Raw genomic sequence first — 288358 nt, 5'->3', positions numbered from 1 at the left:
TGTTTGAGATATTACTTCCACCCACTGGCAGGGAATGCAGTTTATTTGTTTTTGATCCTATACATTAAAACAAAACAAAACTCTACAGACTTCTGGACAAGCAGAACTGGTGTTAAGGTTAAGCTAATGCTGTAGCTCTTTGGTCCAGGAATGAATTTCTTATTTGTACTCAAGCCAAATTCATTCACTTATATTTTCACTAAAGCCACAGTCTTTTGAAGATGTTGCACTTGGACTTCCTCCCTGCCAAGTTTCTAAATTACAATGTGCTGTGTCCATGAGAAATATGAAGAAGATTTATTAGAACAAGGTGCCAGAATGTTTCAGCCTCCCCCGCATCAGGCTCATGGTAACAAACACCGTCAATCCACTTTTTCCCTCAGTTATGAGGATCTTTTTCTCCTTTCCCAACATTGGTTGAATAACATTGAAAATAACCTGAAAGACAATGCATACTGATCTCTCAGATCTCCTTGTGCACTTCAACTCAAAGAGGACAGCTGTCTGCATCTCCTGCCACACTTTTGTCAGCACACTTTTGATAGTAAACTATTGATGGCAGAAAGACCCATGAATCAGTGAAATTTAAAATATTACTTATACCTTTACTGATGAGAAATTTATTAACTTGGAATTGGCTAGATGGGTTAAACAAAATAGTAAATCAAAGTCAAGCTTCCTTTCAGTTTGATTAAAAAGAGGTAATTCAGGATGTGAGGCATCTTAAAAAGGTCTACTGTGGTTTCCTCAGTTTTGAGGTGCTTTGAGGAATGGAGTTATCAGAGGGGGGGGATGTCCTCATTTACATGTCTACTGCTTTCTTGTTTAAATTGCTGTGCCTGACCTCCAGCCATCTACCCCTGCACATGTAGCTGCAATCCTTCCACTACATTATTTGATTTTATTGACCTGTTTTGTCCATTGGACTAAATGATGTCTTCGGTAGCAATTCTGCAGTTCAAACCACCATGGTGTTATGTTGATGTAAGAAATCTTCAGTGCTTGGGGGAAGGTTTTTTCATTTCCCTCTTCAGTTTTTTTTTTTTTTTATAATTAGCTTCTATAAAGATTTTAAAATATTTCATACGATACCGATATGGCACAATTCTTAGATACATACCATGACTTATATTAAGGAATTAATAGCTGTTAATAATTGCCATTTCACAGCACCACTTGAGACAGCATATTTTTCCTTGTGTGTGATATAGCAAATAACAGTTGTATGCAGGGCATTACTGCGTGGTAATGCTGGATTTATTAGGGAGACCTTGGTTTATTACAAAGTCTGACGGCTTTTTTTAATAGAAACACTTTACCTTTGTATTGAGCTGATTTAAACTTTGTAAGTGAGAAGTATGAAAAGAAAAAAACTTCAGTGCAGAACATGCAGAACACTGAGTGTGAGAAAGTGCTCAGGTTTTCAAGTGGGACACCAGTCAGGAATAGTATAGTATTGTATGTGATCCATGGAGTTTTTCCTTAAGGCACAGTGGCAATACTAACTGAAACCCTCCTAGAGAGAACACAGAGGGTCTTTGAGAAGCTTGAATTGTTAAACATTTGTTACTAATAAACCAAATGACTTTACCAATTTTCATAAACACAAATTGCGATTATCCTCTTCTAGTCAGACTAGGGGTTCATGATTTAATGCAAATTGGTCATGTCCCACAGGCACAGATGGATTTTAAAGTATGAGGATTGAGTTGCTTTTCAAAATGTCAAAGTAGCTTCTCAAAATGTCAGCAGGTAAAATAAATCTGGCCAGGAAATTTATTAACAATTGCCACTTTTTCTCTCCCTCTTTTTGTGAAAGGCAGTTTTGACACTGAGTTTGGTGAACACAGTGTGAGTATGTATGGTAGATGTGAATAGTTCCTTATTACCATATCAACATAATGTCAATAAAGAAGCTAGGAAAATCAATTTTCCTTTGAAACATTAGAACAGAAATTGGGGGGAAAAGAGAGAGGGTGTAACAGGCGGATTTTGCCAGTGACTTCAGTGAGGCCAGTATTTCACCCTAAATCTTCCAAAAGTGAGTTCTGTTCTTGAGCTCTGAATTAGATATTCCTCTCCTTTTAATTTTTTTTTCCTTTGATACATTTTTATGTTCTTTATTTTTTGACTGTTTAGGCAGAATCCACAAGCTGATGTCTAAACTGCCAAGAAAACATTTGCTAGATTCTTGTCTCAGAGGGGAATTTGTTTCATTAGTATTAACATATAAAACAAGGCAAATGATAAAATTGCTGTTGCTGGAATGTAAACTGTTGTGTATCAGCCCTCTGTTCCTTAAACAGGGTGTGTGCGCGCGTATGTGTGCATGTGTGTGTGTGTGTGTGTGGCGGGGAAACACACTTTCAGAATGTCATTATTACTGCTCCTAAGTGGTACAAAATAATAGCCAGTGCTTAACAGTGATGATTGTTTCATGAAAAGCTCTTAAAGTTCTCATTTAGGCTAGGTAATGCCTGTTTGTCAAACTAGATCAGTATGCATGCTAGAGCACAGGGAGGTCAAGTAACTCAGGGCCACACTGAAACAGCAGCCGAACCCATGGGTAAATCCTAGGTTGACTGCCATTCACCTACTGACCTAACAGCTGCTTCATCTGAACTTGTCATTCTATTTGGGAGGTGTCTCTTGCTCTTTTGTGAACACGTTTTCGGAGTTCAGTTCCTGGTATCCACCAAGTCAAAAGGAATCACCCACCTTGATGGGCCCACAGCCCTCCCCTTGTAGGATCCTCAGGACTAGTATGCCTAGAGATGTACAGTTTTTCAGTGTGACCCTCTTAAGAGTGCACACAAATATTCCTTCAAGTGTTTGTGCAGATTAATCAGTTGTGTACAAATACAATCCTAGTGGAGAAACACACATGAAGTGTATGCATGAAAGTACATCTCCAGGATCTATTTGGGCCACTTTCAGTTGTGAGTTCTGGGTTTGTCAGGATCAGTGATACATTTATCTGGAGCTCACATCAGAAATCTGTCTCCAAGAGGATCTTGAACAAGATCAAGAAGATACTTCACATATAGACAAGTAAACTGAGCTCCTTGAATGATGAAAGATTTTCAGACATTAGTAAGGTAGCAGTGGGGAGGTTGGTTGTTTGAAAACTCTGAGGATTTGGGAAAGAAAGCTTGGAGTAACAGAGATAAAGAAATAAGAAAAAGTCAACATCCTTTCATCATTCAGACTTCTATAATCTTATCTGGCACCACTGATGTCAGTAAGAAACATATTAAGTAAAACACTGGGTTCTGAATTCAGAAAAAAAAAAGAAAACCACTTTCTCAAAGATATTTCAAATCAGACAATTTTATCTTTTTATATCTAATTATTTTTTACCCAAAATCTCTGTTGGAGTAGAGAAAGAACTAAGAGAACTTTCTACAGATAGTCAAAAGCCAGTACAAATATCTTGAGAAGCCATGATATGGACAACTGGGAATACATTTTGAATAAAATTACTTATTTAAAAATACAATAACTTGCATCTAATTTTATCTCCTGAGGTGGTTATATTTTAAGCCAGATTCTTCTGATATCAAAGCAAGTATCCAGAAGTTATTTGTGTTGACTCTTGTTATTTATATATTTATTTTTCAGAACAGGAATATACTACAAAATAAAACATATTCTGAAATCACCAATATCTTAGTTGTCCATGATCTCCTAATATTTCCGTGGTTGGTTTGGATTACCAGTAGAAGAAGCTTTCCCCCCTCTGAGTCATTCTGCATGAGTATTTGGTGTTCGTTCATGTGAATTCTAGAGCAGAGTTTGCATTGCAAAATTTATCTGTGGTTTTAAACTCCATCAAAATGTGGAAATGGCTTTGTTTAGAGCTGAACAGGAACAAATAAACAGAATTTGCAAGTCTGCAAAATGGCAAGAGATACTACCTTCCTAATGAACATGGCACTGCCAAGATTCTTCATTAAATGGATACCAATATCATATCACCACTCAGGAGTTTGTAATATGCAATCACAGTCAGGGGCACTACCTCTGCCCCACCTCAGGTTAAGGTGCTACCGCAGTTTTCCTTCCTTTTTGTGGGTTTGGAACCGTGTTTCCCTCTCCTATTCTGTAAAGAGCAGGCCAGATCCACACCGCAGGCACGAGCACAGGCTCTAGATGCGGTACAACCACACGAGCGCTACTGGGAAGTTTGCCCCAACGTAGGGCTCCACTGCCATGCCTGCTCCTGTGGGGCCAGCAAGGGATCAGATAAAATACACCCACCAAGTTATACAGACAGTGTCTTCAGCCAAAGACACCTGACCCAGCACAGATGCATTGTCCACTTATCCATGCCCGCTGTAGTTATCTTCAGTTTTGTTGTAGTAGTAGGTCTGGACAGGCCAGCTGTCTCTGGAAATGATGGCCATACTCAAATGAGTGGTTTCCAGTAATTGTTTTATGTCACTAAACACTCAGAATCTGAAAAGTAACTCACTTTATAGAAAAGAGAGATTTTAATTCACAGGCTAGTGATGTGAGGGGTAAAGCTAAGTAGCCCTGTCAGGTGTTTTCTTGGCACAGGCAGGCAGCTGAAAGGATAAGGAGCACATCCCCCTGTCACAGCTGCAAGGCAGCTCAGGACTGATGGAAAGGAAGATTTTAAAAGGGGAAGACCGAGGTAGGAGGAAGAGCAATCTCTTGGTTTTCAGTTCTTTTGGATCTTGACAAAGCCTGCTCTGCTCTCAGACACTGCCTGAGATCCCTGACAGAAAGGTGAGCCTTACTGCAAGTGGAGCCTTGAAAAGGTCCATTGGTACCTGGTCACTGGAGTCTTAGCCAGGTTTTCTACTGTCCATGGCTGTTGGAGGAGAGTGGAGAGAAGCTCCTCTGAGTGTTGGTTTTCATTTGCCATCTTTTTGGCTTAAACATGATGTTTCAGGGAGCTGGGAAGCTCAGCTTCCCAGTGTGACTGGGTGAGGAGCCCTGCTGTTGCCTAGATGGTGAGGCTGAAGTTAGCATGCAGGCCTGCAATGGGCCAAAGGAGTATGACGCAGAATTTAAACCTGTGATGGGTGGGCATATTGCTATCTGCTTATTTTGCTTAGCAGAAAGGGATACAGTCAGTCTGTACAGAGTCTGTGGGAGCTCGCACTGATGTGTGACTTGTTCAGCCTCCCCGCACAGCAGTGACCCCACTGGGTTTGGGGCTACAGCATGTGATTGTATCAGAAAAACAACATGTGCTGTTGCCATTTTGGCCATGAGGGAATGGCCTGAACTAAAGGGAGAAAGGTTTGTTTCAGCCTGTGGTGAAAGCTGTGTTTGCAGGGAGAGCTTCTGGCACGCTCCCAGCAGGAGATGTAGGTATTTCCAGGGTGAATTTCTACTACAGGCTTTTCAGAGCTAATAGGTGTCATCATGATCGTTCTGGGTACTACAGACTGCTGCTGTGTTAAACTGAAACAATAATTGTCACCTGCTTTTGACTTGTACTGAATAATATTCTTGTTAGAAAGGCTGCTACTGTGCAGGCTAGGGCTTTCAAACACCGATGTGCTGGGGGTACCCGCGTGCTCGAGTAATTCGGTTTATTTTTGAGCAGTGCCAGCCCCACTGTAACGCATGGGAAGGCCAGGGATCTAGTGCCCTCTAAAACAGGGCCAGGAAGGCTGCTCCTCCCTGTAGCCAAGCGTGACCCGCGCAAGAGCGGGCGCCGGGCCGCTGCCGTTATCACCATGGTAACGCAGGGGCGGCAGCGGCTGCCGCGCGGGGGAGCCTCGCTGCCCCCTCTCCTCCCCCGCCTGGGCCCTGCCCCTGCCCCGGCGGCTCAACAAGCTCCCGCCGGCCGGGGGGGTGTCCGGCCCCCACACGGGCTGTGCTCCGCAGGCCGTGCTCATCCTTCCACTGCTGAAAACTAGTTGTGCCTTTGCCTGAAATACGGCGCTCCGAATTGTACCTGCCGAATTGTGAACAGAGCGGCGGGCCTCGGGGGGATTTGTCTTTAATGTGTGTGCGCAGAGCCCGTTCGTATCCTGCCTTAAAGGGACCGCTTAGGCCAGCCCCTCTAAATCCCAGTTGTTCCTGTCGTGCCCAGGATGAAAAAAAAACAACAAAAGAAAAAACAGCTGATGGGAAGAAGGAGTGTGGAGGCCAGAAGGCGGTGCCGGAGCCCGCAGGTGAAGCAGCCAGGCTGAGCCAGTCTCCTTGTGGGGCCGGGGCCAGGCAGAAGCGGTTTCTGGCTGGACCTGTGTTGTTCAAAGGGTTACCTGTTCCTGCCAGCTCAGTCTCGTTGCCAAATGGAGGGGCCAGGGAGTGTAGCTAGGCCCCATCGTTCAACTTCTGAAGCCTCATTACTTATATTTAGTTGATGTATGGGATACAGAGAGGGTAGGGCCTGTGCGCACAAGAGCATATAGAGGTTCAGGCCTCAGTATATCTGCGAACTCCTCTTCACTGCTGAAGTTTCCACCAGAGTCCTGTGGAGTGCTCCTGCTGCCAGTGCTCAGCGCTGGGCTCGGCACCCCGGACCCCTGCTGCTTGCGGTGTGTCACGGTGGGGAGAGAGGTGCAGGTACGAGTAGCTGAAAGGAGAACAACACAGGATCTGACTCTGGCCTGGTGGTGCTGACATGAACAAGGGAGGCAGGGAGAGACCTTGGATGCTGGTCGTCGCTCTTGCTCCTATTCATCTATTTTTTTTTAAACATGCATGGGAAGGAGCAGAGAACCGAGTTCAGTTCTGCCTCATTGTAGCTGTGCTTGCTTTTATCCATATGCTCTTTTCTCTGTCCCCATTTATGTGACAGTGTTTCACCAGGGTGACTGGGGTTTCATAGGGAATGGATGGATCGTTATGCACTATTTTATTTGGTGGCTGAGGCCCTCTTTAGATGGGAAATGTATCTTTGAGCCCCCCTTGGAACTGAGGAGCACATTAAATCCAAGTGTTCAACTTCCTGGGCATGCATTTTAACCTGTGAGCTATTGCATAAAATTTGGGCACCATCACCTGAGAAAGCAAGCTGTTTACCCATACTGAAAGTGGAAGAGGACTGAAGTATTGAAATCTAGAAATGTTATGTGCATCAGAGCAAGATGGATTGTGTTCAATGCTTCCTATTTGAATAAAGTTAAGCTTGGTGTCTTCTTTCTTTCCCTTGTTTCTTCCAATCCCCCCAAGAGAGTATGATGTTATAAATATCATTCACTGATGCTAACTCTTTCTCTCCTCATGCAGGAACTTGGGGGTTGTGAATTGTACTGTGAGAAGCTGAAGTCAGATGTGTTGAGGCTTGGTATATGTTGATCTGAGCCAAATGATGTGCTGAGAATCATGTAGGAAGTTTGTGATGGAGCAGAAATTGAGCCTTGATTTTCAAAGTCCTAGGAGAAAGTTGAAAGTACCAGACCCTTTTTTAAAGAGTCTCAGTCCTGTCCTAATGTTAGACATGTGCTTTCCTCTGGTAGGGTTAAGATGTTTGCCTTGTCCACCAGGCCACCAAGACATCTCTTGCTGAAAGGCAAGAGATAGGAAATAGGTAAAGAGATTTCAACTTTGCTTTATGACCATAGGTAACTTAGTTGCATAAGAATTCCTGGTGGGATTCCACTTGGCCCCAGAAACACCTTGAGAGTGCAGTTGCATTCAAGCCATGGGATGCAAAAAATAAAAGTTCACTTAAGTTACACACATGCATTTCTACCTCTCTTGCTCATCAAATGGTAGCTCACTTAATGCTTGTCTGTGAAATTGGTAGTGGAGTCTTACATGACTGGACTACCAATCACATACTGTCATGTAACTACAAAACTTAACACAGTGTATTGGAGAGTGGCCCAAATAAACTCTTCAAACTGGAAAGCAGATACCATATAAATGAGAGCAAAGGAGCAGAATTACTTCCCTCACCTTGAGATGCAGGTGGAACCATGAATAGGCCTAAAGGGTGAATGGGAACATCTGGTTTTAATAGTATAAAATGTTTTCTCCAAGTCTGTGTATTTTCATTGTTTTTTGGCAGATGGGAGCTGTCATGCACAGTCTCTAATCCCTGTTCTGCTGCAGGGTTTCTTTAAGATGATGCAACACTATGAGAGACCTGAAAACTGGCCAGTTCCAGGCTCTCGGCCTTTGTCTGTTTCTTGGAAGCACAGCTCACCCATTAAGCATCACTGGATTTTGCTGGCAGTTGTGGCTGTCTGGACCATATGTAAGATAAGAAGATTCACCTTCCAGGGGACTGGACTCTAGAGAAAGAGAACAGACAAGCTTCTGGCAGGTTGCCATGTGTGGTAGTAAATGAATGTAGTATTTCCTGTTCATGTTACAGTTTCAGGAGCTGGAACAGAAAAAAATGACTGCTTTGCCATGGAGAGCACGTTTGAGCAAGGCAACCCAATAAAACACGGACCCAAACCCATATTTTTTAAATCATAAAGCTGTGGTTAAAGTACAGTTAATGCAGTAAAACTCTAGCAGTTATACAGATGTTATCATACAAATCTAGTTTATTAAGTGAAAACTATAGTAAATCTGTCATGATTGCAAGAACACTAGATTCAAATTCTAGGTCCTATAGTAATAATGTGGTAAAACATGCTGAAGTGTAGTTTTATTCTGGCATCTACCTAAATTTATTAGACCAAGTATAGCTTGAGAACATTGCAATCACTGGATGTCTAGGCACAATTTTTAATTAGCCTAATTTTCAGCAAGTGTTCCCGTACTGCTGGAGATGATGCCTACTGAGTTGAAGGAAAAAAATGTAAAAGAATTGGAGCATGAATTTGCTCTGACATGGCATGATGTACACATTAAATTTATGTCCACCGTGTCTGCTGGTTGACAGATGATTGCTGAGTCTACAAGACATGAAGTAATATCCAGAAATGGGTAAAGAATTCTTTGTTCAGGGATATTGCCTCCAACCCTACCTATCAGTAGGTGTAGATCCTTTCTTGTGTGTAATTTGGACATGCTGTAATAGCAGATAGGAAAAAGAAAATGCTTAAAGTGAAAAAATTAAGACAAATGAACTGAAGCATGTATTTATTCATTACTACTATAATGCTTCAGGTTTGTTTGTTTATTTTTTTATCCCCCATTGCCTCTTATAGAGGGTGTTAATCCCAAAAGTCTTGAATTGCTCTCTTTAAAATCTTGGCCATGATCCACTTTCTCCTGTGGGCCAAATGACAATTTCTCTGTGACAAGTCCAAGAAATTAGCTAAGAAGTCACTGTGATGGAGAGAATAATGAATGAGTGGTGATAACAAATGATATGTATGTGTACAAGCATTAGTGCGTATCTTACTCTTTTTACCTTTCCTTCTTAGGTTACTGATAATATTTAACACACCAAGAAAAATATCTGGGGTCTAAAACTGAATATGAAGAGAATTTTAAATTTATAAATTTAAACTTACTTGAATATTACATACATTTGCACTCACTGTTATCCTTTAGGGCCTGTTCAAGTTTGTGTGCGCTTCTGTAGGCACTCTTAAAGTGTTTCCATTTGAAACTGACAGTAAAGTTAAATGTGTGTCTGTAGCAGAGGCTAAATAAAATAACTGAAAACATATTTTAAGTTAAAGCTTTAGGAGGATAATGTTAGCCTGCAGTCATGGGACAGTAACTGAAGATAGCAGTGGATTGCTTATTGAACTCTGCATCATAATACTCACTTTATAGCCTGCAGTTATTTTTTGGTGATTATAAAGCAGAAAGGGGCTATGGGGATTATGTGCTTGAGATTTCTAAGTCTGTGAGAAAATCAGCTTTTGGGGGGTATCACAAGGTGTCTTTTCTGAGAACTCCTAGCAATGAGCTAATTAGTGGTGAGGAGGGGGAGGGAGAATCTGGTTCAGTGCAGCTCAGCCTTTTCCTCCTTTCCCCCCTATCTCTCCCAGGTTACTGCTTACATCTTCTTTTTGCTATGGGGATAGTGAATTTTTTTTCTGGTGCCCGCGGTTCCTTGTAGGTTGCTATTTGGCACCAGCTTGGCAATGCCAGTGCTTCCTCATTGCAACTTGTTTTTAGTATTGGGGTGTGTGCGTCTTTATGTTTATAGGTATGCATGTCTGTATATGTATATATGTATAATATAATTAGGGTGCCTTGAGATGTCAGAGCAGCACTCTGCTTCTGTCCCTTTCCGCATCAGGATATAGTGCAAACTGATGATGTGTCAGGGCCTTCTTCTACTTCACAGAAAGAAGTACCAGGGGAAAGCCTCCTTATGTGCTCCTGCTTCCCTCCCTGTCACCTCTTGGCCAGCTGCACAAGGTTGAGAAAGGCAGAGGTGTGCATTAATGGCTGCACCTTTCACTGCAAAGCCCAGGCAGGATTCTCGCTCCTTGGCTGTGAGTAATTTGATGCATTCTGGTGGTAATACGTAGTAGCAAACTGTCTCTCTTTGTTTGCTAAATCATGATTAATGTGAGATGAAAATATGAGATGTTGGCTCTAGATGTCTTGATTGCAGCTTGCAAAAACAAGCATATTCTCTATGAAAGGGATTAGACAGTATTCTTTCAAGTGTATATTCTAGTATTTACGAAAACAAAAGGACCTTTCTTTCCATAAAGTTGTGTTTTATTTTTCTCTAGTGAAGTTTAGGTCAAAGTGAAGATAAAACATAGCTTTTTGGAAGTGAACTTAGCAGAGGAGCTGTTAGAGTGGGGCAAAATGTTTTATTTTGAAACCTTGGATCAAGGACTTGAAGAAAAACATAGTGTATTAAGTTAAGGTTGTGTGGGTCTGTCTCTTCATCTGGTTCATGGTTGTGCATGTATGCTGATCTCTGTTAGTGACTCAGATTTGTTCTGCTGTCTCTTGTGATGTATTTGCCTATATGAAGAACAAGGCAGTCTCTCATGTGAGTGGTAAACAGTCTAAAATGGATGTGTTTTCCTTTAGGAAGGCTTCTCCTTCTGGATTAATCTGTCTCCAAAATTATTTTTCCTTGTGTGCATTTTGATAGACTTGTGTAAACGCACATTGCATTTGTATAAGAAAAATCTTTTACTAGTTTAAAAAAAAAAAGAGAGAGAGAGATTTCTGTGTCAATTTAATTTTCCAGAAAAGGATGAGTCCAGGTCTGGGGAGAACTGGGAGAGCATAACTGTCAAGACTCTGAGAGCAGCGATGCTCTGGACCTGAGCAAGAGTCTAGACAACTCAAAAGAAGCAACAAATCTAATAAACATTGCTGCTTTGAATACGTCAGGATTGCTAATACCAAAACTGCTAGGGAGTTTATAGGCCAGTCAAAGTTTGATGTGTGCTCAGATGCAAAAGCAATTGAGGAAATTTCCACACCAGAACCCTTCTTTATGGAGGATTATTTAGAGGGTCTGTCTCAAATATGAAGTCTTGGTAGAAAGGTTGTAGTATGAGCAGATAAATAGTGTTCACTCAAGTAGACTGTGTTCTAATGTAGCTCAAGGATGAAATTTTTTTCACCTGTTAACTGTGGTGTGTAATCCCTTGCTTTAGACTGTGTTGGTGCCAGAGGACTAAAAGGTGGATAATGTAACCCTAGTTTTTTAAAAGGATTTCAGGGGAGATTCATACCAGTAAATCTGATGTCCTTATTTGTCCAGTAAAGAACAGAATTAATGAACACAGGATAAATCTGCCATTGAGGAAGATTGGACACGGTTTTTTGTAATGAGAAAGACTGGAACACAAAGCCATTGGAGTCCTTTGACGGAGTCAGCTAACATTTGGACAAAGGAGACTGAGTTGATAAAATCTACTTGGATTAGCATTTGGCATTGGCCAAAGGCATTTGGTAGTCTCATGTCACAGGCTCTTAAGGGAAAAATAGCAGAAAACACAGCATACTACTCCAGAACACTCTTCCAGCAATTTGTGGTTCAGGATGTTCCTGAAGCAGATATGATGCCTGTTTGCTATAGCTTTTGATGTTTTTTTTCTTCCAGTAATCTGTCCAGTTACTTTTCTGTGTCTGAAAATCTTTAGCCCATGCTATGTCCTGTGGTAAGGAGTTCCACGGCTTTCTGCATGGTGCATGGATCTACCTCCTTTTAGTTGGCTGAATTTTAAATCTGGCTAGTTTCATTTGATGCCCTTCTTGTACTGGCAGAGTCAGTGACTCTTCATGGTACCATGAGTCAGTCATGATACCATGGATGTCCGTTACCTTGCTGTCCCTTTAAACTGTCATCTTCCAATTTCAAGAATTGTAGTCTTTTTAGTTATTGCACATGACAGTCATTCCAACTTAGGTCATAATTGTCTTTGTAATTTTTCCAATTCTGCTATTCCTGTTGAAGACAGAGGGCCAGAAACCTGCAGTTTTAGATTTGAGATTACCATGGATTCATACAGAGGCAGAATGAGGTTTTACTTTTTGTCCACCATTCCTTCCTGGTAATTTTCAATCAAAAAGCAAACTGAACTCATTTGTCTTGAGCGTTGAAATGGTTTTCAGAGAACTCTCAAACCCAAAGATCCTGTTCCAGCATAGTAGTAATTAACTCGGAGCTTATCGTTGTATAGGTGAAGCTAAAACTGCTGCTCAAGACAAGTTTTTAGATCAGAGTATTCAGCTTTCCCCCACACTTTCCCACTTGAGGATAACTTTTGTATCTTGGATTTCAGGTTGATCAAAATAGTGGTGTGAATATTTAAATGTTCAATGAATTAAAAACATCTTCCTGGAATCTCCTCTTGGTTGCAGAAATGAAACCTGTATAATTTATTGTTTCTATTATTAAAATTATTTGTATAAACACTTTTCAAAAGGATGGCCTTTGGTAGTCTTTATGCAAATATGATAGCTGACGAACACACACAGAAAGCGAAATTAATTATCTGTCAAGTAGTTTTTCTGAGGAAAGTGTGGGGGAAAGCTGAATACTGTGATCGAAAAACTTGTCTTGAGCACAGGAAATTCAGAAAGATTTTTAACACATTTCAGTCCTTTATGTGCACATAAATTTCTGTTAATGAGAATTGTGTATATGAATTCAAGATAATATTTAAATAGCTAGGTGAAACTAGCAACCCCATAAACTAAGTCCTACAGGTAAAGCTTTTTTGTTTTGTTTCCAAGGGAGCTGGGCACTGAGAAAGATTAAAATCAGACTCTTATGTAAGTTGTTCTAGTTTGATTTCCTGTGTTAGATTCCACTGTTAAAAAGCTACTCAGAATAGTTTTATATGTGTAAGTACTTTTTGTAACACTTTAAAAATTTTTTTCCACAGCTGTTAGTACTGCACAGTGAGAAATGGACGGCATGGATATGTTGCATTAAAAGTGAGCTATGAATTTTATTACTATGTTAACAGTTTAGAGCAGGAGATCAGAGGAAGAAGACAGTGCCTGTGATAAGATGCCAAGCCACCAGTAGAAGCAAGTTCAATGCTCTATCACTAGTCCATCATGTTTACATGTATGAAGGAGGATCCTTTCAGTACTTTTCCCTGCCACCTTGTCATCATGTAACGTACTCTGAGGACAATGTTTATACCACCTCACTTTGGATAGTGCAACAAGGTGTCTAGCCTTCTTAAATTCTCCTCATTCTTCTAGGGGAGATTTTAAGAAAGCAATAACTTGGGCACCTTTCTGGTCTTTGAACAAGTCAAATTTTGCCTTAATTGCTCTTATGGAAAGAATAAGGCCCAGTGCTCCAAGACGCATCTAATTTCCAACATGGCAATTAAAACTGCCAAATAAGCTTGACTTGTTTCTGGAATTGGGTTTTCTATCATTGCCTAATGTTGCTTTTTTCCTAATGTCAATATAAAATTTATTTAGAATTTGAAGTATTCAGCTGCTTATTGCCTAACTATTGCCTTCTGCTCCTGAGTTGGAGCACGTCTTCTACCACTAAGTGAAAGCCAGTACTTGGGATCTGCATGCTGTCTTTAAAAGCGTAGCTCTGCATATCTGATTTATTCTGTCAAGACCTCATTTACTTGGGTGGAATGATACCTTTGCCAAACCACTTTTTGGATCCGAGCTAATGCTTCTTCAAAGGCAGGCTAATGTACTTCAAACTAGTTTAAGGACTTTTGCATTGTGCTTCAAATGTGCTTCATTGTGTTGTACAGACATGGCCAGTGTCTGTTTTGAAACTAACATATGCAACTCCTCCTCCCTGAAGAGCGTTCTTCAGTCCAAGGAAAACTGAACTTCTCAGTTTTTTTTTTTAATTCAGTGGCTATGTGAACATAGATGTGGGATCTAGTTCAAATTTTGCTGCTCTCCCAGTTCCCTAGTCTTTTTCGGCAGTTTAAATAAGTAAATAAAAAGAAGAGAAAGTTCCAGTGTACCTGCCCTGTATGTTCATTAATTGAAAGCTGCACCACCAAATGCTTTTAATAGTGGCTTGTGTTGTCATTAAGTTTCGCTTCAAAGTCAAGCCATATTAAAGTATGTAGGTTGTCCTTTGAAAACTGAATGCTGATACCAGTTTTGTGTTTTAAGTTTGGCTTTGACATGCTGCTGGCCCAGGGACTCTTTCAGATTACATCTTGTATGTCTGATATACCTTTGTTCACTAGAAAGGTCTAGCTTATATTATTGTATGTAATGTGTTAATACGCAAAGAATATCAATGTGAGATTATTGGTAAATACAGAATTATCTTTCAAATTCCTCCCTCTTCCTTTAACTTTTTCTCACATTTGGGTAGAAAAATTCTCAATCTTAGCACTACAAATTTGTTCATAATTAACATGGAAAAGACAGAAAGGACGTATATGTTTACAAGTAAGTTTTATCCTAGGCTTCCAAAAAAACCATGAACATTCATTCATGCTGGACTTTTTCTTTTTCTTTTATTAAAAAAAAAAAAAAGAAAGAGCTTTAAAGCCTTGCTGCTTATTCACCTTTACTTGGCTTAATTTCCATAATCCTGAGCTGGAATCTGCCCTTTTTTGTGTGGTAGCTGAATTTCATCACTGGGTGCAGCATATAACGGGTCATATTCTCATGTCAGTTACACCCATACAATGCCAAGCACATGAGATCAGGGGGATTTCAGGGGTGTAACTAAGAATTTGTTTTGACCCATCATCACATTCTCTTTGGACAACAGAGAGGGGCAAGCTGGCGAGATAAAGATGGAATACCAAGTAGTCAAAGACATGTTTGATCAAATTGTGACCAGGGTTACCTGTTTGTGCTTTAACCTCAGATCACTTGATAAGCTTTCAACAGCTTACTTAGAAATACTTCTGCTTCTGATATGCATTTCTGAATTGACCTTTAATTATTCATTATTACTAGTTTATTTTTCTGTTGTAGCTCCTTGGAATCATAGGGTGCAGATGGTTACTATAGGAACAATTAGCTAAATAGATTAGTCTGGTTCTGTACTCAGTTGTGTTACGCAGCAGGGTTTACTTTGGTCCTTTAATATCCTGGTGTGGTAACAATGTCCTTAGACATAGTTCTTCTAAGCCATGATTTATTTGGTGGTGATCTTGTTTAATTAGAAACATACAGCAAGACTATCTGGATTCTTCTGTCTTTAATTGAGCTGTACAATATGCCCCCCCGAGTCCACTAACGCAACATTACTAAATTCATTGGGGGAGTACAGGTGTAAATAGGGACTATATGAGGTCTTTAGTCTTTTTTTTTTTTTTTTTTCTTTTTAATTAAAGATGGCATTCAGATTTGTTTTATCTTTCCTGGCAATAGATTTTTTTTTAATGATGTAGCTGAAAGCAAATGAGATTTGCGAGGATTAGCTTATCATGTAACAGAAACTTTCCAGTGCAGGAAGAATGTGTGGGAACTGCATTGTTTATGGCCACTATGCTTTACAGTCCTATCTGTGAAGTAGAAGCTCTCACTGCATCTCCGTATGTGTAGATGCTTCATCTCAGATTTGCAATGCTAACTGTGAGCAGGATACAGAAATTAAAATATACTAACCACGGCTTGTTATAAGGAAGTCCAGCACTTCCATGTGTGTTCTTCCACCATGAATCATCAGATACCGAAATTGACCTTTGGCCTTCTCTTAGCATAGAGGGCATAGTTGTCAAGCCATCTCCTCCTCTACACTGAGGTCATTGCTTTTCCAGATTACTCTGTAGCATGTGAGCTAGATATGTAGGTCTTCCTGAGAGAGTGAGGATCCACTGACATGCTGGAATGCCCTGATGCCATGCTAGTGTTCTAGTGGATGGATAAGTTACTTTAGTGACCTAGTCCGTATTTCATAGGAAAGGATGAAGCCTGACAGCTCCCTTTGCACCTCCTTTGTTGTATCAAATCACCTTCCTCCTGATGACTTGTCAGTCCAAGTATGAAGATGTGAGATTAAAATATATATCACACTACTCAATTATATCGTGAAATTAGTGCGAGTGCTTCTAAGCCCCTTAATTTTATGCTTCAGATATTTTCTCTCCCCTGGACAGTTTGAGACAAAATAATAGGTTGTGGAGGAGGAGGAGTGTGGTGTGTGTGGGGGGGGTTGGTTTGTTTCTTTGTTTTGTCCAGAACAAAAATTAGTTCAAGATCACTTAGGCCTTTCCCAAGCAAAGTAATACACTGCTGGATCTGACATAAGGTTTCTGTACTGCCGGTGTCCTGACTTTGCTTTTTCAAAAAGGTCACAATTTTATGTGTTGGGGTGTTTATATCTGGAAACTTCTACAGGAAGTTGAGTTCTTTCCTCAGCCAGAGGGGTTCACCTTCCCTAGCTATAGGCTATTCTGGCTAGACGGACTTCCCCATCTCTAGTGCTTTGCTGCTCTGCAGTAGAAAATGCAAGATCAGTATTTCCCATTATGCTCCCTGGGCACATAGCTTTGCAGCCCAATGGCCAGTACACTCCTGGAAAATGCGCTTGGTTCTGATCCTTACTCCTGCCTCCCATCTCTGCCTATAAACTAATGATTACAGGGCTCTCCAAAAAGCTGAGAAATGAGGAACTAAATACCCTCGGGCTAAAAACAAAGTGTTGAACCCTACTCTATTTGCTAGCTTATGCCTTTCATGTAACGTTTGGGTGCTATTTTCCCTTTCATTTTATAAAACAAATGAATGTGTGTACATGTTATGAAGGTCCTAATGCTTCAGGTAAGTCTCAGGTACCTTCAAAAACGTTCAGATACTTGGGTCTTTTTCTGCATGGTCTCTACAGGTATGAGCCAGACAGTATAGTTCAGACAGCTGCATGCAAAGAAGCAGAAATCTGTTATCTAGGGAAGGAAACTATCCAACACTAAGAGGTCAGGTGGCTTGGCCATAGCTATGGTTAGGCAACAGTCAGGAAGGAACAGATTGCTGATTTGTACTTGAGCGCTTTACCTCTGGCTAAGACTTGAAAAATTAGGATTTAAATTAATAGGCATGTTAAAATGTGCAGGAAGACAAACTGTATTTTATGCCCATGAGTGTGGGTTGTTTTTTGTTGTGCCCTCTCCCCACCATATGTGCATTTGGTATTGTCAGTGTAAATGATTTAGCAGAAATGGCACTGATCCTAAAGACTATCTTGGGCTTTGGTAAAGGATGAAATGCTCTAGTATTGCAAATCCTACAAACAGTTTCTTTCACCAACATTTTGGTTAGCATTCTCTTGAGTACACATGCTCATTACCTCAATGGGAGTCACAGATTACATACTGAAGAGTGGAATTTAGTCCATTATGAGTCACTAAAAAAGTTTAAAAAATAATATATTTTTTACAGTTAGGCCCTTAAAACAGTTATGAGTTTGTTCATAATGTGGTTCACTCCATCCCAGATACACTTCATTTGAAGTGTTTAGTTCAACAGAACAAGAGAGGGACATAGTTTCATATCCTGGGAAAATATTTCAGATTGAATCAGGATGAAAAGTTGACTTAAAAATCTACCAGAATTCCTCCGATTTTCACATGACGATTGTTTTTAAATGAGGGTTTTTTCTGAAAGGTGGGAGGAAGAAAGGTTGTTATTTTTGTTTGAATAAGGAGAAAGTGCCCTCTTTAAAACAATACTGAAACTTTTTCCAAGACACTCTTCTTTTAAAGTCTTTCCGAAATACTTTTTTCAGGGAAGGCTTTTGGCATGTTCAGTTTTGTTCTCCTGATATTTTGCAGAAAATATTTTTCTGATGTGTAAGATAGCAACACCAGATGTTTCTCAAACCTATATATCCTCCATATTCATATTCATTAGCATCAGGTTTAGTTTTACATGAGAATTATCATTCCCTGCCTTCTAAAGTAATCTGGATATATTCAGCAGGCTGTAGCCAGCCCCTGCTCTGTCTGACCAGCTGCAGTCAGTATCTCTTCTGACATGCAGAATGTTTTGTTTCTCACAATTGTTTACGCTAAACCAAGAAAATTAATGTAGGTGTTGAAATAAAGATAGAACCAATGTGATTATCTGTTAAAATGTGGTTGTAGTTCACTTCTTAGAATCAGTTTACAATCAGTTTTTAAATGTGGCGTTCTTATGGAATAAAGACCAATGGAGGACTTTTCAGCTAGAAGGAGGTACCTGCTTGAAATACGGTTCTGAACCAATTGCTCTTATTGAGTTACTGAGTCTTAAAAAAAGGCCAAGAAATGCTATTCCCTTGTTCCTGAATATGTTTTGATCCCTTTCCAGGAGCTACAGTCAACTGGAAAAATTTGTTTATAAAGATAAATTCTGGAGCATCTGGTGTTATATACCATAGTCTCCCCCATGAAGAGACTCAACATAAGACGAACCTTCAAAGAGCAACAGGAGAAACTCTATTCTAGTAGCTTTATTTCAGAATCTAGAACAAATGCAGTGAAATCTGAATAGAAGACTGCCAGCTTAATTGGTCCTTGTAGCTCTATTCTCTAAAGTTGGAAGTGAAAATGAAGTTGTGGTTTCTGTCTTTATCATCTTTCAGTGCTGTTCATGAATGGTATGCTCAATTTGCAAGTAACCAAACAGGGCTTTTTCATCTTTTTTCCTATTTGTGCACCTTGGAAACTTAGCCTGATGCCTGAAAATCAAGCTGTTTTGTTCAGTTTCACTTGTTATCCCTAAACAGCAGGAGAAGTTATATAAGCAAATCAGGCCCTTAGTTAACTGAAAATTTAAAGGTATGCTTTTCATTTCAGTGGGTTTGTGTACTAGTAATCAATAGAGACTAGGGCATGAAGCATAGCAGGGTAAAAGCATTGAGTTCAGCAGTCTGTGGATAATAGGAAAGAAACAATACAATTCACCTTGCTTTGTCATCTTCTGTCCTTGAGGATTGGAAAGTGAGAGGAAAGTATAAGTTTTAGCACTTTTCTAAATGAGATGCCTAATTTGATAGTATATAGATGACTTACAATAGTGTCTGCTAACTGTATTGAGATTGCTGATTAATATCTCATGATAGACATATAAGCCTGAATATACGTAAGGCTCAGAGCTGTTCTGTAAGACCTTCATTCACCTGTCTATACCCCCCAGAATTCACCCCTCTATTACCCCCAAGAATCATTTTTTATAAAAAGCTTAAACTGTATCTGAATTTTTCTTCTACAATTCTGTCTAGTTCAAAAAAATATCACCTTGGATGCAAAAAAATGGTAACGCCAGTTTTGGTTGGTTCCATATTTTAATGCTTTGTCAAACAGAATAGATTGAAAATACAGTGAATTCTGTCTAAATTTGAGCAGCCTTATTGGCTATTATAGATTATCATAGTTGTAAAGGATGAAAATCCTTGGGACTGAGAAATAAACTTACTCAAGCACAGTACTGTAAGAAGGACTCTGGCCACCTTTATTTCATAGCCCTACAGGTATATGCTACAGGTTCTGAGTTTAACCTCTTGTTACTTTTGTCTATATGTGCCTGTGCTGAAGTAGACATAGTGACACACAAGACATGAAAAGCCTGATGCTTAAGTTGATAGACTGTAGTTGATACAGTAATGTTTTTCCCATGAAGCAGCTTGAACCTCTCTTTGGGAAAAAAATCTACTTTTTCTATATTTTTCTGGTATTTTCCCAATTTTATAGTAGATTTAAAGATTCTTGGATAAGTGGTTCAAAAATTCACAGGATGTTACATTTTCCATAAATCTATGCAAGATGAGAGTTACAGTATAGACCCTTTTCTCCTCCCTACTACATTCTACTACATTTTCTTAGAGATGGGAAATCTTGCAATAACTATATAGTTAAAATGACCTGCTTAATTTGAAGGAATATATGGAATTAAGTGTTCCACTGTTTCCATTAGTGTGCGGAGGTCTGTTCTATTTCCATAAGATCATAACCCAAAATATTTCTAGCAGCAGCATGGCATTTAGATTTCTAGTTGATGTGATACTATTCATAATTTGATTTGGGGAAAAAAGTGGCAGACTTGACTTCTAAATTTTCTGTAATTACCACATCACCTGAAGGGAGACAGTATTTTCTTGAAATCAGAAATCCAAGACCATTTAAGTCCTTGGGAATTTTGTATTTAAGCTGATCTTTGATAACTATTGTTTACAATGAAAATAAATCCAGATACAACAAAGAGTTAACTTGTATTTTGCCTAGGTGAAAAATTCTTTCCCTTCCAAAAATTATTCAGATTATTCCTTAGAATATATGGAGAAAGAATATATCTGAAGCAGTAATTCTAAAATAATTCTTTTATGTGATTCTGGGAAACTCCTTTAAATGATTACAAATAGGCATAAGACTGTGGAATACTGAAGCCATTAATAAAATTCCATTGATCTAGAAGTCATCGTTTTGAAAAGCAATGATTTATCTTTTATTATGTATAGCTTTTGCCTTGTCTAATTCTCCAACCTTAATTTTCTTTTTGTTCTTTATTTCTGTATTATCAAAGGAGCTTGGAACTATAGTTCTTATTTGCGTTAACGTGAACTACTGTTCGATCCATTCTGAAAAATCAGGCTGTTATTCACAGGCATTACTTATAATCTAAGGGAAAAATTGTCACTTGGAGGTTGATTTTCTCAAAAATGGAAAGCTCTGATTTTACACAGTTTAAACGTGTTTACATTTGGACTTAATGGGAAAGTGATTTCCTTGATTGGGAGCAAAGCGTGTAATACCTTGTTGGGATCAAATCCTTGTAAAGGTAGGGAATTGCGTGCTCCCAGAGCATATTGCAAAATACAAGAAAGATTTTTCACTTTGTGTTTCTGTTTGAGAGAACTCTTTATTTTCAAGAATCCTTTTGCAAGATGGTGTTTATCATAGATCGTAGGAATGTGGTAGTGAAGGCCTTTCGCTTGACAAGCCATTCTCAAAGCAAATAGCCATGATGTATTAAACTTGCCAAGAGGCAGGCCTGATGGCAGGGATTTTAAGTTGAGCTTACAGTCCTTGGTGATACAAAAGACACATGATAACATCTCTTCCATTAGCAGCTATTATGATAGCTTTTTCTGCTCTCCATGTTATAAATAGTCTTAATACAATAATCCTATTCCATTTCTCTGCTACTGTGGTGCATCCTCTTGCACATCTTGTTAGAGATAAGAAGGACCGAGACTAGGGAGGTAGGGCTATTTTTTCCTCTTGTAGGGTTTTTAAAACACTATGCTATTCCCTTTGTTATATTTTGCAAGAGAATGCCAGAGCCTCAATTATTCTAAATAAGGCACAAATCGTTTGGCCTTGAGAGTTCAGTGACAGCTTCCATTCATTTGAACGACAGAGAATGTAGCATAAAAGACACAAAGGACATCACCCTTATGTACTGTGCAAGAGAAACACTATTTGCAGACAAGCAAAATGTCTTCTGGAAAACTGAGCTACAGCCCATCCAAGAGAGCAGATGGCATCTCTGCATGGTTTTTACAATGGATTCAGATGGTGTGCTTGGATCTTGATAATTCCGTGAATGGTGTTTTATTTCCAACATACAAAATCTTGCTCCAAAAGTTAAAAAGCAAAATACATAGTTAACATTAGAGGTGAGACTAGTTGCACCAGCTTACTATGGGTGTCTGCTGTTTTCACTGTAAGAGCATGTTTTCAGTTCCTTGTTGCTTTAAACTTTGAGCATTAATCATTTGAACCTAAGCTTTCCAGGTGAGATGTATGCCTCAGGCTAACTGTAATTATGAGGATGTGTTGGTTGGGGTTTTTTGTTTTCTCTCCAGAAAACAAGAAGGGACAAAAGTGCATTATTTTGTTCTTGTTAAAAGGAATTCTGGCAACTTTTCTCTGAGAAGTTGCAGGAACTTGAGAGCTGGCAGTACAACCCCCCTTTATGAAGTATATGATCTCGAAAATCTTTATTAATTATGGACATGTTAAAGAGATTATTACTAGAACTCTGGAAATGGTGAAGATTCTTGTCCCTGCTGAACATGAAGCGTAGAACTTGGCAGGACTTCCCTTGCAATTTCATTTGTAGGCTGCAGCCTAGTGGGCTTTGGTTGGACCCTGGCTTTAGTAAAGGAGGCTCTCTTCCGTGCTTCCCTGATGGGCTGCAACAGTATGGAGGAGATTGTTTGATTTGGATGTTGAAGTGAAAGTGCAACAACAGAAATAATGCAGCAAAGAGCCTGGGGAGGAGGGGTGAGATGGAAACTGGGCAGGGGAAATGGTGAATGGCAAATAGGAGAAAATGGAAGTGGCTGAGAAAGGATTAGGTGATAAGGAGTAGAAAGGGAAAATGATGCTTGAACTGAAAAGTTAGAAGACTGGGAGCTAATATAATATGGAAGAAGAGAAACAGAATTGATAAGGATCTGAAGTATATGGAGAGAGCTGGGGTGGGCTGAAGGAGTTAAATCGTGGAGCACAGAGACATGGAAGAAGAGACAGTAAATGAGAACTATCTGTGATGAGTGCAGGTCAGAAAGAGAAAAAGAAGTAATGAGGATGTGGGATAAACTGAGAGCAGCCAGGCAAAGTTGAAATAAGGAACAATTGCATTTGGAAAGGGGATCTGGAAACTGGAGGGGGGTAAGAGGGTAGGAAGTCAGAGAATAAATTAGAGAGAAAAGAACAGAAGGGAATGAGAATAGGTAGAAGGTTCTGTGCTACATGGAATATGCTCTTCCATCAGTTTTGTTCTTAGGTCAAGTGGCTGGGAAGGGTGTTAAGTGATCTGAAAGATCTCAGTTTTTGTGAAGACTCAAGTCAGGTGGAAATATGATGTCATACTTTAAGCTTGCTTTTTTCCAGATCTGAACTGGATCAGAAGACCTTCTTTAAGACTAGAGATATAATGCAAAGCTAAGGAGTTTTGCTGTTATTAATTACACTTCTGCTTTTAATCATAGGCACAGACTACTTTAAATCCTGCTTTCTCTGATTTTTTTTAAGCACATGACCTTGTAGTCTTACTGATGTTCTTTTACTGCAGGTTTGTGCGTGCTTGTGGAATATGCAGGTGATCTGATCCTATCCAGGCTCTGCTTATAAAGTACCTGGTGACAAATTTTGCATAATAGTACTGGAATGCCTTTCTAATCACTTTAAGAAGAAAAACATTGGAAAGTCTCTAACATGACAAGTAGAAGGGTGGAGAGCTGCCGATTTCAGTGGTCTCTTAGCAGGAGCTGGCAGGGTGGCAATACACAATCACAAACTGGTTATGGATGAAGTCTAATCCACTTAAAGTAGAATTTAAAATAAATAGCAGAGAAGAGAGGAAAGGAATAATGGTGGAAAGAGGCTTGTATAAACAGCTTCCTTTATAACCAATTTGTATTATTATATTTTATCTGAACAATAGATAAAGTCCAGGTTTTTCTGCGTACAGAAACCAGATGGTTTTAAGGCAAAACATTAATCGTGCTTATTTACTTCTACAATGACAGTGCATATTTAAACAACACATCTTTGTTTTCATTTTCAAAGATTTATTGTAGTAGACAACTGTTAGTGACTCTAAGGAACCATTCAGAGAGTTAGATTCAGAGTCCAAACTTGGTGAGAAAAGGAAAGGTTTGTTCTGATAGATTCCCCTGTGAATAGTGAATCATCCTACAGGGGCACCACCAGTGAGGTAAGGAGAGATCAGGGTAATTCAAGAAATAAGTAAACAAGCTGGTGTTGTTCTGGAAGTTTTTTTGTGAAATTAAACATGCTTAACTGATCTGTGTACCACCATAGTATAAGGTTATTTCATGGTATTTTTACATAGTTCTGAAATGTCTTATGTTTGATTAGTAGTGTATTAGATAGCACACATGCACAAATACTATGCTAAGACAGTCTTGTGGGGTTTTTTTGTTTCTTTGTTTTGGAGTAAAAGATTACTACACTCCTGTTCTTACTATTGAGAACATTTAATAGTTAGATTTAATTCTTTGCCTAGTCTAGAAAGCCTGTCAAGTGACAATGTATCTCAAATTCTTGACTGCCAGTGTTGGATCCTTACAGCAACAGCTATGAAGGAATGAGTGAGGTAGGAGGAAGCATGAGGAGTTTCATGTTGCAAGATTCAAAGCAAGGTTTAATCCCCTTACCCAGGCAAACGAGCCTATTCATTCAGCTATTCAGCTGTTAGTGAGAATTATTCAAACTTTTCTGACTGGTGTTTGCCTTTAGGGATGCTCATCTTTTCCCTTCTCCTTCTGCCTTCCTTCCTCATGTTGCCTTGGATATGGAAGCAATGGGTGTTGTGCTTCCTCTGATGTGCACTAGTCTAAGTGCCTCATGAAGGATTTAGGAACTAGTACTTATCAACCTGGAAAAATAGGTATAACTTTAGCAACATGGGTGCTGTCAGGTTCCCAGAGGTGGTGCTGCAGTTCTGTCATCAGCTTAAGAAATATGCAGAGTTAGGAGTAGGTAAATTGGCAGAACTAGATTCATCTCCATGATAATATGCTGGTATTTGCTGCTTGTACGTATGCAATTTTGCCGATTTGTATTCAAATTGCCTCCTGAGGCTACATGCTTATATTTAAGAAGAAGAAGAAAAAAATCCCATTATGAATTAATCAGGGAAATGTTGTGTTATGTGACTGGACAATTGTCCTGTTTTGTTATTCCGCTTGAAAATCATGCTTCTTGGCTGTAGAGGCTGTACTTACTCTAGTACTTACTACAGTAAGTACTGTTACTGAAAATTTACTACTTAAAATAGCGTGGTGGGTGGTAAAAGTTTGATGTTAAAACCTGAGTGGGAAATTGCAAGCATTTGTTGTGCAAATAGATTTGACTTCAATTAAGCAAGTGTAAGTTTGACTCTACCAAAGTAATTTTCAGAATGAGATGTCTTTAGGGAATAGTAAATTCCACTTTTTCTTTGCCTTACCTTTCTAGGAAAGATGCCTTTATTCTATAGCAAGAGCTCTGCTGAGCACCTCCCATGAAGCTAAGGATTGACTTCTGTAAAAAGCATAATGACTATGTGTCAGATAAGACAGTGATGAATTGTATTTCTTCAAAGAGGGAAAAGGAAACCTGCTTTCCGTCCGTTGACATCAGAAGCAAATCCATAGCCCACAGGACATTTGAAAGTAGATTTTCTGTTTTCAAAGGAGGATATTACTGCTAATACAATAATTGCCTTTGGCTAGCTCCCTTTGAATTCCTTTCAGTTTTTTTGTTAGACAAGTTAATTGTTTCATCATTCAAATCATGAAGTGGTAGCAATCTGCTCCATAACACATGAAATCTTTATTGTAACCCCCTAAAGTATGAATGTGTAGAACCTTTTTTCTTCTACGATAAAACCACTCCATTCTGTTGGCTTAGGTTCTGCATTGGACAAATGGCTTGTTTAGAAATCTTGCAAGTTTGATTGTCTGATGCAAGGTTGTTTCTTAAAAAAAACCATATATTTTTAACTTAAACTGCATTTTGGATGCTCATTTACATTTGTGCAAAGTACACACAAAGTGCTACCAAAAATAATACTGATGTCTTTAACTCTGAATAAGTGAAGTACTGCAATAATAAATCATAACCATGTATATAAAAAGACCTTACATAGAGTAACTTTGGCACTCAGCACTGGTCCTCATGCATATTACCTGAAAATCATCAAAAACAAATTTAGCCTTCAGATGATCTGCTGTACAAAAACATTAAAAGCAAAGGGAAAGAAGGAAGTATTTAAAGTATTTTAAACTGGAATCTTCCCTTCATTTTAAAGCATATGGAAATAAAAGGAGGAAATTGTGTTTAACACTGTAGTCCGTATTATTGGTATCGCCTGAAGAGAGGACTTCAAATACTCATTTTTCATACAGAAGAATATTTGAGGTCCAGAATTTACAATTAATTTTATAACTTTGAAATTCTCGTGAGCTGTGGTGAAATGTGTAACAGAGCTTATCGGTAGAACTGTAACCTTAGAAGTATTTGGCTTCATTTTCCCTTTAATCACATGCAGGGATGAGTTACTTTCACTCCCTTCCATGTTAGTCCTAGTAAACTTTTATGGTTTCCTGTTCTGATATAGTGAATTGCTGGACTTAGGCCTGGGTAATATTAATCTGTTTTAGAGGTTTTTTTGGGGTGGTTATTAAATGTTATGGCTTGGGTTTTATTCTCTATATTTAATTTGAAGAGATTTCCTTTGTCTAAAGCAGCCTGCTGGCAGAATGTTTAGTCAGTCTGACAGTAATGAGGAACTGGGTCATGAAATCATGTTACTAATGCAACTTTTTCATCCATTGCTTTTTTTCCTGTTCGTGACAGTGCCTGTTGAACCACATTTGAGTGGCACCATGTAACTTCCCAGTGTTGTGGGGTTTTTGTTTTTTTGTTTTGGGTTTTTTTGGCTTGATTTCAGTTTGAAATACAGGGATTTTGCAATACCCATGTAGTCAGAAGATTGTGATACTTCTCATATTTCTCAGTAGATTCTCAATATTTGTGTTAGCACATTATTTCAATATTTTATCTGGAAGAGGCCTGTATTTTGGTCCTGTTCTAAGGTCTGTTTATTTGTGTATTGCTGTTACTAGATTAAACATACGCAGTTCAAGGCCTGTGTATTACAGTCTGGGTCCCATTCTTACATGCGTGTTGCTCACTTAACACCAAGTCCCGCTTGCTCTCTTTTTTTATCTGATTCTGAAAATGGATTTAGCTGTAGTAGAAGATTGATGTATAATAGTCCTAGCTTCAGTACATTGAGCTGGTTGGAATACTTTCTTCAGAGAGGGAAATCTGAACCCAGATCACTGATACTCTGGAAAAATGCCCTACTGGAGGCAGCACGTTAGCTACCTTTGTGGAGAATTGATCCTATTGATGGTAGGTGAGCTCGGGTGAGACTAGCAAACACCTAGTCTGAGGGTGCTCATTAGGGTGAAACATGAAATACACCCTGAGCTACTCAGCTCTGGAAAGCCTGGGGCACTCCTGTTTCAGCACAGGTCCAGAACTTCAGGCAGCTGGGAAGGTTTGCTAACAAAAATGTAATGTCCGTGGGATTAGTTGGGGATTTTGAGGGTTCAGTCTGGGTACCAAAATCCTCCTAACCAAGCCTTTTTATAGGTCTGGCCTTAAATATTTGCACAAGGGTGTAGGTGTTTGGCCATGGACGTGATGAAAGTCTGCTGGGTTTGCCATGCCTTTGGCAAAAAAGCACAAAGCAGCCCACAGGATTACTTCCCCTTGAGGTAAAGTGAGTGGCACAAACAACAGATAGAGGAGGAACAGGAAGATACTGGGATTTGTTTTCTTAGCTGATCAAATTAGGTTAGAAAAGCTGAAACAAAGTGCTTGTGTCTGGACTGGAAGTTAGAAGGAAGGGAAGTCTGACTCAGAGACTGTGAATCAGTGGTCTCCTGGGGCTGTAGCTAGTATGGTAACACTAGCCACTTCCCCTTTTTGGGAGCTGTGCTTACTGTCATGGTTCAGCCTGTATAAAATATTCATAATCTTTCCTATTCTGTTTCCCTGAATATGAATTCATGCTGAATGTTGTGCAGTATACCCACAGAAGTTCATACAAGTAAAATGGATAAAAAATGTGTGCCATCTGTTGGTATATGATCTTGATTCAGGTGCCAGTAATGAGATCCACAGTGCAGACTTATTAATTTACTCAATCTAATTTATTCTGCTGGATATTTTTACAGTTGCTTGTGGGATTTAGTCTTTATTGTTTCATAATCTCTGAAGATCAGCAAGTTTTATAACTGATTGTTCTGTGGTTATTCATATAACCAATATATGCAGAGAATTAAAACTCTCTGAAATCCATATCCAGTTCTTTTCCATGATATGTGCATGGATGCCATTCTTAGGCAAGGCTCACTCCTTTTGATTTAATTCAGCTTTGGAACTCATTGTCAAAGAATACCACAGGCCCCAAAGTATAAATGGCTTAGAAAGAATTTAGACTAACTTGTAAAAGATAAGTCTTCTGGTGACTATTATTAAATAGGTTAGTCCAAATGTACTTCCAGCTCAGTGAGACTCTTAAATGCCGATGGGTGGGAGCTGGGAAGAAGGGCTGTGTAATACTCATCCTCCTCCTATTCTTCTCCCCTGAAGCATCTGTCCCTGGCCACAGCCCTGTGTTGAATTTGGGGCTCCTTGGATCTTTGCCAGGCTCGGCATGGCTGCTCTTACATTGTGATTGTATCTGTGTTGTTTTGCCTCTTGGGATTTGCACTTTTTTGTCTTATCTGAGAATAGAGTGAACTAATATATCTAGCCTGTGTGTATGTGTGTGTGGGGGGTGATCCTGCCAGTCCTATAGATGAGGAAGACCGCAATAAGCAATACACAGAGCTATCTTGCTTCTCACAATTCCAATTCTGTTAGCCTTACTTGTGCTTATTATTTTATAGACATGCAATTTTAAGAGGAAGAATCTATCTTTTTTGTGGTTTTTTTTGTTTCTTTTTAAAGTAATGGTATTCTCTACTTCAGTAATGAACATCCACAGTAAACCAGAAATTTCTTAAAGATTTTTATACTCCCTCAGATTAGTTCAGCACAGTCTTGCAATTAAAGATTATGCTATCACTGGATGAAATGGTGTAAATGATAAATTTCATGGTGGAATGACTTTTGTCATAGTCCTAAAGGTAGCATATTTATCTAAGTGCCTGCTGCCAAAATGGTTTCTTTGTATGAGAGACTTCAGTGTAACTGTTTGCAGAGGGATGCAAGCCAATGATGAGTGAAGCAACCTCTTATTCCACAAATATCAATAGAATTACCCAATGTCTCGTAGGACTGAAGTGCATTATGTTGGTCAGTCTGAATTGCGTGACTGTTTGTGGGATCAAATTTGTTTTCAATTTACCAAGGGGACTATACAGAAGTACATGTGAATCAGCATCTCAGCTTATTAAGGCTGTAGAATTAATTGACCTAAAATGTACTTTCTGCAAAACATTTTCATTTGAAGGTGTGTGGAAAGGACAAAACTTTCACATCTTAAAGAGGTGAGGAGTTGGGTTTTTTTGCAAAAATTGTGCATGACAGTGCAATTAGTTTAGGAAATGGTACTAATAGGAATTCAAAAATGCCTCTGCTCACACTTACTGCAGACAGAGCATGCAAGAAATCTGTATGCTGAAGAGCCTTGCTCCATATATGTCTTTACAGTTTGTTTTATATGTGGAAGTGACATGGTATAATGCTGTTTTTTCATAAGGCACGCAAAAAGAAAAATGGAACAAATGCTATTGCTGATCTGATTAGTGTAGAGCTACAAAATAATTCTACTAAGCTTAGAACATCCTCTGGCAAGTCTCAGCTCTCATGCTCTCATCAATAGGAGGGCTGCTGAAAATTAAATGGATTAGGCAAAGCAAGCTAGTGCAGTGTTTGCCTTTTCCTGTCCCTTTGTTCAGTGTGAGGAGGCAGAGTTGGGGGTGGGGATGTGGGGGAAGGAAAAGATGTGCATCAGGAGACTGGTAGAAGTTGAGGAGACAGCTGGTGGTCTCTAGGCCTTGCTTTGAATGTGCTTAGCCCAGGGGTCAGTGGGTCAATTATGCCTTGCTGCTGAATGGCAGATCGGGGGGGGCGGGGGGGGGCATGTTTGGGAAGGTTTCTCGCAGGGGTGTTTACAGTGTGAGGCAATATGCAGTGAGGATGTGAGCTGCTTTACCAAAAGCAACATAGTCAGAACAGCCTGGCAGGACCTTTTCTCAAGAGGCTAAATTAGCACTCTTGGAGATCCATGTCATATAGCTGGACTGCTTCCAGTTCCAGTTGGGTTAGAGCTAGATGTACTGCCTTATGTGGCATATACATGTCAGTAGAGACATACAAAGGAATTGGGAAACTGGAGGAAGTTATTTGGTCTGTGCCAAACAACGTTGAGAAATAAGTTTACTAAGTATCAGGATACATGCAGTTTCCTCCCTATGCTGGGGTCTCTGGCTTCTCAGACTTCCCTTCTGATATGTAGCTTTAACTCTTTGGTAACCTGACCAGCTCCAGTGTGTATGCAAAGATTGACAGCTGTGTCTGTTCCCCTTTCTTGGACCTCTGATGTCAGGTATCTCAGCTGAGTGCAGACTCATGGGAGCACAAAGATTACTAACTTACATGGCCTTTTCACTGACCACTTCCAATAAAGTAAGTCTCCTAATAATCTCCCCCAGAGAGGGATTAGGAACACAATGTTCTTAGTTTACTTTGTCACCATTTTTGATAATGCAGAAATGCACAGCATCAATAAGAGTGGTACAGTGCTTTGGTGTGATGTAGTGACAGCCTTGCTGTTTGAGAGCAGCTAGAGCACAACCACTGTGCTCAGGTTCCTGCCCAGGTCACTGTGTGACAAATAGTGGATGGTTAAGGAAAAGGACTTAGGCAGACATGTATCAAGTGATCCTTCCCCTGGTATGCCTTCCCACCTTCCAGTTATTTGTGGTGGTGGATTTCCTGAGCAGGAAGTTAAATGTGAACCATGATCTTAATAGCTACTGATGACTGACCTCTATGAATTTGTCTAAACCCTTTTGAAACTACTCATGCTCTTAACAGAATGACTGAGTTTGGAAGGGACCTCTGGAGATCATCTAGTCCAACCCCCCCCCCCTTACACCCTGCTCAGACAGGGTCACCTAGAGCACATTGCCCAGGATCGTGTCCAGATGGCTTTTGGATATCTCCAAGGAAGGAGACTTTACAACCTCTCTGGGCAATTTGTTCCAGTGCTCAGTCACTGCTTAGTTACTGCTCTTGCAGTCAAGCAGTTTTTCCTTATGATCAGTCAGAACTTCCTGTGATTCAGTTTGTGCCTGTTGCCTCTCATCCTATTGCTGGGCACCACTGAAAAAGAGTCTGGCCCCATCCTCTTTACACCCTCCCTTCAGACACTTATACACATTGATAAGATTTCTCCCCAGCCTTCTCTTCTCTTTTCTCAAAGGAGAGATGCTCTAGTCCCTTAGTCATCTGAGTATCCCTTCACGGGACTCGCTGCAGTAGCTCCATGTCTCTCTTGTATTGGGGAGCCCAGAACTGGACACAGTACTCCAGATGTGGCCTCACCAGGGCTGAGTGGAGGGAAGGATCACCTCCCTTGACCTGCTGGCAATGCTCTTCCTAATACAACTCAGGATACCAATGGCTGCCTTGGCCACAAGGGCACATTGCTGGCTCATGGTCAACTTGTTCACCAGGACTCCCAGGTCCTTCTCCGCAGAGCTGCTTTCCAGCAGGTCAGCCCCCAGCCTGTACAGGTGCGTGGGGTTATTCCTCCTAGGTGCAGGACCCTGTGCTTGCCTTTGTTGAACTTCATGAGGTTCCCCTCTGCTCATCTCCAGCCTGTTGAGGTCCCTCTGAATGGCAGCACAGCCCTCTGGTGTATCATCTATGCCTCCCAGTTTTGTATCATCAGCCAACTTGCTGACGGTGCACTCTGTCCCTTCATCCACGTGATTGGTGAATAATGTAAACAATAGTGGACCCAGTATTGACCCCTGGGGGACACCGCTAGCTACAGGCCTCCAGCTAGACTTGCACCACTGAGCACAACCCTCTGAGCTCTGCCATTCAGCCAGTTCTCAATCTACCTCACTGTCCACTCGTCTAGCCTGCAATTCCTGAGCTTGCCTATGACGATGTTATAGGAGACAGTGTCAGAAGCCTTACTGAAGTTAAGGTGGACAACATCCACTGCTCTCCCCTCATCTGTCCAGCTAGTCATCTCATCATAGAAGGCTCAGGTTGGTTAAGCATGATTTCCCTTTGGTGAATCCATGTTGACTACTCCTGATCGCCACCTTACCCTTCACATGCATGGAGATGGCATCCAGGATGAGCTGCTCCATCATCTTTCCAGGGATCAAGGTGAGGCTGACTGGCCTGTAGTTTTAGTCTCCACAACCTTCTGTGACTATGATCTCCACAAATAAATTGCACTATATAACAAAACCACAACAAACAAAAACCTTGTCACTTTTTATGAAGGGTATAAGGTTGTCATGTGATTAATTCACTAGGTGCCTTCTACCTCTTATGAGCAACAATGGACAGTGCTTCTCTGTTTGTTTTCTGATACATTTCATGACTTCATAGTCTTAGGATATATCCCTCATTGGTTTCTACTTTCCCAAGAATTTTTTTCCATTTGAAGTTCAGTACCTGCCTTTAAAGCATTCCAGGCTGAAAATGCTAACCTAACTGCTTATGGTGGTAACGCCAGCTTAAGATTCATGATTGCTCGATTTTTCACTCTATCTTGGTGGTTGTTTTGTTCTTGGTTTTTAGGGGGCTCATTTAAAAAACTTTGATTTATGAACATTCCTCCATGAAACCTCATTGCTGTACCATGTTAGCTTAGTGCAATTATTAATGCTTGTGTCTACTGACACCCAATTTGCCATATAATTTGAGTTCATGGAAAAATCACGTTTTAACCAAGAGTAAGACATACCAAACTTTCCCATCACAAAGTTAGCGTTAACAACACTGTACCTCCATAGTCATTGTTGCTTCTAATTAACTTGTAGATAAAAGGAAAGCATCTTTTTGGTGCATTTCACTGAAATCTTTATGCTACTTTGAAGATACTGTTTTTCTGATATGAGATGAGACTTGGTTCATGAGTGTAATCCTAGGTCATGGAGTGGTGAGAATATTGAGCTTGTGATTGCATGTTCTTTCAAAAATGGAGAGGAATCAATACAGACAAGTCTACCTAAGGAGATGTAGAGGCAGGTAAGCTGTTCTAGCCAGGTATTTTCTTTCATGCTTGTTCTTAGCTACTTTGCGCTTTCTTGTAGGACAGTTTGTGTGTACAGTAAACTAAAAGCATAGCACAGTGGCAGGATAGAGAAACTGGGAGTTTTATGCAATGGCACCTTGTGTTCAAACTTATTGGGGCATGTACCACAGGAGAGCTTTCTAAAAAGTAAGTGTCATTCATATTTAACTAAAAAATGGAATATGGAAACATCCAACATTTTTTCCTTCTCACTCCTCACACCCCCAATGAGAGGGGAGTTTTTTTAAAAAACAAACAAACCAACCAACCAAACAAACAAAACCCTTCACTCTGTGCACTGAAGGAAGGGGAGGGGGGAAATTTTCCAGGATTTTCCCCTTAATCTTAAACAAAGGAACAATCATATGTGAACTTTTAAAATCAGTGTTTACTGTCTTTTTAAAGTGTCCAATTAAAACTGTTTTTGACAAATGTTCAAGGAGAAAAGTTCCACAACTCTATGTACAAGGAGAATCTGAGGTAAATGCACCAAACAGCAGAACATAAGTCGCAAGGGCTTCATCATTGCCTAAGTCAGTCCAGACCACTGATTCAGGCAATCCATGCATTTAAGTACAGAAAATAAAAAAATTTTACAGTGTAAAGGGACACATGCTTTCTCTAATGAAGAAAACAGAAGAAATGCCATCATTTGGCATTAAAACTTGTTTTGTTTTCCCTGGATCACAAGACTGTTTCTTCCTGACATTCCCTTTGGCAATTTTTCCTTGGGCTGTGTTTCATAAGGGTGGTGGTGTGTGTGTTGGGTTTTTTTTCATTTTTAGCAGGAGGATCCTTTAATGGATCATCTGTTGAAAATAGATTTTCTTTCTTTTAGAAAATGTGTTAAGTGTTAAAGAAGTAGAATTAAGAATATGAGAAACCATAGATTCTTATCTTCCTAATATCTGCATTTTTAACACTCATTCCCGTGCTATTATGCAGAAGAAAAATTTAAGATTTCTGTAATTGGTAAGGCAGGAGGTGAACTGAGGAATTACTAAAGCTGTCTTCATTTGCCTGATTCTGGTTTCAGTTTGGTCAAATATCCTGCCATTCCTCCTGTTCATGAAAACTACTGATTTAGGTAGCTTGGGAGTTCTCCCATGCTGTTCCCTGAGCTATTTCAGATGATTTGACAGCTGACCCAGAGTAGTTTTGTGTAGACTCTTTGGGTCTTACATATTAGTGGGAGTTTTGGACCTCTTAACTTCATAGTGACTGCTTTCTTTTGCAGTGTGAAGACCACATGACAAATGATGTAGTAAAAAAGTGCCCCCCCCCCTTTTTTTCCCCTTCCTGGCTTCCTCTGTTCCCATCTTTCATCATGAAACAATGTGGCTACTAATGCTTTCTTTCTCTGTGCTCAAGTGTAGGGTCACTTTGAATTTTCCTTTTGCAGCATCTTAGGGGACTTCATTTGGAAGGCTGAGAAAGATCTGAATATGTATATCTAAACTGAATTACCTGTCAACAGAGCCTCCAAATAGCTTGCAGTTTCCTTCTCACGAGAAAATGTCTACTTTCACTGAATTCGATAGTGCTGAAACCCAGAATGTGCTGAAGTATTGCATATAAATTATCTCCTGTGACCTGAGTTCATCTTTTCTTGGAATGGTGAATGTCTGAAAATGCATTTGGCCGTCTCTTTTTAGTCCCTGTTTGTTTTCCTGAAAAGCTACACTGCAGACTGGCACAGTTGGCAGTCTCTACTTGGCAGAGGCAGAAAAGAAAGGATGGAGGGTGAATTAACATTAAGGACATTAGCAAAAATGTGGCAGAAAACATGCGTGAGGCTTCCTTCGATTATGCCTGGATCTCACAAATTATTCCCTCTAAATAGATGAGCTTAAGCTGTGAAATTGATATGGATCCATATTTCAACCCCTTAAAAGTCCAGAGGTGGACTTTGAACAGCTTAACAACGCCAGGGTGTTGATTTGGACTCAGAATACATCTGAAAAACTGTATATCTGGGCTAGAGTTTAAATCTAGACAGGCCCCAGAGTTGAAGAGCATTTGAATTTGGAGTTATAATTGCAGCCAGTGTTCAGCAATAAATATGAACTTCATTCATAATACTACACAAAAATGTAAGATACAGATGAGAAAGAAGCTGCAGTTAAATGAGAAACAGATTTATTGTTAGCTCAAATGAAAATAAAAGTATATGGGTGTAAGCCAACAAATATATTCTGTTGTGAGAAAAATGTTTGATTTCCCATTTGTGATAACATTGAGAAATTAAACAGGGCCACGGTATGAATATTCCTTCATTGCAGCATTGTTGCTGAGAGCTGGCAACGTATGAAACCTTCCTATTCTAGGCTGCTTGCCTGCAACCTCCTACCCCTCTTGTCCTTCTGACTTAATACTTGAACAACCCTTTTGAAGATTTGAAGATAAGCCCTAAACTTAAGTCTGTATGAAAGTTGCTAGGATGTTTATCTTGATGTATTTAAGATGCTAGCCACAACATGAGGCCATCTTACTATAAAGACATGTATATATTTGGGCAATGGGTGCCCTATGGTAACCGCTCCTGAAGGCCAGATGTAGAAATTGTTGTTCTAAATATAACTGTCATTGGATTTAAGTCAGTAATCTGGGAGTAGTGCAGATTTACCTAGGGTAATTTGTGTAGAAGATGATTCACTTTCAAGCCAATACTTAACTGAGAGTGAAAGGTGAACTTTATCCCTGTTTTCTTCCTCCTATACTTTCTACCAATCTTTATTCCCTTTTTTCCCCCCAGTGATTATATACTACTGGATTCAGTGCTTAAACTCTGTAGGATTAAAAGTATAGCTTTCCTCATCTTTCTGAACTTTCTTCCATAAAAAGCTTAGGAAGATGATCTCTAATTTCACTTCCTCAGCATGAAAAGTACAACATCTGCTTGTCTTAGTTTCCTACCCTAACAGCTGACTTACAAGAGAGCAAGTAAGTAATGATATGCTTGGGATTAAAAAACAAAAATCTGCTATGTACATGCTGGCATGATGGAGAAAAGCATGCAAGTTTCTATAACACTTGTAATTACTGAGCACAGATAAGAACCTGCAGTTAACACTTTAATATATCCTGGCCCCTGCTCTATTTTTTCTGGCCATTGTCAATGGCAAGTTGATAGAAACAGCTGGCAGGGGATTCCCCTTTATATGAATATAAGGGAAACATAACCAGCTGCTCGTACTGGTTCTTGCTTCCCCCTTCCTCACATGCACATACATTGAACATGTGTTTGGGACAAGAGAAGATACTGTGACTGGGACACTCATAACCAATAGAATAATCAGTAGGGACCTTTTGGCAGGAAATATTAGAGCTCTCTGGAAATAACTCTTACATATCAGCTTGCTTCAGTGCTGTCCATAGCTGCATAAAGAATAGGGTAGTTGAGGAAGGTGAGAGCCAAGTAATGTTTTGGCCCAGTAGAGGATATGACTCTGACTTTCTGTATGCCTGTTTTCTCAAAGCACAGTGCCATGATATTCCAGCACTGGAATTCAGGAAACCTTAATCTATTCCTTGCTAATTATGTTACCCGCTCTTCATCTGTTCTACCTGGGCACTCAAATGAGCATTTTTTCATATTTATTTTCCAGTTTCCTTTCAATGGCTGCAACTATTATGCTGACAACTGTAAGGGGTTATTCTGCTTCCTTCAGTTTATTCCTTCCTAGTAGTGCTCAGCCAGCACATGAACACAACCCATTCTTCACCTGTATGCAATACCTTTAAAAGTAGAAATTAAGGGTAGTGGTGGAGGAGAGGGAAAAATGCATCTACACACTTAATGCTTCCAGGTTTTTGCAATGGCTGTAACTTTATAAGTATTAAATCGGATTCCTCTCAGTAATGTCTTGTGACCTGTTCCTCACTGACCAATACCTTGAAATATGTTAAGGTGAGATTCTACTATGTCTGGATCTCCACAGATAGCTGGCTGCTCCAGGACCTTCCACTGTCTTTTTGTATTGAAGTAATTCTTCTTGTGAGGGTTGGAGAATTCATAGTATAATTATTCAGGTTGAAAAGGACCTCAGGAGGTCTTTTACACAAAGCAGGGCCATCTCTGAGGTCAGACCAGGTTGCTCAGGGCTTTTTATAGTCTGGTCTTGAAAACCTCCAGGGCTGGAGATGGCACAGCTATTCTGGGCAGCCTGTTCCAATGCTTGACTGTCCTCACGTGGAAGATATTTCGCCTTATTTCAGGCTGAACCTCTCTTGTTTCGGTTTGTCTGTCTCTCATCCTCGCAATGTGCTCTGAAGAGCCTACCTCCATCTTCTCAGTAACCTCCTTGTAGGTATTGGGGGGGTTCTTTTAGGTCTCCTGAAGCAGTCTCTTCTCCTGGCTGAACAAGACCAGCTCCCTCAGCCTCAGCAACTGCTCCAGCCCCTGACCATCTTGCTGGCCCTCTGCTGGATTTGCTTCAGCTGGTCAGCATCTTTCTTGTGGTGGGGCTCCAGAACTACACACAATATTCTATTTACAGACTAATGCTAAGTGGAGAATGATAGTTCCTTCCCCTGATCTGCTGGCTGTGCTCCTGCTGATACAGCTGAGGGTGGTGTTGGCTTTTGTTGGCGTCAGGGCACCCTGTGGGCTCATGCTCAGCTCACTGCCTGTCTGGACCTCCACAGAGCTGCTTCCCAACCCCTTAGTCCCAGCCTGTCTGTTGCTTGTCCCTGCTGGCTTTCATATGGCTCCTGTCAGCACATTCCTCCACACTGTCTAGGTCCTCTGGATGCCAGCCCTGCCCTTGACTGTACTCACTGGTTATCCTAGTTTGTCATCTGCAGACTTGAGAGAGCACTCAGTCATCTCTGCTGGGTCATTGATGAAGATGTTAAACAGGACAGGTCTCAGGACTCCCTGGGTATCCTACTTGTTACCAGCCTCCAGTCTGATACAACCTGTTAGCGACTACCTTCTGAGTCCCATCATCCACCTGGTTCATTCCACAAGTAATTGTCCACCCATAGAGAGAATCACAGCCCAGCTTGGATACAAGAATACTGACAGCGTCAAAAGCCTTGCTTCACCCCAAGTAAATGGCATCTGCTTCTATCCCCTTGTTCACAAATCTAGTTCTTTTGTCACAGAAGGCAATTGGATTGGTCAGGCATGGTTTTCTCCTTAGTAAAACCATGCTAGATGTTCCCAATCACTCCTTTTCCTGTGCCCAGAAACATGCTCTAAGAGGACTTGCTTCAGGATTTTCCTAGGGACCAAAGTGAGGCTGACTGTGTTATAGTTTCCTGGATCGTTCTTCTGACCCTTTTTGTAGCTTCATGCAAGATTTGCCTTTCTGCACTCATTAGGGAACTTTCCCAATCTCCGTGACCTTTCAAATATGAGAGTGGCCTTGCAAGGGTGTGATCCCATTCTCTCAGCACCCTTGGATACAATCTGTCTGGTCCAATGTGCTTGTATGGGGGGCATTTTCTTTCTGAAAAATCCTGACTTGATCTTCATTCACTACTGGTAGGTCTCATTCTTGAATTGGGATGCTGTACCTGGATTTCTAACACACTCCCCTCAGTCACAATCCAAAGGTTGATGTGTTTTTTTTTTTTTCCTATAAGTTTGCATGAATGTGTCCTCTATTACCTCTAGTTTTCCTCCTTCATTACTAATGTGGTAATGCAAAATTTAAAGAATAGTGGGTCTTCTTTCTTTTCTTTTTTCAGTCTTTCTGTTTTACAACATGGTCAGAACAGCATGCATTTATCCTTTGTGAAACTCTTTAAAGAGTGTTGAGTGACACTAGGAATAAATTCATCTGCAGCTCTTTGGCTTATTTCCTTATCTTGCTTATATGTATGATATTTCAGTCACTCTGGCATTCTACTGGCTCTTAGAAATGCCAAGCAAATAATTTATTCATTGTTTTGATCGTCCTCCTTTTCTACGTGAATGCTTTCTTAATTACAAAAATGTAACTTGGAGGTTGTCTGCTTTGTAAGGATTTACCCAGGTTCTTGCTATAAGGGCTGATGGTGTTCACTGTGACAATAAGATTTTCAGTAATGATTTGGTAGCTTACTCAATATGCATCTTCCTCAGTTTGTTAATACAGCCCAATTACCACCTCTGCTCTGAAGAAATAACGTGGAGTGTAGCCCAGATGTATTTTAATAATGGAACTTTTCTGTTGGTGTATTTCCTTGGTTTTATTCAGAAGCACAAGTTACCATCTATCTGAAGGGGACCAGCAATTAACCATGCTTACTGCTAGTAGAAGTGGAAAGTTTTTTCGTATCATTCTACCATTTTCAATGTACAGTGAGTATGGTAACATAAATATTTTTCCCTTTCAGTCAAATACAAATGCCTAATCTATGCAGTCATGCAACATATTAAATATAAAGCTGATATTTTAATAAATTCTCAGAATAATTTGTATATAGGAAGAAAGGTGAGTGTAGGAACAACTTTTGGGGGGTAATGTCAAATGGGGATTTACAGCTTGTTCACTACACTCTGGTAATTGCTTTAGGCATGCTGTTGCCTTGAAGCAGTACATATTGTAGATGAAATACCTTACTCTGCAGTAAAAGAAGGGTAAGCTATTCTTCCCATACTGTACGATAGGAAGATGTATCCAGGCCTTTAGCTAGCATGCTGAAAAAGGACTGCCTATCTTTGTATGTATTTCCATTCAGGCAATGTATTAGTCCAGGTATAATAGAGGCATGTCTGCTACACCATCTCTTGTTTCAATGTGCTAAGTTTGTCATTATAGGAGAAATACCTGTATACTTTCTCAATGACCTATATCTTATATTAGAAGAACAAGAAATAACAGCTTAGACCTCGTGAGGGAGCACTGAGAGAACACACACTGTATCTGACAGCTGTGACAGTCTGTACTGTAATGAAAATAAAATGGATTCCCATTTCTGAAGACAGTAAATTCCTAAGGTAGATAGAGTAGCTGTAGATGGAACACAAATGAAACACTAGTTACAGTTAAGTACATCAGATGCAGTGTGACTCATCCCAAATCTCTGGCTGAAAAATAAGCTTTCCCAGAGTGGTAAATGCTTCATTCACATTTTCTTTCTTTTCTTTCTTTTTTTCTTTTTTTCTCTTCTCTCTCTCTCTTTCTCTCTCCACTGCTGCATACCGCTAGCTTTCTGATTCAGGATGAAATCTCAGGCTAAGCACCAAAGCCCCTATAAGAAAAGCTGCTCTTTTTGCAAACCCAGAAACTAAAAGTCTGGTTTTATTATATTATTGCCTGGTAATACAGGCTAAAAGGCTCTGGTCACATGAATGTTTTGGCTGAGTTTTCCTAGGCAACAAAACTTTCAGGAGTGATCTAAGCCAGCCTTTCGCTCCTATGGTAATTTGCCCATCTCTAATGATAATGTGAGTAGACAGACAAGGATAAAACAGGTTTAAATCCTTTTAAGCTAAAAAGAAAAAAAGGAAGGGTACCCAAGGATGTTTGGACTGGCCTTTTGGTCAGAGACAGAAAGTACACACCCATGATACAGTAAACATCTGGACTGCATCAAACTGTCCGGGTGGAGAGGGCAAATATTTTTCACTGAAGTTTTTTACCAAAGATTATAATGTCTGTCTGCTTTTTCAAATATGGTTGTACTAAAGTGCCTTAATCTTGTATTTGCAATTAGTTTGGAAGCTTAAGTTACTCGTTTTCAGGCTGGCTATAAAACAGATTTCATTTTGCAACAAAAATTGAAGTTTCAGTATTTCCTTTTCATTTTGAAGTAGAACAAATTTTAAATCTCTTGAATATCCTGTTGCAGAAAAGCAAGTCTGTGCCCCACCCACAAACATGTGCAAACATCATGACCATTATGCAGGTAGGGGGAGAAAAGCAGGTTGAAAGAAGCTGAGTGATTTGATTTCCATAAATAAGTGGTTCTGACTATCCCTCTCCTGCCCTGAAAATTACACATTCTCACATTTCTTCTCAGCTCTGGTCACTTTTGTGATGTGATAAAAGCTTTTACCTGGTGTCATCTCAGTCTGAGTGATTTAAGTTAGAAGGCAGCTGCACAGAGAATGCACAGAGCAAGCCCTGAGGGCGCACAGTGTGCAAGGGGAGAGAAAAGTCACGAGATGCCGCCTTGGCTTCAGTTCCCTTCTCTATCAAGAACATTTTGAGGGCATAATCTGGGCCTTCCCAAAGAATGAAACTGCTAATGCAGCACTGCTTACTACTGATGATGAACATCACTGCCAAAATGAGGTGAGGCAAAATAAATGATCTGCCCAAGATTACTCTGCTGGCGCCTGATGATCTTTTTTCTGACCTGAAGGTGTCTGTGTCTGTGGCCTGTGCAGTGGAGGACACTGTCTCCCTGTTCTTGTTTTTGTCTTTTTTTAATTTCAAATATTTCGAATATATTTAATACTTACGTTAAAATCTCTACAGAGCCATCTGCTGCAGTGGGCAGGTGAGCACTGTGTGTCAAACAGAGCGAGTGCTTCTCTGCTGCGTGTGAGAAGCAGCTGAGAGGAAGGACCGTCAGCTTCCTCAGGAGGCCCAGGAACGGGAGCTGCCTCGCCATGCTTCCGCGCGACCTTGTGTCGAGATGCTTAATCACAAAGGGTTTCTGTTCCCCCCCAGCCCCCGCAGTAAAATGGGGCTAATAATAGCTCCCCGTGTCACGGGGGTGGTGTGAGGATCACTATGTTAAGGATTGCGAGGCTCCCTGGCACCCCGATGACAGGGGCTGCCCGGGTGCTGTGACAGAAGGCAGGAGCGCGGCGCTCCCAGAGCAGGCAGCGGTGTTCACTGCCTAGCGTGGGTCAGGAAATGGCAGGGGAGGAGCGGGGGAGAGACCAGCAGCCATAAAAGCTGAAGCAAGGGTAGGAGGGTGAGAGGCAGTGCCTAGCAAGACTAGGATATGGCTCATTTGTCTCTGTTCTTACTCTCACTGGTCATGTGTGTCTGTGTGCTGCACAAGCACGTGTTATAAAATGGATCTCACATCTGTGAGAAAACCTGGGTGTCTTGCAATGCTGATGTGGCATCTTGCATGAGACTGAAGTAGTTGAAAGCGGTTCACCCATCGTAGTGCAAAATGGAGGGAGAGAGATGCAGTAACGGGAGATAGGGAATCCAGCACCAAGTGGTAAAAGGAGGGTTGTCGCAGGAAGAATGTAGTCCCCCCAGGGCTTGTGCCTGCATCCACCCAGCGAGGAAGGCATAGAAGATAGCATAGTGGGTCTGTGGATGCTGATGAGATGCCAGCATAAACTGAGCTGAATTAGAGGCCAGGATTCCTAAAGGGATGTTCATGCACCTTCTGTGGACCTATGCTGTTGTCCTTCTGCTTGTTTCTTTTGATGATTAAATTGTTCTAGTTGGGATTTTTTCCTTCTTTTCTCCCCAACAACTGATCCTAAAGGGAAAACAATCTTTCACCAATAACATAATGGCAGCAATCAGTGACACAGCATAACAGTTCATGTTTTATAAAAAAGGTATTTATATAAAAAAAATCTTAAATGTCAAAGTATTTGTTGGGAATTTCTGCTTTTGCAGAAGATTTGCATACCTCTATTCATACAGTTGCTAAAATGTTAATGCATCTGCGTGAGCAGTCAGGAGCTGGTGTGAAGTTTCTCTTGATCTGAATCAAGACCCATCAAATTTCAGTCTGATTTGGATCCAGATGCAAGTATTTTTTTCCCTAGATTTCACCATAACCCTAGGATGTGACATTCCTCTTGATTCCCCAAATTACTCCTTGGGGGAGCAGCTGCAGTGTGTGCCTGCAGTGTCCAGCTGCCAAGGCAGAGATGCTGCACTGCTTGCAGCTGAGCAGAAAACCTATGTAGATGTGACAAAGAGCAGAGTAGCGCAATGGTGTGCTGTATCTCAGCACAGCTGAGAACCTCTTATTCAAGAGTCTGATCACTGGATGAAGCATCATTTGAATGTGGAAGGAGACACCTGTTATCATATGAGAGCTGATAATGTGTTACCTTTGGGAAATATAATATAGGCACTACTGTTTTTCTTGAGAGAAATAAACACCTCTCACTATATTGAAGTTCTGATTAAAGTAGAAATGATGGTGAAATATTAGTAGCACTTCAGCAGATGGATCTAGAGCCAGGCTTAAGGGTTTTGGAAATCCTCATGCTGTTAGGCTTTCTCTTTAACGTGTCACTTTTCTGGTCCTTTAAAATGTTTTCTGTAGGCTGTTCAGTCGGATGGTGTCCCACTGCTTTTACTGGAATTGGTATAATACAGTCTGACTCAGCTGGGACTGCAAGGTTTTTCTACTGCACTGCAGTAAAAAAACAAAAAAGAGAAGAAGCTTAAGCACTCAGCTTTCATGACAAATCACAATTAGTACAGTTTTGATCTCTTTCTAGCATGTGTAAAGCCTCTGCTCAGAGGATGGCCAGACTTTAGCGAAGCTCTCAGTGGTTATTACTCAATATACTTTTGAACAGTAATACCATTATAGGTCTGTATTGTGGCAGGGTGTGAGTAGGCTCTGTCCATGCTGTTGCTGGGAAAAAAACTGTGACTGCGTATGGTATAAAGTAGGAAGATCTATAATTCAGCTAGGAATCCTGCTTAGCAACTAAGCTTATTTCATTTTGGAGAAAATGGAGGCAGAATGAGCCTATGCCTGCCTAATACCATGTAGATCTGGTGAATCTCAGGGAAGCCTCTACTTTTCACACATTATCTCAGGACTGAGATCTTTCAAAATGACAGGTATTTGTGCGCATATTTGACCAATAGGATGTGTGTCTTTACTATTTCATGTACCAACACCAAGTATATTTGTCCATTTATGCAACTTTCTGCATCTAATTTACAACCTCTATGATTCAGAGTTTGGGGAGTATTAAAAAATTATTTCTATCACTAAGAAAGGAGCCATATGCATTTCAGGACTGTTAATTTCGAGGTCTGAATTCTGAAAATCCACTTATTTTTCTGGTGACTTCATAGTCCAAATAACTAATCAACTTCCTATGTGAGGTCTGGTGAGAAGTAATTCATTGCTATTCCTGCTTCTTGATTTAATTAAAATCAAGATTTTATCTGAATGCTACAGATCTTTTTCTGAAAGCTATTTGTTTTGCTTACACAACATGGGAACATAAATATATTGTACAGACTAAAGAGCAGTATTTTCAAGTTGTGGGGGAAGGTGTCTGTCAGTAAGCTGTAATTTATTCAGTGGGATTCACTACATCATCTTTGCAGAGGCTGAGCTGACAGGAAGGTCGGTCCTAATTCACAATACACACTGCAACTGGATGTGGAAGAAAAGCAGCAGAAGTCTTCTGCTTATCTGTTCACCTGTTTAGGGACTTGAAATCACCACCACCACAATGTGCAAGAGAGACTGATTTTTGTGGTAGTGAGAATCCCACATGCTCATTCATTTCTATGGAAGGTGAGGAGACTCACAGCCTGATAGGATACAGCTGTAAATGCATGAAAGGTGCTGGAAGTTAGTGCTGTCAGTAACGCTGATCTCTGCAAGAGTATGAAAGAAAGGAAAAGAGTCCTTACTGGAGAAGGAGAGTCAGGACATTTGGCTCATGCTCTGTATACGTAACTCCTTGCTGCTCAAACAAGGCTCATGAATGACGCTGAGATTAGTCGGCCCTGCTTTGCTATACTTGTAAGTTACGCCAGACATGGAGAGGCAGAAGAAAGGAAAATGCAATTTAATCAGCCAGGCAGGACCCCAGGCCTGGGGACTGGACGTCTTCTGAAGGCTGGAACCTCTGGCTGCCTAAGGATACCTGCTCTGCATCCTGGGGAAAGGAATCGTAAAGCAGATGTGCTGCGGTCCCAGACTGTCAACTGCTTCCTGGGATGAGGGTCTGATCCACAGTACAGTGACTTGCTTATAACTTTTCAATCTTCTGGCCCATCTATAAGTCCAGCTCCTCCAAATTACTTGGGCTTGGCTGAAGGCCTGAGTCTCCTACAACCTGATCTGTGTGAGAGCGGCTGCATGTTGCAGACCACTGGCTGGATGGGTGCCAGATCCTGCTATGCCTTTATGGGATACCCTGGGAGAGAGACCCAGTGACCCTGGGTCAGACACAGCGGCTCTAACAGCTGCCCTAGCCCCACAGCGGGCTAAGTTTGCTATGGCTTGCAACCGCAACCTTAACCCTCCTGTAAATCCCCTTTTGGCCACTGTAGCTGTCTTTGGCAGCATTACAGCTCTCAAATCCCTCTCAACATTCTCTAACAACCATGATGAGGTGCCGAAACATGGAAGCTGAAATCCCTGTGTTATTGTTCTCTAGCTAAGTAGACTTGCAAGGGAACATGCCTTGAAAACATCTGGTGTTGGGTTGGGAATTAGGACCAGATACGGCCTTACAATGACCAGATTATTGCACATGACACCGTTGCCAAAAACAGGGAACTCCTTGTTTTAATTTCTCCAAAAACAAAACAAAACCCACTTTTTTTTCTCTAATAAATGTATGCCTTTGTTTGAAGAGTATATCTTATACTGGATAAATAGAGGAAAGAATCAATTTTCTATGATAAGCATGGAGTAAAAATAAGTATTTCCTATATCCTGCAGAAATTATATGGCTATGAATGTCACTGTAACAATTAACATCTACAGTTAGCTCTTGTCCAAGCGCTATGTCTCTTTGCATACGAACAGCTGAGAATGAGAGAGATGACATACTGGTTTTCTATTTTCTGGTTAGTAAAACAGCCTCTAACAAGAACAAATAATCTAATGGGAAGAAATGTCACCTATTAACACTTCCTGTAAGAAGGAAAAGCACTGCTCCATCTTTGCTGTGTTGTAACTTTTAAAAGTAGATAAATAGTAATCCATGTAATACTGGTGTGCTTTCTCTAAAGAAAGGTAGATATTAGGCTTCATTAAATAAAGCCAACGAAACACTGTTGAGCATTGGCGGGTTTTTTGAGTTTTTTGCAGACATTGTCAGTCTTATTCTATCAGAATACTGTATTTCTTAAGTATTGTCTTAGCTGTTAAGAATTCATGTCCTTTTGGTGCTTGGAGCTTCTTCCTGCCAGTATCTCATGTGACATTAGTACAGAGTCACTTTCTTCTGACTCCAAACAAGCAAATTTCCTTAGAATAAAGAAGCTAACAGTTATCCCTGAAACTATTCTCTCTGCCTTGTGATTAGCTCATTTACTTCAAACTTTCCCAGTTCCCCTGCTACCTCATTTCTTGACAGCCTTGCTTACCCAGCAAGCCTTTCTCATTAAGAGCTCTTCCCAGAAAAGGAGTGCTAAGACAAGTATGGTTTTGGGAAACAGAGGCAAGTTGCCAAGGTAGCCTCTTGTCATGCAGATGTGTTCACTGATCCCCAAACCGGAAAGTACCCTGGTACTGAGGAGTCCAAGAGTGGCGGGGAAGATATGGAAAGAATTGTTTCTGATTCTAGTGGCAATTTGGACCTGCAAGAAATTAAGGATCACATTCTCCATTGAGGTAAATTGGCTGATGCTATGATAATTGGCTACAAGTCTGTAGAAGATGCTAGTGTCTGAGTAATGATCAGTAGAGGTAATATCTGCTGTGCCACGAGGATTAACTGCAGCAGTGGAGAGTTATGTAGCCATGTTGAGCCTAATTATAAGCAGCAATATGAAAAGTTTAGCCCTTATAGTAGCAGAGCCAATACAATATTGAAAACACATTTTAGCTCATTTTTAATGACTGTGCTTCAATCATGCTACTATCCCATTTATTTTTGGATTCACTAGCTCAAAACTCACCAATAGTGAATTCATGGAAAACAAATTTCTCCTTCTTACTCACAGCAATATTTGTGCCAGAAAGTGTTTGCATGCTGATGGAATCAGAACAAAATACCTTTTGTATTATCTCACTGATCATAATTAACTCACAGTAGGTATATCTAATACTAAAAACAATGAACTGCTTGAAATCCACCTGGGCTGTTGAAAGGAGGAAGAAATGTCATAGAAAATTCCAAATAGTAAACATCTTTGGAAAACTGAGACGTTAACAGAGCTGACACGTTTTGGGTAAAATTCTGATTGTTTCCATGGAGTTGTGTATCTTTCTGTCAGTCCAGGATTTTACACTTCATTTCTAAAGTGATGGTGCAATGCTTCCTACAAACCTAAAAGGGCCTATTAATGTTTGAATGTTCAGAACAGTTTCTGCTCAGGCTCAGAGAAAATGGCAGACTCACAGGGGTATTGTGGAGGATGAACTGGATCAGAAAGGAGAAGCTTATTTTGTCTGTCTTGACTGTCTATGTATGCGGGCACCTCCCGGTGGGCATGTCACAGATCGGAATTTGATTTTTTGGATGGTGGTGCGGGAATGATTCTTTACAATCTGTGAAAGTAAGTTTAAAATCATGGACATTTTACTGAAGACCAAAAAGCAGCTTGTCTTCTGGGACAATCAGGATTAGAGCTGGTCTCTTGGAAATCAGTAAGAGCAGCCCTGCTAACTCACCTGTTTGTATTTCTACTGTATTCTAGTAACAATAAATGGTCTAATAAGTTTTAATATGACTACTTCCTATCAAATTCCTGTGGGATTTAGGACTCTAATTCTTTTATAATCCTTAGAAAATCCCTTCTGAAGACAAAAAATTTATTTTTAACTTTTAAAAATCTACTTCTAAGCTGTTTTCTAGTTTAACTCTGTATTTCAATACAATGCACAATAAAGATAAGGAAGGAATAATGTAATTATCACCCTATCTCTGTAGGCCAGTATTATTTTGTTAAGAAAGAAGAAAAAGCCTAAGGGAAGGATGCCCCCCAAAAAGATATTGTTAAATTTTATCTGGATTAGCAAGAAAACATGCAATAAAGTTTCTGTTCAGGGAATAAATTTGACAAATTACAATTTACGTATTACGTACTGCACGATGTATTAAGAACCTCCCACCCAGCTGAAAGATTTCATGAGTTTTAGCTCACATGGCAGACCTGTTTGGGCAAATCTTCAACTGGCTGCAGTGGTAAAAACTGTAATTTTTGTTCTGGTTCTTTTATGCCAATAAAATGTTTGAAGATCCAAAGGGGGACTTGAGGGACTTATTTTGGCAAAGGAAATTTCCTAGGCACAAGAAGCTTTGGCTTCCGAGGTGTGATGCAAAGTATAGTTCAGCCTGAGGAAAAGATGATAAAAGCTTCTAGTTCTCAACCTTGTTTCTTTTTGAGGAAAATTGTTGTTTAAAGACCAACATACTTCTAGATCATTCAGATGCTGACTTTTGGATACCCCTAATCTTAGACCTATATTGCCTTAGGCTATTTAGAGATAAAATAGATTTAGATCTGTTGTTAACATTCTGCAGTGTCTTTTGTCAGAACTGCCTATAAATGAAATCCTGAACTTATAGAAGCTTTTGTCATCCAGACTTATATACACATGTTGTTTAGATGAAAAACTGGCATAGTGCAAGTTTCCCATTTAATTTATGTAAAATCTTTACTCGACCAGCTGCATTATTTTTGCTGAATGTTATAATACTTGCTAAGGGGAGAGCCAAAGCCAAGAATAAGAAAAATAGCTGGCCCAAATGAGCAAACTATCTAGACTGACAAAAGGAAAATGTAAATAGCTTCCATTGCTGGGTGAGATTCAAGCTAGAGCTTCTTAGGGTGGCTCAAACATACCATGAAAATGACTGCCAAGATGTAAACTCCTTTTACACTTGGGCATCACTTGTATGCAAATGTTCACTTATGTTTTGGGTTTGGTGCTTATTAAGAACTCCTGAATAAGGGAAGGACTGGTACTGTGGATGTTCTTCCCACGTGGAGCAAGGGAGATCTGGAGAGAATTGATCTCTGACCCATATCATGAAAATCAGTGAGGTTTATGAGTAGTCTAGATAATGCCTTCCAGCACACCTTTTATTGTACATGCATTAGGGCCTTCTGAAATCTTTTGCGGTTGTAACTAGACTTAACTAATTTAAATCTTTTTATTCTCTCTTCCGCCTAGCCCTTCTAGCACAAAGCTTCTAAGAACCCTGCTGTTCATCTTCTCACCTGTGGCTACAGATGCTCTTGGTTCTCCATCTGTCAGGCAAGCCCTGACCTACACATGTACTACACCTTTCACCTTGTGCCTACTTCTTTTTTACGAATAGCCTTGCACAATAGATCTTGTGAAAGAGTTTTTGGAAATCCAGATAAAGTGTCAGTTGAATCTTCTTTAGGACTTTTTCTGAAAACTAGAAAAGCATTTTCTCCTTTCCAGGAGGCATTTGGGTTTACTATTATGTCATGTTTGGAATACTTGACTGTTATATTTACATCCTGTTTAAATTTATCTGTAGTAATAAGATGAATCATTGTACACGGTGATTTAATTTTAGTCATTCAAAGGGATCTAAGTTTGTTTAAGTGAAAAAAGTCTTGCCATGAACTATGCTAGCATGAGTTAGTGGATCTTTGAACTATTTGAGTAAAATGTCCTGTGACACCAACTTTTCCTCTTGACAATTTGACTTAAAGATATATATTAAATCTTGCCTTTCTGACTTAGGGAAAGTTTTCCTCAACCTCATCTCACACTAGCAGTGCAGTTGATAAGATGGCCACAATAATAATTGACATTACTGAGACCCTCCTCCCATGTTAATAAGTGTTAATATGTTGCTTGGAAAACATTCAGTAAGGACTTTGGTGCTGTTTCCACTAACACCTTATCATAAATTACTAACAATGCTTAATGCATGACTAAGAAAGCTGTGTTATTGCTGAGAAAACCAAGAACTTTCCTCTAAGTTCATATGATTAACATTTGCCATTTTACTGTATACATTCAGCCAGCCAATTTAAATATCCTATACCTAAATTGTTAAGCTTTTTTTTTTTTTTTTTTTTTTTTTTTTTTTTTTTTTACCATTCACAGCTAACTGAGGAATTTTTTCCCATCTCACATCTTCTACAAATATATTAAAAAGGAATTTATTCACTGACTCATAGATTATTGTGCAAATAATAAAAGCTGATATTAATAGCAGTCCCTCTATGGAAATGGTGATTAAAGTCTGGTACCTGGTTCTGCTTCCAAGTTTTCTTTTAGAAGGAGAGGTGAGATATTTTCTTCATCAAGGAAAGAATATACTCCATAATAAATAGCTTTAAAGTATCATAAGGCAGCTTAAGGCTATAGGTACCTTTGCTTACATTTTTTTTACCATTTTATGCTTGGTGCTGTTTGGGGAATACACTAATAAGATAGACATACAGAGGCAGCAAGCATGCAAAAATCCCAACAGGTTCTTAAAGGAAGTAGTGATATGTTGCAGCTTTGGAAAGTGTATGGAAAAACGTAAATACAGAAGCCATCTTTTGTGATTTTAAAGTTGAAGTGACTGAAAAAAACTTGACATGATGAATAAAAAAGAGTGGATACCTGTAACTATCCTATTAGTTAAGAAAAACAGTTGAATCTGAACATAGAGAGTAAGGGTTCATCCACACTGCAAATGGATTTGCACTGTTGGTGCATGAGGTTGTTACCTTTGTCATCTGACATTATTGTTGTCATGAACTTCTGTTCTTTCGGGGAAAATCCTCCCCAAAATAAATCTGAAAGATTTTTGGATATAGGTATCCCTGGTCATATGAGGTTATGGTGGCATCATACGATTTCCACTTTAATGTGCGTGGGACTAAAAGCAACTCTTCAGACTTCTCGTCAGCTAACAGTCCATTTACGGACCCATCCTGAAGCTTCCTGTCATGTTCTAAGTGAGATACTCTGCAGAAGAATATTTTTTCCTTGCATGTCATTTGAAATGGGATTTGCTATAGGAAAAGAATTGTCATAAATAGCTTATTATTATAAAAAATGGTCAGAATAGCCTGGTAATAGAACTGTCTTAAAAAAGTGGAGTTCTAGTGTTTGTCAGGATTATCTGCAGGTTTGTTTTATTTAAGATTTTTCTCTTCAGTCTTTGCTGTGTTGCTGTTTACGAATCTGTACAACATCCAGCTTATCTTGTGCAAGTCAGGCTTTAGAAAATATTAAAGTATTTTGGATTTTTCTTCAAATACAGTGTGACTCCAATCTTACTTGTATATGCCTGCATCCGAAAAGCCTTTGCTAGACTTATGGTACTAGAGAATCCTATATGAAATCAGAATCAAACCTATGGTTCAACACCAAAATATTGATGCATTTAGATTTAATATAATATGTTGGAAGTCCACTTATGAACTTTCATTCTTCTATGCCAAAATCCCAACAAGATAAATCTGAAAGATTTTTGGATGCAGATATCCTAAAGTATCCTTAGATATCGTACTTAAACTTCACTGCTGTTTCTTCGCAGAGCTTCTGAATGGCAGCTTTCATTTCAGGAGTTTGACTTCTTGAGTAGCTGGAATTTCCTGCCAGTTTTGCGCTGCAGTTAGGAAGGGGGAGTTTGGCATTCTTACATGAAGTCTTTTATGTCAGCAGTATTTGTGAAAGAGAGTCAGCAGTATAAATCAGTGCAGCTTTGTTTGCGGTTGAATACTGATTTGCTGTTCAAGAAAAACTGGCATTTTAGCTATCATTTTCATTCCTGTTCTTTTCCTTCTAAAATGTGGGCCTGTGGATGTTAACTGAAGTGAAATGCCTGATCTCAATTTTCCTGCAATCCCTAGACTTCAGACATTAGCATTTATGAAAAATGAGTTTCAAATATGTAACAAGTTTCTGGAGATTCCTTGTATTACTCACATTTTGAAAACCTGAAAACCATTTCACCCAGTGTTGCGCACTGAGGTACAGCACCAGCGGCCGTGCTTGCTTTCTGTTGCTCTCCTTGTGCTTAGGACTTGGAACTTGTTTCTTGCAGTGTGCTGATCATCAAGGAACTTTGCCTTGGCTAATCAAAGTGAAACTGAGGTTTAATTGTAATGAGCTTACTTGTGCTATCTGCTCACTAAGACATAAGTGACCTTTCCGCTAAGATCCTCTTCCCTGCTTTTAACATTAACTCTCTGAAGCGTCTCCATTCTTATTCACTCTCTATCCATGTTTGCCAGTGCTCCGGCCTTGTTTTGCCCTTAGCTGCTCTACACGTTTCAAATTGTTCTGTGATTAAAAGTATGGGGGGGTTATCTTTTTTTCTTTCTCCTTTTTTTTTTTTTTTTTTTTAATCTGGTGTGTTGTTTCACTTTAGAACAAAATCTACTTCAAAAAGGCAACTTTTACAAGGGGGAAGGGGGAGAATTCTAGATCCTTTCAGCCCTAATCATAATTTGCATTCAGATACCTTGTGTGGTTTCAGTTGCCTAAACCCAAGTGTCTTGGGCTGGCTGCAGTGTTTAAGAGTATTCCTGCCAGCTGTTCCTCTGTAAAGGCCTAGGGCTCCCACAGATGCGGTGTGATACCTGCAAGCCCAGGGCAGATATCCCGGTGCCCCAGAATCCCAAAGTGGCAGGAGATCTCTCTGCTGAGCAATTAAATTGCTCCCCTTGTATTTAACCCTGAAATGATGATCTCTGCTGTTGAAAACCTTTATAATGTCCACTGCAAGTTATAGTCATCTGTATTTTCTAACTGATTTTAGGTAGCTAGGATTTTCTGAAATCCAATTTCTGAAATTGCAAAAATGATAGTAATGTGTGTAGCTGTTCCACGGAACTATATTCACCAGAAAAAAGTGAACATTTATCAGTTTCACAGAGCTATGTTAGTGGTCGGGGGAAAGTTTGAAAGTGGTCTGTCGGTCCAAAAGTTTGGAGTCAGAGAACAGTCTGTCATAATAGTAGTATCTACCTGTATAGCAGTTTGCTAATTTTTTTTGTCAAATGGTCCAGAGTGAGCACAAAGGTTGGGATTTTCAGAAGTGCTGTGACACATGAAAGCATGTCTGTGATGCTAATAGCTGCCTTTGCACAACCATCATAATATTGAGAATTAGACCCTGAATTTGCAGTGCTAAACACAATGCCAATGCAACTGAAGCTAAAAAGCCAGTTTTCTTTCCCAGCAGTGGATGCTATAGAGAAATGTCCTCTTATGAACAGTGTAGCAGCTGGGGAGACATGCTTTATTAGTGCATGTGAGAGAATATTTCCCTAAGACATGGACTAATTGTTGAGAAAGAGGGCAACAAGGCTTCAGAGGTCTCAGTTTGGAGCTTTTTCTTTGGCACCAGGAGAGAATCTTGGAGCATATGAAGTAATTGTCTTCCTTCTGTAACAAGAATTATGCATTTGAATGGGTGCTCTCTTGTTTTTAGAGAACGAGCTCTGAAGATTAGGCTTCCAAGTCTTACTGTTGTCTTTCTCAATGACAAGTGCAGTTGGCCTTATTCTAGTATCTTAGAGAAACGTGTACGTTACTAATTCAGATATGAAACATTATTCAATGTTATTTGAGCACTAGCATTTCTGGGAGAAATGTTTAAGCTTTTAAAATATTTCCTACATATATCATTTCCAGAGGAGTTGTGCCAGCTCTACACTGCTGAGAAATCCTAATGAAGAGTAGAATCCTGGTTCTTCTGGAGTCGATGGGAGTTTGATAAAGCAGGCTAGTTTATTCATGTTTCATAGTCTACGATGATACCCAAACTGCTCTTGGAATTAGGTATGGTTTTAACCAGTGAAGCCTTAATGGTTTTAGGACCTGTGTACTTTGGAAACCTATGTGCGCTCATTATTTAAATTGTTTGTTTTAATGCCCAGATTTCCAGATAAATATCTATTATAAATAAATATGATATGACATAAAATTTTCCATCACATAAATTTACATTTTATATTGCAACAATGATATGGCACAGATACTGTCTGACAAACTTAAAATCTAACCATTAGGCTGAGAATTGAAATAGCTTTACCATGGTCACATGGAATTAATTATAAACCAGTGTGTAGATCTGGTTCATTTGGCACATTAGTAACACATGTTTTAACTTTAAAATGTTAGAACTTGGGCTTCTTTATGGCTTCTCCAACATAATAATTCATATCCTTCTTTGCAAGTATTTCTCTGTGAGACTGCTGGGGGCTTGACTTTTGAGCTCTTTCTGAGAATAGATTGGTATGGTTACTCTGTACTTTGCATGTCCTTCATTATTCCAGCACAAGCAGTGAAAGTTTCTGGTGACAGAAGGACGTGGTAAACAAAGGCAGGGCTGACTTTTGCATGAGGAGCAGATCCACCTTTTTGTCTCAGTTATGCATGATGTGGTAGCCAACAAAGAGCGTAGGACTGATGAACCAGAGAGAGTCATGCACTTTCTCAAGATGGTAGTTAAAAGTAGAGGTCAGCAGAAATGCCTGCTTACTGCTAAAAGTTAAAATCAATTAAGCTTTAGTGAGAATTAGAGATTTTTGGCTGGAAAAGAGGAGTTGAGCCTCAAGTTTTGCTATCTATCTTGTTCACTATTGCTTTACCTAGATGGGTGTTTCTTCTGTCTGGTGCACTGGGGAGGCAGGGCTCGCAAATTCAGCCACAATGAAGCAGAAGCTGGTCATTTTAGCTAGACAAATGTTATCATGTTGTCTTCTGTCATCTGCTAACTCCCACAGGCCCTGATTAGAGACAAGCAGCCATGTATTTTTAATTTTACTTGATACTTTACTGGATTGAATTTTGACAATTAGCCATAGTATTTATGCAGGTTGGCAGTAACTTTCTTGTTTCATATATTGCCTATTCCTTCCCTCATCATAAGCAAAAGTCTCATTTTTTACTGGAAATTTCTACCTTCATCTCTGTTTCCATGCTCGCTGAGAAAATGTACTCACTTTGATTTCAGCCACCTGTAATAGGAAAGAGACATTTTCCTCCTATTTCTAACATCTTTAATTTTCTTATATTCAGGAAGGTGAAAAAATAGAGACCTACTTAACTTCTGAAGAATTCACTGGTGTTGTATCTAATCCTAGCACCTCACTCATTCAACCCATTAGAAATGTAAAGGGCCCGAGGAAGGAAAGACTTTCATTACTGTTTGTATCATTTATAATAATGCCGTTTGATTTTTGTACTGGCCTCCCAGTTTTCATTGACTCTTTTTGTGCAGGCTGTTTGTGGAAAGGAGCCCACCATATAAGAAGCAAAAGAATAAGAGATAAGGGTCAAGGAAAACTAAGTTCTCCGACACTAAAACCAATGTACTTTCTTCAGTGTTACAGCTAACAAAGCAACAATATTGAAAATCTCTCTATCTTGTTGACTTCAATAGCTGTCAGTCTTCCCTCAGAAGATTAAGGTATTTGTTTGTACCTTGATATAAATTTAGGTGATTAGCATTAGGTGTCCATCTCTGAAAATTTCAGTGTGGTGACAAGGGAAGTTTAAGTCTCATGTCAGCTTTTGGACGGCTTCACTGGGAAGTTGAACAGTACCACTACTGGTCAGGCCAGTAAGGGGAAAAGAGCATGGCCTTCAGGATAGGCTATGTGATTTCCTGGACCGAGGGGATCACCTTTGTGAAATTACTCTCCCTTCCCATATGCACTGATAGGTCTGTGGATGAATTGTCAAAAGAGTTTTAAAATCATGAGCCTGTGTAGAATAACCATAAAGATGTTCTGCTTTTAGTTACAGACTTGATAAGCTTGATATAGTCTTCTGTGATCAAATGATAGCTAGAAAGTGACAAAGAACAGTTATGGGTATTTGTGAGTTACCTCAGTAACAAGGTCATAATTCTAATCAGAAAAGATATCCCCTATTGTTTTAAAATTAGAGCCACAGTGAAGAAGCTTTGAAATCGCATCCCTTAGCCACTAAATTTCCACACCGCTTTTCACGTTAAGCAGAAATCCAGTCATGTGTGAGAAAGGAGAATTCAGTGTTGTGTCAGAAAGGAAGGAAAATACTGGGAAAACAACCTAGTAGGTGTAGTGATTTCAAGTGAGATGCTATTTTTTAGTTAGGAGAAACAGAGTGAGTTAGGAGAAACAATGTTATGTGAATTATCTTGTAGGAATATACTGTGTGATAATCTAACACCTGAGAAAAAAGACACAAAAATGAAACTGAGAAAGAAGAGAGAATTCAAAAAATAAGCATGCTAGGGTATTGTTATTACAAAATAGCAGAAATGGGGCTAAATGGATTCTGGAGGCTATATCCTGTAGCTTTGAAATGAATGATGCTGGGACAATTTTGTATCAACAGAAGAGATGACCTAAGATATGACTCAAAATCATTTTGGTCCTGTTTGAGTCCTGATAGTATATTTCAGGTATCAACAGTTGCTAGATTAATTCTCAGCACAATTGAATTTATTTTACATACTTGCTAAAGGATATCTAGAAACTCTTAAGAGGCAAACGCAGGAAAATCTGGGGACCAAAGTGTTTTAATTATAATTGTGCATGTTTTATATTTACATGCATCCCTAGCCCTTCCGTAAATGCATACTTTGGCTCCTGCCTAGCATGTTTCTGTCTCTCCCTAGTCCACAACACTTGCATGCCCGAGTGGTTTGCTATACAACTTCCATTAATATTGTTGTAAATCACAAGAATAGCTGAGATTAGTTAGCCCTTTTGGGAGGGGGATAGTAAGCATTTGGCTGTTATTTTATTGTCCTATGCATATTATCTGGTAACATATGATGCATTTTTCACTGGTAATTTTTGTAGACATATAATGAGAAATGTGTCTTTTCCATCCAAAACAAACATTTTTTGTATACTGTATTTTGAGAGGGGGGGATGATAATGCTTTTTCAAAGAATAAGTTCTTATTCTTGCAAGAATTTTGCTGAAGCAGTCTACTGATTACCAATATATATTTTATGTAAGCTCAGTAGGCCAGAGATACTTTTGAAGTGTGGACCCTATATATTATATGCTCTAAAATTTCCAACCAATATATAGTTATGACTTTGAGGAGTTAATCCATTATTCAAAAATGATGAGATAAGAAGTTAATAAAGGTCATATTTCTAGTCTCAGAACTGATAATTTACATTTTTATTCCAAGAGAATAAAACAGCAGATTGTTGGAATCAAACTTTTGTGGAAGAAAGCTGAGTTAGACATTCAAGCTTGTGACAGAAATTGTTCCAGGTGGACAGGCAGCATAGAATAATGGCTTGGAACGTGGTCATGGCCAACCTTTGCAGCAGCAGCATAATAGAATTGCAAAGTATGTTGCAATTGTATTTATAACGTATGATAATGTTAGAAAATGTCTTCTTAAAAGTATCCATCCCATTTTGAGTTGTTATTGCTTAAATGGGTAAGACCTGGAGCACAGTTTAAATCAGTCAGTACTTGCCTAGAAGACCTCTAAGTAGATCGCACTCCTTCAGCAACATATATGCATGTGTGTGTATATATGTGTATGCATGTATGTGTATACACACATAAGATTTTGAGAATATTTTTCACATTGCTTATTGCCAACTAATGCTCTACCAATAGTGTTGGCTGTCCTAGAACTGGAGCTGGATAACGTATTTCTTTTCACGTCCTGTCCTGAGCTACTAACTTTTCTTGTGCAAACTTAATGCTGGATACTACTCTCTATAAAACTAGCTAGAGTTTAGACATGGTTTCATGAGAGGAGGTCTGTGTCCTCCTTTAAGAAAGGTCTAAAGGCTAGATTAGCGAATAGCTGAATTGTTCCACAATATATGCACGCGTGCAGGATGCTGGGGTTGGAATATGGTGGCCTTCCACATTCCCTGATTCCCATTCTAAGATGAGACTGAATAGCTGTGGACAATAAATAAAAGCAGCATAAGGGCTGCCATCTGCTGGCTAGAGCGTCCTAACATTGTTTTGCACCAGGAACCTCTGGTGTGCACTCTCTTTGGATCAAAATCCTTGGCACTGTCTGCCTCAGCGTGCTGCCTAATCCTAGTGGAGAGATGGAGGGGAAAGTGGATGACCTAGAATTTTCAACCAGGGGTTTTGGACACTTCATTTTCTTGTTGGCACCATTTTGCCACCTTTGTGCCACCAGAATGATGAAAAGAAATGGAGCAAGTGTAGAGAATCTAGTGCAGAGTTTACAGCGTGTAAGAGTAGGCAAGGTATTATGTTTAATTATATGAATCCAGTGCTGAAAGAGAACTCAAGAGGTCATCTCAGACAACCTCCTAAATTGAAGTAAGATAATGTATAACTTGATGAGATTTTTTTTGTCCATGTCCAAAAGACTCACGAATAATTTTAAGACTTGCTGAGTTTACTGTTTGCAAGGTATGTTGCGCTAGCTAAGGGTCACAGAACTAAAATGTGGAAGGTATGCCCTCTGTTCATACATACACCTGTACCTTGCTTGCTTGCTCAGAAAGTTAAAAGAAAAATAAGGCTACAAAGCATGCAAATTTTAAATAGGCCCAGATATAAGGGTTACTTGGGAAGGCTTAAACCAGCCCCTTTCCATTTAGGCTTAATGATGCAAATTTTATTAAGATGATTGTGTTCAGTTTTTTTGTTTTCTTTGAGGTTTTATGCTTCATTCAGTGTTCAGGGTAAAAGCTGTTCTGGAAAAGCACTGGGGTTAAATATGGAAGGGACTGGCTGCAGTTACCAAGAAAGCTGGAAGGTATGTAATGAAGGAGCAAAGAGAAGATAGCCTGATGCTCAAGGCAGCTGAAGGAAAAACATGGAATCAAATTTTCTTTCTGTGCTTAGTGAAGTTAGATGACCTCATCTTGCTTTTTTCTACATGTTCACTAATGTCACTTTCAAGTATCTGTTTTTTTTTCAAAAGTGTCGATTGACTTCAGGGATGGTTATAAATAATGGGAGTTATACTTTAAACATACTAAGTCTTATATAATGCTGACAGTATTCAGAAATATCAGCACCCAGGTGAGTCAAACTGGGTACTAAAAACTAGTGCACATGACTGATATTAAATCTTCTGAGTAATCTGGAGTTTACTGGCCTGACTATAGCAGGAAATGCATATGCTTAAATCTAAGAAAGCAATCAAGAAGGGTCATGTTCCAATCTTTGCAAAATCCATTTAGGACCTGCGGTTTGGTGCATAGCATTTCCCAAGCACTGAAGTCAGTCTAACATGGCTGTTCTGTGGTTTGGAGAAATAGATCCTGAGCTCCGGCTGGACCTCTGTGGCAAGCCAGATTTAGAGCAGAGCAGCACTGCAGTTTTGCCCAGGTCACCAGAAGACATGTTCATATCAGGCCTCCCACACTAGTAAGGCTAAAGCCAATACAAAGTATATCTATGCTGATCACTTTCACTCAGAAATGCTGTTGGCATGCTAAGTTACTGGTTCAGACTTTTACCCAGCAAGTAGAAGCCATGGGTTCTTCACTCAGTCTTGGGCCTCTCATCTCCTCTCAGGAGACCCTCTCTAACCCTTGGCCATGCAGAGTCTGCAGGGAGACACTTTCCACTGCTCACCCTGAAGCTGGGCAGTCCCAAGGCAGCTGATGAAATTAGTTTTAGGGATTCATCGTGTGCCTGAAGCAGCAGAAATGGGGAATCTGGCCCACACTGATTGTTTTTTTCCTGCTTGATCTCAGATCTGTTCCTTGTGTTATTTTTTGTTGGTCATTTTCTGTTTTTCTACATCTCTGCCACTTCTCTCTCCTCAGCGGACACTACTTGTGTTTTGTACTATTCATCTTGAATCAATGGTGTGGTGTTGAAAGGAGTTTGTCAGTCCCTAATTGAGCACAGACTTTCTGCTTGGGGAAGAGATGCCGGGGAAAATGCTGAAGTTAGGGAGGTTTGGAGCCTAATCAAACAAATAGCTAGGTCAATGTTTGCAGGACAAGGACTGTAGTAGACATATGCACCGTGTGGTCACACATTGCTTATGATAGTGCCAAAACTAATCTTAAAAGGTTCTTTGTTTTCCTACTTCTCCATCTGGAGTCTGAACCCTGAGACTGATAAAGGGCAGGTGGTGGTGCTGGGCTTGTTAGGACACAAACCGCTGGCTCAGCAAGGAGTTGATAAATGACTCCCCAAGAATAGTGAATTATTCAGTAAAGGAATTGAAGAGTACCAAGCTTCCATTCCTTACACACAGGTCACAGCACTGGAGCACTTGTCTGTATATTATATGGTACATTATTATGACAAGGCACGATGAGGTCTGTTTGTGTGTGTGCAATTCAGAGCCCCTCACCAAGGCATGCTAAATAAATATAATAAACTTGTCATAGAGGGCACTTTTGTGGTTGGTGACCTGTTTTTCCATTAAAATATATTTTCCAAATGTGAGATGAGTGGTCTGAATGAGTCTAGGTAATAGCCTATATTGTTAAGATTCTTGTGACCACCTATTGAATCATTCTGTTAGGCTGCAAAGTCTGCAAGCCAGCAAGATCATCACCTCACCACATGAAAGGGAAAAACAGGGAAAAGGAAGAAATGCCTTGCTCTCCGTGATTGCTCTGTGTTTTGCTAGGAAGAAGCTGCACGAGCGTGGTAGTCTTCAAATCAAAAAAATAAAAGTAGGAATGGAAAATACAGGGTAGCTGGGAAGAAACAACCAAGGGATCTTAACTAGTTAGGCCTTTCACACTCCTTAATTGGGTTCTGTCTTTCTCTTCTCAGATAATAGACACTCTTCCTTGGCAGAGCTCGGTTGAACAGCTCAGGCATGCATGCATGGGTAAATAGCTCTGCATTCTATATTCACTTCCCCTGGATATAAGTTTTGGGGGCTTACCAGCTGAATTGTCACACGATGTCCTTTCTGTTTTGTTTCTTGAAGAGACTTAAATACAAAACTCAGGCTTCCAATATCAAAGGGCATCCGCAGAAGAAGCCTTCAGCATATGCGTTTAGTTTTGTATAGATTCTTGTGCCTTAACCTACCCCATGCTACATACTATGATAAACAAAGCTTTTTATTGCTTATATATGTGTAATTTGATGCGCCTACATAGTACCTTGTATCAAGTGAATGTGAACTGTTGTGCAACTTGGTTGCTCCCAGTCATTCCAAAATTTCCTGTTTTCTGTAAACAAATTGCAATGGGGCCTAAGTGCTGTCAAGCCATTATGAGTTGGTTACCTAGTGTTCTGTAGGTGCAATTTCAAAAGTATTAATGGACGGATTTGAAATGAAGAACAGGATGATAGATTATAGATCAGTGTAAGCAGCTTTTGGTGCATAAAGTGCAGCAGATGAGAAGGGAGTTTTTCAGAAGTGAAGCATTCAAACCCAGTATTACTGGTGGAGCAAGGAAGAAGGAAGAAACTTCTGTGGGTAAGTGGGGAAGGAAAGAGTTTAAAGGGCTGTAAAAGCAAGAATGAAGATCTAAGCAGGAGGAATATGAAGAAGGTGGTGGCATAGTCAAACCAACAGATCAGGATATGGCCTGAAGCAGCTGGATTTGTGGTCAAGTGGGAGTAGATGGGCTGATGGGAAGTCAGACAGCATGTGATTATTTTGATCAAGAAGCGAAGGGAGAGAGCCTGAAAATGGACAGAACACTTTTCTTGTCTCTCTGACTTGGAAATGTTCTGCAAGATAAGGAGGAAGGATTTGGAAGGCAATATCTCACAGCTCTGTGCTTCAGAGATGAATGTGCTGAGGATCTTGTGTTTCTTTCATTGGTTCTATATGAGGAAAAAGACCTGTTTCTATTACTTCCACAAGTCACTGTGAATCCAGAGGCCAGTCTTTTCCATGTCTCCAGTCTCTTAAGGAGAGGTATCATTAAACTAGCATACTGATGTTAGAACTCATTCTTCAGCAGGCAGATTCACGTTCTGTGCAGAGAAGTCATTTGGGGAAGAATAAGCTGACTGTTGCATATTTGTAAACTTAAACTGGGATCTCTTAATTCAAACCCTATAGCCCCAGGCACGTTGCTAGTGATGATGATAATTTTAAATGCCATCTTTGGTATCAGGGTTTTATGTCTGTAGTAAGTAACAAACAATTCACATGTCAAAAATGGTTTATTGTTAGGAAGGGATTTTTTTCCCTCTCTTCTGAAGTTTTACCAGTGTGTGAGAACAACCATGAGAATCTGGGGTTAGCGTTCTAGAGACTAAGAACAGTGCATTCCCTTGGCTTCCTTTATTAGTTAAAAAGGGTGGAGGAAAATAAGCATGTAGCTTAATAGGAAATCAAAACTGATTTGTGAGTGTGTGTCTGGTCTGGCTTATTCATGACTGTGATACACATGTAAAATATGCTGGTGGTGCTACACATTCAAAAAAGCAGCTTGCCAGTGCTGTTACATTACTATTTATTTCCTTGTAATTCCACTGGGTGTGACATTTACATCCAAATACATCTATCATTTGGTTGGACTTTTCTTTAGCCCTACTACAGCCCTGAGAGGTTATTTAAGTTTCTGCGTGCGGGAATGACCAGCTCTGAAGACTTTAGAATTGAAAAGAGTATTTTTATATTTTGACCTGACTTGACTTTGCTTTAAAACAGCAATGCTTTTGTGTTTCAAAACAAGTCTTTTTACAGAATAAGTAAAAGTATTTATAATTTCATGCTTAAAATTTTAAAAATGTGCTTGTCTTCCTCTAGGGGAAAGCACAGTATGTTTTAATCGCTGAAAATGCCGAAAGTAAATGCTGTCATCTGATATGAGTGACATGATAGACTCTTCTGATTAGCTCGTATGTGATATAAATGTATGACACTGAGAATGTCAAGGAGTCTGTAAGGGGCGTTTGGATTGTATGTATTTACATCATGTTGAGACAGAGATCAGTGGAGTTCCAGGGAATTTGCATTTGGCTCCCATATAATCTGAATTGGTCTACAAAATTACGACAATTTATTGAAATGAGTTGGTACCTGGACGTGCTCACAGTTGCACTGGAGATGTCCTCTGACCACTTCCCGCTCTGAGTTTGAGGGAAAAGCCTTTTTTCTCAATGTAGTACAGTTTCCAAACAGCTCTTTCAAATAACAGAAATTGTCATGTGTGAGGTGTTCTCTTAGTTTTGCATTTGTCAGAGAAACCCATTAAGTAATTATCTTCTCTATAGACATACCATAAAATGGCAGGAATAATTTTGCCATTTGAAGTGTTTATACCCCTGTTCTTGAGAAAATGTTGCCATTTCATTCTTATGTCAATGGGAATTATCTGAGTTACTCTTTGGAAAGTCTTTCAGATTTAGGTTAATGACGCATTTGATAACCTTCTTACAGGCCACTGGCTTTTTTTTTCAGTAGAAAGTAATGGGTGAGCTGTAGTGTCCAGGGCTATTTTGTTTCTGAAGTATCAGAAGCTTGAGTGAAAACACAACATGACTCATGTTTCATCACAGGAGCTGAGACCTCCTTTGTCAAATAACGAAACAACATGGTACACTGTGAACTGAGAGGTTACTTACTAGAGATTACCTGTGGTATATTAGCCAAAGAACAGGTTATGAAATTTAGGCAGAAGTTGTCAGGAGAGATATTGTGTCTTGTCACGTATCGATCATTTGAAAAAAATAGGTAGGCTTTTGGGAACACAAGCCCTTCAGGTTTGAAACAGAAGTAGTGAACTTAAAGCTGAGTGTAGGTTAGTTCTTTGTGTGAGATTTGTCATTTCAGACTTGAGGAAGACTCTCCCTGTCCAAAAGGACCTTTTTTTTTTTCCAGCTGTCAGCTGCTCCTGCAAAATGACTGTATTTCTCCATACACTTTGCTTGCTTATAACTTAGGGCATCATGAAAAAAATATTATTTCTAAAACTTAAGAACTGTAGTCAAGCAAGCAACATCTTAGGCCACGTTTTCAAAGCCTTTTTTTCAATGTCTACGTATATCTTCCATGCCCATCACGCTGATCACATTGCATTACACAAGCTGAAGGAAGAGTACTTTTCTTGCTACTGAAATATCAACAAATACATGTGGAAACATACATGAACCTTATAAAATATGCTATAAGCACTAGTGGCCTGTGACTGGAATGGACAATGGAAAGGACAAAAAGCAGGAAAAAAACAGGCTGAAAAACCTTCCTTAACTGGGAATGTTCTAACGAGATAACGTAAAGAATTTGCGTGAGTATGAGAAGAGGCAGGCTTAGATCAGTCTTTCCTGGCTTCTGTTGGTTGTTATCATCCCTAGCATTTTAAACTACTATGAAGATGTTACTTTTCTCCACAAAATAGTCACAGCATGAAAAGGAGAAGGGGAAAAAGAATGACTAGATTATAACGAGCCTTCTAAGCAGGCTCTCCCCTTAGCATCCAAATGCACATTTCTCACTGATGTCGGTGGGACAGAACAGGAACCGTGGTATCTCTGTTGTAGTGTCTGACCTGCTGCTGAGACACTGGAAAGAATGGAAAGGGTGGCTTTAACTGTACGCAGTAATCAGGAATCCAGGCATGGTTTGGGGTTCAGTAGTGGTAAAACACCAGTCACATGCCTGAAAGTGACAATAATGCTGGCTATATTTCTGATAAACTGTCAACTGCAAAATAATATGTTTAATGATTTTATAGCTATGTTTTCTAAAATAACACTCACAGAAGCATAACTGTGAGAGTTTTCATGAGCTTTGCTTCTTGTGGCTTTAGGGTGACTGCAGGTTGTTTTATTTGTGAATAATACGTTGTCTTCACAGGCAACGTGAATTGTTCCAGACTGTGAACAGATTGAAAGAATAAATGCCTGAGAGCACTATCAGAGTAATCATTTCCTCCACCACGCTGTAACTTCACCTCCTGGCTACAGTGCAGTTCCATTGCTCACTGCTTGTGGTTAACGAGGTAGAAAGGGCATTCATAAAACAATAACATCGTTCCAAGAGCACAAAATCTTCGAGTCATCCTTAGACTCAACTTTGTGTTTCCTCCTACACTGCCTATGTCTGCCCTTTTGCTTATCAGTCTCTAGAGCGCATCAGAGCCTTACAGTGAGCCCATCACTTACTCATACTTTACTTATTTCCCAGCATGGCTATTGCTGTTTTTCAATTTAGTCTTCCTAAATCCCTGCTTTGAATTTGAGGTCATTCAGAGTGCAGATGTGGATGAAAGTTTATATACCACAGATACATAATGGGCACAAAATTCTCTCTATCCAAAGAACAACACATCATGTTTCAGGTTTTATCATATGAGTTTGTAATTAATTGTACCATTAAGCTGTAAATTTGGATTTGCACACAGCAAATGCACTGTCACATTTTGTTCAAAGAGTGCAAATTTGTAACTGTGGCAAAATTTAGCTTTATAAAGGTGCCTGGTGCTAGGTGCCTGGGAAGAGAGTGGTTTGCAGATGGACTCCTACTTGTGCCCATAACGCCATTAATCTTCAAGACTGCTTAGGTATGTCTATATGAGTGGCAATCACAAAGGTAAGATACTGCAGTGAGATTCTCAGTCTTGTGCCAAGCACCACAAGATCTAGGGTCCATGCCTTTTCCTTCTGATCGTGTAACATGTAGTACATAGAAGGTAGAGCACTTGATGTTTTTTCACGTTACATAATCTTGATCCAATTTGTGCTCTCTTAATGGGAAATGCCCTTTTCTGTTCCTGCATTCTGCTTGTTAGCATTAATTGCAGCGGTTGAAAAGGTTACAGAGTTGCCAGCAAAATCTTAGCTTTGGCTTCATATCCTTAGCCACTCACAGAAAAATACATAATTTTATGGCAGCATCTTGCACTTTTTATCCAACTGAATATACAGTTTAGCACAAACAGTTTCTGAAACAGACCCAAGTCACGCAAAATGGTTTGGGACCTACCTGTTTTTCAGGCCTCTGTAGATATCTTGTTACAGCCATATTCCTCTCTTTTTCACTGCCTTTGCCTTCTTTCTTACCCCTTTCTTGAACAGAATGCTCCATCTTGGCCAACTATATGTGGAGTCTCTTATTTGCTCATTAGTAAAGAAAAAAGGATGGGACTCAATGTTCTTGATCTAACTTCTTTTTCAACCCCACACCCTGAGCTGCCCTTAAAACCACAGGCTATGCCACTCTCACCCTTTGTGCAATGTGTGCAACAAGTATAGATAAGGAAGTTTGCTAACCCTGATAGAGCCACCATCCATGATGTTTTGTCAGCTGTCTAGATAAGAGGAAAGTTCCCAATGTGGAAGTATTTTTCTATAGTAACAGGCGCTGCTACAGTATAGTCATATACAAACACTGTTCCATGCACAGGTTCAAGGAATACCCACCTTCCAGCACCTCTATATAGGACATGGTGTCCACAGACTTGCTGTGTTCATATGTTCCTGCACTTCAGCCAAAATTTTCTCCTACTGTCTTCTCACTCACCTGTAACAGCCATTATTTGCTGTGTCAACTTATGTCAAATCCTACCATGTGTGTATCTGCCAATCTAGTCTACTTTAGCACCTACATCATTTGATAATAAGCATTCACTTCCTTCTTCACAGAGTCTAGGACTCACAGCAGAGAAGGTGAGTGCAGGAAAAGACAGTTTTCCATTATATCTCTTCTGATATAACTCTGTTGGAGCCTATGCTATATTGCTGTTTGAAAATGAAACAGTTTAGTCTCAGAGTTTAAGGATGACTTGCTGTAAAAGCTTTATGAGTGAGAGAGAGTGTGTGTGTGTGTGTGTGTGTACGTGTACGCATGCGCGACGTTATGCTCTCCCTTCCTTCTCACAACATTTATACTGTGGTCAAATGTTGATAGGTTTGCGTGAGAAGAGGGAAGGGCTCTAGAGCTTCTCTGCAAAATGACTTTAAGCTTTTAACATAGGAAAACAGTATTTTCTTCACAGTTAGTAAGAGAGATATGAGGTATTAGGCCTAAATTGGTGAAAACTATTCTTCCTCGCTCCAGATTAGTGAACAATTTTGAACAGGAAACTCCTAGTGGCGATTTAGATATGCAGGTATACATGGTATAATACAAGGGTAATAACTAATAATCACTTCCTTTTCAAGTGCAGGGTAATTTAGGTCTATGAAACAAATTTTTCAAACAAGCGTGACAACTTTTACATACCTTTTAGTGTGTTTTATTGCCAGCTTAGCTCACTCTCATCACATACCTTTTCAGAATAACAGAAAATACTGTTGACAGACAACTCTCTCAAATGCAGTCAATATGAAGTTATACAATTGTCTGGTGTAAACAATCCTATTAGGCACTATTAAAATAAGTTACTAAATTATGAAAAGTTTGCAAAATTATAGAGGAAACACGAAATGCAAGTCTTAAAGGTAATCTAATCTTTATTAACAGTAAATGTAATCTAATTTAGTCATTTTCTTTAACCTTTAGAACACTAGGACTTAGGAGGTTGCTAAATCAGTTATGTGGACAAAATAGCTTCTTAGAAGTCTGCAGATCAGGAAATGGTATTACATGTATCACCCAGCGCAGCAGAGCCATTAGCAACTTTGTGTCACAATATTGAAAAAATTGGGGAATGCTCTACCTGAAACGTAAATGAATATATATGAGTTATACAAATCCAGATCAAGATTCTCAAATCCCACATTTGTGCATTCTTAGCAGGTAGTCAGCCATCACTACAATTATGGTCCCTACCTTTATTCATATTTTATCTTAATAATAAAAATATTATAGAATATTTGAGCAGTTACAAGCTTAAAAGAAGCTCAGTATAACTTAAGCCAGAAGTGATATTTTTAATATGTCAATTTACCTGTCACAAAATGACAGGAATTGTTTAGACCGTAATGAACTGAAAATACTTTTGTAAACATATCCTACAATCACAATGTTCTTTATAAGAGTGGTCTTATTGCTATACAGAGTTGCCATTTTTAAGTTTCAGAAAATAGGTCTATCAAACAAAAAATTAAATGCTTTTTCAACTGCATGTTGTAAAAAATACTCCCCTGGAACTCAGATATGCAACAGACAACTTTCAAAGAGTTACATCAGCAGTGCCAGTACTGACTTGACATTAGTAAGTACACATCATACTGGAGTTAGTTACATTATGATCACTAATACTGTACACTATGGTCCGTTTGCAGGAGCTGGGGGTGTCCACTAAGAGACAGGGCATCCAACCTGTGAGAGAATAGTTGATGACACTGTATCTTTTCTGCCAAAAGTTCTTTGCATTCTTTGCTGTTTGATAGTAAGTTACAGGAGACGTTCCCCAAATGCTACTGTACAAACAGAATGCTGAAGGCCATCACTACACAGCATACAGCTACATATGGGCTCTTCCGTTCACCTGGGCGGGAAAAAAATCAAACAAAACAATTCAGGCATTACTAAACAATTCTAAGCTGATCCTAGCATAACATGGTAATTATCACACTGCAAAATAATATTCAACAGTTCTAGCTGATTACAACTACAGTTGTAAACTGGGGAAGATGCATGGGAGTGGGAAAATTAAGATACAGGATAGGATATATTGCTTCATTAAAATTCTCTTTGGCACTGAGAGAGTCAGGAGGCAGGCATCAGAAAGCTGATCAAGACACCAAATCTTTTCCTGGCTCTGTTCCCAGTTTTGGTTACAGGCAGAGGCTGTTCAAAAGCTGTTCCATGTCAGCTGAGAAGAGGTGTAACTCAATGCTGTCTGGCCATGATTGCTGCTATATGCAGCACGCGTCTTCTACGCATGCTATCATGTAGGAGCCAGCTAACTGGCTGGGGACCTCACAGCTGCCCAGACGCCTGCTTTTTTTCATTGCTAGAGAGACATAACATTGTTAGCATGTGGAGAGAATCTGGTCCCCAGATTTTTAGGTTAGTGAAAAAAATGAGCTACAGAATTACAGGAGTTACACAGACACATCACTTCTGACTCTTTCCAATTGCTTACTGGTGTAGTTATCCACAATAGACAGACCATGGATAAAGTTAAATTTACTCAGTTAACAGACTTATGCTCTGTGGCAGAGGCGTTCAAGGAAGATCTGTTCCTGCCTATTTGATCCCAAACAAAGTATTACATAGGTTGCTTGCTTATCAAGCAAGCTAAGAAGAGAAAGAACCTTAGTTAGGGAACTGGAACGCAGTCACAGGAACCTAAGTTCTGCTCACCTGACTGCTACCTGTTCACACGGGCAGTTCCTCCATTCAACTAGCAGTTGTTTTTACCCCTCTAGCTAAGCATTATCTTTGTGAATCCGTAACTTCTGTCTCTATTTAGAGAACAGAAAGATAGCTTCCTACACTGGATGGTACTTCCAGCCTACAAGACTGTCAGGAACTGTTAACACAGCAATGATTCCTTGAAGTAAGCAAATCCCTGTTCTGAAGCATTCAGAAGTATAAAGACAGCATCGGAGCTGTTGCTTTAAACAAAGTTCAGTTTCCTTTTGCTGTGCACGGCCTTCCATCTTACTATGAACTACCTTTTCCGAGATGCACTTTCCAGAGAAGTATTACAGAAAAAAACCTGCCAAGGCTCCCAACTCCAGCATTAAGGTGTAATCCTCAGAAAAAAGAGGCTCTTTCACTAGCATGACTTTCAAATACAGGAGTAACAAACTTTCCCCAGCAAAAGAAAAATAAAATACTTAGTGACACCTCCCAAAAGTAAGGGTGCCTGCCACAGTGACATTACAAGATGTTGTCATCATCTGGCATATATTTAATTAAACTTCAAATAACTGAGTGAATTAATGTCTGTAGTTTCACATCTGTTTAAAATAAAATTTTGAGGAAGTTCACCTCCTACAGTTTAGAGTATTACAATCTTCATATGGGTTTTACTTTCCTGCTCTTAATTTTCTTGAAAGAAAAATCACCATGTGGCAGGATTAAACATCGTTTTGCACAACTTGGTAAATATGTAACCACTCGCTGGTTATTAAAGTCTTATGTGCATGTGAAAAGGTTGTTTAAACATACTGGGTAAGTTAAATGCAAAGGAAGCCAGTAAGCATTCTCATTTTAAAAAGCCAGCACTTTTCTGCATGTCTTTGTGACTCTAACCCAAATAAAATCATAGGAATCATCTTCAAAGCCCACCTGCTATACTGAAGATACTGTGCTATTTTATAAGGAAATGCCTAGGAGGAATGTTAAGATGCTACCTCATTTGTCAGACAATCTAAAAGAAAATCAAAGTAGATCACACCAAACAAGTTGAAACAAAATTAATAAAATGTTTTATATGAAGAAGGGACAAGAAAGAAGCTTAGTATGGGGCACAATAGTACATGCATTACCTTGGATCCAACAAATGCACAACTTCTCAAACAAACATTAGATTAGAAGATATTAGATCAGTTATTAGAGGCAGACTATATTATAGATGAACTGCAGTTTTTAACTATCAAGTTGACAGGAACCTCATAAAACCTTATATACTCCTTTAAATAGCTTTCAAAATGGTTTGTTGTACACAGTAAAAAGAAAAGATACGCTTGCGCTTTGCTAAGTAAAAAGAAGATGGTAAGGCGAAGTTTACTCTTCAACTTTGAACAAACCCAGATGCAGCTCAGAATTATTTCTGACAGTTGTCACTTTGCCAGGATATTTCAATTACAATATTAAGACTGAACTTTTGGTTCTGCTATGTGTACTATCCAGATTGGACAAAATGTCTGCAATCATTTTAACAACAGGTCTTCACAAAAAGGTGTTTTCTGCATCAGTACTTTCTGACATGCTGAAAAAAAGGCTCTTCTCTTTCAAAGCCTGGGAATGCAGAAAAGGGAGCCATACCTTTTCTGCAGGTTTAATGACAAACAGTAATATCAAAAATTACAAGTACCATACTTCTGCTGTTCATTAACAATACAATTTGAAGAGTAGTGTTTTGATGATACACTTTAATTTTTTGGATATTCCTTAATGATAAGGCTGAGCTTCATTGTATATTCCCTCTTCCATTTAAAAATAAACTTGGAATAAGGATAAAAATAAATGACTGCTATAATATTACAGGAAGATGCATAAAATCAGATATAGCTAGTCAGACTCCATACAGATGCTGCTTGGTAGCAGCAGCTCTAAGTAATTTAAAAGTACATAGAAGATAACTAAAGAAAGGAGAGAAAAAAGATCTGTGATTAAATAGAACTTATTCATGCAGTAAAAAGTGCAAAAGATATTTTGCAAATGTAGCTACACAGATGTGAATTAACATTAAAAAAATGCAGGCTTCTGCAATACTGATAAAACCCCCTTTCTGTCTTCTCCAGATTTCATGGAAGTGAAACCTGCATTTTTTTTTAAAATGATGTATGAGTATAGTTTTCATTGCTACATAGAAACATTTTTCTAATAAATAAGTATGCTATAGAAAAAGTATTGGTCTTAAAGTTTTCAAAAAAAAACAAATTTACCAATCCTGGCGCATTTCCAGAATATGCCCAATAGTCTGTAAAGATAAAGAAATTCATTAGGCTGTTGATTTAAGAAAAACCTAAATCAATTCTGACTAATTCATTTTCTTCCTTACACTTTTAAGCAGTGCAAGTAAACAGAATTTTTTCAATGCTGACATTACTCTCAACATCAGAAAACACTAGATGCCTGCATGGGGTACAGGCTGTGAACTAAAAAAATAGTGAAGTACTCTTTGTCTGCCAATTTTTTTGCATGCCAGAAGAACAAAGGTACATTTACGCAGGCAGTGTTTCAAATTTAGAAATTTCATCTGGAATATTACTTTAAAAATAGGAAATGGAAAAGAATTAATCTTTGGATAGGTAATGGACAGATGACCCAGAATTCTATGTTCTACATTAAAGTGGCCCAGACAAAAAATTATGCAAAGAAAAAGAAACAGAACTGATAAAATAACAGAATGGGAAATAACCATTGACAATTTTTATGTAAGATTTTAAAGCAAGTTTTCCTGCATATACAAGAGATGGTAAATCTGAATATTTTAAATTTAATGCTTTTTAGTATCTCTTTTGCATTTCCTGTAGTAGATAAAAAGTGCATTTTCTAGCAAAGCACATTTGTAGGTATATCTGATTTTATAAAATACTTGTGTTGAAATAAGTTACAAAACAATTCTTCAGATTTGGTTTCACTTTTTACTAAGGTTTACCTTGCTAAAGTCTCTCTAATCCTGCCCCCCACCCAAGCGGTTAATTCTCACAAGTAAAATAACCAAGGAGAAAAGCAGGATTCAAGTATTCAGGGTACAGCCAAAGGAAGGATGAGCAAGTATGCCACACAATTTCTCTAAGATAATCTCATATTGACAGCTCAATATGAACAACAAAAGTGGTAGAGAACACTTTTGAAAAGGGTGTGTGTGTGCCTGGTTGCAATGCTGGAAAAACATCTAGATTCATTTAATTCATTGACTAAATACAGGTTTATGAACAAAAACATAACTAAGTTGTTTTCTCCTTCTCCTGATATGTTACGATCAGCAGTAATTTCACTCTGTATTTTTGTGGGACTGTATCTATGACCTGCTGTGATGGCAGTTCTCGAGGTGCTTTCCCAAAATGCCTTGAACCCATCTCCACACTCGTCTGATTATCTGTCTTCCCTCTGTTGTTCTAGGGCTTTGGCAATCACATATTTTTTCTGATTTAAAGGCAGACATGCAGGTTTGGGCTGCTTGCTCCTGTGTACTTAAGCAGTCCGCATATCTTGCATTTTGTTTTAGAAATTCTGTGTTACTTAAATATGTTTCTAGCTGGAGCTCTTTTATGGTTTTAGCTCACTTCAGTGTCTATCTCTTTCCATCTAGTGGTCTCCCTTTAGTCAGGATGGTATCATTTTCCGCTTACTGGGAAGGGCTCGGGTCTCTGATGTTGAATACACCAAGTTCCTCCTGCAGAAGGCTTTTTGGCTTTTCCCCTTTTGATGTGGAAGGTACAAAATAGTGAGAATATGGGTTTCATCAGCTGCCCTTACTGCAGTATGCTGCTTAGGATTTTAAAGTCACTGTCGACACCATGAGGTCCGACAAGCCTTCCAACACATAGCAGCAGCAGCACCTTCTTGAGAGGCTTCACCTGCCATCAATACAGACCAGTAGATCTGTTTGTCCAAATTGTTAGCTGCTGAGCAATAGCGAACTGAGATCTGGAGCTTCTAAACAGCTGTAAACACAACTTCTGGGTGCATCGGAAAGCTCACATGGGTAGAAGAGCCTGTGCAGGCCCTTTGCTCTCCTGACTTTTTCCATTACTGTTCATCTCAGGTCCACAGCATGTACCTATTCTGAAGTCTGTAATGATCAAACCTTGTCTGATCATTATAGAAATGCTGCTGCCTTGCATGAATCTGTTCCAAAATGACTCCCCCTGAAGCAACTACTCAAAGTAATTGGACTGTTCCTTATTCTCCCCTTTATATTTATCCCCATCCTTGCTCTTCTGATGCAGGTGAAACATATCAGTCTGGCTTGCAAATCTGCAATTTTCTGGCAGACACAACTCAAACGTGTGCGACTTGCCACGTATTCCCAATTTTCAGAACTAATTTAAAAGAGCTGATCGTGAAAGTGGCATTGGTTATCTGGAGAAAAAAATAGCCAAAAAAAGGTGTGGGGGGGACCCAGTAAAGCACAAAAGGATTAATAGGATTTTAATCTTTGCATGCAAGACTCAGAATGCTGCAAAATATAGCTGCCATGTGTTTACCAGGTCAAGCCCACCGCAATTGCCACAAGGAGTGAGAGATATACCCTGCTGCAATGCTTAAGGCAAGTCAAAGGAAATCTCTGCTGCATATAAGCTAACACATCTTTCTGGTTAGCAGTGAGGAGAAAGTTATGTTGTGGTATGCATTCTCCTCTAGAGTTAGTATGAAACAGTAAATCTCCTCTTGCTTTGCTTAAATGCTGTTGCTCAGGACAAAGCACATGGAAACACTCAAGACACTTCAGGACTTCAGGGAAAATGAAGGTTTAAAATTCTGTTTGGCTTGGTAGGAAAATACATAATATTTTGGCAGAAGTCATTGGGATGAAATACAACGCTATAAGGATGTGTGACATCACTTTGCAACACAGCTTCTCAACCAACAGAAACATGTTTCTTTATTTACTATCTCAACAGACTGAAGTTTACCAAGTGTCCTATTTACTTAGTTAGAAATATAGCTAACAACTCCTAACGTTTCTCCTCTCTGTTACTTTAGTATTTTATTGCTGCTTTTTATGCTATTAATTTGGAGCTGGAATAATAAAGTAAGATCTTCTCTGTGGTAAGATGAAATATCACTAGAATTTATTTTATCCAGTATGTCTAGACATTTCCATTTAAGCATGGAATATGGTAGTGAAGAGGGATGGGGTTTTAACAGCGTATGACCTCCATAAAAATATCTACCATTCAGCAAACAAAGTTCATTGCTTCCATGCCAACATTTTATTCTCCAGGACGAAGTAATCTATATCTATCTAAAACGCAAAAATAAAATAATATGTCCAACATCTATATAAATATAAATGTATAGATCAAATGCCCAACTCCTGCACTGTGTCGGCACCCTTTGAAAACATTTTATGAAGAGAGTTCTATTGTACTTGAGACAGATTTGCCTCAAAAATAAACAGAGTAGCTCCAGATTAAAGGAAATATTCCTTGCCAAAAACAGCACTAAAATTTTAATCAGTAAAATAAATATTCCTACTCCTTACTGCATATATCTCATTGACTATTGTGTTAGCTTCCATTAGCAAAAAAAGCCAACCCCCAAAACCAAAAAAAAACCCCAAACCCAGAAACAATACCCTGCAAACCCACAGTTCTTAGTGAAATCATCCCTTCTTTCCATCTTTACTGTGATCAAAAGAAATCTCTCATGTCAATGGTAATCCTATGGTAATCCTGGTAATCCTTTTTTCAAAAGGCCAAAAACATTTTCATGTTAGTACTCCAAATGAGAAAAAATAGCATGCTCTGGATATCTATATTGTAAGCCCAATGCTAAAAGAAAACTTGTGTGATAAAAGGCAATTCCAAAAATGAATTACATGGAGATTTTTAGAAGACAAACCCTCAGAAGTCCTTGGTATGGCAAGGATTGATTTAAAACTTCGTACTTTTTCTGAAACGCAAATGTAGAAGTGACAGGAGATGCTCAGGGAGGTAACATTTTATTTAATGGCAAATGATCTGCTAGAAAAAGAGGACAAGTCAAAGACTTAGAGGCCAAAAGCTTGTCCATCTTTTCCAGCTCTAATAAATTACCCCCTATTTTTAAAATATTATCTCCTTTACAGTAATCTCAGGTGACCGAACTGCTACAGATGGCCTCAGTGGCTTCTAGGTCAAAATTGCCCAATCATTACTTTAGAAACAAAGCATTTAAATCAGTCCTGCCTCCTGCTCGTTGGATTCAATGCCAAGTCATATTCTTTTTAGCACAAAGAAAACTGGTAAGCCAAAAGGTGAACAGGTTTTAAAAGCCTAAGTGACTCACGGATTTGGCCCTGTCGATCTCCCCATTCCCCATCACTCCCAAAATTCTGCTCATGAGCAAGCTAGAGAAGAATCAGGTGCTGTTTTACAGCAGTACTGGTCCAACAACATTAACCATATTCCAAGGGAACTGGGAATGCAGAGGAGAAAAAGGTTGGTCACCTAGGGAAACAGCTAGGAATAAAACTGCAAGATGTAGTTGCAGTGAAAATAAACTTTGCAAAGCTTTTTACAAATTCCCGAATCTTGGAGAATGCAAAACAATGATTTTAAGAGAGACTACAGAGAAAAGGATAGTGCTGCATGTTTTTAAAAATATTTACACTTTTTTCTGTTATAGATTATTGCTGAAATCCTGTTTCAAACTTGTGCATCCAAAACATGTAGTTAGTAGAATAAAATGGCCTCTACTGTTAGTTTTTTATACTCCAGCCTTAAGAATCAAAAATAACTGTAGTCAGAGCTGCTGTAAGTAGGGAAAAACTGGTTCCTTTCTGTTACTCATTCTGTATCTTTAAATAAGCATCTAAGGAGAAAGTAAGTTGCAAGTCTAGAGAAATAACTCTAATAAGGCAACATTAGCTGGCATTTGTTATTTAATGAATCCTTACTATAAAATTGCACTGATTGCTTGTAAATACCTTAATGACTTCTACAAAAAGGCACAAAAGGAAGATTTTTATCTCTGAAGATGAGAGAAATACAACATCATTGACTTAATTTTTCAAATCTTAGGATAGTGCTACATAAAGAATTATAAAGCTTGTAATACCACATGTTCTTAAAAGATACTAAGAGTAAAACATTGTAGTTAAAACTCAACAGTTTATGTATTTTTAAAGGTATTAGACAACATACCCAGTTTTATTTTTGTCCAGTAAGCTGGGAGCCAAAGATCTGATATAGGCACAGGTACATATTAGCAGCAAGATTACAGTCAGTAGGCTCTGAAAGTTGAAGATGGCAGACTAAGGAAGAAAATCAGAAAAAAAAATTACATCTTTGCAGTACAAAGTCTCCCTCACTGCATTAACGGGAGAAAATAAATGATCCCTTAGACAATACCCAATAAAAGCAAAAGAAAGCCTACACTGCCAATGAGCCAACACTCTTTAAACAGCCGTTATTTTACCCACAATGGTGCAAGAATGAATTTGAGCTTTTCCTTCTGAAGCCATCCCAAGAAGGGTAAAGAAACAGCAGGCAAAATGGTCACCTCACTACTTTGCTCCCAGGCACCTGTTCCAATGCCAGTTTGTGGAAACCCATTAACAGCAGGCTGAGTTACAGAAAACAGATGTTCCTGCTCTGCCAAGAGTAAGTGTAACTGCAAGCTGCATGAATAGAATATGGTAGTGGTGAAGGTGGGGGGAAGAATATTTGACAACTAAAGCAGCGGCAGCCAAGACCAAATGACAAGAAATACGTAGAAGGATTATTAGTATATTGTTTTATGAAGACTACAGCCAAAATTCAACAGATCTGTAGGAATATATACAATGAATCCCCCCTTAACTATAGTAAGACAATCAATTAATTTTATTTTCAAACCATCTTTTGTTTTGAAATTTAAAATAATCTTTGATATAAATACATTTTCTTCAAGCTATCAGTTATATAGAAAATGCTGGACAAATAGAGAAAAATGCTTAGGACAGAGAAGTAAAGAACTATTGTTTGAAAGCTAACTAATCTGCCTACTGGGTATAGAGAATCTACTACTGTAGCTGGCTATTTGCAAAACTTTAAAATATCAGTAAAATTCTGTGAATTCATCTCATGGGATCATTTTACTTTACTAAAGTGTGAGATTTGTGTGGCCAAAGTGTTCTTTAGTCATCAAACCATAAACAACTACCACTGCTTACAAGAAGCATATCTTTTCTGGAAGCATAAACATTTTAAGAGAGCAGGTGCTCACGTAAGGACTGCTGTTATCTTCAAAACCGAGTGCAAAATTTGGAAAAGTCAGCTGATGCTCATTTTCTGCAAGTGTCACATCACTGCTCCAATTAACAATGCAGTAGCAACCTCTGTGGTGGTTTTCTTTTTCAATAGGTTCCCTGGAATTTTTTAGAAGAAATATTTGTAAACTTGTCTTTGTGATTCCTAGTTTCTAATAACTCGTTCCAATCTGAGACTTAAGTTCTTTTTATAATGTGAGAATGATTCAGCTACACAAATTGTAGTTTTATTGTTTTTTACTCAGTGTTCCTCAACTGACATTCAGGCCAACTTAAGAGCATTGAGTACTATGCTGAACTTAACAGTACATTAGACAATTGCTTATTGGAAATGCCTTATTTTCTCTGCTCAGTTACCCTGATTTTCAGCTTCTATTTATTTTAATTCCAAAAAAGGCAAAGCAAATAGAATAAATTCACTCTTCATTCTGGGATTCTGTATTGCTGATGAATTCCTATCTAAATACCTCATTTTTCCTACTGCTCAACCCAGATGGCTTTGTTATGTAGTACTATTTAATTAAGTGTAAATACTTCACACTTATGAAGGGATGTTACATTGCAGTTCCCTTCCTCAAGCTGAGAATTAGGTGGGATCTGTTAAGAGCACATCAGAGCTACTGTTTTCATAGCCAGAGGCACATCTCTGCTGAGCTGCTACATGCACTTCCTTCCTATGTCACAAGATTCTAATCTTTTCAAGATCTAAGAATCAAATTTTTCTAAAAATTTAAGCAAAACTAAATTTAATTCACAACATTGCACTAAGAGCAAATCAGAGAGAAAACCAAACCCACCTTAGCTGACATAAAAGTCTCCATGAGGCAATACTGGAACACGCATACAACTGCCAGCATGAATACATGCATCAGAGAGGGCTAAGTATGCAGAAAAATTTAAATGTCTAAGTCAGTGTGGTCCAACAGGTCACTCCTGGGTGGGGAGCTAACCATTAAGAAGGAAGAGCTTGCAGAGGCTCATGGAGCAACTGAACAACTGTCTCTGCAGCCTGAACGAGAAACGTGAGCATCCCGATAGTGCATCCAATGAAGCACAGTGGGGAAAAGCCTCTCTCCTGCAGGGTTAGCTGCCTCAGGACGGAGGCAGAGTTCTCCCGCTTACTTCTGTCTCCAGCACGAGCAGGCTCACATCAGCCTCCTTTCTGCAGAAGCCCACTTCTCAAACCAGTTCCCTCACTCCTTATGCCCTATGACAGTAGCCTGAGAAGCAGACAAAAAAAAGGTGGGGGGGGGGGGGGAAGGGGATGGGATGAAAGGCTGATTACTAGGATGTAAAGAGAGATGAGGTAGGCAGTGGAGAAAGGCAACGAATAGATGGCAACTACACACAGCAGCTGACATGCAAGAAGGTTTCTGCTGAGGGAGAACATGGAGGGGGGACACTACACAAGTGGAGTGGTGATCCACTATTCAAAGCCAGCCCTCAGGTCACCAAGGTGAGGATACCTGCTTTTCTCCCTAAGACATTAGCTAAATCATTAGTTTACTATTTTAGTTTAGCTAGCCAAGTTGTTGTGTCTGCTCTAGTGCCATAAGTAATGGTCAGATTAATTGCAATGGACAGAACACTGTTCACCACTGCCAGTGGCCTCTTGCCTTTGCAATAGGCGCAAGCTCTTGTGCCTTCAGAAACCAGGGCACTCTCAAATCCCTAACAAAGCCAAATCTTGCCACCTATAAGAGCCAACATCTCCTGGTTCCTGCCAGTCCAGGAACTTAACAGGGCTGGATCCAAGAGTGGCTGCCTCTCAGCAAAGCAAGCTACTCCCTATCAACTGATTAATTTGATCTGTCCTCCGGGAGAGACAGCTGCTCCCAACATCACCCAGCACAATGCCTGCTAGAGCTCCGTTCCCATGAATTCCTGCAAGCCGTCTACTGCAGCTGCTTCCCAAAAAGGCTTGCGGTACAGAGTACTTAAATATACAAAAATGGCAGAATGGCACACCGCCCCATTTACCTCATCTTAAGCGCTGATTGTAAATGTATACTCATGAAATGTGTTATTAATCAATAGGGGCAGTATATAATACAAAATTCTTTGTTGGACTTGTTATGTGTTTCCCAGATACACAGCATAGGGCGCTATTATAATTACATATGCCTAAGGATTCTGCTGAAAAGTGCTTTGAATTACTCATATAGTCACTCTAAAAGGACAGACATGCATATTTAACATTTGTTTACAATTTTAACCTGGAAATTAAAATTTATTTCTAGAGTGGATTGCTTCAAATTTTGCATCTGAAATAATTCTTATAGCCCAGCTAAATTTATAGAAAAAGGCACTTTTTCTGCTTGAATAGATGTAATTAAAAGCTGCTAAAAGTGTCATACATTTCTTGAGATCCTTTTCACAAATAGCTTAATATGTTAAATGCCGTATTTCTAAAATGTAGTTAGTAATGTAGGTGGGTTGCAATTATTTTGGTTAAACTAGGCTCCTATAGGAGTAATGTACTGGAATTTTTCAGAATGAATTAACTGGCTTTATGTAGATCCTGTGAGCCTCATTCCTGCTATAAAACAATTTTGGAGCATGAAGAAGGTGATGCTGTCTTTTAGATTTTGTCTACCTGCTGGTGAAAAGACAACTAGCTTCCCAAGTTTCTGATTGCAAATGCAGAAAACAATAAGCACTAGGATGGAACTCTGATTTTAGACAGTGAGTGTAGAGGGTGGCTTTGATTATATGTGCTTGGATTTTCTACATCTGTATTTGGCACATTTCTGACGTGGTGGAAACACCTTATTAGCTATATTCTAGGTTAAATAATTATAGTTTTTTTTTTTTTCATGTACTGTCTCCAGTTATTTGTGGAGCACTATCACATCACCCTAAGCACTAAGGAGTATTGTATTTAGCAGAGCTTGCAAGAACAGGTTTTTTTTTTTTTTGTATATCTTTAGAAATTTAAGGCCACGTGTTCTAACATTAAGAGCTACATGGCTGAAGGCTCTTTTAAATCCTTCCCAAAATTACAACCTAAAAAGTGCCTCAATACTACTTCCCTTATTATATCATCCAGAACAGTCTTAGTAAAAATAATTCCATATAATGCACACAAACAAACACAAGAATAAACATCCTCGAAAGTTCTTGAGTTCAGATTAGCAGCGATGGCATGTATTAGAAATACTCATGCTACTAGATGGTTGTTAGAAGAGCAACATTACAGCTTGAGACATTTGAATGTTTCCCACTTGATGCTTTACCTAAACTGTGTGGCAGTCGGCAAAGAGGACAATGAAGTATATCAAAACCTCAAGACAAAACAGGGAATCCCAAGGAAAGAAATGGCCTCGAGATCACCAGTTCCTTCTGGAAGACTAGATCAGTGGGTCTGCTACAACATAGTAATAGGAAATGGTTTGACAGCCCCTTTTTTTTGGAATGGGGAGACGGGGAAGGAAGAGCTTGGAGATGGAGTATGAAAGAGTCATTATTATTATTAAAGATTTTAACATACTTCAATCAGTTTTGGTTTGGAGTGAGAAATTTCCCACATAGTGAAAAAGGGAACCCTGCTGGGCCATAACATTTGCCCAGCCCCTGGAACTGGACTACAGGCAATGTTATTAGTCCTGCAATTTAGTCAGCACTGGATTTAGTACACTTAAAAGGCAGCTCAGAGTTCTGGTTATCAAGCACTCTTGTACTTCAGGACAGCATGTTAACTCAATGATCGTGTGCTGAAAAGAGGGTGCACTCAGATGAGTGTCTAAATTTTTAGTGACCACTGGGAGATGGGTATTCAACCTCAGCAGACGTAGCAATAACAGATACACTGGTCCTAAACTTTTTTTCTGCAATGAAAATACAGTATTAGATTTTGGATATGACTGTATCTATCTCTGTACTTATTTACATCTGGAACTGCATTTGCTCAATCTCTCGCATACATTCTCTGACTCCGATACTGTTTTTCTCCGTGTGCTTAGAGAAAGCACAAAAAATTTGTGAACCACTTAGTGAATTTAATGATGCAACCCTTTGATAGTACCATAATAACCTGTAAGTTTTGATGCAACTCCACATGCAGGAAAGATGTGTGGAATTTCCTCTTGCCTCAAGTACTTCTGAAAAAAGCCTAAAAAAAAGCTTTGCCAGTTTATCTCAACAGACTTAACTCTGAAACCAAACCTTAATCTTCCCTAGGTTGTCCATATTTACAAAATGATTATTCTATCACTGATGGCAGTGTGAGCATGATTTTGTCTCTTCTTTATAAAAAGAGAGGCCATTACAGTGCCTAAGTTTTTAAACTTTGCCACACAGTTACTGTTGTAATCATTGATTTATTATGAAGGCAGTATAGATAAAGTATTGGGATATTCTAAAAAAACCCAATAACCAAATGTATGAAATGTGGAGTCTTTCTAGAATAGCATTATTTTTCTTTTGTCTCCTCAATACTATAAATTGATGGGTGATTATGTTCTCTGGAAGCAAAGAAACAAATGCTAACATCTGATTTAGTTGTACCTCTCCTGTTAAAATATAAGCAAAAGCTCATGTTGTAGTTAAACTGTAGTTAAGCATGAGCTAATAAAAATGTAAAAGCCTGTATTAAAATAGTACTAGCTCAGAGGTACTGTGCAGACCCCATCATAAAAAAGTAAAATCAATCTATATGAAACTTCAATGAAGAGGCCCTTAAAAGGCTAAAAGAGAAAATACATTTTATCAAGCTTTCCATTGAGTATTGCAATTCTTAATTTCCCAGTATAAGTCAGATTTTTGGGACTATAAAGTTGGAAAATCTAATAGGAAATAAAATACGTAGGGCTACTCCCAAGCTGAAGGTCAAAGTAATTGCTAAAAATTAATTAAAACATGCACATAATTATACATTTTTTCAACATATTCTGAAGTAATTTATTTTTCCTCTCCTGCTGAACAGAATCTCATGCAAATGATTGGAAAATAAGCATTTGTAAATGGGGCATGCTAATTTGAACTATAAGAAAAATACAAAGCTTGCAAATTTGATGTGATCACTTGGCAAAACTACACTGAAAAACTAAGTGAGTGTTGTTAAAACGATACTGGTTCATGCTTAATAAAAAGTATCTAAATACTGGTCTAGTTAGCACATTTGGTAGCTCCAGTATGAACACAGTTTAAGTTTACTGAACATTCATCTCAGTATTTAGTTTCCAAGGAATTTAACTACAATATTTAACACTCATTCACATCTCTTCTAGTGTGTAACGGTTCTGTCTAACATACATTTTTTGCATTCATAGACAATTAGGTTAAGGCTCTATTAGAAAACAATGCATCTTTCCTCTAGACATTTACTGAAGAAACATGTTGTCTAACTACAGTGCGTAGGAACTAATGGGTATGCTTTTCAGTCAGTTGAAGACTAACACATCTGTTTAAATTATAACCAATCTTTTTAAACAATAAGACAACTCATTAACAAAATATAAACAGTTGTTGTCTTCCACAAAAACTCTCAACTGTAAAACACAATTTTTTTTACTGTAATTTAAATCCACAGAATAGCATTGAAATGACATCAAGGTGACAATGGTGAAATTCTATGCTCACTTGAATTCTTTATTTTTTGCCCTGATACCTAGGCAATAGCTTCAAAATTGCACTTTTAGTGTTAACAGCTAGCAGATGCAGCATCTTCCCTAAAATTTAGAAGAAAAAACAACAAAGAAAGTTTAATACTCTAACTTTCACTTATCTGGGTTAACGTAACACTTGGCTTTGTATGTCCATGTCTTTATTCAATAAATACAGATCTATGTTAGATGCAGTGGTAAAAACTTTCTTTTCCTCCAAGTCTTCCTCTCCGATTATATATGGTTTGCAATTTTACAGAGATTATTTTCCCTCTTTTCTCCCATTACATAAAAGGAGCTATCTGTATAATTCTCTTTTTAAGAAATTGAAACTAAGTATGTTATCCAGAGTAACAGGAAACTAATAGTACTTTCTGGAACTATAAATAGAGTGGGTGCTATTCATCCATTGCCACAGAACTCTCTAAATGGACATAAATCTTGACTTGTAGCACTCTTGCCACTCCTCTGTTAAAAATCTGTACGTTAGAGATTTCTAAGTATACTGAAACAGAAGGCAAAAAATTGTCCCTGTAGAAGAAAGAGACATCTCCAGTGATGAGTTCTGGCTTTTCTTCCTGTTCAATGAGAAAATATGGCTAATTATAAACATCAAATATCTTTGTGCTTTCTATAAACGAGCTGCACAGTTCCTGTCAAATTAGATAACTCTTCTTTCTGAAGCTGCACACCATATTGCTTAGTTTCTTTTTATCTCAAACTTACCAGAGAATCTGGTAAAGGAGTAGTAAAAATTTACTTTGTGAATCAAAGAGTTAACATGCCAGCAGATTTAGAATCAGATCATACCCTTACTCTAATAAAATTAGTGTCTGAAAAGTTTGAGAGGAAGAGATGATTTGTAACAGAAGTGCTAAAGGAATTTGAAGATGGATACAGGTTAAAGTCAAAATTCAAAATAGGAAGTCAAAATAGGGAGATCCTGAAATATTTTTGTTTTGTCATACTGGATATTTTGACAGAGGATGTAGCTAATATTCTGTCAGCAGGTGTTTGATACCTTTAAGAAAATAATGTTACAGTGAAAGTTTTACTATCGTATCAAAATTGCAAGCAAGAACCAAAACCTATCTGAAGACTGGCTCCCTAACAGGAAAGCAAAGCACATGGCTCCTATTTGTCTGAATGTCTCACATCTTCACAAAAAAAACCCTTCTACAAAGCTGATTTGCAGTCCCAAACATCCTCACAAAATGCCTAAGAAGTTGCAGCATGCTGTAGTGGGATAATATCTACTTTCTGTTCTAAAGGCAGAGTAAAAGGTATCTCTTATAACTTACCTAAGAATTAGAAGAATGAAAACATGTATACCATAACATTTATTTCTTCTTGATATTAGAACCATCTCTTTAAAACATAAGAAAAAAAAATCTTTCTTTTGTCAGGAAGAAACGTATTTAGTTAGTCAAGAAACAAGGAAAAACTCTGCTAAGCCTCTGATGTCCCTGGCTCTGGGCAGGCACCTACAGTGCTTCTGCAGGTCTCTTGTTTGGCAGAGTTCAGGTGCATAGTTTGAATTTTTAGCATCTGTAAAACAGGTAACATTTTTTGCAAGATGCCAGATGGTTCCACCTTCTATCCATGCTTACAGAACTGAAACTGAAAATTTTTGGTGGGTTTGAACACCATGCTCTGTGCACCAGCTGGAAAACATATCCCTCACTTGCAATGCTAGATACTTGCTGCCAATCATCAAAAAATAGTCAATATGACAATATCATTTTTTGTGTAACTTGGTGGAAGATCTACAGTCCATAAATAGCCCATTATTATCAAATAGCCTGTGGCCATGTGATTTTTCCCCCCCTCTTCACATTGCTATTGAATAAAATTTAGATGTTTAATAGTAAATTGCCAAAGATGTTTAGTAAGGCCTGTCTGGCACTCAGTGAGAACATGGTTTCTCACAAGCGATTTCATTCCTGGACTGTACAGTTCTGTTGTAAAATTTGTGTAAGCAGACTCTTTGCATCCTACTCTTCCTACATCACAGTAAGAGATGTATCTTACAGTCATAAAAAAAAAAAAATCCTGTTTCATAATTATAGAAAGAAAATATTGATAATACAAAATATTTTCATGTCTTCTCATACTAACACTATATACTGACACAGAAGCATCTATACTGAATACTTCAAGTAGTAATTCACAACCTACTCACTCCCCAATAAGATTACTATTTAAATTTGTAGTTCCAGAAGATCCTGGATTTATTAAGCACTAATACTAAAGTAGTAAACATCGTACTTCTCTTTGTGCCTACCTAGCCACACTGTATCTCCTACTTCTCCTTTCATCCCTCCTTTTCAATAACCTGACAAGCTTGCTTTTCTGACAGGAGGAAAGATAGATGAAAAGCAGATCCTCCTTACTTTCTTCTCAATTAGCAGTGCTTCCTCCTATTCCTAGGGGCATGCCAGACCTGCCATGGGGTCAACAAGTTTCCAAGTCCTGGAAAGTGAGTCAGTTATTGTATGATAGGTGGCAAAGGAGGATCTAGCATCTTCTTATATTACAGCTTCTACTTACAGTAAAATCCTCAGCAAGATCAGATTAGCAAGGGGTTTATCAGATGAAAAGTTGTTACCGCAGCTGTAATTCCCTGAAATTGTAGTTGCTTCTTGTTCAAAAAATTTAATGGCTGCTGGTATTACAATATTTACCAAAAAACGTTGTTCATCGCTACTCCAAAATGAAATCATAATGCAAAGACACATACATGCCTATACATTAATCATGCCATAAGACTGTAACACATACTAAGACATATTTTTAATCCTATTATCTCTTTAGTCCATTACAAAAACAATGGTATTAGTAAATCTGAATCAGGATCAATTCCTCCTTGTAATGTAAAGTAAGCAAGAAACAAAACTTAGTACTTGAAAAACAATGAAAGCTCTTTTGCGGAATAGCCTCAGATGCTGATGTGTTTATATCTGAGAGCTTAGTTTGGATCAATATTTACTAATGAATGTTTTTAGAACTGCTTATGTGAGCAATTCTCCCTCCTTTTATAAACACCATCCTAAGACAGCAACAAAGGTTGTGACAGAAATGTTCCTCCTCATGGAAAGTTCCCAAATCAATTTTTCTGCAGCAGTGTGGGGTCTGAGGTCAGGACTAGCCAGAGGGGGAAGGGGAAAAAGTCATCTTTGCAAAGTTTTCTGCAATTCTTTATTTTCCTTATCACTATATTGCAATTACAGATATGAAACACATCTACAGTGAAGTTTTTCCTAGATCATTTCATGTTGTTCAGCTGCAATTGCATGTTTTTGTTACAAAGGAAAGTGAAGACTTCCCTTCAGTGGGTGAAAGGCTTGTCATGTTTAATTTTAATGTAAAGTTAGTTTAGTCTTCTTCCCACCCAACATACCACATCTGTGGTACATTTTTCAACGCCAGCAGGAAAAGTTCTATAGCATTTTCAGATAAAAATTTCAAAAGTTAACAGATTAAACTGACATAGCAATTTATGGAAGTTAGTAAACAAGACATTTTCTGCTTCTAAATAAACTGCTGGGTTTTTTGCAGTGTTTCCTAAGTAAAAGCAGCTATGTTATTATACTGCATCCATTCCATTTCCAGGAAGGTTTTGATCCATTGAGCAGCTTCCACCCCTTTCAAAGTTAGTTTAAGTTCAAATAGTTTTTTTTTTCCTATCCACTAGCAGTGGACATCAAAATCATAAAAAGCTGTGCCTTCCATCTATCTTTCCTTTTGTGAAGGCACAGCTTCTATGTATTCTGTTTGGCAGCACCTGACCATCCAGCTAGCATGAGTTTTAGCTTTAGTAAGGATGTGGTGAGAAAGACTGGGTGACAATGGGAAGGAAAGCATCAAGTCCTTTGGAAATTATCCTGCAAAAATTATGCTATTCATAGAGCAATTAGTTTGTCATGATTGCAACTTATTTTCTTCGGACAAAAAGAACATAGTAGAGGTGCACTTCTACTCTTTTTCTATTCAATGATACAGACAGCAGAGAAAGTTTCCTATCTCACAGTCAAGTATAGGCTAAAAAAAAGTGGGAAATGACTTCAGGATACTTTTACTCTCCATACAGAATTCCTCTAGAATGCAGCAAGCAAAACCACATATTTTGGTCCCTATTTCAGCAGCTCAATTAGTGCTTCTCATAGCTTTCATTAACTACAGTTCATGACTGCTAACCTCACAACAACTTATTTACTGCAGAACCATGGCACCGGAGGTAGCACTATGGACAGTCCAAAGCCCAGTATATAACGTGAGGGTCATGGTTTCCCTGAAGAAAACTGAACTCCACAAGACTGCCAGGTCTCATCTTTGTCTGCCCTTCTTCTGGAAGTCTAGAAACTTTTTGGAACTGAACCATCAGGCAGTTCAAGACATACTAATCTTTTAATACATATGTGGTAAGTACAAAAGGATTCAGTGGAAGTACATCATTGGTGATGAATAACCTGTCAAAAGTAGTGTAAATGGTAATTTTAAAATGAATTTTGTGTTGAAGGGCAACTTAAGTAAAAACCTTTATTTGTACAGGGAAAGGCTTTCTTAACTTATCTTAGCTATTTATTTCTTTTCCCTTTTAATCTTAACATCATGAACTGGCACTGTTCCTACAAGGATCTTAGCCTTAGTTGAAAGATTATTTCATAATGCAGTTCTAACTGTGATCGAAATACAAATCTTTCATTTGTCTTCTCAGGATGTAGGAAGAAAAAGAAAAAGGAGAAATCACAGAAAACAAATGACGACACCAGTAGGCCAAGTCTGTGAACATCATTCATTTTTTTTTCATTAGCAAATGTACCTAGGCCTCTGATGCTACTCTCCAAAAAACAATGACAGGTGTTAAAGTCAGGATTTAGCTTACTGGTTAAGAAGCTAAATGCTCGTTAGCTATGCAAAATAACATGCCCATTAAATGAGGAAGTAAAAAAAAGACTGCAATGCTATTCTGACAGAAGAGGACACACCACAGGTCGGACTTAAGGCTACTGTCCTAGGAAAAACCCAGATGACATTGGCCAAGATGAAAAGCGGGGTAAGTTAGGAATAGAAAAACGGTGGAAGGGAGTGTAGGTACGTCCGGTTCAGCTTTACTGCTGAACTGCTAAGCAAGCTCGGCGGAGGTTTTTTGGCAAGGCCGAGATCGCTTCCTTCTCCCGGGCGGGCGGCGGGGCCGGCGCTCGCCCTCCCCCGGCGGGCAAGGGCCTCCGCTCCCCGCGCGGCCCGACGGGTCCCGCGCCTCGCGGGCGGCCGCGGGGCCCGGGAAGCGCTGCCGCACAGAAAAGCGGCGGCTCCCGGGCCCTGGGACCGGCAGGGCCCGCGAGGAAGGGGCTGGAGCGCGCCCCGCCGCCACCCCGTAGGGACCAGAGAGAACGGCCAGGCCCCCCGCCCGGGCGGCCGCTCGCAGGCTTACCATGGCGACCCGCTCCCAGCCACATCACACTTCCGGAGCGCCGCGTGCGAGCGGAAGCGCGCCTGCAGCCTGCAGCCCTGATTGGTGGGGGCGGGGCCAGCGCGGGATTGACAGCCGCTCGAGGCAGCGCCGCGTGCTCTGATTGGGAGGGGCGGCCAGAGGGAGGCGGGACGACGAGGCGGGAGCGCACTAAGGGCGACAGGCCGCGCCTGCTTCTTATTGGCTAGCGTGCGGCTGCTGGGGAGCGCGGCCTTTTCGGGAAGGCGGAAGCGGCGTGTGGTGGTGAGGGACTGGGAGCGCTCCGCCCCGCCGGCCGTGGCGGCGGTAGGGGCCGGGAGGGGAAGGGCTGCGGCTGCCCCGTGGGGGAGCGCCCCCCCCCCCCCCCCACGGTGCGGCGCCGGGAGGCACGGGGTTAAAGCTGTACCTGTTTTAATAGAGGAATTTTGTTCTTTGATTAATTAGTGGTTTCGGTTTGTAAATGGCCGAGGCTGATACCGGGGCTGTCGCGCCCGGGCTTCCTGTGCGCCAGTGGCAGCGGTTGGCCCCGGGGAGCTGCCGGGCGGAGCCGTTGAAGCGCTGAGGCGCCGCGGCGGGCGCCGTGAAGCGGCCCTCTGATCCCTAAAGGCGCTTGGCCTCGGCTTAGGTGCTAGGCCTCGGTCAGCGTGTGGTGACCACCGCTGTGGGACTGTGCGGTGTGCAGTGACCTTTGCTTCTCGGTTTTATGCGTTGTTTTTTCTTTAACTACTTTACAGTGAAATGTGATGGGCATAAGTAATCTCTTATGCTTAATCTCCTTCAGGAAGTAGTTTAGAAAAGGCAGAGAGGGAGTAGTTTGTTTCTTGGTGGTTTTTCAGCTCAAGTTTGGTCTCCTGTATTTTTGTTGTTTCCTTATTCCCTCTCTGTAGAGGTTTTCTTCTTTCCTATTCTATACTGCACTTACCATATGAAGCCAAGTTGAAAATGCTTGGATAGAGGTAATATATTGTAGCCATAACAAGGAAATATATTTCCTATGTGTAACCGATAAGGATGCAAAATTATTAAAATTGCAAAATGTTCTATGTTGTTGGCCTCTTATGCTCATGCATAAGTGAAAAAAGCCTGTTAAACTAAAGTCTGTGATGACATCTGGCTCCTTTAGCAGTAGGCTTAGTCAGGAGCAGATGTGCTGTGATCAATTCTGTGGGAGAACGTTATGATTATTTTATATTTACAACAAGGTGCCTAGGACTTGCTGTCATGTCCAGTTTTTGCTCAGAAGTTTTATGGGCAACCTGTTTCTCCTTTTTAAAGTATACTTTATCTTGCAGATCTTGAAAAAACACCACCCCTTTCAAAAATGATGGCTTTGGGGTCTCTCTACATATCTTTCAGAACTAGGGCCAAGTTGTTTTTGTCCATTGAGTTCAGTGCAGATTTTGCTTTTTTTTCCCTTGGAAAGGGGAAAGAAAACTTTTTCATCCTACTAGAAGAAGTGGGAATAGCACCTGATGCATTTCCACAAGTTGCTGTAGGAGGTTGCAGGGTAATGAGGGTATATACGTAAAACACATTGGCATGGGGGAGTCAAGGCACTAGTGTATTAAACCCAAATATTTAAAGACAACTGAAATAACTGCAACATAAAGGCATTATATATGTTTATTTTCTGAAGAGCAGCTTCATTTACATTGGCAACTTGGGCAGTTGCAGTTTTGAGTTCTTTCTGTAAAACTGTAGTTTCAACTTCATAATGCATCAAAATGGATGTTTTTCAACATGAGCAGATACAGAATTCAAGGTAGGTTGTCTTATACAACCAGTTTTTCTGGCCTGTGGATTTCAGGCATTACTAAAATTGATTTCCATTTTGTACTTGGTTTTTTTTTTTTTTGAGCAATTTAGTCCAGTAATTATGAAGGTTCATTAATTTGAAAATGTATCAATGGATACTTCTCAATCAGCAATTTGTAGAGTCATTTTCTCATAATGTCTTATTCCTGTTTTGTTAGTGAATTACATTTACCAGATCAATTTCTTTTATTCCTGTGTCATGGTGATTTCAGATGAAAAGTGCAATTAAAATAGTTTGAATACCAACCTTATTTAGTATAATGTGTATAACAATCTTAAATAAATGTGTTTTATTCATTTTACATTGATGGATTTATAAAGAAAATAAGTTATAACTATAATCAATAGTCAAATCTTTAATGGTTACCATGTCCCTAGATCTTTAGATAGAACAGTATTTTTGAACTCGTTTATGTGTTTCTGGGTTGGAAAAAGAAACAAGTTTGGTTTTCCTTTTTGATTTCACTCTTGACTCTGCAACATTAATTAGTTTCTAAAACGGAATAATTATTTCTGCATCTGCAAAGAAGACTGGAACTGTCAGTTTTTGTTATACTCTACCCAAATCTGCTCCCAGGTGGTCAGCTAGTCACTTTCTCTAGTTCAGTAGTCTGATTGCAAATGTGCTGATTATGATGAATATTTTTATGTAATATTGTCTGCTTTAATAGCCTATAATGAAATTGTATGCAAAATCCATTGCATATTTTTAAATGCTTTTTATTTATCCTAAGAATCTTATTTAAGTGAAGATTCCAACAGTCTGAACCTCTAGGAGAAGAATTTTAATCAGTTACATGCTATAGTAAAATGCCTTTAGCTGTATATTGTGGAAAAAAGTCATTTGCTCATTAATGATCTCCCTAGTGGGAGCCTTGGCACATTATGTGATTTGAAAGATGGTGTATCCAGCATAACAATGTCTTTTGGGATGCTGCTGTGGTGTATATATAGGGTATTGACTGGAATACAAGACATGAGTTTAGATGGTGATACTCCAGTTCTCCTTGAAATTTTTCTCCCAATTAATTTATTTTCATAGAAAACCAATTACAAGTGACTGAGACAGTATCAGCTGAGGTAGAGAAATGAGCTGGATATGTGTTCTTGTCTGTTCAGATTTCAAAATTATAAGTTTAAACAGTTATATTGGGATAGATAAAATTATTCAAGTAACCAAATAAAGCCATACTAGGAATGTTGGTTTTCTCTGTGTGTGGTTTTTTTGGTTTGTTCTTTTTTAAGGAGGTTTAATGGTATTTGCTGTGCTTCTTAATAAGCAGGTGGACAATAGAAGTGTTTTATTGGTGTGATTTATTAATGAAAAGATTGCTGAACTTTCAACTGAATGTTTAAGCAGGGAAGCATACCAAGGGATTTTTGTGTACATTGAAAGGAAAAAAGGTGGCTTCAGAACATAAGCTTCTAGGTTGTCTTCAAATACAAGCAAAATCCTGACAAAATAATATCAACTTGCATGCAAGAGGCTACATTTTTAGCTTCTCATTTCTTTTAGCTTTCATAAAAAGTAGGAGGATTGTATGAGATGGTTTAAAAAATATTACAGGCCAGTGACTGATGTGACAGGTACATCTATATGAACAAATTTATGTGCATAACAAATATGCAGATGGCTTTTTTCACCTCATATGTACACATGCACATAAGATATAAACAGCCTTCCCCTTCTCTTCCCCTCCTCCTCCTCCCCCCCCCCCCCAAATGTGCTAGTTTGAATGCATTGGTAAAGCTGATAACACTTTTTTTTAGCTTTTATGATGTCTCCACTTCTGTTATTCTTAACGTCTTGAACTATAAGAAGGAATGCCTAAAAACTTATTTGCATAGTTGCTACAGCTACAAATTCATTTAGTTTTCCCACTGAAATGAGGCAGAGGAACATGAGGGTTACACATTATTCAGCAAACATGGAGCAAGTAGGTGGTGTTATGACTGCTGGCAATGGTATTAGAATGTGGTCTTTAGTTTATTAATACCATTTAGCAAAAAACTATCTACACTTAAGTATAGCTCCTCTTTCTTTCTCTTTTGCTTCTTTGCCTCCCTTTGTTACCTAGCAAGAATGCGCAGGGCAGAATTTGCAGTGATGCTAGAAGGTGGTTGTTGGACGCTATGGGATAACCAGAAAATGGGTTCTTGTTATAATAGGGTAAACTATGACAGCTGTAAAGTGTTTGGAGGTTGCAGCTGACCTGAGGTGGAATGAGTACTCAGAAGTCACTTCAGAAATGCTTGGAAGGACTGTTCTAACCTTGTGACTATACATTTTATAAGAACTTACTGTATCAAATTACTTATGTTAGGCAATGTTCATACAATGATTTGAATTCTTATACTTGAAAACTTGCTTTTCATGATAGAGAATAGGAGTTCATAGGAAATCTATCAGTTTGATAAAATTCAGTGATTAACATAGACAGTTGTTATATAGGGTTTAACTAAATTCTTGAAAGATTGTCACAAAGGGATCTGCCAGTGACTGTGCTAAACATCCTGTAAGGAGACTGATGCTGAGTTACTACTTTGGGATACCTTCAGTTGCTGGATGAGAAGACAGTAGTTATGTTGTATTGTCCAGACTGTAGAAAGCATTTGTCTTCCTATATCTAAACTTTTTGATTGTTGGGCAGACTATTAAAATATATTGTCATAAAGAGTGGTTAGAAAGACTGGTTATATGAGGCCATGGCATTACAGGCACTTCACAAGTTACTTTGATGCTGGCTGTGAAATGAGCAGAACAGCAGCATCTTGGATTAGAATCATCTACACAATGTTTCTAATGTATCCATTAATGTAGTATTTAAGAATGAAACCTAGGAAATGGGATCTTAAATACTATTATGCTAGACAAAGCTGCAGAAAGGACTTCCAGAATTTCTTTAGCACTTAGATTCTGTTCAAGCACCGAAGTACCTTAAAATATTTGGACTAAAAAAAAGTATGCCTACTTCATTACTTAACTTGTAAAACAAAGCTTTTCCTTTAAGTATTATAAAAAAAAAAAAAATTGTAAAGATTGATGCACAACTGGATTGATGCCAGGGTTACTGGTAGCACAATTTAGCAAGGCCCTGCACCTTGTGATAAGACTGGTGTCATGGCCTTGCTTTAGAACTGCTTCCCCTATGTATCTGATGTAGGTGTCTTGCCCCCTTGCCTGACACGCACAGTCCCTGGGTGGCTGCTGTTGCTCCTTGTGTCTTGTTACTGAGGCTCTTGCAAGCCTTCTGGCAAGACTTATTCACTGGACTGATTTGACTAATGAGTTTCTACTTTAGTAAGGATGAGATCACTACACTATGTTATGTGTATGTGAGGTGAGCCTCACTGGCTTGCTTGCTTACTGCTTTGTCTCAATGTCTGTTTCTGGTGTACTTTTTATCTTTTGTTGCTACTTGAAGAGGAGAAATTTTAATCCTTACCTTTTGCCTCCTAGAGGATAACAGTAGCTGGAGAATGTTGTTAAAGTATTATGTTGGCACTCAGGAGCCAAAAATGAAAACATGCCTCACATCCTTGAAGAGTAGGTGGAATCTGCAGAAGTTTAGACTGAGATTTGAAAGGTCTTAGACCACTGTTTATGTCTTCAAGGTTAATGGGATGCAGCTTGTGACTTCTTCAATGTTATATGTAGCAAAATGTGTACAGTGCTTGTTGTAATTATGTGGGGAAAAGAAGTGAAATAATATGTATACACAATCAAATTATGATCTGGACTAATTTTCATTAAATAACATAGTTAAAATACATTTTAGAAAGCTATTATAAAATACTGTTTCTAATCATTAAATGTTACTGAAGTAGTACCTTGCTTGAATTCCTTCAGCCTGCCCTTATTGAACCCTAGTTTAGATGGGCTTTGAGAACAGGATACCTGAAAAGAAAAAAATAAAAAATTAAAATAAAAAAAATTAATAAACTTTAAATATTAGGCTTTGTTAATTTCCACCTAAGAGTTGTTGTAAAAGTGAGGTATTGTCAAATGAAAAGTAGGGTTTGGTCAAGTTTCATTCATGGCTCTTCTGCTGACTTGAGTTGTGTACCTTACCTAGGTTCAGCAACAGTGTCCTTCAGCTCCTGTGATTGCAGGCAGAGTGTCTTTGTGGATCTTTCTTTCCCATGGTCTGTGTCTCTATGCATATGAGATTATAAAAAGGAAGGTACTGAAAGGTACCTGTAAATGTAAAAATTTTCAGTAGAATTCAACAATGGATAATGGAATCAAAAAGGCTGCTGTCCTCTTGTCAAGATATGAAAGACTTATCAGATTATGTACAGTACCACGCTGACATAAGCTAAAGCAAAATTTAGGAGAGAATTACTGAACAAGTTCCTGTTGCTTACTAATCTGACAGTCAAATCTAATCAAAGTAAACTGTGTATCTTAGAGGAGAAGTTCCAAGTTGAAGTATTTTTTATGTGTATGCCTAACCAAAGGGCTCTGGTGTTACACTCTTCCAAGACATACTAGTAATTTTACATAAGATTATTTGACTAAAAAGTACTGAGGGACCTAAAGTTTGGAAAACTATTGGAATAATAAAAGCAATTCTTCATCTGCTTTACAGACTTTTAGATGAGTTTTCAGGCTAGCCTTGTGGGAGGGAATGTCTTCCAACAGAGCAGACAGATAAATGGGAGATTGTAAAATAAAAAGGGAGTCTGATCTTATGTGATTGTAAGAGTGCAGAGACTGAGAACTTTTGTGCTCTTGATCTAGACGTCAGCCAAATTGCTTGCTATCTTGGGATGGAAAAACTAATGCAATTAGAGGAAGAGTGAGGCTATATATCCAATCACAGGCTGCATTTGTTTTTACGAATGAGGCTAATGATTATGAAAGAGATTTTGTTTACCAGTCTACAAAAGGATCTTAGAGGCCACCCTTTTCAGCACAGTAGTTGGACAGGAAAGAAGGAGCATAGGGCTTTCCAAATACAGTCAGCTGTGTTAAACTTATGGTGGAAGACTCTCAAAAACCTGAGGAGAGATTTGTGTTGACTGAGCAAATGAGGGAAGCTTAGACAGGAGTCAGAGGCAGCAAACTGTATTGTGTGGGCTTAGGTTAAATTTCACCAGCTGCAAAACTTAGCATAAAAATTAATTTAAGGTACAGCATACAGTGGCAATAGGCATAATGGGATTGGGTGGAAATGTTAATTTCAATGAAAGCTATGCATCTTCATCATAGAGGATAATTATTTTTAGAGATATGGGGCAAAGAACCAGCTGAAATATTCTTGTGTGTACTGGTAGTAGACCTTACTTGACTTACCTCTCAGAACCTCCTGAAGGCTCTGTGAGGGGGAGTGTTCCTCCCTGCCTTGTTCAGAGAATTACATAGATGAAAACAGTGCTTTAAATTTTATGATCCTTCTTGGATCTTGTTTATACCGGGGATTTGCTTTTTTCTTTTCTTTTACTTTTTTTTTACCTTGACTGTGTTTAAAAAAATAGGTGCTTTTTATCTTTAAATTGTGAGACAGAGGTGGTGTTTTTCCATTTTCATTTTTTTTAAGCATATACTCGTTAATTCAGGCTTTGTGGGTGTGTTTATGTTTTTTTTTTGTATTTGATGGGGCAAAACAAATAAGTGTACGTGTGACTGTGAAAGGGAAGAAAATGCAGCAGGAGAAGAGATACGTAAAACTATACTGAAACAGCGTGTATGAGCTGTGGACAACTAACTCTTCTGAACTATGGGCTCGTTTTTATGTTCCTCTCCCTCCATTAGTTTAGATTCATTGTGTTTGTTTGCTTTCATTTCACACAGTGATCTGCAGTAGTGGTTCTGTCCAGCTTTCCTTGCAGGAAGCCTAGCAACGCTAAGGTGAAATGCAACCCAACATGCAGTGAAGGCTGAACTTAACTGAGACTTATTTTTGTAGTACTTTCCACTCTTGTCCTGTTTTACCCCCCACCGATAACTTTTCCTGTGCCATCATTACATTAGAATTGATTTAATTTATATGGGAAAGCAATGACTTAATAGTAACACCTCTGAGACCTGGATACCAGTGCTCTGCTTGTTTGCCTTGTTACAATTTACACCTTAAAATCTCAAAACTGTTCCTGACTGATGGACTATTAAAGCACTTTTATGCTATATTTTTCTAATGAGTACATAATTACCCTCTTCAAGTTCCTATGGCACTTTTCAGCTGGTATACCCCTGCTGTGTCTCCACATTAGACTGCAGGTTTCTCTTTCCCTCTAATGCAAGCTGATGTTCTTTAGTGCTTGTGAAGAAAAAAAGTGATATTGAAGATCTGGCTTCCTTAAGGGGATTTCCTGCTTGGTATCAAGTGTCTGGGGGACAGTTTAATTTTCTTGTGTTTTGGGTTTTATTTGGGCTTTTTTTTGCCTAGCCCATGGTAAGAAAAATGGAAGTGCTAGGAAAACTACTTAGAAAAACAATGAGTTGATAGATCCTGAAAAGCGGTATGTTTATATATATAAAGAACTTAAGATGCGAAAAGTACAAGTAATTCTTGTGAAGCCTTTTTCTCCCCTTTTGAGATGGAGTTTGTAGATGTAACACTGAACACAAGGTAATGGCTGTATAACTGATTGTTTAGGGGATAGAGGAGGTGGTCAGTGAACTTACTTCCAATATACTGGCAACTGTATTTTTATTAAAAAAAAAAATGCAGTGAGCTTTGTGAAGGTCCGGGACATGTGGACTGGATTCCCTCCTAGCTAAAATATCAACATGTCAGTCACTTGTAGATCTCTGTTTTGGGTTGTTTCACGTGTATTATCACAAAGCCTAAGCTAAACTGGTGCCATACTTTTTCTGTGGGTTTCTTTGCCTGTTTTGAAGGTGCATAGCATACTTCACTTCATGACTAGCAATACCTTGGGGCACTGGCATCATGTATCCCTATGCATATATATGTGTCCTGTTACCTAATATGTTGAATCTCATGGGTTGGCATTGAAGGTAGGTTAACAAACCAAAGGTGGACCTGTGCCCATCTGCAGAACCAGATGGAATCAGCACTCATTTTGGGTTGATGTCTCTTTGCCTTATCTTCAAACTCTGATTGCTCAGTCTGACCTCTCACAAAAGAGGTTTCAGCTAGACAGATAATTTAAATTTCAGTTTTGCAGCTCTTTATTCAGCCGTGGTTGTCACTTTGCGTTGAAAATGAATATACTGGTCCATTGGAAATGTCTTTTGAATTGTTTTTCTGTGTGGGCAAGATGAAGACATTACAATGTTTAATTTAAAATAGTGTATGCTCTTTGTTTTACAGAGAAATCAGTGTAGCCCATTGCAATTTATAACTAGAAAATGGAAAGAAAAACATATCAAAACTTTTAAGTGAAGACAGGGTAACGAAGGAATTTTCTTCAAGGAAAATGGCTTAGGAAACTGTTTACTAAGACAGGCAATTTGGAGTCTAGGCCTGTTTTTTGTTGTTAATTTGACAGACAAATGTGAAATTAGAATAATCTGTCTCTCTGAAAAGCTCTAGGTGTAGAGAGGGGAGGAGAGGAGTATATGTAAGCCTTGATATTTATACCTTTGCTCGTCCCACTGAACTGGTTACATATGGCCAAACTTGTTTTTCCAGGGTTCTGGCTCAGTTTTTCAAAGCACTTCAGAACAGATACACAGATATAGAATTATGTCCATCAATATCTATCTATCATTGCTTTATTTTTTCTTTTGTTTCATTTATCCTTGTTGCAGATTTGTTACTCTTGCCTATAGAAGCTATTGTGGATTTGATAACACTGAACTTATTTGACTTTTTTTATTAAAAAAAAAAAAAGGGCAGGCTGTTCAGTGAAATCTGTTGCTTGCTGATGTTAAGTCAAATGTTTACAGAACCATGTCAAACCCAGTGGGACTATGGTAGAAGGTGTATAAAGGGACTAAACAATAAAAGATGAAGGCAATCTGTAGGACAGATTTGTTTTCTGTCTTGAATATCCTGATAACATTTAATTCTAGAGAAGGCAGAGTTTTGGAAAACAGATGATACCTGAACCACTCTACTGTGTTATCCAAACATACATCAAAAGGACATATGTATGTGAGTATCTTTGGTTCTGCAAAGGCTGGTTAAAATACACTGACACCCCCCCCCCCCCCATGCACACTCACATGGATAATACTAACTTAGTGAACACTGCAGAACTGCGGAGGGACTTTTGGAAATGTGGCAAAGATACCGGGAGTTCCTGGCTCTCAGTTCTTATGTATCTTACACTGCATTATCTGCAGGCTTGGAAGTTGTGTGCGGCAGAGATGTCCTTTGATCTGTCTTCTCTGACCACACAGTACAGAATTGTTTCCTTTTTTTCTTACCTGCAAAAACATTTTTTTCAGTATTGTCTTTTCAGAGCAACTATGGGGACATATTTTAATTCTTTAAAGTTTGGGGGGAGGGGGGTGGGTTGCTTTGTTTTGAGAAAGTGAATTTTGCTCTTTAATAAATAACCTAGGGCAGCAGTTGTCAAGGGAAGACAAAATAGTTATGTCTCCTTGCTGGCATTGGCTGTTAGGGACTTGGAAAGCCAGGGTTACAGGAATGTGTCAGGGCTTGCGTCTTGCAGAGGCAATGAAGGCAGGGAGCCTGGCTCTCCTAGGCACGTCTGCTGACTCTGCATCCCACATTTGCCTACTTGGGGCTGGCCTGGCCTCCTTTGATCTTTGCTCAATTCTGTATACACTCTTTAGTAACGTCCGTGCTAAAATTAACTTTTTCATCAGGGAAGTTTCAGTTATCTGATCTAATTTTACTTCTTATAGCTCAGTAACATTCGCATAGTGTATTGTGGTTTATCTAAGAAAACCGTAAGGTTTTCCCAGTATTGATTTCGAAAAGTAAGGATTTGACAGTGTGCACACACTGAACTGTTAGTGTTGGAATGAATTCTCTGAGAAGGGTGAAAAATAAAGGTTTTACCTTTGGAAATATATCCCGTTATTTTACTATTTGCTTGTATGTACTGGTATAATTCCTCACTTAGGTGTTTTAAAATATGAAGGCCTTTTTTTAAACCTGTTGTAGCTTAAACTGTCTCCCAATATAGGTGCTTGTAAGTAAGATTGGCAAGCCTGGATGCCTGGAGTTGTTAGTGGGTTAGGCCTGAGATTTCAGGAGGATGAAAGACACTAGGGTGGGCTTTGCCTCCAGGCTGCAATTAAGATCAAAGTCTGTTGGTAAGATTCCTGCTATAAAGGTGGTTGACTGTCTGGTTCCTTCTGTTTCTCCTCATTTCTCTGCTGGTAACTGTAGTAAGTCTGACATGGCTTGTGCCTTATCACAGCATCCACATCTTTGGTGGCAACTCTTGCATAGCCTATTGGCCCCTGGAGTCTGACAAGCCAGAGGGCTTTTTTTGGACAGTTGCACAGAAAGTACGTGCATGTTTCCAATCCTTTTATGGCTGCCACAAAACAATGGGAAATGAGGAGCGCAGATGTTAGCTCTGTAAGGCTCTTGTTTCTGCGGTTGGGTCCTTGAGAACCAAATACTAACTGGAGATTCCTTAATGTCAGTCTCTTCATCGAATGTTGTTATGTGTGGCTGAATTTTTGTAATGGGCCATCCCAAGGTCTGCATGAAGTTGTGAAGTCATTCAGTCACTTCTTTATATCCAGCACCAAGTTTTGATTAGTTTCCTTCATCTCCAAGACAAAATTGTAGTATTGACAAAATTGTGGTCCTTGTGCTTTTAATATAGAACAAATCTTGTGTTTTTGTTTTTTAAATAGATAAAATTTTGGTCACATGTAATATAAAATGTGTTAGGCTCCTAAATTTCATTAGAAAATCAGAACCCTTAATTTTTATCTTCTTTGGTGTTCAAAGGTATGTTTAAGTTACAGCTGAAGGCTTGTTATTGAATTTTCAGTTTCAAGTAAATATTGTGGCTAAGGGCATGGGAGGTTGAATGTGAGATATGATACAAAGGATGCTATAATGTTTTCTTCATGCTTCTTGGCCCAGACTTTTTTTTAAGATTAAAAAAGAAAGTCCTTATTGGGTAGATAATAGATCTTAGATAAACTGAGTCATAGCTAAATGGTTTAGAGGATATTTTAATGTTCTTCCTCTTGAAGCAGTAGAGGTAATGGGATTTTAGATTAGCATGAGAGAAAATCAATTTGTATGTTGAATGTCTCTAGAAATATTCCTAAATGTAGACATTATATTCTTGCCTTCTGTTAGAAAATGCAGTAATAACCAGTTTTAATCTTTAAAACAGTCTAATTTTTTTCTTCACTGGTCTAAACTTCAAATAATCCATTTTTAAATACATATAACAGCTGGTGAATTATAGGAGTTCTGTCTTGGTTATCCATTCACTTTCTCCTGATTCTTAGCTCCAGATTTGTATTGTATGCCATGGTCCAACCCATGACACTAGGGGTCAAATTATAGACTTAAATAGCAGAGTGCTGTATGTGCTAGTCTTCTATACTGCAATCACTGGAGATAGCACCTTATTTTGCTCAACAAGAAAGCACTTAAGTTAATTGCTCCATTAGAGAGATACAGTAGCTCTTTCTGATCTGTAAGTAGCCTTCAATGCACAGTTGGTGAAGTTGGAAACACCTGCAGCCAGAGCAGTTTGGAGGGAAAAAAAAAAAAGCCATTACTCTGCATGAAGAAAAGTAAAATACTCAAGTTCAAAATATCAATGATGCTGTGTTGGAGCAGCCCTAAAAGATTTGGCTTTTGGTCTATGCCTAGTGCTATCCAAAACAACATACAAAATTCTTTGTAAACTAATTTTAAAAGTGTCTTGTTTATTCAGAAGCAACTGTGTACAGTATTTGTTCAGGGAGCAGGCTCCAGTCAATTGCAAACCAGCCAACAGCTGATTTCTCCTTAGAAAGAAACATTGCCTAATATAGATCATAGACGCCAAACACCAAAGGGACAAAGTGCTAAAGATAAAGAGCTCAATCCTCAACTGTTCAAAGTCCTCAATAAAGCCTCTGACTTACAAATTTGGGGTGGTACTCAACTGTTCCCACCTGCAAGCTTATCTCAGATCCTTGGCTCAAACATGGTAAGGTGCTGATATGTAGTGTGACCTCCTGTGCCCTTAAGGAGAACAATACTGGCTTTCTTATGGCTCTAATCAATCAGTTCATCTGAAGCTTTTCTTTATAGTAATTGAGAGAAGAAAAAAATACTGACTGCTCTCACTTTGAGATGGTGAAAGCAAAGAGACTACAGAGACAGTGTTACTGAATCTTGAAAGGTACTCCAAGGTACTCCTCTGTCCTAACTGGCTTATAGATGATGATTATACTGCTATAATGAGGGTCTTATTTCAGTAATTTAACTTGATAGATGGCTGTAAAAATAGGCTGTTTTTTATTCAATAAGTTTTGATAACTTCAGGAGCTACTGGGCTGCTGAACAGTGAGAGTGCTGAAGTTCTGGGGACTGTTTTAAGCATTTGGAGCACTATTACAGTTCTTATGTGTCCCTCCCTTTTCCACTCAAAAATCTGAAACTAGATTTTTAGAGTTTCAGGTCTCCCTCATCCTTCTTCATATTTTTGGCTCTTTCATAGTGAAACTTGGTGAGTGGTGGTAGGGAGAATGTTAATAAAAACCTTAAAAAGCCATAATAGCTTCTACAAGCTCGTCTGACCAGTTCTATGAAAGTTCAGGTACCAAGCTGACAGTATTATTCAGGCCCCTTAAAAGCACTTAAGAGCACTTAAAACTCAGACAAATGGTTCTGTCCTGTGTTCATGCTTCTGTTTTAGGTATAGTAATGACAGGTGCTAGCAGGGACTAGCCAGAGCAGAGGAACACTTTGGCATTCCTTTATTTGCTAACTGTAGTTCTAGTGGGGCTACTTTGTGAATGTGTAAAGCTATACTCTTAGAGGAGCACATCCTGGCATTTTGTGTGTTTGGTGGTCACGACAAGGAAAATTTTATTGAGTAATTTGACTTCTCAAGCATAACCAGATGTTGAATTGCAAGGTACACAAGCCTTTTCACCTCTATAATCTTGTCCTTAGTGTTTGGGAGGCAATATGGCAACAGTAACAGTGGGAAACTTAACTTTTTGGAGGCCTGAGCCTGCAATAGTCTCCTCTTTGTGCATATGTAGTACCTTCTCTTGTGGAGCTGACAAAAGACAAAAGTAGATTCAATCAGGCAGAAGTTCTTGGAGGTGTGTTGTCTGACTTCTGCCTTCTTGGAGAAGAAAACTCTTTGGCAGCTCCACTGAAATATTTATAGCTTTTTTTTTTGAGTGTTGATCTGGGGCCAGGGCTGGCGAATAGCTTAACAAACATCTTCGTGTGCCCCTCAGACTCTCAGTTATTGTTGTGTTTTGTTCCCCCCCAATCAGTGAAAACCCTGGGGCAGAAACTCTAGCAGGAACATGGTCACCTTTTATAAACAAGTATGCTTGGCATATTGAAAGCTGATGGGTGAGGAGAGAATACTGTAAGAAGGCAGGCGAATTGAGATATGTTAATTAGAAGGGGGGTGTCTTAATTTACTTTTTTGGAAGTATAGTGCAATATATATCTTTTAAAGATGTTGGGCAAAATGACTTGTGAATCCTGTGAATATATAGCTAACCTCTGGGATTCAAGCAGGATATGCAACTTTCTCTCCCTGAAATTCTTTTTTAGTAATGTACTGCTGTACATATGTTACGTTTTGCCTTCTAGAATGGATGAGATGCATACATTCATCTGATAGTAAAGGAGTAAGGAAGATCTTTTGATTCCTTTCATGCATTTTTTTCTTTTGTTAATGGTAACTATTAGTTGCCAAACAGTCAGTGATAACTCCTTTGCTATGTTTTGCTGTATTTGTGCTTTACGGGTTAGTGGTGCATCAGTAAATTTGATTCATTTTTCACTTCACTAATGTGCAAACAACTTTAAAAAAAGAAAAGCTGTGTATCTCTACTAATGCAACAGATTATAATAACAAAGGCTTGCAAATAGCTAGATCTTATTAAGACTAGAAAAATTTTCTTTTACATAGTATATTCCAGTACATGAGCTAATGTGCTAGGAAGTACTGCATTGTATATAACTGAGAACTCTCAAATTAAGCAAGCAAGTAGTACTTTATAATTTATCCTTGATATCTTTAAATCAGTGAAGCCCTATTCTGGGGGGAGGGCTTTGGGAATAAAATTCTTGTTTCAGGCAGTTCATGACAATATTTGTGCCTTAAACCAGGAATCGGCATCCTCTTTGCTGTATACTAAAGATGGCAAGGGCCTGAGAGCAGTGGGTGTTTTGAGAGGGGCAGCCTGCTCGGTTGGAGCTGGGAACTTCTTGTTTTCCACAGCAGTTCTGGCTCTTGATGTATTTCAAGGTGTATTTGGCCTGTGAATTGGGATGTAAGCTCCTCAGCGGATACAAAGGCAGTGCTCTTCAGTTTCTGAGGTCTGGACGATGCCGCCCATTGGAACACTGCGGTAAAGCCTCTCTGTAGTAGAGCTGTACTACTGTGAGTTTTGTGGAGCAGTGTTTTCTTTTATAAATGTTTGTATAAAAAAAGCAGTAAGGGACAATATTTTTCCTTGCAGCAATGTTTGTATATGTGGTGTAGGACAGATTAATGTTTATGAATCCATTATACTTGTGTTGGAGAGGAGCAATAGCCATTACGTACAGTCAAGAAATCCTTGAGCTTTTGCTGATGAATTGAAATCATTGAGTGCTTAGAGATGTCAACTAAGACTGAGGTCTGCTTTGTGAGGCAGTTTCTAAACATGTAGTCATAGATAATACTAGCCTTGGAAGGTCAGTGAGCAAAATGGAGAAGATAAAGGCTGGGTGAGAAAGATACTACTTTCCTTTTATACTAGCTTATAAAATTAAATTGCTTGTTCAAAGATGCACAATAAAATGTGGCAAAACTTAGGGACCGCATTTTGTGTTCTGTCAGTGAAATAACATTCTTCTGCACTGTGTGCTGCTTAGTGTTTGTTTTTATTTAAGTAGTGCTTAGTCATAGGTCAGAAAATCCTATGGAAGCTTTCTCAGTTCTGCTGCTGTGCTGCTTCCTTACTCTCAGCAGTAGGTAGCTTCTTTCTCCATTGTTTCAGCCATTAATATCTAAAGCAAATCTCCATTTTTAGCTGTTACATGCGTCCGCCTTCACATAGTAGTAATTTCACACTAGTGGCATGAGAAGCATGTGAGTATGACATCATATGAATTCAGTTTCAGGTTTTTGAATTCAGATCTTATTAGTGCATCTTTAAAAAGATATATTTTTTTTCCTGTATAGAGAGGCCCAGAATTATACTCTTTATATCACTTTTTCCGACTGAGGGCTGATGTTTTATCCTGGTTATCTTTATATATGTAGAACCCCCAGATCTCTAACCTTGCTTTCTGTTATGAGTGCTCTGCATTAAAAAGAAAGCCTCCGGGGCAGGTGGCGTTTACTGACTGCTGGTTTGCTTTGTGACAGGAATTGAGTGCAATGAAGAAAAGCTCTCTGTTAAAATATAGAGCTATATGTAGATATAGATTAACAAATTTACATCAGTACCTTGTATATTGTCTCTCTGGGCTGCATGCAACTATTTACTACCTTTAAGTAAAAAAGAATAATTAAAGGCATCTTGAAAATAGTGTATTTCAGAGAGGAGCTTCTATCAAAATACTTCATAAGAGGTTCTGTATTGTTCCAGAACAAGCAAAAAAACCAAAAGGGAGTCTGGCAGGCAAAAGAAAATACATGGCTGTAAGCTTAAACACATTACACGCATTGACTTGTTTCCTGTCGTGTTCTTTATTGACCCCTATCCAGGCAGTTTTTGCACTACAAATCTTTCAAATGGCTTTCATTCCATAAACAGTAATTTCAGCGACCTTGCTCCAGGCCTCCATGCCACAAATGTTTCGTTTTCTGTTCTTCCTTGCAGTTCAGTTCTTGCTATGCAGTTATACTGTAGATGTTCAGAAACAGCTAGCTGGTTGGCTATGGAAATAGAAGAAAACTTTTTGAACTTGAATTATTCATTTTAGTTGTTATTCTTAACTTCTTGGTTTTTGGTATTGTTTCAGTGAATTGATCTGCAGATTATGACATTGCCAATATTATGATTGGTAGTAGTTTTTGGATAAAAATAGTAATGTTGTGCTTGTTACTTTTGTTGATTAGAAGTTAGGGTGCCTAGTTGTGTATGTGACTTATCTCCTCTATTCTTACCATAGTTTCCATGCCCTAAACTTGTTAGGAAAAGGCCCCCCCCCCCCAAAAAAAAAATATATATAGTGCTTATGTGTATATATTTGAGCTTTAAGCTGAGAAAGAAAGTTAGCTCTTTATATAATTGATAAAAACAAAATGCACATTCAGGAATGCTGGAAGTAGCTAGTTACGTGTCTTAACGAAACTGTGGAAGCCAGCAAGCATGTTACATGATGTTTCTCTTGCTGTTTACAGATGCTATTTGTTAGTCCAGATATATATGTATTGTGGCTTATTTAGATATAATTAACTTTTCATTGCATTAACCTCATTAGAGTTTAAAATTGATTAAAAGTTTGTATTATCAACAATGCAGTTGTTTTATTGCTGTTAATACAGTTTTATGCTTGAATAACTAGTCTTAAGCTAATGTATTTTGCTGCTTTTGAATACTGTATGCTTGTTCAGGCAAGGGGAAGGCATTTTCAGATGTTATTAGATACATAGCTGAGCAAAGGTGAGAGACAGTGCAGGCAACTGGGGTTAAAACTGCTCTTCCTGACCTGGAGAGGTCAACTTCTTGGGAGGCCCGAGCTGGTTAAATCTGTGCATAGATTTGGCTCTTGATATCCAGTGAGCAAAGAGCTTCTCGCTACCACTGTTTTTAGCGAAGAATGGAGTCCCCTCAGGGCCTAAACTAAAGCTAACCAGGATGACTTACTGCTATGCTTTAAATGGAAATCTTCATAGAGCTTTTAGTACCTACACCTGCCCAAGCATCTGTGTGCTCAGTGCGTGGTGCTCCTCAGGCAGAGTGATCACTTGAGCCTTCTTGGACCGCTAGCATCTGTGATGTTGGTCTCTGCAAGTCTCTGGTTTTGCTGTGCTAATCCACATACATGGGGCATGGCATGACCAGTAAGGTCTGACCCTGCTCCCTTCTGTCTGGGGCTTCTTATGACCTTTGTGAAAGACTATCCAGGGGAAATTACTGAAGAAATTAAAATATCAGACAACTGAGGAATAATGCAAAAACTTATAGAATTTTAACAAAATCTAACTTTCTTATAACAGGTCCTACTTTATAACAATTATGAGGGGAAGGCAGCTTTTTATTGGCAGTAGATAGGTGTCTGGAATATGCTTAAATCCTTAACTTGTATTTTCTTGCTGTTATTAATATGTACTATGTTTAGTGTATGAGTGAACATGTACCTCTTCTTCATTCACTTTTCTATTAAAAAAAGGGGGGGGGGGGCAAAACAACTGAGTACCCCAAGCCAAACTCTTTAAGTACAGGACAGCATGAAGTATGCTCTATGAAAATATTCTGTCAATGTTAACTTCAGAATTGGCTGTTTCTTCCATATTCTGTGGAACAGATTGTCAAATGCGGTTATAATAATCTTGGGAACCATAGGGATTCATTATTGTGAGGCTAGACCATGTATAAATGTGTGATTCTTTAAAAGGTCTTATGTCAAGTGCAGACTGCCATTTTGCTTTGATACTGAGCTGTAAAATCCACTGTGGTATAAATTTAGTTCTCTGCAACTGCAGCATCCAGTTTTCTAATAAGTTCTTTTGCTGTTGCTGGCATCCACTGCTCTGTGTTTTGCAATGGAACTTAGTAGCCTGCTTTCAAGTGGCAGTCGTCCAGCTGAACCCTGCCTATTTCAATTTATATTCTGTACGCTGCACGTTGGGTGATAGAGGATGGTGAGCTACAAAATGGCCACTGCTTCTGCATACTAACTTTGCATTCTCCAGTTTCCTGACACTTCATTTCTTATTCTGGGAATATATTTCATTGTTGGCACTGTTCTTTAAACCTTAATTGTTTTATTCCAGTTTTCTGTTTGGAAATGTTGTCAGTTCTCTGGAAAAAAAAATTGAATTTGTGTGTGTTGTTTCCCCCCTCCCTTCCCCTTCCCCCAGGTCTAAGCTGTATAAGCAAGTGTGCTTATACTTGTACCAATATTATTTATTTAAAGCTGGTTATATAAACCAGTGGTTTATTTTCAAAGGTGCCTAACAGTCTTAAGTGGCTAATGTTAAGGACCAGGGTGTGGCAAACCTTTATTTCAGTGCATGTGTGAATTGAGCAATTTGAGGTACCTCCTGCAATTTGAGGTACCTCCTGCAGGCTCTTGGATATCTAGAAGGTGAGGGGGTTTAGGTTAATTGAACTGGAAGCTGATGATTTTGCTGATGGGATATAAACAAGCTTGAAGCAAAAAGTATTTAGCTGGTGAGATGACAAGCTGAGCCTTGGTTTCTTGCAGGCTTTTGTAGTCATGTTCTGTGAAGGCTATGTAGGCTTTCCTAGTACTGCTCTGGAAAGAGTATAGTCAGAGGATGAAGTCAAATATCCATTTAGGCTACTGCTAGAAACAGGTTACTGAGCTGTGGCTCAGAATTGTAAAGAACATCATGGGAGTTCAGGAAGACTGATCTTTCCTAACTGTGTATTCCATGTTTTCATTAGTTGGTAGGGAGCTGTATTTAATTTTTTTGCCCTGTTTTCTGTTCCAGTCTTCTGCTTCTTTCTTGTTGTGCTCCAAATCTAGGTTTTTCCCCAACGATATAGAATCTAATCCAAAGCAAGTAAAGAGCCAGAACTAACTATACTTCTGAATTACTGTAGTAGTAGATCGAATTTTGGAATTCAGTTGGTTTGGGAAAGTCTCTTTGGGTGTAAAACAGGAATATCTGCTTCTGTATCATCACTCCCATGATCCTGCTGTAGGAGGAGGATGCTGCTGGAGCTCAATGAGCATTAGACTTTGGAGGAAGGCCAAGCAGGAGGCAAGCCTCCACTGTCTGAGCAAAAGGGAGAAGGACTGGGGTTAGAAGACCCTTAGAAAATCTGAGTGGACAAGACAGAGCAGGACATTATTCCTTTATGCCTTGTGAAGTTATTCAGGTGACCCATCAGCTTTACAATAAATGTTTTCTTTCTGAAGATTGCTCTTTCCCCAGCCTTTTACAGATTACATCTCAATGTTATACTTGTTAGGCTATTGGGTGATCATTCTGATTCACTTGACTGTTTTAACAGCAGTCATATTTTGCTTTAGATCAGTACTGGGGCTTACTCTTTCATATTGCTATTGCATGCTTTCTTGTGTACATTTGACTTTTAAGATGGAGATTTGTCTCTGTCTCCAACGTAAGGAGTAAATTTTGTCAAATGTTGCCTCAGTAAGAAGTTTCTCTTGTTGCATGTTGTGTCCCGCCCCCCCCCCCCCCCCCCCCCCAAAAAAAAAAAACTTTCTTCTGGAAAGAAGGTGCATTATGCAAATTTTCATGACCGCTTTAAACAACTTAAGCGTTACCGATAGTGTAGATGATAAATACCGAATGAAATGCTGATATCGTGTAACTCCTGTGGGATAGTAAGCTGCGCATATCTAATAAACTATATTCAGAATGTATTCCTTTTCATTAATTTAGAAATTAAATAAATAAAAAATTATTTTATTTCCAAAACAGGTGCCTGGAAAATGGAGAAGACTTTGAATAGAATTCATCCAGTTTCTGATCCAGAAGCAACATATTTTCTACAAGTATCATGGGAAAAAGATTTAGGCACTGGCTTTGTTATAATGCTTAGTGATGCCCAGTGTGCGTGGACTGGGACAGGTAATAATGGAAAGAAATTTTTTCTAAATTACTATTTTATTATTATTAATTTTGAGCGGTGTCTCTTAGCACTTTTTAAACTGACCCTCGAATTGTATCAAAAAGTGTTTTTTGGAAATCACCTCCAGTCAGTGATGGAGGAGGTATGGTTTGAGATCACCTGGGATGTGCTCAGATCTCTTCGGAATCTATGGAAAGCTTGCATGTCAAAACTAATACTAATTCATTTAACATAAGGATATACAATGTCTTGTTCTTCCTCACTAATGTAATTTCCTGCAATGTACTGCATGTGTGTCACCTTCAGATGCTTGAACAAATATGCCATGCAAGTATCATTTGAGTTGCATGGTTCATGAAGCATTTAATTGCAGATGGCTTTTAAGTGGCTTGATAAGATGACACTATTTAAATGTAGCTGTATCCAATGTAATGTTCAACTGTGGGTTGTTTTTTTTGAGAGGGTGTGTGTGTGTAGTGTGGGGTTTTTTTCTTCTTTTTCTTCTCTCCTCCTTCCTGGGCATAAATTACTGGAAGAAAAATAGAATAGATTGTGATTTTTTTTTTTTCCCCCCCACCCCCCAAACTTGAGTAAGAGGTTGGATCTCTTAATGTGTGCATGTTTCTCTCTTTCCTGCCTAGTGAAAGAAGAGATTTGTGTGTCCTTTAGAAATGTCTGTCAGATACTTGATCAAAAGCACTTCTCCCAAGGGCAATAGTATTTCAAAGGGAGGAAGAACCTATATATTAAACAGCCTATCACAGGCAAAAATATTTTCCTGACCCTTTTTCTGAATTACAAGAACAAATATTCCTGTGGTTTCTTCCTTTCTTTTCCCCTTGCCCAGTGGAAGTTAAGATGTTTCTTCCCAGTCCCTCTATAAGCTATCTTTTCAAATAGGACTACTGTTTTTCTAATGCTTTGTACATTTTCTTTTCTGTTATAAGAAGCTTAATTCACTAGCTTTCTTTTGAATATAATTTTTATCTTTGTTCTTTCAAACATAGGAAATGGGACTAATTTAAAAGGTATCTATGTATGTATTAAGTCTGCTTGTTCATATTCCTTTTAACATTTCATATTGAATAGGAGTTCCTGCACAAAGAGTGTGTACGCTCCCACACTCCCTGCAGTCAGATATGAACATCCTACTGTCAAATCAAGAAAAAGCTTTAAGTGTATGTTTTCAACATAACAAAAAAGGTGTCAATGTTGTTAAATGCTTAACTAATGAGTATTCCATTTTCTTTTTATATAAAGCTTTCGATATTGTTCTTATAACAATGGAAGGTATTACTTTTAAAATGGGCAAAAACCTGTTATTTTTTCATCTGTTTTCTAAAACCTAACATTACTATAACTGAAGGAGTATAGGGGAAAAATACGTACACAGAGTTTTCGTTTTGTTAACTTCCTGCATCTGACAGAATTGCTAGATGGTCATTTTCTAAAACAGAGGACCAGTGAGAGCAGAGTGACCTCACTCTATTAAAAGGAGAAAAGCCTCCCTGCAGTTTAGCATGAACACTGGGTACTCATCCAAAGGATAGAGCTTTTATTCCTTTTGTAAGAAGCTGATCCATTTCCAAGGAATTCCTATCAAATTTGTAATCCTTTCAATAACTTCATTAGGAGTCAAAGTCCTTGTGCCTGAGACTCTTCTACTGCACAGGTCTGTGTTTTCATACATCTGTAATTGCTTTTAATCTTTTTTCCTAAATTAGCACATCATATTTAAGACTACTTAAATCCCTTTCACCTTTGAAACCTGGGAGGATAGAAAGCAGTGGTCAGAATATTTTTGCTGTGGGAAGTCCCTTTTAGGTTTCTCATGCTGTGGAAAACTTTGCTTGGTGAGACCTACCAGGAAGTAAATGAGAGTTGCTGGTGGAGTTGTCTTTTATGGGTTTTGCTTATTTAATGTGATGATTAAAAGTGTTGGGTGTCTTACTATTTAAATAAAATTAAACAAAAAGGCAAAATCTTGGGCCAGGGAGGGAAAACCTGCAGGAATATTGAGTATAATATATTCATTTGATATAGGATTAAAGAACTTACAAATATATGCATTTAGGAATGTCATTTCTTCAAAGATTGATTGGTTCTTCTGTTAGTTCTGTAAGATACAGAAATACGCAGCATATACAAATACAACAGAAGAGAAGGGATCCCAGTGCTGTATTACAGCATATCAGCTTTGTTTTTGAGATTGAGTTTGTCTAATTTCCTCAGTGTTCTTTTTTGTTTCCGCAGTGCTCATTGCTTTTTAGTTAAATGCTTACATGCTCTAACATTTCTGTCTTATTTTTTCAGCCCCCTGCCTTTGCCTCACAGTGCAAGGGATACCACAATTCTGTCTGCGTGGCTTGCTTTGTTTTAAAACCAATGCTAAACATACTGGCAGCCTTTCTGCCTGCAACTCTATCTAGTGTCCTGTACAAGAAATAAGCTAGCTAATGAAGAGTAGGAAATAATGGTGGCTATAGCTTAAAGTAAGAGAAATGTTCTGAGGGTAAATTTCATGCCTTTCTTTCCCTGATGTATTCTTGCCACTTGTAGTGGATTGTTAGCTTCTCAAGATGAGCACTGATCAACACTAACCACAGTCCTTCACTGACTTGTATGCTTAACTTTATTCCTGTCAGTAGGTCCACTTATTTCACTAGCATTTTTCACCTGTGCCAATTTAAGTTTCAAGAATGCACTTCAGTTTGCACATTGTGTTAGGAATTATGGGTTTGACTTTAGTATAAATAACAAAGAAGTTGGAAAAAACCCTAAGGATCTACCAAAATAGAATTACATGTGTAAAGTAGAAAATGAAAATAGAATTCCATGTGTTGATTAAATGCAGCATTATTTGCATGAATATTAAAAATGCTTTCTTTTTTGGGGGGGGGCAAGATGAAGCTGGCAGTTAAGGTCTTGTTTCTGATGTCTGTTTTGTGCTTAAAATAGTTTTAAAAAAATCTTGTAAAGTGCCTTTAAGAGTTGGGTCTGAGGTTGAACATAGTTGACTTGGTTTAGAATGAGATAGGGAAGACCTGATAGCGTAAATTTACAGCCCCCTGCTTTGACTGCAGCATGAGACTCACTTGTCTAAGTCTGTAGTGGTACCAACTGCATTATGAGATTGATGCCTGTCAGCCTTAATGCATGAGTATTGATTGATACACAACTGATCCTGATTTCACAGCTGTCTGGTAGATCTTTGTGTTTGCAGGGCTGCATCCTGGTGTCTCTGGCTCATGTTCCTATTTGCCAGCTGCAGATACAGTTGGCACGTAAGGAAGGAAGCTATGGTGCAGCATTGCAGTTGAACATTTATACTGGGGCTTTGCACTTAAGGTCCTGTTTGTAGGACATGTACCAGATGGCAGTAACTGTAGCCTTCTGTCTTAGCCTCTCTCTCCTCACATATCAGAAAAGGGTTTTACATATTGGATAAAAAGAAATTTGAGATGTCCATGTAGTGAAAGAAGGGTGCTGTTATTCTTTTATCAGTTGCTTTCTTCTCTAAAATGTAGTCCCTTGCATAAAGATCTCTTAAACCCTAACTTAATGAAGAGGGCTGCTGCTTACTTTTTGCTCTGTTTCCATTTATCTTGTTGAGTTGAAGAAATAACCTAAAGTGTAATGGTAAAACAAGTAAAATCATGTTCTTGAAAGGATAATACTAAAATCTAAATCATTTAAATCTTTAGTTTATGAGCCATCTCATAGACTATTTAGATGTGCTCACCAGTACTGGGGCACACAAATATATTTATCTGTCTATAACATCTTCTCTAACAGATGGCATGATACAGTTTCAATTTTAGTATTTCTTTAAGGAAGAACATATACAGGGTTTACAAATCTATAGGTATATGCAGTTATTATATGCTTTACTTTTGCCCTGACCTCTTTTCCCCAGCCGCCTCCTTTTTTATTTACCTCCTGTAAATAATGCAACTTAAAATCTAAGGATGGATCCTCCTTTGCAATTCAGAAATATTGAATATAAAATTATTTTATTTCTGGCTGCTTATAATGTACAGGAGTGCTGTGAAACATACTTTCTTTAAATGTATAGGCATTTCTGTAATGCTTTTAATATCTGCTGAATATTTGCAGTGTTCAGACCTTGACTGTAATGTTAAATGAGTTAGTCTGTGTGGTAGGTTTCCTCTTGTGATGTGTTGTTTTTTGGGGGGTGGGGGTATGGAAGAATTCTCAATTTTGACCGGGTCCAATTAAAGAAGGAGGGGAGCTTTGTGAAAGACTTCAGACCCATGGCAGTCTGATACTTTACATATTTATGTGACAAAAAGTGACTGATTTATATTAATTGAGCCTAACTTCATCCATGTTTATATTCTTTTATCATGAACAACTCCAAAGTAGTCCACTTCCCTTGCATCCACTTGATTTCTAGCTCTGGTTTCTAGCCTTAAATATTTGAAACTGTCTAGGAAAAATGCCTTGTGCTAAATGGTAGTTAATGATTCTGACACTAAAATCTGTCCTTTTAACTGAGTGTAACTGCATGTTCAGATTTTCCGCAGAAGGTGGTGGTTTGTCCTTGTGTCAGCAGTTTCTTTGCTTGCAGTGGTAACATCTGTGCACTCTGTCTTGTCACCTGCATCTCCTTTTTTTCTCCCAGCTATTAGCCTGTGCCTTACAAACAAAATCGGAGTGGGGCATTAGTGACTGACTTGCCTTATCAGATTTTACAAATATATGGTAGTCACTTAAGGTAATTAGTAAGGTAGTAACTGTGTTTTTGTGTGCAGAAACAGTCAATGTATTTGTGAATGGATGACCTCTAACTGATAAATCAGGTCATAATGCATCAGGATTAAAAAAAAAAGTCTAAGATCTGTAAAGCTGAAGATCAATGAAGTTTTACATATTTTCCAAATTTTACTAAAATGTGTGGAAAACAGCTACAGAAGCTGATACTGATAAACAAGGAAGAATTGGTTGAGGATGTGAAAGCTGGGGGCAGCCTTGACTGCAGTGACCGTGAGATAGTGGAACTCAGGATCCTGAGTGGAGGGAACAAGGTAATAAACAGGATCACAACCCTAGACTTCAGGAGAGCACACTTGGTCCCATTAGGGGTTTGCTTGAAAGAATCGCATGGGATATGGCCCTGGATGGAAGAGGGCCCCAGGAGAACTGGTTGACTTTTTTTTTTTCTTCTTCAGAGATTACTTCCTCCATGCCCTCAAAAATGGTGCATTTCAATGAGCAGCAAAGCAAGCAAAAGTGGCAGAAGGACTTGCATGGATGAACAAGGAGCTCCTGCCTAAACTCAAACATAAAAAGGATGCATACAAGAGGTGGAAGCTTGGACAGCTGACCCAGGAGAAATATAGAGATGCTGTTTAAATATGCAGGAGTGAGGTTAGGAAAGCCAACGTCCATCTGGAGATGGACCTGGCAAGGGATGTGAAGGGCAACAGGAAGGGCTTTTACAGGTATATCAGCAGCAAAAGGAAGATGAGGGAAAATGTGGGCCCACTGCTGAATGGGGTAGGGGACCTGGTGACAAAGGACATAGAAAAGGTTGGGGTACTCAGTGCCTTCTTCACCTCAGTCGTTACTGGTTAAGATTCGCCTTCAGAAGTCCCAGCCCCTGAGACCAGTGGGAAAGTCTGGAGCAATGAAGACTGACTCCTTGGAGGAGAGTCGAGTTAGAGAACACTTAATGGAAACCAGACATAAGCAAGTCACTGGGACCTGATGGGATAAGCCCCACAAGTATGGAGGAAGCTGGCAGACTTCATTGTGAGGCCACTCTTTATTACATTTGAAAGATCGTGGTGATCAGGGGAGGCTTCTGAGGACTGGAAGAAAGTAAATCTCCCCTGCCTTCAAGAAGGGCAAGGAGGAGGATCTGGGTAACTAAAGGTCTTGCCTTGATCCCTGGGTATGTGATTGAGCACTAATCCTGGAAACCATTTCTAGACATATTAAGGACAAGAAGGTGATTAGAGGTAGTCAGCATAGGTTTATAAAGTAAAAATTGGGCCTGATCAACCTGATAGCCGACTACAATGAAATGACAAGCTAGGTGGATGAGGAGATAGCAGATGTTGTTTCTGTGACTTTAGCAAGGCTTTCAATACTGTCTCTTGTAACATCCTTACAAGCAACCTGATGAAGTACAGACTAGATAAGTGGAGAGTGCAGTGGGTTGAAAACTGGCTGAACTTCTGGGCTGAAAGAGCTATGATCAGCAGCCTGAGTCTAGTCACTGATGGGTCCCCTGAAGTTGATACTGGGGCCTATACTGTTTAATCTCTTCATTAATGACTTGAATGATGGGACAGAGTGCACCCTCAGCAAGTTTGCAGATGGTAGAGTTGGGAGAAGTGGCTGCTGCACCAGATTGTTGTGCTGTTGTTGAGAGGGACTTTGATAGGCTGGTGAGAGGGGCTGACAGGCATCCCATGGAGTTCAGCAAAGGGAAGTATGAAGCCCTGTACCTGGGGAAGCTAAACCCCATTCACGAGTAGAGGCTGGTGGCTGATGCACTGGGAAGCAGCTTGGTGGAGAAGCACGTGTGGGTTTTGGTGGGCACCAATTTGACCATGAGACATTAGTGTGTCCTTGCAGCAAAGGTGGCCAACAGCATCCTCTCAACCTGCTGGTGACAGTCTGCGTAATGTGGCTGAGAAGTGATCTCTCCCTTTCTGCTAGGCCCTGGTGGGGCCTCATCTAGAGTACTGTGTGCAGTTCTGGGCTCCCTGGAACAAGAGAGACATGGACATACTGGGGTGAAGCCAGCGAAGGGCTGCTAAGATGATTACAGGACTGGAGCATCTTGTATGAGAAGAGGCTGAGAGAGCTGGGACTCTTCAGCCTGGAGAAGAGAAGGCTTAAGGAAGGATCTTATCAGTGTATATAAACACCTGGTAGGAGGGAGTTTGGAGCCACACTCTGCTCAGTGGTATCCAGTGAAAGGTCAAGAGGCAACAGGCACGAAGTGAAATATGGAAAACCATTTGAGTGTAAGAAGAAACCTTTCTACAGTAAAGGTGGTTGAACCCTGGAACAGGTTGCTTAGGGAGATTTGAGTGTCTCCAAGGATGGAGACTATACAAACTCTACTAGACACAACCCTGAGCAACCTGCTCTAACTGACCCTACTTTGAGCAGGGGGTTGGACTAGATCTGCAGAGGTCCCTTCCAACCTCAACTATTCTGTGAATCTTTGAAAATAAGTTGAACTTACTGAAGATGCAGAATCATTTCAGAAGTCTTGAAATGTGTGAGGAGATAACTATCTATAGCAAATAATTATTGATTTACCCCACTGCTGTATTTTTGTGTGATGGATTGATTTGATAAATAGCACCTTCTTTGCAATATCAGGTTAGGTACTGTGTCAAGGGAAAGGATAGGAAAAGAGAGGTAATTTAAGCAGGCTTGTGTTTATTTGAAATGCTATTCTGTTTCCATTGGTACAAACACAATATGTTTGCAGGTTTATGTCTCGGTATGAAACAATCTTCAAAGTAAGACATCTGTATAAGGAAGAATTACAGTTAATTATAGGCTTTTTTTTGAGGTGGCTACACCTTTTTTGGGAGTGGGGGGGTGTCACTTGCAATTGTGTGAAGGATTTTCCCCTGCCTCTCCCTTCCAGGCTGTCACAAACTAATTTCCTTTTCCACATCTTGCTCTCTCAGATGCTGGGCAAGTCTTCAGAAAAATGCTAGAAATGTCTATTATCAAACAATAAGTGACAATGTAGAGCAATCTTCCTCAGAATATTGGTTACATAACTAGAAAAGGAAATACTTTTGTGAACCAAGTAGAGAATCTAAAATGCTATACTAATAGGCTATACGTTAAAGCCTGGATTGTTACACACATACTACATGACCTTATTTAGAGTCTTTGTTTAAATCTGCCTGTGCAAGAAACTTGGCACTTGCAGTAGTGTCATTTGTGTTTGCTTCCAAAGGAGTGGAATAAGAATTTCTTAATACACCTGATCTAATGCAAATTGGACACATCCTTCATTTAGTGGGCCTTGAATTTTAAACAGTAAAACATAGATTCATATGTCTCTGGGTATACCCTTTGTTTTTGATTTGATCTTATTTTCTTTTAAGATTGCAAATTAAGAGATTAGAGAAGTGGTCAGGAATATGTGAGGAGAGAATTGCATGTCTGCTGTCTTCTGGGGTTAGATTACTCACTTTCAAAGAAAACAGGAGACAACAGACCATTAGTTAAAACAGTGCTCTTTTTCTGTCGTAAGGTTAGTGTTATAGAATAACTTCAGGCAAGCAAAATCGTGGGGCGATGGTAATAAACCACTTTCAGACAGGAAAAAGGGCACAATTCTTATGAAAAATCTCTAGTCAGCAGCTTGAATGGAGCATCTCCATTAGTGTCCAGCACATATCTATGTCAAGGAAAGAAGAGTCTCCTTTAGGCTATCCCTGGAATGTATAGGTACACACATACCTGAGTATTTCTCAATCTTTTTTTCTTGCAGTGTCTGAAGCTGAAATTTCTAGGGAAGCTGCTGACATGGAAATGGATAGAGAAAAGTATGTTGAGGAACTGAAGAAAGCACTGATACTTGGAGAAGAATCATCTGGCAAATATAACTTTGCTATTTCTAGAAGTGAAGAAAATACAGAGTGTCATTTCTCCTATGAAAAAAATCTGAAAGATGTTTCTGTAAGTATAGTTAAATGTTTAAATCTGAGTGCTAAACTTTAAGACCTTCTGAGTGTACTTCTGTGTTTTTACGATGATCTCAAATCAAATGGACATGGGATATGCCTTTCAGGTTGAATTTTGTAAACTCCAGTATGGGCCAAAGTAAAACCAAGTTTGTGGATTTTCTAATAAAACCTGAAATCAACAGAACTACTTTCTTACCTTTTTAAATGATGTTGAATAGGAGCATTACTTCCATAACTTATTTAAGTTTTGGCTTCTGTTTTCTGTAAGCAAGGCATGCCTACATGTTGGAGTTAGTTTAGTATTAAACTGAGATGTTCCATAAGCTGTAACTTTCATGTTTTTAACTCCTGACTTGTATTAGATGTATTTTTTCCCTCTTTTAATCCTCACCATCAATGTGTACATTTCTGATTTGCTTGTTTCTTCTTTTTGCTTTCTCCCTATTCATCTAGAAAAGAAGAAACTTAGAAATAAGATTATTTTCAAATGCCAGAACAAATTTTTTAAATTTTTTTCTATTACTTTAGTTTGAAAGCTAACACTAAAAAAGTTTTGTGCTTGAAACAGCATTAATTTGTGACTAGGAATGCAATTTTATGCTGGTTTCTTGGCTGCAAAGGAAAGGAGCATCTTTTAAAGCAAGAAGGAAGGTAATTTGCATCTGTAGACACCTTTGGCTGCCACTGGTTGTGGTTTAGTGTTACAGCTTTTTGGGAGGGAGAAATTAGTTTCAGGAAACTCTGTTTATGCCTACTCTTTTTTTTCCCTCAAAATTGAAGATATGCCTGTGCCAAGGTTTGTCCCTGTTTCAGTTGTGCTAGGCTGCTGTTGGGGTGATTTACCTCTCAGCCACATCAATGAAATTTGGGTTTAAAAAGGAACAGTTCTTTTGGCTGGATCCTTGCACAGATCTAGTTCATGGCACAGTTTTGTGATCAGTTGCATTGGCACTATGGAGGGGAAGTAAACTGTGGTGGTGAGATAATGGAAATGAGACTGAAGACAAAGGAGAGTAGGAATGTCTTTTTCCTGGAGGAAGAAAATCTAGCATGGAGCTGTGCCCAGAGATAGTCAAAGGTGTCTAAGGATTGCACTCCCTGTTAGTTTGCTACTTCAGACCATTGCTGAAGCAAGCTTTGCTCCTCCTGTGGCAGGTTATTTTGGGGAAAACAAGGAGAGTATCACCTTTCAAGTACCTAACAGAGGTGTCTGACTTGAAACAAAAACCAAATCAAAAAAATCCCCCACCTTCTTAGAGATACTTCTGTTGAAGTGAAAGGTGAAATTATTTTCTCTAAACTAGAAATAGACAAAGAATGCAATATATATATATGGATAGAAATTGAAATGGAAGTATGTGTGGTTTTTTATGCATATGTATCTTTCAGAAGGAATGATGAAAAATTACTTTAAATTGGTTTAAAACAGCATTCATACTATATAATTTTGAAGCAGCTTACTTAGATGCTTATGTTAAGAGTTTGCTTCCCTTTAGCCAGTGGAGAAAGAGATTCACTGGACCTGAGTTAGGCTACTTAAAAGGGTGCTTCAGTACAGGCGTATCTTTCCTTGTGCTGTATAGGAAACTGCAGGACAACTTGGCTGTTAATTAAGTTTCCAAGCGTTAGGTTATACAAGTCTTCCAATCTGCATTATCGTTTTTTCTGTGCATTTACCCAAGGTCTTTTGGGCTCTGTGCCTGCTGCGCCACACTTCTTGGGAGTACACAGGGTCGAGTCCTGTTCACAATGGGTCACAGTCAAAGTGCTGTATTACAGCAGTATTACAAGGCTAGGACCAAATTTTACTTAGAAAATATGAACAGTAATTCTGACAATCCTGATTTTCTTGTCTGTGTAATACATAATATAGTCTAAATACCAGACAGATGAAATACATACTATATTTTATTAAGGGAAAATATCTTCATATTATGTAGCCCCACCTAATATATGTTTCCATCAATTAAGACTTACCAGAAACTTAATTCTTATGAAAACATCTTTATGTCAATTTGGGAAAATTCTAATCTGGCCAAAGTAGTTTAAAGAACAAAATGTCCTAATTGCTGGGCATGCTTTCTGCATTGGGTATCAAAAGAGTGCTTTTAGGAAAGATGACTTTTCTTGGGTGAAAGCACACCTTCCTCCTCTCTGCTGGTACTGAATTAATGCCTACAAATAAATGGCCAAGGCCTATATACCTGAAAGCTATTTATAATTCTGATATGATGGAATGTGTTTCAAACTTTTGCAAAGTCTCTGTGAAGCTATTCATACTGTAGATCTTCTGGCATCAGATTAGGAAGCTAATCTTGAGCTTTGAACATCCAGAGGACTGAAATTCAGCTAAAATGTACGTCTTCCTTCATTTACTGCAGAGGAAACCTAGAGAGGCTGTTCTGCAACTTAAGTGCTCAGTTTAGGTTGTGTATCCCTTACCAGTACTTACTATTCTGAATGGGTATTTATTTTTACATCTTTTGTTTAGCCAATGTGAATGTTCTTTCTCTCTTTTCATATTTCAGTAAATATGTATGTGCACAAATTAAAACCTAATATTATTTCCAGTCTTGGGAAGAACACTTTTTTGACTGTTGTTTAAAATGTACTGCATTTCTTTTGTTATATGTACTACTTACAGTCAGATAGAGGGAGATGTGTGAGTCTTCATGTTCTTATTTTAAAATGTAGGCAAAAAGGAAAAGGAAGCAATTAGTTCCAATTTTGGCAATAGCGCACATAATACTTCTTGTAAATTCCCTGCTTCTCCTCTTCCAGCCCCATTATGTCAACAATCATCATTGTGAGAAAAGACCATTAAATTATCAGGAACAATTGGAAGATTGCTATCCTTAAACCAAGGTAGTTTTATCATTCGATATATAACAAAGGGAAAGATTATGGAAAAGAATGCATGAAGATGTGGTTGACTTGGGAGTTCAAATACTGAATGTTAAGTTATAAAATCTTCTGAAATGGACTGATATACTTTGAGCTATAAGATGGGTGTCTAGTCCTGCAGCTACTCATTACTGCAAATGCACATTTTGTTCACCAATGAATACATAGAATTTCATGCGCTCTTGGGGGTGGGGGTGCATACACCTTTTTTTAGAAGTGTATACGTACAAACCTGTTTGTTTTAATTAGCATTAATGAAACCTACTTTAGAGCATGGGTGTTGATTTAACTGTGGGTAGCACAGTCATCTATGCCCATCCACTTGGCCAGTAATTTCCAGTGCAGTGCTCTGACATAGTTCTCCATCCAGTCTGGATAAACCTCTAATTCCTATCAAAAGTGAATTATAGAGTTCCAACAAAATCATTTGCCTTTGTTCTTCTGAATATATCGCTGTTTCTTGTGAGTTTTGTCCTGGTTCTCTTACTGACAAGTGGTATGTCCTGGTCTCCTATTTACAAATGATATGTACACACTATGTAAATAACTGCTGGCCAAAAAGGTATACCTGTGAGGTATAGCTTATCACAAAAGATCTGATATGTATAACCTAACAAGAATGAACATATTAAAAGCACTTCAAAGAATTTACAGTTAGCATAGGACCAGTTGCTTCTTTTTCTGTCTTGCTGTTAAGAAAATCCATATGATTTTTATTTTTGATACTATAGTTTATTTAAGTAGTTTCTTTATGTATTTTTAATTACCAGCAGTTAGTGACAGTAAAGTGTTTATTAATTTTTGTTACTTCAAATCACAAAGTGAAAGTCTGTGAGAAACTTAGCATAATAATAGCAATAAAATTCCAACTTGTATATACTGTATCCTTGTGGGAGAAGCATACTGCTACAGTGCTGCACTGTCTTGGTGGATCAGTTGATCTCTCTTCTCCAAATATCTACATATTAAATATGCTCTGTGGGTGCTTAGTGTGCTTCATATATAAATTAGGTTACTTTAAGTTCCTGTTCTAGCATAAATAACAAAAGCTTTCTTATGTTACGTGGTAAATCTATCATGATTTCCTGCTGCATAGGAAGTTAATGTTAAAATTTTAAGCATAAACATGCTACACTGACCATGTTATGGATTAGTAATTTAATAATTATCAACCGATGTGAAGTAAAGTTAGCTATCTCACCACTGTCATTTGACTTCCTGTTGAGGATATTTTTCAGTTTGGTAATTACCAATATTCAATATATATAATATTTTCAGGAAATCAGTGAACACATAAATTTGAAATACTCTAATTGCTTTCAAGGTCTTCTGAGTGTTTGTTTGTTTTTTAATTGTGTGCTTGCATATTTGTTTTCCAGTTTTCTTGTAGGGAATTTCTGTTGGTGACTTTGGACTAGTGACTGGTAGTAGTCATTTAATAATGATAAAATATGTAAGATATTGAAATTTGTTTTTCATAACAGTACTAAAGAAGGTGATATTCTGAAATGATTTTTACCTTCTTTGATAGCAACTTGCTAAAAAAAAGTTTACTTAATCTACTTTCCTAAAATATAAAGCTGTACCCCAGACTGTACTAAGAGCTCTGCAGGAGTGCAAATAAGAATAATGGAGTGAAGTTAAGCAAAGGAAAATATAAGCATATTAGGAAATATTTTCTAATGTTGAAATTTGTTTTACTGTTGAAGTGTTTGCCAGAGGATATGGTAGCAGCCCCATTGCTTCAGTTACTTAGAACCAGATTGGACAAAAGAGTGGAAAATACACTATAAGTAGCTATTCTGTTTGGCAGTATGGTACATTAAATGACCTAATAGGTGATTTCTGTCACAAAAATCTGATTGCCTTTCCAGATTACCATTGACATGAGCTCCCTCAGACTGTGGTGCAATGAATGTCTTCACCAAGGAAGTAATATGCACATCACCACCTGTTCTCCCCCTCCCCCCAAATTGGAAGTTGAAGAGCAATAGGATGGAGGATGTAGTTTCTGCAAGTTGCCTCAGAAAGCAGGCTCATCCTTCCTCTTTACCTGCCACAGGCTGTGTGTTCAAGGCTTGTTCTGTCTGTCATTGTCTGGGTAGGATGTTTGGCAGTGGTAAATCTGACAGGTGATTCCATGCTATAACAATAAAAGCTGGCACTGTAAACACCTTGGTGAGATAAACTTAAAAACAGGTTCTTTAAGTTCAGTTTGGTTTTTCTTTCCTAGCTCACAGGGAAGAATAATTGTCCTTTATTTGCTTATGGAAGTAAATAAATTTAGAGATTAAAAACTTGTCTGTGGTTCTCAAAAATCACTGCTTCTTTTGTACTGGATCACTAAAGCTAGAATTAGCAGTGTTAGCTAGAGCCCTACCTTTAAGGCGCTGGACACCTGAAACAATTTAGGAGATCTAAGAAGGCAAGCTGCATTCAAATGTGAAATCCCTGTGACAGTTTTGTATAGCTTTGTCTGTTGGCATAGACAGGGATCAGGAGAGTCATTTACAGCATCTGTGTGCATGTCATTCAGAAGACTAGAGCTGACAGTCTAATTCACCTGTTTAATTGATGGAGAAGAAGGTTCCTCACAATAACTGATGTCTACTACCAAAGTTAAATGCTTAAAATAAATTCTGTGACTACCTCAGCACTGTTCAGACTGGATGATGCTAAAGCTGTATCTCCAAATTATTGTACAGATGTTAAATTTATGTAGTGAATGTGGCTACTTATGTCCTGATGTTTCTTTGAATGGTTGGCAAACTTCCCCAGGTCGCAAATAGTTCACACCTGCTTTAGAGGAAATATTTACTATATATGTTTTGCAGTCATAATAGCTTTTTAAAAAAAGTGTCAGAGTAAGAATCATAATTTAACATAAGGGAAAGCCATAGTAATTTTAATAAGTCCATATTTAGTCTTTTGAAGCAATGATCAAAGAAGATATATTGCTGTCTCAAACTTCTGGAAGTATTTGTAGCTACGTCTCAGCCTGATGAAGGTGAGCCTAAAAATTGTACCTTACAATTTTTTAATTGGTTTTGTGATTTATCTTAGGACAGGTGGCTTTGCCGCAGGGCATTCAACACTCTGCCCTTAAGAGCTGTTTTTAGGGTGGTGAGGGCAAAGTAGACTGAGAGTCACATTAAAATAACAATGGGTTTGGTATACAGTGGGACTTGTGTGTCAAGCCAGCTGCAACACAAAATGGGCCACACACACAGATCTCAGTAAGGGGCCATTGAGGTTCGGCCAGCTAAACTGCTGCCACCTAAACAAACACCATCACAGAGTCAGTGATTTAGTGCTTGATCTAAGTAGGTGACCACTTGGAAGTAAATCTTTCCAAGTACTCTAGCAAGTAACTCCACATATAATAAATAATGGAAATCCGGCAAGATTTTTTTTGTACTGGCAATTAAATTGATTAAATAGCCTTTGATACTCAATTATTGGAGTGCTAACAGTTGTCTTTTTTTACAATAATGTGACAGGCATTGTGTTTTTTTTTCCTTTCCTTTTATAAGAAAATGTGTAAAATGAGGAGATACTAGCTTAAGAAATTCCACTGTGGATGCACTGTTCTTACTAATTAAGTTGATGGAAGAGATGCTGCTATTTTTCTTCAGTTTTCTGTGGCTGCTTTTCCATAGTGAGTTGAGTGAGATCATTGTAAGTTTACTGCAATTTAAAAATACATTGACAAATTCATGTTAACCAAACTTTATCATAGCATGCTGCATGAGTAAAGTAGAACTGGTAGAGCTCTTTTTGCTGTCCAAACTGTTTTAGTTCACGGTTTGAATAGTTACTTTGCTCCAAACTACTCAGGATATGTTGTTTGGATAACAAAGGTCACTGGGAGTTCAGATTATTTCCCAGGCAATTTAACTAACTGCTCAATTAAAAAGGAAAGAAGAAAACCTTGCAGAAAGATGGAATGATTAATTTGTAGGTCAGTGTAAAGGCAATGAGTCTTATGTGTCATTTATATTTGCATACTTCAGAATGTAAGTACAGTTGAATGAGTTTCTCAGATGCTCAGTTTAAGAATATCTTGCTAATGGGCTGAACATAATAGAAACATAAGTATATTTTTTGCATAATCTTTAGACTTCTTCCTATCTTGCTTTATGCTTATCTTTACTAGCTCCTCAGATCTTAAAGGTGCATTTTAAATGTAGTGGGTCACTTTGTAGCCTTAATGTAAGAAAAGCTTTAAAAAAGTATGGATTCCTTTCTTGCACTATTAATATACATATGATATTTTTTCAAGTCAGGTAGAATTAAACTGCTATTATGTGTGTTTGGTATTTGATTGTAAATTTTCTTCCTGTTTTTGGGTGGTGTTGGGGGAAAGTACATTTAAAAGTACTAGGAGTATATACCTTTTAAAATGGGGATTGTTGAAAAAGGAAGAATCAGGTGCTGCATACTCCTTGAGTTTCTTCCTACCTGTTTTGTTTCACTGGAAGTATAACTGTCTGACAGTTGTCCTTTTTCTCACTAGTGATGTTATTGTATTGTCTCCTCTCCTCACTCTCAACCCCTTCAGATTTTCCCATTTTGGAATACCTGCTGTGCATTTCAAATATCTGTGTAGACAGCAAGGCTAGCTTTTACTTGCACAGCTGAGTAAAAATGCTTTCATTTTAGGAGGAAAATCTTTAAATCATTGCATATTGACAAGTCTTGGTTTCCTAAGAAAAATATAGAGGACAGTAGATACTCTGGAAAAGAAATTACTCAGTGTGTTGGGTTTTAAAACTTCACTATAAGTCTCTAGCCCTGTGTTGGCTCTAAGGAAGAACAACAGTCAGCATCTTATCTACACTTCTCTTCAGACATGCTTTTGCAGCTCCAGGGGAGGCATTTATCTTTCTACCTGAACAGGCACAGGAAAGCCCTCAAGCTCAGGATAATAATGTTCTGTTAAATTTTGCATTCACTAAAATAGAGCCTTTATCAGTATAAATATTGAATGGATATGTTTTAACTCTCAAAGCTTTAAGAAGATGTTTCCATTTAATTTCAGCACATAATATATTAGCTCTGGTACAGGTACATACCTGAAACTTTCTTGAATCATAACAAAAGAACAAATTGGCTTTCACTGGGATGTAGAGTATTTTAAAAAATACTTGGAAAATACAGAAATATGTTCATACAGTTTGATGCAGAAATAAGGTAGCTGTAATACTTGCAGCAAGGAAGGTGTTATGCTTCTTTCTTTAACTTGCAGTTAAGTCAAATACCTTGTCTGTGCTTGTTCTCTTGCTTCACGAAATCTCTGTATATTAGTAACTGACATAAAAATAAGGCTTGTTTAGAGCACTGATAGCAGGGTCCTAACTTCAGTGTCCAGTAAGTGGAGTGAGGTCAACTGTATTCAGGGGACATAATACTGTTCTTATTTTGCCACCTCATTTTAAACACTCAGCTGTCCTGTCTGACCTGAGGGCTGTGGTATGTTTTTCATACTCATGGGTGGGGTGAATATGTTTTTCATCAGTGAAGACAAAGCCATGGCTTTTTGACTGAGATGTAAAATTTTAAGCCAAATTATATAGGTATCTTTTAAAAAAAATTTTGGTGAATCAAATGTTCGTTTAGAATCGTTCTAAAAGATAGTATCATGGGAAAATGTTTCAGAATGTAAGTTGTCTGTGTATTTCAAATCACGAACATCATTCTCTTACAGAAATACATTTCCCAGAGAGGTAAATACAGTATACAAATTCAAGAGTAAATTTCTGGTTCTCTGTATTCATGGGTAGTATCATTCTGTGGAAAAGCTCTTCCATAGATCACTTATCCTGTGACCCCTTTTGTCAGTGTGAGATGTTCCTGCAAATAGTGTTTCACATTTCTGCTGAACTTTGGTTTGGTTTGCTTTGGTGAATGTAGAATGTAACTGGTACCAGTTTGCTTTTTGAGGTTTCAGGAACAAAACCCCTTGTCTTTCTGCATGTATTCTTTGGCAAATGTAAGATCTGAGACCATGAAAAGTTCTTGCGGCGCAGGCTTTTTGTTCCATTTATGCAAGGTCTTCACACAATGTCTTCTCAGCACGTAATTAGTACTTACAGGTTATTGGTATAACACAAATATTTAAGTATAGTCAATCATAAGGTACTTGGTGCCTTAATCTGAAGGGAATGACGAGAGTAATATCAATGTAAATCTGAGGAGGAATAAATGAGGGTTGGTGAACAGAAGCTGTAGCTGGAAACAACCTAAATATCTAATATTGAGGGGAGAGATTTGATCTGAAACTAGGCTTAAAGGGAGACATTAGTTCTATTCATTCAAAAAAGAAATTGCCAGATACCAATCAAGATATTACTTGGTTTTTCTGTAATGCAAGCAGTAGCTAACTAAAGTATGGAAAAATGTAGAAATTGTATCCTGATAAATTAAGGTCGTGCAAGAAAGAATACATTTGAATAAAGAATAAATGAACTTAGGCTTTATAGCAGCTAACCCTGCTGAAACCCTGAATAAAGCTATGCAATACACACAAAATGAACAGGTTTCCTAATGTCAGCTTCTGTTGGCCCTTCTTTTTTGTTAGATGTACACTGAAATAAGAAATGTACAGACTCTGAATTCAAACAGTAGAACTCAAGTAGAACTCTTAACTACAAAACTGCTGTTTTAGATGAAATTCTAGTTTAGTTGAAATGACATAATGCAGAACTCTACTGTTCTCCTGAAATTTCTGTTGTCGTAACATTTTATACCAGTTCTCTGTGCTCTTAGTTGATTGCTATACAACTCAGTAAGGCAACAGGAAATGGGGGTTCCTGACTTCATTGCACTAATGTTGCCTTGCAGTTTCATTTTGTAGCTTTTTGGTTGTAACTGGAATGGGAATTTTTTTGGCTATCTAATGTGTAGATAGCCTATCATGCAAAGAGTATATGGATGGATTTCACTATTTGGAAATAAACCTAACCATACTCTTTCATTCTTGCCTAGTTCTATACTTTCCTGGGAATTATTCAGTCTAGAGGAAGAAAAAGTGTTTATGAACTATCGGTAGCATTTACAGACTTAGTTAGCTGGTAATCAATAGCTCAAGTTAAAGCCAGAGTAAAAATTCTTGCCTAAATGAGGTCTTCAGAGACTAACCCTGAAGTAATGTGGAGGACTTAGATCAAGGGACTTCTATAGTTGGAGGAAAAACTGTGAGCTAATCTAGCCTTTACAAGTACTATTTAATTATTTAGGACTTAAATTATTATTTAAGCCAAATAAAATCCTATTGATCAGGCATATCAGGAGAGCATGTTTTCTTTTAAATAGCTGAGACAGCTGATTATTTTTAAAAGGTTTTCTTGGCTAACAATTAAAAATAGGTGTTATTGTCCTCTTGTGCTTTCCTGGGTTCACAAAGGAATTAAAGCAGTGTAGTCTTGCTGCCTGCTTTGAGAAACTGATTGTGAAAATGTGAGCAGCCATTCACCATTTCAATTTTTTGCTTTTGTCAGTGTTACTCAGATTTTGCGCTGAAATACATAAAGCAATGAAGTTTTGAGTCACACTCGTGAATAACAATGTTGTTTAAAACATAGTTCAAAACTGAGAATGTTAAACAGGAGTGTGATTTATAGCAAATCACAAGTTGAAAGATTTTTGAAGAGAAATTTCAAGAATACACAGATGTATAATTATAATTAAATATGAAAATTTTGTCCTGTGCAACTTGTGGCTATAAAGTCAATGGAAATAGTCAAACTCACTGAAAGGCTGGCTTCCTTGGTGTTGTCTGTTAAACAGTGAAGACTTTCTGAAGTCAATCAGCTCTCAATCAGTCATCAAAAAAGAAAGCCCTAAACAAACAGAAAAACCGAACAGCCCCCCCCAAAACAGTTGAAGGAATTGAGTTTGCAGAATTGTGTATTAATAAGGACAGTTGTCTACAAATTGTCTAGAACAGTTTACTGGGAAGTAATATTGAGGAAAAGACCACAGCAACATGTCATTCACTAATACGTATTGTGAAGCAGTTTTCCAAACTGACCGTCTTCTGGGTCTTGTTCCTGGTAAGTTAGCTTGACTCTGTTCTGTGTCATTCATGTGCACTGGGACTTTACTCTTTCATTGAGTGCACCGGAAAGAAATCTGTGGCTAAAAGTAAACAAACAGGAAGCATCCATTTGCTTCCATTCCTATTTGACCTGGCGTGGAGATTTCCATACAACTGTTTTTTCCAAACCATACTTTCATGGTATGTCATCAACAACAACAAAAGATCAGTTTTTAAACACACCCCCACTATGTCCAAAATCACTTTTAGTAATGAAAAATTAAGTTTGTGCCTCAGCATTTTTTCCTATACAAGCATACAGTAGTTCTTGTAGTAGCTTAAACAATTTTCATGTGACTGAGACCCATTTAAACAGTTTAATTTCTATCATCTTTTATATTTTGTTGTTAGAAAATTGATTTTCTAATGTCCATCTCTAACAATGTATTTTATTTTTGTTCAGTAACAGGTATACTTCAATTCTTACTTTGTGGCACCTTCCTGGCAATTCAGGATAAACCTCTACTATCAAAAGTGATTGGAATATTCTTTGTAGTTTAAAAGTTTAGTTGTTCTTCTCTTCCTCCCCTTCCCCCCTTGTTAAGTTTCCATTCATCACTTCAAGCTGAAGTCCACATCAGACAACTTTTTCTTTCTTTTCTTCTTATAGTTATCTCTCAGTAATCTATCCTGAATCTTCTCTAGGGAGTGTCACTCACTTCTGTAATTTTCCTGAGTGATACTTCTTCCACATACGGGATTCTGATTTAGCTGACAGATTTGAAAAAGGTATGTTTAATCAGACAGTTTTTTAATGACTTAACAGTTGTGGGCACTCAAAAGTTCAAATTATTCAAGCTAGTGTCAGTCTTAATTTGTGCTAAAAATAGCTCTGCCAGATTGTGGGGGATTTGTTGGTTAACGCTGTGTTGGTCAGACTACACCTTGGTTTGGAATCTCAGAAACAGATCCAAGGGGCATAAGAATTGGGTAAGTACGCTGGTTTTGAGGGTAAGAATATTAAGCAAGATGAACACTTGGGCTCAACAGCTTTCGCAGGACCCTTAAACATGTCACAACTGAAATCCTAATGATGGCCTGACTGTGTTGCAAATGTGTCTGGTTTACCATGCTACTTTTCCTTTTTGACTGTGGTCCTCAAGAATTCTTGAATCCATCTTTCTAGAATGTCTGTTCTCTTAGATCCTGACATTCTAGCCACATGTTATATTAGATAGTATTTACCAGAGGGTAAGACTGAGACCATTCACTGTGACAAAGTATCTTCTTTTATGAAAGAGTCTGAGTAGTTACTAGTTTATTTTTCTTACCACTATAATCTTTGGTCCTAGTGGTGGCTCTCTATAGCTACTGTGGCATGAACATAGAAAGTGGGTGCTACTCCACCCTAAGACATGAACACAATGGGAAAAGTGGTACATACTGACATTTGGCTTCTGGCTTTCTCATGGGGTGGAGGGAAAACCCAGTTATTTGGAGGAGGGAAAAAATAGCAGGATGTTGCCTCCATTAACAGTGAAACTAGAATGTGAAGGTCTGGTGAGATTTGAGTTGAAGCTGTTGCCTGGTTACAGGCCTTAGTGGGAGATATGATACTGGTATCTGTGTTAATCCAGTGATTAAATAGTTGGCAGCATCTGGAGGGGAGAGGATAAGGAACTGTGTTTTTAGCTATGTTGAGCTTGAGCAGATGACAGGTACTCAGGAGATGGGCTGAGAGATGAGTATTTGCAACAGAAATGGGACTGAGTCATCAACTTAAGGAGTTCAGTTTGTTTGTAAACAACATAATACAAATTTAAGGTACAGGAAAATAAAGATCGAACTAAACAGGAAGCAAATGATAAATAGTAAGCTAGCAATTTAAAATGCTTGATCAGAAAGAAAAGAGCTCATCTTGTTTTGGTTTTAACTTCCGTTGGACAAGCTGGTATCTTAAATTGACCCTATCTCTATACCTTGTTTTTACCTTTATTGCTGTGTGGTTTTATGATTTGGAGCCAGCAGTTAGTATCCCTAGGTTTAACCCATCCTAATCTAGTTGTGCAGTTTAACTCAAGTTTTTCAGATGCTACTTATATAATGTAAATGCAGTGGTTTTTCTGGTGCACTGCCAGCGCTGCATGTGTTCATCAAATGTTTGGTGATTGCAGCATATTCATGCCATCTGGGAATGCATGTGCTTCCCTTCCTGAACAATGCTCTTTAATCAAGACCACTATTATTGGAAGCCTAGAAAGAGCAGTATACGTAATCAGTAGAATGCCAAAATTAGACTTACACATACATTTTTCCTAACCCTATCATATTCCGTTCAAAGCAACAAGTTTCCAGAGGGTGCCATGTTTCTGGAACAAGTACCTTTATCCATACTCTCTCTTACTTCTGTGTGTGTTAGTCCAAGTCTAAATCATTAAAAGAGCTTCAGGGTAATAAAAAGGAATCAAGAGTCATCATGGAGAATTAAAAGCCTATAAGGATTGTGTCCTCTTTGTTAGGAAATTCCATTTTTTCCAGGCCTGTCTAAAAAGCAGTATCTGTGAAACTTTCACTGCTGTTGTACCCCTTTGTATTACAAAAGCATAAGCTTTTTCTTCCATATTTCTAACATTTTCTTGATTCTGTTGAAGCATCACTGGCTTTTTTATATTCTTTTTGAAATCAACTGTATATGTAGAGAATGCAAATACATTTGAGATGGCATTAGTTCAGTTAGTAAGAGCCAGAAACTGAAGTGTTCCTGGTAGCATTTTGAAAGCCTGTGTGTTCCCAGATGAAATTCAAGAAGCAGGAATACATATTCAGTCACAGGCATGAAACTAATCTTGTATGTGTTGAATAACATTTCTTATGTTTCGATCTTCTGCAGTTAGGATGCTTAGTGTGTTTCTGTTGATAAACAGGTACATGTGAGAGAAAATAGAGTTGCAATAAATTTTTATGCAAAATAAAGATGTTCTGTTTTAACAGTACCACTTATATTGACAGGTTAACTTTTTTTCTTTGAAACTCATCTGTCTATCAATAGTGAGTGGCGGGGGGGGGGAGGCTATTTTCAAGATTTCTGGTGGTGCTGGATACAGCTGTGCTAATTAATCTGAATATTCCTGGAGATGGCTGAGAGAACTATACTGGGTCTTTTTTCCTTGTTGGAAACTGATTTTTTTTGTTTTGTTCCTGATTGCAATTTTAAGGCCTTAGTCTCGGCTCAAAATCTAGCAGTCTCATCATGGATCACTCCAGATAAATATTAACACTTCTCTTATTTGCCGTTCAGGAGTCTTATAGTTTTCTTGTTGAAAGAGACGCTTGGAACTGACTCAGCGACGGGCCTACCTGATTATTTAGGGGAACTTCTGGACATAACCATGTGCATTTGAGTTCCTCTCAGTGCTCAGAGCTAGTTTAACTGATGGGTAGGCTTCACATTTCACAATTCCACCACACTTTAGTGAGTGGAAGTTTGCTGTTTGAGTGCATTGCCAATTCAGAGGTTGACAGAACGTACTTCTGTGATATGTGCTTCCTCTTGTATTTACCAAAGCTGTTGTAATTTCTGATGCATCTTAGAACTTGTTAAAAATGTAGGTATGATCAAATATTTATCAGTCATCTATCAGTCTGAGACTTTCAAATGTTAATTAGTTCTGTTAGTTATACATAAAGAAACACTTGTATTTTGTGGGGTATGAGTGATGTGACTGGTAAGTTCTGTATGTAAGGCTCGATATCAACTTGGCATTGTATGCAGCAGCCAGTCTTGGTCTTGACCTCAGTTCTGTCTGTTTCAAAGTAAGTTAATGGACTTCCCCTTCTTCTGGTGTAGCAGCCTGTGCAGAGAAGCAAGGACAAGTTTCATCCTCTGGCAGAGCTTTCCTGGTACTGTATATGTCAGTCCTTGGAGCATATGCTTCAAAGCTGTTTGCATTTCTTCAGCATAGGCTGAGATTTGAATCCACAATTAAGTCCTTAAATTTACTTCTAGATATGTTAAATGTCTCTCCAGTTGTGTTTTTTTTTCTCCCTGAAGTGGTTTCTGAACTTTTACAAGAGCTAACTTACTCTGCAAGTTAAAATTTAGGACCTGAAGAGTAACTGCCATAGACCTTTCACAGTGGAATATTATTCCTGAAATGTAGATCTGTAATCTAACAAAAAAGAATACAAAAGAAAGTGTAACAAAATAATGAAGTGGGCAAGTTGTGCACTTGAGCAGGAGAAATGTTTTAATTCGATAAAGGGCAGTTACTTTAATTAAAAACAAAACAAACAAACAAAATCCCCACTAGATTTCAGGTTGTTTGCCTTAGGAAAATATCACATAGATTCCACAATGTGAAAGCATTTCCTTTCAGTTACACTTTTAACTTAATTTGGATCACAAATTTGGAAATAAATGTTTTTCCTTGTGATAAAGAATTTATTCATATTTGTAAAATGTTTAAATTTATATGGGTTATTCAATAACTTCAGTAGTCTCATGAGAACAGACAGCCTCTGTGTCTTATTTTCAGTGTCTTTGAAGGCAAAATTGTTAGTAAAGGGAAAGTTGCCTTCATCATGCACACTTTTTCCTTCTGATAGCTAGAATGGTACAGCATGCTGGTACATGATGGAAAGCCCAGATATACCAGGCTGTGCTGAGCTTTCTTGAGACTTATTTCAGGAGGGTAACGATGTGCATTGATTATTAATTTTTTGAGAAGTAAATATATTTTGCCCTAAGTTTCAATTAACAGTTGACAAAATGTGCAAGATGCTGAAGGTGTGTGTGGGGGTGTGTGTGGTGTGTGTTTTTGTTTTTTTTTTTCCTTTTTTTAGAACTGTTGGGATAGTTAGTGAAAATAGTTTTATTGAATAGACAAGTGGTACTGATGTAACTAAGGCTCTGAGTATAGGTTTTCCATTTCACTCATATATATGAGCCCTTATTCATTATTATTACTGTAACTTATAAAATTTCAGTAACATTATTCTGGATGGGGAATAAAACTTTTTGCTGCTTGTTTAAGAGAAACTGACTCCTAATGAGTCAAATAGTTCTGTCTTAGTTTCAGGTTAGTAGCCCTTTTGAATTTAGTGGGATTACTTGTGTAAGTTTTAAAAACTTTTGACCCATTGTGGAAATAAGATAGTCTATGGAAGAATAAGTGCTTTTTTTACTTCTTAACATTCAGAAAAATAAACCTGTGGCAGAAAGCTAATGTTTATATGGGAACAGGTCCAAAATTAAGGACATGCAAAGTAGGCAGTTATTTAGAGTGGAAGACTAGTGGTCAGTGAAGCAGTCCCACAAACATACAGACTGGATCACATAGCTGGTAAATGCTTTACATTTGTTTTTTATAGTTGCTCTTCCTTCCTAGGACAGATGGTCAAAGTATAGTGATGTGCTTGCACATTCTTGAGCAAGATTCTTCTATACTTGTTCTTATTGAACAACTAGAATTTCCTAGCTTAGCCATGCTGTTTCAGAGAAAAAGGAAAAAAGGCTCCGGTTTGGGATGAGTAAAACACACCAAACTACTATCCTCCTTCAGGATAACTGTTCTTTTCCTCTCATTGATTGTTGAGAAACTCTTATTTAACTCTGGATGCTTGAATCTTTAATGGATGCTGTGCATTTATTTCAAAATACTATGCAAGACAAGGAGACCCGTTTCATTCTTGTACTAATTCTTGGATCTTTTGGGTAGTGCCCAAAAGCAGCTTGTAGCTGACAACTACCACAGTGACCACCCAACTAGGCAGTTGCTAGTTCAGAAACTAATTGTGTAGAATCTAATGCCGCTTGGATTATACAGTGGTGTTTTTAGTGAAATGTTTTGGCATTTCTGCAGAAGCTCCACTGGAAGCTTGCATGAGTTGTGTTTAGTTTTAGAAAGCTATCTTTTTTTAATGTTTCCTGATAAATAATCTCAACTTAAACAATTTGTGGTATTCTCTTGAAGAAGCATACCTTTTAAGAACTGAACATATATTTTTAGTTCAACAGAACAAGCAAGTGAGAGGTGTTACTTCAAGACCACCAAAAAAAAAATTTGAGAAAGGGGTATTCAATCTGGCCATGGTATGAATGCCATCTTTAAAAATGCTGGGTAGCTTCCATTCTTTCTCACGCATTTGCTGAGGCACTTTGGGATCGTATATTGTCTTTATTCTAGTAATATTTCTTGAGAGACAGTCTAGCAATAACCTCACAAGGGGGAGAAAAAATTAAAATGGTGAAAAATAATATTGGTAAGATTACCTTGTATAGTAAGTGGTTAAGCCATATGAAAAGCAATTTTATAAATGTTTATTACAATAGATTGTTTTTAAAATATATTGTCATCTAGTTCTTTCTCAGCTGTTCTTTCTTACGCCATTATTGGACTGAAGGTAGGTGGAATCCTAATAGGCATGACACACCACTTTCTTTGTAATGAGGATATAGTGCTTTTAGCTATTGCAGTGAATACAGCTTTGTCATTGCTCATTGGCCAGGGTGCAGATGTTACACCACTACGAGCGCTCAGCAGAGCAATGGAAGAGATTGCCCATAGAAGTTGCGGAGTCTCCATCCTTGAGATATTCAAAAGTTTGAGCAGGGGGGGTTGGACTAGATGATCTCCAGAGGTCCTTTCCAACCTCAACTGTTCTGTGATCCTGTGACACCTGGGGCAATTGTCCATATTTGAAAAACACAAGCATTTGATGACCTTTGTAGAGAAATCTGTGAGGGCATAGACTAAGTTAGTATGTCTTTTGAGGCTAGGTTAGTAAATAAAAAATTGGTGTAGATGCATTTATGTGGTTTTTATCCACTTGAGTGATGTTATCTTTAACCATCATTGTGCAATCTTCCTGCTTTGGTCAAATTTATGAAGCAAACTGTATTATTTTGTTTTTTCTTTGACCTGGCCATGTACAAAACCTTGTGGAGCTATTCCAAATGCTGATATAGGTAGGGGAATGTGTTTTAAACAATTACCTTGGATAATCAAATCTTTCATCTAATTTATAATCCCTCTGTGTAATCAGTTTAAAATACCAGTAGAAGAGTATATAAATGAAGAAAGAGTAAGCACTTGATAATATCATCCCAATACACACCTTCTGTTCTCAGTTCCCCTCTCTCCCTTCCTGTGAAAGTCTCTTCACTCCACCATCAGCCCCCTGTTTACCCTGATAGGTATATTTACTACTTAAATATCTGCATGTATTAAGGTTTCAGTGTCCATTTTGTACTGCAGGTTAAAGTGAAGTCTAGGCAACAGGGATGCTTGCCTTGGATACTTCCTTTAATCAAAGACAATGGCAAGGCTAAATTTTTGTTGATTAAATCAAGACCCTCTCATGAGTTCACATGTAAGAGAGAAGAGATTCTTCATGTAATCTTCTACTGAGTGCAGTCTTTTCCTTAAAGTGGAGATGGGATTATTAACCATATAATCCTCTCCAATCCACTAAAATGTTTTTTTGTGTGTGTAGTGGTCTGTCTTCCCTCCCTCTCCGTTGTTAGCCTCGTATTTTAAAATGCATAGAGATTTTTGCTTTATCAAGAGAATTACGAAATCTAAAGTTATAACTAAGATGTGGTCAGGCTCATAGTGCTTTTTTGCAACTCTGACTAATTTCCCAAATATTGTCTATAATGAATGAGCTCTGTGTCCGCTTGAGTTGATTATTTACGTTAGGAGATCATTCTGTTACGCATCCCACTTGCTGTCTTCAGTGAAGAAAAGTAAGTATTGATAGCTATGGCCAAAGGAGAGTTGTTTAAGAGAGAGGATCTTTTTTTCAGTGTTTGTTTTCAAGGATTATCTTTTGGTTGTAGTAGATGCACAGCCACTTCACAGGTTTTAAATTTTCCATTCGTTATCAACTTGACACCTCTGGAAGATAGGCCAGATCTTGACTTTCCATCACTTCTTTCCCATGGGCATGGAAACTAATTTTAGAACACTTACCCACTCTCCCCTGAGGTTGAACTGATTTCTTATTTCAGACCATTTTAAGTTACTTGTCAGAATTCTCTTATTTCATTCTATTTCCTGCAGTACTGCAAGTGCTAGAGATGGCAGCATTTACAGGCAATGAAATACTAAAACACTAAAGTGTTTTAAAGTAGTGATATTACTTATAAGCATATCAGTCTGGAATTTTTCATCTAAGAATAGAATTTCTTTTCACTCAGATCAGTTTTTGCTGAGATCGATTTCTGTTAATCCCTTATATGAAGATTAAAAAAATTTTACCAGCTGCACATTGTCCTTTCAATCTTCATGGAGGCTTTATGAACATACTCTCTCTTAAAAAAAAAAAAAAAAAAAAAAAAGTGTGGTTTTTTGATTGCTTATTCCAGAGTTTACCTGAGAAATTTCACTTAAGGTTGCTGTACAGCAGGTAAGCGAACAGTAGAACAAATAGCATGGCAATTTTAGCTTATTTGCAAGATACAATTACATTTGAGCTTAGGTTTGAGTTAGGTTTGGGTGGAAATATTTCTTAAGGCCATTAGAGTTTGGTTTGTTGAAAGGTACAAATGCAAGATATCAAGGGAGAACTTGGTTCTTGTTTGCGTTGTGCTAAGCAAGCGTTAAAAAAAAAAAACTGGTCACCAGGTCAGTCAATTTACATCCCAATAGTTCTGGACTTACGCAGTAATCATTCTTTACTACGTCTTCACAATGACTTGCCAAGCAGATTTCCATTGCCTCTTCCACTGTGCTCCCTCAGATTAGTCACATGAAACTCAGGAGTACTAGAGAAGCTATTTCTTGGCTCTGTCTAGAGATAGTTTTGTACGATTCTATGATCAAAAGGCAAAAGGGCTTCCTTCACATATAATTTGTAACTTGGTGACTTTATTCTGAATTTGTACTTGAGTGACAGAATAGAAAGCCAGTCTGTCTTCCTTTCCTTTCTAAAATTTCACTGTGATAGAATTAGTCTGTGGATTTAGTAAAGAAATACCTAATTATTTTTTTGTGCTTTTATTTAGCTCAAAACAGATTCTTTCTTTCCCATAATCCATTTATTTTTGTCTCTTCTGCTTTGTCACTTGCTAGTTTTCTGTCATCCTGCATTTGAGTTCCTCCCATAGCATGAACTTTCTTGAATAGCAGTTTCTTTGTTAAAATATCTACAAAGTTACCAAGCTGCAAAACAAAATAACTAAAATATAGAGCAGATGTATGTTAACACCTTAGAATCACATGGGTGTATTATAAACAAAGGATTTTCATTGCTTCCCATCAGGATCACGGTTCAAGCTGCTCATGTGGTATGCATCTGTGGCCTTTTGGCAGCATGCTTGGCTGCTGCGTGGGAGTTAGAGTTTAGCGCTAACCTCCTATCTGTCTTCTCATCACTCTAGAAGTTACGAAACTGTTGTGCTGCTTCTCATGGCAGCCGTGAAGTAAGTTACAGAAGCAGGGAGATTCAGCTAATGATGCTGTGCGACTGAAATGCGGGGGTGTTTTTGCTGGTACGGTGGAGTTCTCCTGCACTTTCCTCTTCTGCTTCCTTCTCTCTGCCTGTCTCAGGCTGTGACTGGAACAGTAATATCCATAATACTATTAGCTGTATGTTTTGTATGCACAGATTACAGTGGGTTGTTTAAACACTGATACACTGGCTGATTGACTTGATTCATAATACTGTGTTACTTCCAGAAAAGGCAGTAATAACTGTACAGGTTGAATGAAATGCATAAATCTGTATCAACAAATTTTAGAAAACTCAGGTGGTCAAAGGTCTCATTGTTTCTTTAAGAAAATACATTTAAATATGAGGCTCTTCTTGGTTAAGTGTGAGTTTGAAAATACAAAAGAATAGATGGATGAAACTGAAGTTACAAGAAATCATGAGAAAACTAATACATGGGAAGAATCTACAAATGCTAGAAATAAGCACAAAAAGGACTTTTTTCTTTGTTTTTGTGAACTGTATTTGGTTTATACTCTTTTTAGGCTTATTGTTTTTCTAGTACTGAATAATGATGAAAAGCTATTACCATTGCTTCAGAAAAGGCTAAAATGTTCCATTAAAACTTCTCTTCTGAATTGGAAAAACAAAACATTTGTATATCAGAAAGACAATCTGTTAGTTACTACGGAAGATATTACATGGATGAGCACATTTAAATGATCTTCAAATAACTTGTGTCCAAAAGAGCTAGAAGACTTGGCTGAACTGATTTCTGGCTTGCTGAAGTAAGCTTTTAATCTTATCCCTATGAAGTTACAGAAGACATGAAAATGTGCTTACTGTTCTGTCAGCATCCAATGGATATCCCGCTTGTCCATTTTGAAATCTGAGGCCATTGAGCCAGCAGTCAGTTTCAAATAAAAGTAATAGACAAGTTTGCTAAAATATGTAGGGATTACAGAATGAAAATGCAATTGTTGCCAGTAAACATAGATCCTATTTTACTTCCTTTAAAAAAAAAAAAAAAAAAAAAAACATCTTAGAATGTCTTGGGAAAAGATCGAATTTTACTTTCCCATAGTTTGTCATTTAAAAAGAAAAAGTCAAGATCACTTAGACTGATGTAAAAGTGAGGAAGGGAGAGTTAATGAAATGTGTGACTGAGGAATTGCAGTAGATTTGTTTTTGAGAAGATGATCAGACATTTCCATATTTTATATGAAAGTTGATTTTTAGTTACCCCCCAAGAAATACTGAAGGATTTAAGACTTGGCAAAATAAGTGTAGTTGTGATTCTTTCTTTTGTACCATGCAGCATATGTAAAATGTCTTTGTGTATTTGTACATAGGAAGTCTACAACTATGAGCATTGTAGAAGGCTTTTCATTTAGTCTTGTATGGTGGCAATAAGTCACATGCTCAGCCAACTGAAATTCTTTTGCTAAGCAGCTGCTAATTACTGGTACAGAATCATCACTGAATGGGCAAACTCAGGAATATCTTAGGGGATGCTTAACACTGTGTTCTGAAATAAATTTGACCCTTCTTTCTTCCAGCTCATATAATTTTTGCAGATGATACAAGAATTGATGAAGTGGTAATTAGGAGGACAAGCAGTCATGCAGATTAATTCTGGTTGCTTGGTGAAGTAGGACCTTTCACACACAATGCAACTTTATATGGTTAAGTACAACAAAGAACGTAGGAACAAGGAATGGAAGATTTTGCTAAAAGTAGCAGCTCTGAAAAGGATTTGAGGATCTTGGGGGTGAAACATCTTTAAATGACCTCCTAGTCCAATCCCATGGTAAAAAGATCTATCTTTTCCTTAGTTGTGTAAGAGTAGTGAGTAGGATGTTATTTTATTATATATAGTGCTGAAGACTTATGTTGGCATATTACACCTTATTTTGCTGCCTGCATTTTTTGGCATAATTCTAGAATGCATCTATGGCAAGGAGCCCCAGAAGTCACTGAACAGTTGAACAAATGCCTTAATCTATTTGTTCTATAGCAGATTGAGAGTTCAGTGACTGCCTTTTACCCTTAAAGGCCTTTTCTATAAACTGTGGAAAACCGTAGTGAGGAATAATGGCTGGAAGCTGTATGTAGGTAACCTTAAGCAGAGCAAGTGATATGGGAATGAGTTGTTGATCCTCTTGACATAGACCTTTCCCAAAGATATGCTTCTGAAAAATACCTTAGTTTAGAACAAACTCTTCGACTATGTGCAAGAGTAAATGAGTAATATTTATTTGCCTGTCAGCTGAAGGAGGCTGGATATGATGATTTAATCATTTTTTTCCCTCCCTTGAAATTTTGGTTCTACCCCTTGAAAGCCTCTAAAGGCATACCTATTATTTCCTATTTTTGATGCATCACTTCAATGTTCTAAAATTTAGAGAATAACATTTTGAATTCCCATAGTATTTTCTCACAACTTATATTATTCTTTGTCTTCATTTTGTCTTGCTTTGGAATTTAGGAGGATCTAAGTAAGATGATGGTTCTGTATTTCAATCCCCTTATTTATTGCCTATTGCATTTCAGTTTAAGCCACTTAACAGTAGTTTAGGCTGGAGATCTCTAGAACTGCAGTATAATACTTTTTTCCACAAACAACATACCTTAAAGTGATAGCCTTGTGGGTTTTCTTTTTCTTTTTTTAAACAGCCTAAAACCTACAATCTTTAGGTGACTTGGATAAGGCACACTAACATCAAGAAATTAAAATTAGATCAGAAACCATACATTTTAAAATGCGCTTGGAAGTGATCTGACTCCTCATATGTCTGCTTTAAGGCTTATCATCTTCATAGTGAAGAAATGTGGTATCACTTAGACTGACATGGAGGACAGGAGTGTGTAAGTGCAGTTCGTGAAAGGTAGAAATGGCAGGAGGTTATCATGAGGAAACTAGTCGGTCTTTTATGTTATAATGAAAGTAAATTGAATGGTCTGACCTCTTTGAGAGCAGAAGAAATGAAAACACCTGAACACTTTTAGAACTTCACACAAAGATGTGCAACATAAAATATTTTAACGTTTCTTTAGAATAGTCTTGTCGAAGGTGTGTTTGGTTGGGGGGGAGGGAGGTGCTTTTTGCCAAGGAATTTTCCTATGGTTGAAAACTTCTCGTAGTGATTTGGGCTAGAGACAAAAATGTAGACCTTAGAAGCGGAATTCAGATGCATTCTGGTTTGATAGTCATGTTTTGTGGATGCTCTTTGATACTTCATTGCTTTCTCCCAGTAAACTTTTTGGTGGTGGCAGTATTACTAATAATAATGAATATGTGCATTTAAAGTAGTTGTGTGGTCGTAACTGTGATTCATTAGAATACAAATGATTTAAGGTTTATAGGGAAAAATAATCTTTGGCTAAATAAGTTCTGTGTAGTTGGGAACTCTGCAGCATAGCCTTTCAGGTACACAGCTCTTCATCTCCAAAGTCTGTTCATGGCTTCCCCCCACCACTAAGCAATAGTATTTCTCCCTGTAAACTTTGCATTGGCTTTTACAATCGCCTTTAACAAAAACAAAAAAAGTCAAGGGCTGTGCTCTGTGTGTGGAATAACATGGCATAGATGACTGCTTTGTCAAAGTTGTATGGTGTTTTAACTGTTTAACTTCCAGGGCTATTAGTGGCGATTGCTGTCTAAAACTTATGTACGGTTACGGTCTGCATCCATTTGTTATTGTCCTTAATGGAAGTCATGCTATTCATGGCCTTGCTAGAATGACAATGAATTTTATGGAACTGTTACTTTGAAGATTTTTTTTAGTGGATGTCTACGAATAACTTCTGTGTGGAAGTCCGTCTACGAATAATTTCTTCTGTGTGGAAGTCCTACTCTTAGAGCTGAAAGAAATGCTTTTAAATAAGTTTACAGTTTAATCTTTTACAGAATTAAAAAGCACTGTAGTATAGGCAGTATTTTAGTATATTTTTTGTCTTGGAAATTCTGAGCTTAAAATAATATATTTTTTTAAGAAAAAAGTCAATTTATCTAAGCATACTGGACAATTTTGTGATGAAGAGAGATTGCAGTGGGAATGCAGTTGTGAAATCTTTGTTCTTTATGGAACTTAAAATATAGCTCAGACTGTTTTCCATGCTCAAAAATTGGGTGAGAACATGGTGATGTATTCCCATTAAATATGGGAAAGTAAATGTTTGAGAAGCAAATGTTTGAGAAGCTTAAATTTTTGTTTTGCATTATGTCAAAAGACCCCACGTAAAATTCTCTAGCACACAGGTAGCACTGTTTCAATGAATCTAAGATTTGCAGAAACGACAATAGCTAAAGTCAGTTGTGCTTGTTTGTTTGGCTTTAAAATCTTTTTGCATGGGAAATCGCATGCTGCATTTCCTTCAAAAGAAGAACAAGAGCAGATGCTATTTTGATCTATTTCATTTTAACATCTTTTAAATTTATGAAGTACTCTTATTGCTTAGTGACATTAGTTTTTTTTTAAATGACACTTAGTACTATTTATATTCAAGAAACTATCTTTTACTTCCTATAGTGAGTGCTTTGACAGTTTTTTAAAATACATTACTTTTCTAAGCTGTCGGTTTCCATGTACTTTAAATTCTGAAATAGTAAATATCTTTTTCAAAGTCTTTTAAGAATTGTGTAAAATGCTTTTTTCCCCCAACATGGATCATCATGTATATTTGTATGTAGGCCTGAGATGCAAGTGAAAAAAGGAGGTTGTAAAGCAGGATACTTTTTGTTGAGATATATAAATTAGTGAGGTAAACTGACATTAGGTCATCAATTTCTTTTCCCTCTGGGGAAGATAGAGAGAAACTGGGATAAACTGGGCAGTACATTTCTTCATTAAGTCAAAACAGCTGTGCTTTGACATTTTAGTGCTCTAAAACTGGGATTGGCTAAAGTTCATTTTGGATTCTGCTGGGTTTTCTGCATTCGGACTCTGGTGTCCTCTTTGGCCTGAGATCATCAGTGCATGTACAGTATAAAGCTCAGAAAACAGTGCCTTTAAACATTACATGCAGAGTACATTTGTTAAAACAAACAGGCTCTATATTGCTGTGGAAACCAGACAGTAAACAATTGAAAAAATACAATCTCTTAAACTTGTATGTGAGCAGTTCATTTAACAAGATTGTCTTCTGCAGAGTATGATCACTGTTTTGTAGCAGCACTAAATATTTATGTAAGGTCTCTGATAGTTCTGAACTGCTTTTGCCTTTTATTCATACAAGTGAATCTTTATCAAACTTACTGGAATATAATGTGAAGATTTAAGATTGCATAGCTTGAAAAAGCGAGCTTTTATGATTTTAGAACCCTAATGAAAACTGACTTTTTTTCTTGAATTCAGACTTCAGGTTAAAAAAATTAACTAGGGTTTTAGTCTGTGCATATATACCTTAAAAGTGGTTTTTTTTTTGTTTTTTTTTTTTGTTTTGTGCAGTTGCTTCTTATGGCTGAAAAGCAGCTGGTGGTGGTTGGCAGGGAGGCAAGCGCGTGGTCCAAGACAGGGTGGTTCCCATTGGTTACTCACCGACTGGACCATAGCAGTGGAAAAGCTTGCAGCACTGCTCTCTCCACCACGGTTTTGAATTATGAAGGACTTCTATTTAGCTCTGGTTATAGGCTATCTAACACTAAAGGATTGCTGTTTCCATATTTGTATTGTATATTATCAGATTTGTTGTTGAAAAGCTTTTTGAAACTTTTATTACTAGATTCAAGTATTTGCATCTTTCTAATGTAGACTTCTTTTGAAATACTGTATGCTAACTTTTAAATAGGAAGTCTTCAGTTTTTGTAATTTTTCTAGCAAATACTTAAGCAGTCCAGATAATACCTTCATTTCTCTTTTCATGGAGTGTTTTAGTAGCTAGATCCAGACCATAGCTGACCTGAATGAATCTAGGTCTTGCCAGTCTGGGTAGTAAAGAGGAGAACCTTGTGCACTGTCTGGGTTGTCCCTACATCAGCTGTATTTATTATTTATGTTGTTTATAACAACAATACCTATTGTAACCATCCATTATAGAGGGTCAGATGCTGTTTTTTCTCAAAAAAGTAGTAGCTACAGATGGAGCTTGCCTTGTTGTTTCTTGTACACCTCACTGTAAACATTTTAAGAGAAGCTGGATGCTGAATAATTTGAAGGTAATCTTGTCTCCCATTCCTAGGCCATTTTCTGCCTCCCGACTTCTGTGACAGTAGAAAGTACACAATCTATTGATCTGAAGAAAAGATGCTATTTTAAATCTTAATGCTATATCTAGGGTATTGCATTCATAAGTCTTAAACGTTGAACCAATTTTTAGTTGCTTTAAGGGCTTTGTCTTTAGTTACATCTGCAGACCAGCAATCTTACTGAAGAAGAGTTTCAGTTACTACATTTTTGAAAGAGATTTCTTTAAACTTTGTTACTAAAGCTCCTGTAAACTTTCATTTTATTTCTTTGTTGAATTGACTGGAGAACCATAGAGAGGCTCCTGTCCTCCAAACTTTAATGAGACTGAAATATAATGTAACTACTTCTCAAATTGGGCTACTGTAAATAAAAGCTCCAGTTCAAACCAGTTTCCATTTCTGAATGGAGAATGGAAGTGTCATGTATTTACATCAATAAAAGAAAAACCCCTGTATTAAGTGCAAGACTTCTGTAAGGAGAAACAGAAATGTGACTGTTGTGTATAGCTTGATATAAGAAATAGACCTTCTCTGAGCACACTTTGGTTGTGTAGGGTCAGACTGTGTCTCTCATTCAGAATGGTTTCATAGTAATGCTAATTCGCGGTTTGTCTGCATTCGAACTCCATCTCTGAGGTCAACCTATCTCTGAAAGTGGCTGTATGGTGCAAAGCACTTCAGCTGCTCTCCTGCTTCTTTCTGTGAAGCACTGTAACTCTGAGGGGCAATCTTGTGGTTCTTGTGTTGCATTGCTGAAAACAATATTACATATTTTTCAGTGGATCGTGGAGAAATCTCTCTCCTTCAAGTCTGTGATTGGAGAGTGGGAAGGCTTTGCTTTAGCGGCCCCCGAGTGGAGTGATTTTGATACCTTCTTTGTGGCAAATGCTCTTATTAGCATATGAGCTGTTATCATTCATGCTTTGTCATATACCCCTTGACAGGAGGGGCAATCCAGATTAAAAAAACATCCAATACATTTGAGTTGAGAATTTTTTTTACATGTCTGCAGAACTTTAGGTCAGCATTTATTTTATAACTCATTAACCTTGCAGTGAGAACAATCTTAGTAGCTATAAGCAAATGAAAAGATGGGCATTGCAGAGTAAAATAACAGATGCCTGCTGACTGATTGAGAAGCTGGATCTACATAGGCCAAGGCTTCTGCCACTGTCCTATTGGTAGAAGATAGTTTCTGAGAACAGTGTTTTTGCCTTGTCAAGGAGGAGTGACCTCCTGGGAGTGGCAGGAAAACCTGTGAAAAAAGTCTCAGTTGCATTATGAAAGTTCCACTGAAAATGCAGTGATTCACTGGTACTACCCAATGCCTTGAGTCACTGCGCTGGGTGATGTAGTGTAGTGATATATTCCAGCCCTATAAAAGAGCATAAGTTAGTTGATGATCACTAAAGTGAATGTCATTAATAGCTCTAATTTTTTTTCCACACTGCTAATCCTGAAGAATATTGCAAGCTGAGAAGTAACATTGAAGAGAAGTATGTTAGTTTTTTACTGATATCAATTACAGATTAGTTTAAACCCTCTGTCTGCTACCATTTTGTGATGCTTCCCAGAAAACTGAAGTGCAAAGTCTAATATACTTAGGGCTAGCTTTCTAATGTTGATAATTGGATTATTATGCATGAAAAATAAATTCAAACTATATTAGGGAGTACAGAGATGATGAACTTTAGGATTCATAGCATCTTGGGCATTGTAAATTGTTATGTAATCTACAGAGAGAAAAAGCAGATTGGGGTGGGGAGGGAAGAGTTAGACTTAGCTTCCTCTGCTTCATGGTCCTGGAATAAAGTTGGTGTTTAATTATGCTACAGTTCTGATTTCTGTGGAGTTTGTGTTACTGTGGCTTCTAGACCCCCTCTTCTAGTCTGTCTTAAAGAAAAAGAACTCTTGGCATGAGAAACATCCAGTCTGAACAACAATTGCAGAGGACTGAAGGGGAAGCATGTACATTTTTGCTGATTTTTGTTTCTCTCTCTAGAGCCTAGCTCATAGAGTTGTGTACTGGAGTAAGAATTATAACTTGCATTTAATTATTGAGTCCTCATCCTGACAGTTACAGGAGAAAGCTTGAAAGTATGAACTGTATGCATATGAAAAAACAAATTGTTCAAAACACAAAAATGTAAAGGTTATCTTTTTAGACTGACATTTATCATGTGGAGACCATGAGGGGGATCAGTCTGTCTCATGAATGTTTTGATGGATTATCAATGCTGAACTGTAATGTGCAAGCAAAGTGAACAGTGTTTTGGCCTGCCAGTGGCATTGCTCGTTCCTTCGTTCATGTCTCTTTCTGAATTTCGATCATTTTAAATTAATAATGGAGAAAGAAGAAAGAGAGGATAAAAATCTCAAGAAAAACAAATGAACCATGGAAGACATGTCTGAGTCCAAACTGAAATGAATGTGAGGAAAGGTCCAAGAAGAGATTGAAAACACAGCCAAAGAGCAACAGGAAATGGAAGTTGTGGTTCATTGATGCGACTTCTGGTGACTTTTAAGAATCTCTAATCCAAATTTATATTGTTGGAGGGAAGTGTGGCACTTGGGCCCTCATCTCATGGAAGATGCTTGTTCAGATAGCTTTAGGGTAAATAATCATGATTTCTAACACTGGAAATATAAAATAGTGTGAGTAATTCACTTTAAATTTGTTGGAAACTGTAAAAATTCTCTTCAGTTTCAGGTTGAAGTGAAACAAGACTGTCACTTACCCCATCTTTTGCCACCTTTTTTTATGAAAAGGTTAAGAACATGCAAGAAGTTGAGCACACTATTTGGCTTTGAATGCAATTCTATTAAGTTTCTAAAACTTGATGAAACTGTAGAAATTCTTAAGTAATTTTGAGTGTAAAACAAAAAAAAAGTCCACTTAGAAATTACTGGAACTTGAGATTTAAACTTCCTTTCAACACAGACTACTAGTGAGATAGATTTGTAAATACCTTGTTGCTGAATATCCATTTTCATTTAATTTTGGACTGAAAAACACACTTATCTGGACTGATAAATTTGAAAAAATTGTGGGAGGAAGATGGTCTATGCCAAAAGCAGTGCTTCAATCAAGGTGTGTTAGGAGAAAAATAATAGAATAGTGGAAAGAAGGGGCTGGAAAAAAAATGAAAAACTTCTAGCTTTTATATTTTGTAGTTAAGTGTTTTGTGGAAAATAAGACACAATGAAGGTTATCCTTGCAGGATGATAACTATATTTTCTAATGCTTTATGAGGTCTGAGGAAACAGTTCAAAGATTTTAACTTTCCTGGAGTTTTAGCTTTCACATGATAATTATGCTCCTTGGAATTGTATTGGAATCCTCCTCTGCTGTAATAAGAAAGTATGCGTGTGTGTGTGTGGGGGGGGTATTTTCTGCTTTTGCTGAAGACAGAAGTTGGCAGCTTAGAATATGAAAGCAATAGGTTTGGAACAGGTCCTGTGACGATGAAAGTGGAGTATTTCAGCAGGCAGACAAAATGCATTTGTAATACTCAGTTTTGTTTCTGCTCAGTCACGCTTCCAGTTGACACCCTAATAGCTGAAACACCATGTAACAGAGCATGATAATGACCAGTACTGTCTGATCAGATAGTCTTAGGATGCTAAGTTCAAAAACAGATGAGCCAAAAAGTGAAAAGCTAAAATTTCCACAGACTGGATATGAAAAGGTCCCTCTGGACTGAGATAGTGGTACTGCTTTTCTCTCTAGGCATTGATTGATACAGATATTAAAACGTCATTTGAGGCTTAAAAGAAAAGTTAAAAAAAACTTTTTGAAACACTTTGTGTTTTTGAGCTCCATGCTTCTAGGTTGCACTGTAATCAAATTTCAAATTTTCACCTCTTACAGGGAAATTTCCATGTCTCACTAACTCCTGCGAACTTTTAACAAAATATAGCTAGCTGCAGTGTTCTTTATCTGTTTCTTCAGCCACTGTCTGATTCCTTTGTTGTGTAATACATAAGTGAAAAGGGAAGGCACTTCTTTTTTTTTTTTCTTTGTTTTCAAAGAACACTTCATATCAAGGTCCAGCAAGAATAAAATGATTTAAGTTGGTGCAGAGAACTACATTACCAAAATTAGAAAATTAATACTGTGTGACCTTTTAAGTACTGTAGAACTTCTGTTTAAAACTTTGTTCAACTCAAGTGTCTCAAAGCAAAATGCAGGTCTCCAAGTAATTTGTGCATCTAATACACACAGGGGGACAAGTGGAAAAAAAAAATGGAACTCACTTCTGTAAGTAGAATGGATGCTACACTGAAACAACTGGTTTTTTTCTAGCATTTTTTTAATTGTATTAAAATATAGTAAGAATATATAAAACATTAAAAATACTATGATCAAAATCTAGAATCACCTTGGATATTAGTAGTTTACTTGCAAGTCCACTGCATATGCAAACATTATTGCTATCTCATTTTCTTTTAATGGAGAACAATAATATTATATCCTATATATATATATAATATATCCTATATTTAGAAGATTAAAAAAAAGCTGTGCATAGTTGATGGTACTATGCTTTAAGATGTCTTTGAATTAGAGTAATAGTTGACATAATATTCCTTTATGCTATGTCCATAGTAACCATGACATGTTAGCTGAAAACATTCAGTCATTGGAGAACATAAATCTTTCTCTTCTAATCTTTTGCTGTATGCAATTAAAACAAACAGTTTTATTTCCTGTAAGTCCTCATGAAATAGTCATTATGAATCAAACATTGAGAGTTTCACTGTCAAGCATGAATGTCTCTGAACAATGTATATTTTGGTACATATTGAACATTTTCTGTAAGCCCCCTATAAATAAATCCAGGAAAAGTCTGTCCCTTGAGTACCACCTTTATTAAATCTGGAGCAGCTGTTGTCGTTGAACTCACACCCAAACACATAATGGAGTCCTTGAGATCAAAACTCTTCCATGACTGGCATGTTATTGTAAGTCACTGTAAACATGCATTTGTTCTAAAAGAATCAGTCCTATTTCAGAACTATAAACTGGTTGATGTTATGGAAAATGGAACTCTAAACCCATATGCTCTGGAGTATGATTAATATTAAACAAACTTGCATTAGTCTTTTGGGTTTTTTTGACTGTGGATAGCGCAGTCTACAAGGTGATGGAGTGACTGAGTAATAATGTAAGCATTTCAGAGAAGTTATATGGTGCCCTCCCTGAAATCATGGTGATGCTGTGACTTGAAACATGAATGCTACAAGATTGTAATCGTCTTATTTTCTCACGAGCTAAATAGGGTCAAGTAATGTTAGTAAGCTAGTATTTGGACAGAAAATATCTAGAACTCCTGTGTTCTCAACAAAGTAATGTTAGTGGTAAGTTGTTCCTGCAACCTATATTGCTCTGTGACAGGTAAAATGACTTCTCCATTTTTAGCTGCTGAAACCATGAAGTTGGTAGGTTCTGACAGATTTTTAAATGGCTGCTGTTTTTGGTGTCTGAGTTAAGACAGCAGTAATTCAGTTGTCAGACACTAGGCAGTCACAAATCTAGCTCAAAGAAGATCCACAGCGCAAGCTATGGATCAAGGCTTCCAGAAAGTTAGATGTTTATTCATAGGATTCCTGACTTTAATTTAAAAGCCTTCTTAAGTAAAGACTAATAATGTTATAAGTAGGCCATTGTGAAGTGTGAAGAAATTTCAAGGAGGATGACTAAGTTCAGAACAAGTTTTAATTATGGAATACCAAAATACAGTATATGAAGTACCAAATACAGTACAAAATGTACTGCATGACTGTATATAAGGATTGAGGTTGACCCTTAGTTTTGTGTATCATCACTTTTCAATGTTTGACTGACTTACTTTAAAGTTACATTTCATATTTTTTTCTAATGTTAAGGAAATGTTTCTGGGTAAATGTATTCCTAATTCAATATGACAGTTGATTTGCTTTATTTTTAAATAGACTTCTGATTTAAGCATTTCATTGAAGGAAAATTTTAATTTCATTTTTGGAGTGCATCACATCAGATGCAACAGATCTTGCTCAAGTACATTAAATGCATGAAATAGTGTAATGTAAGAGTAGATTTACTAAGCCGTATGCATTTTATTCAGAAAGTATGATGGAAGGCCAGGAATTATTCTGTGAGAACAGTCAGGCTTGAGGCAAAACTTTTTCCCTTTGCAGTCTTTCTCAGTTGGTCTGACCAAAGAGACATCCCTTTTTCCAGTCCCTGATATAGTACAATAATACTCAGTGCTAACTATAATAATTACTGAACCAGAGGGAGACAACAGTCTCAGTATATTTGTGGTTATCAAAGCAATGGTGTTGTCTGAGCTTGTTGAGTGCTGGCAGACTTAAATTATGTTTTGGGGGACCTGAGTTTCCATTGCCTACCTTTCCCACAAACTGTTCAGAGTGCCTTCTGTAGGGCATCCCTGACAACTCATAGCGTGGGTCTTGCAAGGAGGATATGGTTACTGGGTCAAACAATTTTATTCTGTAGTTAGTGACATGGTGTGGGTATGTGATCGTGTTTCCGAGTCCAGTCTCTGGTTCACAGACATGAAAGATTCCGTTTTGTTTATCTTGTTGTGAGCCAAGGCAATGGTTCTTATGGATCCCAGGTGGTGTCAGCCAGAACTCTTCAATACTTAAAACCTCCTGGTCTAAATAGTTTCTGTTCTTAATCCCTAGGGAAACAAACAAAACAGAGCCAGTGCATAAGCTTGCTTTTTAAATAAGTAAATGAATAATTGCCCTCCATCTTTGCCTGTAAGTAGGGAAATGGATTTGCCTAGGAACAAAGTTATAAGAAATTGTAATCACGAGGCCTACCACACCGATTTGCCACAACAGCTGCCACCTTTTATTAGGTGATGAGAATCCTGGACCCAGTGCAAGGGAAGCATAGTGTTTCGGCACCAGCTCCTTCCCCTCTGCTGCTGCAGAAGCAGCAGTGAACTGGGGAGGCTGCTGGCTCTTCTGCAGCATGAAAAAATGCAAGGGGCAAGGAGCTTACTGTTGAAATACAAATTTTGAAAGGATGAGAGGCTTATTTATTCTGTGAAGTGTTAGTTTCTTACATTCAAGGAATGCTTACCTGTAAATGTCAGGAACTGAGATGGTAGTGAAAAGCAAATAGCATGCAGCCTGAAAGGCTTACACCTCTGTGGCTGCATGTGATTATCCTTGCTGCAGATGTTGAACCTTTATTTACTGTGGAGGGCATCCTGCTTAAGGGAGTGGATTTATCCACTGCTGCAGTGGATGGCTCACGTCTTATTCTGAGGAATGCTAAGGCAACACTTCATACCTTGTTTCTGAATAGTTTAACTAATGGCCTGCTGACTGCATCCAGGCCACAAAACAGCATTTTCTGGCCTGTAGTTATTTCTTTGGAGGAAAATAATTGCTGTTCATTTAGCAATATTGCCAACAGAGTTGAATACTATTTTCTGTGCTTACCAAAGCCATGCTTCAGGCTTATGTTTTCTCATTTGTGGCTGGATTTCTGCTTTCCTTTATCCAATTGGCCCAGCATTCAAATGGGAACTGCTACTACTGAGTTGGTATGACTTGCAAGGAGACCTAAAACTCTAATCGTGTCCCAGTTTATTTACATTTTTACTCAGTAAGAATCTATTTAAAATCTGATTTTCCAACATATTGTACATCAGCAGACACTCTTCTGTTCAGAAAAGCATTAAAGATTGTTGGTATTCTACATTCCAACCATCCAAGCATAGCTGGATCCAGGAGTACTTTGCAAAATCAGTCTTAAATAGTGTGAATCCAATTTGGGGGGAAAAAAAGAAAAAAAGTAGCAATAGCAAATCTGTCTTTGTACCAGGACATACTTCCTTTCTCCATAGAGTTATAGTTGTAGAGCTCAAAAATATTTTTGCTGGAAGTGCAGGGTGATGTGCAATGTGCTGTGAAGTTCTTGATGCAGCAGCCTAGATTCAGCCTAAATACTGTGCCTGCTGCCTGGTCCTAGATCTGAGATGTTGGACTGAAAGAATCCCTAGTCACAAGGACTTACGCTGTTTGAACCTGGCCCAAGTTTTCTGATGAGTCTGGGGATTTATTCTTCCTACTTGTCCATGGCAAGTTCTAGCAGCTCTGTAGAGCTTGTTCTTGTTCTCGCAGTCCTCATGATACAGGCTTTCCAGAATGGGGAAGAATTGTTTTATGTACTTTTGTGACTTCCTAACTAGTCCTCAATCTTTCTTATATGTCACAAAGCAACTGCTTTCTAAACAAAATGACTATTACAGTTAAGCATTTCATTCAGGACACTGTATTTTTAAAATGTGGCTTATTTAAATATATCATTTTATTTAAATATTGCTCCTCAAGTATCAAAGAGAAAAGCAAGAGTTGTCCTGTTTGGATTTTAATTTAAGAGCCAGGGGAAGGTGAAATAAAGCATGTCTATAAAAGTCATATGAGTTTTATAAAAGAAAAAAGGGAATAATCACAGTAGAATAAAGAACTTATCTCATTTTTATAAATAAATTGATCCTTAGTTATAATTTATGAACTTAAGTAGGCAAACACTAACTTTTTTGACCTCTTGCTCAACAGGATCCTCCCAGTGGCTTTTGAAATACAGTATTTGTTTTCATAGTAGCTATGATTTTTTTCTCTAGTTTTGACGTTGAAGTATCTTCCAGTTCTTCTGCAAAGAGCTATCTTTTCTCCTGGGAGGATTATGACAAAACTGTTTTGTTCTCTATTGATGAGAGCTGCCTCCTAATGTGGGGGAAAGATTTATGTCCCTAAAAACAGTTCTGTAATTACGCAATTTTAGGTGGCTATTCTATGGCTTTCAGAGAACACTACTCTAGAGTGTTAGCCTGTGTGACTTTCCTATGTAATTTATTATAACTTCTTCAAACTGAAAGCTTTATTTAGTTGAAAACAGCAACTTTGATTTGCTGTCCTGAAAATACTCATTGCATCTGCAGTCTGCAAACACAGAGACTGCTCCTTATTCAATTTGGATTGTGATTTCTGCCTTGGAAGTGTCTGTTTAACTTTTGTTGAGACACAGCACAGGTGCTTGTGACTACTATTTTTTTGGGGTAGCTAGCTCTAACCTCAGTTTTAAGGAGAAAAAAAAAAAAATCTTGTACGCACTCTAGGTATATAGGTTCGGGAGAAGGCAGATACTGTAAGATCCTATTCAGATTTATCTTAATAGCAGTTATTCTTCTGTTGCAGATGGTATTTATTTAAAACTGAACATAGTTCAAGATATTACACATGGACAGAACCGGTGATGCATACTGAGGTGTTGGAATCTTGAAAAATGCCAGAGAGTCGGTTAATGCTGCTACCATGAATGGAAGACCATTTTCTGTTATGGAGGTATAACTACAACACCGGAAGAACAAAATACTTAAAAATGTTCCTAAAGGTTCAGAAAGGCCCAGACTGTCTGCAAAAACAACCCCGCCCCCCAAAAAAAACAAAAAACCCCCCGTTATTTGGAGAGGTGGGGTATATAGGTAGATTTACATATGTACATTTATGTGTATATATATGTATATATTAAAAAAAAGCCTAATGACACTTAGTTATGTTCTTCTAAGTCATATAATGCAATTTAGAGTCTTTTGCACACTTACAGTTGTTCCACTGTCCACTATAGAAATACTACCAATGGCTTTATTTGCTCTCTGGAGGTGTTTCATTTTTCTTGGCAATTTATGAAGACTTTATGAAGTCTTCCAAATGTAAGTGTTCAGATTCATTGGATATGACCATGCTGATAAGAGTATGAAAACCTGGAGATAAAATGAACATTTTGCACTTCTGTTACAATTTTTGGTAATCTTTTGATACCTTTTTTTTGTGCATGTGCTTGTTTTGCAAGTAATTAGAACTGTAGTTCTTGATTTTGGTGACCTGTTATTTTGCGAAATTATGTAGTGCAGGTATCTCATATTTTGGGCTACTTTACTTATTGTCTCTGTAGAACGTGAGTATGCTGGAAATTAGAATTGGCAGATGGCATCTAGAGAAATGCATTCACTTCTCAAGTTATACTTGTAGATTGTGAAGACTAAAAGATTTCCAACATATTTTTAAAGCTTAAATAATGGAGCTTTCTTCACTTACTGTGGAAGACTGCTTCACAGGGGGATTTCATCTCTAGGAAGTTCTTCATAATTATTGATTGTTTTCCTCTTGGAAATTTCATCTCCACGGTTCTCACTTTGATTTCCAGCATTTGCAAATGACTGCACTTAAGTAGATAAAGATTCTCATAAAAAGAATAAGCATGCCACATATGAGTCTTGATGTGCTCTGACATGTAGATAATATTACACTAGAAATATGGAAGGTGGCTACCTATTTTCCTGGTTTCTTTGAAATTTTTACCTGGTAAGTTTGGCTGTAATTAGTACCACCACTTTCAGCTGGCTTAAAATAGGGGAAAAGATATTTGTATAGAAAAGTTGAGCGTCTTTACTGAAGTTTTATTTATTTTAATGATTGTTTAAGTCTTTTTCTGCCAAGAAATCTGGAGAGCTCTGAGGTTGGTCTGAGTGAAATTGGCTACTGAGTACAGGGTGGTAATCTTGCAAAATGTGAAATAATATTCCTCACTTTGCAAATCAAGAGCAGGATATTGACAGTCTCACTCAGGATTTTTTTGTGAGTTAATTAAATATATTTAATCTTCTGGGTCCTTTCTTGTTTTTCTTTTTCTTTCTTTAATGAGTTCTTGTACTTTTGGGTTTGGCAGTCAACAGCCATTCCAGTCTGCTGCATTGCTGCTCTGGTTCATCTCTCACTTGTATTTGTGTGGGCTGGTATAGTCACTTTATGCTTTTTGCTTTGCAATCTGGGCTGTTTCACACTACTAGTCATTCCAGTTCAGCTGTGTAGAGCTTGAAAGCAGTACTTCCTTAAGCTTACAGCTCAAAATAAATAATCACATCTTATATGTTTAAACTAACTGTCCAAGAACTAGATATGGCTTCTCTTTGGGCGTTTGTTCACATATGTCTATATATTGTGTACACAAAACTGGACTTGCTTAAAATAGCAGTTTCATGGGTCTTGCATTTATATGCCGAAGACAACCATTGCGTTGCTCTAATGGGAAACAAGTTTGGTGATCAGTTTGAGAGCTTCAGAAATAGTGGCGGATCTCTTCTTTGCCCTTTCCTCAGTTAGGAATAGATCTAATTTTAATTTGGGGTAAACCAGTTTGTTCAGATCTTTAGGTAACCAGTGCTGTGTACCAGACTGAGAACCTTAGGGAAGTTACGTTTGGCAATTGGAGGTAACTACTTATCCAGTGAGAGTTCAGACCATGTAAGTAATTGCTGATCCTAGTCAGAAAGGATCTGCATGAACACATGAGATCCTGTTTACCTCAAGACTGTTCTATTGCCTCACTGAATGATGTCCATGTGTCAGTGGAACACTGATATAAGATTAAACTCAAGCTTTTTACTCTTCTCTGTGTACAGGTCTCTAGGTTAGGCACTTTCCTGTGTGGGATAGTCAAGTTTACTCTATTGCAACTTCCTGGACAAGGTACAGATACCAAAAATGGACCTCTGCATTGACAGTGACTGTCACTTGACTGGAGAAAACAGTCAAGTTCTCAGTAGTACTGTGGTTTTTGAGATGTGTTGTCTTGGTAGAACTTGTACTCCGTCCATTGCCATACTAATTTTTAATGCTGATAATTGATTGTTAACACCTGATATTAAGAGGCATTTTGAGCTTTTTGAAACAAATGCCTGCCTATTGCTTGCTTTTTCTGCTATTTCTTCCTTTTCCAGTAACTACTAACTGAAATACATGTGTGTTAACTTTTGCTGTGTTTACCACCTCATTGTATGTCTTTTTTGCTTGATCATATTAAACAGCACTGGTCCAGTTAGAGTTCCTTTAAGGTGTTCCACTGCTAGCATTTTGTTATTCTGGAATATGGTAACGTGTTTATATTAAAAACAAACCTCTTAGATACCTATATTTTATTCATTTTTGCAAGTTAGCAAAACAGTGCAAAAGGGAGAATCTATTTCTATCAACTTTCTGAAATTCCATGGTCTATGATAGCAATGGTAGAAGAATTTCCTCATGGATTGGAAATGGGTCTAAAAGGCTTGAGAAATGCTGTTTTCCTCTACTGAAGTAATGTTAAAGACAAAGTGGAATTCTGCGTTCTTTCCCAAGTTGAGCCTTTCTTGCTGGCTGGCGTGTGCTGATGTTGCCTTCGCAAATGTCTGACATGCTACGGGAGCTGTCTTGAGAGAGAGCCTGTCCATGTCCCCAAGTCCAAAAGCTTAGAGCCGGTGCTGTCTGATTACGCCGCACTACAGTGGAGTCTTAGCTCTCTTCCCTGGGTCTCAGAAATGTTGTGCCTCCGTTCTGTTTTACAACTAATTCTATGCGACTGTGACCCATGGGTCTGGGAGATATGGCTTTATGATGCTTAAGCTCTTAGCCTAACGAGCAGCTGTAACATTTCCTAAAATATAGCTGAGAAAGTTGAGAGAGAAAGCACCACCACAAGGGTAAGCAGTGCATGAATGTAACAATGCAGAGAAGTGTAAGGAGGGGAGACTAGATGGTCTGCCATGTTACTGCATAGCACTGCAGGCTGAAACCCTGGTAAGTGGTTTGCTTGCTCTTACAACTGGCATATATTTTTAATGGTTTGTAGCTACACTAGTGACTATATATATCAGTTTAGGCACGAAACATATTCACCCTACCTTTTGCTACAGGTATAAGAAACTTATTTCACTGACTCATTTGAAAAATAAAAACAACTTTCCAGGGCAAATGGTACATAGAACTGTTCAAGTGAATTAAAATTCTGTAACTTCAGCAGGCTGTGTGTTAACATGCTGTAACAATGCCTTGAAATTATCAGTCATGCTCTGTAGAATTGTAACTGTGAGAAACAAGCACATTCCTTCTTCATGGAGTCTATTGGCTTTAGCAAGCAATAATTCACTAAATACTTTATAACAGCAGCTTTTGAAAATATGTGGAAAAAAGTAAATGTTTTGTTTGTGTTGCTAGCAACCATTTTTAGTCTAAAATATTTGTATCTGTTAACCATATTTCTTTTGCAGATGAGAATTTATAAAATTTCAAGGAAAATATTTTCAGTTGAATCCAATCCAACTTCTGATTGCTTAGTGAAGGCTTTCTTTCTGAAAAAGCACACACTGTAATTGCATCTCTTTAAAGCATTAGGTTTGCAGGTATGTCTTTTCTTTCTTTTTAAAAAATTTTGCAACTAGGCTCTGTGGGTTTGAATTTTCAGAAAAAAGTATTAATTCTTAATTTTTAGTGGAAATATACATATACAATAGAAGCTTCTTATAGGCGAACTTTTTCCATGTGTTATCCTAATAATCTACATGGAAGGATTCTGTGTTAGAACAGGGGATAAGTTGAGCTTGTAGGAGCAGTGAATGAATCTGACGTTGCAGTTTAGCAGTCACTTTGAATCAGTCTGTGCAGGGCATTCTCTGGGAAGAGACGTCACTCCCTCCTCTGTCCTCCACCTCTTGCTGTGTTTGTGGTTTGCCTCCCTACTGCCGACGCTACAAAATTATGCTGCCTTGGAAGACTTCTTGAAACCTGCTCCTTTCCTCAGAACTCTAGTCGAATACGCTTCTTTTTAGTGGAGAAATTAATTGATTAATTTACTAATAAATTGACTGGAATAATTTATGCTATTTCAAAGCAGGTTTATTTTTAAACTTTAGAATATACATTTATATGTAAATATGTACTTTGGATGAAGAAAGAATGAACATGCTTTTGGGCCTTAACAAAATCATATTTAATTAGGTGACATTTGAAAATGGAAAGTTTCCTAAACGTTGCTTTAAATTGTGTGGTATTTCATTTGTTGCATAGTGCGTGCAATTATTTAAAAGGCAGAATTCCAAGCAACACAATAATGAATGATCTCAAGGTATAAAAAATAGAAAGTTTAAGAGTTCAAAACTTTCTAATGCAAAAGGCTTCACAGTTGGGTACTTTCTAAAATGTTTATTTTACATGAATTGCTTACATTAATTGTTCTCACAAGTAATTGAACTGAATTCTTTTCCTAGCCTAAGTTTAATTCAAAGCAGGCTAATGATTCTATGTTTAGCTACTTGTTTGATATATGCTGATGAATGTTTGAAAAAATCATGTCCTGCAGAAATAATGTCTTATCACTGAAACCTAAGTCTTAGTTTCTAGAACCTATACCCTCTACATTGTGAGTGGTTGAGGAGGTCCTGTTGCTTTATGAGATGTTGTATTTCCATCCATCTTTGGACTCCATTTCAAAGCGACCTTAAAGTTATAATTGTACAGCATTTACTGTACTGTTGAAGATTGTAAGTACTCTGAAATGGCGTATGCCTATCAAATAAAAATGTGTGTATTTTAATTATTCTTATATGGCTGAGTATAACGTTATTTTTAGCAGTAGCATTTAGACTTCAATCCTTCTATTGTAATGAGTCTGAGTACTGCTGGACTAAAGAGTGAAACTTAAATTCATGCCCAGAGTATGCCTAGAGCATAAACAAAACAAAACGCCTTTGGAAGTGTACCTCCCTTCTCACTTGGAGAGGCCAGTGGTGAACAGGCTGTATTCATTCCCTTTTATTCTGACTGTAGGGTAACCTCTGAGAAACAAACTATTCTTCTCTTCTGTGCCCTTGTTTTTCTGCTCAAGTAAACTATGTAGTTCATTCGTTTAAAGAGCCCTGGAGCAAACCAGCATATATGTAGTGTGAAGAGTTGAATACTAGGATCCTGAAATGTACTGGAGTGATGCTGTACGTGCTTCCACTGAAGGCCAGAAACATTGTGAGCTGCTGGTTAGTCCTGACAATGTGGAGTATGGTATTTTCCCAAGTCATTCCTGTACTGAAATATTACATGCTGAGCTGCTACTGGCCCAGATTACTTTTTTTTTTTTAAATGGCTTTTAATAATGGGGTTTTAATTCCTTGACTTCCCAGTTTGTTTGCAGCTTCCATTTCATCATATTCTTCTGTTTAGATGAGTATATCCAAAGAAAAATGGGTAGGAGGCTGGGAAATCTCCTGCCAGATTAATTCTGAGTGGAATTGTAATGTGGTTCCTGCAGCCATTTTGAAAAATGCAGGGATGATTTGCTGTCCACTTACTTTGGGTTAATGGGGATAAAAAAATACACTGTTGCCACTGCTGAACCTGTAAATCTTTCAAGCTTGCCTGTCTTCCTCGTGCTATAACTGATTTTATGTGGGTGCATTGGGTTTGCTTAGTGGCTTCCTCGTGGTTTAGTTTCATCAAGCACTGTGGTCACAAATACTTCTATCGTGGGAGGGGATTTTCTTGTGTCAGAAGGGCAAGCCTCTTAAACAAAAGTGGGAATCTCTCTCAACTCTAGAAATTTTTATACTAGTGTCGCCCTGGAGGATTTTAGATTTTATATAGTCTAGAACAAAGCTTGATTCTGTCACATTTCTATGTCTCTCTCTGATAGCCCCTTACAAGGAAGCGGAGGAGAATACTCCTTAGTTTCATTGTCTACTGTAAAGATGTCACAACAATTACGATACTCTAAATTCTTGCATGAAGAAAGACAGAAAAAATGGTTACTGAGGTTAAAAGGGCCTGTTTGGGTGTCCAAGACCCCTCTGTGTGTATCTGTGGAGTACTTTGAGTCTTAAAGTGGTTAGGGAGAGTATTTCACAAATGATCAAACACATTGAACAATAAGAACAGGGACGGCGTAAGAGTAGATGGACACAACTCAGAAAAGTTTATTTCACCTTATTTCACTGCATTCCCGAATCTGCACTGGTGCTTCTTTCTCTCCACGTGAAAATAGGAGCTTGACTTTCTTGTTTTCAACACTCGGGTGGAAAGAAATATTCTATTCACATCTTGATATTTTATATAAAATGTTTGTATCTTTATGTAGTTAACCCTGTTTGGAACTTCAGATTTATTGGGAATTTGTCCTATTTGCTGCATCTTTTGATGCATTGAGTAGTTCCATATCTGAGTGGGACACAATATATGCAGATGTGCTCCATGTAGCTTACATAGGTGAGTTTAGTACTACAGAGAAAAATCCTTAATCCCTTGTTTCTCAAGTGCGATAAAATAACTCTATTGAGTGGAGTTTTTATTAGTAGTCAGGCATTTGGATCTTAAATGTTTTAGCAAGTGGCCGTCAGTGTTCTAAAAGGACGCTGTAAACAAAGGGGGAAAAGCCACCCTGAAAACAAGCTGTGGTTGTTCTAAATGAATCCTGTGTTATTACTCATACTGGAAAATTGTTTGTAGTACTTAGTTGGGAACACTTTTATATTTTGCCTTGGTCTAGGCATTATCTCATGCTTATTCACGTGGTTATACATTTACTTTCCAAGCGAGAAAATTGAGTGCAATCATCAAGATGTTAACCCTCAGAGCACAGCAGATCCAGAGGGAGTCGGGCTTAAATTACTGCAGACGCTTGGCATGTTAGTTCGAAGGGTGTATTCAAGAAGCACTTTATAGTTTCCATTACTTCCCAAACCTAAAGGTCAACACTTGAAGGGAAGTAGCTCCCAAGACAAGTTGTCTTCATATCTGACACTTATTACTCTAGACATTTCAGTTATGTTTTATTAAAGTTTTTAAAGAGCATTTCAGTCTGGGTTTTGAATGTAGGAATATGATCAGTTGACAGGTAGTTTTTAAAATACTCCCATTATGCAGCAGCTGACACGTAATATGGTGGTGTTTTTTTAATCTTGAAAGTATTAATCATTCATATTTTGTTACCTTATAACTTTTACCGACAGTAATATCACCAGCACTCCTGCAGGCCTTGCTTTTATTTTGGAGATCTTTGCTAAAAACACATTTATCTGGATCTAGATTTCATAATGTTTGTAGAAACTTTTCTGGGGGTCAGCAAAAGGGTCATATGTTTTTTTCAGTGTTACATGTTCAAGCTATATGTTCTTTGGGATTAACTGTTTGGTAAAAGAGCTTCATGCTTCTAGTTTAAAGAATTTCCTTCAATGAGCTTCGTTCTAGAATAATTTTTGAGAGCTGGAAGTCTGAACGTAAATGCAGAATACTTGACAAAAAACCCCAGCAGATTAAATGAAAAATCCTTGGTAGGAATCTTTTCCTTGTTTGGGAGACTGAAGCCTCAGAAGCAGAATAAGTTGCTATGTGATAAGTTTGTGTGTCAGCTGATTCATGGTAACTGCCTGTGTTCTGTTCTCAGCCCATTGCAAATGCATTCTGGTTTAAGTTATCTTGTTAGACTTTCCTTCTGAAATCTTAACACAGTTGTGGGCTGCTTGTGAATTTAAGCCCTGGGACCTGAATCCAGATATTATATCTAGTCTATTGTATGATTGCCACACTGTAACAAAGTAGTAGTTTAGGAGATGTCCAAGTGAGGCCTGTTTCCTAGTTCATTTAGAGCAGTTTTAAAAATACTAAAATGTGCAAGTGCTTTGCCCTGCTTCCTAGGGAAACAAAGCTTATGTGATCAAGCTGTGTGCGTCTCCGCTGACTGCCAGTCGTCTTACCTCCTCCCCCTTCCCCCCCATAACTTTTGAAGCTGCTGGCCAATTTCAAACAGATTTGACAGGAGTAGAGGTCTCAAAGATATCAGGTTCCTGCTAGTTTCATGGAAATAGGTGGATGGATGGAGAAGAGAGACCCTATTCATGTGTCTGCTGAGTAAAAAGCTGCAGAATGAGATCAACTGTATTATTAGACACTAGCAAATCCTCATGGGAAAGAAAAGTTATGAATGCCCCAAATAAGGGAAAAGCCTTGACTGCATTTCGCACCTTCTCAGACATCAGGGGATCCAGCACAAGAGTCATAACTGTAGGAAACCAGGCTTCAGTAGTTCCATTGCTCACAGACCTGCTTGTTGCTAAAGGAAGTAGGAAAGTATCTGATTATTCCTGGAGCCATTGAATTACTGAGGGAAAAGATGAAAACATTTCGTTTGAGGATGGCCTGCTTCAGTTGTCTCTGTAAACTTGTTCCAGAGGCAATCTGGTAATGTAGAGAGTTACAGGGAGAGTATTTGCCTCAAGTATAGAAGAGAACAATAAAGGAGGAGAAGTATAAAATAAGTTATAATCGTTGGATGTATGAATAAAATACAAACCAGCCAAACTTTTCATGATGAGGCTGTAATTGCATCCACCATTCCAGTGACTACTTGGGTTGTTTGTTCTTTAGATAATCATTATTTGTATTACTACTTATGGAACTATAATCTATAGTTGTCTGCTCCATATTTACTATTCTAATCTGCAGCTAATGCACCTGATCTTTCTACAACTTTGTCTTTCACTTATTTACTCCAATTGCTCAGATCTTTATTAGTGAAACTGAATATTGTATCTAATTACCATAGGGTAAGAAGTGGAAAAAAACACTTAATATTTAGACGCTGAGTATTGTTGTTGCTCTGCATTTTAGTATTCAGTATATTTTTAGTTCCAAAGAATTCAGCTGTATAGCGGTGATTAAAATCGAGGAAAAAGTAGTGGTGATTTTTCTATAGCTTAGCAGCTTGAAAGGTGAACATTGCTTTACTGCAAGTTTTCTGTAACTTTACTCAGTTCATTCTATGTTTGAAGTGCATCTCATTTATATAAAGACATGATTAGGGCCTTTGAGGTACATAGGTGCCAAGTTAATGGAAGCATTTGAAGACTATTATAATATGTAGCCTTTCACAGGAGATCTGTTCGTCTTAATGGAAAAAAAAGTCTCATGAGCATAGTTTTTAGAGTAAGTTTGGAAAAATGATTACAGAGCACTTAAAGCTAGTGAATCATAGCCTGGCCAGATCTTGACCAGACCATGTCACATCTGTCAGAAATCAGTAGCTAAAGACCCTCTCAGCACTGGTGGGATTAAGCTTCACAGAAGTAGTCAATTCTGTAGAGATGTGAAATGTGATGTTTCTGATGAGTTTAAAGATGAAACAGACACTTTCAAAAGGCCTTAAAGGAAGATGCGTAAATATAATTTAATTGATGAAAGAGAACAAGCTTGTTGCTATGTAAGTGTCTTATTGGTGCATGCAATTACTCTTACCAATCAACATAGCACAGTATAAAAAAATATATCTACTTAAGCTGTATCCAATGTGCTTATTTTTATTTGCCTTTTTTATTCCAGAACTATCTGAAGGAATGGGCCCCATGAAATACTGATTGAAATCCATACCCTGGTGATTATTATACATTGAGTAAATGCGATGGGGTGAGAGAGAAATGAAGTATGAAAGTAGAATGAATATTGATCTGCAAAGTCATACAAGTGCCATGTTTACTTTGTATACATTTGTATGGTTTACTTGTTCATGGTAAATGCTGGGAGTTAGGTATATAATTCTGCTTATCCACAGTCAAGAAATGCAAATTCAGTTTGGGAGGAAGCTTTACCTATATGATATGAGAAATGAAGAGCCTACCATAAAATCAGTCAAAGCTACTGCCTTTAGCTGTAGTTCAACAGAATGAAGACCAGCAGAGAAAAGTAATTATCTATAAATAACCATGGCTGTGAGTACTGGGGAGGGAGAATTCTGTAAGCTAAAGAACAGAGTTGCTGTTTACAAAAGGGCTTATGCCATGCTGTTTCCTGTGATTGCAAAGAATTGGTGTGAGTTGAGGTCTCAGGAAAATGATCAGATTTTGGTACAATATCTAAATCTTCAGAGAGGTTCTCTTCTTCCCCTTGAACAGCACAGTGGGAATTTATGTTAAGAGCTTCTTGCTCAAATGATCTCAAATACAGGGTGTCAAAATGCAGTGCTTCTGTGGAGCTTACAGAATTTCAGGGAAATCCAGGTAAGAATAAGAAATTTAAACTGCTGAGCAGAGCTGATTTTTTTTGCTCATCAGGAGGCAGGTGGTTTCTTCAGCATAACAACCCATTCAAGTCCACTGAACCAGACAGGCTGCATTCAAGTGTGCTGAGATTGGTCTTTTTAAGACCATTTTTCATATTTGAAAAGTCATGGAGATTGGGGAAGGTCCCCAGCAACTAGAGAATGGCAAATCCTGCACCTGTCTTCAGAAAAGGCCAAGATGCTCTCAGGGAAACTGCAGGCTAGTCAACCTCATATTGGTTTCTGGGAAAATCATGGAGGGACTCCTCTCAGAGCACATTTCTGGTCATATGAAGGAGAAGGTGTTTGGGAGCTGTCAGCATGGATTTACCAAAGGTGAATCACAATGGACCAACCTGATTGCCTTCTGTGATAAAATGACTATATTTGTGGAGAAGGGAAGAATGGTGGAATTCGCTTACCTGGACTGTAGCAAGGCTTTCAACACTGTCTCCCACTGTGTTCCTGTACTCAAGTAGAGCCATTGTGGTCTGGGTGGGTGGTCAATAGGTGAATTAAAAAACTGGTCTAGGCCTTGGCAGCCTAGAATCTGCTTCCAGTCTGGCTTGCAGTGCAGTACGCACAGGGCGATGAGGGGCAGAGGGGAAGGCTTGGAATTGGCAAGAGAATTTTCCACTGTACTTCTGCCTCTTTCCCCGGAATCCAGACATTCCCTCAAGAGGGAAATTTGAAAGCTCCTTCTGCAGTGTGCCTTGGTCCTTCTTAATCTAGTCAAATACAGTGGCTTCTGCTGTAAACCTGATAGGTATTCCAGTGACTGCTGGGGCTGTGTCTGCCCTAGTAAATTACATTTTCCTGGGTATGTTCCCAAGCACACAGGCCAGCTGGCACAGAACAGTTTATGGCCATATGATTAAGCTCTCTTAGTCTCCAAAGCAGGGTGGCAGCATGCAAATTGCCTGTTGGGAATGGTCCCGGGGGTGTTCTGACCTCTGAAATGTACCTGGGAATGGCTTGGGAAGGTGCTAGCTGACATGGGCCAAAGGTGTGCTGGGGCTATTCTCATGTTATAGATGGTCATATTCTGGTACCTGGCAGTGTTCCCAAACTCTGAGTTTACCGTACAGACGTAGCCTGCGTGTACTGCAATTGTAAGGGGGCCATGGTGCCATGAGTGTGTGGGTTTGAGGGTGTGAGAAACAGTGAGGCACTCTCCAAAATATTTGGGAACCCCTGCCATACAAAATAATGAAACCAGATGGAATTTCATCAGTTGATGTGGAGCAAGTATGAAGGCAATTTGCATGGAAGATTTCTGCAGTTTGTAGTAAAATCCTGAGGAAAAATAGCAATTGCTTGTATCAGCAGATTTTCTCCAGAATAGGTGGATGTCATGCCTTCATCAAGAAGGGAGATATATTTTTCTTGAGGATGAAGTAATGCATTTCTCATGAATAACATTACAGGAGGGAAAAGTAAGAGTGGAGAAAGGCAGAATTTTTATCTTAAACTTGATTTTTTTAAGTGGTGATCGTATTCTTATACTGACTAATGTAACTGGCAAGATTTCTTGGTTATTATGGGTACTTTGTAACTTTTCTAGCTTCCTAGAATTTGCTGTTACAAAAGCAACTTCTGCTTTCACATATTGTCATCACTGTATTGTACAAGTCTAGTGTAGCTGGATTTTTACCACACCCAGGGATGTCATGGTTACTGTTGAATGATTTCCCTGGAGATAATGGTGGCACAGCTTTAAAAAATCAAGACCACTCACTGATTGACTTAAGAAATAAAAATGGTATAATGCTTTCCAGATTTAAGTTTGTAACAATGCTTTCTTTGTATAAGCAGTGAAGTGTCATCATCATTCATTTGTAGGTCATAATCTTTAACCCTCTACATGAATTTTCAATAACATTTTCAATAACATTTTCTTTTTTTAAATGCCTGTCAGTTTTCATAGTGAAAAACTTATTTTTATTGAAGTCCTGATTCCGTCTTAGATCTGAGTCTGTCCTTGTAGAGAGTAGACCAGGTTGTTGATATTTAACCAGTAATAACAAGGATAAGTCTAGAAATCACAGTCTAAATCTTATTTGCAAGAAATCCAACTCTGCATTGGGGACAGAAAGTTGCTGTCTGTTACACAGCCTAATTTAATGCAACAGCATAAGGGACGTCTTACTTTTAAGTTATCATAGTGTTGGCAATGATTCGGTGTTGTTCCGTATGATATAGCTAATCTCTAAGTGTCTGGTAAAGAATTTACTTTCAGTACTAATCATATGCAAGGTCATCATTAGGTCACTTCAGGATAGTTTGGCTGATAGTTTTAAATACCTTGCCCTAGCAAAACTTTCTAGGTATAAACTTGTGCAAGAGTTGAAAAATAAATGAGTAAAACATTGCTTTAGACAACCATAAAATTACTTTCAAATTTTGCTGGATTTTTTTGTGTATTTTCTGGTAAATCTAGATCATTTGAATTCCTACAAGTGCAACATAAACTTGGGTGGAAGTTAATGCTATTCTAGGGATTTGTGTGTGTGTGTTGGTTTGGCTTTAGAAATTTATATAGTTTCTTTTGATTGAAAACATACTGTTTCAGACTATGGGCTTTGTAATGATGAAAATAACCTGATTTCTCCTCCATAGTTCCCAAAGAACCCATTTAGCAGGCACTGCTAGATAACATGGAAAGACCACGTTTTAGTAAGAGGCTCTGTCTTAGAAATATCCCTCCGCTGTAGCTCCCTGCTAGTGTAGGAAAGGTGCTGAGAGGTGCTTGGGACAGGGCAATGACAAAATGATCTGTGTTACTTCAGTCTGTAGGGCTTTACTGCCTCAATGCAGGGGTCACATCTGCTCTTACAGACTGCAGGTTGTGATGAAGATAGTGGAGAGATTACGCAGCTGCTCTGTGCTGGTGGGCTGATGTGGACAGTTTTTTTCCTCTTGCATCCTTCATTGATGTTTCCCTGGTGAAAGGACGTTTGCTTAGACATTACATTGCGGGAGGCAGCATCTGTCTGCAAGTATGTAAAAGTTATTAGCTCTGCTGACCCAGCTGATTGTTAACAAAGTTTGAAATACTGTGATTAGAAGTAGAGTGCAGGGATCTGTGAGTCCCAGTCCAAAGTTGTAAGGAAGTGGAAAAATAAGTGAAGTGAGTCTGAGTGAATTCTGTTATAGGCTATAGGTGAAGTCACACAATTAAAACTCTATGAATTAGTTCACACAACAGAATTTTTGTTTCAAAATCAGATCTAGAGTAACTGTGAATATGCTCTCTGGGAAAATGATTTGTAAAATCATTTTCCAAATAGAGAAGCAAAAGCAAAAATATTGTGGGTAAGGATTTAAGTATATAAAATAAATAGAGAGAGCACTGTACAGCTGCTACAGCCTGCTAGGATGAGAGAATAAAATATGGTTGTCTAAACCAAGTGTCAGAGTGCTTTTTATGACATAACTTCAAGCTTGTAGAAAGTATATAATTCCCTAAATAAATTTTGGATAACAAATAGTGTTAAAAAGGATTGTCAGGATACTCAAGTAGTATAGAGAGAAATCATGGCCAGCAGTACAGATGCAATGAAAAGCTTCAACATGATTTTTTTTCCTTCTAGACTAATATGTCAGGATGAAAATTTGTTGTTGTTGGAAATTAGCCCACAGTGCTAATGTCTAGCTTCAGATTCTGCCTTGGAAGAGAGAGCTCACAAAAGTAGCTGCTTAAATGTCATCTTCCTGTGCCTGACCTGTAATGCTTACTGCCATAGCTATGATACTCAATGCTAGGGAATATAACAGTGCCAAGACTGTATAGCATATATATACATATTTAAGTATTTTGTGTGAAAAATGAAAATTAATTCCACCACTTTATAGAATCAAGTAACTTTCATGTTGCTTTAAAACTTCCCATTAAAAAATGTGTTGGCTCACATTTTAATGACTTATATTTTCTTCCTGAGTGAAACATCTTCCTATAAACATTATTAATTTTTCTCTGAAATATTTTTATTTGGTTTCAAAAAAACCTTTCTGTCTTATAACTAAACTTGCTTCTTCCTTTATAAATTGTAAGGCAGTCAGTATTTGAGTGGGAGGAGAGGTGGTGGAAAAACAAGTTGCATCATAAGCTTTTAATTTTCATTTTTATTTCTAACTTAAAATATTGGTGTAACAGATAAGTGCTGAGTGTGATTTCTGATGAAGGTGACATAACATTTTTTAATGGTTCTCTATTCATCTTCATATATCTTAAAAAAAAAAAAAAAAGCAAAAAAACAAAAAAACATTTATTAAAGGGGAACAGTTAATCAGTTACAGTCAGTCTGTTGTCCACTGGGACCTCTAGCAGATCTGGTCATTCTCTGTATGAATGAAGTGTTTAGTGCTGCACTGTTTTACACAGTGTTTTCGTGAATGATCTGAAAGAGGAAGTAGAAAGTACATTAATTACATCTGCTAGAGATACACAGCTAGAGAGAGCTGCAACAGCTGGTGAATAGCAAGAAGTATAAATTGATCTAGAGAGACTTTGGTAATGGGCAGGAATCAACAAAATGAGATTCAGCTTGCAAAAATTGATAGTACACTTAAGGGGAAAAATGATTCAAATCACAGACATGCTATATTTAAAATTAGTTTAGTGAAGTGTTAAAGTTGAGCTTTCACTCATGCAGTAAGGAGGATCTATTTATCTTGAGTTCTTACTTAGTTAACTGTTGCTTTGTTTTTTAATGCTATCGTGACCTTTAATCACTTCTATTGGGTCTTGCTAGAATTCTTTCCAAATTAACTACAGCTGTTTTGGTGATGAAGGACAATATCTATTCCTCATTTTAGCTGCATGCGAGAAGAGCAATATGCAAAAAACCCCTAATGCCTCCTTTTCTTTTTGTGACTTCATTTCAAACATTCTGTTCTGACAGAATTCTATGGTAATCAGTGCTGCAAACTACAAGTCTACCCTGCACTCAAAATCCTTAGATCTGAAACTTTAGGGTTTTTGCATCTCTGTTTCTTTACCAGTTTGCTTTCCCATTTGGGATCCCAGTAGGACTTCAGAGTGGGAGAGTCCCAGGACTTCATTTTCTTTAAGTTGTTTTATGAATGGTTAGTACTTTGTCTTGATATTTTAGAAATGAAATTAATTTGGCTGCTGTTATGGCTTATCAGTCTCTCAGCACCAGGCTCTTTATGGGAGTGAATGCCAACCAGTTGTAATTTGCTCAGATAACAATGTTACTATTGTTAGCAGTTACCATTTCTGTTTGTTAAATTGGCAGTATAATAGCTCATTGTAACAAATAGTTTCACATTGAACAAATAGGATGAAAACCTTTTTCAGAATATTCTGTATAAGATTCTGTGTGAAGAGGCCAAGGCAAAAAACACATGCCCAGTATCGTGTTACTTTGGGGTTAATTAGGGCCTTATAACCCAATAAACCTTGGATGTTTTTTTGCACTGAGCTGCTGGAGATAGCTGAAAGGTAACCAGAGCAATACACTTCTACAACTGTATTGTGTTAACATTAGATTATGGAATAAAAGGTATGAAAGAATAACTATTTTGCAGAAGTGTCTTTTTTTCAGCTGACATGTGAGCACCTGCGTAATGAAAGGCTTGCTTTACTTACCTTTTGTGGACCTGCTAGAAGCAGTCCACAGATCATAATATATGAGACATGAAAATCATTACAATTAAGTTTCATGTAAGAAAGTATACAATAGTCATTGCTTTATGAAAACTAAATTCTGCCTGTTACTTGTTGGTTGGTATGCAAGTGGTATAAGGAGTTGCTTTCAGTTCCAGCATTTTCATGGTAAGATTGGACTTTGAAAAGAACACCTAGAAAGACAGCCAGCTAACTCAATGTGTCTCTCTAGGGGTGTAGGAAATCTGGCCAGCACCTCCTCTCTAGCTGGCACATCAGCAGCAGCTAATCAGGCTGGAATGCGTTTCTTGCCTCTGCTATCTACAGTGTGACACACACACGCGCACACACACACACACACACACACACATGCACGCACGCATTTTGAGAATTGATCAAAAAAGATAGTGTGCCCAAAAGCCTGATTTGATTTCTTCCTTTTGTAATAAAGGATGCTCTTTTTCCACACAGGTCTTCAAAAGTCTCTTCATGAGAGTGTTCTTGGAGGATGTATTTTGCAGTTTCAAAGCTCCACTTTATGCTAGCAGAATTGATTTATACAATTTATTTAAATAACAGACTGAATTGGTGTTTGTTTATAATCACGTACTTTTGAAATGTCTAGCTGTGTATTTGGTACAGTTTTGATTGTGAGTAGAACCAAGCTTTCAGTTGAAATGTATTGTCGTTCTCTTTAACTTATTTTAGGAGTATTGATATTTTATTGTCTTGTGCTGTGTACGCTAAGTTGGACAATGTGACTTTGTCCTGACTATTTGCCTTTGCCTTATCTCAACTGATTATATTAAAAGTGTAAGACAAAAACATTTAGCTCTTCTTCCTGTTGCCTCTGCAATATAAGAATGTAGAAGATTGCATTTCTATTTATCTATGCTAGCGTGCTCCTCTATCTCTGTGGCTAGTATTTAAGTGTGGCATGAATTCTTTATCCATATAGCTTGGTGGTGGCTTGCAAGTGATGAAAAACAGTTTCCTTTACACAAATGTCCATCTTTGTTAATGCTGTCAAACAGCAAGTGTGATATCCAGGCAATACACGTCACTCTGTGCGTTACTGATAATGTAATCTTATTTCCAAAAATAAATCAAATGCATCTTTTATCTGTTACAGTTAACTATAATCATCAAATGTATGTAAGCTAAAGGAAAACAGTATGTAACAGACTGTACACACGAATTCAGAAAAAATCAGTGGCTAATTTGAAATTAAACTTTTGGTTTTGCAGTATGTTCTGATAAACTCACCTTATTGAAGAAGCTCAGGATGATTTCATGGGTGGTTGCAGAGCCTCCCACAGATAAATTATCTAATCTAGGTTTAAGAATTGTTTCAAATAGTACCTTTAAAATCCTCATGAGCAGTTTTTACGTGGCCTTTTTCAGCAAAACCTTATGTGTAGCAGTAGTTAACTGCACTTTTTAAGAAGTGCTAACAAATACTACAGGTTTTTTTTTTTTTTCCCATGGATGACTTTTGTTTAATTACTTGCCGTATGTTCCTGAGTAAAAGGGACTAACATGAGGAGAGAGGTGAATGAAGTTGGATTTTTTTATTTTAGTAGGTGAGATGCAACAATGCAGATCGAACTCTTCCCTAGCGTGTACGACTTGTGTTTTTCTAAGATGTTACTGCCATGTCTTCCTCAGGTCAAAAAGAAAAATATGATTAATTTCATAGAGAAATACCACAACAGTTCTGTGAATGCTTTCAAAATCTCCCAGGTGTGAGAGGACCCGGACTCCCTCCAAGTGTCTGTCACTAACTCTGCATTCCAGCAGGCATTTCCAATCAAAGCCAAGTCATTTGATGCCTCCGTTCCTGAAAAATCTGGTTCCATAGTAGTTTGAGCTGAACCAAAATCCAGATCATGTGGTCTAGCTCAAGCTATTTCTGTAGATCAGCACCCTGAACTAGCTTTTTGCCAAGTCAGGCAAATAAATGGTGGTGCTGCCTTAATGGAAGAGTGAGCATGTGCTGCTGGTCTTGGAGACAGGTGTCAGAAATATGTTGTATGGCTTCTATAGGCTTAAACAGCTGTGGAAGTGCACCTTAAGATAGCTTATATTCCCCTTCATGTACCTTCTTGAGAACACCAAAGTCAGGTCCTTCATCTCTGGTTTGTTTTTCTTCAGATAACATTTGGGACGCTGTTCAAGCAAGCCTAATATCTTCCTCTTTCAGTTGCCTCAAACAGTGACTATGAACATCATTGTCAGTCATCATGAACATCTTATCTTCACTGTGCTTTGAGTGTTTATAGCTTAGCTGATACTAATTTGTGTATATGGTTGAGCTATTACTCCCCCAGCATTGTAGGAACAACAGTCTTCTGCCTGCCAGAACAGGCAGAACAAATCTGTTCAGGCTACTCGTATGTTCTGTATGTCGTCTTCATTGTTCAAGAAATACAACTATTGATTCAAGATCCTATCCTTAAATCTCATTCAAAATACTGGTGTTACTTGTTTCATTGGATTTAGGTATTAAGAACTTGTGGCTGAGCCCTTAAGGGGGAAACCTGTGGGCTAGATTTGTTAGGCATGTGTAAAGATCACAGGCATTTATAATGTTACTTTAAATCAAAGACAGTTAATATTTATTTGATTTATCAGTAGTATTTATGTGGTTGAGTTGCTGTTGTGGTTACTGGGATAGGCAGTAACCAAGGTATTCCTTTGAGCAGGTGGCAAGAACAATGTCATACTAGAAGGTTTTCAGTTCCTGTGGTTCTGCGTTCTGTTAGAAATGCCTCCTGTGTAAAACATCTGGTTGCACCTTTGTACTGCTGACTGTATCCTGTAGCAGAACAGGTTGTTGTTACAGCATGTTATACTTTGTTATATGTTTTTTCTACCCATTAGAGGGTACATCAGTGCTCACATCCTGTGCTTATTGTATGGCAGGTATCCGTTAACACACATTAGTGCATAGAAAATTGTCATGTAGTTTATTCCACATGCTTCCTTTTATGACAAATTTATCGCAATAACATTTTGAACTGAAAGACTGTAAAATATTCCTTATGTCTGTCCTTATTAAGTTTGTGTCTGTGTTTTTTAGAAGTAGGATTTTGTGACCTTTCTAGCAGTGGTGGGGTAATTCACTTTTTTCTTTTTGTTCTAGTTTAGACTTGGATCTCTGAAGCTACAAAAAGTTTCAAGGCCAGCTGAAGTGATTAAAGAGCTGATTGATCATTGCCTGGACCACTTAGGAAGACTACGGGCCGAAAATGAGCACCTGCAAAAAGAAAATGAAAGGCTCTACAATGATTGGAATGACGTGGAGACACGGTAAGTTAAGTGTATTCATAGGTTATTCTTTAGAAACTCGCTAGTACATATGTGGCTGGTGCAGGCTTTACTGCTGGGCACTGTTCAAGTTATATGCCCAATGAAGCACACAAATCTATCTTTTCTTGTAAAAGTGTTTTGAGCCCAGTTATTTACAGCCTGTGAGGTTGTGGTTGTCCTCCCTACTTCACGGAGGTAACTGGTCGCTAGACTTTTCAAAAAAAGATGTTTTTAGCTTTATGCAGTGAAAAACAATTGACCTTTTCTGTAGAATCTTCTATCTTCAGCAAGAGGGCCCTTTTCTGCCTCTTAATATCTGTAATTCTTATGGCTAACACTTTACACTATTTTCATTTTTGTGTGGGAAATAAGTTGCCAGTACTTAAATCCGTCTTGTCAAAACAGCCAGAGTTGAAGAATGGGTATGTTATAGAAAAAAGTTCCATTATTTCGAGACTAATTTTTAATTCCCGTTACATTTATGATTTAAATTGTCTGCTGCTGCACTCTGTTTTAAAGTTATCTATGCTTATTTTAATTGGTTAGCATAAAATGCACAGCATATGCAAGTTGGAGATTTATCTTCTCATTGTAAAGCTTTATTATCGCATTTACAAAGATGGATGAAAGTAAGTAGCTAATGGGTGTTAATTTACCATGAAAAAGAAGAACTCACTTTTGGGAGGAGTTAGTTTTGTTTCTCCCTCATTAAAATAAGTAACGTTTTTTTCCCTGACGCTCTCCCTGACAAGCATATGGCTGTCCTAAGTAGTGTTTTACTGCCTAGTAGTGTAATGAACAATGGTGTATTGTGTAACCAGTACACTGCACTGCATTACACGCTAATGTGTAACATAGGCATTAGTGCTTGTATCAATTTCCATGGTGTTGTGGCACTTCTAAAGGGTACCCCCAAAGAAAAATTCACAGTTGCCTGACAACCTATGCTGGCTGAGGCATTCTGTTCTAAGGCTTCTGAAGGTCATGGTGTTCTGCAGCACGTTTATATTTTGAGTTGTTAAAATATGATTTTTCGAAATAAATACTGAACGTTTTATGGTCACCAGGCCTTTTCCGTGTCCCCTAAATGGAGAATAAAAATAATTTTCATCTGAACAGTGGACTTTTTCTTTCTTTTTGTCACAGCCCAATCTACCCTGCTGTATCTCTTTGCTCTTTTAGATCAAATGCTGGGCCTAGGTGGATGAGAGTTTCTCAGGGAGAGGTTTTGTTCGATTCCATCTTCCGTGGTCATTAGCTATGGTTTCAGGCTGCAGCTTCTATATCGCACCCAGCGTTGAGAGGTGAAACACCAGAGAGGAAGCATGTAGGTGTGGAGAATAGTGCTCCTTCTTTCTCCTGGAGCTTGAGCATAATCAGCCCCAGAGTTTCAAGTTTTTATGTCCATGTAAAGGCAAAAAATGGGAGAAGGCCAAAAATCCCTTTGAAGGCAAATTCCTTGCATCCTCAAACTGCTAAATTACTTAAGTGTCTAGTCTAAGCTGTGTACTTTCTGGTGTGTGGAGAGTGTTTCTGGCAGAAGCAGTAGCTCCCTTAATTTTTATTGTTTCACTCCTAAATGTAGGATTTTACCTGGACAAACATCTCTGTTTTTAGGAGATGACCCATGCATAGATGGTATCAGTATGAGACTTACTGGCTAATTAGACTGCATAGCATCAGTTCTAAAATAAAAATCCCTAAAACACTGACTGGCAAGGTCCAAATAGAGAGGGATTTCACTGAAGTTGTCACTGTTGTCATTAATTAGGAGCTGAAGTGAATTGGGTTCTTGATGTCCAGCTACTTTCTGCTACATAGAAAAGCTTTTTTAATGCTAATGTATTCGGGCTCCTTGTGTGGTATGTATATAGAGAAATTTTCAAAAGGATTATTCTGAAAACGCTGTGTGTGCGTGCCAGTATGTGTGCATGCATGCCTCAGGGGTGGGTGAGTTGAAATTTCAAAGCAGGATAGCCAATGCTTTTATTTTATATAGCTAATAATACTCTTTAGCAAAATAATTCCTTGGTCATTAAAATAGAAGTTAAATTTCTGATTTGTGTGTGGTTTGTATCAAATGCCTAAAATTAGTATAGGCAAACTGTAATCAAAACAGTTGACCACAACACAAGTTGACAGCTATAGTGACGGTGTACCTGAACCACAGAGAACTTATAAAAAGGCAGGCCAGGTATTTTGGTACTTAAATCAACTCTTCAACATTAGCTCCTCGAGACTCGATGCTGTTACCAATAGTGGTGGGGGAAGGGAGGACCTAAAATGGAATAAAGAGGTGACATAAGAGTAATAATTACTACATAGCACTTTGGGCAAGCATAGGAAGCAGAGATCATGTTGTCTTTTTTTCCCCTAGTATGTAAGGGGGGAAAATGTGTAAATGCCAATAAGTTATGTAGGTCATGTTCGCTCTGAAGCATGTGCAATCTCTACACATTTGGGCAGAGCTTAGGAACTGGACAGTTGCCTTATTTTCTTAATTACAAATCCTAACCATTCTTAGTACTAGCTGTTTTCAGTAGGCTGTACAAGCATTTTCACTGGTGTCAACTTGAGCTTATCTGGCATGTTAAAAGCATAAATAATCTAAGAATATAGAAACTGGAAAGCATGTGCAAATTAGACTTGCAACACAGTAGCCATTAACTTTCTTTATTTGAAAGTTCATTTATTTGCCTTATATTTGAAAGATGTCTTTGAGATGAGCAGCCTCTTTATTTGGCCTGGGGAGCTGATATTTCAGTGAGACAAATGAATATAGGCACAAGCACGTGACAGATTGCAATGAAAGGTTGTTTTTGTAACAGATGAGGTATTGGAATGAAACCCAGCCAGCTTTGCTTTGTGGTCACGTAATTCAGGTAACACACGCCTGAGTGACTTCTAAAGACTATGCAGCCTTACAGCCAGAGCCGCCCCGCACTGCTGCAACTGTATAATTAATGCATCCCTGCTCCCAAGCAGCAGAGGACTGTTGCTTTTTACCATTTTCTTTTTATGTAGCATCATGTGCTGTATAATAAGTTATGACTTGCAAGTATAACATTAATTTAGTATTATTTCACATTAATTCTTCTATTGACTGTAATGCTAAATTATGTCACATCTCTATTTGAAGAGTGTATTTATATATGAATTTCTTTAAATGATGGGAAATCCCAAAAAGGTGTTCAAGTAAACAAAAACAACCATATACAATTAAGTCATGTCATAGTACTAACTCATTTTACCTTTACTGTCCTAGGTAATAGTTTATTAAAAAAAAAAAAAAAAAACCCTCCTTTTATTCTTGGCACATATTCTGTGCATATATTTCCAGATGCTAACATTTTGTTCCCAGAGGATCACAAAGTTGGCCTGGTCATGCAATAGGTTTCTATACTGTAGTTCTTAATGTCTGGGTAGTGTCAGTTTTACTTCTGTGGGCATCTACAGAGTTATATGGATTTTCATCAGTGGTTATCTTTGCAGGATTAAAGGGCCTCATTGATATTGTCTTATGTGACATCTTGGTCAAGTTAGGGAAATGTCTCTAGTAATGTAACTATTTAAACTAGCCTCAGCTGCTCTGACACTAACCAGCTCATTAGGCAAAACAAAAAGAACAGTAGTAAGCATTTTCTTCAATTAGTATTGTTCTGTGTGTCAAACAAGGGTATTTTCTGAGTGATTTGGAAAAGCCAGACTTGGACATTTTGCACAAAAATGTTTTGTTTTTCTGTATACAGCAAGAATTAATTTCGACCATGCAAATGACAATTGAGCCAACAGTAGTATTTTCTTTTTTTTAAAAAAAATCATGTTTTCCTGCCAGAATTCTGCTTGATAAGTGGCAATTTCTGTCCTTTCCCTTCTCCCTCCATGAGCTGGTCAAGGGGCTTCTGGGCTCTGTGTTAGGGCTGATGGTTCTTTGTCTGTCACTTTGGTGCTTTGTCTGTTTGTTCCTCACTAAACAGTTAAATTTTTTCATTTATAAGTGGCAAGTCTCCTGGTAGTTGATTAGTACATATGATCTTTCATTTAGGAATTATTGAACCGATCTATATGGTAATGATGTTCTGCTATTTGCATTTAAATTAGATGAATTATTTATCAACTATCCAACATATCCCTAAAGCATAGCACAGTAGACTTAGTACTTCATAAAATTATTTTCTATTGTCTTTTTTCTTTTATATGTTTTTGATCTCCAAACAAAATAATCACTATTTACATAGAAAATCTGTTGAAATTTCTTATTTTATAAATTAATATTTTAAATTTGTTATACATATCCCTTTTACACCAAAGGCATGCCTTCTAAGCTTTTTTCATCACTCTTGCATAGGCTGGTGAAAAGAATCTTGTCTGTAAGTTACTACTGTTTGCTATACTATTATAATTACCATGATCAATAGGATTACCAAGATATGTATTTGATTCCTTGTTATTTCCTGGTTTTGAACACAGCTATTAAAATGTTTGGATTGCAACCCAGGCACTAGGAAGTTGTAAAATACAAGAAGTAACTCTATGACCATAAGTCACTTGTTTCATTTAGTGTTTTAGCTTTTAGTGTTAGCATGTTTGTTTATATTCCATGCTTGCTTTGTTTATGAAACAGTATATAGATATAGTCTTATTTATGTATTCTCATTGTGTTTAATTTTCTTGAAATTGACCTATGTACAGACACACACTAAGACATTAAAAACCTGAAGAAATTTTTGTTCTGAAGGTATTAATCAAGAGCCTTAAAATATATTTTTTTTATTTACATTGTAAAAATTTAGTCCTCTACCAAGTGTTTTGTGATTAGCCCAGGGGCAAAAAACAAAATGTTTTTATCTAGTGGTGGGCTTGCAAGTGTGCTAGGATCTCAGCTGTGTATGTATTTAATTCAAAATGAAATCCACAGCATTGGATTTGTTGATACTACATTTGTTTGAATGCCAGTAAGGGATTACGGTTGCCTTTGAGTTCTGCTTCAGTGGTCTGTCGAGCTTTGCCAAGAACTGGTTTCCGTATCTTGCTTGCTCACCAGAACGGGACATGCAAGGTGGTTGGTGGAAAATGTTTGGGCAAAAGTCCAAGGTGGCTGGTGGAAAATGTTTGGGCAAAAGTCCATATATCACTCGTATCTGCCTCTGGGGTTCTGACACGGGCGAGAGCTCTGGAATTGTCCAAGTTGCCCAAAGTATTTCCTGGGCATGTCAGCCTGTGTTGGCATGCTTTTGACTCTTTCTTTCCTGTTTTCCTTTTTCTTTTTTCTTTTTTTCCTGTTCAAATATATTTAAAGTGCAAATCAGAGTGTGTAGGCCAGATTTGGGGCCTGTCAAGCTTAGTCATATCTATTGTAATCTCATTGTGTGTGTCCTGCTAAGCTGTGTGCACTACAGTGTATTCAGCATTGAAACTAAAGGACACTTGCTGTTTAACTTCTAGTTGCCTGAAAAGCATGCGTGTGAGAACCCTTAATAAAAAGCATGAAGCATTTTCCTCTCGGACATATTTTTTCATAGCTAAGTTCATTGCACGTTTCTCTGAATAAAGCTGTTTCTGGCCTGTTTCAGATACGAGATTCTAGACTAGTTGCACAGTTGTGTGTGATGTGGTATGGGAATTCCTTTAATAGGAAGACTGGCCTCGCTACAGAACTTTCTTCCAGAAAATGCATATAGTTTAAAAAAAAAAATGATGGGATGTATGAAGTAAATGACAGTTAATTTTGCATTGTAGACTGGAAAAATGTGTGGAAGCTAAGGAAGAACTGGAAGCAGATCTTTATAACCGGTTTATTCTAGTGCTGAATGAAAAGAAGGCAAAGATAAGGAACTTACAGAAGTTGCTGAATGAAGCTAAAGAATCTGCAGCAGATGCACCAAGTACAAGGTATTTGTTAATTCCCAGAGTTGCTTGGTATCATATCTGATGCAAGTGTGGGGTTAGTTTCCATTTTCTAGGCTGTAAGCCTGAGTGATACAACAGTTCTTTCATGGTAAGTGCTTGGTTATCCAAACCAATAAGTTTAGTCTTGAAAGCAAAGGATTCTTTGGAGTGTCGCTGCAAATAGCAGGCTATTGTTTTGGGTGCTGTAGCCAGGAATTAAATATTCACTGAATCTCTTTTCTCTTATTATTTTCTCTTAGGATGCAGTTAACTTTCCCAACCCAGTGTGCCTCTGCTGTTTCCGTAGGTGGCACTTAAATGCACTCTCCCTCAATTCTTTGATTCCTCTTGTCCTTTGGGGAATGCAAATATCCAAATCTGAGTTTGTACTCATAATTTATGCATCTGTATTTGTGTACTTTTAAATTCAGAAATATCCAAAGAACATGTATCACTTGAATGATATGATACACCTGAGTTTGTCTGCTATTTTTATTGCACTTTTTATACCTTCTGCTTAATTTATCTGTTATTGTCTGTCTTTGTATCTGAATATTGTAAGATGTTCCGCATATAGTATATTGACTTGTATTCATAGTCTCTAAGACAGTGCAGAAATAATCATAAATTTGTTGCAGGAATACTAGGTGGAAAAGCCTTTTTTCCTTTTTCTTTTCTTTTTTTTTTTTTTTTTTTTTTTTTTTTTTTTTTTTGTCTAGAGATAGCACTGCTACAGTTCAGATGGCTACAGAGAGAAAAAAGGAGTATGATGGCAGCACTGATGAAGAAAGTGAAAATTTAACACAGTCCTCATTACCAGCAGGTAAGAGAGAATGTATTGTCGTTGGGGGAATATCACGGACAGGCGAATTACTTTACATGAATAAGCCTTAATGAAGACAAAATACTACCTGACAGATTGCTCTGTGACAAGCCAGCCTGCAAGCCTTAAAAATATCTTTTTGAAGCAGAGTATAATACTGACATTTTCAAATTAAAGAAAGGAAGTTTAAAAGCATGTTGCACAAGTGAAGGTACTGTCATTTCTTTCAAAATGACAAATTGCATACTTTGCAGAACTAATGACAGTCTAACAGTATCGGAACTATCAACAATTTCATTTTAAATTCTAGGAGTCGTGTACGCAGGGAACTGCTAAAATGTAAAATGTAGTTCCTGACAGTTTAGGTAGCATTTAAAAAAGATGAAAGAGGGGAGGTTTAACTACAATAACAAGAGCTGCGCACTCATTCTGCATTACATAAATGGAACAAAAATGTATTTATAGCAGAATTAATTTTAATTTGCCGATTAATTTTTGGCTTTATGAAGGTGCTCATAAAACTTAATTTGACTTAATTTTTTCCAGAACTGAAGAAAAGTGAAGTAGATGGGGTACAGCAACTGCCCATTCTACAGTATAATCTATATATAAAAAAACCTGTGCATCACATAACATTTTGGCATATTGTGCCAAGTACTTGGAATATGCAGGATGAATGCCACCAAAGTTTTAAATGTGATGACAGTTGCTGTGTAGTTATTGTGAACTTCCTTTCAAGTTTGCTGGTTTTGCTACATGTTCTCTCACTGGAGCTTTCCATTTCTACTATAGGTAAATGCAACTACTTAATACAACTATTTAACCATGCATCTCTGGAACCAGAGATGTTCAGAACCTTGATATGAGTGATATTCAACTTTGTAGTTCATAGGAGCAGGTTTCTTGAAAGCTTTCTGATATAACATGCAGCAGACAGAGCTTCAGATAGATTTAGAAAGATGCACAAAAAAATCTACAAATATCTAAAGAAATTATTTCCTGTTATAAAGTGCTCTTCAGTTCTGAAATCTTTGCTTTAAAGCAACATTTGGTCAGTTCAGATAATGCGGTGAAAAATACTTTATATTTAGTTAAAAGGCACAGGAAAATTGAAGATATTGATTCTTTTGCTGGATTCATTAAGCCTTAATTACCTTGATAGGAGTTTTGAGACAGACGTGTGACTTTATTTAAATTAAAAAAAAACAAAAAACAAAACACTGATGCAATTATCATGGGCTGGACTGAATGATCATCAAGATCATAGGGAGAAATAGCAACTGTGTTTTTGAGTTGTGAGAAACGTGCCTTCTGTTGCCTTTGAGAGAGAAAATGTTCAGCATTTTGACTGCGACTAAAGACTTCTTTCAACTGCAAAATTTGAGTATAATATTAAGGCTATAAACTTAATCCTTTGGGTAACATAGTTTTTCGCAGAAACAATACTGTCATGAACCTGCATAGGGAATATCACTCTAGGTCAGATGTTACTCCATGATACTGCTGTAAATCTTTCTCTTTCCATATGAGCAAAAGGGAGATGATGTTTAAGAACGTTTTAATAGGTATTGGTGAAAGCCACAATCAAGAAAAAAGGTCATAGTTTTAAAACTACTTAGGAGGAAAGTGAAAGCAGGTATATATGTGTGTGTACAGATAAATGGATATAAATAAAAAACATTAGTATGTCTTTGTATGTGTGCATGTGCAAAGAATAAAAAGTAGGAAGCTGGTGTTAGCATAAAAGAAAAGTAGCAACTGCAGGAAATGGCTAAAGAAAGCCAAAGAATATAAAGGCACAAATCTCAGGCCAGGAGATAGAAGGCCAATGACTAATCTTCAGGTAAGCTGAGAACATACACGCAGCTGTTACTGGCCTCTTAGCGCAATGATAAAAATTCACTATTAATTCTGAAAAAGCAGGCTTGTTCAGCAAATATATTTGTTCTGTATTTGGGGGGAAAAAACAGATGTCATTTGTCATGACTTCCATTCTCATAGCAAATAAGGGGCACATGAAACAGCAGCTGCAAAATCTAGATACTTTAAAATTAGCAAGTCAGGATACTTAGAGCTACAAAATTTAGAAAGTTGGCTAAGGATTTTACTTGGCTTCCAATGCAGATTCTTCTAGAATTTCCAGGGCACTGAGGGCATTGCAGGGGATTTGGAAAAAGCTTCTGATATTAACAACACAGAAAAGTGAATGGTTCATTCAAATATGGGTGTGTCAGCATGATGTTAATCTGAGTCAAATGGTGGACCAGGACTTCATGAAGAAAGATGTTAAGAAAGAGAGTAAGAATGATTAATTGCAATTATTGTTGTAAAGACGTAGAAACTAGAGGTTGCAAACTAGGTGCTCAAAATGAAATTACCAGCTGCTTGATGAAAATAATATTAGTGAAGTAATAGGCTTAGACTTCTGTAAGGCATTGAGCTACACCACATTTTATTTAAGAAATTGGAATAGGAAAATTAACATAGCACACGATAAATGGATTCTGAAGTGAGGTAGCTTATCTCAAAATGTAACTGTAAATGGAAAATTATCATTCATCGTATCTGATGAGTGTGAGAATGAAGGTAATTTATATAAACCTATTTGGGTTTCATGATACACTGGCTATAAACAAATGGTATTCGTTCTAATACTGTGTAATATATAGTGATCCCCAGTCCTTTAATAGCTAAGCTTCACTTGAAAAAGCTGGCAATATCTCAATCTGTGCTCAGTCTAGCCCCTTCTCCCATGTAGGGGTGGGTACCTCAGGGGATTGCCATCACCTTCCCTGTGCACGCCCATCTGGCCAAGCCAAGAGCCACTTGGGTAACTTTTGCGCTCCACTCCATGCTGCGCCCTGCTCTGGGAGTGTCGCACTGTCCTGTCTGGCCTTGTAGGGAGCCAACCTAGGCTTAGCCAAGTTAGTTCAGCTGGTCTCTCTGCCTGACCTACTATGAGTCTGTATCTTCCCAGCGATACCTGCCTCACCTGGCAGGCAACCGCTGGTCTGATGTGAGGCTACCTTGGACAAAGAAAGAATATAGACTCTACCCTAAAGAAGCAGCAATTCTAATAAAAATAAATAAATAAATAAAATAAAAGACATTGCAAATCAGCTTTATTTTGACTGTCAAAGTTATGGTGAAAGGGACCATGTGGCTTTGAGTAGAAGGTACGATTTGGCCTTCTGTTGCAGTGCTGCATCAAGATTGGACATCCACATTTGAAGAAAGATGTTAATAAGTAGGAGAGGATAACATGATAACAATGAAGGGATTGGTAAATACGATTTAAATGAAATACTGTGAAATACCAAGAAGGATCTTAGATCATGATATGCATGGTCTTAAGCTATATAGCAAGAAGATGCGATAGTAGATGGTCTTTCAGTCTAGCAGATAAAGGTGTTTAGTGAACTTGAAATTAGATGAAGACAAAAAAAATACACATTATTTCTGACAGGATAATTAACTATTGGAACAATTTGGGGCAGTTTACGGTAGGTAAGATTTTTTTATAAAAAGACAAGACCTGGTAGATATGAGAATTAATTTAAAGAAATCCACAGCCTCTTATGTTGGGCATTGGAATTGGCTATTACTACATATGTATAACCTCAGATGAATTGCAAAATAGAACCATTTCATGTGTCTTCTACAAAAATGAGGTATTTTACTTGTGTGTGAATTCTCAGCAAGACTGTCAAGTAGGTTTTCAACCTCTCCATTGCAACAGGCTGCCTTTATCTGTTCAGCTTCATTCAGATAAATTTTATGTCAGGATCTTTTCCTTACAGTAATAGTTAACCTGTAACCTAAAAGTTTACCTAAAAAAATGGAGTTTTGGTGCTTACAGTACCATTAGTAGGTATGATTTATGGTTTGCTGTTTAACTGAAATGTCTGCTTCATGGCTTAAAGCCAAAAGCAACTAAAATGTGGTAGTTTTTGTCTCAAACCTACACACTGTTGTAGTTGATGCTTTTTGTGCTATAAAAGAACTGATTAAAACTGAATTAGTGGCTATTTTAGTGTAAAACAGACAAGAAAACTACTGATACATGAGAAGTACAACTTTCATAAATAATGCTGTATGACTTTCTGTACAGCAGCCTTCGCCATCATGCCATGTGCAGGGGGGAAATCCGTTTGGTATATTAGTTAGTACTGTCAGAGCGAGACTGAAAATGAGACAAAACTCTCACTGCAGTTTAATAAATCCCTAAGCAGCAGCTGTATGTTGTGTGCCAGGGTCTTGTAAATGGCTGTGAGTTGTTGTTTGAGAGAGAGTGTTTCTGCTGTGGAGGGGAGGACAAGAAGGAAGTTGTCCTGTTAAGGAGCACTTCAGAAGTGGGGAGGTATGAACATTTCTGGGAGGGAAAAGGGGGTGGGTTTTTTGTTTTGTTTTTGTTTCCATCAAGGGTTTATGAAATACCAGCTATGCCACAAAGAACCAGAGATATAGCTGTCACTTTTGCTACTGCTACTTTGACTAAATTCCAGCAACTTTGTAGATGCCTCATGGTAGAGGCTGCTGATACACTGTTTAGTGCTGTCATACTTGTTTCCCTCCTCCACCACATGCTGCACCACATCTAGTCTTGTACTTCAACTCCTTGATCAAAGGTCGGGTATTTGTTGCGCTTGTCTGGTTCCTAGTGCTTTAGGGTCATCGTTCTTGATTAGCGCTGTTAGGTTCTGTGATAGTAGAAGTAATTATATGCACACAGATGAGAAGCAGCTGGAGGAGGCCTGGAGAAGATTACATGGAGATGTTGACTGGAATAAGGAAAGGCTTTGAAAGGTCTAGTTCTTTTCATGTTCTGTTGTTAACAGGAACTATATTAAAAAAGCAAACAAACTTCAGAGTGTTTGAAAGAAGACGAGAGAAGGGAAAGTTGCTCCTTCTGCCAGGAATGTAAAGAGACTGTGGGGATAGATGTTATACACTGTACTCCATATAGTTGTGAAGAATAATCTAGCAGGCAGAAGGCAAGCAATGGAAGAAATTAGGGAAGAATAAGTTCCTGATTTATTATTGTCATCATCAGGACCAACATGAGAGTTCAAAACTGGGTGTGAAAGACTTGAGAGCATGTTCCAGTCATCACCGACACTGGGGCAAAGCAACGCCCTGGATTTGAGAAAAACACATATGGTGGGTCGTTTTTCTTTTGTATTGCTTTCTAGGTAATTTGCTTTCTAGTTGAAGACGGATTATTTGAATGGTCTCTGCTATGCTCTGTATTCTCTAGCTTTCCATATCAGCATCAGAATGCGTTTTAGACTGCTATGCCATTAAATGGAAAGGGAATGTTTGCTCCTATGTTCAGTGCTATTATATGTGGCTGCCTGTGGACAAAACGAGGCTGCTGGGCACCAGTTTACAGTCAGCTTTCTCTCTCTTTTTTCTCTTGCTCATGAATTCCTTAGTTATATTTCATATTGAAATCAATGGAAGTTACTGCTCCTTGGGGTAAGGTAGGACCTCATGATCTGGTCTGTTGGGTTAAATGACATTTGGGTTAAATAAAATTTCATGTTCTGTGTTAGCTACCAGATGTAAGGAAATATTCTATATTAAGTGAATTCTCAGACTTTCTACAGTCATACATTTCTACGTGTTTGCTTAGGAGCACAGATTCAGAATAGGTTCTAATAAACTTGCTGTAAAGCCCAAAATAAATAAGAGCGAGCACCTTGCCATTTCCCACTGTTTTAATGTGCAAATGTTCTCATCCTCTTCATTCAAGTTCCTGCTTTGGGGATTACGTGTTGTGCCTTCAGGAGTCTATGGCCCTTTAAATTTAATTAGTTCTCTTGTGTAGTCAAAACCACCAATGGCTTGGTGCTGCTGGTTAATAAGCTTTGATCAAAGCTTATTAAAAAAAAATGCCTATTATAACAGCACCCAACTGCGCTGTTGCAGCTAAAGTTCCATCTGTCAAGGCTTCTCTTTTAAAGCCTATTTTAAGGAGTTTTAGAACTTGGCTATTCTAATTGACTTCAGGCTTAAATTATTATTTTATTTTTTTATCAAGATATAATTAGAATTGGTTCATCCCAAGGAATAATCTCCCCACTCACTTTCCCTTAAGGTCATAGATACATTTTATCTGAAGTTCTCATACAGATCCTCTTCTCCCCCCCCCCCCCCCCCGCCCCGTAACCTGATGGTTTAATGCCTGTAAAACACTTGACTTTGCAGAAGTACTTCCCATCTCTGTTATACCAGATGTCATGGTCCACATACAGTCACAGCACAATTTCCATAGATTAGTATTTTCCTTTTAAAATCCTGTTATGTATATTGCACTAGGAGAGGGATTAATAAGGTATTACTTTAAAATATTAATGTAAAATTTATCAAAACTGCATACATCTGTGCTTCTTAGTGTGCGTCGTGTTTCATGTTCTTCGCATGCTCCAGTATATGAAGTGAGGTAGTTAAATGTGGTATCCTCTGAACAGGTCATTATTCTACTGAATGAAATTATATAATCACAGTGATAAAATTTTAATAGATTTATGATCCAAAAAGATTGTTGCAGATTACTGAATTTTGTGATTTATCAAAAAAGTAAAATACTTCATCACTATACTGTAGTTTAGGTGCAACTACATCAATTAATATCACATCAATAAATGTTCCTTGGTGTATTATCCACATATTACCAAATGTTAGATAGGAAAGAACTTAATTTCAAAAGCAAGCTGTAATATTTTTAAAAGCATAGATATTTAAAGCTTTGCTTAATAAATGATTTTCAAAGTCTTTACCAGATTTAAGTTAAATCATAAGACTGATTTTAGACTCTTTATCAGACTTAAATTCCAAGTTTTAATGCACTTCCATGAATACTGTTTTATTTTTTTCCACTTAAGAAGAAAACCAGTGTACATAATGCAGCAATATATATGTGGAACAGGTAGAGTTATATGGTATTTTTTTCTTTGGGTTTAATATATCTATGCATATAACAATATCAGTGCATCTCCTAGAGACAGACTTTTTTTTTTTTTTAAGTTTTATCTAGAAAAATGTTACCAGAAAGATCTGTTTGTCAAATCCCCCATTTTGCAAAGAACGTTTATTTTAATGTATGCCTTCAGAGTTGCTTGAGAGATGACACTAATCCTTAAGGAAAGACAGAGATTTGTGTTTGAAATAGCTAATATGATACTTTCGGTCCTGGTTTGGTACTACCAGATTTGGAAAGTGATTTTTAGGGTGACAGGCATGCAGTGTTCTCTCTCTGCTTCTGTCTAAATCAGCAGAAAATTCCAAAACTTACAGGAGACTTCTTCTCTTGCTTCTTGAGTGCAAGGTTTAATAAAGACAATAAGAAGGCATAAAGAAAGTATTTTTCTTTCCAAGAGACAAGGAAATGGAGGTATTTACAAGGTTTGGATTTTGGTGAAAAGTAGTTTGAGACTGGCAAAAAAAGTATAATTTTGTGAAGATTTGGGCAATTTAAAAAATAAGTAATTTTTATAATGGGCAGTTAGAGTATCTAATGAGGCATTAATGAGAGGAGAGAAAAGAGGAACAGATGACAAAGTTCCACTCATTCCAAAAAATCAAAATCAGATCCATTAAAATTAACAAACGTGCTTATTCATTATCTTCTTACATGGGAAAACATTACCCTGCCAAGGAAGCAAATGAGTTACATGTTTGTACCTGGCTTGTTGGAGTTATGCTCCCTCTACTTCTCTTCAAAATCTGTTGTACTTTGCTGTGGCTTGAGATCCTAAAAGTTTTAAGCAGCATTAGAAAAAACAAACAAAAAACAAAACAGAAAAAACACCCAAAACCCAAGAAGATAACATCCTCTTTGTATCTATATATAGTACCAATATGTTGCTATGGGGCATGTAAAGGAACTGTGGAGTGTCCTTTTCTTCTTGCTTGTATTTCATACTAGTTTAATGTGTCCCCAGCAGGCTGTAATTAGAGTAGAGCTGGATGTAAATTCTGTGAATCAAGGCACTCTTGCATGAGACACACAGCGGTCCAATACTTTGCTTCCTTTGCAAAATCTTGTACCCCGACCATACACCAGGCAGCACAAATTGAGTGGAATCCTTTCTTTTTCTTCTCTTCATTAAATACAGAAGGTTTATTTCAACACCCACTGAAGTCATTGGCTGACACTGTAGTTCATCAGTTGTGAAACTATAGCATTAATGGTGCTGGAACAGTCCCACTAACACCCCCTGCTCTGTTTCATCTTTCTTCAATAAATAGAGCAAGTGCTTCCTAGGTAAATAGGAAACTTTTGCCAGTCATCAACAAGCTGCCTGAAGTAATCCACATTCTCAAACTTTTGTTTGTTCTTGAGCTTTTAGGGCAAGGACTCTGTGCTTGTCTAGTATGGCCAGCATGATGGTTCTTTATTACTGGTAGGGACCTTTGGGATTTGCTGTAATAAAAAGAATGAGTAATAGTTATACCAAAATATGCTTCGATATGTCTCTTATGCAACATGGACATTATAGAATGCAATCTCTAGTGACAACAGTGGTTTTGAACTTGCTGGTGAAACCACTCTATCACACAGTTTCATTATGCACTCTGTGCCACATGCCTGCTCTAAATAATTCATTGAGTTGCAGGTCATAAATTGGTTCACCAGAGGGTACAGTCAGAAGTTTACTTTCCTTGGAGATTATTTTGGAAAGCTAAAACCAAGCCAGATTTTTCGGCGATGGACATTTTACTTTGTGAGTGTTATGGTTTAAATGCATTTAGCCTAAGTACTTACCAGGTCTAATTTAATGGACACTTTTTATTTTATGTTCAGTTCACACCTTTTATTTATGATTGTTTTCTTAGGCGCATTTGCAAAGATTATTTGCTTTTGGTGTTTGAATAGTTTTACATAGACATGTAATTCAGAGAGGAAGGCAAGACATCAACATGTTTAAGTATACTTCATGGTAAACTGAAGTAAAATGGAACAATTCAAATGAAAATAACGCAATGCATTTGTATTCCCTTTCCTCATGGAAATATGGACATATGTGAAAAGAGCTGATCTTGGATTTAACAGTATCAGCTCTTAGAGGAGTATCCTTTCATCAAAGGGAAGTATTGGTCCTTGAGAAAAATAGCTCCTGCAGTGGTACTGATAGCGAGTTTCTATAATCCTGAACATTTGGATAAAAGGCCTTATCTTGAGCTATTGAACAGACTGCATATCAGTGGCAACCAACAAAGGCCAGATGCCATTGATTCTCGCAGACTAGAGAATCTTGTGTTCGGTGAGCAACACGCTGAAGCCAAGTTTCCTGGAATGACTTGAAACCTGTGACTGTGCATTTTAAAACAGCAGTTCTTATTTTAAGGTGAATATTCTGTCGTCTTAAATGTCACGTTTTGTGTGTATTTTGTCATGGCTGACAGTGAGCCAGACAATCAAAACCTTCCTCTGCTTTTTACCTGCAGTGACAAGCTTCCCCTTCTGAATTTTGAATGTTGTTTTCTTTCTAACAAAAATGCTGGAAGGGAAGCAGTGTGATTGTTTGATCTGGCCACCTGCGTAACAGTGACTGTAATAATTCTCTGTATTATTTCCCATTGGTGTTACAATGTCTCTTTGGAGCAAACAGCCTATCTTCATAAAAAAAGCTAGACTGATGAAGATTACACCATAACCTATGATTGTCTCCTTGATTTATTACTCTTCCCAGTTAAAATATACATCCTTATTATTAACCTGAGTTTTTCTGAATTAAACTTCATTCTGTGGATCAGTTAGGTCTTTGCTAGATTGAAAAGTTGGTTCTCCTATTGGGGTTTCCTTCCTGTAGCCCTTTTATTGTCTTTTAGAGTCCCATGAACACTTGATTGGAAACATAATTCCCATCTACAGAAACTTAAAAAAAAAAAATCTTCATTCTATATAAAATAAGAATAGAGAAAGATTTTAAAAGAACTTTTAAACCTTTGGTTAAGGGGAAGGAAATTCCTTCACTCCATGGGCTAAAATTCATGAATGTCATACTCTTTTTGTGGTTTTTTTCCCCGTTCTTCCCTCCCTCGCTCCTTTTCCGTCCTGCTTATTTTACTTGGTGTTTTTATTGGTTTTATTTATGTCCATCTTGAGTGATATGTTCTCTTATAAAATCACTTCCCTATCTCTTCTTTAGTTTTTATTATTGATGAAGTAGCACATATATCAATTTAAAAGATACTGAGAGTGAGATGACATAAGGAGATAAAAATATATTTTAAAAGGTTGTTTTAATGAATGGAAAGGATGAACAATTTCACAGAAGTAATTTGGCATGATGCCAAATTTATTAGAAAGCTGTTTTGATGAGCATCACACTAGAGCTGGGAAGCTCTTTTTCATCTTCATGATGAAAAACTTGTCTCAGGACCCTTTTCCTCAGTCTGTATAACACTACATACATTGCATACACAAGTTTCATGAGGAATATCAGGCTTCTGCAAAATTTAGTGAGAAGGGAAAAAATGGCTTTAAAATAAATCAGTGGCAATAGTTTTTTTTAAAAAAAGCCTGTATAATTATTAATTATTAATTTTTATAATACAAGTGTTTAGCTATATTTGGCTTGTTTTTAAAGATTAACCTGAACCTATTGACTTATGCTCATTTATTCATACAATAGGCAAAAGCGTCTCATAAGGAAGATATTAGTTAAAAAGTCTGTGCTCAGGATGATCAAACCTTATGTTACAGACCCTCTGAAAGATGACTTACACATGTGTGACCTGATGGGTAAGAGAGGCATTTTCAAAATTGAAACTGTCAGCAGCATCTTATTAGTGCTTCAGCTTACTGTATAAATTAAAGGGAACAAAAGATGTAAAGCCAAATCAAGAGAATCATAAACTCTATTCTGCTTTTTTTAAAGAGGAGGGGGGAGACTAGAACCCAATATGTATGAAACAGAGATAATGTATTTCCACATGCTTGCAAATGCAGGCATTTGTTTTATATTGTTGCTTATCTGTCCTGTTTATTTTACTCTGGTATGACACATTTATTGTGACAACTCCCAACCCTCTATAACTAGCTAAATGTCAATTCATAAGATTCAGAGCTTTATGTATAGGAAGACAGGTGCAAAACACTCTCTAGTATTTGCTATGTATGTTCTAAAACAGGATAGTTTCTATTGTGGATAGATTAAATCTCTGACAGCTGTATCTTCGGATGAAATGATAATATAGATTTGTGTATCCTGAATATAACTCCTGTCTTAGAAACTAAAGACCTAACTTTACTTGGAAAATGATGGATTTAAAGAAAATTATGATCAGAGAGATGGAGTAGTCTTTCTGCACTTTTCATCCCCAATTCACAAGTCTTAACTAGTGCCATCTTTTCTGTTACTCCCCTGAGACAGCTGTTAGTAGGTATGATATTGATCACCTGGGACTAATCATCATACTGAAATCACTGGGCCTTATTTTGTATTCCACACAAATTCAAATGCAGTAATTCACCTTTGCCCAGGCAGGTATCTCTGGAGTCAAGATGCTAACCTTATTTTTTCTTTACAGCTTAAAAAAATATCATTAACTATTCATTAATAACTCATGATCACTCCAAATTCTGTCAGCTTATAAAAAGCCATACTATCACTCTCTGCATACAAACAAAAGTTGGATGCCCAAATGAGCTGCTGGATACCCATTGCTTCTGGAAACTCATGCATGCATTTGAATATGTAAATATAAATTAAGTGCTGGTTTTTAAATGTCCTTTCTAAGGAATGTGGATTAAAATATAGGATTTATCTCTTTATAGTAGATATCAACTGCATTTAGAATTAGACAGCATAATTAAAATGAAACAGGATATGTTAATGTAAGTTTATACGAACCAATATTTTGGAGTATATTGAGAATATATTATAAATTAAAAATTGCCATAGTTATTCCATAACAGTATTTCTCAGCCTCTTAACTAAATAACTGCCTTAATCTTTTGAAAAACAAATTAGTCCACAACCTTGGTGTCCATAACAGAAATCATTTTACTATGCCTATTTCATGTACCTCCCATTTTACTTCATGTAAAATTCATCAGTCAGTGAGCTTGGAAAGTTCTCGCATGTAACCAATTGCAGTTAGACCAAAAATCTCAAATCTCTTATGCTCAGACTTCTACAGAGTAGGTTATTGTATTCAGCTTTGGCTGTGTTCAGAAAGCAGCAGGGCTTGAATGGGGAAAACAGTAGATGCAAGTTGAGGAGGGAGGGACTGGATGGGAAAAATGTGGGAGGTGGGAATATAAGGAGAGACTAAACTAAAGTAAAGCTCACTTTAGCACCAGCCTTTTGTGTTGATGTAATTTTTTCTTTCTCACATCTGATGTCCATAGACTACTAGTTAACTGCTGATACTGCACAAAGCCCATAGGCTTTCATGATAAAAATATTGGTTCATATTCCCACCACCTTTTTGCAAATCAAAGAAGATTATGTGTAATTTTGACACCACCCAATCTCCTTCCTTTCTTTGCATTTTTTCATCCTTCTCCCACTGTGCACTTTCTGCCTACAGCCATGTCATTTATTAACCCATTCACTGCTGTAAATTTTTATCTCTGTAAGGAACCTGTTTGTTTAAAAAAGAGAAAATAGAGTTATGACTTATAGGAGAGTAGTTTGCAGTAGTGCTCTGGCTGCTGAGCCCAGATCTGTTGCTGAGACTTTTGATCTGCTTGGGCTGTTTACCTGGCTAAACTATTGCTTCTGCTTTCACGATGCAGTCCCTAGTTTTCCATCTGCTGATCCTACAGACTGCAACCATCTCAATAGGGCAAGAACAATGTTTGTCTGGGATGTAGCCATACTGAGATCTGTTGTCTTAGTCAGAAAAAATAGTTCGTTAATCTATAGGCATGAGCTGAATTCTCACAAGGATACTCATTACCGAGGTTCCTGGGAGAGAAGGGTCAGGTCATGAGTATCTGATTGCTAGCAATTTCCATAAGTCCTTCCCTGGGAAACATACTGTGCAAGTCATCAGAAATCTTTGGTGTATGAGTTGGGCAGTGCTAAGCGAAGCAAGGTAGTTAACCTATTTGTAACCTTCAGTAGTTTTTGCATATGTGTGATACAGGATTCTGGCTCCGTCAGTTTCCTAAAGTTCTTTTAACTTAATTCCAGCATTTCCATGTTGTTTAAATGCACCTTAGTTGTTGAAGATTTTAAAGTAATTTAAAACAAAATGTGCTGAAATTTAAACATAATGTAAAGCTGTTGTGTTTTCTCTACTAGAGAGCAGTTTACTCCATTACACCTCAACAAATATTAACTTCTTCAGTTTATGTGTAAAGCTTCCACCATTTTAGCAATGGTATCATTAACTAAATGGTTCACTAGTGGCTCATCACATCCACTTAAAGCATCAAAACATTTTATATGCAATCTTTTAATTTAAACAACACTTTCAGAATTTTGATGAAAGTGAAAGCTTCATTGCTTTTTTTTTTTTTTTTTTTTTTTTTTTTTTTTTTTTTTTTTTAAGAGCTGAAGAGGGAAAACGCATGCTAAAAACACTTAGTCATTTCCCTGAAGGTGCCTCATGGCCCAAGAGGCATGGAGGGAATATGCCTCAAAACAGATGGGAGAAGATTTGGGACACCTCCTTGAGAACTGAGACTCTGGCTTCTTGCATCATTCATCAGTGAGTGCTGAAGGAAATGTAAATGAAGCAGATAGCATCATGTATGCCTTTGTATTTGGAAGAGCATGTATAGAATAAATTATATGACAGAGAATCTAATTACAAGACTGTGTGCAGTAAGTAGAGGAATTCAAAGGAGAGGACCCCACAGGCAACCTTAGAAAATCTCACTGAAATATTGTTTTGCTGAGGCAGTTACTTTTTGTGAACCATTGGACATCCTTTGCTGGTTAAGGTAATTTGTCCTCAGCTTCCAATGGCTTCTGTTGTTCTAAATATGTAAGTTTTGCAGCACTTGTTCCTGGGATTTCTCGAAACACCACATTGATACAGGAAAGAAAAAATGGATGTACAGTATGAACGGAATTCTTAGTAGTAAATCGTTTTGTTTGCTAGTTTATTCTAAAAAAAAAAAAAACCACCCCAAAACCCACAAAGCAGAACCGTGTATAGATCTCCATTGTTTATACTTATTACCTGGCTGCTTTTCTTGGTACATCATTGCAACACAGCATAACAGTTCATTTTATGTTTAATCGTGGTGCTGAACAAAGCTTAGCAACAAAGAGCTTTCATTTGACAAATCATCTGCCTATCTGTTTGCTATGAAATATCGTTTATGCTAGGTGCTTGGCATCAGCTTTCATCTGTATTCAAAGATGAACCCTTATCTGCAGCTTATTCAAACTTTGCTCCTTAGTTCAAATTAGCATTGAAGGCATTCTCTTCATTGCTTGTTCCTTGACTAAAGTCTGTCACTTATTCATGGATTTCTTTGGCTGAAACTGATTGTAGTCTGCCTGAAAACTCAGTTCCTTCACTTCCTCATTTCACAACAGCAAATCTGAGTCATAGTTTGCAGTGCTCGCTTGTTTTTAAGCTGTGTAGCAAGGTGGGCTTAACAGGCCTCCCTACAAAACAGTGTTAGTTATTTGTACAGCAGCTCAGTGAGACATGATCCTTTATGTAGATGATTAAAAATGTATTGATACTTGTCCTCCAGTTGAAGCTATTTATAACTTATTTCTGATTTGAATTTTGTTCTATTCCGCAAAAAGGTCAACTCAAACACTGTCACCTACCTTGGTTTTGAACAGAAAATTCTTACTGGCCTAACTTGTCTCTCTTTCTTAAAAGAAATTTAGACTTAACAGGTGAGTTGTCATGGCTTTAGAGCACCCAACTTAGCTGTCAACTTTAGGATTCTGGCTGAATTATTACAGCCAGATGCTCAGGTAATTGAGTGGTGATTTATCACTGACTTATACCAGTTGAGACTGTTGTTGTCTGTCTTGTGTGTTGAGAGAGCAGCATGTAAGAACTATGTGGTGGATTTTCAGGACTGTTACTGAAGTGGTGAGCTGACTTACTGAAAAACAATTGTAGCAACCACTGGCGTCAAAGGAGATGTAACAGATACATCTTACAAACACCGGAGAAACACTGCTGAAAAGTATTCTCTGTGCAAGAAAGTTCAAAGATTTGAAGGAAAAAGAGGAGAAAGGAGGGAAGGGAAAATGCTGAATGCTTCTTGTCAGAACCAGAGAGATTCTTGAGAAAAAGGCACAGAAACAGAAATAACTTCACTGCTGATTTGAGTGCCATTGGCAGTTGACTTAATGACAGCTGGAGGATGATGGTAAGTTAGGCATTTGCTTGCTTAGCTCTTTGGTAAGTGTAACTGTCGAAATAATCATTTTGGGTGAATATAGCTATAGTTGCTCTTGTATCGGACTGTTTGATAGCCAAGACTTTGAGCCTGTGTACAAATCTGGACCTATACTTAGTGATAGAATAGCGTGGCTTCTAGTGTTGACTTGTATATTAGATTAGGAACTTGGGAGCTTTTGGATAGATGTGAAGTGTGGGTGGACTTTCAGATTAAGTGAATTTTTATTTAATATGATGTTGTCATTCATTTCTGTATCATGTGCCTTATTTTCATTTTACTCATTTTTGTTATGTCCCTTGTGTTTCAAAAATATGTAATTAAATTGTGGAAATTGTCAGGGCGCTTATTCTGCCTGGTGTTTGTCAGCAGTGAAAATATTAACAAATCACTAAATGAGTTCAAGTTGCCTCCAAGATACTGAGGGAAATTAAACACATATCCTCTCCAGATGCCCTGGAGGCATAAGCTGCTATTGTGCACTTAGCTTGTGCAAGACGAGGTTATCTGTGTGTGAATGTTTTATCTTTTTGTCAAAGTAGAGAATAGAGAGCTGTTTTCATTCTGGAATTTCTAGTTAATGTATGCATGTAAATAGTGCTTATGGCCACCAAGAACCAGATACAGATTTTTGGCAATGGTTACATGAGTACATTTGCCTTTTCCCTGTGGTAAGAGGTGGAAGTGAGTCCTAAATGATGGAAGCATGCTCTTTGATTTCCTTCCTGTATGCATCTATCCTGATTTTTTTTTGAGGAAGAAATGAAGGATGGCGCTGCACAGCTGATGGTTAAACTGTGTAGCTAACCCTAAGTGTTGTAGCTTGATGACATAATTACGTCAGACCAAAGGTGAAATCAGACCTCTCTCATGAGTCGTGTTGTCTCAGGTGTCTCTTGCCTGTGAAACATGGAGAGGATTAGAAGATTCTCACTGGAGAACTTTCAAGGGCTATCAGTGCTTGCAAGCTTTCCTGAAAATATCTAGACCATGAGATTGATGTCAGTAATCTTCACAAAGCATCAGCAAGATCAAAACCATAATCGGCCCTTTGTGTGTACTCACGTATGGGTGAATTATGTTACTTTCTATGCTATTAAACTGCTTACTGATGGTTTCTTCTTTACTTGGTTTAGGAACTGCCTAGTCAAAGAAAACCCTGATTCTATTCGTGTGAATATGAGAAAGCTGTTTAAATGTCCAAGGACTTTCTGATCAGCTTTGTGTCACTGTTAAATTTTGATAACCTAGCAAAGTGATAGGTAGAAAATTGGACGTTACTTCAGAGACAAGCATCATTTCCATCACATCTGGATAGGAGGAGGGGTTGTCTGCCTCATGCTGGACTTGAGAAGGAGTTACAAAACCTTGGAGGGCTGAGGAGAGGAGCTGATTGTATAGCTTCCCCTGCTCATACCCCAAGACAGGATGGGTAAGGCTGGAGCTAAATGGAAGGAAGACACTAATTCCATTGTAGGTAGTGTATCATCTCTCTGTACGCTTTGTGGGGTTGGGCTGATGTTTAGGGGATAAAAATGGCTTACATATAATACGCAAAGAAAGGCCAACTCTGGAAATGTCACTGGGTTTGCTGGAGCAGCAAAAAAGTTAAAAAGAGCTATACTGAGCATCCAGATAAACCGTCACTTTCAGGAGTTGGTATTTTATTGTTTAAATGCATTATTTTAAATAGCTTTGTAAGGCTGTAGCCCTAGTAGGGCTGTATGCTGTGGCCTACTGAGGAGAATCCTTTCTGCATTAACAATGCAAAGTTGCCTTAAAAATAACTAGCTGGCAAATTCCCTCTGGGCAGGAAGCTATCTGCCAGCAGGAATCTGCTCAGCCAGCATGAAAGGAGTGGGCCCAGGGGAGATCGCAGTATGTGTGTGTGTGTGTGTGTGTGGGAAAATAGGCCTTAGCAGAACCGAGGCAGAGCCCGCAATTCCCAGGTTTCTCCTGGTGTCAGGGGAGATAGTATATTTGTGGTACTCTTTTGCAGCTCTTTCATGAGCTTGTGCGAAGGAACCGTAGCTGTTTCCAGTCAGTTGTAAGAGCAATGTTTTGTGGGTTTTCTTGTTGCTTTTTTTTCTTTTTTACTAATGAGATGACAGGAAAAATTGGCAACACTTTTTAGTGAATGTAAACTGTTTTGCTGTTCATTCCCTTCTCTTTAATGTGGCTTGCTACAATACTGTAGGATAGAAGAAAAGTGAAATCACATTGGTAACAGTAGTCAGTCTTGACCCTTATCTTGGTGCCAGTGTATTAACTTCCGTAACCCTGACCTATGTCATATGTGTAAATCCTGTATCTGGAGTAGGAAACTAGAAGGCAAAACAAAAAACAGACCCTTCCTTCCCGCCGTCTAGTGTGTCACAGTTGAATTGCCTGCGTATCCTGATTACTCAAGCTGAATTTGTTCTGCTATTGCTGCCCTTCAGAGGTATATTACTGCTTTAGTTTGTGGCAGCATCTTGAAATAAATCATGGTCTCATTGCATAGGAATCTGAGAAACTTTAAAATACTTTTCTGAGAGAAAGCAGCATTTGAACCTGCTGAGCTCACCTGATGATTTATGGCTTGGAAAGATTCTGATCGCAGTTCCTGGTAAACGGGGGTGGTTTTGTTTTCTTTAAATATCCTTGGGTAACAAGATCAACACAGTTAGTGTTATTAGTGAAAACAGTTTTAGAGAAAATGGCAGGTGTTTTAGCAGTAAAGGCTACTGAGAGTAAATCATCAAGGTACATAGTATTTCCTCTTTTATTCCACTGAAACCCTTCTGAAATGGTGGCCTTGATGTACGGCCATGCGGGCTGGCAAGACTCCGGAGATGAGCTGCACGAAGCACTCCGCAGCAGCGGGGAACGTCCGCCTCAAGCCGATCTGACCAAGCAACCGTGACTTTTTCAAGGTTGGAAAAGATTCGTTGTATGAAATGGAATTTCTTTACTGGACTTTGACAAATATCCAGGGATGGGTAGGGTGTGTTAAGAAATTAAAATTGAATGTTTGACAGATTAGTCAAGGTGCTGCTTGTTTCCTTGCTAATTCAGAGCTTGGAAAAAAATGAGGAATAGGCTATAAATCTTTTGGGATATGTTTTTGAAAATTATTATTATTATGTATAGCTTCTAAGAGGGAAAAATGGTCAAGAAAGATTCCAAATACTACCCAGGTAATCGGATTATTCAGCTACATTTTCAGGAAATATAATTTAAAATGACTCTGTTCACGGACAACGTGCAGTTAGTAGTTTGCTCCATGGTGTGCCTCTCACCAGCAGGCCGTCCTGCAACAACACCCTGGCTTTGCAAACCATTCAGTTCGTGATAGTTCTGTTAACTTCCATAGGGGCTATTCTGGTTTATTTTGGCTCAGTTTTTGGCCAGAGCGTTTAACACTGAATATGTAATAAGTGTTAGTCATCTTGATAGCTGTTATTCACATTAGTGTTTTGTACGGAGTCCTGGATGTTTTAATGCATTTTTGTTAATCAACAAAGAGGATGTTGTACAGAAGAGGTATATGCTGGTGAAGATTAGATCCATCTTTCTCTGCTTTTGAACCTTATTCTGATAGTCTTAATCTTATGTGTAGTATTCTACAACATGAATATTCCAGTTAAAGCTGATTTTCCTGGGAGGCCAAAATATTGCTACCAGTGAGCATGGGACTGAGGGCAGTACTGTGAGGATTATATTGGTTAAAACTGAGCAGACAAGGAAAGGACCTGGGAACTGGTTGTGATTATTATTATTATTATTTTTAAGTCAACTATACTGATATAATAATGATTAATCCATTTCATATGAAGAAAACTGTGGGTTCTGAAGCATCCTTTTAGGCAAGTATGATGATGGTTAGGAACAATATTATTTAAAGGCAAGAATTCTAACATTAAAGGATATCAACATTATATGACATCTTGATCCTTAGAAATAAGAGTACAGTTTAGGATAGATGGAGTACTTGTAGGATATAGTCTGTAATGTAAGAAGACACGATACCAAGGTTCTCTGTTTTAGATTTATTTTTTTTCTTAGAGGCTTAGAAGGACGAAATGATGCAGTGTTCTTCTAATACAGAACCTTGTTATGGCTTTGTGTCAGCCCACACATCAGCCATCAAAGCTAATGACTTTATTCTTCTCACTGTTACTGAACTTAATTTTATACATCTTTGTAGTCCGTAACACGTTTTTTCTTAGTTCTTCAGAAAATGTTATTATAAAATCATGTATGCTTTCTAACTGTTCTTCTGCGAATTTTCCTAGAAAATAACCCACTAATATTCTTTCATTGAAAACATTAAGTTTTGTGATATTCTTTCACTAGAGTTTAGTACCTGCTTTACCTCAGTGATTCATCCCTTCATTCTCTCTGCAGCAAGGTGCCAAAGGAAAAAATTTCTCACTCTGAAGTTCTCTCTGTTAAATTAAATTGTCTGCTGGTTCTAACATTCTGGGTTTTTTCTTAATCTGAAGGAGTGTATATGCTATTTATTCCTGTTTTTTTTAAACTGGAAGTTGTTCTTGGAGCCTTTAGTTAAACAAGTGTTCAATTTGCCATAGCTAATTGCTGAATTAATTTTGGATGCCTTCACAATTCTCTCCTAAAGTGAACGCTGCCGTGCTGCCTCTCCCCTACCTCTTTTATTTCAGATACTCAAAAATAACTCAGTAATTTTTTTTTGTCTTGTAAACAAAATAATCAGTCTGAATGCATTTCCTCTCACTCACATGGAATGATCTGCACATATATTTCTGTTCTGGAGGTTTATTCGGCCCCTGACTTTTGGAGTACTATTCTGGTAACTTTGATGTCTGTAATTTAGGCTTGAGCTGTGTAGTGGTGGGGAAAGGTGTGTGTATTTATGTTCTGTTTTCTCCAGGCTCCCTTTACGTAGGGAGAGACTGCATTACCTTTTTCAGTGATCCCCCCTTAGCATGACAGTGATTGTTAGGGTGGAATGTCAGAAAGTGTTTAAATCTCCACAGGGCCTTAATAATTTTAGTGATTTTTTTGGTGGTAAAGATGCATAAGAATTTCCCAGTGTAATGAAATTATTAAATATATTAAAATATTTTCCTGTTCCATATAGATTTATTTGAGCTTGCATAAAGTATTAAGTGCCAACATATTATCCCCGTACATAATTTCCTTGTTTATTAGAATCAATGCTTACTGAGGGAGGAACAGAAATTGAATGAGGCTTTCCCAAGCTGTGTTCTACTGTAAATAATTTCTCAGGTTGCTGCACTCTGCAAAAGACTGATCTGAACATCAGAAAGACTTGGTACTAAGATTATTTATCAGAAGAGGATAGTATGCTTCCTAGGCTTGAATAAACATTGTTTTGTGTTTTTTGGTAACCAAAACAGTCTTTTCCATTTTAATAAGGAATTTGCATAGTGTCTTTTGGCATTAGTGACTTGTAGGGACATTGGCCAAGGAAGGATATATGGAACATTAGCACAGCTCAGGGCATGGTCCTGTTTTTTTGTCATCGAAAAGTGGAGTTTTCGCCATATGGAAAGACTATCTTGGAGTTAGTAGATCCCAGGGGAACAAAGTCTGTTCTGTATAACAAGTCCAGCTGTGACTTCTACCCCTACATCACACAATAACTTCATCTTCCACTCTGGCTCTATATCTCTATGGTCTGATTAACTTGGGACCAGGCAATTTGCCATATTCTTTTGCCATTCATTTTTACCATTGTGAAATAAAACAGTAACAAAGTGTTTCATAGATGATTTCATGATATAGGGTAAAGCTTCTGAAGTTGAGCTCCTTTCTAACTGTGTCTTTAGCTGTGACGTGTGTAGTTGTGACCTTTGCATGCATGTGAAGTCCAGGCAGACTGGTAGAACTCTGCAGGTGGCCAGGGACCTGGAAAAGAATCACAGTGCAGGTCAGAATGTAAGCTCAGGTCCTTGCTCCCATAAGTTTTATGATCCATTTATGATGGATTAATAAATGTTGAATAAATGTTTAACTTGTGCAATGTATGTATCATATGGCCTATGTTGTAAGAGCTTAAAAGCATCTCAGTAGAAGTTATAGATTAAGCCAACCTCTTGATTATGGTTGAGAAATGCCAATTGATGATTTTTTGTTAGCTGTAGGTTAATGTCTTAGAAATATCTTTATCAATTTCCATGTGCATTGCTCAGTAAGTGTTATAATAAATATTAATGCATTGCTGTTCTTGAAGTATTCTGAGATCTTTAAATTTCTTTAAATGTCTGTATTCTCAAAAAACACCCTCTTAGAATAACCAAATTACCTGTAGCATTTTCCACAGCAAAATTATCCTGTAATGTTGATTGAAATTGTGCCAGTGCATCTGCCATAAAAACATTACTGTTAATGTCATCTGACTGAGACACATGCACTCTCTGTGTTCATCATTTCTGAATCCATTATGAAGACCCTAATGGCAGCAGTATATAAAGACATGCCATAATGACATCTTAAATGCTGTCTTTAAATTCACAGCATGAAAAGCCTTTTAGAAGTCACTGCATATGAAAAAAGCAGGTAGCTAATAGTTATTTCTGGATAGTATTCATGGTATGTCTTTGATTTTTGTAGAGGTATTATTTTCAATAGAAATAGCTGGTTCCAGAAAGTTAATCATATAAATAGAACTTTGTTCCTGGCAAATGACCTTTGAGACCTCAGGCAACCTTGCCTGGTTGGTATACAGCAAACATTAGAAAATGCATGCCAGAGTTTGGAAATGTATCAGCTGATTATATAAGGTGAAAAGAATATACAATAAAAATATAGAATTTATAGCATATTAAATTTGAAAAGATAGGTACATACAAAAAGCACAAGAGGTGTATTTTAGAAATCCCTTCTGTAGTAAGGTTATCAGGTAGGGCATCAGCTTTTCTGAGCCAGTCTTTCAGAAGGAATGGGTTAGGTCTTGTTTTAAAATTCTGTCAAGGACCTCATGTAGTTACTTTCTGGGCAGTGACCTCCTTTTTTTCAGTCATCTCAGTGCACTAAGTTTTTATCTCGAGGCTAGTTAAAGGCAGAAGGAAAGGAGAGGGGAAAAGACGGAAAAGATGACCATGAGAAAAGAAGGCAGTACCAAATCTTTTGTGCTTCACTCAAAATTTTTGGTAGTCATCACTGAAGCTGGAGGACTCTGGAGCAAAGCACAGGCTTTTGCAAGGATGTCTCATGGAGTCAAGTCTCATTTCCTTTTTTTCACTTTAGTATTCAAGAAAAACACTTGGGACTTAGGTTTACTTTTCAAAAAAAAAAAAAAAACAATGCAGAGTTGATCCATTAGTATCTAAACTTATTTTCTTGATTTTTACTGTTTATAATACTGATGTGACCTTTGATCCTGTCAGTAGTATTGTTTGATTTGTATTGGACTTTACCTTTTCAACCTCTTTCTATCACGATGACTGGTAGATTGTTATGATCTTTCAGCTGCTCAAGAATAATGTTGGCTGTTGGAATGGCTCACTAGGCCATTAGATCCCAACCTTATTTGTGACTGAGCCTCACCTGACAAAAACACCTATTTCCTCATGCCTACCTGCCCCAAGACTCGCTGTTTCTGCTGTGTAGGGTTAGCCTACTGGCCTCCTTGCCCTCTTGGTCCTCCAGAGGCCCTGCATACATGCAGATGTTGGGCTGCCATTGTTGCCTTCTCCTGCCTGTCACCCTGCTGCCACCTGTGGGGTCGGTGCTGATGTGCGGCATGGGCTGATGCCTCTGAACCATGTGTCCCAGCAGTCTCAGCTCCAGGAGTGCCAGGCAGAGATGAACCAAAGCAGCCCTGTACAGCAGGCCTGCCTGCCTACCTGCCTCACCTGCCATGTGTTTGTGCATTACCACAATTACCAGAAAGTCTCTACAGGAATAATGCTTAGCTCTTCTAGGGTTAACAGGGGTGCTGTGTCCTTTGGAGGAGGCACATAAGGAATTCAAGCATGGATTTTTCTTCAAGGTCATTAGTAGAATCAGGGGTAGAAACCTTGTCCTGATGGGTACCCTGTCCATTAATTAACTTTGATCCTTATGAAGTTATTCAGTGCGGGATGCCAAAAGAATGAGTGCTGCGAATAAATGATTAAGCCTAACTTCTTGTTACAGATTCTAGAAGACTTTTTCCGTGTTTAGGTGCTTAAGTATCATTTGAGCAACATCAAGTAACCAAGTAAATATTTCCTGGGAACTTGACTAAACTGAATACTTTCATGTGAACTGCAGAACAGCTGTTAGTGATGACGACTTCTAGTCACTGCAGCCATACACAGAGTTAGAATTGGGGAAACTACAGATAAAAAACGTTAGTAATTTTCTGAGTAGCTGCCCACTCTTGACTACTTCCCCTACCATTGTTAGTGATGCAGAACCACTGTATAAACTGCAGGAGATGTTCCCTTTTCTTTTCACTCCTTTAAGGCTTTCTCAACATTTTTCCTCTGAAGATGAAATTTTGAATGATTCAGCTTTATTCAATCATTAATTATGTATATTCACATGTAAGGTCAGTTTTAATGTAACTGATTTGTGTTCCAAGGTTAAAATTGCATACCCTTGTGGAAGAGATAAGGACGTTGTTAGTGTCATTAACTTTTAGAGTAAGTGGTTTTTAAGCTTAAAATCTGTGTCTTTTTGTGTCTCATAGAAAACAGATAGGATCACACATTATTTGAGTCTATTTTGTCATATAAATGATATAAATGGCAAAAAAGCTTCTGATCTGAATGTAATATCTGTTTAAATTTTATTGTACTGCATTACTAGTATCTAGTAAAATATGGACAGGCGTAGTTCCTGTTTAAATACAGGTTCTTATTTTAGAATTTTCTACCTGAAACACTTGCTCAACCTGAAGTGAAAATATTCATACCAAAAAATTGTAGTTTATAATATACTTGAAAACATCTTTAAGGTACCTTGGTAGATATCATATAATGAAGTTATTAGGAAAGGTTAATAATTCATTCACTATAAAATGCCAGCATGATGATAATGTCCAGTTTCCAGAGTTATTGCAGTTTGTACCTTTCCTTGAATTGTACTGATTTCCTCAAAATTTATTTAATGGGATAAGAAATCATTCTTGTGGCGTAAGAATCTAAGCTGCAGCTATTTGAAAGCACCATGGAGTAACTTTGGGGTATTAGGTAGGGTATGGTCTGAGTAGAGCTTGCACTTTTTTGAGAGTATCTTCAGCCACACAGTAGATCTTTCTGGCCTTGTGATGCCTCTATACTTCTCACTGAATAAAAAATGTCATGTGTCAAGATGATTGTCTTGTAAACTAGCTAGCATTTATGCACACTTCCAGGAGGCAAACTGTTCAATCTAAAGACTATTCAAGCACAAAGGCAATCTAATACTTCATCCAAGAGGAGGAAAAAAGTCAGAAGGCTTTACTGTTGACAAATCCTTTCAGTTTGTTATATATTTCATTGTCCAAGAGATACTGATTTTAAGTGAAGTTAGCACAGGAGTAGATATTTCTTCTTACTTCTTCTGGGGTTTAAATATTGTTATTCTAGGAGCGTAAGGTTTTCCATTAATTATTATTAATCCAGAAACCCAGTTTCAAAGTGCTCATAAATAGCTATGCTACTTTATCTTCCCTTCCTAAATAGCATTACAAATGATCATTTTACACAAAGGTTAACAAAGCAGTCTCTCACTGGTTTGCAATCAGTAAATGATTAATATAATTACCAGTGTTCAAACTCTTCTTTAGGACTGGCTTTCAAATGTCAGGCTCCACACAGCTAGAGGTTAGACATATGAGAAATACTACCTGACATATGAGGTAACCTTAGAGTTAATCTTTGGAAACCCAACACTGTCAGTGCCAGGGTCTGGGTCAACAGGGTGGGCTCAGCAACATAAACTATAGACATCAGAACAATTCACTGGAATAAAAATGATGCCAATATTAGTTGGAATTCCAGTCACAAGGTATCTATGTTGTAGGGTTAGTGAAAAATGACTTTAGGCTCCATTACCTCAACATGAATTGAAAGACCACAGCCCAGAAGCTTTTTTTCAAAGCTTTTTTTTTTTTTAGCTTCACTTTTTTTTAAAATTCTTCTGTCTGTCTGTTTCGTTGTTTTGGTTACTTGACCTGCATGTTTAATGTCTCCTGGGGACACCATTCAGAAACCTCCTACCTCCACCCTGGGTGGTACAGATGATCCAAATAGGACATCAAGGGAGTCCAGAGAATGACTGTAGCAAATAGGCACACCCGGGACAGTGAGCTCATCTAAACCTTTTCACATGAAGACTGCTTAAATGCTTTTGCCTGAACTTGTGTGTGCTGATGTGCTATATGACCATGCATCCATGCAAGCATGGCACACAAATTAGCTTCATCAGGCTGTTAGTAATACAGAATTTCAAAAAAATTCAAGAGTTGGAAATGGAAAAGGATTTCTAACACTTCATGTACTACATCTGGCCTTTCAGTAGCATACTGAAACAGCATGCTGTTACTGCACAGCCGAACTCCTCATTGAATGGCCTTTGGCTAGTCAAAAGAGACAACAGCATCTGAGTCACCAACGTTTCCGCTGGTTTTGTCAAGCGCACACAAAAAATGAAGCAGGGAAAGCAACTTTAATCTTTAAACTTTAGGTTTCAGATATCAAAATTAGAGTCTCTTAGTTTTCACCACTTCATAACGGAGCCTCTACCTGCGACCCGTGTCAGAAAAGATTTGACCACCTTATAAAGCTTTCATTGTTTTATTGCAAGGCAGGTACTAATTTGTAGGGACTGGAGAAATTTTGTACACTACATGCAATGAGGATTTTCAAGATCACTGGGATACTTACAAATCATTACCTTTGAAAGTATTTAAAACCAAAGACTCTGTTAAATTATGGTGTTACTAAAATGTTTTAGCAACATATATTATTCTGCATTATTGAAAATTAATATCTAATGAAGTATGTATTGTTCAGTGAAATATCCTATATCAAAGTATTTTTAAAAGGCAAGTTTCTATAAGAGATCATAGTTGTTATGATTAAAATTAATGAGCTCCATCAGAGTCTCTGCAAATATTCGTGAAAACATATTTCCTTTTCCCCCTCTGATATTCTGATATATGAAAAGATATATTTTCATACTTCCGTACCAAACTTCTTATTTGCTTGTCAAACTTAGCCTGAATTTTTTTATCATCTAATTTCAAGACAATATAGACTGGTAACAGATGAGCATATAAATAAGCATTGAGGAGGAAACTTTATTTTAACAAAATTTTTATTTTAACTTGAATTTTCCCTGTAGGTTTGAAATAAACTTTTTTTATTAAAGAAAAGAATTATATTTAAAATGTCTTTGAAAAAAGGTGATATCACAAAATGAATAGGCTTTGCAAACAGGAGAGTCTACATGTTAAGGCTTAGGACATGTCAGTGATACTGTGGTAATGCAGTCTAGCAGGGTGAAATGTAAACTTCCTTACTGAACTGGATACAATTTATAAATTTTGTATACCTAGATCTAAACTTTTCACTGGAATTGTTTTAAAATGTGTCATCATAAACACTTCCCATGGAGATATTCTTTATAAAAATAAACATTAATAACTAACTGACAGAGAATTTATAGAACTGCAGTCTCAACCGCCTTCAAGCCCCAAGGGATTATGGTACAAGATATCAAATTTTTATACAAACAGTGAAATATAAAGTAGAGCAGAACAAAAGGAGTGGAGTATGGTTCCTACTGTTTTCCTAAAATTGTAGTAGTGACACATTCCTGTTATTTTCACTGAAGAATACGTATGAGCCATAAATATCTATGTTTAATTTTGGATCTCTGAATGATCTAAATGGATCTATTTCTTGGAAAAAGAAAATGCCCTGATTATGCACAGAATGTGTATATCCAGGATAATTTTAGTGTGGTTAGAAGTGGTGCTTCCTGAATTGCCTGTCAAATGTGACTTAATTCTAATTTATAGGAACTGCCTGTATTAGTGAGATACATGGTCATTTCCATATGCATTCATTTAGGAGACTCTCTGCTGAGAATGTCAGAGATGCTAATTATTATCAACTATGGTGATCCCTCAGGAAGTAGGTTGAGATGGAGAAACTGCATAATTACTGAAGTTACACTATAGTCAAGGATTGAAACGATGAGTTCTGTTCCCTTGCTCTTTTTTTCATGGCTTGGGGAGCAGATGTCCTAGTGCTCTTTAGGTGATGGTTTTGTGAGCATTTTGTCCCCTTTCACTTTACTTTATCAGTACTGATGCTGTGTTAAGGCAGAAGCAGAGGCAGCAGTAATTGTTTTATATGCAACTTGGTGATTTCTCAAACTAAGTAAAATGAACCTTGAGCAAGGGACTTTAAGTCAAATCGTCTGCTTCATTAAAGTGGGATAGTAGAGCTCAGAAGTTCAGTAGAATAACTTTACTGAGCAACAGCCACTGCCTGGATTTAAACAGAATCAAGTTCAGCTGGAAAATACAGTAAACAGGGATTCAGAGGAGTTTAGTAGAGCTATGATAGCATTAATATCTGATAATACGAACAAATTTTCATAACACTTTCTACAAGTCCTTTACTACTCTGAAGAGAATGGAATCAAGTAAATTTTCATTTAGAAATTAAAACTGACAGATTTTTGTAGTATTCTCTAAAAAGAAAAAAAAAAATCTGCAGGGTAGGAGATTTAAATACAGGGCAGTGTCATCTTGAGGATGAAGTGTCCATGTCCTGTGCAAATCTTACCTGTTCTGTTCCAATCCAAGGACAAAGAAAGCATTTCTTTTTCTACATGCAAATTTCTTATTGTGAGCAAAGCAATTTTAGAATGATAAATGCATTTTATTTGTGATTCACAAAAGGAATTTAAATGTTCTTGAACCTGTTTGATAGTGATGATTGTTTTTAAAATTATCATAATCTTTTTGTCCTGATAATTTAATAGCATAAATCTGATAGTGATACATTGTTCAAACATCTTTTCCTTTGCAGCATCTCTTTTTTGGTGGTGACTGAATAAGCTAGAATTAATCTTATGTATTATAAACAGTGGGACTAATCCCATGAGAGCTATAACTATATGGCTGTATTTGCAAAGGAAAAAATTTCTGACCACCAATAAATGTGTGCAAATATATGCACATACACACGCTCACACTTCCCAATCTAATGTAACTTAACACGATGAGCAATATAAATACTGAGAGAGAGAAAAACATTTGAATCAAGTAAGACAAATGTATTGGAAATAATCAAAATCATATGGGATATGATATGATAGGATAGAAGTATAAGCAAATCAGCACACTGAGATGTTGTTTCTATTGTAAGTAGCAAGGCCCAGATTCTGCCTTCACCTATGTTGTGTTAAAAGTTGGCCATAAAGTGCAAAATATTATTAGAATACATGGTTTCAAACTGGATCTACAAGGGTCAGTTTAGCTAAGCAAGTGTGACAGCTCTACTAGATGTTTTGCACGATGTGAATTCATTAAATTTAATTAGCAGATTGGAATGACCTAAGTTACATCTTAATGTTCTACATTCTAACAGGGGAAGGGAAGGGAGGAGTTGTCTGTAACTGTTTCCTATATGTAAAATCTCATCAAATACTAATTTTTTTATTGGCACGACAGCTTTTAGGATCATTGTTCAGAGTGTGTTTTCTACATGTGTGAAGTTAGGTCATTGTAGGAAAACAAATTGTTTGAATTTGGAATGTTTCTACTCAAATTGTGTTTGCTTTACACCCTGTGTATGTTTTATGGCAAAGCTAAGCTTTTAGTACTGTTTCTTAGTCCTTTTATGATGATAGAGCCTTAGTCAGAGAAGGATCTAGAGTGTATTCTCTCATGCAACAGCAGCACTGTTGCTAACAGTTATCTAAGTTATAGCTGTAGAATTCTCATTACAGGTGATGATGTACAAAGAATGCAGTTTTATTTTTTTCAAATTTCAAGGTGAGTATGAGGGATTCAAAGGTTTTTTTTTTTTTTAAACAATTGACTTTCATAAACTAAAGTAATGCAGAAGTCTGAGAAATAATAAATATTTTAAAATGCAACTGGACTGTCCATCTACAACCAAGTTACATTAATTTTTAAATGTCTGTAGTTTTCAGGGATCACAGTGTCTCCACAGCTTGTGCTTTGACATTTCACATGCTCTTCCTTCAAGGTGTGTCTAGATTTGGCAGAGCTGGACTATTCTTAACTCAAGCATCTTTTTTTACAGAAAAAAAGTACAAGCTTAGTCTGTCTAAAAGCACATTATAGCAGTGTTATATATAAGAGTGTTTACGAAGTTCTCATTCTGATGTCACATATGTGCTTTTTTCTCTTAGTCTCTCAATAATGCAAAAATAATAAACCTAGTTCTAATTCTTTTAGTAAACTGAGAAAAGTCAGATGGCGTCCCTTACTTCAGGTTCTTTGTTCTTTAGGTTCTTTGCTGTTTCTCTGAATGTTGAAGATCACTGACATTTTGTTACTGGGTGTAAAACTACTGATAGAGCTTCTGTTAAACATCTATCTTGGCAAACTGGGCAACTGGGCAAAGGCTGGTGAGTGAATGCCCATGTGTGCCTTGCCCCCTCACCTCACTCATCCCCCGTCCGTTCCCTCACATTGCTCATATCACGGAGTGACGAGATTTCGAAACGATGGCGCGCCTGGCTCTGCCTGCGTTAGTAAACCAGGTAGTGCCTGAGCATGGGCCTTGGTGCTGGCACTCGAGCACAGTTGTCCCCACTGTTTCACCGTTAGCACGTCCCTGGCGTGACCTTGCTCTGCACCAGCTACAGCCAGGCAGCTCCTCAGACAGAGCCTTGGCTGCCCGGACACTCTTCCCAACAAACCATTTGGAAGAGGCAGCGCTGTTTTGGGAAGGAGGAGAATATAACTGTGTGGCTGCAAGGTGGTGTATACCGACTGTCCTCAGACTCAGAGAACGGGGACTGGCCTTTTTTTGTATTGGTGGAGAGGTATCTTCTGTTTCCGTTTCCCAGCTTTATGGGACTGTGTTGATTTAATTTCATTCTGCCTCTTCCGAAGAAAATAAAGATATTTAAGTTTTCACTTTAAATTCTTCTCTAGTGTCCTGTGTTTTTAATTCAATTTTAATTTAGTCTATCCACCAAACAATATCATTCTTCCAAAGAATAAATATGAGCTCAAAAGTTTATATTTAGAATCTTTAATCATCTTAGCACAAATATCTTTTAGCACTTGAACTATGTTTCTGTTTCTTGCTGTCTTATCAGTCTTATTACTTGCAGCTATTCACCTGCAGAAGGTATGTTGTATATTGGGAATGCTTCCTTTATTTGATCAACATTTGTTGTTTTATGGGATTTATTAACTGCCTTTCTTCATACAGCACTCTTTTCTATATTTAAATTGCTACTATTTTTCTAAAAGGCATAATGGTCATTCGTATTCTAGTAAATAATACAAAAGCAAGAAACATTTTAGTGAGAAGTAAAGAAACTTCTTGAAGCATTAATTAAATTTAGAGGGAAAGGAAGGAATTTTCAGAATGAAAAACTAGTTTTATATTCAAGACTATCTCCCACTATTTCATGTACTTTTGTGTCAAGCAATGAATATTATTTTGCTTAAGCTTTGTTTGGCTTATAGTCAAAAACTGTAAGTAAATCCATTAATGGGATTCATTTTTGGGCAGCAGTAGTGGGTGATGCTTGTACTTTGAGCTTCAAATGTATGTCATCTTTTCGTTTGCAGGTCTAACCTTAGATGTAGTATGGCTAAAAAAAACAATCTATGGTGATCTACTATTATATATGAAACAGCCTACTACTATCCATCATAAGATTGCATTTTGTACTATCTGAACGAGAAGCTGCCTTCTTGGTATCATTGAAAGAAATTTTCTCACTATAGAAGTTCTCAGTTGTACTGCAGAGGTTAACTTGAATCATTTAGGTGAATATCTTTTATTCTGCTTTGCTTTAATGGATTGTAAGACCAAAATTTGTTTTCATGGGAAAGATTAGACTGAGATCTTTAGTACAAAACTGAGACCCTTTCCCAGCCCAAGGTTAGGCATAAATGCAGTGTGCTACAAAGGTTAACATTTCTTTTCCATTTTCTCACATGAGCATCAATGGGACCGTTGTGGACGACTAACAGGATTTGCATCTAAACATTAAGCAATGCTGAGCAAGAGCTCCTGTCTAAGGAGAACCATTATATGCTACATGAGTAGAAACACAGAGATGTTATTTAACAGCAGCATTGTGTTATCATTGTATATGTAGTTAACCTTTGGATCTACTTTCTGGCAAGAGCAGGCAGTGTGAGAGAAGAATGGCAGCAAGGAAAGATAAGAACTGTGATAATGAAATTACTTGTTTGTTGCTGTGTGTGTGGTTCCTGACAATAAATTGTTTTGTGTATTAATTAAGAAGGAGCAACCTTTAAGAAGTGATGTTGAAATATATATACAGAACACTATTCATATAAGCGTTAGGTATACTACTTTGAATATGTCATCAGTAAACAGTAATTAACAATAATTGACATGTTTTTGACATTTAGCACTGGAAAAGTATATAGAGCTAGTTAAAGTTTAGGATGGAAGGTTAGGCTTTAACTTAACCCTTTTCCACATTTATTACAGGCAATGTACCTTGTCTGTGTTGGACTTTGAAACTTGTTAATTAGCTTATGACTTGGAAACATGTCAGCTAATACCCGTTGTCACCCTGCAAAGATCTGTAAATCTCTGATGTAGTATAGTACATGCTGTTATAAGCTAGGAGGGTTCTGATATTTAAGCGTATGCTTAACTGCAAGCAGTAGTTGGCTGTCAGGAGCCTGTGTTTGTATGTCTAATTTAATGGCTTTCTGAATCAGAAAAACCTTTTCTGAGAAAAAATTAAAATAGTACTTGTGGGTTGCATATTTTCTTCCTGTTTCCATTTGGTAAAGATGGATAACAAATTTGGAAGGAATGAAGAAATAGGACCCATTATTTACTTTCACATGAAAATCTTCAGTATTGAACCTCAAAGTATACTGTCTTTCATCCATGCACAGATTAAACCTTCCTAAAATGCACAGAAAGAAGTAGTCAGGGAAGTTACTGTAATAGCACCAGCATCAGTCACCACATCATTATTTAATATATTTCAGTTGAATTGTGTGCTATTCTGGATATCATTATCTTAAATATTCAAAGTGATTAAAGATTTTATCTTTAAAGCAGGCACATGAAATAAAAGCATGCTACAGAATGTTGATAGCTGGTGTAAAAATATCTACCTATCTTCTGAATGTATAGCAATAGCAAGGAAGAAAAGATTTTAGCTTAAGGAAGGGTCTGACCAACTTGACATGCAAGCTTCAAATAATCAGATAACTGTCAAAGCAGACAGAAGATTGTTTTTGAAATGTAGATGGTGCATCTTTTATGAATCTTCATGAATTACTGAAATGAGTTTATGCAGTAATAATGGAAGTGAAAATTGTGGGTGAATGAATCTGGATACAGTTTACGTATCATAAGCAGAGGAGTGAGTAGAAGCCTATACTTGCTATCCAGTTTGAGGTTGCAAGGAGTTAGGGATTCTCTACATCTTCCTTTCGGGACTGCAGCTACTCTTCAGCATTTGAGAGATTTGCTGTTGAGTAAGAAAGCTGCCGTGGAATCAGGGCCGTCTGTTCCATGAGCAGAACAAGGAGCTGGCGTCCTCCCTTTCAATGCTGTGGTTGGCTCCGGTCGGAGGATGCTTTGCCTTCATGAGCAGGCATGGGGTTGCCCATTCCTCTCTGGCCAATGTCTTCCGGGAGTCTCCAGTAGAACTCTTGAGGTTTTATGGCCCCGTGGTAGCACGGTAACTTCTGCATAACAAAATCCTGTACCTGACTGCAGCAAATAAGCTTCTCACAAGGGTTTTTCCTTACAAATATTGAAAATCATACAACTCCCTTTTGTTCTGGATGTATGTTGTTGCTCATACTACAGATTGAGGGTCTGAATAAAGTCATGCCATAAGCAGAATTGCAAGTCCCGAGCTCCTTTTTCCTGTGCTGTGTGCCCATCTTTGTCAATTATTTTGTAGCTTACAAAGACTAACTTCAGCTAGGTGAAACTAGACTCTGTAGGCTGCCTCTCTAGTTACTGAACAGTCTAGAATGAGGAATCAGGAGACCTTCAGGAGGTTTCTGGTCTTTCACAGAACATTGGAAAATCCTCCTTACTCTAATTAGACTACAGAGAGCGGTCAAGGGAAGCTGTTTTTCTAATTTAAATTTGGTCTGTTTGAATTTCACTTTGTAGCATCCTTCTGTTTGTTTTACTGCAAGACAGCAATTGCTATCAAGTCTGAATCCATGCTACCAGCATAGAGGGAGATTTTATAAGAATAAACAAAAAAATTTGAATTATCTTGTAATACTTCCATGTTCTCTTCAAATTTGGTCTTCTTCCTTTTGGCAGCAGCTGAACGAAGGGACTCCATGCTGAGTAGCCCAGACGTCATCAATGCTGCTCCGACGCGAAAGCGAAGGCAAAGGGTAGTAAAGCCTGCTGGGACAGGAGCTAAAGTGGCAGCATATGAGACAGAACTACCAGCAAAGGAAAAGTAAGTAATTTTCAAATATATTTGAGTGTTATTATGTGTTTGTTTCTTTTGTTTTCTTGTTTCAGAGTGTCTGAGTTCTGTTGTGGTGCGTTTCACATATAATGATTTACAGGAATGTTACCCAACTTTGAACATGTGTGAATGATTGCATAAAGTCAGACCTGAGGAGTTACTGATGCTAATACTTCTTTAAAGTGATAGTAGTAAAAGTCTTTCCTTTAAGTGACTTGAACTAGTTTAAGCAAATAGATTGAAGCCTATAAACATATTGTGTAGATTACCATATAACCCCACAGGCAAAAAAGCATGCATTTGTAGCAAATATCAAACTAAGGTGCAGAGCATGAATTAAGTTGTTGTCAGAAAACGTGATAATATTACGACTGTCTTTATAATTTCTGAAGATTTGGATGAATTAGGGTTCAGGAAAAAAAAAACTAATAGCTAAAAATGTGCCATTTCCCATGAAAAATTCATGGGAAAGTTCATGTATTTATGTGCTGATCTTTGTGTCTCTCTCTCTGCACTCTTCTTAGCTCAATTGAAAAATATGCTTTGGAAGGCATGATGGCATCGCTTAATGCCTTTTTTGATGAATGTTATTCATAGGAGGAGTCAGTGCTTATTTATTTTTCACTCTGGTTGTTGTATTCTCTTGCCCTATGATGTGAGACTTAGAACTTTTCTCTAGATCTGGGCAGAAATGGGGGTATCTTGTGGTAATTCTGGAATAAAAGTTCAAATTCACAATACCATTTTTAACAGACCAAGGATGGATCATAGCTCATACAGATTTCCTTCGAAATATGATCACTGGGGAGAAAATAGAATTTACTCTTAAAAATAAGCACTCAGAATTTATAACACTTAATAAAAAAATTTTTTTTCTCATAAGTGTCACTCTCTTGGATATTTTCACGTGATCTTTGAGGGGCTGAATAATACACAGAATTACCTCAGGGCTGCAATATGATTGGTGGCATTTTCTTCAAAAACTGATCTTTTTTCAAAGTGTGTGGTAAATTAGTTTTGAAAATACTAATTTCCACCTTTTATCTGTGATATTCAATAGATAATAAGCTGTCTAAACAGCTATAGACACAAGTAGACTGCAAGGACGTTTCCTGTGATTAGCAAGGATTTCTGTTTAACTTGGCCCAAAAAAAATCTGATTTTGACATAGAGGATTGTGGCTTGATGGCAGCATGAATTTTTAAATTTACAATCCTGTTTTGTTAGTAAAAGAAATAACTATTTTTGAGAACTGTCTACAACAAAGTCACATTCTGCTCCTCTGCCCCTTTAGAGTCCAGTACACTACAATGAACAATCCCCCTTGCCAATTGTATGTAGTCAGACAGTTTTATTTTGAGACAGTCTGGCAATATTTGCCTGAAATATAATTCACTGCCTTTAGTATTGATCATGCAGGAAAAACTTACGTGGGCAAGCGACTGAATTGGAGTAAGAAGGTGTTTCTCTGGAAACGGGAATGTAACAGGGCTTGGGCTGAGTCATCCTCAGCGCATGAAGCTCCAAGTGCTGTGCCTAGGATGAGGCCTGGGATGATCTTGATGTTTTTGTTTCAATTCCTTTGAGTGAGGCAAATTCTAGAAAAACACAGAAACATTAGATCTTTTTCATACTGTGCAAAGTGTTTCTAATATAGCTAAGGAACCAAGTCATAGCTCTAGTATCCCTGAATCTGAAGACTAATTCTTTTTCTTTGCTTTATCATAGTTACTAATATTCTAATACCTACCATACCAAACTTCTATTCCGTCTGTCTTTATCCCTGTTCTTCTCTTGCATCAAGTGTATACGAATTGTATTTTAAATAACTGCTTTGCAGTATAGGTCACAGCATTTTACATGTCACCTGCCTTGCAGTAGCGTGATGGTGTACCTGAGGATGAAAGATCCATATGCTTCTCTGTGATCCCCAAAGGAGTTTAGAAATCAAAGTGATATGATAGTGGTATATGTTTTTGAGTCTTTTATTTAATTAAAAATACAGTGACTGCTAATTGCTTGATCAGAGAGAAAGATATTAGATCTCCCTAGTTACCTGAAAAATTACAAAAGCAAAACAAACTATTTCCATTTCATTGATGATTTTTCTCAATCGTCCTCCTTTCTTGTGTTTCTGAACTTCATCTGGAGATTTTTGCCAGCAGCTAATCAAGCTTTCATTCAGTTTTCTTGGCTAATAACTTTTGTTTCTTTTCAATCTGTCAGTCATAGATAGGAAAACATAAAATCAATATTACAAGTATTACAAGTCTGTTTTTATGAAACTTCTTTAGTAATTTATGCTGACTGAAGGCTAGATGCTACACGGTGCAAAAAGCTTCATCTCAAGCAGATGGTACATTGGGTGTCCTGCCCAAAATGTTTTCCAATATTGTGTCACTTAACAAAAGGAAATAGGTAAGCCAAGCAAATCACCTCAGCCTGCTATTGGGGAAAAAGTTAACCTCTAAATCCGTTCACTTGTTGGAAATGCTCCATCACAAATATGGACGTACGGCCCTTGGAAGCACGTTTTGCTTTTCTGTTTGGCAGTAAGATCAAAGGACAGATTGTGATCACCTTTGCAAATGCATGACTGAATCCTTACTTCAGAGCTCTTCTGCACAGACCTGCAGGAAGATTTGACTCTTTACTACTAATGTAAATATTTTAAGGTGTCTATCTCATAAAATCATATCCCATGGTTCTTGCTTTAACACACTAAAGAGCATTTAGTGGTGTTTTCCATTTGCAAGTTTTGCAGACGTCATCAGTGCTTGCTTCATGTTTGCCAGGCAATGAAAGAGTGGTTACAAACCACACATCAAGTGCATAATGTTGTTTTTGTATTACTGTATCATAAATCAATTGATAAAAGACTCCAAATCAAAAGAAAAATAATACCTCTTTACTACTGAGTTATCCAAACCTCTCTTTCCTTTTTTTCTTTCTGAGGCAGAAATAAGGACCTGAAGGTTAGGAATGTATTTCAGGTTTTCTTGGAAATACACTATTTTTCAACACAGCCACTGTTCTCACATGATAGGAATTATATCTTAACTTTTACCATGAAGTTTTACTTCAGTGTAAATCTTACTCTGCAATCATATATATTCAACATTTTTTCTTTATTTCTCCTAAGATTTTAAAATATGATAAGAAGGTATCATGTATGCTTTAAGTTAAGAGCATCATAATTAAACAAGGAGTCATGAAAAATGGAAGGATTCTATTTCCCCATATAGTTTAGATTTATGGATTTTGAGACTAGCTATGTAGCAATACTCAAGTCCTTTGGAATGAAAATATATTCTTAGATATGAGCAAGAATACTGAAAAGAATGCAAATAAAAAACTGTTTAACATAGTAATTAGAGCAAAAGGAGTACCGCCTTTCTCATGCGTTGTGGGTGGGTGGGATGGCAGGAAAAGGAGTTGAATTGTATTTATCTATATAGATATCGAATATTACTTTCTCAGTTTATTCAAGGATTAAATCGACTTTTTATGGAAACTTACAAATGTGACTTGGATATGTTAAGCTAAGCGAAGTAGTATAGATGTCAGATCGGTAAAGAACTGAGCTAGGATTTGTGTAACAAGATTTGTTTAAAAAAATCTGTATAATCATTTGCTGAGAAAATGATGTTCTTTAGGAGAAAGTAAAAATTCAGCATAATTAATCGGTCAGTGAAGGGCCAAGATTGATTTTTTTCTGGCTCTCCAGCAGGTTATTTTCCAAACTGAGATATACAATAAAAGCCCCATGCTTTAGACAGATGTTACTTAAAGTTGATAACAGTCAAATGGTGGCTCATAATTTCCACATTTTTTAAATGTGACAAAGGATGGTTCTTAAAATTCATTACATGATTGAGTTGGTAAGTAAAATAAAATTATTTTGGTTCCAGTAACTGTGATGTATTTGTGAAGCTTTAACTGTAACTTGATATCTGGCAGTTTCCTAAGGTGCAAATCGGAGATAATTTGTCAGCCAAGAATATGGAGAGCAAGTTAAGATGCAAATTCTACTTTTCATAATTTGTATTTTATACTGGGAAAAAAATAACAAGAGTAATTCCAATCCATATTTAGAAATTATGCTTATTAATGCATTACTCAAATCTCTCAGGGAGCCACATATGAATAACACTACTATCTATGTAGAATATGCATACAATAGGGAGGCTTAAGTGTAAGGCCTGTCAGCCTGAACCTAGAAATAATTAGATATTTCTATAATAATTTTATTCAAAACTATTAGAACCTATTTCAGAGCAGATAGTACATACTGAAGACACAGAAACAACAGATTGTATAAACTAAACATAGTCTTTACTGAATACAGAATGCTTTAAGTAGTTTGTGTAAACTATAGTCACAGGGTACAGCGGAACCCAAGCAATGTTGGAGTCACTATAACTAAAACAAAAGGAAGTCTGGAAAAAACTTCCATTTCTAGTGCAACATATTTATAACTATTATTTGATTCCTGGAAGCATAAACTTATTTTTTGCTTTTTTCTATCAAAATTGTTTTTATTTGGAGAAGAAAACTAAACGCTTTTTTTAATCTGTCTGTTATTTCTTACTAATAAAGGATCTAATTTTGTGGCCCTCCTTCACATATTGGTTTATCCTAGGAAGAAGACTTTACTGCATAAGACTCAAAATTTCTTCATGTTCTTCTCTATGTTTCAAAATGTGATTCACTCCATCTGCCATATAATGGTCATATTTTTTTTTTCTGTTGAAGAGTTGCAGAAAGAGACTAGTACTATAATCTGATCAAATGATTTAAGGTATGTACAATTATAGAAATGATTTGGGAAAAAGTGTCTTAAATACAGCAAAAACCTTATTGTGGATGCAAGTATGCTGGCTTTTCCTGGGGATAAGAGTAGACACAACCACAAAACATTATTATGGAGAAAATGCTTCATAATTCTGAGAAGCACATGCTAAGAAATACTTTCAATTCAATTGACTGGGATATAGCAGGTATTATTTGCTTGCCTTTTCCACGAAGAACCCCAGTGTTTGCCCCAAACACTGTGACTCTGTCTTTTTAGGTATTCTGCATGTCAGAACCTTCATGTCAGAACTTTTATGTGTATGTGTCTAGTTTTGCATATTTACAGTGGATTTAGATATTAGTGTCAGGTTTTTGGTTTTTTTTTTTTTTTTTTGCTATTGAAATCTGACTACTGCCAGCCTGATCCTTCTTCCATTGACTGATAAAACGGGCTTACTGTCAGAATCAGGCCTATGTGTAAGTTGAAGGAAAGAGATACTTCCCCCTAACAACGTTATATTTGGTTTTACTGGAATATTTTGATGTAACCATAGCCCCACTGAATTTGAGAGTTTCTTTGCCACCAGTAGTTTAAATCGTTCTTATTTTACATATGAATACTGCTTTTTCAGAGAGCTCCAGGTGTTGAACATGTATTTAGGAGTCATCAGAAACATCTGTGTGAAGTAAAAAATCATATTCCGATTTCGCAGGTGGGTAACTGAAGGCACGATGTGCCCTTGGTTGCAAAGTGAGTCTAGGAGTCCAACAGTTATCTGAGACTCTTGACAAAATGCTAACTAGGCATTTGGAAGCATCACAAGTTGCAGTGTGATATTTTGTGTCATCTGTACTGCAATCAGCTGCTCCACCAGGAGAGGCCGAAAGAGAGAATAGCAGTTTTATTTTGAATTTTGAAATATGATTGTCATGGTCCTCACGAACACTGTTCTTGGCTTTAGGGTACTGCTGGTCTGATTAGAGGTAGTCACGCATGTAATTGTGTATAGTATCAGCTGTATAGTTTTTACATGTTTTTGATAAATGTGCTTTTCTCATATTCCCTTTTTTCTGTATCTTCCGAAGATTTCTACATTCTAACTAGGTACATACCATTGATTTGAAAAAAGCTATTAGCTGTATATTGCAATATTGCAAGAAGCTACACAGCCTTTCTTTTGATAACCTTTCTACCCCTTTAAAAACACTCAGAGCCTGTGGTGTGTCAGGAATCCTCTTGGGATCATCTCTCTGTATTTATTTAATTTATTGCTTGTGGTTCACATTTTTAAAGTTCTAACACAAGGTTTATTTAAAATGTGGTTTGCCACCACCTATGATTCAGGTAGCAAAAACATAAGTTTATCTTGGAATTTGGCATTCTCAGAGGGTTACACATAGAGATCAGTATTAGTCTCACATGTGAAGTAATTCTTTCCAGTAAAGATTTAACCAAATGAAATTAGATTCCATTGAAAATGAAACCATAACCTTTCATGGTCCCATGGGAGTATAAATTTTACACCATAGTTACCCTTTTAAAAAAAGACCTTATTTTTTTTGAAAGTACATATTGCCATGTCACTTTTTTATATGTTGTTATAATTTAATACAATTAAAAAGAACTTGCAGAGCCTTGGATAGCATGACAAAGCACTATGGTCACTGGTACCTCACATCACTGTAGTAGCTGTATACTGGAGTGCTTAGTCAGTCCTAGAGAACTAAATTTATAAAATGGAGTGTTTAGAAAGCTTTTGAAAATTCACTTATTCAGGCTGGAATATAAACAGGTTAGGAAATCTCTTAGAAGTGGTTCATGTAATATGAGGCTCATGTAATATGAGAATCAAACCAAAATTGTTTTCGATTGCTGAATTAAGTCCTTTTTGGGTTTCATTCACGTTTAGTAATCACATATTTAAAACAAACAGGAATCATTTTATTAAGCCTTGGATAGCTTCTTTTTTTCCCTTTATGTCATGACATCTTCAAGCAGCAGTGGATCTCCAGTCACACAAAGTAGACCCTGTTTTGACTCACCTGTGCAAGCATTAAAAGTGGTAGTGTAAGCTTGTGTTGTCTTGATGGGAGTTTGGATAAGTGATACTAATCTCCTGAACACTTTTTTGCAGCTATTTTATCTTGCATAAGATTGGAGTAAAAGGAAGAGATGTGTTCATCTAGCTGTGTTATGTGACTTGTGGCTGTACAGAAAGAGGGGATAGCTGAAAGGAAATATAGATCCTTTGATTAAAATGCATAAAAAACAGTTGCAAAAAAGCAAAAATAATTGCACATTCAAATGGAATGATTAAGGCAGAAATAAATGCACTGCAGTGCAGTTGCCTTTGGTTTGAAGATGCTTCTTGGTGGCGCCTTGGCTTTCTATTCAGCTAGTTCCTTTGTTTAAAACGAGTATTAGATAATTAGAAAGGCTTCCATGAGCCATGTGAGAAGGGATGATTTATTTGCATGGTGAGTACAAGGTATCAGTATCCACAGCACCATTTCTCCCTATTCCCAAGGGGATGATGGGAAAATATGAAGGCTGGATGCCTAGGGCACAGAAGAATGAACATTATCTTGCTGACCTCTGAGACTGCGATTTCTCCTGAGCAAAGCCACTCTGCTGTTTGGTTTGTAGTGCTTCTCACCCAATTTTGTCACTAATAATAGTCTAATAATTGATTGCTGATAGATAAGTTATTACTGAGTAAGACTATCAGGACTGAAGTCATTGTTTTCTCAGGGCTTGTTCTTTAGAGCAGGATTTTATTGCTGTGACAAATCTGGTAAGATATATATCCCGCATGATTAGTTTATAGCATATTTCAATGAAACTGGTAGCTATGAGACTTTAGCAGGACAGCTTAAAAAACAGAAACAGTACCTTCTACCACCTTTCCAGTAAATTTTGAGTGTTTCTTTTTCCTGTGCCTTTGTAACAAAGCTTTTATACAGGAATGAAGTTTGCATTTGTACTAAATTTTAAATGTTAAGCCTGTGTTAGGTAGGTTGTGGATTGGTATAATGTAATTTATGGCACTATGGATTAGCTTGGCTAAAAACTGTGCGCCCTGCTGGGGTATTTTAATGTGGGAGGCAAAAGAATTGCTCCTCAGGGGTAAATTAAAGTAAGAAAGAGGGGAGACTTTGTGTGGTTGAGCTAACTGCCAGTACTGGAATATTTGTTGGCTTTTGATGTAGACCAAGCTGCAATATTTACAGTCTTTTAGGGGGAAGGGTGGAAAGGAAGAAAAGAAAGAATTCGCATTAAAAACATCAAAGGCGGCAATATTTAAAATCCCTTGTACATGCTTGTGATGTGTATACAGCAGAAAATGTGCCATATTTTTATGAACACTTTTGTAAAGGGTTCTTGATGATGGTGTCAGTTAAACCTGCATTTCCTAAAACAGCTACTCAGGCAGAATTATTTTCACATTCCTTCTAAAAGAAAGAAACATAGAAGATTTTGATTATACACATTGACAGGAGATTAGGACTAGGCTGATGGAAAACTTGTGCAACCATGTTCTGCTGGCTCAGTCCTGTTATCAAAGATAGACAGCATGGAATAATTCAAGACTAAAGCTTGGCTATATCGAGGAGATAAAGCTGCTTCAAATATCTGTTTTGTTCGTTCATTAGACTGATCGTAAAGTATGTCTTCTTGACGGGATTAAATTGGAGGATTCCAAACAGCGCAACTGTCTGTGAAAACTAGTAATCTTCTAACTCATTCAGGACTCCAGGAAACTTTCTGAACAAAATCCCATACACAAAAATACTAAAACATAGGATTCAGGAAATGAGTTCACGAACACTTGCAAACGCCCCTGTTCCATTCAGATGATTGCTCAGCTCCTGTTCAGTGTAAAGTCACTTCTTAAAAGTGGCATTCATTAGATGAAGCTGTTAATCTTTTTAGCTGCATTTGTATTTGTCCTATTTCTTTACTTAACTTTTTAATATTTGATTATCCAAAAAAAGAAAAAAAACCCACCCCAACAAAGCAGGGCCAAAAGCTACCATTTAGAAAAGTACTTTTCAATTTCTTTATGCTAGAATGTGATTAATCCTTGGTATAAAAAACCACAGAACTGTTCCCATGCAATTTATCTGCCCAATAATGACTTCATTCCTTAAGGTGTGAAGGCCATGTTTATATGACCTGCTTGTTTTCACCTGCTTAATTTCACTGGTTGCTGTTGACTGTGAAGACTAGAGCCAGCCAGTAAGAAAAATTATATCAGAGACTTATGTGACCTCCTAGATCATGTATATATGACCCTAAGTGCCTATATATAATGTTGAGTATAAAGTACACTCACTAAAACATTTACTGTGGGTTTCTATCCATCTCTTTTATGTCTTTTTATGTCAGGTTCATTAGATTTACTGTTTCATAGTTACCAAGGATGCTATTGAAACTGAGCAGGGTACAGATATCTTGATATTTTCTGTTCCAGAGCACTTACAATTTAGTGCCAAAGCATAGAAGGATGAATGGGAAATGGACACTAAGTATTAGGATGTGTGTTGAATTTTGTTTTAATTGTTATACCTTCTGCCTTGCAAAATGAGTTATCTTTCAAAATGACTTGGAGAAGGAGCAAAGAAAGGTCTAGAGGGGAGTATGGAAAAGGGTGAGAGATGACACCCAGCACGTTACTGAGCAGACAGATGATAGGGAACAGGATGAGAAGCACTGGTTTGTGCTTTGTCTTGGTATTTATGGTTTATATACTCACATACATGTTTCTCCAAAGCAGTACATTAAGCACCTGAACACCCCTGTCATTCCAGTATTTTCAATATTATTTAGAAAGTCCCCAAATCCATTTGGTATGGATAAAAATTCATATATTTATACAGTACGATCAATCCATACGATACGAGCAAATACATTTTCACGGTCTGTTGGGAAGATACATTTGTTTCTGTCAACTTGTATCAGCATTCAGGATGACAGTAATCAGTATCCTTTCTGACGAGTTCTGCCATTAGTGGGAGTGTATATAGCACATCTTTATGCATCTGTCTAAAATCTTGTAAGATAAGAGAAAGAGTTGGACAAATTACACACAATGTGTCTATTACAATAATTTAACAACCCTTTCCATTGCCTTGAAGATAAGAGTTTATTGGAAGCTGCAGAAGGAACAGAATTAGATTAATACAATCCTTGTTTACATAGAATACTGCTGGAAGACTCTCTTGATTATTTAATAACACTTAAGGAAATCCCTTATTTTATTCAGCAGTCAAACCATTCACAAGAATCTTCCTGTAGCTATTGTACCATTCAAGCCTGCACATAAAAACATTAATTTGGAAAGGAAAAAGTACTGACACAAATAATTACATGCTTGTATTTTCTTCAAATTGCTAACAAAATAATCTACTGTTACTATACTTAAGACAAAACTGAAGAAAAATGTTCAGTATAAATTCCAAAATGAGGAACAAAAGGGAGTTTAAGTTGTAATGCACATTAAATATCAGAGGTGGGCTATAATGAAAGGCGCTTTTCAAAGTGATCTCAACAATTCAAAAGACATCAATTATTAGGATGAATTCAAATCTGACAATAGCCTAGCAATTGACTTAAATGGGGTCAGGATTTCATTTTGTATCTTTAGAGTCATCACAGTAATAATGATTAAAATTGAGGGAAAGGACCAAACGTGCATGTAAACACTACTGTTTCCTGAGTGTAATTCTATTCTAGAAATAAATGAGACTTGTAATATGCTGCTTCTTAAAAAGCTGAATAACATACTCTTTAAGAGTATAGAAAATGAATGTTTTGTTGTTTATTTACCACTTATATAGATATAAGAAAGAAAATTTTGCATCAAAGTAAAGGACCCTTTTACTAAATAAAAAACCTGGTACATCTAGCCTTGTGTTTTTTCTAGAAAAGACAGAACAAAAGATAGTTATCCTGAGAAAATAACTTGTGAGAGGGTTATTGAAAAAGGCTAGAGAAAGGTTGAAAGCAATTTGGTTTGTTTCAGAATACCTGTTTCATAGAAAAGACTTCAGTCAACTTAGCAAAAACATGGATTTGTCCATTGTTTCCATTTTGAGAAATTTAGCACATGCTAAGTAAAATTATCAGATTCTGAAATCCTGTTTGACTACAGAAAGAAAACTGTTATCAAATCTTAATTCATATTAAGGATTTGCCCTGTTCCACTCCCTATATTCATAAAAAATACTTCAAAATATTTTCACAGCAGTTATTTTTCACTCAGAGAGGAATATCATGCCTGATTCATCACTTCAGTGTTCCAGTGTAACTCCCTAAAACCTTTCAGTTACACAAGTGTAAAACTGAAGTAAAGTGATGATAAGCCATATCAGTTAGTTTCTAGTGGCAAAATGGACCATCCGGACTATTACTGGCTTTATCTCTCTGGACTTTTTTCCTGGGAAATTATTAGATTAGCTGGATAAAATTTTATGATTATTAAAGTGACTTGAAAAAATTATGTACTTTTTATCAAGAAATCCCTAAAGTCTTTAAGCTGAAGTACGCTGATAAATGATAAACCTTTTCTGCAAATAAGATGAAATGATCTCTGAAGGTCCCTTCCAACATCAGCCATCCTGTGTTTTGTGATATACACTTGATTTGCTGTTGTTCACAAATATAGGATTATTTTTTCTCAGCTTCTGTATCATTCTAAAACTATACTGAAACATTAGTTCAAGATAGACTTCCTCCATATGTAAATATTCCCCTTTTGTCGTAAATCTGCCTACCTTCAGCACTGCCAGTGTATCTTTAAAGGAAAGAAGTCAGTTACATTATGCCCGGTGGTGGTAATAAGATCCCAAATGATAGCATCCAAACAGCCATTTCAGTTAAAGTAAAAACAGATTTGAAAAAATGAACAGAAGATCCCGTAGTACAGATAGCATATCATCAGGATACAATGACTTCTCCGTTGACTCCTTTAAGGATTCAAAATATATTGCAAGCTGCAGATTCAACATTTTAAAAAGACAGCCAAAAGCACAAATTTATTACCAATGCTATTCAGAGCAGACCCAGAAGCAAAGCTTCCAAAGCAACATAACTGTAACCAGTGATAATGGCCTAGGAGAGAAGCAAGAGAAAGAAGAGGAGCAGTGGGGGAGCAAAATATCCTTGTACTTCCCAAAACTGAGACCTACAACAGTTTGTTGGGCCAGCAAGCCACAGAGGAGCAATGTTCTGCTTGTTCTTTTGCAAACATGAGGTGACTGACAAGTCTGAACACACGTAATACCTGTTCAGCTGGCTGTCTAGCAGGTTCCTAGGTACTGCCACTAGCCAAGCAAGCGGCATGTGCACAGCTCCAATTATACACCTACATTCACCCCACATCATTTTGTCCAAGTCTTGGGCTTAACACACTTGGGCGGGTGGTAGCTGACAGCAAACATGGAATACTTGTAGTGGGGAAGTAATGGTTGTTTTTCGGTAGAAGGGTGAGGAAGTTAGGAGCGTTTAAGTGTATTGCAGGAGAGTTAGAAAAAGGAGGTAGATCTCAAAATATTGTCAAAAGTGGGGACTGAATTGTAAGAGCTGGAGGAATTGTGATGGGGAGGAACACTCAGTATTGCCAAACTGAATGTTGTAGTACTTAAGACCTCTCAGTCTTCCATTTGTTGTCTTACTTTCTTCTATCCAGCATAACATTTTGAGATATGCGTATCCATGTTGTATCTTCTGTTTGCCTGATTTACATCTACCCTATTTCTGCTCTAGATAATACCGAATCAATTGCTATCTCTTAGGGCAGAAGTATGGGTGCTTATTAGACTATTTATTCAGTGTGACTCAGTGCAGAATGTTGCCAAAGACGACAATCCTGAGTTCACAAAGTCTCTAATGAAATCTTTTGGCAGGTTGAGATGTTCCTGGTGCCATTAGAATGCTTTCTTAGACTAGGTTTACAAAAAAGGCAAGGTCTTTAATGGTACTGTAAGAAAGAATTAGCCAACTGCTCCTCTTTTTCATGATTTCTTGCAGAACCGTTCCCAGGATTCCTCTGTCCTTACCTGTTCTCCTTTTGTTAAACTAAGAAGATAGAAGTTACTTCCTCATTAGCTCTGACCTTTCTATTGCTAAGATCCCTTTGCAAAACCAGGTCAGATATAGATAAGCCATACTGAATGTGAAGATATATGTTGTATAGATGGTTAAATCTTCTTGTGTTAGTATTTGATTGGGACAGAACTTACACAGTTTACAGGATAAAGTAGACTTCAGCATGACATTGCTCTTTTATAGCATTGAAAATGGACTTTTCAAATGCCTCGAAAGTTGGCCTAGCTTAACTTCCATTAAAATCAGTGGCTAATCTTTAAAAACAAAGCTGAGCCACAACTGAGTACTCGAGAAGAATTTTCCAAAAAACATTTAGGTTTCACGACATATCAACTAAAGACATCTTGCTCTTCAATAGAAAAATGTACAAGTGAAAGAAGATGCTGATTTGAGGAACCTTTGTATCAATGAAGTTCAGTATCATTTTTTCTATAGATGGCAAACAGCTTTAAATTTTGCTGGCTGAAGATTCTGTGCAGACCTTTCACATGACTTGGTTCTTCCTGAATCTAACCTAGCTCCTTGCATCTTTGTTTCACATCTTAACTGCTTTTCTTAGATGACAGTTTTTCTTGTACAAAATTTAAGGATAGTGCTTACTTTTCAAACATTCTGCTGGTGTTTATTTAAATACTGTTACCTTAGAATTAAAGAGTTGAGTCTCGGTTAGGACTTCCAAATCAGCAGCATGAAAATTTGTCACACCTAAAATTGCTGTCCTTAGCAGGGAAGAGACATTCCAAATGTAATTGACTTCTCTATTTTTAACTATATTCCTTAGCTGAGTCATGCTGACAAGTGCTTTTCATCTAGAAATTTTCCACTTGTTAGACTTAGTCAATATGATATGGAATTTAGAAAATGAACGTAAATGAAGTCTAACACTGCATAAAGGTGCACCTGTGTGTAGGTTAATTTGCCATCGCCTGACATCTCCAAATGTTATTCTTCCATTGTATATTCTTACAAAAGTATGTTGTCTCCCATAACACAGTTTCTATTGTCTGCTAGAGCAAAATGTGACTGCCTTAATGTACATGAAGAAAAGAAGTTGTCAGATATTAGCTCGCTCTTTGATATTACTTCTCTGTGCAGTTTTAACTAGGCATTTAGTTGTAGAAGAAGAAAACACAAATATAAGATCCATAGTTGTGTTTTTTTCTTGAGGCAGCTCATAACCTTGTCAGTAACATCTGGCAATAGCTTTTGGAATCCATTCCACCCCATTTATGGTGTCTAATTTGGGCAATTACCTCACCTCAGCTTCAGGTCTGGCCCTAGATAAGTTAGGTCCTGTCTGCCAAACATAGCTGTCTAAATTTCATATGGTGTTAATGGACAGAGGGTGGTAGGTACCTTGTAAGACTGGTGAAGACAAATCTGATTCATCTAGCTTAGATTTTGCACTCTCTCCATTAGATGCCATGTAGTTCCCATTGACTCTAGGGAACCAATAGGAAAAGTTAGACTCCCCTGTCTGAATATTGAAGATTTCTGGCTTTGGACAGTCTCCTGGAAAATAGGAATTGTAGTTAGTGTCTCAGGCTATGCAGTCTAGCATCCAGAACATCCATTAGGCAAGTGTTCTCATATAAACTTTTATGAAAAGGGGAGGGAAGGTGCTGTGATGTGATGTCAAGTTTGTAATTAATTTCATTTGATTTCATCTAACTTTCTGAGCTTCTCTAGAGAATTTTGTTGATGGGATCGTGGAGCTACCCTGCTAATTCTGGATTATGACAAAGTTCTGTGCAAGGGCGGTTCAGGACAGGCATGCCCAAGGAACATGTAGGCTGTCTAGGAAGACGCTTAATGATTCCAGATGCTTGTGGAGTTGGATATTCCTAAGTATGTAGACCAAATAACAATTTCAGTTAAGTGGGCTCTTGATGGACTGATCTCATCTCCCGATTTAAAAAGATTTTTATAAATTTAATTTCTAGGTAACTGATTCAAATGTGTTGGATCATGCTGATCATGTGAAATCACATTTGAACTAAAAACTTTTAGAAGTCACAAATGTTAAAGATAATTAATAAGCTTTGATGACAAGATCTGTAGTCTTCGAAGCCTGATTCTCTTCATACTTACACTGCTGTGGTATAGAAGAATTTAGACAAAATCAGCAGAGTGGCAGGGTATAAGAAGTTCCTACAGATGATACTAACATATTGATTCTTTAATAGTAGTACTACGGATCTACTGGCAGAGGAGAATTTGAGTTTTAGAGAAGAGAAGGAGGAGTGTTTTGCAAAATCGGCCCCTTGTACACTACAGAAATTAATTTTTAGTTAGGGAAGAAATCTGTGCTGCAAGACAGGAAATGACTGGGATATAATCAACAAATTCAAGTTGTTTTATAAAAGCTCTTGAGCAAGACATCTCCCTAGACTTTCATCATATTCTCAGAAACAGGAAACTTTAAACATATACCAATGCATCACAAATGCCATAAGGCATTTCATCCCTTATATTATTTTCAATATGGTACTACTACTTTTATTTTGTCATTCTTATTATCTTTCTTCAAAATGAGTTCTCCTGCAAGTAACCAGGCTGTCAGATAAATTATAATAAAAATTAACTCAAAAGGGAATTCAAGGAGCAATCCACATTAAAAATTAAAGTATACTGTAGCATTCCATATTCAGTCTTCATATAAAGCTTACATGAGAATGCACAGATTGGACTAGTTCTGAAACTACTGTACTTGTTATAATAGTATCTGATTCTAGAAGAATTTTTTTCCAAATTTTAGTATACACATATTAATTGAAATGGTAGAGAATTTCACTACCGGACAAGTATACAAGAAAGAAGATAATACATAAATTATTTGAAAGCATACATGTTTTTAATTGGGAGACTAGAACAACCTCCATATGACTGACATCATAAAGCTCTCTAGTGATTAATTATGACTCAACTGACATCACAAAGATGGCACAGATGTGTGACAAGGGCTTAAACAGCAGGCTTCAATTATATTAGTAGGCACTTACGGAAAAAAAACATAATTAGGCATGAGCCTAACTCATGCATGTAGACTTCCACCTTGCATGGTTAGGGGACACACACACTCTTGGTCTGGCTAGAGACTGCATTAAGCAAAATACTAGGAGACTAGAGGTGTAGGACCTGAAGGTTTCTTCCTCCTTTCCCAAAGCTCAAATTTAACAGCTTGTGTCTTGTGCTGGCTGGACATAACCATTTCACCAAATCCACCAGCTTCTTTCGTATCTAATGTGTTAGAGAGAGAGCTGTCAATATTTTGAACAACACTAGACTTTGCCTACTAGGACTTTTCCAAAGTCGCAGGTTATGACAAAAATCAAGTAGCACCAATCTTGTGCAACTTCTGTTTTTCTGATGCTATTAAGAGAGTAGAAAACCTGATTAGACCTGTCCAGCCAAGTACTCCCTGAAAAATTCTTTCTTGCCCCCTCTAATTGCAGGTGGTTGGCTATCCTAGAGACTGCCTGTCCTACAGCATACCCTTATACTGCAGGTGGTTGGCTATCCTAGAAACAGCCTGTCCTGTAGAATATTCTAGGATCCCCATACTGAGAGTAGGTTGCTGTGCTTTCTCTGGTAGAAGGAGCCAAATAGTTGAGGTGCCAAGGAGTTATGGCCTATCTACCTTCCTGCTTACCAGATCAGCTCATGGCTGGATGATGTGAGCAGACAGTGGCAACCCAAAGGATGTAGTCCTGCTTATCTGTGTCTTTTACTTATTTCAGTCAAATCCTCCATCTGTCCAACTGGGGAAGCATTTCTTGTGCGTTACAGATAACGAGGATGGAGAATGCCTGATTGTCCTGGGCTAGAGAAGCTGGCCTGGGGTGTACAATTCTCATTGCATTCCTTTACTCTCATACCCGGACTCCAAAGCTAGAGATATTTAATTCCTTGTATTCTTCCCATGCATTAGTCATTCTGCAAAATTGGTTATAGTGGGACAGAAGTTACCGTTACTCCTCACCGTACAGATCTAATAAAACAGAGGAATACTACTTAAACTGTGAACAGGTGATCCAGGGGCCTTTGTGAGTCCATGGAGCACAATGTGTCCAGGTGCTCCCCCAGGACAGTGCAGCACTGTATTAACCGCATCACAAGTCCGTGCCTGCTGGGCTCACTCATCTAATCTGCGCAGCTGTGCGTTTACCTCACCATGGTGCAGTCATCTGCACCTATTTGAGTAGCTTCATGTGAAATTTGGAACAAACCAAGTATGTTAATTGTGTTTCAGGCATAATCTGTTAGTGGTTGACATTGGTCGGAAGCTGATTATTAATCAAATTAGTATGGTTTTTACTAACAAAAGTCTCAGTCTTATATGAAGCATATTTTGGCTGAATTCAAAATTCACAGAAAAATATTTAGTCAACTGAAAAAGCAGGTAATTGAAAAATGTTTGTTAGAACTGCTTTGTTTTGAATTCTGACTTAAATGTATTTTAAAACTGTAAACCACATCATTGGAATACTTGGGCATTTTCTTTTTGGCTCATAACCTATTAATTCACAGTATGTACTTTGAAACAGATGCTTTTTCGTGCTTTTTTGTATTAATGTTCCTTATCTCTTCTTCCTCATACCTCTAGCCTGCTAAGTGCAGCCACTGCTCTTCTCTGAAGCTAATGCAAGAATTTAAAATTCAAATTACTGACAGACATGGATTGCTGTTGAAACAAGGCATCTAGATGTTCTCAAACACTTTGATCTAAACCACTATGAATGTATAACTCAATGAAATCTATCACATGTTTTTTATTTATGTTCCCTTTTCTATCAGTAGAGATGTCTTTTACGTGATCTCCAAAGCCCAGTCTGACAATTGCTCTAGTGTTTTAGGTATTTTATATACTTGCCACTGAACTATAAAGAGCAAAGTATAAATATTGCATGTATGACATGTGGTCTCTAGGGTTATTAATCAACGCAGAAGGTTAACTGTTTGCAACTTACAATTCTTTCATTACATTCAGAAAATACTGAAAACGAACTGTATTTTCTCTTTGAATGCATGAGAGATATTTTAGGCTAATTTTATTGTACCATGTGTTGTAGTATGCGATACAACCATTCAGGATTTAAAATGATGATTTAGTTAGACTGCAAAACTATTGTATAGATATGGTGCCTTTATAGCCCTAACTACAAACTATCTGAAGATTTATTATGCATCCATTTCATTTTCTAGTAATGAAAAAATTACATACAACTAATAACTTGGAAAAAATACAGTACTGAGCTGAAGAGAATGAGCCTCTAGAAAGGGGATCACTTGGATTATGGAAAAAATCAATTTTGTTGCAAACAGGTATGATTAAGGTGTGATCAATACAGTGTGATTAAATGGACAAACATAAATGCTTATCAAGTCATATATATATTTTCCTTTTATATGTGGACCCAGTCTGCCAGCTTAGTCATATTGATTGTGAAAATCACTCAGAGATGAGTCTGGTTTTGGCCTTTCAGTGGCATGCTTGTACGTGCATCAGTCAAGTACCCACTGAGCTACCGCCATGAGCTCAGGTCCTAGAATGCCCTCATAGGGCCTCTGGTTTCTTATCTCTTTTTTTTTTTTTAAATCCCACTGTGTCATTATATTTGTGTCATTTTGAATTTTTAATCAGAAAAAAGAGGAATATAAAAATATTAATTCAGGAGCACCAAATTCTCTGTTATTTCAGAATGCAAATCTAATGTTGGACAATTCCATAACTACATGGAGCTGGTGTCAACTATTAGATTTTGATCTGTGTGGATTGAAATTTCAATTTCTTATCATGCATTTCCTAGGAATTGTTTCATAGGTAATTTTGCTATCTGGGAAAGATAGGGACCGGAATTGTGAACTAACGGTTCTTAGAGAGCCTTCAGGGCTTTGATAAAGAAGTGGATTATTATTCTATGGATTTAGGCAAAATTTCATCTGAATTACTTTTATACGGTATGAAGTTTTTTGGTTAGGAAATGAAAACGTGTTTTGTTCTCCAAAGTGAAAGAATAATAATGGAAAATGTAGTTACTAATGTCTCTCCAAGGGGTCACATGAACCATTAAAACTTTCATGAAAAGATACTTCATAAAGAAGCAGTCTACCAAATTTTTAAGTCAACCCCCAAATCAGTGGCAACAATCTAATTTCACCCTGATTTGGAAATTAGCCTGTGAAAGCCATTTATATAAATGGTAATAAGGGACAGCTGAAAGCTATAGCATACTGTGGCTCACTGAAAGGCTGCAAGAATCTAGTCCCAGTATGAAATGAGAACATTAGAGCTTGTATATATTTGCTTAGCAGAAATTGGGGGAGTCTCAGGAGATTGCTGTTCCCCTCGTTCTCTAGGAAGCCGTTGCTGTTTTGGAAGAGAATGCAGCTCCTTGCTAAATGAAAAGTCCTTATGGCAGAATATTAAAAAGTAGGCCACGCTCTTGGTTGCTGTAACTTGAACCAGTTTCAGTGACATCTTGAGCAGGATATTGGAACGTGGCGTTTCAAGACGGTATGTGGTTTGAAGAAGTTGGCATGCTTGTACTGCTGAAATCATCAGTTTGAACCACACTCAACACGAATATTTGCATTGCTACTTTAGTTTATGACAGTATAATAATATAAAAAGAAATGCTCAGAAATGCTGATGACAAGCAGACAATACCTTTATGCAGCTGTGGAGAAGTATTGAATTCTGAAACATGGGTCATTTTGTAATTTTTGAATTTGTACTTGTTGATAATCCATTATAGTTCCCATTGAAATAGCATTGTAAGCATTCCTGTTGTTTTTTCAAAGGAGTCAGATGAGGACCTTAATGAATTATAAAGGTATCATGTTTATCTCTGGGGGAAAAAAGCTTTCATCTTCATTCCCTCAGATCCCTGTGCATTCACAGTCAGAATGGTCACCTACTGAATTGACCAGAGTAATGTGCTGAAAATTTGCCTAATAGAAGGAGAAGGAATTTATCGCTAATGTGTTTCAGGCTTGCCAGAGCTGATGTCTTATTTTGAACTGTTGCTGTTGAAATTCATAGGGGTGGTGAGTGAAACTCAGAGGGGAGGTGAAATTATTCAAAGTGGTCATGATTTAAAAACTGGTTGCCAGGAGCTAGATTCCTAGGAATAAGGTTTTGGAGAGCACAAGTTGCGTTTAAGCATCCTGTCAATTATCAGGAGGGAAGATGTGTAAGCATCCATGACTTGTGAAATTAAAAACCACCTCCTTCACTTTCCGAGGAAAATACCTGAGTAAGAAGTTTGAATTTCAAAAGAGCGAACTCAGTGAGGTCAGTGGGATCTGCTGAACACTCATCGTTCTTCTTCAACAAATGGCCACTCCGTACTCTCAGCATGGAACATTTCCTGCTTTCAGACACACGTTATATTCCACTATCTCTTTCACTTTTGCAAGTGGACTACTTAGTCACCCTGGTCTTAGTAGTTAGGCCTTACTATTACCTTGATTATGTAGATAAATTACTGCAAAATAAGCAGTTAATTTAATAAATGAATTTAGAGAGCAGTACTATTGCACAAGTCTCTACATGATGCTCTTACTCCACAACTATTCTTTTTTGTACTTTAGCTTTATCCAGTTCCAGAGGAGACAAAGTCAGACTCCAAGGCAGCAGTCTTATAGCACAAGAATATCCAAATGAGGAATTGTTCTGCAATTGCTCTTCCAGGGTGTTTCCAAAGTAGAAAAGCTTTGATTGTTTCAAGACCTTTGAAATTATTATTTTATCAAATAGATGTCCCGCTGTACTAGTGCGTTGATAATTTTACTTTGTGTGAGATAGTTCAGCTTGGTCAGCTTTTAAAAATATCTCTGAAGCTGAGAAATCTGAGAATTCTGCTTGACTTATGCTTGTGTAAAGGAGCTCAAGTAAGCTGATTTAAAATTTGCTTCATTTCAGTGTCTAGATAACGTTGGTACAGTGATCTGTTCTGTACGTATGTTGATAGCATATTTGGCATTCAATCAAGTGATACGTATTTTTTAATATTTCTGTGGCTTAACCTACAAGATTGCAGCATTAGCCAAGATTAAGTGATGTTATAGGACAGGCTTTGTATTACTGCTCAGTCTGTATACAGCACAGCTGGAGAAATAATGCAAAAAGTATTAAAAATTATTATGGAAAACATGAAGAGGTCTTATGAGAACTGCAGGCTTATTAAGCACAAGAAACTGTACCATATGTGAGGTTTGCAGAGACTGTTTTCTGGGGAAAACAGCCCTTGGAGAAACTAATTCCTGCAGTTTATCAAAGGCACAAAGCAAGACAAACTAAAAGAAAAGTAAATAGACTGACAGAGCTGCCTTTGTCAGGGCAGGTTTGAGGCTCAGGGACCTTGCAGTGTTGTTGCTTCCTGTTGTAGCTACCACAAATGTTCCTCACTCTGTCTCTGCTAGTTGAATCCTTTTAGTGCACTTGATTACTCTTCTTTCATCTCTTCAGTTGGGATAAAAGTGGAGGGTCGGGGGGAGAGCCATAAAATAACAGAGCTTGAATCGAAGATGTTGCTGTTCTGCTGCAACCTTTCTCATAAGTTGCCTGTCTTTCTCTGTATAGGACTTGATTCACTGAGGTGCCTGAATTCTGGTCAGGTCCAGTAAAGCATGAACTTAGCCACTTAAGATGCTCTTTTTAATGGTATTTGGATTCCTATGGTTGCAAATAGAAATTTCCTGGGATTCTTGTATATGTCTTGGCACTCAAACTCCCAATGGAATGATTTAGGTGCTCAGTCAGCACCTAAAAGGGAAATAAACACACAAAATCTGCAGAACAGTACACATTTTGGAAAAAAAAAAAAAATGGTACAGAATATGACTGTAGGCTTTCTTCATTCCTGTAGACCATATCTTGGACAGAAAAAACTATAAAGTCATATGTGCTCTGAGAAATATGCTGGCTGTTGTTTTCAGCCAGTACACCTGCATTCTTTAATGGTATCTGTTGTTAGAAATTGGATGTTTTCAAGGTAGACAAAGCCTTAAAAAGGCAAAATAGAGCAAATTTAGAGGAAAAAATCAGCATACATTATATACTGCTTGCAGTTCTGTTCTTCTGGAACATGTTTGTTCTCCCCAGCTGGAGAGCTAAATTTTTTCTTCTAAAAGCATTTTGCACTTTTAAGAATTCTTTTATGCCATAAAAACCTTGAAAAGCTGTTTGGTCCTGTTCTGCCTTCAGGAAAATTAGGAACTCTATTGCTCTGAATAGAAAGAGGACTTGATACTTTGATACCTTCAGGCTTTTGGAGGGCACACTTTAGGCAGGGGATTTTCTAAGAAGGGAAGGAGCAAAGGATAAAAGAACATGCATTTCCATCTTTTCTTCTGCCAGCTCTTAGAGTTGAAGACAGAGATCTAATATCTTAAGGTCTAAATATATTTAAGGCAGGAGGAAAACCATTTTTAACTTTCTTAGTCAGGTACTAGCTGTAAGAGGGCCACTAGAAATTTAGTTCATGCCAAACTGTTCTGCCCTCCTAGTAGGAAATGCAAGTACCCAAACCCCCTTCATGTCAGTAATCTATGCTTTCTATGTGGGATGAGAAAGCTTGGGTTGTTTTTTCTAGCTGAACTTTTGATCAATTGGCTTGAATATTAGAGTTAACTGTATGTCAGATTTCCAAATACAGTAGATGTACTAAAGCAACAAACTCCAGCTTTGGAGGAAGGACCTACCAAGTAATAACAGCCAGAAAACTTCCGTGAGCTGTGTGGTGCTCTGTAATTCTCTTCCTGTTTACTAACCATATAAGCTGACTTTGGGAACTGTCTGCTATTCTTTTTTTCTCTAAAGTGCAGTAGCGAGCTATAAAACCAATCAAATGAAAGCCCTTAAGGTCTAGTGGGCCATAACCGAAACAAAAGGTACAGTTTTCTTTTAGCACAACCAACACAACATTTCTTTGATTAGACAGCTGAAAGTCAAAGTAAATAAAGGAAGAAGATCATGACTTGCTCTTACTTTGGGACCAATTAATAGTTCCTTTGATAACACCCTAATTCCTTTTTTTCCGGCTTGTCCTTCCTTTCCTTTTGCTGGTTAAGCACTCTCAGTAGAGCTTTGTCTAATATTGTGGGCAGAATTTTTTTTTTTCTTTCCAGGTAATTAGATTTTTGTTTGTTATGGAGACAGAGGCTACCTTTAAATAAATGAATAAATAGATAAGCTTCTCTCACAATCCTTTTTTCTTTCCACTATAACTAATGTGGTTGGATTAAAACATTTTGTGCCTTCTGGATGGAAAATTAAGCCATTTTGTTTTGTTCTATTACTTTTTTTTTTTTTTTTTTGGTTCACTTAAAATTTGAGTGTTAGAAGGTTTCTGAGTACCTTACTGGATTAAAAAAAAAAAAAATGTGTGCTGGAGTGGGGAGTTATAGCTGCATGTATTTCTGAAAGCACAAAACATTCTGGAAAATATATTATTTTGTTTATTTCCTAATGGATCCATTTTTTTCTTAAAAACATGTTCTCTATGCCATACACCAAAAAGAATGTAATTGTAACAGGTGCCATAAAATTAGATATAGTGTTATTCCACTTATTTCATTACAGATGTTGATATTACTTTAGCAATAAAAGTGATAATTAGCAGTGATACATAATTAAATTTATAAGTTTCACCTACGGCTATATATTTGTTTACAGTCTTCTCTTACTGTCACATTCAGATACACTTTCCAGGCTTTTTTGTCCCTGAAACTGTTTGTGGGAAGCTTTCTTCAGTGTTTCAAATAGCTGTAACACTGGCAAGTTGACGTCTTTGTGCTGAGCAAAAAATTTTAATTTCATACATCCTTGCAATTTAGGTTTACTTTCCTGATTTAATCCTAGGGTAAGGACTAATTTCCTTTCATGGTGATTGTGTAGTATTCAAACCTTACAATTTACTTCGTTGTTTTCCTGACATTTTTTTTAGAAAGATATTTCTATATCTGTAATTTGATATTGGATATGTTATTATCTATAATCTATAAATTCTTTGTTTTGTATGTGCCCTGGAGCACGGGGTGGAGCAGGCTCCAAAACCGTGGAGCAGACTAAATACTTTTCAGTTTGGGTATGTGTTTTAATAACGTTGGAAATGATAGCTCAATACAGCTTGTTGATCGGCATGAAGGAACTGTAAGGAAACAAAGTTTTTCTAGCAAATATTCTTGCGGGAATTATTGAGAGCAGAGAATCCCTCAGGCTGGAACAGGGCATTCTGTAATGGTGCTCCATTTCTTTGTCTTATTCTTGATAGCGTCAGCTGCTAACAGCAGGGACCACTTAGGGGATTTAAAAGCATAAGATTAACTTAAAAAAAAATAAAAAGTGTTATTAAATGTGTGAATTTCCGACCATTTTCTTAAATGCCTTTGAGCTTCTTTCATTTGGGTTATGCTCCACGGGTGGAAAACAGTCTACCCCCCCCCTTTCTGGGACGTTTACCATACTTGGAAATATTAAGTCACAGAAGCAATTTTATTTTTAAAATTAATAAAGATCTAAGCTGGAATAACAAGGCTTTGTGCCCTTTACCTGACATGTTCCACTGAAATCACTCTAAGGCTCCAGCTGATGATTCCTGGTTAAAAATAAAATGCCCATTAAGTTATGGGGGTTATGGGTCTGGCTTATCCAGACAGACTGAAATCTGATCCACCTTTGGGATCAAAGGCTATGAATAGGTTTGGATGTGCTTCCTGTCCACTTTTCTTGGGTATGTGTAGCCAACTAATCTTTCGAAAAGCTCTCTGTTATGAGTGAGAAACCACATGGTTGCTCCTTCTTTGCTTTTCTTGTCCTTGTTCTGTATCTCTGGTTTTGTGTGTTTATCGCAAATGGTTTTTAATGTTCCACAAATTTATTACCATTAGATGACTAATATTACAGCACTGCTGGGACCAGATCACCCACCTTGAGGGTGAGGAGGAGGGTGGCTCTCGGCTCCCCCTGTGCTGGCATGACGGCGCTTTGAGTCACAGGCTGACTCATCTCTCCCCCTCTCAGAAGCCCCGGACCTACAGCGCAGGAGATACAGAATTCCTCGTTCATTTCATTCGTTGCTCTTAATTAATTATCAGACATAAAATTAGTAGTACTGTAAAAGTGATAATTCTAAACAGACTTGTTTCTCCCCTCAGTCTCTGCAGAAGGCCCTTCTGCTGTCACCTTTACCTTATGTCAGCACTTAAAAGCAGCACTGAATCTTTCTGTTGGGAGAAGTTAGATGCGGTGACTCCCAGTCTGCCTACTGCTTTAACTATGAGAGAACACAAGCCTTTGCTGATAGCCATTATCAGCTTTTCAAAGCCTTTCTGAGGAGCTTGCTGATTTTGTGTGTGTGTGTGTGTGTGTTGGTTTTGCTGTTTCCTGGATTAAGTCTTAGCCAGCAGCTTTTAACCAAAGTTCTGTCTCCCAAATGCTGTATTTTGTCAGCATATTGCAGTGACATTGATTTTGTTTGGTTGGTGTTTTTAATATTTCTTCTGTGGAACAAGGCGCAATTCTTGTCTCCATTCCTGACAGGTAACATCTGGTACCTTAGGGAATGAAATGGTTCTCTTACTCAATTGGAAGGAACATTTTTTTTAACCACTGCCACAAAAACTGGGTCTTTAGAAGGACTGAATGCTTGAATCCGTAAGGATTGAAAGGGAAATGTTGTTGCTGAAGGCACATATTTGAATACTTGATGATATTAGGTTACTTAGATGTTACAAATAACATTTGTTTCACTATCCCAGGGTATTATGCAAACAGTGATTAGATTTTCATTTTGGTGAAGAAAATAATTGTGTTACTTAAAAAAAAAAAAAAAAAAAAAAAAAGTTGGTGTTTATGAAATAGATTACCTGCAATGGAGTTACATGGAAGGGGAGGTAGAATTGTCTAACGCGAGTGCATCTAAACCCTTGAACTCTTGGTAGAGCTGAGAGTGAGCACACTTTCATTTCTGTTTTCAGCAGAAATGTTAAATAGATTTTCAGAATCTCCCTAGGTGAAGCACTGTACCCTGTCCAGCCAGCTCCCCCGCGGCTGCCTGGTTTTCAGCTTTAGTTTGCAAAGGTTAGTGTCAAAAAATTAATTAGTTAGATGTTTTTAAAATCAAAGCATTAACAAGTAAACTGGAGAGTTTTGATAAGGAATTGATTGTGTGTGTTAATAAAGACCTAGAGGTACCACTTAAATCTTTTTTCCGAATTTAGACAAGCTTTGACTGTGGTATTGTGTTTGATACTGTTCAGAAAGACAAGCGTTGTAAAGATAAGGACTATTTTTGTGTTAGTTCATCTGGCTGAGAATTTTATGATACAAGCATAGTACCCTGAGAAACAACATATCTTAGCAGACATGCACTGACAGGCCATATGTTTACCCTCAGGTATTCTTATTCTTTACGGTGTTATCAGTAAAGGCTCCATAAAATTCCCCTTGAGGTTATAAGTATTTTTCCCTTAAATCCTAGGTGGGTCATTGCTCAGAGCCACGTCCCATATTCAAAACTTAAGAAGAACATGCCTTCCTATTCCATAAAAAGGGTAAAATATTTCCTGGATTGTTTTTTGCTTTCTTTTTGTGTCGGGATAAGATGACTGCAAAGTCAGAGCAAGTGAAATCTTTGTGGCTAAAGCCTGTACACATTGGATTCGTATTGTCTGAAACTACAGAGTGAGGCTGAGAGAGCAACACACAAGATCTGTATATCAGATGAGAGAGAAAAGAAATCAATTTTTTCTGACCCTTATTATTTTTTATCCCCTGTTTCATATATATCCCCAGATATGCAGAGCTCTATTACCAAGCTTATGTAGAGGGAATGGGATAAGAACAGTCTAATGAAAATGGATAAAATTCACATATTGGAAAATCAGTAGGACTTAATGATACAAATCTAAGAATACAAAAAAGCAATAACACTTCTAATAATCTAGTAGACTTGTTAGCAGATAGGCTTGCTGTACATTCATTGTATAATTAATATTTAATAAGGCTGTCTATAAAATTTGATTACAGTATGCATCCAAACTGCAGCATGTACTTGCATATATAATTAACATAGTTGAACTCTAAATATTTAGCTTTTTTCAACTGCTTTGACAAAAATAAAATGAACTTCAAGAAGAAAGGATGGAAAGTATGGGTTCAAACTACTAGGATTAAAATCCTTCCAACAATTTTTGTGTTGCTTATGGCCATTTCTAAAACTTTGACAGCCTAATAGCACTTTTTTATACCATAAAGCAAGGGTAAGATTTCATCAAATCTCCTTGTGTTCATTTGGCTGCTGTATGAATGATTACCCAAAATATAGAATGACAATGTGTATCTCATCCCAGAGGCTCTTGCTGATCTCTGTTGAAAGTCAGAAGTAACTTATCCTGCAATTTTAAGGCAGCCGTCATCCCAGAAAATGGATGGGCACTGGAGACAGCACACCTGAAGGTGGAGGTCGCAGTTTCTGTCGAGCAGAAATGACACAAGCGGAAACGCAGCTATCGTGGGCCAACGTGGTCTGCCCCCAGCTTGCCCTCTGCTGAGGTTGCGGAGGCGTGTGTCAGGCAGCGGCGGCGATGGGAATGTGCGTGCTTATAGGTGTCTCTACCCCCTTGGTCTGGTGCTGGAGCAACCAGCTGTTTCACAAAGACAACAAGCAGTCTCCAAATAACGTCTTCTGCTCTCATCCAGCTGGGAAGAATTTGAGATTGCAAGTGCAAACCTGATCATCTTTGTGAAAGCGTAGTCCTTGATTAATACTTTTTCTTACGTGTTTCAGAAGGTAAGAAGTCTTTGTATAAAAGACTTTATATTAAAGGCTTCCCATTCTGTTCAGGCTAAGAAGTGACTTTTTATAGTTCTGGCTCTTCCGCTTGCCAGGTATGATATTATGTGCATCAACACTAGGGACTGTATTTTCACCAATATTAGGAACCATATTGGCTGCAGTCTTGGCTGGCTTTTGTCATAGCTGATACAGACTTTTTGTCATAGGTTTTATTAGTTGAAACTTCTGCAAATGTAGTTTACTTTTCACTTTTATAATAATAAATGACATCTTTTCCATGCACAATAGTTTTAAATAGCCTGGTATCATTCTAAGAATGTCTTTTTATGTAGTGTATTGATTAGTAGTAGAACAGTGACTATTTATGCTAGTTTTTATATATTTATTTATTTATTTATACTTCAGATGAAAAGTAGAATGGTGTGTTTTATAAGGAGAAATGAAAGTGTTGCAATACTCGGGTCAGGCTGCATGGATCATTTGACTTTTAGCATTGCCACATTGATAATGCAGGACATTTCAATGAAGAAATAGAAATAGAAAAATCTCTTTGTTTTTTATCTGCTTTCTAATTTGATCTGATACTTTAGCTTGTATAAATCACTGATGTACAGTGAAGTTGAGAAGTACGTTAATTTGTATCAGCTGAATGCTCTGACCCTGAAAGCTTCCAAATGTCCTTGAAAAAGAGCTACTAAGTGAACAAAGAAGCAAGCAGAATTGATGGCACCTTTTACAGTTCCACTGCCACTCACAGCCATGTATAAACAAGCGGAAACATAAGTTCTTCATAATATTATGTATTTGGAACCCAGATAATTTTCTGCTGTTAGGCTCATTGACACAGTAGATATAGCGTATCGTTCTCTCCCTTTTTCTGCTGGACTATTTTATTTCTTTGATCACTGCCCTACAAAGCCTACATGTCTTCTCTCTGTGAATCCCTAGAAAAAAGGATTTGAGTCAATATTTGTGATTTAGCTTGCTTCTTAGTGGTCTATCTTACTCTCAGTGAAGCCACTCCCGTGTGCACACTGAATATAAGGCAGTATGTAAAGCTTGATTGCTAACAAAATTTTCTGTTTTTTCATAAGAGCTTGAATACAGTGAGGTAGGAGAAATTATAAGGAATTTAAGTGGAAATAAAATAATTTGGGTTCTCCAAAAGCTTCACTGGCTTGAGGTGATGTCACTTACTGTCTGCCAGGTGCCTTTGAAGCATGATTTTCATCCTGCCAAGACCAAAAAATATTTTTCTCTACATACAAAGACTCACACCCAAGGGCACAAAAATATTATTTCCTACTGAATAGTTAGATCTTTTTCCTCTTTTTTGAGTTTATTTTTGAGTGTTTTGAGTTTACATTTTTTGTGGTAGAAATTTCCAACCGTATTTTCTACAATCATTAAGTTTGTATTTAATAAGGGTGCCTTTGGGACTAAAATGAGTGACAGCTCATGAAGTTCGGAGGCATTGGAGATCTTTATATATGATTTATATGAAAGGACTTGAATTGTTTAGTTTGAAGACTATTTGTAGAATGCTGAGATTGTAAGTTTTTAAACTTTTCTGATATGCTGTATAAAATACTCATATATTTTGTTTCAGAATCATCTTTAGTTCTTAAAATAACTGATAGGATAAAAGGCATATAAACTATAGTGTACTTCCAGAAATATAACTGCGTTCATGGAAGATGCTTTTCTCACTGTTTGAAGTGGGTGATTGTCTCCTTATCTAACTGATGCAGTTTCTTTTTCCTTTTGTGTTTTATTTGCTTGTTTTTCCTACAAGCCATTAAGTAAAGAGAAACTTTGTTCACCTACTTATCCTCTGTAGGATACAGTGAGTCATTTGGTTAAACATGTATTTGATACAATGTGAGTACTTATTTTACTCACTTGTTTGGTGTGGGTGTAACACATGTTTGGAAGTTGCGTAGGTAGTTCTTGCAATCTCAGCAGTACAATGTTGGTTTATCAAATGGAAGAAAGAGTTTGTATGGGAAGCTCTCAGCTGTGTTTTATCACCCACAATACCCACTGTTATATGACGACTACCAATCCAGTCGTTTTCCTCCTTCATCAGTTCTGGCAAACCACTGGGCTAGTTCTTTGTCTTCTTTTAAAATCTTTATTTCTATTCTGCCATTAATTTCTCAAATGATGCAGGGAACAGTGAATGTAATAGAAGATGCATTGCTAATAAAAATCTCTCCAGTGAAAAATCATGGCCAGCTTTTTTAAAACCTTAGCATGTGTAACCAAAGGCCATGGCTTATAAAGTTTGTCTTCCACTGAAACATCGTGAGAAGTGATTTTTATGACAGAATTGACAGCTGAGATCTTCTGAAAATCTGGTTCCTGCACCTAAGGCTCTCAGTGAGAGTTGCGAGGATTTTTATTGTTCTCATGTTATTGTTTTTTAACTTGTTTTGTAGTGTGTGCTAAGCATTTTAAAAAACAAAACAAAACATTTTGTCATCTAGTCATCTGAAATCTATTCTGCAAGGGATCTCAAAGCTGGTTCTTCCTGAGGTCTCAGTCGTGTAATTCTGTGAGAATCCTCCGTTGTTCTCTTTCAGTAAACATGGTGCCTTCAAACGTGTAGTGTTGATTTGAAAGAAGAGTGTAATAAGAGTTTAATAAATTACAGATCTGCACTAAAAAGTGTTTGAAGAGTAGACTTAGTGGGAAAATGATAACAGGCATTTGTATTTTGCACTCGAACATTTACATCTGAGATTTCTGAAGCAGTTTTGAACTAGTTCTCAATTTAATTTATAAAATGTATCCATATTGCAAAGAAAGACTCTACAAAATTAACTTAAAATTGTGAATTAGCTCTCATGTCAGAATGGTTTAGTATTCACTGTACAGTACCCTGTAAATACCCTGTCTACATTCTTTAGTCTAAACTGGTCTCCTGGGATACGCTTTTCTTTTTAACTTTGAGACTTCAATGGGACTACTCAGTGTGGTAAGCGTTACACCTGGGAGTAAACATTTGCCAGACTGGGTCTTGAACTAAGATGAGAACAGACAGGACTAGATTACAATACAGGAAAAAGAAGGATGAGGAGGAGTATAATGTCCTTCTCAAAGTGCATTTTATCAATTTAGCTCAGTTTGCATTTATAAACATAAAATAGTAATATAAGGTATGATTTTCCTTTATGTATAGAAAAGGATGTTTTGGAGTTTGGAGGTTCTTTAATTAATGTAATGAAGAAAACCATGCTTTTTTTGAAATTTTAATCCGGTGTTTTACAGCCCATCCTACTCTGAGTCACACCTCAGAAAGATACCATCTTCGCTGAACGTGCATTTCACAACTGTTCACGTTCTTGGAATAGGAAGTCTGGCACCTGTTACTTTGATATTACGTTCACAATAACTGTAAACAAATTGGGAAATATCTTCTTACTGATCTTCCTACTCTTCAGATAACAAAATGTAAGAAAATGTATATTTCCTCAATGCTAGAAAGAAACTTATACTTTTGTATACTTGTAATGCAACAGCAGATGAAGTTGTGCAATATTTTTGCAATAAATTTGTGAGGGAAGACAGTGTGGCGGGCAGAATAGGAACTTGTGTAGCCACCAAGTATACATCTTCCTCTTTGGTGAAATCTTTCTGTGCTGACCAGAAAAATTTTGCAACTAAATCCGTATTCACACCAGAACTAAACAAATGAGAACAAATTTAGGCAGATCGAAAGGGGAAAGAAAAAATAAAGTTTCAGTGAAGTCTGCAGGAGACAGACAGATGAATTAATCTCACAAGCGCTTGTGTGTACAGTTCAAAGAACTTGGACTCCAGACTTCATTGTGAGATGGAGAAGTGCTAGGTAAATCTTGATGCCGGTAGTGAAGAACTTAATGTCCAAGGACAAAAATGGTGAGAGCACAATGTTGCTGCCAAGTAAAAGAAGAATATTGTACCACTGTACTAATATAAAAAGATTTTACTGCCTCTTTGGAAAAAGTCTTAACTTTCTGTTTTTTTTAAATCGGACTTCATGTAAATCCATTCTCAGTTTGTAAATCAACAAAAAACTGATGGCAGTGCTGCAGAGAGTTTCATCAGTGTGGGATGCACAGCTGAACTAGTGCAATTACAGGCCTGAGGCAAACGGCGTGTGTGTAACAAATGAAGAATCCACCTCAAAGTAGGTGCTCATCAGCCTTTCTGTATTCAGTGAAATTTCCTTTTACAATCAGACATCTTAATGTAACTGTACATAAGTATGAAAAACTCAACTCATTATTGTATTCTAATAAACTGTAGCTTCATAAAAAGGCTATAAATTCAAACCACTCATCTTTCAGATTCATAGCACTTCATTTTGTTTCACGTATTGCCAAGGGAAAAGGTGAACCAGACTATTTTCAGTCTGTTTGCTTAGGATGGTTGCGTAGCATATTGTTGATATTTTTTGTAGTTATTGTAGCTTAACTAGAAAAAATTGTTGAAGAGAAGTTTATAGGTTGTTTCATGCACTTAAAGCCATATTGTTTTCAAAATTTGAAATTACTGTCAAGTCCAAAGGCAAGTAAATTATTTATGCACAAGAATTTACTTCACTAATACAATCTAGTTTTAGCAAAGATAGAAACATATTTTTCATCAAATGAGAACATTAAAATAACAGTTTCAAAATTCTCATCAGTTGCCAGACATGATTAATCTGTAATATCTGTTATTGCCAACTGGCTGTAGAGTGATGAGTAGAAATTTGAAGTCTCTTTTGGATAATGATGTATAAGTTGCACAGTAGAATAGGTCTGGTTGCATGCAGGTTACTACATATGAATACCTCAGTGCTTTTTGCAGTTATATCTGCAAAAGTTATGTTCATGTTACTTTGTTGTTGTTTGCAGGGTTAGTATGCATAAATGTTATTATATCTAATCAGAGCTTTAAAGAGTTATATTCCCTGCTACTATTGTATGTACCTTTATGATCAGTGTAGAACAGAGAAAATAATGTGCTGTACCATGTAGCCAATCATTATTAAACTTGTTTTCTCCCCTTGCACACTCCCCCATATGTACGGTTTATTGAAGAAAATGGTGGAAGAATGCAAATATAAGTTAAATTGATAACGACTTGATTCAGGATGAAATCAGGATGTTAGTTCTTCCTATTCACATGAAAATTTGACTCCAGCATGCAAGTCATAACATTAATGAAATAAAAAACTGTGACTAATAGCATCACTCTAACTTACTTGTCCCCACTCTCTGATTTTATACTCTGTCAAGCAAAAGAGCCGGTTGTAATGGTCTTATTCTGCAATGTCTGTTTTTCTGTGGCACCTAACACAGTGTCAGAGACATTACTTTTGTATTTGATTGTAGTTCAAGCCTGAGTCAATCATGTGCCTACATCAAAACCTCTGCTATTTCCTGTTGCTTCATTAACAGGCAAAATAATGGGATCTCTTCTGCCTTCTGACTGCAATAGCCTCTCATTTTGACATAATTTAAAGAACATATTGATGAAATCACATCTAGTAAAAAACACTTGCAGTTAAAAAAAGAAAAAACACACCCCATTTTGTTAAGTAAAAATGTTTTGAAAAATTTCATTGGTGTTTTTTGTTTTTTTCTTTTTTGTTCCTAGAGATACCTTCATAGTAATATCTTTGCTCCGTGTAATCTGATTGTATGGCCAAGAATTCTTGAGGAAAGAACTTTATACCAGCTGGACTTTTCAGATAATCAGTGGATAAGGTTGTCTTGCAGTCTTGTCATCAGTATTTGTTATTTGACATGAACTTGAAAACAAACAATTCCTTAGCAGTGGATATCGAATCTTGATTGGTAGCTTTTCATTTACCCTGGACGCTGTTTGTACTGCTGTACTTGATTTGAAAGCATCTAATGAGCTAGTGCGTATGAAAGAAAACTAGCATACTTGCACATCTCCCACATTGAAGTGGTACTTCAGTATCACTGAAGTGATATAATGGAGAGAGAAATGAGATAGGTTAGAAGCACAGCCCATCAGTAGAAATGCTTTCTTATAACATGTAGGGACTTCACTTGCAAAGATGACAACATAAAATATTTGAATTGTTAAATGGGAACTACTTGGGAAGAGATCAATATGTGAGCAGTGTTCCCACTACAACTGCAAGGAAAATTCTTCTTATTAATAATTAAAAAAAAATGATTTATGCGATGACACTGGTTTCAAACCATAGCTCTCAGGCAACCCTGTAGGAATAAAATGCTGCAGTGTTTGTTTTGATGAGAAAGTCCAGTATTGATTCAGGCTGATAAAATATTTTTCTTTATCTTTAGAGTGGTCTTACTGCTATGCTATGGATGAAGATGATAAGAATAAATGAAGATGTTATGAATAAAAATTTTTCAGTTTTAACATGTCAAGAGTCCCTATATATATATTTATATAAATATCTATTCTGTCTCAATCTCATTTGGTATTTGACAATGCATATGAACAGAGAACTGTACACAGAAATAGAGAAGTATGATTCTGTCTGTTTTTCTGAGACTCAGGCTACTGAATTGGTATCATTGTATCCATGTCTCTTGAGAATACAGCACTGCACAAACTTCTTGGAGCGTATTTCTAGTGTGCAGCCTCCTACTGACAGCTGTGGAGAGAAATCTCTTCTGTTCTTCTTTATCCTTTCCTCTTGCTGTGTGCTCTTCCTATCGACTACTACTTCCTTCCACAAGGAAATTCATAACTGGCACAGATGACAAGTCGTCCCATGCCTTGCTCAGGACTTCATCAGAAATGAGACATGTAATTGTAGTCAGTGAGCTGAGAAAGGAGCAGTGACTTTAAAAGAGCTGAAGTCTAGTTCTGAATACCACCAAACATTTTCCTTCATTTCAGAACCTCACAGTCCTCCTACTTCTCTCATTTCCATCATACGCTTCATGTTTCATGTCCAGATCATACTCTTTCACGCTAGTGCCAAAGTTCATCCTCTAGCTTTAATAGTTTGTTTTTATCTGTGACCTACATTACATGGCCTTCATACCTAAAGAGTCTTCCTCTCAAAAAAGTCTTCAGCAAAAAACTGCATGCCTCTGAGCTTGCCTCATTATTTGATATATTGCTGATATGCTAAAGTGCTTCCAATTTCGAGATCTGGCTGAATTATGCTCTTCTTTGGAACTTTTGTCTGCCAAGGTGGTATCAGGAACACTGCCGTTGCTCAGTAAATAAGATTCTAAGTGGTAGCACACCAAATGATTTCCAGATAATCTGTAAATGCAGCACATTTACAGAGGAAGTTGATTTCAATGGTCATCTGTATTTTTTTTATTTCAGTTTTATAATAGACTTACTGTTTTTCCAGCTTTTAAAAATGCTGCAAAATTCCATACTGTAAGTATTGCACTATGTAAATGATAGTGGGCCTTTGAAATATAAGACATAGATAACTTGAAAAATGCTTTTTTTTAATTTCAGAAACAATTGATGCTAGATAACTTTTTGCTGAAAATTAAATGTAATGGTCTCTGTGAAAACAAAAGAATGCAACATTTGTATACTCACAGTATAAAAAGCTGAGGGCTATTTTGCTGCTGAAATTAAATGGGATGATTCTTCTTATACCGGGACTAATCTTTCTTGCTAAATTTCTACTGATGAAGCTTCTTTAATCTCAGACCAGTTTTATGTAAAATACATATTCTGTGTTCATGTTTGTGCCATTATGTGCTATTTAAAATATTTATTTGGGATATTTTACAATAAAATTGAATCGCTGTTTTCTTATTATAAATAGGCTAGGGAAGATAGTGACACAAGGAATTATAATTTCCCACTTTAAAAAGATTAAGTATGCTGTAAAGCAGGTAAGAGGTGCTGACATTAATGTGGTCTGGAGTTGTGATTACATGAATTATTGCATTTTGGATTTGAAAAATGAACGAATTAGCAAAAAAAAACCCAAAAAAGATACTAACTGTACTGATATTTCAAAACAATATAATCTAATTTACAGAAATTGATGAAAGAATCCTGTTTTGTCTGTGAGAGCAGAGATTAGCAGAAGAGTCACGAATGGTTTTTTTTACGGTATGGTTTCATTATCAGATTGCTAGCTAATATTGGTTTCATCCTACAGATCTTTAACACCATACTTTGTTTCTCTTAGGGAACACTCCTATAACTATTTTTTTTAAAGTGAATGCATAAACTTGCTCATGAATAGATGTTTAAATGTTATATTATATGGTTTAAAACTTTTCCTGCAATTAAAGCCTAATCCAAAACACTGAAACACGTTATCAATTCTATACCTAACTAGAGCATTTTTTCAACAGACCTATTCATCTACGTAAAACTAAGCGCATGCTTAAGTGCATTGTTGAGTCAGGGCCAAAGTTGTTATGATGAAGCAAAAACCCACAAAAAATGTTTAACAGATAATATTCATATTTCTTGGGTTAAAATGTTCATTTCAAGAAATGGAAGAGCTCGAATATCAGTTAGCTTCAGGCACAGGTGAAATGGGCAGCTGTGTAGGGCATAGGCTAGTGAAGGCTGAAGATCGCTTGCTTTTTTTCTTGAGGCAGAGGAGATGAGATGGATTATTGCAGCAGCGTTTGCAGCTTGACCAGTCGGTTCCCTGCAGATCCTGCCGAGGCGGGAGGTTGGGCTGGAAGGAGCAGCAGCCGCTGCGGCGGAGGATGGAGCTGCTCGAGGCAGAGGGGTGTTTGGGTTGTGAGGGCCCTGCATGGAGGGTACGTGGCAGCCCTGGGTAACCTGAGGAAGGGGCTGAAAAAGCAAGAGGCTGTACCCACCACCAGTGCCCACTTCCCATCTCACAGAGGGATCTCCGTAATCTCCCCAGAGTCTATACTTCTCTCTTTTTTTAAGAGAAAATTAAAAGCTCTAAAACTTCCATTAATCCCCTCTCCCAGACTTCTGTGCTCAGATACTAAGTTTTGCCTGACCTGCTTGTAAGCTTTGACATGAGGACTCAGTGCTGTTTCATTACTGCATTTGCTGCTGTGAGTTGCATGGGTTAAAATTGCTGCTCTCGTGCCAAACTTCCTTAGATGGTTTGAGAAAATCGGTTGGTGAAAATGGCCAGATCTTTCGATGAGAGAAGCTGTTTGCACTCAGGAAGCAACACAGGCCGCATGAGGTGCTTTTAGATGCAGGAAAGATGGGGTATTGGACAACCAGAATGCACGTTATGTGATGGTCGAGGTTATCTGAAATTCAAGTGTGCTAGCAAATACACTTCCACTGTGTGATGCACCCTAATATATCCAGTTGAATAAAAGTCCGGTGAATTGCTTGTGGCTATCCGTAGCCCATACACAGCGACACCGGTAGAAGGGCGAGCATTGCCAGCCGCATCGGGGTCACGGTGCCTGGCTGTCGGCACAGTGACAACCTGATTTCTCTCTCGCTGCCCTCATCTCACAGGCTATTCTGTTACATGCAGCTGTGTTGGCTTTGGGGCAAATTGCCAGGTATTGGCCTTCTGTGTGTATGTTAAAGTCACCCTATGATATATGACAGAGGAAGCCAGCAGTTAAGGATATGCCTGCTCACAAAATGCAAGTCTTTGGGATGTTCAGGGGCCGAAGATGCTGTGCTCACTGTGCTGGGGGTTTAAGAAGTCCCACTTACATGATAATGCTGCTATCGTTAAAAAGTTTTTTTAAAAAACAATCCTCCTCCTGATAGATTTTTAGCGTAGGCTGTATTGCTCTTGCAGCAGAGCTCAAGGAGTCTGGGAAAGCAGCGTGGGTTGGCCTGCAGCATTGTGTGGGCCCCCCGGGCAGCCACTGGGTGCTTCCCCGCCCAGGGCAACTCCCTGCCCGGGGCTCTCGGCGCCCCACAAGCGCCCGAGGGTGCCTGGGGCCGGCGGCCAGGCATGTTTCCACTGCAAAATACCCAGTGGGGCTCCTGCCTGCAGTGGTATGCAGAGTGCAACGTTGATCGGTGCGCAATACTGGCAGCTTGAACCAGGTATGGTCTTGGACAAACACGATCCTAACACGGACTCAGGAAGAAGGGGGAAATCTAGTGCAAAACCTAAATGCAGTGTTGAAAATTGGGCACTTCACTAGCAAGCTCCTCTTGGCAAGGAGCACTGTCCTTAAGCGAACAGAGTTGCATGCCTCCTTGCCCTTCACGTTACACGATGTCCTCCCTGTCTGGCCCTGGCTTCAGCAACGCATCCGCGCAGGGTACTGGGACTCCCAGAGGAGTCCTCTGGTTTTAAAGTTAAGTAGGTGTTAAAGTGCTTTGTAACATCAGGGAGGGGGGAAGGCCACTGTGTTGTAAACAGGGAAGCTGCTATGGAAACCATGCTGGGGAGCAGAAAAATGGGAGGGAAGGGGGTGGAGAAGAAAAAATAGACACAGTTTTTTTTCCTTATGCTTTCTTTTAGCTCATAACAGTGATTAGCAACTTTACTTTCTTTATTTGTTAAAATAACAGGGAAGGCAAATATAATTGTTTTGAAACTGTCAGAATATTCCTGTGTTATGTTGCATGCCTTATCCATGAGGTAAAGATGCTTATAAGTGTGATTATCTACTGAAAACAGTTGACCTCATGGTCATGTATCCTAAGCTATTTTGCAGATTGTTATAGTTCTCATACAGGGCAATATATGTTGTCTAATGATTTGTTAACTTTTCACTTCTTGGTCCTTGTTTAACTGTAAAACCACAGTCCTGTTAATTACAAAGAATTTGTGTCTGTGTTTTCTTTACTTTGCCTTGTGGGGGGAAAATTAAACGTTAGGGAGGGGGATTTGGTTTTTCTTTTCTTTTTTCTTTCATATAAAATGTTAGTGGCCTGTGGCAATTTCCAAAGTATTTCAATATGTTCTCTGATGTTTAAATTGAACTTTACATCATTTGTTATAGTGACACCTGCTGCCCTTGTAATAGTTAAGTGTATGTTAGTACATAGAACCCACTTTTCAAAAATTTATAACTTCACTGTAAAAATTTTATTCTGTGCTGAAACTTGGCATACAGGCTTTTTGACTAGGAGCAAATTATTCTTTAAAAAATGTGGTGGGGAGAAGTTGATCATTTATAAGAGCTTACCGTGCAATAAAAACAAACTGATTTTACTGCCATATATTTCTGTTTATGCTTCTGTAACTTGGAATATGAGCAGAATGAAAAAGTGGGTTTGTTCACTTCTTATATCTTTAGATTCAAGCTGCTGCTTAGGTCACTGATGTAAATGGATCTGATTTTCTTTTCCTAATTCTTCAGAACATTTCTGTCTGTTGCAAAACCCCACCAGACAATTTGATTAAATATTGTACAGCCATTTTCAAGGAAGGAGCTTAGCTGGGTTTGCAGCCAGAGAACAGACATTTCTAAGGGGAATCTTGTAAATTCTTTTAAATCTGTCCACATTTTGAGGTCTTTTCAAGCTGCTGCTTATGGAAATAGCAACAGGTGCTTTTCTTCCTGTGAGGGTTGGTTTGGTTGTAACTTTTTCCTGCAGTGCAGAAAGCAGGAGCTAAATGTTATGTGGGAAGGTAACCTGGTCATGCAGCTAACCTGCTCATGGCCACTCCTGCAGTCTCCGCTTAAGCTAACTGAGAGCTATTTGCAGGTAGATCCTTTTCAGGAACAAAACATTTGCTCTCAAATTTACTCTGCAGATTACCAGGTTTCTGTCTCCATTTCAAGCTCCTTTTCTCACGGAAGCTGAAGCTCAGCAAAACGTTCCCTTTCTAGCGTGATCTGGATAGGGCACGTCAAGCGAGATGGTTGTCTTCACAATCTGTTTATTCTCTCTTCATTTGCAGTGAAAAAAGTCTATTCTTGTAATCCTTCCAGAGATCGCACCATGGCTGACGTCTGTTGAAGCAGTTAGTTGTTACTATTGTTATAATGCTCTTTTACATGTGCAGCAAGCTAAGCTAATTCTGTATTGAAAAGGTACGGTAATTATAAATGCTTGGTGGGGTTTGTCATTTTTGTATTCTTTGCTTGTGATTTGAAGGGAAAGAAAGAATTAATTTCTCGTTTAGATTATTTCCTGGTTTCATAAAACAAGATCCCTACTGATACCTACATCTGTTTTGTGTACGTGACCACTTTGCTACAATGGCTGAGTTTCTCAGCATGTTTGCTGTGGATGCAGTAATCATCTCAAATGCCTGTTTTATGAAATCCTGTGAAAACTAACTGTGGTGACCCTTATTGTCTTTGTAATTATATTTAACTATGGATAATAGTAAAAATAAAAGTCTGATTAAGCGAAGCTACAACAAATGAAGCATACTGTACTCCTGAAAGAAAGCGTTCCCATGTAGTAAAGCATGCACATTGCTTTCACATTTTGTTGATTCCCCTTAAGTTTCCTGTATGTCTGTACAGGTTAACCTGGATTTATAATGATGTTAAGTGAATTGCATGTGCACACTGTAATTATGTGAGCAAGGGAAGGCCTTTGCAATTTTGAGCTGCATTTTATTGTGCTGCTGGGAGACTGGTATTCAACATTATAAATAATAATAGAAATACTGATAGAGATATTGCAAATGCATGTCATCTTGTACTCCGACTTGGTTTTAGGACAGGAAAGGTGCTTTGGTCAAGAAGTGAACCAGGTTGACAAACACCTGCTGTTTAAACTGCCTGAGCTGGCTGGGCTTTGGCTGGAGCCCTGGGGCCGTTGTTGTGCTTACATGTTTGCGACTGTACGTGAGGCTGATATTTAGGGGGCAAAGATTCTCTTGAATTTGCTTCTTGCCCATGAACGTCAGTGATATGTTATTAATATACAACTTCATCTTCGTGGTAATTCAGTGACTGGCAACAGCACTGGCTTTGGTGACTGTTTATCCAGAGTCTAGACATTTTATATGAGATTAGGGCCCCCTTCTGTGTTTTATAAGGTAGGCAAAAACACCTTTTTTGTTCTTGTGGTAGCGTAAGAGGTGCATTGGCAGTATGCTGTTCTGCCTTCACAATCTCCAAAATAAGCAATCTGCCAGCAGTTTATCTGAAACTATAGTTTATAAAATATGACACAAACATATCACGCACTGTCTGTGGAATGGAGTAGTGGCTGTTCCACATGGTGACACATGTATCGTTCAGTAACTCAGCATCACAAGTATAATTCAACAAGTAGAAGCTTTCATACACAAGCATTGGTTGGATAGACTGGCTTTCTTACAGTGTTTAAGAAGATTAAGTGTTGTTTTTTATTCTCTGCTCTGAATTTTGGAGAGGGACTCTAGTCTAGAAGAAAACGCAATATGATAAAATGTCTCATAGCAAGATACATATAAAATAGGTTTTTGTTGGAAAAACTAGATAAAGTGAAGATATGCAATCCACCTCCTTTTGAAGTGAGCTTGCAGAAAATTTGCCGCAGTGCTTTCTAAGTTAAAAATAAGATCAAAAGCTGGTAGACTTGAGAAAACTTAGCTGAATGGTGGGCCCATCCAGAAGCGCGCTGACTATGCAGATCCCAACCGAATAAAATATGTAAACGCAAATTTAACCTTCAAATCTGTGAACAATTCCATTGACTTCCATGGTGAGCGAGTTACTGGATCAGCACCAAGCATGCAGCATTTTGTAAGAACAAGCCTTGTCAGTCCATTTGCTGCCTGCTTTAATGAATTATCTGGGTGAGTGTCCTTCCTTTGTCTCCCCAGCGCTTCTAGACCCCTTGGGCATAAGTTTTGTACTGTGACACCAACAGCTATGAACAGCCAGTCTCTGAGGGCACCGTATGTCATCAGCTCCCCTGGTGAGAATGGATGCAGCACCCTGTCATCTGCAATAAAGACAGTCTGCAGTCGTCTTTATCACTTTTGGATTAAAGATACTGAAGTGTACTGGTATATTTTGCATTTCTTTGTGGAATAGACCATTTAAAATGTTACGCGTTAAATCCAAATTCATGAAATACTTGGTAGCAGAAGTAGAGATTCTTTTTTTTGTTTTGGCTTTGCCTTTTTTTTTTTTTTTTGATAATTAATATCTCTGCCTAAACTTATCAAATGTCATTTCATTCAACATTTAATAATTCCCTGTGCCAAGCATTGTTAGGCAGTCAGTAATTCAATAAGACAGTGTTTAGACAGTGAAAATCAGTGTAAAATGCATGTGCAAAATTGCAGACTGGGCTAAATTTCTGTTTATATTAAACATAAATAATAGATACAGTTGTTTGGATTATATTTTGCTTATGTAACACATACAATGCATACTCCAGCTTTTGTGTGGAATAGTCTACACAGATATATTTCCTATTAATGTATTCAGTTCATAATGCTTTTTAGGAAATCAAGTGTCCGTGACCAAGGAATCTACATAAAGTGTGTTGATGTGAAGTTTATGTGACAATGGTAATGGAGCATGTTTTCCATTACAGATAAGAATACTTAATATTTATATAGTGCTTTCCATTTAAAAAGCGTTTTAGAAACATTAATTAGTGCAAACCTATCAAGGGAAAAATAATCTGAGACACAGATTCCTATGAGTGAGAGAAACCTTGGAAAGCAGTAATGCCAAAACAGACTTAGAAGTAGTAGCTGACAGCAAATTAAGCATGAATTTAGAATACTAATTTGACAGCAATAAAGACCAATTCAATTTTTTCCTGCATAAGCAGGAAGCATAAGCAGAGGTCTCCTGTCACTTGAGATCCAGAGGCCTCGTTAGCAGAAAGATACTGACTGCTGGAGGGATGGAGAGAACAGCACACACAGTAGAGGTATTTGGAGCCACAGATTTATAAGGAGTGGTTTTAAGTTAAATATGTATAGATTGGTTAAGGGACAACAAAGGAAACATTTGACAATATTTGAAGGGTATCAACACAAAACAGAGAATTTAATGTGAGAAATAGGATTAAAAAAGATGAGTTGAAAAGAAAAAGAGCTTTTGAACAATGTGTTCAGAAAATTGTCAGTTTTATCTGTTGATTTGCAGGATAACATTTCCAGAGAAGAGTGGAGCTGCATCTCTTGGTTCATTTAAAACAGTTCTGCAAAAATACCAGTAATGAGGAATAGTGCTTGTGCAGCAGGAAATAGATTATCTTACCTAAAATGCTAAATCCACAGAGCTTGTTCATCTTCACAATCCTTTGTGAGGAATTACAGGTAAATTAATACCACTTGTCTAATGCTGTATTCTGGGAAACCAATGTAGACAGAGAAATGAATTAACATTTGCCAGCAAGAGAGCCGGTACAAAAGCTAGATTTGTATACAGTGATAGGTGCAGATGCGGAAGTCTCTGGCAAAATTCTGGCAATTTTACTTGCAGGACTTCCTGCCTCCCTGTCATACACTTTGTTTCCTTAGAAGTGGTTTATGTAGATAAGGTATGTTCTCCATTGGTGTTACTTCAGTTTCCCTGCTTGTGCTTCATGGAATCGTAGTTTATTATGCTGAGCTGAACTGAGCTGAACATGTTGATATGTTGAAGTTTCATCAAGGGTAGCAAGATGACCAGTTCAAGTGATCCTAATTTTGCTGAGTGGTGTCCCTGTCTGTCTTAAGGAGTAGTTTCTGCTGAAGTGAATTAATATGACTGAAAAGCTCCTGTTTGGTCTGTGTAGAAAGAACCTTGCAGTATTTTCAGTATGTAGTGGCTTCTGATCAGGAAGCATGCACAGATCTAAAAGCCTACAATCTGGTCCTTTATTCACCTTGGGTTTTTGTATCTCATGTTGCAACATCTTCAAAGTCTTGGCAATAATTCCATGTCAGTTTTGTCTTTTAGCAGATAATAAGCATTATTTTCAATGGCATTGAAATTAATTACTTTTTTCTTCTTCAGTAGCGTTACTAGGTTTTTTTATTGGTGATGTCAGGACATATTTTTTGTATTCTGAGAGCATGAATAGGTGCTTCCCGTATTGTCTGATTCTGCAGTTCTCCAGTAATGTTGACCTATCAGATTGGGTGTAAGCAAAGGGTACAGTTTTCTGAAGCACTGAAAACACTAAAGAACCTAAATCTCATGGTTTAGACACTTAGGAACCAAAGTCCCATTAGCTTTCAGTGAGTCTGAAGGTATAGATAGATGTTTGAGTGCTCCTGTAAGCATAACACACAAACTGGTTTGTGAATATAGTTAAGGCATACAGTAGGAAAGAAGAGCATATTCGACTTCCTGTGCTGCTTCTCCTTCCATCCAGGGCAGGGGTGAGGAGAGCTCTTCAGCTAGTTACAATGTAATAAAGAGAGCAATCCCGGCTGTCTCTTGGCAGCAGCAGCCAAAAGAGTAGTGCTAGGGGATCTTTTCAGAGTTTCAGACATATCATTTCATATCATGTATGCATCTTTTGTAAGTTCAGTACAGCTGACCATATACTACAAAGAGCCTGTTTATATCTTTTCAATGTGAGCATTTTGCACAATTTATTCTTTGGGTTTTTAGCCACACATCCTCACAGGAGTCATCTTCAGGCTCTTGTGGACTGTATTTGCAGCCCTGTGTAATGTTCAGTGCCTTTCCAGAGTTTCTATCCATCACTTTGTTGCACAGCACACTAAGGCGAGTCAGCCAGGGTGTTACTTTTAGGGATGCAGGAGCTGCAAATGCACCAAGGCTCAAGGGGCAGAGAATTGCAGGCTCCAGACCACAGTTTTGTGCAAGGCTGGCCGAAGAGGGGAGCCATATTTTCGCCCTTCTGCCCAGGTCCCTGGGTAAGGATGTTAGGTCACTGGTTAGATGCAGTGGAATAGCCTCCTCATTGCCCCCATGGGATCCTACAGAACTACTGTACTTTGATATGTGCATCTGCTCATTCAATATCAGATTTTCTTTTTCTGATTGTTTTTTATATTCTCAAATCATCAGTTAAATCCTGTGTACTCTGTGACTGAGTACTGTCTGAGACATTCATTCTGTACAGACTGAGACATTCACTGCATGTTTGGGGGAGTTTCACCTCTTTTAATCTTACTGCAGTTTCTTGCTATGAAGAATATTGTTTTCAGCACGACTGAGAGAGCCAAATTAAGACGCAGCCTGGTGGAATGGGCTTACATCCAAAGTCCCTTCTTTATTCTTCATGTGTAAGATTCCAGTGCGCAGAATTACAGAGAAAAACTTCAAACCACTGAGGCCTCAGATAGCTTGGAACAAGTGCTCCAAGAAGGAGAATGCCATCAGTTTTGAGACTTATTTCTTTGAGGGACCCCACTAATAACACTCAAGAATATGCTGTTAGAGAAGAAGAAAAGAGTGCAGAAGTTTTTGTCTGTCCACTTAAGTAAAAAAAAACCCTTGCTGCTGAGACATACTCTGTTCTTGTCTCCTTCAGAATGGATCTTTTTTCACATCCTCCCCCTCGTTATGGGTTAAAGATGTGCCTCGGTGACATGCCTGAAGGTAGAGCCCTGTGACAATTTGCAGGGGGTATTGCTTTGAAATTACAGTTTGATGTTGTCTGAATTTCTCCTGGAGACTTAACTTTTCTGGATTGCAACCAAAGATTCTTTCCTTTCTGAAACCTTTTCTATGAAAGCTGTGGACAATGACAGCAAAAGATTCAGTAAATTCATCCATTTAAATCTCAGTCGTGCCAACACGATTGTAAGCTTGTACTTTGCTCTCAGTGATTTTAACAATGCGCATTCAGATTTCCCATCAGCAGGATCTAGAGTGGAAAAAACAAATGCACTACCGCATATGCATTGTGCTATATGCAAGCCCTGCGCTGATTTATTACCTTCACATTTTACTCTCCAAGTTAAATTAAGTCCTTATCCTCTGACTTCTTTCAGCTTAAGATGTTATTTCTTCTCTAATGCCTGTGGCTAAATGCACAAGAAATTAAATGGTGGGTTTTGCATAAGAGTAAATTCTTTACATTAGTTTGATAATTCCTAACAGATTCTATAGCGGTTTTCATTCACTTAATTCTAAAATCCATTACAAATGCTTTTTGATATTTAAAAGAGATATGCTGTATGACTGATTTCCAAATTGTTCTAGTTTAAGGCTCCAAGGTCAAAAGTTAAATTTACAAAACTTTTTCTAATATTTTAAGAAAATGCTTTGTCTTATTACTTGGCTAATTTTCTTGAAATGTTCAATTGCAGAATGAGGTATTGTTTAAACAGCTCCAGACCATGCAAGTATTGTGTTAATGTGAATGATTTTAGGAGGAGTAAACTGTGTTCCAGTAAAAATACAGCAGTAAAACTTGCAACCTTCAATTCTTCTTTGATCATGTGGATTCTTTGGGATTTGATTCCCAGCATTGCAAATTGGGTCAGTAATTGATAGTTCGTTGTACTTCCATATAATTCATGTTTTTTTGCAAAACCACAGCAGAAGCATGACTGCCTCCTGCCTAGGGTGAAAGGACTGATTAGGCAACAGGAACTTTGGATCACTGAACTGCTTCTTCATGCTGAGCTCTTACAGTCTTGGCAGGGCCCGAAGTCAGGGGAGTTTGCTGTGCTGGCTCAGCTGTTTGTGCATCAACAGTAAGTGACTATAGCATCGAAAACAGTATCAGAGGGCAAGACGGTAGAAAACGAGGTATGTGGACCAAAACCAGAAGGAGGAAGGAGGTTTGTTCACTCATAGGAATCTTTATAGAATCAGTCAATCAATTGTTGCATACTCGGTGCTGAAAAATTAATGCCAGTGCAGGCTGACAGCATTGAATTGCAACTGCATATGGAGAGCCTGGATGGAAAGAAGGTGAAGCTGCTTAGTCCTTGGAACTGTAATAATACAGCATGCATTTTTGAAGGCCTTTCCTGCCTATTGCTGTCTGAGATATTAGTAATCATCCAAGCACTATATGGAGAATGTATATAAGGAAGGGACAACAGAAACAGAGAATTTTCTGTGAATCAGAATTTTTAATTATTCTGTGAAATGCATCTATAAATAATCAAACCATGGGAGTTATATCCAACCTAATATCTTTATGCAAAATTAACACCATCTCGTCCAACTGAGTTAAAAATGTGATCTGTCTTCATTTCAATGTTAATCACCTTAATCAAAAGCCTGCATTTCCGACAATATCATCAGCACAATGAGACACTGTTTAGTAGTCTAAGGAAATAGTTGTCTTTAGAATGAGCTTTTTGTGTGGGAAATCTGCCACAGTCACATTAAAGTATTATTGCATAGACCTGTAAATCAACGAATAGTTTATGGTTCAGATCAAATCTGGTAAATCCCAACCCGGAATTACTCACTATTAGCTATGTTAGTGAATGTCATTTTCTAAAATCAGTTTTGTCATTTTGGATTATTTTCTGTGCACTGTATGTCACTAGTGTTTATCTTGACAGAAACCAAGATACACTCCTCTCTGTTAAAAAATTAACTCTTTGAGCTGGAAAATAGCATGTAAGGATGAATTGGTATGATAAACATAGGCAAAGTTATTTTTACATGTCTTTTGCAGTTCTGTTGGAAATTTTCATTAACTTTTAAGCCATGGCTGAATTGGACAATTGGAAGACTTGCTCCAGTTAAATATTTCATAAATACTACTTTAACATATAAATATATAGAGAAAGGTATGTTTGATCATTTGATTTGACTAGTTTCTCTTAATAAGTTTCCATTAGGGCAGAAGTTCAAGCCCAAACATTAAGTGATTAATGTACCAAAGCTATTAGCATTAAATAAAAGATTGTCTCAGAAAAGGCTCGTTATTCATCTGTCAGTTATTGGTTTAATATTTACCTTTAGACTCTATCTAGTGTATTTGCCCAGAAATATAAGTTCAACTGTATAACAGAAATTGAGAAAGTAGAGAGTAAAGGCTGTCCACACAGCAACAAATAGAACAACTCTTCTGCGCCTTTCTCTGACAAGACTCTTCAAAAACAAATTAAAGTCAGTGCTTACTATCTGTGTTTTCTGTGTCTGGTAAACATATAAAATATATGTGTGTCCTTCATATGTTAGACACTTCCCATTATACAGTGGTGTATCTGGTATGTTTTAATGGGAAAATCAAGGACTTTGTTTTACAAAGAGGAGGACACTTTTAAAAGCTCAGATGCAAAGGAGAGTATCATCTGCATTCAGAGTTTTTGGAATTGCCAAATTAACTGCTGGAAACATACATTTTACTAGAAATGGTTAGTTCCTCATACATTTTTCCGGATAGACTTCGGATACACTGAAATACAGCACCTGGATGGCACAAGACACAAGGTTCAGAGGCTGATGTTGGGTAATGGTAGCCACTTCAGTGCTACACTGAGCAAGATGCACCCACGTGATCAAAAGAAGTCTTGCATGATTTTGCTGTCTGTTCCTGCAGATCATGACCAAGTCTGGCCCAGGTGCAGTATGTTGTAATATTCATAAATATTAAATGCAAGACTAATGCCTAACAGTGTCACATACCGTTCTATTTTGTAAGCCTTTTTAACCTCCCTTCCCAAACATTACAGATCTAAGTTTGAGGGAAATATAACAGCTTTCTGACAGTATATACGGTTTAGTCACTAAAACACAGTCATGTCTAAGAAAGAGCAGAGCACCACTGATGACAGGAACATTGCACAACAGATTTCAAGACAGGCAATGAAGAATGCTAGCCATTTTATATCTGCCACAAATAAGAAAAACGCTGTATGTGGGCGAGTGTAATTAGGTCATTGGTCTATGAACCCAAAGCCCTATTTTCCCAACTTTTCTTGTAATTACTACGGATGGATATTTTATGTGTGTCTCTGATTTGGCTGAAAAATATATTAAAAACATAGCCAGAAAACTCCCAACTGGCTACACGTCTAAATAGCTTCGTACATCTACATTATTCCGAGGAGGTTTGGCAAGAACAAAGACATTTGCTCAGTAACTGCCAACTTCAGATACCATGAGCTTTCTAGGCTTTAAAATCCCTGCTTTGTGTAGAGGGCTCTTTGAATAGCTGTGACACAGGGGACAATTTCAGGGGGTCTATGGATCATAACAATTTCCTTAGACTTCTTGTGGAGGTAAGATATTGCAGGATTCAATGACTGCTAGAGCCTAGAGGCTACAAGGTGGCTGAGCACCTCTTAGTGACTTGGCTTCAAGATGTGTTGGAAGATTCTGTTTCCAAATCTCCTATTTGAGGTTTCTTTTTCCTTTGAATGGTAGAGTTGGAATCTGGTCTTGTAAAACATTTGTCACTGCAGCATGCATTACTTATCATTGTGTTCTTTTGTAATAATAACTTTCTTACCAATACTCTTGTCTGTATTATTTTACCCAGTGCTCTTTTCAAGATCTTGAAGAATCTTTGTTAGGGTTGTCATGTTTGCTGGGCACGTTGATTTCCAGGGGGTTTCGGAAGATTTTCTTAATTTTCTATGACACAAAGAAGCACTATTAACATATTAACTCAACAAAGCCTTTAGTGATTCTGGAACTAGCTTCTCCATTAAGGGAGTTCACATCTGGAAAGGGTAGCAATGCATCATGCGTTGGAGGTTCTGCTAGAGTGTGGTGTACATAACCTTTAAAGCCTGTTTCTGCCACCAAAAGCTGCCTATTTTGTAGCTGGCCTAAATCCAGCTTCTCCCAATTTGGACTCAGACTGGGTTTATGCCAGCCAGCTACTGTGTTCCTGTTCACGTCAGAGCCAGTGCGTGGATTTGGCCATTTGGACTGCTGGAAGACAGGGGAGGAAGCAATAAATGAAATGCATGGAGAGGCATGGTGGGAAAGTAGGCAATTTTGGCATTCATTTGGGACAAACTGCATAAGCCACTGTGGCTTACACATACATATGCAATGTGACTATTCTAAACTTGTGCCAATAACAACTCCCTTTTACTACATAGCATGACGTCTGTTCACCTCTCTCCGGCAGCCATCTTCAGACTGCCAGTGACAGCCTCTCTGTAAATGTGATTTTTGTCCAAACTTGCCTTGCTTTGAGTGGTCCTCAGGAGACCCATACATTTCTTTCCCTCACCTGGGTTTGTAATACTTCAGTTTCTACTCATAGTACATATAGTCTTGGAGTAGGGACTGCCATAATATTGCTGGTGTAGGCAGAAATTACAAGAATCCATGGAGCAGCAAAATGCAGTTTTGTGGTGATGCAGAGCAGTGTCCCAGGTAGCGCCTGCTGGTGTGCCAGGATGGAGCGAATCCCCTGGACCTTGTAACGGGTGGCAGCGGCCCTGTGGCTCGTCCTCCTCTGGGGCTGCTTTTACCTCCTTCAAATTATGGGATGGGGGGAGTTAGGGAGAGAATGGGGAGCCCGGAAGGCAGCTCCCTCAACAATGTAATACTACTGGACAAGATTATTTTCCATTTTTCTTTTTAGACATTTTAGTGGCAGATTGGTTCATCAAGTTCAAGCCTTCAGGAGATCAATAAACTCCAGTGGAGCAGGGCAGTATCTCTGAGGGAATTTGAATCACCTGTGTTTTTTGCTTTAAAGAGAATTATCTTTGGCCTCAGTATTCTCTTTATCGATTTAATTCTAGCTCTTAGCCTTGTATTGATCTGGGCTGCTCACCACAGACAGTTTCACTAGAGTTTTTGTATTTTCAGCCAGTGATTAAAAGAAAAAAAAATCACATCTTTGAATTAAGCATGTTCTGTAAGGAGTGATTTCTAGGAACAGTCACTTGCATCAGGCCCGGTTTTATCACACTTCTGTTGTCTAATCTGTGATTGCTGACACTTAATAAACACACAGAAGTGCTGGGGATGAATGACTCACTATGATAAAATAGTAACTTTCCTTCTCCTCCCCCTGCACCCAAGCCTTCTTTTGTGTTTTGAGCCAAGCTTCAAAAGAGTTGTCTTGAAGGTTCACGTAACACCATTTTTCAGCCCATTCTGTAAAAGTCCCCTTTAAGGGGGGTGGGGGTGCCTTTCTTTCTCCCTTTTTTTGAAAGCAGATATACCGAAATCGTGCAAGAGGTCTATTCTTTCAGGATTTTTAGCTCCATTTGGGGCCCTAACAAGATCTGTGTAGTTTTGATAAGCCTTAAGTCCAAATTCCAAGCCTTCTGAATCTGTTCATTTTTATAATACCAGAGACTGCTCTGGGATGGTTACAAGATGCAAAATAACATCATAACACACACATTCTGTCTGGGAAAATGAGTGTTTCTTTCTGCCATGGTTTTGCAACAGCTTTAGCGATCAGAGTTTTATTCTTTGTTTCTTGTGTATCAACTCTTTCATCTGCTTTTAGTCCACTTGCTGTTATGAACAGGGAAATAGTTAAATACATCTATTAGTTAAACTATGTGTACTGGTTAATCAAACTGTGTGCACCTGTAAGAAAAAAAAAGTACTTTAAGTCATCCAAAACAGCCTCCTCTTCTGTAGGTTTAGGCATCTTATCTTTGAGCAGCAAATGATACTATGCCTATCAGCTGCCTTTATATTGACTGCATTCTACCTTTGTAGTCTGCTGGCAATTTTGCTTTAACTCATTCCCTAAAAAGTCGCATAGCTGCAAATTAGTACGTTACTTTTTGTCACCATTTTGGCTAACAGAGGAAAGTTTAATACAGCAGGCTTCACTAGCCAAAGTCATTAACGCAAGTTTTATCAGAGTCTTAATTGTTCTTCATGTACCATGCTGATTTATTTATAATTTGGCCAGATCTTCTCTTTGCCTGAGGCAAGCAGATGCAACATAAATAGTATAGAAGGCACTTTCACACTCCGAGATGTTGAACTCGAGTTTTCTCCGGGCATCGTTCCTACCAAGGCTCTGTATCTCCAACAGCCCAGCATAGCTTTATCTAGGTACCTTGTTTGGGCCCACGCTGTACTGTCTGCCTCACTAAGCTTAATGTGCCTTACACCACTGTACTTCTAAAAGAGAAAACAATCTTATTTCCCTCAATGTAGAATTAAAACACAAGAAAAGTCAAAGTGGAATATTTTTTTCCGCTAAAGTTGACTTTGTGGGTCGTTATTTGTTGCTTTCTACTCACTGACTCCTCTGCCACCTGTTCAGCTCCAGTTCAGGTTCACTAGTGACTGATCGTTGTTTCACAGAGCATTTCAAATAACAGGTAATGAAATAATCTACCCTCTGTGAGAGATCTGCTTCATGGTGCATCCAGTCATCATTAGTACTGATTTTCACCATCATATGGAGCTTCAGTTGAGAAGCTAAAGACTGAGTTGGTGTATAGACTCAGTGGCACTTTCTCGTTAATGGACGATCTGTTGTCACTGTGGGGCTAACTCTAGTGGGCATGAGCTGAAGCATGTATTAGGTGCCGTCTTGTCAGTGCTACCGTCTACGTCATACTTGATATAAATAGGGTTTAGATTGCACCTCATTTTGGCAGCTTGACATTTTTCATAATCACAAACCTTGTTCAACTTTAGTGTGTTTGTGTGTAGAGAACATGAGAAAAAATTGCTTTCTTTTTACACTTTGTTGTTGCAGCTATATGGAAAATTATAAATATCTTTACTTCTTTGCTCTTGTTGTATTGATAGGTAATTTGTCATTCCTGGCTTTGGTAATTGCTGGAGTGCTATTCAGTCATCCGTTCCACACTCTAAAAGATCTTGAGAAGTTATTGAACATTGTTGTATGTTTTATAATAATACTCAGTGCAAATGCTGCAAAGCAGCTGTAGGAAAAATCTTTAGGCAGAGTATATTCTGCTGATAAACGGCAGCATTCAGACTAAACCTAATGACTCACTATTATATTTTATTATTTCATTGTTTCCTCCGCAACGGAACATTTCTCTGGCTAAGAGAAACAGAAACAATTGATAAAATTTAAATGAACTGCTTCCCAGACTTCTGAAATTTCTAGCTCTCCCTGCTAAAAGCCACAAGGCCCTTGTCAGATTTTTTCTCAAAGTAATATCCGAGAGTGCAAGATGGGTTCCCTTCCTGAAGAATTGCTGTGACGTGACGTATAATTTTACTGGTGCATTATGTCGTGTTTCAGCATCATGCAGTTAATTGGTCTGTTTCTTTGGTCTTTTTGCATTCTCAACAGAAAACGGCTTGCAATCCTTTCCTTCTAGAGTAGAAAAAATTTAAACTCTAAAGAATTACATTAAGCTTGAAACTTGACAGTTTGACAGTACCAAGCCCTCACTGTAATTGCTTTCATCAGTTCCCTCCAGATTTAGAATGAGGTTTTATTACTGTTGCCTGAATATCTTATTACAATTAGCAATACCGAGTATGAAAAGGTAGAATGGATTCCTTTTCTTATAGCTTATGGTGGAAAGCTGGACTGGAAATTAGTTTAAGAGCTCATGTTGGTTATTAAACAGCCTCAAGGTTTCCCAGTTTGGTGCTTTGTACCAAATATCTCTCTTGTATCAGAATTTTTGCAAGGATGGATATCGATTGTTTATTTCGTTCATGTTATAAATGTTCCCGTAGTTTAAAAACATGAATAGAATCAGTAAGTCAATGTCTAATTTCTGTATTGTTCGTCTTACATGATTTACATTCAGAGAGGTACTTAGAAAGAGTGCTACGTACCTGACAGAGCAAAGCAGGAACGATTACATGCAAAGTGAAGACACATAGCACTGCTGAAACCTAAATATGGAGTAGGATGTTAAATATTGTGTCCTGAGCCATGCTTTGCGTTTTCTTGCTTCCGGTTTGTGTCAAAACCTAACAGCATGCAAAACGAGGAGTCTTGTTTGTTTATTTTTATTTTACCACTAGTTTTAAAGGATAAAAATCAGTCTTAATAAATGGCCATAGATTTTGGAATACTCTCATTAGTGGGTCCAGAGATGTCTGGGAAAAAAACAAACTGTATATTCTAGATACAGATTAAACATATAGTCCTCCTGCTAAGTTTTGGGAGGCTCATGTAGGTTTGTTTTTTACAAAAAACCTGTATGGAGCTAAATGAAGCTAGTGTCGAAAGTCCCGTGAGTTTTAGAGACCTTTGAATAGTCCCTAATGTGTAGATTTTTTATGAACATATCTATATTCTGTTAACAGTCAAGAGTGTGTGTGTGTGTATATATATACATGTATATATGTGTGTGTGTGTGTATACGTATATGCACACACGTGTGTGTGTGTACAAAATAGTCAATTGTTATATTACATACTCTTAGTAACAAACCTCTTCTGAAGAGTCACTGGGGGATTGGAGCTGCCCTGTGCCAGGAACTGCAGCATACCCTCTGCTGTTGCTGCAGGGAGTAAAAGAGGGAACTCATCGCCCCTCGTAAAATGAGCCCACAGACCTACAGGGTTTCCGTAATACTATGTGCGATCTTTTAAAACATGTCAATTCTTTAGTCTAACTCTGCTCTGAAAGAAGCTGATTTTATTAGAAGAAGAGCTAAGTTAAGCTTGGACAATTCCAAAAATTTCTTTTTTTTTCTAGTGCTGCTAAAAATGCTTTCTATCTTCCAAATTTATTGGGAACCTTTTCAAACAGCCATTTTTGTTTATAATAATGCTTTTTTTAAAAAAAATGGTTTTTAAAGCAGTCGGGCTTTTAAATTATTTGCATCTGTTTGTACTGTCTGAACTGATCTCAATTATGAGAATTTATGCAAGGGCTGAGGCAGTATGTGCTATGTTTTAGTGGGAACTCCTCACTCTTCCTCTTTTTTTTGTAAAGATACATATTTCAGACAGAAACAAGATTCAAAGTGTAGGAACTGTCACAGTCTTAACTAATAGAAGACAGTAACTTCCCTGGGATTTTGTACTGTAAAAGTACTGTTGATTCTTATTTATTCTCTGGAAAGGAAAATGGAGGCATCAGATGAGGGGGTGTACTTGAAAAATGTCAGCTTCCCTTTTTCTGTTTTCCACTACTGCAGGGTGGATAAAACCACATGGGTTTCAAATAAGTGCTCCTGTTACTAATAACCTAAGACTCAAGTGTAATTACATTTTCAGTGATTCATCTATATAGCACCCTGGGTTATTTTACAGACAGCATCTGTTTCACATGTGCCCCGTGATTATTTTATCTGATTGACATCTGCATTCTCCTAATAAAGTCCCAGTTGCCCACCTGTATGGTGCTGCCTTTTTTCTTAATGCATTTGTAAGATAAAATATCCTTTAGAGCACCATGCTGAAATTCACAAGATGGAAAGTCAGTCTAAGTTTGTCAGTAACAGCACCAGCACAGTTTTCAAGGCTCTCTAAAGATTAGGGTTTTTTAAGTTAGTAGTTTGAATGTTTGTTTGAACACCAGACTAGTACAAGGAAACTTTGGTGGAGCTACTTCAGATTTACAGTAATGTATCATAACTGAAAATAAACTCTGGCTCAAGCTGTATAACTGAAAGGGTTTTGCAAAGAAAATTATTGTGTGTTGGTATCAGATCAATTTTGTCATGTTGCTTTTCCTCCTATTTATTCTATTCTGTATTCTAGTCTATGTTATTCCTTTTCCTATATATTACCTGTGGAACTCCTTCAAGATGTTGGGAATATTAGAAACTTATAGGGGCTCAAGGGGAGACGGGACCAGTTTGTGAAAGATAAATCTACTGAATGTCACTGAACACATAGAAATTAACTCTGGTTTAGGAAGCTTTTGAGCTGCAAATGGTTGGAGACAGAAAAGGCACTTAAAAAAAGTATTATATGAGCTTGCTCTTTCTTGTACTCTTCAAAGAGCATCTGCTTTTGGCCACTGTTGGAGACAGGATTTGGGGCTAATTTGGATTGACCCAGGACAGCTGTTATTATGTTCTACTTCTCTGATAAATTATCTTTCTCGTTACCTGTTTTAGATTGGCTGTTGCAATTCTTATACAGTGCAATATGTGCCTGTTTCTTCTTTTCAGAACACCACTGATTTCAGTCCAATGCAGGTCACAGTGACCAAAACTGCAGAATGTTTTGTTATGCTTCGAGCAAAAATAAAAATAAAAAAAAAAGCTTTGCCAGTGTCCATGTATAGTGTCAAGTAAGACAGTGCTGAGCAGGCCTGGACTATGAAGCGTAAGGTGATCTCTCCAAGTAAGGGTGGCGGGAACAGCGGCAGGGCGGGAGCTTGACTGTCTGACACCCACAATATGCGGTCTCAGGGTTGTGTTAGTCCATTAGGTCTGTGGCCTAAAATCACTCTGAGTCCCTGTTCTTAGCTTCCTGTCTCTGAAGGCCCAGAGTCTGAGCAGAAACATTTGGCAGAGGGACTTGTGGAATATAGGCTCTCTAAAATTGGGCCTATATTCATGCAATAGCAGTAATTGGAAATTTCCAATTCCATGCAGGGTTGGTTGCTGTCTTTTAGCTTGCCATGCTTGTAAATTCACATCTTGTAACTCATGTCCATTGGTCATCTTAGTTCCTTTTGCAAAACTTTGATGGGTGGCCTGCTACTGTGGAGACAGATTTTGAATGGTGCCCATTCTGCACTCCTCTCCATTTGGCCTTTGGGGCAGATTTTCAGCTAGCCCAGCTCGGTCACAGTCAGTGTGGTTGTCTTGATTTAATACTAGTTAAACCTTTAACCTTCATTACTGTAACCCTGGGGAAAGTCCCTGCATGAATGCCGGGACTACGTGAGCTGAGACTGTTCCTAGATTCTGGCACAATGTGCATGAAAACTGTTACACCAGAAAAGGAAATCTCTGAAATATAAGGGCTAAAGAATTTTTCTGTGAATTTGACCATTTATGAAAAAGAAGTAGAGAGGCTTGTTAGGAAAAAGAAACCCTGGTTTACATAAGATTTTTTTGAAAGAAGCACACAGGGCCAGTCCAGTTGTCTTGGTTAGTTGGGGTTTTGTTGTTTTTGGAGGTGGTACAACCTTTTTTAAAAATCTTATAGTCTAAACTCTCTTGCAGCAACGAGTAATGACTTGGCTATTTAGTCTATTGTTAAATGTTCCTGGTAAAGTACTTAGTGCAGATACTGCTGCCTAGGCAGATGCAAGGAGCAAGAATGGGTCTAGAGCTGGGGCTTCGGAGGAGAAAAAATGAATCATTTTGAAGTGACAAGAGAGCATGTTTATTCTCTCTGTCTTACTGCAATTGCATCCTGAGCTGCAGATCATTTCTGCTTTCTGTAATAAATAGAGGATGTATTTTAAAAGTGGCTTCTTAATTCCACCAGGCAGACATTCTGTGATACATGTGTTTTCTACAGGGAAGGTTGTTAAAGCATCTTAACCACGTGTCCAAGTTAAAAAGAAGCATTACTGGAGAGTTAACAAGTTCAATAGTAAAGGCCAGATTCTTTGGCCCACTTTTGTTTGCTTTATGCACCTCCAAAGTAAGGAATAAGCTTGGTGCTAAGTGAACAAAGCTGACGACTTTGCCCTGGGTTAGGAGACATCTTGAGGATGACTAGGATGTGATGAAACAGGTGAGGAAACAATCTGCTGTTTTAGTCAGAAAATAACAGTGGCTGTTGCAATGTCCAGCTCTGTTTTGTCTCAGCCAACTGTATCTATTTTTACTTGTTTCCTCATATTTCCAAAAGGCTGGATGTGCTGTTGGGCCCCCCCCCCCCTTTTTTTTGGTTCTGCCATTCATACATGTTTCAGCTCTCACAGGTGTCGTAGGTAGTGATTTGATCTTAAATATCAAAGGTTTGATCTTATTTCAGATAAGTATGAATGAGTTCAGATCTGGAACTGGAGAGAGGACAGGAGGAACACAGGAGAGATTGAGTGGGAGCTAAGAGACAGCAAAAGGTGAAACACAATTAAGACTATTAAAATAATTTTAGATTCAATACAAACATTTGGGGGATGGGGGAAGCCTGTTATGTGTTGTCTGCTCTGCCTGAAGTTGTACCTGCTCCCAATTTATTCAATTCACTGCTTCCAGATTAACTAAGAGCTCCCTGCTGATGTGTCTTTCTACATGCATTTTGTTGTTAGAAAATATGTACTTAAATCATATTCATATATTGTACTGATCCAAAGTGGCTTTCTGCAATAAGCTGATTAAAGTGAATAATTCAAACCTCCTGAGCAAATCTGTGGAACCTGGCTATGACAGGTTTCTGTCCATGCCCAGGTAAATGTGTACAAACTGTTCAGCAGGGAGAAAAGCTTTGTTTAATTTGGTTATGGGGTTTTTTTAAAGATCATTTTTAGGATTACTGCCCATGGATTTCCTACATCCTTCTGACAGCAGGATCTTTTTAGATATACCTGGTTATTTTGTAAAGATTATCAGAGTACCTTACTGCAGTATTGAGGGGGGACTTTTCATCGTATGAACACTGGGCTAATCCATTTTTCTTTGAAAATGACCTTATTTAATTTTATTAATTTATGAAGTTGTGGTTTTCATTCTGTGGCAGTCAGTGTAGAGAATCACCCCAGAGAGTCGCAAGCTGAGGCCTTAGTTCGGGAGAGTTTGCAAGCACGTGCTTAAATTTAAGTGTGTGTTTAGCTCCTATTGAAGTCAATAGGATTTAAACAGACACTTTAGAGCCTAAAGAGTGGAAAAAAGAGAGTGGAAAAGACGTGGAAGATCTGCAGTGCAATTTAGGTTTCAGAATCACTGGATTTCCTGCACGTAAATGCTTTATTTTTGTGATTGGATTCAATGTGGTTTTGCAATTGTAGCTGCCATCTGCAGGTTTGGGTTGTCATGCCAGTGGAAAACAGGAATATCGTATTATTAAAAATAGAACAAAAAGACAACCTGTGCTTTGACTGGTAGGACAGACTTCCAGGTCTTTACTGAAATGAGATGGAGTAGTGTGCACAAAAGGCAGGCTCTGTGGCAAGGCTGGGTGCTAAATAACCCTTCCCCTTCCATGCACCTTCCGCAACTTTGCATCGACTGCTGGCAGTCACAGTCTCTATCCATCCTGTGATCTGGGGACAACAACCTGAGGAGCACATGGACCTGCATTTCCTACACAAGAAGTTGGTTCAAGGATCTGTATTTGGCCCCTTAGGTCTTTGGATATTGATTATGACCGTCATGTGAGGAGAAGGAAGGGTTAGGGAAAGAAACAGCTCCACGGGTTTTACAACCTGGAGAAAGGCTGCAACACAGTTTAGCCAGTGCTGGAGTTATATAAATGAATATGTGATTCATAAGTGCTCAATGACTAGTTATGAGAAATGACATTTAACATTCGTTGATGAATTTGCAATTCACTGAATTCTTGAAAGGTCTTGACAAAATTCCTAAAAAAACGACATTTTCCTTTACTGTATATTCTTGTAGTTAAGATTAAGAGATTGATTTGTATTTTTTCCCTCTGAAGGCAGTGGTGTTAGTGTGCTTCTCAAAGTGAATGTGGTCTCGTTTATTTAAGTAAGAAGGCGTTTAAGTGGAAATGAGCCACAGAAATGTGTGCCACTTGTCTAAAACAAACATGGTGTAGACTTTTCCGTTTAAGTGATATCTATTACTACATTTTTAAGTAGATCCTTGTTAGTAAACATCTGCAAGTGTGTTTGATCAGATAGAAAAAGATCCAGAATTATATTTACATCACTAAACTGGGATGTTCTTTTTAAATGAGTGAGAACCCGCACCTATGCCAACCGAATTTAATGGGAAATTTGCAACTGCACGGATTCAAATCCTTAAAAAATTGCTGTGAGCATTGTTCATTTACATGTCTACGCAGCTGTTTTAGATGTTATGCATGGTTTTCTGAGGTTTTTTTTGATCATATGCTTTATATAACTAACTAGAGTGGGTGATTAATAATGTTATGAGCTGATCTGCACCAGTCATTAGAAGATATATCATTAAGAGATATATAGGTATCTTCCTAGTTTAGTAGATTTGTTTGCGAGTTTGTTCTTGCTGCAATGAATGTGTCTATTTCTGTCATGTGTAAGTGATTCTTAGATCACTTTTCTCCCTCTGAAGGATTCCAGGATGATACTTAAAGAACCTTCTATAAGCATAAATCAAAAATAACCTCTATCTTGAAAGTTTATTACTCTAGAGAACAAAAAGTGGCACTTGCAAGGGCTTAAGATAGTGTTTAGCAATTGTCCTGTTTTTTGAAGTTAAGCTTTAGGTTTTATTTATTGAGAAAATTCCAGACTTATCTTGCTCCACAGTGGTTGTGAAGCATGCAGGTGCAGTTTGGCTTTTGGCCAGAGGTAGAAGCTTATTAAGGATCACTGATTCCCTGGCTGAACATTAGATTTGTGGTTACTTCATTGAAAAAATTTTTCATTAACAGCGTAGTTGAACAAGCTTACTACTATCAGTCTGCTGACCTTTACTGGGACTATTTGCTTAATACACTGAGTGTATGAAAAGGCCACACAGGGAAGGTTCTCTAAGAGGGATAGAGACAGTCTTGCTTAAGCTGGAAATGATTTCTGCAGCCATTTCTTGAGTGCTTTTCTCTGGCCCCTGTGCATCTGCATAGGTACAAGTACAACCCAGACTCTGGTGATCCCTGAGGCCACCGTTTCCATTCAGACCATTGAAATCCACAGAAAAATATTCAGTCTCCTCACTAACATAACTTAGGGAAGAGTTTACCAACTGTAATTTTGGATCATGATGGTGATTGTAGCAAGCAGGTTCTTCATGATTCTTGGTCTGGGGTTTACATTTTGTAAGATCAACTTGAAATATATGGCTTAGCTTTCAAGTTATTTCCAGGAATAAATGCCAGAATAGACCATATCTGGTAAGTGAATGCTCATAATACTGCCCAAACTAAACCCAGCTCTTGAGCTTTGTTTTTTTATTTTAAATTAAATATAAAAGGAAAATACTTTTATGAATCACCTTGTATTACAGCCATCAGCCTTGCTGTAAAGGAGAATCTCTGATCATATTTTAAATCATGTATGGTTTCAACTTTATTTATATTTTTAAAATTTATCTTTAAAAAGAAATGTCTGCAGATGGTATTCTTGATGCATCTATTCATGTGAAAGGTTTTCTCCCCTCCTCCCTTAAACCAGTTCTTTTTCTTTTCATGTTTGAACTTTTCTCTTTTTGGCCAGTAGCCTTAGGCAGTCAATATGATGCCTCCCAAGAACTTACGCCATGGGGAATCAGTTATTCTAGGCCAAGGTTTTTAGGTATAGTCGCAAAGTCTATTAAGTTTTCACCTAGGCCTTTACTCAAAGCTCCTCTTGTAATCCTCCCTTAATAATGACTGCTGATAAGCACCTTTCTTTTGAGGTCTTTCTGTGAAGACAGTGTTTATACAGCCATGACATCAGATTGTTGATAAATCAAAGAATCCAAGTATTTTCCTTGGGATAGACTGAATAGATCATCTCTGGAACACAGAAGTTGCTCTGAGCTTTTGTTCTGTCAGTCATAAAGTGACTGTTTGTTACTCTTTGAGTTTCCTCATACCTTTGTTTCAATGTTAATACTATAAAGACTATCCATTTTCTGTTTATGAGCTGCTGCTGCCACCTATTTTTATGATATTGAAGAAAGTATATGCCAGATTATATCCTCTGTTACTATCAACTCATGTTATTAAGCCTTTATTTTTCAGATTAATGACAAAAATGAAATGTTAGACCAGACTAAGGAAAGAAATTCACACTGAAAATTTCAGCTTTTCTCTAAAGACTGCTAAATATCTTCTGGGAAAGCTGAAATCTCCTCTTTTAGGAAAATGTCAGCTTTTGATCTGAAGTGATTCTTTTAATTACCAAAGAAAAATGAGGAAAATAATGTAATGGTCCAAGGACACAAGTTTGCCTCCTAAATTAATCAAGCTTGTTAGGAAACTCTTATATCTGTATTTATTTATGAGACTATTTCTCTTTTCAAATCCCGTGACAGTTGCTTGAGCACAAAAACTTCAGTAAAAGTGTAACCACAACTTGCTGGGCTGCATATACAAGCATAACTAAGTACAAGAACCTTTCATCTTTCCAGCAAGGAATATCTCAAGATGAGCAATTCTGCTAATGGTGCAGCCTCTGACCTGATTTTGTTTCAGAACAACTACAACTGTTCGATTCTTTTGCCACTGAAAAGCTCTTTTTAATTGTATCATTTGTAGCAGTCATGTACATAAGAATTCTTTTCTACTTCATACTCCTTCAAAGACATTGCAGAATGGAATTGGCCATGTACTCCAGCAGGAATTGTGTTGTACAGATCTTCTCTGTGGTCTGTGTGAACAGAATAGTTACGTCACTTGAAAGACATGGGACTGGTCCATCTGTCCTGCTGCAAAAAGGTGTTGCTTTTTCTCCCAATCTATGCAAAGCCATTATCCTGCAAGGCTTGGAATTACTTTACTGTTTAGTTAAGTCCTGTGTAGCATATCTTCTGTTTCTTATGGCTCGTACTCAGCTGTGGAAAGAAATATCAAGTAATGTAACCACTTCCAAATCTTGGGCCAGAATCTCAGCTGGTGTAAGTCAGTAGAGCTCCACTGACATTATTAGTACTCCAGTGATTTGCACCAGCTGTGAATCTAGTCTTCCATCTCAATTTATGAAGGGATTGAACTAAATGTCAGGAAATATGAAATGATCTCTTATAGTCAGCAGTTCTCCAGATGTGTTAATGGAGTTTAAGTTTACCAAAAGGCAAGACTTCAAAAAGTGATCCAACAGAAGAATAAACTTTCAAGAAGAATGCCTTACTTACAGGCTTTTTGGCAACAGAGGACAATACAACTCACTGCAATTTAAAGAAATTAACTTGGTTATACAGCAGGATATGGTAATACAGCTTCAGTGAGAATCCAAGATTTAAAATAATTTCACAGCACAAAGCAAGCTGTTAGCATGCAGTGAATAATTGCTATGCAAATATGAATCACCCAGACTTAAAGCCAAAATTAAGTTGCTTATAAACTCCACGTAAAGAGTCTAATGCTTCCACTTTGCAAGTGTGGTTCAGAGACACAGTATTACAACTTTTGGAGATTAAATGAGGACTCTGTCATTACAAGAACACAGAAGCTTAACAGTTCTAGCTGTGTAAAGTTAAAACTCACCAGTGATTTGGCTCTTCATACTGAAGTATTTTATAGATCTGATCTACTGTATAGTGTTGAAAACAGTTTACCCAGTGAGGATAAAATTTTTGTTGACATTACTCTTTGCCAGCACTGTCAGGCTTGCTTTTCAAAATTAGAAAATGCTGAAATAGGTGAAGCCTCAGTCAACAAATCTGAGGTCACATAAGTGTCTTAGTATTATGCCAATGTGCATGGTACAGGATAGTGAAAGATTTCTAAGCTACTCTAAAAAAGACTTTCAGTACCTGAAATAGCCTGTGGTGATACAGATGTCTTCACAACCTAATTTACAGGCTGGCAAGACCATTTAGAATTAAGTAAAATGGTCTGTGTGCTACTCTAGACTATATCATTCAGATATGTTCTCCGTGGAGATGTAATGCTTTAGACTGACCCAGAAGGGTATAAGGATAATGTATCTTCAATAAGTGAAGTTGAACATCACACTGCATTGGGGTAACTGTACTTTAAAAAACTAGTGTATGAATAAGTTGATTGTTATCAATCAGAATAGCTTTGAGTGATCTGATTCTGCTGACCAGAGGTTATTGGCTAAAGGTCAGATTTTGACAGGTTTGCTTTACAGTTAGCCCAAGTGACTTTTGATGAGGCAGATGTCTATCTAAATGTCACTGCATGTCAAACAAAAAGACAAAGTCCTTGGACATGATTTATTCAGGCACGAAGGAAAGCATTTTGAAGAATTTCCAGTGGTAGCTAGTTAGATTTCCAGAGGAAGAGGTGATCGTAATCTGAAAATACAAGCATATTGTATTCAAAGCAGTTTACAGAACTGGAATGATAGATAGAGTGGTGAGGAAGCCCTTCTGAATAATGGAGAGCTGTTAGGAAGTCACAGCATCTGAGATCCAGAGCTTACTGGGCTTTTGCTGATTCCCCAGGAGCATGGGGGATGCCACCTCTAAATGAAAATCATTCCCCAGGTCCACAGCAGAAAGCATTATAGTGAAAGTGCTGAACCTCCAAAGATTTCATCGCTTCTGCCAGAAAACTTGAAGTCTAAGAAGCTATGAATCAGATAGTGGCTGGGGTCTTAGAAAACTTACTACATTTTGGAGATTGCAGTGTCTTTAAAGCAACTTCTCTTCCCCAGAGCTTTAAAGTTAGAAAGGAATTTTGGAAAAGTTGGTTGTCAATCTGTATCAAACTGAATTTCAAAACAGTGATCAGAAATCTTGGATTTGACTAACTGTGGTCGCAGTTATGGAGCAGATGAAACCAAATGCTTGAGTTAGTCTGGAAATTAGGATTGATTCTTTTGGAATGTCTCATTACGCTAAACCCTCATACGGCAGCATTTGAGAGTAACACTTTCAATCACTTCTGTCTAGTTCTTCTGTTCCTGGTGGATGTTGTCTTGGCCTTGACAATGTATGAATTTTTCACCTTCTTTCTGGACTACAGCAGTGGAGCTTGGGCATGAAGCCGTCAACCCTTAGGAAATTCCATGCAGTCCAAAATCCTACAATACAGGCAACTACAAGCACATCAGGTCTGTTTTCTACTTCCTATACTGATTTCCCACAGAATACCAAGTCAAGATCAAGAGATTGGTTCTTATTTTCAAAGCAGCTAGTCATCTAGGCCCAGAATATCATGTCTTCAAGAACTCCAATATCTGTGATCAATAATGCTTCCTCCTAAAGCTCACAAAAATAAATGTCTGTGCAGGATTTAAAGACTTTTTTGGAATCCAGTCTATAAATATAAAATTAATTCCCATAGTGGCTGGAAGCTATTGCAAAAGTCATGATCTTCTGAATTGCAAGATGCATTTCCTTGCCTTGCCTTCCAAAGGAGAAACAGTCATGTTCATCAGAATCCTACATCAGAGAGAAGAGAAACAGCAAACATGAGCACTTCGCAGATGCCAGGAGCTCATATAGCAGAGAGATGTTCAAACAATCTGTGGTGATGAGGACAGTCGAAGAAGTGCTATATAGGACTAAATGATGCAGAGTAGCATGTTATTCAGTATAGTGGATGTCTGATTCTGGCCTGAAGTTTTCAGATAGGACTCTGTAGTGTCCAGTTATCTGAGACGAACCTGCATCTTGACGCATGTATATCAGTGCATGACAAGTGCTTCTATTTGCATACAGTTATAGCAAATGTAAACATAGCATGTACAAGTAGAGGCCAGGGATTTGTAAGTCTAGAAGTTGCAATCATGTGTTATGGAAGGATTTTCTGTATTTGCCCTTGTTTCTTTTGCTGTGTTGTTTGGAGAGAAGCTTGTACCTTTGGGGCATGGGCCTCTGGAACAACTTAGTATGACTCTTCATATGCCTACACGCCAAACTGATGGACACCAGATGTACATTTAGCACCAGGACAAAGAGAAAGAGCAGTTAACAGAGCATCATCCTGTGTAGCAGCAAAAGACCGGGTCCTTTGTATGTTTTCTGTGTTTGTCCTCCTTTCCTTAGCTGTCCCTGTGGAAACTGTGGGTGAAATGGTCATTCTCGGTGTTCTGAAACAAAATAGCTGGAGCCTTGACATTTATAAACTGAATTTCATCTGTTTGTTTTGCTGTTGCCAGCTCATCAAGTAATTAGGTCTTTCAAAGAGCACTTTTCTCTTGTATGTAACCTTAACAAAAAGCTCAAAATACACTATGAAATGGTTACCTTGTCTGTGTTTATGTTCGATTTGTTTATATCTGTATCTAAATTTGTTTCAGATTGGTGTCTTTGCTTTATATTTCCAGACCTGATCTTGCCTCACAGAAGACATCAGGCAAGCATTCCCCGGATGTGATGTCTCTCGAAACCCTGGAAAACACTTGTGAGCCAGAGGACCTCTTTGATGACATCTAACTATGTGCTGGATGAGAAGCTGAGAGAATAGAGCTCCTAGTAGACACAAGCTATAAAACTTAGAAGGCTTAGTTGTAGACACTGAGCTGAAATCTTTACTGTAAGGCTGTATTTGATGTGTGTGCGTTCTTCGCTGCACAGTTGCAGACCCTTGACCTGCTGAGGCTTGATTTGTGACAGCCTTGAAATCAGTTCAGCTGGTTGGCCTCTGTGTAGATCTTTTATCACATGTATATTGAGAAAGAGAGCATCATCACAGCATTTTTACGTCCTAACAATCTTTGGCTGCTGATCATATTCAGGATCAACTGGTTTCCAGATGTCACCAAAGAATAAGTCAGACTTAAGACTTGAAGAAGACCTAAAGCTACCACTGTACTTTCCTTGTATAGTACCCCTTTCTTGAGAAGCTCAGCTTAGATGCAGTCTAGCTAAATCATCTTCAGCTTCGATTGAGATGTCTTCAAAAACTGAGTTTAAAATGGTATCATCCGAAATGAAGCATCCAAAGAAATGTCATTTTGCTTGTTACTTGAAGATTCTATGAGGCATTATGCATTATAAGGTGTATTCTTGCTTCTGGGAGTAAAATGCTTATAAAGTCAATACTGAATCTATTTTAACATTCTGTAGAAACCCATAGCCCTTAAAATGGTTGTTTTTCATTACTACTTTGATTTTTCTTAAGGTGATTTATAAAATAATAAAATGCATTCTAAGTCATCAATTTTGTTTTTATTTTATTTGCTTAGGTGCTTTATGTGTAAAGGGACTAGTTAGCAAAGTGTGTTAATGCCTGACCCCTTCCTGCCTAAAACTGGCGCGTTTCTTTATATTGCGGATTTAAGGCCTTGTCAGAGAAATAGTTACCAAAGTATATTTACCTTCAGTGGTCAAAATCAAGTGTGTAGAACTGAGCACGTATGTCAAGTTTCTGCTATGCAATTTTAAGAGCCTGAGTCAATTCTCATTTAAGGCAATAGGAACCAATTCTTCCATGCCAGAAAGGTTGTGATCCAACAAGGGTTTTAAACATGCGAGTAATCCCATTGAAGTTAGCGGGACTATGCAACATAGTATTGCTTCTGTGCTCTATGGCTTGCAACAGTCTCTGGAAATTACTTGGTATTTTTGAAATGTCAGCTTATTTAGGCCCTGATTCTGCCAGCATTTAAACCTATACTTAACTAAAAGCACCTGTGTCAGTACTTGCAGGATTGGGGCCTCCTTTAAGAACCTAAATAAGGATCTGGGAATATTAAATTTAAACATTCCTTTCTGAAAACATGGTCACAGCATTTTAAATTCACAAAGGGCTTTGGGACAATGTTATAAATCACACAGTAAAAGCGTAAATGGCCAAAATATTTTGCTTGCTACAAAGGCTTTGTGCCTGAGAAATGACAGGACCACAAAAGACCTATTCATACAACCATTCATAGACACTGCCTGATTTAAAATCTTCCAGTGCTGATCTGACAATGCTTTCAGCAAAAGCTTGTATATAGTTTCAATTTTAATGTGAAAATATTCCATGACTTAACCCAAAATAAAAGAGCTTGGTTTAATTGTGCCCACAGCAGAAAATGAAGGTAAATGGAGCTGAACATCCTGGAAAACTCTGCTTTCAGGAAGCCATTGGTTTCTAATAATAAAATGTTATTATATAAATAGCATTTGTTATACTCAATTGGCATATGTAGTAAATCCTGAAAGAATGTTTATTCTTTTCTCTCTTTTTTGAGGTTTATAGAATCAAGCCAAGAACTGAGCAGAAAATGATGTGATGGTGGACATACCTTGGACTGTGTGAGCACAGGTGTGTCATCTAGTAAGGGTAGCCATGGTACTTAGCCAGTTTTCAGTCAGCTGAGACTGTTTATGTATACAGAAACACCTCCTCTCTCCTTGAAGTCCACTTGTAACATGTCAGTCTCCACAACTGTGTGAATGTTGGTGAAATGCTCCTTTCTGATGAGTTTATGTGAGAATTTACTGCTGTTCTGCCAATAAGGTTCCATTTTCCAGTCGACTTCGAACAGGAAAGGCCCACCAATTATAATGACAAAATGAGCACAAATTATATGTGAGAGCAGGAGTGAGATTGCCAAGGCCACAGAAAATCAGCAGTACTTCATTATGGTGCATATTTGTCCACAACTGTAGGGACATCCACTTTGTCCTCAAATTCATCTGTCCCATTGCATCGAAATGTACCTAAAGGCCATCTTTGGCCATGCTTAGCAATATCTGTTTCAGGCTGACGTGTGATAATTGGGAAGGGAACTTGGTAATAATGCCTCATCATATATACTGCTAGGTAAAGTCTCAGAGAAACACTGGGAACTTTGCTACCTGTCGTTGCTCCTGGAATTCCTGCTGCTGGGGCTGTCCAAAGCTTGCAGAGTAGAAGGGTTTCTTGGCGAGTCTATAGATAGTGCTCCTATTCATAAAGCTCATATAATGAGCTTTATCACAATAGTATAAAGTCTTTTTCACAATAGTATAACGTCTGCTAGTTTGCATTCATTTTGTGATCCACCATAATCCTCTAATCCTCAGATTCTTATGTGCAGAATTAGTAGATACTCACTTGTTTTTTCCTTCCACATTTGTGTAGCTGACTGTTCCCTTATGAGTTTTAGTGACTGGTATTTGACCTTACAGACTAGCCCTCCACTTTTGTAGCTGATTTCTCCAGTTTGTCAAGATAATTTCGAATGTTAATTCTGCCTCAGTTTGGCATTGTGGGCAAACATAGTAAGCAAGTTCCATGCTAACATCCAGACGATTATTGCAAATATCGAATAGTTCTGGACTTAAGCCTGACTCTATTCATCCTTGCATTTTGATAGCAGAGTTACTTTGTGAGCATGGTTTTCTAACTCACCTTTCAGAAGACCGTGTTTTCCAGGCATGCCTATAAAACTCACATGAAATAGCCTGACATGCGATATCAGTCAGCTGCTTTTTCCCTGTCCAAAATATTTTAGTAATAATGGAAGACAAAATAGAGAAACATACCCACAACTAGTTTTTCAGGGCTGGAAATTAACCAAAGTTAAGAAATGCAGATCAGATTTCAAAGGCCATTCTTAATTAACACTTCTCTTTGATATTACTCTGCAAATGACTTCCCAGGTAAAAAAATTTTTTTCACTTTAAACTGTACTTCAGGGGAAGATAAAATCTGTAGTTGTTTTACAGTAGGAAAAACACGCCATCTTTCATTAAAGGTTTAGACTTCTCTAGAGTTTTATACTTTTAAAGTAACTACTTAAGCAGAGTTTGTCATTTGATGTCTGGGTTTATCCAGCAAATCTTTAAGTTCAAAAAGATTTACAGAATTTTTTTCAAAAAGGGAGGAAAAGAGTAATAAACTGGGTTTTCTTGAGGAAGTGCTGTGTAAAATATTGCCCTTGGGATGGAAATATTACTTTGATTTTGAGACAATGTTTTAGCCATCTATATCACTATTTTTACTGCTTTCTTTAGTTATTATTTTCAAAAGTGGACTCATATGTATCTATGTGTGTATGAGACATATGTTATTCTTTCTTGCTTTGTACCTGTAACATATAAATTATTGTGTGTATTAATGTGATTCCCTGGAAATGTTTAGTATAATCTAGCTTGCTTTGACAGCTTCTGCATTTTGCTCTAGCAGCCCGGAGGTACTTGAAGAAAAAAAAAAGCCTTTACACATGGGAATTCAGATGCTGCTACATGTTTAAGGTACACCAGCTTTTTTATGGCTTGCCATCTGCTTTGTGAGAAGAATAAAATGTGGAAACAGTGAAGAAAGAATGGTAGGAAAGCAAGTCAATAAAAGCATGTCCAGACTGCTCTGAGGCCTAAGGTAATGTGTTTGAACATCTGAGCAAAACTAAGTTAAAAAAAAATGCCAGGAGCTTATTATCCCACTAAAAGAGGAGCAGCTAGGAGATGCTTCTTATCTTCTGGAAACCTTCTTCTGTTCCCACTTGTCTACAGTATTGCATCAATCCTCTCATCAGAGGTTAGGACAACTTATCCTCTAACTACATTTCTGCTCTTGTTTTATTCTAGTTCCCTTTGCAATATCTGAGTTCTCATCAAGTCTTTTTTCTAAATTTACCTGTGGCAATCTTCTGTCATCCTCTGCTTTGTTTCTTTTCCATACAATCTTTGACAGCATGTGAACTTTCATCCCTCTCTGTGGCCATTAAGTGATTGCCCTTCTATTGTAATTACATTCCAAAATCAACTTCATTCATAAAGCCTATCAATATTAATCTGCTAGTGTTAGAAAAATGAATATCTAGATATTTTTAAAACCAGTAGTACTAACAGGGAAAACATTGAGCTGAAGAGAGAGAACTTGTGGAAATCCTTAGGACGAGTCTTGGGACCACTCTCATTCAATATTTGCATTAATGGCTTTGGCAAAAAAAGCAGGAGCTCCAGTGAAATTTGTTGATGACGTAGCTGGGAAGCCTTATGAGAAAACAGTTGCTTCTTTTCTGAAGTAATAGTGGCCACCACCTTTAAACACTGCATGAGTAAGGCATGTGAGACTAGTAGTTTCTGACTGGTGTTGTGTTGTGGAGATTTGCATGTCTGTACAGAGAGGCCAAAAAGCACAGGAAAAAAAAACAGTAAAGAAGCAAAAAAACAAGGGCATGGTTGGAATAAGTCTGGGAGTGCAGCCTAAGAAAGAGAGAGGGAGAGCATGGGAGAGACAGTAAGAAAGAGAGCTAGAGAGAAAGAGAGAAAAAAAGTCGGAGCACTTTTGGGCTAAGTACTGACTGAAAAAGGGGATGAGGACTGGGTAAAGATACTTGACCCTGTTTAATTCATTCTTTTGGGGAAACGGGATTGCATCAGATACCTGATGCTATCTGATCTTGAATTGTCTGCTAATCCCAGAGGTTGGTCAGAAGGAGTACAATAACCAGAAACTGCTGCTTACCAGAATTCTCAGATCTTGTCAAACGGCTGTAGCAACCTGAGTATCATCTGAGGTGAGTTGTTTATTAATGCCCTGGAGAAAAAGGATATGCATATTCATTTTCAAGTTATTTCTTGGGAGGAAAGTATAGGTCTCTTGTTTTTTTATGGCTCTATTTGTCTTGCGCAGAAATACAAAATTGAAAAAAAATTTACCATCATACTTACAGCATCACAGACTCACAGAATGGCTGAGATGGGAAGGGAGCTCTGGACCTCGTCTAGTCCAACCCTTCTGCTCAAAGCAAGCTCAGATAGAGCTGGTTGCCCAGGCCATGTCCAGTCCGTTATTACTTAATAAACAGAGAATAACTTCATCACTAGTTGATCCTAGTTAGAATAGTCTTCATGGGACAATTAGGAAACAAATATATAGAATTATTTTAATATTTAAGCTGAAAATTGCTATTGTTATCCTCCTCTGTTTACAAAGGTCCGGTGCTCCTTTCCCATACGCAGCAGTTATTTATTTGAGAGACACTGATAGAGGAATAACTGACAGGAAGATTTAGGTCCAGAGGTAGAGATCCACCGTAATAGTTTTTGAAGAGCATGAAAGTACATATTTAATTATTTATTTTATGCAAATATCATTGTTATAGTTTTCATCATGTAGTAGTCATTACTACAGTGTTCAATACCTCTGTTCCCCTGAGTAAGGTAAATAGTATTTCATTGTCCTTTTTATTCTGTTTAATTAAATATCACTTGAAAATCCTGCCTCTCATTTCTAGTACATGGTTCTAATTTACACTAGTTCAGCATGAGCCTTGGATTTGGTCAAAGCATCTACCCTCATTTTCTTGTGTAACCTGTTAGCTTCTACTTTTCCTTCTGAGTTGTTGCAAGATTGTCTTTCATTTACAAGGTAGCTGAAAGATAATTTTAAAAATCAATTTTAATTTTAACCAACAACCAGAGTTCTAAGCAGAAAAGGTTGAAGATAGGTGCACACCATCTTGTTTGTGTGGGTTGCTAGAGTGTTTCTGGACTGTGGGAAGATTATTCATTAAATAGAGTGGCCAGTTTTCCAGAGAAACATGTTCATTCTGTCAGTCACAGTCACTGAGAACTAACTTCCAGACTACCCAGGCCATATGAGACAAAAAATGGTAGTAAAAAACATTTGCAGAACTGCTCACAAGCCCAATGTGGACAACTGATTCTAGAGGGTGATTGAAATCTCTGTCTAGAACCACTTAAATTTAATGCTATTCTCATTGTCAGAAGAGAAAGAAAACCAACAAAGACACTTTAGCTTTGCTAACACTTTCTCAGTGTTTGGCTATTGTTAATACTTTTAAGGAAGAAAGGAAAACCTGTGTCATAAATGATGCAAATTAATGATGGAAAAGCCCTACACTATTAAGTCACCTCCACCCACATTTGCCAAACTGTTATGGGAAAAATAGCCAGATTGTGCCATAGAGGCACTGGGCTGAGAAGTGAGGCGTGGGTGGAGCTCAGGAAGGCAGCAAGTTATCAGAGAGAACGGTGCCTCCCAGAGTCCTGGAGCTGCTTTCTCATCCCCATATGAGAATGCTCCTGGCCCAGTTGGCTTTTCCCCCTGCAGTGAAGCTAGTAATTTTGAGTGCAACTGAGCAGCATAGTGTGCCAGAATGAATATAGGTTCCCCAGAGAGGTTGTGGAGTCTCCATCGTTGGAGATACTCCAAAACCCAGCTGGACATGGTCCTGGGCAACTTTTTATAGCTGACCCTGCTTGAGCGGGCGGACTTGAACCAGGTGATCTCCTGAGGTCCCTTCCAACCTCAGCTATTCTGTGATTCTGTAATGATGGCCAGTTGCTGCACATAAAGGATGTTAAGTGAGAGGGAGACTCTCTGAGCTGAATGAAAATGTATGGATTGAGATGTTCAACCTAAGATAGTCAGTAGTAATGAAAAGACATGAGTGTCTTCAGCTTATTGCTCTGAGGATAAGATGACTTGCTCCTAGGCAATACCTGTCTCTTTCTCCATGGCTGCTGAGAGAATATAGATGGCTAGACATTGCAACTTGTAGCTGGTTGAAGTTAAGTAGATGAATTCCACAATTACTGAGGCTTCTAAATGAAGTGATTCAGAGTACCCGATGTCCGAGGTTACCAGACCATTTCAAGTCAATGGAAAAAAGCAGTGACAGTCCACACGTGACACATCTATAGGCACGGATATGGCCTCTCGTGTTTCACCTGAGCACAGCTGATATCTAGATCATGAAGGCCTGCCCACACAGCACTCTGGGAACAGAACAGCCTCCTGCTGAGTTCCCTGCTGTTTGTTCTTCACAGACAGTGCAAATATCAAGCAAAGTCATCTCAAAGAGGAAGCTGACTTTCAGATCTTTATTTACAAAGATACTTGAAGCTTTTACTCCACAAACAATTGAGACTGTCAAAATTAAGCAGACCATATGTGTATAATTCTGTACAGCGGATAAAAATACATTGATTTTGTTGCACAGACAGGTAAATAGAATACAGTTAATTGGGATGGACACTTTAAGAGAACAATGGCAGAAGAATGGGTTTCAGCTTTTTGGATTAAAATGTATTTTGACTTGTTTTTTTAAATGAAAGCTTATTAGAAAGAAAGCCCTATGTGGGGGGATCATTTTGCCCTCTTGGTCTCTGGCAAAAAGCATTTAAATGTGTTTATGTGCAGTAGAATGTTATGTTTATAAAATATTATAAACATATAATATAATAACAATATGTAGTATGTAATATTATAAAATTATGTTTATGTGCAGCTGAACTCACATTCCCAGATAGCAGGCACTTGTAATGAGCTATCTTTGATCATCTGTGTAAGTCTCGATCTTCAAGTACTGTGAAAGCCCGCTGCTGTTTGATCCAGTGTAAAACTGAAAGACTTTTTGCAAAACAGACAATATGGGACAATGTGAATAAGACACCACAGTGTCAGCACCAGTATGGTGAACATCATTTCTACAGGTATTCACAATGATTAGAGCACTCCTGTAAAACAAACAAGTTCAAAAGTAACTTACAGTTTCATTTGTAGCATTCCTTATGCAAAATATCCTGAAAGGGCATGATTTGGAAGCTTTGGGTGAGTGATAGACTTAGAAGATTGGGACCTTTTCAATAGGCCTCAAGTAAGATGCTCAAGACACTCAAAATCACAGATTACCTTTGAATTCCTTGGCTTGACCTTGAGCATGTCAGAAGGAAAGCTAACACAAAATTAATTATTAATTTGTGTGCAAGAATTGGTGCTCAGTGAATGAAAATAAACATCTTTCTGCAGGTCATTTTCTGGATTGTCCTTAGCAACAGATATACTTGCTTAATTACATTCATCTCAGTCTGAATCTACTGAAATGTTCCTACACAGAAGATATTATTTTGTCACCATGAACAAATACATAAACAGAAAAACAAATAAATATGTTTTTAAAAGTTTTAGAGACTCATCAAAATATGAAATAGTACGGTCAAGCACAAGCCTATCTACGAGGGTACAGATGAATTTGTTTTGGGGTTCTTGATATTCTGGGGAATTCAGAGTAATTTAAGAAGCCTATCTTCTGAGTTTCCTGCATCATCCTAGTGATTTTTTTTCTACTTTTAACTTCTTGCTGTATTCAGACAGGAAGTTCTAGCAATATGCTCTTGTACCATTTCCACATAGGGAGCACGTAGTTAATTTTCCTTCATATGGAGAGAAGTTAATCCCTATTCCTTCCTGTAACCTGCTGGAGAGTCCTCTGGCAGTGCTGGAACACACTCTGATCTAAATCCCATTTGCTCCGTCCTTCCGAGTGTCAGCCTCACTGCCACATCTAGAAAACCCTACAGTCTCCTCTGTGCCCCAAGGGCATTTGTGAGTATTTTCAAATAGAAGTGTTTCCAGGAGTGAGTCTTATTAGTGCCAAACACAACCACTCTAATATTTGGGGTTCAGCAAGACAGAATCCTATCAACTGTAATGCAGTCCAGTTTCCTTGACTGCATTCACACGTATCGTGTGACAATAACCAGTGGAAGTCCTGGCACGCGCAAGGCGAGTGGGCTTGGCACGCAGGTAGCAAGAATTCCTTCTGCGAGGGGAGCGATCTGAACAGAAAGCATTCTGTATTTGTATTAGTTGCTCTAAGTTTACTTTGGAAAATCAAAACCTCATTAGACATTGTCTGCAGGGAACTTTTACCAGACATGTTGAAGTAAAATTCACTCCACCCTCTTTTCAACAG

At 37.9% G+C, this 288358-nt stretch overlaps 1 protein-coding gene and 1 long non-coding RNA gene across 8 annotated transcripts; one reads left to right on the top strand and one right to left on the bottom strand.

The window, feature by feature from the left end:
- Positions 1-66930: 66930 nt before the first annotated feature.
- On the bottom strand, positions 66931-88392 carry LOC135324408 (uncharacterized). 2 transcript variants are annotated; one of them, XR_010385774.1, is made up of 3 exons: positions 88277-88392; positions 71220-71254; positions 66931-68143 (listed from the first exon to the last, which is right to left on the bottom strand). It is a non-coding gene; the product is annotated as an uncharacterized LOC135324408 (long non-coding RNA). The 2 variants fall into 2 exon arrangements; XR_010385775.1 differs by lacking the exon at positions 71220-71254 and adding an exon at positions 76134-76243 and having other exon boundaries at positions 88277-88380.
- An 84-nt stretch (positions 88393-88476) lies between these two features.
- LOC135324407 (DNA repair protein XRCC4-like) lies at positions 88477-279872 on the top strand. 6 transcript variants are annotated; one of them, XM_064500613.1, is made up of 8 exons: positions 88477-88558; positions 108794-108943; positions 117445-117632; positions 172894-173060; positions 178800-178952; positions 179669-179772; positions 213589-213733; positions 255117-255340. In XM_064500613.1, the coding sequence occupies exons 2-8, from the start codon at positions 108805-108807 to the stop codon at positions 255328-255330; spliced, it is 1110 nt and encodes a 369-aa protein (XP_064356683.1). In that variant the 5' UTR covers positions 88477-88558; positions 108794-108804; the 3' UTR covers positions 255331-255340. The 6 variants fall into 6 exon arrangements, with proteins under 6 accessions (XP_064356683.1, XP_064356686.1, XP_064356682.1 ...); XM_064500612.1 differs by lacking the exon at positions 88477-88558 and adding an exon at positions 88565-90056 and having other exon boundaries at positions 213592-213733; XM_064500611.1 differs by lacking the exon at positions 88477-88558 and adding an exon at positions 88565-90056.
- The last annotated feature ends 8486 nt before the right edge of the window (positions 279873-288358 follow it).

This window comes from Dromaius novaehollandiae, chromosome W, assembly GCF_036370855.1.
Source record: "Dromaius novaehollandiae isolate bDroNov1 chromosome W, bDroNov1.hap1, whole genome shotgun sequence".
Classification (NCBI taxonomy): Eukaryota; Metazoa; Chordata; class Aves; order Casuariiformes; family Dromaiidae; genus Dromaius; species Dromaius novaehollandiae.
This window is presented reverse-complemented; position numbering and strand designations above follow the sequence as displayed.

Coding starts and splice junctions, on each gene's coding strand:
- LOC135324407 (XM_064500611.1), top strand. CDS start 90,023: ATGTTTTTCAACATGAGCAGATACAGAATTCAAG. Junction 90,057..108,793: donor GAGCAGATACAGAATTCAAG/GTAGGTTGTCTT, acceptor TTTCCAAAACAG/GTGCCTGGAAAATGGAGAAG. Junction 178,953..179,668: donor GCAGATGCACCAAGTACAAG/GTATTTGTTAAT, acceptor TTTTTTGTCTAG/AGATAGCACTGCTACAGTTC.